Source organism: Plutella xylostella, chromosome 26 (assembly GCF_932276165.1).
Source record: "Plutella xylostella chromosome 26, ilPluXylo3.1, whole genome shotgun sequence".
NCBI lineage: Eukaryota > Metazoa > Arthropoda > Insecta > Lepidoptera > Plutellidae > Plutella > Plutella xylostella.
The window spans coordinates 6,841,981-7,072,157 of NC_064006.1; the positions used below are offsets into that span (position 1 = coordinate 6,841,981).

Consider the following 230,177-nt stretch of genomic DNA (forward strand, 5'->3'; position numbering starts at 1 on the left):
GTGGTTAAGAGTAGTCCTTGGGCTGCCAGCAGAACAAGTACCTGTTTCGTACTTGTTAAGTATCTGTTAAAAAATATTTTTTTGCCCCGGTCCAGATGCAGGAATCGAACCTGACACTGCTGCACCGTTTCAATAATACCTACAGAAATAATGTATCTGTACTTACAATAAGAAGGTACATACATACGTAGTAAAACAACAAAACACGATACTTAAACAATTTATTCACTCCATCATTATGCAATTAAATTAACAACAATAACATTCTCATTCAAAATTAAATATCACGTCATAAGTAAAAAATATCTAGTCTTATAATTTAACCCTATGCCCTATAGTAAGTCTGGTATTATTTTATAAACACATGGCTTTCGTGAATGTGGCCCAAGTGCAGGTCTTCCCCGGGCAACACTGGCCCCGCTTCAGCAGGTAACACTGAAAAAAATAAAACATTTCATTAGGTAATTATCTGAATAATAACGGCTTCACTTCTTTAAAATCTACTTCAATGTACACTCATGTCAGGCAAGCACCGTAGAATTAAGGTAATCGTCCACTTTTCGGCATCGTAGGTACACTGAATACATTGGATGCAGAATACTAGCTGAAGAACCTAGTTAAATATTATTGTAGGCGAGTTCTCCAGTGGAGACCATGAGTAGACAAATATAGCATCGCGAGTTTGGGAGAAACCTATTATTATATGTAGAAGTAGTGGAAGCTTGTTGGCTGATGCTGTATTTGCGAAATTATTCCAAAATGAGGAAGGTCGAGGATAGAGTATTTTGACTGTTGAAGTGAAGATTCTATCGTCACGTCGACAGTTGAATGTATAAGTATAAGTACTGTTTCCTACCCTCATTGTTAGATAATGAAATTTAGGGTGATGGGACTTGCATGAGTCCAAAATATGCCAGGGTCGATTTTAAGGAACACAAGTTTGTATAATACGATAAATATTGGGTATTGAGTAGTGAGCGAAAGTCACCCCCAGGGTCTATGACCGTAGATGTAAGTTAGAATAGAATTCCATGTGTGAGTCATTATAAAATGCATTATAATCCCAAACGGGATCACAAAACTCGTAATTCTGATCAACTTTTGATAAATGACCGGAAAATTAGGGAAATTCGAGAAAAGATACCTATATATTATATACTCCCCTTACCCTTATGTAAAAAAATCACGTTAACATTGATTCTTTATGTTGTTACGGAGAAGCATAATAAAATTACGAGTTCTGTGAACTTCTTTCGTATGGACACTTTATTTTTAATTATTTATTTATTTAACTCTTTATTGTACAAATATCACGACTTTATGACGACTCACACTGTACTTAGAATAAAACAGAAGGTCACTAACCTCCTGTCCATGTCCCAGGCAGGCATCGACGTGGCTCTGTGTGAGGAACACCAGGGCCAGAAGCACGAACACCAGAAATACTTTGGAAGACATTTTGTTTTGTTCAGGGATTTGGAGTGTCTGGAACAAAAAGTGGGTTTAAGGTAATGTAATGTATTTGGAAACATGATAACATAGGATAGGATACACATAGTTACAATAACTTCTCATAATTATATTGGACAAGGATAGGTTCGCAGGAAGAAATGAGCGAGATTATTTTCTAAAAAGTACCTATAATGATTATATTTTCAAACAACGGACTTTCAGCTTCAGATTTGTACATCTATGATTATTTTAAGTTTATTTAGCCTAACGATAAATTAACGCTAACCTGCAAAACGTGGCTAGAATTTTGTAGACCTAGTTATGTCTAAAAACCGATTCCCAGGTCACTCGGGTCACACATTAAAGCAGTACTTTTATATTAATCAAGCATGAAAAAACTACTAAAATTTAAACAAAACTTACCAATTAAAATGTCTTGTGCGAGGGACAGTCGTCAGTGGTTCGGTCAGTTGAAGTGGTCACAGAGACGACGCATGCGCAGCCTATATTTATAGACGAACCAACATATTCACAACTACCCTCATGATCTACACTAAATTATTAACGGTATTAATTGTAAGGGCTGGCTTACATGGGGACAATTTAAGTTACTGGCACATACCTAATTATTTAATTCATCAAGTCTATAGTCTAGAAAAAAACAGTCTCGTAAAGTGAACTGTACTTTTTACTTTTTCTGTTTGTATTTGGTGTGTGTGTGCAGTGCACTGAATAAACGTTTTCTTTCTTTCAAATAACAAAGTTACATGACCATTCGTCTTTTTCAATAAAACACTAAGAAAAAATATTTTTCAGATGTTTAATTTTAACGAATAATAAGCAAAATCATTCACAATTAATTTGGTCCGTGAAATAACACAATTACACACAAGAATTTAACAATGAAACGTAAATGATCACCACCACACACCGCCATCTCCTCTAACCACCATCATCATCAGCCCGTAGCTCCAAACAAGGCGGAAGTCACCGACGGACGCTCCTTACTCAGCACCTTACTCTCCAAGCCATCAATCCTGGTCTGTAGCATCAATAACTGCCGTTCCATAGCTTTTATATCACTCCGGAAACTGGACACAGTCTTATCCAGGTCACTCAAAACCTCAATTTTCTCACATAGCTCTATATACTTCTGCCCTATGAACTCTCTGGCGTTTGTGGAGTCGCTGATCTCCTGGTCGATACGGGTAGTGATCTCCTCTTTGAGCTGGTCGAATTTCGCCTCCACGGCTGGGGACAGCTGAGCGTATTTGCCGGGAAAGGAATCGTATGACTTCATCGGTTTGGTTCCAGTTGATGACATTGTGAGGGAGTTTTAAATTTAAATTTGCAAAATTGTTGTTTAGTTTGTTGTAAAAGTTTATTGATTTAAAGGTATTTAGTTACATTATTATTGTAAAATTTATTGAGTTTTTTGACTGGTGACGGAAACTTTTATAAATTTAACCATAGAGTATAAAAATGAAAATATATGTATATTTTTGTGCTTTTTTTGTGTCATTCAACTCATTCAAAACAAGTTCAAAACTCATTGTCCTTTTTTAGCCCATTTGAGTTTATTTATGCAACCGCTAAATTCGGCTCATCAACAGATGCAAAAAGTATTGTTTACTATTTTTTTAAAGTAAAATACCTAAATAATATATCCCAAATAACAAAGACTTCAGGGAATAACCTTACGTTTATTTATAACCTGATTGTAGGTACAGTGGGGGATCACGGCATTTTAACCAAGAAGAGCAATACGGTATGTGTAAACCGACCTTAATTTGTTAGCAATAGAAGTCGAAGTGAAATACTTTTGCGTCCACGGCACATTGTCATTATAGGATTATCTTTCAAGTACCTATCTATATACCTACCGAGTACCTACTCACTCTGATTTCATTCTATAAGTATCACTACTATTTGCTACCGCTGAGCCATTCTGTTAAAAACGTGTACAATATATTATATTAAGTAATATTTATTTTACGTAATTCTACTGAAAACATTAAATAAACAAGTCTATTTTAAGGAACCAATATAAAAATCTTAAAATTAATTTTATAATTAACTAAACAAAGGCATACCTACATTTGTATACTTTACAATATACCTACATCCTACTGATTTATAATAAGCTAAAAACTACCAAATCTTATCTAAGAACACGTTCTCTGCTCCACTCAAAACTCACGCCTTATGGTGATGATCAATTAAATTACAACTTACAAACACATTTATTTAAGTATACTTACATATTTCTTTAAGTATTTTATACTTACAACCTATGTACAGTCCGCAAAATGCATATATGTATACAGGGTGTCCATAAAGGCATATCTATGCTCTGGAGAACTAACTAATATGCCAGCTCAGTGACCATAATATCGCAATATTATTAAATTAATAAAAGTCGATAAGTAGTTTTCGAGATAATTATGTCGATTCGGAAGACAGAAATTCTTATTTTAACGTTGTCAAACTATAAATATTTAAGTATAGAAGAGTCGAATTTTAATTAAATAAATTAAGGTTTAGACAGCTCTAAAATCAGAATTTCTGCCTTCAGAATTTTAGAATCGACATGATGTAATATATGTACAGGTATATTTTGCTGACGGTACATTATTCGTGAATGAATTTTGTACGCTGAAAGTTTATATTTCTTTTATCAGGTTTTAGATTCTTTTAAGCTTTGTTGCCATTACTAAATCTATTCTACTTTGATAAAAATAACTAAAATGACGTTAAGTAAATACAAATCAAGATAAAAATAACATTATTCAAATGAATGCTGTCTGTATTTAATTTGTGCCTGGGCGGGGATATATTGATGATGTAAATTTAGTGCAAGATTCGTCTTAACTTAAATAAATACGTGAAATTCACGTGTAGTTAAAATATTTTTATCTTCTCTATAACCGTGTATCTGCTTACAAAACCGTATTGCGACACATTGTATGTTATAAAAAATTTAAGTAGGTACTAAGTAATACTTACTTAATACTTACTTACCTACTTAGTTTGGAATTGCACCAAGTGACTATATAAGTATAGGATACGTTTAACATTCGGTGAATTATCAAAAATATTAGAGAAGTACTAAAATTAAATATGAATTAAGACCAAACTCACTCAGTAAATAAAACCAGATGAAAGTAATTTCTCCCATTTTAATAATACGTGTTTACGTGTATTACTGCCTAACTGTCATGAGAGAGAGTGCAGTGCTATAGAAAAATACTTCCTTCCGACGAATATATTTCAAAATGGACAACTTATACGGATTTGTCGTCATAATATTTTTTTGCTCACTTGAAAAGAGCTATCCAACGATGACTCATCTTTACTGGACATAGGTCCCAAAACGCCCATTGTCATTTACACATAATTTGAGTCTTATAAGTATTAAGTACAATAACACGGTTATACTATTTGCATAATGTCCAAGCATGGCAGAGATATCGCACAACCCGAAAATGATGCAGATATTAATTAAGTATTCTTAAGCGGAGGATTGAACCTAGGAGTCCGGGACCCTCAGAACAGTAGTTAAAGTCACTATACATATCACCACTGTAAGATCCAGTGATAGACAAATATTACTTCGGGTAAAAATCAGGCGCCATTCGATTAACACATATTATTCACCTAGACCTTTTTAAAGATACTTATAAATAATAATTATCACCACTTAGGTATTTCAGAAAATGTATCATACATACATTTTATAATGTTATTTATTAGGGTTACCAATTTCATTGCTCCTGTATTTAATTTTTATAGAAACATTTATTTTGTTTTGCTAAACTATCGTTCATGTTACATATAAGATTTAAGGTCGTCAAATTATTGAACTAGCCAATATTTTTGTCTATTCTAAAAAAAAACCTCCGTTATGTCAATTTACATTATGATTACTATCAGTGTCAGCCCTACCCTAATCAAATTCTAACCAGGTACCTACGTACCTATACTAGTTAAATCAATCTATGAATCTACAGGGTGTTCAGTCACGTACTACATTAACTGTTATAGGTATTAAGTAAGGTATAATTATTTGTTTATTTTATTTCGCATGTGAAAGTAAATATCCATAAAAGTAGCTTGGATTGAATGAGGAAGGCCGAGGAAAGAGTCACAAATTTAATATTAGTTAAGAGAGTGATGTGTTGTGTTGTGTTGTGGCATTGGTTGTGGCTCATAAATAAATTATATCAGCAATGTACGTTTGTTGGCTGATGAAGATCAATGGTTGCCTAATGCTTAATAAGGCATAAATAGTGAAAAAAAACCATTGGTTTTCGTTCTTAAATCAATGAGATAAAGTTCAAAACGATGTGGGATCACATAGCAATAATTTTACCCAATTAAAGGATAAAGATATACGTACTATACGAATTAAAAGTCTATTAAAGACACCCTATATCTAAGCCAAATCTATTCGTAAGTATTCCGCATTGCAATATGCAATCCAAATCTCAGCGTAATTTCCTCATACTCACCATTTTTCAATAGAAAACTAGCTAAAGTGTAGATAAGCTCGAGAGGGTCCCTCAAGACATGTTTGTGACACTTGAAGATAGCACGATAATGCCCAACAGCCACTGTATTACGATATTCGTCAGTCCATTCCATTCGACAGTTGTTGAGTGAACTACTGACGCCGCGATTTTCAGGTAAGACTCAATTTATTTTTCTTCCTGAAACATACTTGCGCTTGCTTTTGTTATATTTGTGTCTATGGTTATAAATTAAACTGAAATTAATAAGTAAATGAAATTAGTACAGCTAACTTATAACAGTAAAATTAAGTTTCATGAAAGACCTTTAAAAAACATCGAAAAGCTTCGAATATCTTCGAAAATAGCAAAGTTTTAAAAGTTGTAAAGATGTGTTGTGTTGGACTGTATTCTTGTTCATGTATATAAGGTTCTGTATGAATGTCTTCTAGGTTCATACACTAATCTATCTAGCATAATATACAGTTTGTTTAAATTGTATAGGGTAATAGATCAGCCCCCCTACTCGAGAGAAGTTATGATTTTTTAAATGTTGGAAACGCAAGACAGACGCAATACATTGCCTTTCAAGAGTAGGGGAGCTGAATAACCGTAAACGCTAACTAGATATCTGCCTAACGAATCCGTTATTACGTAGACTTACGGAAGCCTTTTTATAATAAATACTTTATACTTATCAGTAATTTCTATATATCTAACTACTTATGTACGTATCTCGGAGCGTGATTATTTTTTATCTGGTGTGGTCCAGGCATATACGTGTATATAAACTATATAAAACACATGTACCTACCACAGTGTCCTGGCAGATGCGAAAGTATTCATTACAAATACCCATAGTAGTGGAAAATACATAAATAAAAAAGTACATAAATACCTAATAACATAAAGGATTATTTTCTAATACAATCTTATATATTCACATTTATTCGGTGAATCTTAATAAATCTTACTTATTAAAGTGTTTAAAGAAATATTTCGTTCTAATTTGGTGAAAAATTCACGCAGGTAAGTGATTAAGATTAATGTAATTTTAATCAGTGATTTTGCTTTCACTTATCAATAATTAAGTAATTGGTTTGATTGTTTGCAAAATGCTCGTTTTTAGATTAAATATCTCTGTCTACCTTAATATTATTATTATTCGAAATAGTAACATAATGTGTCCACTGTATCTGCTGGCATATGGTGATTATCGTCATTCCTGTGTGTGTGTGGTGGTGAACAGTTGTGTCCAGAATTTACCCGACTGCGGCAAAAAAGCGGTGTAGTTGGTGAGCATCGGTTACACCTAAATACCTACATAATACCTTTATATAAGTTACAATAGAATAGACTATCTTTATTGGTTGGAAACCATTATTATCATTTTAATAGAAAAAATATCTTATGCACTGTGTTGCAAAAGTGTAATAGTAAAGCGAACGATTTTTCAAGTTGTTTAGACCCTGAGACACCCCCTGTATCTCAGGGTCTAAACAACTTGAAAAATCGTGAAATCTCCGGTGGCAAAGATTTTTTTCGTGAAAGCTATAAGTAGGTTTTTTTTGGAAATTGACCCCATTCGACGTAGTTACTATAACTTTTACATGTAAACAGTACTCTTTTTTTAACATCCTGTGCAGTAAATTTTTGCCACTGTCAAAATATAACCTCTGCTGTTTAGTACTTTTTTTCAAGTCCTATTTATGTAAATAAAGCATAAATTAAAAATCGATACATTATTGCAAACCTGCGCATTAAGTTCGATAAATATTGATAGACCTGTATCAAGTGTCGACAATACAAATGCATTACTAAAGTAAATTTAACTTGCATTAGATAGGGCGACTTTACTGCGACCGAAGCTTAATTATTCATTATCTACCTTATACGCATAATACTTAATTAGATTAATTTGGTACTTAACGTAGTCAAAGTCAAATATTTTTATTCATCGTAAAAATATAAAATTTTCTGATGAATGTCAATTTTTACAAACTACTCTCCGTTCGGATAAGGGGGGCTCTTTCTGTCTAAGGAGAAGAACGGAGGCAAGAAACTCCTGAGCCATCTTTTCAAAAAAAGACTTAGAACTTGGTTGGTATACAATACTTATAAGCTTAATAATTATATTATTGTAATAATATGAGCAGAGCTAACTACTTATCACAGCTTAGTAATAATAATTATGAGCTGTTTGTACATAATGAATAGAGCTTCTGTGTAAGTACCTAAACTGGGCACAACTCGTCATTCTGAACAAATGGGTCACCTCCTTTTGCAACATCCTGTATAAGCAGACTGAATTGGTAGGTAAAATAGATTTTTTTATCGACTTCGAAAAAAGGAGGATACTTTTAATTCGTCTGATCATCCCAACCTTACATCTTACATACCATCCGATACGATCTATAGATACCTAAATACTTAAGTAGGTACTGCATTTTTTTAACTTTTCATAATAACTTCTCTTCTTAGTTTCTTTTTAAATGAATTTATACATATAAAAGGAGATTTTAAAATAAAAATATATAAGAATCACTGAAATACTTACTAAAGCAATGAAACCATTTATTTTAGTTTTCCTTTTGATCAAAATATTGTTATCGGTTTAACAATATTTTGATCAAAAGGACACACTACGATTGTTACCTCTTAGGTACGAGAAGTCTTAAAAAATGCAGTTAGTACTTAAATGTGTTACAAACGAAGCTAATTATTATACTAACGACATTATATTCAGATTCTGATCAAAACAACAGGATGGAATGTCGCAATACGTAAGTACATATTATGTAGATTAGAAGATGTTGGTCTTAGAAGTACGGTACCTATAGTAATGGCGTATAAATTGGTATTTATTATTAAGTAGTAACGTAACGGCACCAGTAATGGACATGGAACCAGTAATGGACACTTACAAACTTATTTTGTTTAAAATAAGAGTATGCATAGTTTAACGAAAATTGCAACACCTTAGTTTCAAAGCCTAGACATCCCTCCTTGTTATATAGACAAGTTACTTATGTCATCCATTTAGATTCAAAATTGTGAGGCAAAAAAAGTTCATTTGATGGGGGTTCACAAATGAAACCGAGATTTGTTAAGGAATTCGTTAAGGACTTAAGTGTAGATTTTGGTCGGTGATTTCGTTTTATTTTAGGTAAATCAAATTGCTGTGATTTTATGGAAACTATACTGAATTACGCACATATTTATAAAAGAATAGGAGAGCTTACGTTTATAGAAATGATTTCAGAGGGGGGTGTTCATTACTGGTTTGCAAATTTTCAGTAAATCCAGTTATGGACAGGTGTCGAAAATAATGTTTTAAGGTAATGTTGAATTTTCTTATTTCATTGTCTTTAGAATTTCATAATTATATTGGTAGTTTTTGTAAAACATGAATAAAATGAAGGATACCAGTATTGTACAGGTGTCCATAATTGGGTGTCCATCACTGGATTTTTCATATTGCCTTAGAAAAACGTATATACGCCCAAGCAAATGGGAGATGCTATTATGGATGTACATGATGGCCACTGCAGCCATGCGTTATGGAGACACAAACATAGTGTAGGGGGAACCCCTACATCTATTTCTAGTGTTCCAGAACAAGTATTGATCCAAGATGCATATGAAAATCCAAGTCTTCACGCGACTGTTGCTGTTGTAGAAAAACACGCTCACAGAAGCAGAATGTACCTAATTGAAATAAAACTAGTAATATGATAGTAGTAGTTAGCACATCTAAATATGTGAACCCACCAATCCGCAGTGGACCACCATAGTGGGAATGGACTATTTCCCTTAGCTTAGGAAGGCAGTTTAGACCTAGGGGTACAAGCACAAAGGTTTCATTCGAGAGAGCCAGGTGCAGGTACTTACAGCCCCACAGAGAATAGAAATAGACAGTGATCGTGTGACGAATAGAACAGTTAAGCTTGGTAAGAATATCATGAGAATTTGAAAAGAAGGGATTTTAAAAGGGGAAGGAATTAAGAGCAAAATTTTAGTAGAAAAAAGGGAAGTGAGATAAAAGTTTGTGAAAAGAAAATACTTAAATTAAAAGCATTTTCTGGCTGGTGTAAATACAAAACCTGGATAACCCAGATGATATGATATGACAAGAGGATTTTAGGAACGCAAGAAGTTGAGACGAGAGTGTTGTTGAGAGAGTGAAAAATATGTATCACCAACGATACTAATGTCGGTACTGTTATACGCTTGCGACACCTGGTAGATCACAAAGATACATAGGTACACAGAAGCTGCAGGTCTTCATTAAACGCTGTCTCCTGTGGAAGATTTTCTGGCCCGAGATGATCTCCAACATAGATCTGAGGAAAAGCTGCCATGAAGATCCTTTTGGTTCACAGACAAAACGCCGCAAATGAAGTTGGAATAGCCATACCCTGCGTAGAGACTAAAACAAAATCCTGAGACTGGCTCTCGAATGGAATCAGCAGGGTAAGCGTAAGCAAGGCCGCTAAATAGACCTGGCGGCGCTCGATCGGACGGAGATGTGGGAAGTTTGAATCACGTGGTCCGATGCAAAGCTGGCTGATGTCAACAGTATGCGATAGAAAACTGTTGTGTTTGCCCTCTGCCCCACTGGGGGAACATAATGATACAAAGAAAATGAATAAAATGCAGGAGGACAGGATTTATAATGTTATGAATTGGAAATTTTAGTGTTTCCGTAAAAACTTTTTTTTTAGAAAGTTAAATTAGCCGTCTTTGATAGCTCCCACAGTGTAACTGGCGACCAAGCCTGTTTGTGTAAACGGTTATGATTACTAATCATAGTTATAATTATAATAATATAAGCATAAAATCATATTTTATACTTTTATCCAATAAAAAATCACTGTCCAACATTGGGTGTCCATAACTGGAGTTTGGGTGTCCATTACTGTGGTTTTAGGACATATTTTACAAATATACAATTTCCTGAAGTACTAATCGTTCAAATCGAGCTAGTGTACATTCATCTTAATCAGCAAGATATTCCTACGATTCATACCAACTTTCAATATTCTAACTCAAAAACTGAGCGATTAACTTCCAAATCATTTGTAAAAAATCCTTAAGGTGTCCATTACTGGTGCCGTTACGTTAGTTGGACTAGGTACGTAGTAAAACAGTCTCATTATTATAGTTGTTGCTCAGATATTATTATTGTGCTTGTGATGCAAGTACAAACTACAGTTTATAGCTGAAGTAGCTGTATGTCCCATTAGTCAACACCATCCCAGTATGAGGTGAAATAAATCGTCATTCTAAACAACCTTTATTAACCTACTTACTTTTAAAAAATGAGTAATTCGGAAAAACATAAGCTTCAGATCTTCAGATAGGTATTGATATTAATGACGTAAAAAGTTATACAGTAACGAACATCAATTTGTGAAGAGAACAGGGTTTTTAAAAAAAATAGAACAAATCTTGTTTGCAATGATGAATTAGTTACCTGCCGGCAAAACGTTGACTAAAGGGACACCCTGTATACTTAATTAACACTTAATCAACATCATAAATAAAATTGCATCTTTGCATTTACTTTCGAGGGGGCCGGGGGGGGCTTTTAGGTAAGTCTCAACAATTTACCTAACTGATACCTAGTTACGACTGAAGTAGCAACATTATCTCTATTATAATTTGAAGCCTTGAATTTATAACAAACATTCAGATATTATCGTAGTTTATTAATAATGAAGTAGGTAAAATCAAAAGTGCTGAAAACGATTCACTTCATAATTTTCCACTAGAAATGCAACCAGAAAACACTCGACAGAAAATTGTAACCACTCAAAATTGAGATTTTATGATAAATTTACTATCAAGGAGAGATAAAATAAATGTTAAATTATCGAATAATCATATTTTTCAATAGGGTTTTTCATACCTAAAGTACATTTCAGTGCTGATTGTGGTATACGGTAAACCTAGGTATATGAAAGTTACGGACTAGGTACCTACACTGACCTACACCTAAGGATTGTGAACATAAGGGCTAGGCCACATTGCTAAGGGCCGTTGCCGCAACAAAAAGTCAATTGGGGGAAAATTTGTTAGACGGTTTGTTACTCTTTCATGCAAAAACAACTGAAAATATTTTTCATGAAATTGGGTACATGTAGTAAGTTTCACATTGGCTTAGTTTTTATCATGGAATTCGCGAGCACGATTTATATTGAAAAATTATACGTGTTTCAAGCGCCTGAATTATGGTTTTTCCGCCACCACGAATGCATGGATAAGATTATAAATAATCACAAAATTCTTAGGCGCTTCATATATTATTATATTATGTACTTCGCCCGAGTGTATTAGTGTTTCCAAACAACATAATTTTTAATAATTTAGTATATCTACTATACTAATCATAGGTACGTTTTAAGCTAACAGATACTTCTGTCGAATTTTATTTTAGTCTCTAATCCTGAGTACTCATATTCAATAAAGGATACCCACGAAAATTTGACGATCAGACAACTGAGACATTAAAATTCGTAAACACGATTTCTTTGTGTTTCTACAATAACGGCAGTATGATTCCTGTCTAGATAATAACCAGGAAACCCCACGTACAAACGTGATACACATGAAAACTGCAGAAAAAGAGGAAAAAGCGTGCAGATTCGAAAACGGAACGCATCCGAATACCGGAAGCGATTGTGATTCATCATTAGGCTGAATGGTTCCGCATCCCTAGCCTGTCGAGCATAAAGAATAAAACTGTCATCTGTCAGATTGACCTTGAGCGCGGGCACATGTGACGAATGTAAAGTAGCCGCTTACAACTTCATTAGTTACTCACTCAAACGTATAATTATAAATAGGGGAGACCGGGGACAAAAGTAACAGTTTGTAGATTCTGTCTGATTTCTCGTTATTAATAACATTTACGATAAAATAAATATAGTCACATAAAACTTTCGTATATAGTCTACAAATATCCATTATTACTTTACTTAATACATCTCGAATTTTAGCATTTCTAAAGCCTCAAAAAAAAAAGGGAAATCGTTACTTTCGACCCCATGGTCAGGACGAAAGTAACAAGGCATGGGTCGAAAGTAACAACCCGTAAATTCTGCCCAATGTTATAAATACGATTCAAAAGAAAGAACAAAAAAAAATCAAATTATTTAGTTAAGAAAACTTCTTAAAAAACAATCGATACTAAAAAAAACTTATGACTTATTGACAAAACTAAAAAAAACTTCTTAATATAAACTGTAAATGAGATCCATCATTTAAACTGACTAACTGATAAGAAGTTGTTTTATTTGTGCCATAATATACAATATTATGACACAAATATGTAATCAAAACAACAAAAAATAAAAATTTATAATGTGACATGGCAAACTTACGTAAGTAATTCGTTACTTTTGTCCTGCCGCGAGCTGTTACTTTTGTACCCATCCCCATTTTTGAAATATCAGGTGACATAACTTTAAAACAGCACGTGTTATTCGAAAACAATTTATGACATGCTACAGACAATCTTATAATTAATCAATGAACAAATAGTCATATGGTTCTTGGCATCTTAATTCTACGTAAACACTAAATGAATAAACACCAAAAAACGTACTTTTGGTGTGTAAAATCACGAAATGCTAACTGAAAAAACCTTGCACCGCGGCACGGGCGCGGAAAATTATATCATGCGCGGGGGGCATCGCATGCTGACTACCAGCTGTCGCTTGGGACGTTAAGGCTATTGGGGAAGTCCACAGAGTCTTTGTTACTTTCTACCCGCTGTTACTTTTGTCCCCGGTCTCCCCTACTTAAATACTTAATATAACGTAAGAGGACATGAAAATACTCTCGCCCGTCATTTCTAATAGGGTAGATATAAGTAAATTGTTGTACCTTTCCCCACCGACCCGGTCCATGGTATATACAGGGTGTTAAAAGTGGCCACTTTCGAAAAGCTATGATGAGATCAGTCTAAACAACTTTAGTACATCACACCCCGTTTGGCTTAAAAAAAATTTGGAAATGACCTGAGTAGTAAAGGTACTTAGTTACTTAGGTACTGTTTTTTTTGGTTTTGGTAGGTACAAATTTATGTACTTAAGTTACTCACATTTCGGTGTTAAAATCTATTTCATCGTCATTATTTTCAAAAAATTAAAATGAAAATAATATGAGTTTTTTTGTCAGGTGTAAGTACAGTGTCGTATTTTCTATGAAGTTTTATAAGTCTGTAAGGTGCTTACTGTAAATTAGGTACACTTTAACATAATCTTTATGTGAGGTCAAGAATCACAGATATAACAAGGAAAACACTAAAATTACTTAATTGGGTGGGTTATCGAACTTACATAACTATATACTTTTTAATATACTTAAGAACTTCCCTATTTGAATCTATAGGTTCTGGGTTTAGCTTAGGTTTAGATTTAATTTAACATAATTAGTTCTGATTTAACATTCTTCTGAATCGCTCAGGTTGTATTTTTTTAGATTGTGAATGTGAAATTAAATAAATATCAGATGGCAGTTAAATCCCTCGGGCTGAAAAGACTACTTTCCCATCAATGATTCAAAAGGCGTAGCACGGGTAACAAGACGCGCACGTCAAGACGTAACATCTTTTTCGCATCAATGGGCCTCGAGAGCGAGCGTGACGGCAAACTTTTGTCACGTATGACGTGCGCTTGCATCTTGCGCCCCGTGCTAGGCTAGCAGGAATACTTAATGCTACTAAAGCAACCAACATAGACGCATTTAATCGTAATCATAACATAACAAATCATTATTGTCAACATATTGACGTAAACTGACACAAAATGGCAATTTTAAAGATAATAAAAAAGATAACGATAACTAATTTAGTGTCAAAGTCACGACCCGATGAATAAAATTGGCACTTAGACCTTATAGAGGGTGTTAAAAAGGTTATTGTGACGGTGGACTTTCGAAACTGAGGGTGACATGCACCAAAGTGTTAAATCTAGATTAAGTGTCTAATCTGGATTTTCTATTATATTCTATTCTATAATTTATGGCATAAATCGAGATTTAACTAGTGTTAATAATCAGTTCATAATGTAGATTTAATATATTATGTTGGTGCAAGTGGCACTAAGTACTTTAGCGCGACTGCTTCACGAAAATTCACGAAAAAAGTACCTTCTCCATAGTTATTACTTACAAGGTGACCTTTATGACTGCACTCTAGTTAAAATATAATTAAAAAATAAAGAGTACATATTCTAATTTCTAAAAGTTTTTCAGAATGACAAGCTGAGTTACCCATTCTGTAAAATTTACCACGTTTAAACCACCGCTGCACGAATCCGTTATCGACGTAGATATGACGCACATAAAAGAGGTTTGAGTTATGAATAGTGCGAAAAGTCTCAAGACACTTGGATGATGACAGCAAATGAATGCATTTAAAAAAACATGATTTTATCGCTGAAAATTGTTCAGGTGCACTTCAGTAAACACAAATACCCTTTATTTATTCTTAAGTATTACAAATTGAAGTGCGGTATATAGGTACATAGTTATATACCTACCCTATTGAATGTACTGAAAAATGATACGACACGGCACGCCATCGCCAAATCGCCATGACGGTATTAAATTTGGCAGCCAAAACTGTACTTAGGGATAGATTATGCATAGTTAGGGATAGTAAGCACAGTTCCTCAGAACAATGACTCCCTTGTTGCAGACTCCGCGACGCCTCCTCGCTCGGAACAGCACGAGAGCCGCACGTGACGTCACGAGCTGACGTATGGCCGATAGGACGTACTCTTACGACCCGGTCGGCGCCGCCACCGCACTCAACCAACAGACGCACAGGATGGAGCAGGGACAGTTGTGGCGGCAGTATGTCATCGCGGGCATCGGTACGTTGATTTTTTTTCTAAACGTCACGACGAAAAACGCGCGTAAATCTGTGAAATTGTTTGTGGTTTTGTTGTGTGTTTTTTCCGTGTAACTGGCCAGCGGCAAATGCAAGTCATTTGAAATAAATATAAACAAATGAGTGGTACAGATGCAGATGGCTAAATAATTGTTTGTTTGTGCGCGTTTCTGTATTTCCGCGTTCAGGAAAATCGGTGGCTGGACGCGGGAAAATCTGGCCGATAAAATTTAAAAAAATTAAAATAAATTTCGTTCGATTTTTAAACTTTTAAAAAGAATACAACTGCGCAGCGGAACGTCGGAAATGCATTTGTCCCGCGTTTAGGTAAATTACTGGACGTGAAATTAATTCAGTGAGTACAATGATGAATATATTCTTCAAAAGGTTAAATTTTACATTATTCAGTGGTGTCATTGATTGATATTGTGAGGTTATTTGCCCGAAGTAGTTGAATGGTTCACCTGGTGCTCTGAATTTTTATATTTGTCTAAGATTACCACTAGTGAAACATCAAAATAACTTAATAACTTAATGAGTTTTTTGTGTCGTTATGATAGTATTGCAGGAAATGTAATGCTTAGCTAAGTACGTTATATAGGTACTTATAAGTACTTAATAGATAAGGGCAGCCGGAACTCCTAATTATTTATAAAACTCATCATGTGTCCACTCCACAGTGATGTCAATATTATTATTATCTAAAAAAAACTAAATATTAAGGGCCACTTTTACCAAACGCTAAATGTATTTAAATGAAATTTTAAATACATTTTGTACCAACTGACAGACGTATGACAGGCTACTAAATACGTTTAGCGTTTGTTGAAATTCCACCTACTACTCACTTCTCAATTTAACCAGAACATTAGTTAAATACTGACATAATGATAATGGCTATTCTAAATAAACTAATAAAACTTTTATACTATAAACAATAAATTGACCATGTTTGCCAAATTATAGTCTGTTCCCACAATACTAGCCCTTACTGCCCGCTGCATAAGAGACAAGTAAAGTGTTGTTTATACTTATCAAAAATACAGAAGTTATCACAAGCTTTATCGATAATTTGCTGTATATTTTTAATAAGTAATTTGAGTTATCTGTGTAGCCTTGAAAACTGCACAAATGATTTTAGCACATGTAAAAATAATGTCCAAGCAAAATCGTAACGCCTCCATGACTTATTTTCATGAGGGAGATGATTCTAATACTTATTATCCAAATAATAATATGTAATGCTATGCATAATGCTAAGATTTCCCCACTCTGGTAAAAGTAAAAAGTTTCAGTCAGTCAAGTCATCTGTCACCTGAATACATTTTAAGAGCGAGGCCCCATTGGTCGTCGCTGTCATATATTTTTTATGACTGTTCCTTTGCGTCGTCGCAGCGACGCGATGCAGCCCAACGCACCAATGGGGCCACACCTTAAGCTATCCCTATAGGTAATTCAAGTGTAAACTTCACCATATTTAATGTAATACTATTTCTGATGCCTTCTCTTTACTATCACGTATCATGCGTCTCTAGCCGTGATAACAGATTTTAATACCTAAATAAATAAAGTTATTTATGCAGATAAAACAAACTCTAAATAACCTTAAGCTGATCTTGTGTCGGGCCACAGAGAGCCAGTGCCAGTACTTGCGTTTTTTAAATGGTTCTGTAGATTCCATGGTATTTTTTGATACCTTTCTATTCTATTATATTATATTATCTGTGGGGTTGTAAGTACCTGAACCTGGCTGCATATCCCCAAGGTCTGCCTTCCTAAGCTTGGACCATTTCCCACCACGCTGGCCCAATGCGGGTTGGTGGGTTCACATATCTAGATGTGCTAAATCTAGATATGCAGGTTTCCTCACGATGTTTTCTTTCACCGTAAGAGCGATGGTATACATTGTACTTAAATTCAAAGAACTCATTGGTACATGTCAGCGTATTCGTATTCAACATCAAGTGTATTAAATTCACCCTTTATGTTTTTTTTTGTTTTGCTTTAGGAACTAGTGGTACATAATATGTTATTTATGTAGTAACGTGACTTTACTAATGGGGAGAAGTTTTTTTTCGCCAATTTCCAAAAGTCGTAGATCAATAGCGGTTCAGAATAATGACCCCTGAATTACCCACTTATAGTTACCCTTTGCAACATTACTTATAGATTATAAACCCGAGAATTAACTATTCGATGCGCTTTTTCTAAATTATTATTATTATTATTTAACTCTTTATTGTACAAATATTACAAATAAAAGTACAAAGGGTGGACTTAATGCTAAAAGCATTTTCTGCCAGTCAAATTAAACATTTTATGAAATTTACACAAAACGGATTTATGACATAGTTGCTGTTCACTTAAAGACAAACAGACTTACTGGCTTGGAAATTTATTAAAGTACTTACTTTAACCCTTTGCGTAACGGAACTCTAAAATATACTAATAATAACTTGCTTTCTATAAATATGTTTGTGTAAATATAAAGATAAAAGCATTTTGATATTACTTATTGCTTAGGAATTACCTACCACTACCACCCAAGTTGTTATAATATAAGATAAGGGGTAAAAACTCGTATATCTATGTAACTAACTACCTATTCGCATGTATGTATAATAATACCTACATAATTATATTTCTCTGTGATGTCGAGATTTAGGGTCACTTTTACCAAATGCTGAACCTATGTATTTAAAATTACTTAAATCATTTTTAAATACATTTTGTACTAACTGACAGATGTTTTACAGGCGACTAATGGTCACTTTTACCAAAAGCTAAACGTATTTAAAATTGTATTTAAATCAAATTTTAAATACATTTTGTTCTAACTGACAGAAGTTTGACAGGCTACTACATTTATACGTTTAGCATTTGGTGAAATTCCACCTAAATTCGTTTATCGTTTGGTGAAATTCCACCGTAGGTAAGTAAGTAGTTAAAAGAGTTATAATTAGTTATACAGGGTGTCCCAAAAGTCAACGTCATCCCTTAAAGGGCTGATAGGTCAGCTCATGAGAGGCCAGAATATCACAATATGACCTTAGTAAAAACTCGATAATTTTCGAGATATTGACACTTTTATAAATTTGCTGAAAATCGACACCTTGGATCAGTTTTTTGCGTGCCGCCGGTACAAAAATCCATATTGTTAGAATTTGTTTGGTGTTGCATCACCCTGTATAGCCCTGCTATTGATCGCAGTCAAAAAAAATATCGAGTAATGCTGTATGTTTAAAAAAAACACGGTTTTCAAAGTCATAAAAGGTAATCGTATTTTTTTATAAACAACTTTGACTCTACATTCTGTAAAAAAAATATACCACGCAAACCTGGCACCTTATTTGAAAAGATTGCTCATTTAATGCAGTTTCCAAAATGGTATGAAACGTTGCTATTGTTTCAATTAACAAAAAAGTTATTGCTATTTTAGTACAAAACGACCTCGATGTAAAATTGTTTGAAGGAAATTTATCTCACTGAATTTATTAAGGGTAAGTCATGTTAGAATGAGTAAAAGTAAAATAAGTGGTGGGGTCAGCCGTGGCAACATAGATGACGCAAAAATAGCTAAGAAAAAACTTACCAAACTCTTATAAAACATATTTTTCGTTTTTTACACCTTATTTAAAAAAAACAAACATTTATTGACTTTTATTTTTATTTCTCAAAATTATAACACCACATTATTATATTAAGTACACAATCAGCAAAGAATAATACTCATTAATGGTCATAATCATAATTTTGAGAGTTTGGTTTTGTTTAACAATAACTTTAAAATAAATATCAAGTAATTAGAGGTAATGTTAATGACAAACTGATCTGTCCCTTTTTTGGATACTGTGGGTGTACAGTGTACATGTGTAAGCGTTTTACTTGTACAATATCACACATTAGCACTACTCAGGAATGTACGTTACCATGTGCTACATTTATGGGGAATGTGGAGTTGCTATAGTCCACTTTTTTCGAGAAAGATACTCAAAATGCGTTTTTTTTACTAACTGTGACAACGTTGTCTCTTTTCCCACTCCCAGCCATACCACCTATTTTACTTTTATTCATTCCAACATGACTTACCCTTAATAAATTCAGTCAGATAAATTTCCTTCAAACAATTTTACATCGAGGTCGTTTTGTACTAAAATAGCAATAACTTTTTTGTTAATTGAAACAATAGCAACGTTTCATACCATTTTGGAAACTGCATTAAATGAGCAATCTTTTCAAATAAGGTGCCAGGTTTGCGTCGTATATTTTTTTTTACAGAATGTAGAGTCAAAGTTGTTTATAAAAAAATACGATTACCTTTTATGACTTTGAAAACCGTGTTTTTTTTAAACATACAGCATTACTCGATATTTTTTTTGACTGCGATCAATAGCAGGGCTATACAGGGTGATGCAACACCAAACAAATTCTAATAATATGGATTTTTGTACCGGCGGCACGCAAAAAACTGATCCAAGGTGTCGATTTTCAGCAAATTTATAAAAGTGTCAATATCTCGAAAATTATCGAGTTTTTACTAAGGTCATATTGTGATATTCTGGCCTCTCATGAGCTGACCTATCAGCCCTTTAAGGGATGACGTTGACTTTTGGGACACCCTGTATAGGTATGAGTAGTACCGAAACATCATAAACAATACTGAAGTGTTTATTGTGTGCAGTTTATATTATAATATTCCTTCTTGATAAACACACATCATAGCATTGTATTAGATTAGAAATAACAAACCATTGTAAGTAGTCGGTATCGAGTTATTATTTTCCATTTCGTAGCAATGAAATTTAATTAGCTGCATACCTCCTAGCATGAGGTAGTAAACTACACACACATACCTTTTATAATGGAAAATTAAGATATCGTTTCCACCAATGCTATGCTATGTGAACCTCTGAACATGATTGGTGGATATATTATAAATAATTAATATATTACTTAGCTAGCTTGGGGTCGGATGGCCGTGTGTGAGATGTCCCCACATATTTATTTATTTATTTATTTATTTTATTTATATCATATGCATTCATAGCAACGTAGCAGCATAGCACATCTCTGGTGGAAAAGCACCTTTATTGTACTGTACACACGACGATACTTAATGGTGTAGCGGTTAACTGACTGCTTACTGAAGGTTGCCGGTTCAAATCCCGGCCGGCCGGGGCAAATATTTGGTTAAAGACAGATATTTGCACTCAGGTTTTGGGTGTTAATATGTATCTATCTATGTGTACGTATGTGTATATCAGATGTCCGATATCACAGGCTCTGCCTAGTTTGGAATCGGACGGCCGTGTGTGAGACACTGTGAGATGTCCCCAGATACCTATTATAATTACACTTACAGCCATGATTCAGTGAAAACATAACCCTACGTGCGTCGTGCAGTTACATTATAGTTAATAATGTAATGTGCACGTGACTACACTGACTACCAACTACCATCGCCATTATTTACACATTAACAGTACCGACAAGAATAAAAACAAGTTTCTATTTAAAAATGTTAAAAAAAACATGGTAGTTATTTATATGACCGACAAGTACTTACTTACTTTATTTTATTCACGCTGACTACCCTCACAGGCATAGAATAACGCGGAATTTGGTGTATCTTCATACTAAATGCTCACAGGTACCCATTCTGAAGGAGCTACCTAAGTAATTTTGTATTTTTAAAACGTATGTAGGTAGTTATGTAGCTCTAAATATTAACGTCATACATTGTTACATCGGAAGTAGAAACAATACATAATTAAGAAATAAATAGGTAGGTAAGTAGTTAGTACCTACGTTATGTCATACAATAATCACGACAAATGCATAATCTTAGTGGACAATACAGTATATAACATGACTCATCATCATAACATCACAAACGGTATCTCTATGTACCGACTCTTAATATTGTTCATTTTAAAGATCAAACTAGATTTAAGGCCTATGGGCCATCCACCACCATTCATTACACGCACTTTTAAACGGTTAAAAAAATTCTTGGTTAAAAATCTTCCAGATTGAATGTGTACATTACCTACATATTCGGTAGGAACATTGAATTGGTACCTTCAGAATGGATTTGATATAAATTTTTGTTTTAAATTCAAAAATTCATAATTTACATTACCTAACTATGTAGTTACAAATATATTTTTAATGTAACTAATACCTATCTACTAATCTATGTATATTATGCTTGTGCACATTTAAAAGTATTGACTAGACTTTCTTGGACTTGACTTTGGCAAATTAAACTTCGAATTGCATTCAGCTTCAGTCAATGATTGTTGTGGTCCGTCGTACAACTCGCACACAGTGGGCTGAATTGAGATGTCCGCAGCCGTATCTTGATTGACATGTAACAGCTTCCTGCCACAGGATAGTCACAATACAGTCACGATATTGTACGTAGCGCAGTGTGCGGTCTTCTAAAAGAAATTGGGTACCTAGTGTAGGATTTGCCTCCAAAACGATTTACCTAATAAAAATTAGTAGTATAGGGTGGGTTGCATCAACATCCCGGTTATCGTAATAGTTAAGGTTAAACTTAGCAATGACAGAGTCGTTACAGTTAACATTTTACTGCAACGTGTTGCACCATCAAATCGTCGGTCATTGTTAATGTTATTAGGGTTGCTAATCGTTTGAGACATAATTATCCCCAAAGTTATTGTGGGAAACGTTTTTATGTAGGGCAATACCAAATCTAGCTGTCGGACTGAAGCCGTCACAGAGTACATTGTAGCCGTCATTCTCTGTCAAAGCACCCAAAGTCAACATGTCATAGGACCTAAGTCTGTTATTCCTCCAAATATTGACCAAAAGATTATCATCAATAAAACCCGCGACAAAGTAGACTCAGGTTTATTATTAATTAATTCTTAACAAGTTGAAACGAGCAGGTAAACGCAGCGTGGGACGCCCTCCTGCCCGCTGGACTGATGACCTTAGGCGGGTGGCGGGTAGTGGTTGGATGAGGAAGGCCGAGGACCGGACCGAGTGTTGTGGCGCTCCTTGGGAGAGGCCTATGTCCAGCAGTGGATGATTATTGGCTGATGATGATGATGATGATGAAGTTGAAATTAAACAAAATTAAAACTAACGATGTAATCTATTGAAATATTTTATTTTTATTAACATTCCTGTTAACTGCATAGACAGGTTCCTCTTCATCAGATGATGAATCATCACAAAAAAAACCTAGCTGGTGGTACAGGGTCTCTCATTTTGTTACATAATATATGTATTATGCAGCTATGGCGTAGCCACTATATAATGGGCTGCACTCTTCTTAGTTCTGTCGTGGTTCTGTCCTTATTTTCATTGATAAATTGCTGTATTTGAGTGATTGCAAAATTTCTGAAAACAAGGTTATTCAATTAAAGAGTTACGTAGGTTACTTTGATATTAAATTGCTGCGCTGGACCGGCAGCCGGCCGGTAGCTGGTAGTGGCTGGATAAGGAAGGCCGAGGGCTCCTTGGGAGAGCCCATGGCTAGAAATGGACGCTTATTTGGTGGTGAAGATGATCATTACACCTACAACATAATAATAGGTGCATTGGTACTTACTTCGTCGTTGGAGGCAGTAAGAAAGGTTCTAGTTTTAAAGCCAACACACGAGCCACATTTTTGAGACCTGGAACCTATCCAAGAACGAGTTCTCATCCCAAGTTGCGAATCTATCAGTTCTCTGAAAGTACACCTTTCTCTTCATATTTCGTAAGTTCCGTACTTACTCCACCTCAATCTCAATTTCTGAGGAACTTGTTTCAAGCTCTATTTCACGTAGAAGCGACATGATAAGAATTATTTAATAATAATATTTGTACGTAATACTGTTACTTTGAGGTTATACAATGCGTTTGACAGCTACCTGACTTTAACAAAAGCAGTAACCGGCCAACATTGGGTGGTTATGGTTATCGTTAAAGTTATGACGTCATTTTAACCATAGTTGAATGGTGCAACCAATTTTTCACTTAACCGATGCTTTGACAGACGATGTGACGTTTGTAATAGTTAAAGTTAAATGGTGCAACCCACACTTAGGGTGGGTTGCATCAACATCCCGGTTATCGTAATAGTTAAGGTTAAACTTAGCAATGACAGAGTCGTTACAGTTAACATTTTACTGCAACGTGTTGCACCATCAAATCGTCGGTCATTGTTAATGTTATTAGGGTTGCTAATCGTTTGAGACATAATTATCCCCAAAGTTATTGTGGGAAACGTTTTTATGTAGGGCAATACCAAATCTAGCTGTCGGACTGAAGCCGTCACAGAGTACATTGTAGCCGTCATTCTCTGTCAAAGCACCCAAAGTCAACATGTCATAGGACCTAAGTCTGTTATTCCTCCAAATATTGACCAAAAGATTATCATCAATAAAACCCGCGACAAAGTAGACTCAGGTTTATTATTAATTAATTCTTAACAAGTTGAAACGAGCAGGTAAACGCAGCGTGGGACGCCCTCCTGCCCGCTGGACTGATGACCTTAGGCGGGTGGCGGGTAGTGGTTGGATGAGGAAGGCCGAGGACCGGACCGAGTGTTGTGGCGCTCCTTGGGAGAGGCCTATGTCCAGCAGTGGATGATTATTGGCTGATGATGATGATGATGATGAAGTTGAAATTAAACAAAATTAAAACTAACGATGTAATCTATTGAAATATTTTATTTTTATTAACATTCCTGTTAACTGCATAGACAGGTTCCTCTTCATCAGATGATGAATCATCACAAAAAAAACCTAGCTGGTGGTACAGGGTCTCTCATTTTGTTACATAATATATGTATTATGCAGCTATGGCGTAGCCACTATATAATGGGCTGCACTCTTCTTAGTTCTGTCGTGGTTCTGTCCTTATTTTCATTGATAAATTGCTGTATTTGAGTGATTGCAAAATTTCTGAAAACAAGGTTATTCAATTAAAGAGTTACGTAGGTTACTTTGATATTAAATTGCTGCGCTGGACCGGCAGCCGGCCGGTAGCTGGTAGTGGCTGGATAAGGAAGGCCGAGGGCTCCTTGGGAGAGCCCATGGCTAGAAATGGACGCTTATTTGGTGGTGAAGATGATCATTACACCTACAACATAATAATAGGTGCATTGGTACTTACTTCGTCGTTGGAGGCAGTAAGAAAGGTTCTAGTTTTAAAGCCAACACACGAGCCACATTTTTGAGACCTGGAACCTATCCAAGAACGAGTTCTCATCCCAAGTTGCGAATCTATCAGTTCTCTGAAAGTACACCTTTCTCTTCATATTTCGTAAGTTCCGTACTTACTCCACCTCAATCTCAATTTCTGAGGAACTTGTTTCAAGCTCTATTTCACGTAGAAGCGACATGATAAGAATTATTTAATAATAATATTTGTACGTAATACTGTTACTTTGAGGTTATACAATGCGTTTGACAGCTACCTGACTTTAACAAAAGCAGTAACCGGCCAACATTGGGTGGTTATGGTTATCGTTAAAGTTATGACGTCATTTTAACCATAGTTGAATGGTGCAACCAATTTTTCACTTAACCGATGCTTTGACAGACGATGTGACGTTTGTAATAGTTAAAGTTAAATGGTGCAACCCACACTTAATGTACTAATTTAAGGCTCCATACAAAATGCCATCGGCTTACCTTTTAGATTGACTGGTTTGATATCACCTCACGATAATATATTTTTTTACTAGCTGATACCGCGCGCTTCGCTTCGCCTTAAAAAAGTTTTCCCGTGGGAATTCCGGGATAAAAAGAAGCCTATGTTCTTTCCCAAGGTCTAGACTATATGTATACCAAATTTCATTCAAATCCGTTCAGTAGTTTTGCCGTGAAAGAGTAACAGACAGACAGACAGACAGACAGACAGACAGACAGACAGACACAGTTACTTTCGCATTTATAATATTAGTTAGGATTAGGATACAAACTTATTGTTCATACGGTAGTAATTGAGATTTCCTCTATAACTACATGATTGTATTTTTATTCTGAGAAATGAGGTTACTTTCCGTTTTTTTTCCTTTCGAGGTACCGGCAGAGACCTAAAAGAATCTTACAAAAGTTCTGAGGTAATAAAAGCATTATTTATAACTAGCTGTTCCCGCGCGCTTCGCTTCGCCTTTAAAAGTTTTCCCGTGGGAATTCCGGGATAAAAAGTAGCCTATGTTCTTTCCCAGGGTCTAAACCGTATGTATACCAAATTTCATTCAAATCCGTTCAGTAGTTTTGGCGTGAAAGAGTAACAGACAGACAGACAGACAGACACACTTACTTTCGCATTTATAATATAAGTTAGGAAGTTAGGATTAGGATAATACCAACTAAAACACGGTTGACAAAAAGACACATTTAATAAAAAAACATCCAATTTTTTTTAATCTGTAAAAAATTGACATCTATTTTGTTATTTCCATTATATTTGATAAAAGTTATCAATAAACTGCTTTATGTTTATTATGTGTTATACTCGTAAAGAGTGTTATCTAAAAACGTTATCGATTTGATGCGTATACAATACAGTATTCTCCATATTTTAAATAGTATCTATGTATAGTGGTATGCGTACTTTTTTATGATAAAAAAATCTTATTTAATATTGTTGTTAATTAAGACGATAAAGCCATAACGTCTATTCTAGCTTAGGAATGTCTATTCTGAGATTTGGCGACCACGTCTATTTGAAGGTGTAATAGGCGTCAGGATTTTGATCCTAATTTGTGTCGGAAATACCCAGGGAGGGCTACACTTGTTTTACGAAATATTTAGTTTTGGAGGGCTGCTACGTAAGTACGATTGTATAGCAGTTGTCCGAAAAATCATACTTATTTCGTTCGTTAGGGACTGCGCCCTATTACGATTATTTGTAGCTCTTAGAAAGTCGCACATTTTTAAATTGAGCTATAATTCGTATAAGTAATCCTTGCGTTTTTTTACCGCAGTGCGTGCACCGACATACAAAAACTCATAAGTGAAGTATCGAGCTATAAAAAAAACGTAGTACGCTACCGGTCAATGTACCTACTGTATTAGGGCACGTGTACTCTATCAATAGATAGTATACTCTGATCACGTCATAAAACTGATAGATGAAGGGCATCGTAAACTGATAGTAGCTGACAAACTTGTTCATTTCCAAGAAATCCGTCGTTAAGTTTCAACAACATAAGAGCTATCTCCTTAATTCATAGGTATTACTATTTACCACCACCACAGCGCTGTAGGAAATTATACTAGCTTAGGAAAGGAGCATAATATGCATAATATAATATACCCCCACAGAGAGTAGAATAGAATACAAGAAATATGCCTGTAGCTGCGTTTTGTAAACTGTGGCCCTTAATTGTGTCATCCATAAATTTATATTAATAGTACCTAATAATTTTTGGGGACATCTCACACACGGCCCAAGCTAGGCAGAGCCTGTAGGTAATATGGGTATCGGACAGCAGATATACATATATCTACACAGATACTTTTACATACATAAATGCTACCTTCACTTAATGGCTAGGTATAGCAGCTGAATAATGCAAAATATAGGTGCACCAATAGTCAATACCAACAGCATTACGGTAATAGTATTGACATACACGGCGATATCGCGCCACTTCTGTTTGACAATGTCACATCGAGGTTGTCATAACTTGCAGTAAAAGTATAGGGTGAAGTTTTATCAGTGACGGTCCTGATTGTAAGAGCAATGTAGCCATACTGAGCAACTTCCTTTATACTATAAATTGACTGTTCATAAATTTAAAAAAAACTGCTTAATTTTTCGAAATGCCAATTCAACCAAAATGAAATAATAGTTGGTATGTTTTGAACTTCACGATTTTTTATGATTGGCATATAACATAATAATAAACATGATTTATATCATACATTGGTACTTTTCTTTCTTTTCCGCACCATAATAGGTATGGATCGAGCTAAGGTTACTTGACGATAGCAAATTATGATAACTACGAAAACTAAGATTAATTATTTCAACGCATCATCAAGATCATTAGGTACGTAACCTCTTCATCTTATCATTTAATTAAAATAGACAGATATTCACTAGGTGATACAAAATTTAAAACTGTTCTTAAATATTTTATTTACTTTCAGACTATTATCATTGTTTAAGTGTGCATTATAGGCTCAGACTTCGTTTATTCACATGCCAAAACGTTTTACTATGATGCCTAAATAAATACTTATTTTATTTTACATGTTAGCGTAGGTAAACACTTTTAGCAGCAAATTATTTTAATGCCTTTTTTATCACATTTATTGCACGCTATAAATAAGCGCTAAAACGTGGTATTTTTTTAACGTTACACATACTTTGGTCTTATAAAATATAAGAACGTCAATATTGAAAAATGCACATACTAACCATCATCAGCTTCTTTTCTGATATTATTATGACAGGTTACTTGCTTCTTCGAAAGGAGACAGAGGGGTCCACGAAAGGACGTTTGCGTAATTTATAACTGACGTACCCTGGGCAGTCAAGTGACCCACAGTTATTCTAACCAAGGACTTTGTTTCACCACGTTGACAACTTAACAACCCTTATGTAGTACAGCTCCAGTTGCATTACATCTTTATCGACGTCGACCAACGTCACCATAATAAGATATAATAACATAACGTGATTCACGATAAACACGGCAATGTGATTGGTGGGTCCATCGTCATCATCATCATCACGACCCATCACATCCATTGAAGGAAGGGTTTTAGGCCTAGTCCACCACGCTGGCCTAGTGCGGGTTGGTGGACCCCAACACAAGCAAGCTTGTTCTGGGAGAGTTGTAGGGTAAGTGGGCAACCCGACTGTCAGACGTTTTCAAGCTGCCCGAAGGCCTCTGACTAGGCTTTAACGATTGCTGCCGAAGCAGCAACCGTGTATTATATGAGTTTGTGGATGTTATGGGACCAAGCTCTAGTGTTTATCACCGACTCCAATCTAAGTCATCACCACAACAGCAGCAAATTAAACCCCTCAATTGTCCCCACAGCGAACATCGCGATAGCCTCGACGGGCTACTGCATGGGATGGACCTCCCCAGTCAACATCAAGCTGAAGGACCTGAGCCAGTCGCCGTTGCCGGAGAAGGTGACTGACGACCAGGAGGCGTGGATCGGCTCGCTGCTCACTGTCGGAGCCATCTTCGGTAAGTTTATGGTGTCCTGGTACTTTTGGTATTTGGTCTTCCTTTTGTTGACGGCGAAACAAAGGTTTTTTTACGATAGGATTTGCTTGATTGATTTAATCATCGACGAAATATAAATGTTTACGGCTGCATTCCCAGTAGACAATCTGTTAGCCGCCGACTGAGTTAGCGGTGGCGTATCTTATAGTATGGTCGTTTCCCGATTAATATTCTCTTTTTCACGAGACTGTGATAGTATTTGGCGGGATAGGTTTACATATTCCATTGATAGTTTTGAAGAAATTTCAATTGGCTCCAAGGGCTCCAAAAACAACCAAAATTTATTTACACACACATATTTCATCCTGTATTTAGGCTTCCACTGAAAACCAGCGCAGTGTCCTTTAAACCAACCAAAGGCGCTGCAGTAGCTGAGTGGACACCGTTTTGACGACGACAGCATATTATTTATTCCCTATCACCAATACTTATATATATATATATATATATATATATATATATATATATATTTTCTCATTATTAGATTTATATACTTATATATATTTAGATTGATTAGATTAAGTACCTATATTTATATTTCATTGCATCTTTCTTTGTAAATTTATATTGCTGTCTAAGCCAAATAAAGTTTTTCTTTCTTTCTTTCTTTCTTTCTTTTCTTTATTTATGTAGTAGATTTAAAATTTAAACTTACTTTCCCTTCACTCACAAAATTTCCTAAACGACAAAGCCTAACAATCCCCCTCCATCCAGGTCCATTCATCGGAGGCATAGCAGCTTCCAAAATCGGTCGCAAATGGGGCCTCATCAGCTCGGCCATCCCTCTCTTCATTGGCTGGATCCTCATGGCCGCGGCCACCAGTGTCGGCATGATCTACGCCGGACGCATCTTCTGGGGTCTCGCTGTGGGGATGCTGTTCACGATATCCCCTATGTATTGTGCTGAGATTGCTACGGTAAGTTGTTAAAGTTTCACAGACACGGCTCAGAAGGGCTAGCACTGGGCGCATAGGTATAAGACGTGACAAAAGTTTTTGCGTCGCGCTCACTCACATCGCGCAGCCTCAAGAACGAGCGCGACGGAGAACTTTTGTCACGTCCTTAATGCGCCCCCTAGCCCTTCAAGAAAGAGTCCACTTATTGGTATTGTACGTACGTATCGTGTGAATCGGATTATCGTAAAGGTATGGAGAGACGGCGACGGCATTGCCGATGAAGTGGGCGCACTAGTGTGAATTTATATACAAAACAATACTCCGTCCGTTGCGTATGATGCCGAAAGGTTAAGACCTTAAGAGTCCACTGCAGGGATAAATGAGCGTCCTCCATGACTGAAGGGTTAGGTTCCAGTGAGGTACTTATCAAACCCGGGACTCACCCCACAACAGTCATACTTGACAAAACTTTTGTCACGTCTTGATGTGTGCGTCTTGCACCCTGTGCTAGCCCTTCTGGTTCAGTCACACTCAGGCCCTGACCGTCAGCACTGATTAGGCCCGGGTCTCCTTTTTTTCGCCGTAGGTCGCGTCCAGCGTCACACCGTAGGCCGCGTCCCGATGCTCACTATAGAAATGTACTGATGCGGTCTCCCTCACACGCCGACGTAGGCGCGTAGACGTAGTGAGCATCGTGACGTGGCCTACGGCGTGACGCTGGACGCGACCTACGGCAAAAAATAGGAGACCCGGGCCTTGTATGAAGCGTCAGCGTCAGCGTCAGCGTCAGCGTCAACGATCGATTTTTAACCATACATTCTGATCTTACGATCAGCGCTGCATCAGCGTGACTGTATAACCAGCCTCAGTATAAGGGTGAGGCCCCATTGGTACGTTGCGTCGCGTCAGTCATCGCAAAGTACCGATCGTAAAAATATATTTCAGTGCCGACGCATTACACCAATGGGATCTCGTCCTTACCAACCAATGCGCTATCCGAGCATGCTAGATATTTTATTAGAAAAAGTTTTTGCAAAAGGAAAATATAATAAGTACCAACGTCATTATCTGCTATATTCTGAATAGTTTGACAAAAAAAATCTTGTTTGAAGTTGGAGAGAAGCTACTTACTTAATATTTTCCTACTAACGAAAATTTTCATAAGTCGTACGAGTAGTACCCACATAATATACACTCCCGGGCAATGAAAAGTTTCCACTGAGAAAAGCACCAAATAAATCCTAAACGGAAAAGGGTAGCTTAATGACGCCTTCTGCAACATTGACGTATATTTAATAGATCATCAGAATATAACCAACTAAAGACGTTAACATTGTGTACTTTTTTTAAATTAAATGTTTGAAAAAATCGGGTTTGTTTTGAGTCGGGATTTTGTGAGTGGAACTTTTTCATTGCCCGATAGTGTATTACCTATTAGGCGCCTTTACTGTCTTATGCACTAAGCTGGTTTATTCGGTAGAAAACTCAATTTCTGACGACTGGACATATTTTTTTATACGACGCAAGAGTTACACGTACCTTGGAACATTCCAATAGCAAAAGCCTAATAAGTAAGTTTGATGTGTTGAAGTGGCAATTGTTTAATAACTTTATCGAAGCGACAATATAGGGATCTATTTCTACTCGGGTACAGCGAATTCATGTAGTAACAAAATACGAGATTCATATCGGACTATCACATGTCGGCAATCTATTATTGAAGGTCAAAAATTAGATAGATAAATAATCAGATCTAGGTAACATCACCCTCTGTAGATCCAGACTGATGAAATACCAAGTAAAGCAATATTGATAAGATATTACATTGAATTGTTATGATAAAATAACAAGGTGAAAGTTATACAATGTTTGTTGCCTATAGAGTATAGGGTAACGTAACGTACCTAGGGACATTTTCGACTACCCCAACTTTGAATGAAGCTATCGCAGCATACAACTAAGATATTAATGTGAAATTTTCTTTATTCGGTAGGATATATAATCTATTATCACTAGTATTTGTGCTTAAGCTTTAGTGTGGTCAGATTTTATTAAATTAAGATAAAAGTAAAAATGCTTGTTTTGACCCAAGGTACGTTACACGTTTGTACCTTGGGACACTGTTTCCTATAGCTTTGTACTATGGAAAATGCAAACTTCTAAATAACGCCTTATATCTCTGTTCTTATTTATTTACTGCATCTCTCTTCTGTCTAGTTTCACTGTGGCACTAATAAGAACAGAGATATAAGGCGTTATTTAGATGTTTGCATTTTCCATAGTACAAAGCCATAGGAAACAGTGTCCCAAGGTACAAATTTAATCGTGTCCCAAGGTACAAAAAAGCAATATTTAACCAAAATTTAAATATCTTTATTTTTAATTAATAGGAATCTTTCAGATAATTGCCATGTCATAGAATTAAATAACTGAAAAGTTATACGTGACATCCATGTCTTTATTTTGAGCATGCCTCAATGAGATAAAGCAACACAAAAAAGTATACAAAAGCTACTTTTGACTCCAAAAAACTTCATACTGTCTTCACCACACACTAGATGCTAGTATGATCACGAGACTCACTAGTTTTGCCAAGCGAGTAAAATACTATGCCTAGGGTAGAATTTTAATGTGTTTATTTAGCCGGTTTTTAAAATACAATCAATGTCCCGAGGTACAAGCGTCCCAAGGTACGTTACGTTACCCTAGATGCAAATCATATGTTGTAAAATTTATAGAATAAGTATTTATTACCTTATGCGAACGGAGAGTAGTTTGTAAACATTGACGTTCATCAGAAAATTGTATATTTATACGATGAATAAAAACATTTGACTTTGACTTGACTTTACCTAGTCAAATACTTAAGAGGAGAGTTATAGCACTTGCTCGTCCATACAAAAAGAGAAAACGTTTTACTACCTCTAAATACTATCCAATTTCCATGATTTTTTAGTATGTTATTGACACAAGGAATAACTAGGTTTATAGCTTTTTCTTTTTTCGAAATTTTTTATAGGTTCAAAGTTATAGGCACCTCAAATAACGTAATTTTTGTGTGTTGAATCAAGCCGTTGGTTGAACAATAACAATGTATTTTTTTTTAAAGCAAAACCTATAAACCTAGAATATATTATGCTGAAACGATTGACACCAAAATCTAAAAGATTGGTTGATATTTAGTTAGTGTAAAACGTTTTCTCCCGAAACTAGAATTTCATTATGAAAAGTACCTATTGTCAGTCGCGTGATGCAGTGCATCTCTATCGCACCCGTTCCCGGGGCATGAGAGCGCAAGTGATAACAAATCTTTTCCTAAATACCTATTTCGCTAGAATCGCGAAGGTATACTCTCCTCTTAACTTGTTAGCTTTCGCTTATCATAGTTAAAACTAAAACTAGCTAATTCCACCTTTTGTTTTCGTTACTACGATAATACAAGCTACAGCTTTCGTAGCAGTTGCTACGCCGCTCGCTACGAGTGACTCGTAGCCTATCGACGGAGGAGCCGCTAACAGAAAGCTTAAAGCACACCGGTAGAATATACTTATAATAATCATTTAGTACACTTTTGTAATATCAGACTTAAATAAAATAAAAAAAAACAGTAATTAAATCTCCATTTCCTTTAACAATTAAGTGAGTACTTATAACAACACTAAAAGGTTTATCCACCCAAAGGTGGCCTGGAGGAGATTTGAGAGACAAAGCTGCCTATTTAACTAGTTACCCCTATTTAACCATGTCTTAGCTTGTAATTTGTTATACTTATATGTTTTATGGTTTATCATTGAAGTTAAAATTTAATATATAGACGAAAACATGGCACATGACGAAAATTTGGTCGGAACATCTGTGCTCATTGCTTTTGTTATATGTTTGTATAAATACCTACCTAGTTAATAACTAACTTACTTTACACGACAAATTTCTCAACACAAATAAACTGGAGTTGGTGCCATATTTCTTCAGATTCCTTTGTCACCGCACCAACATAAAAAAGAACAGTTCCTGCTATTATTATTATTTCTTACTTTTTAGTAATTTTTGAAGTCGGTTTTTTATTTTTTTTTAATTATTATTTTATTTATGTTAGTTCTTTTCTTACAACGGTTGTCTGGAAGAGATCGCTTTTAGCGATAAGGCCGCCATTTGCGCATCACTGTTATTTAAATTAGATTTAAGCTTTTTTTAATTTTGTGCAAATAAATATTATAACAACCCCTCCCCCCCTCTAGGATGAGGTCCGCGGCGCGCTGGGCTCCTTCCTGCAGCTCTTCATCACGGTGGGCTTCCTGCTGGTCTACTCGGCCGGGCCGTACGTGTCGTATTCCGCCATCGCCTACATAGGCGTCGCCTTCACCGCCGTCTTCGTCGTCGCCTTCTTCTTTATGCCGGAGTCGCCTATCTACTATCTTACTAAGAGTGAGTGATATTTATCCTCTAGTGTTAGTAGACTCAGTAGATACGTCATACATAGGTACACATTTATACAGGGTGTCCCAAAAGTCAACGTCATCCCTTAAAGGGCTGATAGGTCAGCTCATAAGAGGCCAGAATATCACAATATGACCTTAGTAAAAACTCGATAATTTTCGAGAAATTGACACTTTTATAAATTTGCTGAAAATCGACACCTTGGATCAGTTTTTTGCGTGCCGCCGGTACAAAAATCCATATTGTTAGAATTTGTTTGGTGTTGCATCACCCTGTATAGCCCTGCTATTGATCGCAGTCAAAAAAAATATCGAGTAATGCTGTATGTTTAAAAAAAACACGGTTTTCAAAGTCATAAAAGATAATTGTATTTTTTTATAAACAACTTTGACTCTACATACTGTAAAAAAAATATACCACGCAAACCTGGCACCTTATTTGAAAAGATTACTCATTTAATGCAGTTTCCAAAATAGTATGAAACGTTGCTATTGTTTCAATTAACTAAAAAGTTATTGCTCTTTTAGTACAAAACGACCTCGATGTAAAATTGTTTGAAGGAAATTTATCTGACTGAATTTATTAAGGGTAAGTCATGTTGGAATGAGTAAAAGTAAGGTCATATTGTGATATTCTGGACTCTCATGAGCTGACCTATCAGCCCTTTAAGGGGTGACGTTGACTTTTGGGACACCCTGTATACAATTAAGCACATCTAGATAGGTGAACCCTTGCTATAAACCAATGAGATGGTACCATATGGTCACAAAGGATCCATACCAGTTAGCCAGGTGCCGCAGGAGGCACTAATAGAATACCTTTGTACCTAATTACCTCTAACTACTTAGTTTCAAATATGTATGATGATTGACGAGATGATTCATCCCCAGCTCCCTACCAACCCTTGTTGCCTACAACCCCGCACTAGCCTAGTGTGGTGAACTAATGCTAAATTCCTTCCCTGATTGGAAGGAAACCCGTGCCCCAGCAGTAAGGACGTGGTGGGTTGTGATGGTGATATTCTACCACACTCACTCATACATACTATGACGCAACATATTCGCAGATGACCGTGAGGCGGCTGCGTCCTGCCTCATGAAGATCCGCGGCCGCTCGCGCGCCGGCGTGGAGGCCGAGCTGGAGAAGATGGCTGTTGAAGTCACTGCTTCCATGCAGAAGACTGCTACGGTTAGTTGCTTCTGTTGTTTTATGGTAGCCTGGTACTTTGTCTATAGTATGAGAGGTTTTGTTATCAATACAGAATACTGCTACGGTTAGTTGCTTTTGTTGTCGTATGCTAGCCTAGTACTTTATGTTATACCGTGTGTGCTAAGCTTAGGAATATATTCGATTATTATAAGCATAAGAGACAGGTGCAGAAGACTGCTACGGTCAGTTGCTTCCACTGCGTTATGATATCCTTGTACTGTTATTGTACGTATGTGGCCCACGATATATCACGATATATTAAATATCATAACTATTTAAAACCTTACATAAGTTTCCACCAACACCTTTCCCTCCCCTTTACCATCTTAAAGCCAGACTGCTGTAACGTAGCATGTAACATCAAAATAAAGAATTCCCACAGTCGAAATGCTTTGTTCATGCGCGTAGTGTGCACGCTTCTTCGTCGGCACTTTGGGAATTCTTTCGTTGCGTATTACATTCCATCATACGTTACAGCAGTGTCTACCTGCCTTTACAGCAGTAAAACCCTATTAACCAACTTCATTCCCCAGATCCGCGACCTCGGCGAGAAGGGCAACTTCAAGGCGATGTACATATCCTGCGCGCTGGTGTTCTTCCAGCAGTTCTGTGGCATCAACGCCGTGCTGTTCTACATGACCAACATCTTCACCGCTGCAGGGTCGACTCTGGACGCGTCTGTCGCGACCATTATTATTGGTGCTGTGCAGGTTTGTGGATTTATAGTATGTTACAATTACAAGCCTTGTGAAAAAGCGAGGTGATCTGTGCTACTTCCGGACAAGCAGGTTGGCAGGCCTAGGCGCTTAGAAAACGTACTGCCAGCCTAAGCTTGCTACCGTTGCGGCCACATTCCAATTCCAACCAATCCTATTTTTAATATTATAAAGGCGGAAGTTAGTGAGAGTACGTGTGTGTGTAGGTGTAGTGTGTTTGTTTGTTACCTCTTCACATCAAAGCGGCTGGACCGATTTTAACGAAATTTGGTATGGAGTTAAATAGTTGACACCCTGGATTACTACATAGGATACTTTTTATCGCGGAATACCCACGGGAAATCTTTTTAAAGCGAAGCGATGCTCGCGAGAAAAGCTATTCATCATCAATAAATAATTGTTCTTCTGTTTCAGTTGGGTGCGTCCTGCATCACTCCCTTCGTGGTGGACCGGCTCGGCAGGCGGCTGCTGCTGCTGTTCTCCGCATGCGGAACTGCCATCGGACTGGTGAGCACCCTCGCTACCTACTTCAGACCACTAGACGACATCTGAGGGGCTAGCACGGGGCGCAAACGTGGGGGACGTGAAAAAAGTTCTCCGTCGCGCTCGCTCTTGAGGCTGCGGGTTGTGAGTGAGCACGATGCAAAACTTATGACACGTCTTAATACGGGACGCACGTGCTAGCCCTTCTGGTGTTCCCGAACGAACCAAACACATTTACCAGTACCCGTATCATGAAAATTCGAACTAACGAATAGAATCGAATGCGAGTGCGACTATTGTCAACTTGACAGCACTTTCGAACACTTTTTACCTTTCGAATGAGTTTCGAAAAGAATGACCACAGAGTACATGATATTATTCTGACAATGACCTATGGAATGATAGCTGTCAAACTTTCGCAAATCTGTACACCGCAATACACCGCCATTTTGTTGTTGACAGGTTGACAGCACTTTCGAATAGACTATCGAATAGAATATGCTGCGGTTTTTCATGATACGGGTACTGGAATGCCAATTAAATTTGATCTGATTGGAAGATACTTTCATCTATAATTGATCTGTTTATCAACATCGTCATCATCAGCCCTCTATCGCCCACTGTTAAATATGTAGGTAAGGAGGCCTTTCTTTTGTGTATGCCAAATTTTTCGGTCCCTTGCCGCTCTAGCCCAGTGTCCCATGACATCAGCAGCACCATCTAACACGACCGTGTTAGATGGTGCTGGTCTACCAACAGCTTTCCGACTATCTCTAGGCCTTTTCAGTGATTTATTGTATATAGGCTGCCGGGCCTTAAAGCATCATTAGGTACCTACCTAGCATACTTTGTTGATTTTAATGAGCAGACAAAACCACCTAATTTAACCTCCAAAACTCCTTCCCCAGGGTCTCCTAGGCATGTTCTTCCTTCTCCAAGCTAACGGCAACCCAATAGCCGCCAAAATTGGGTTCGTCCCGCTACTATCTCTGGTCCTGTTCATGGTGACTTACTGCGTAGGCCTCGGGCCACTGCCTTGGGCCGTAATGGGAGAACTCTTCCCCATTGAGGTCAAGGCCATCGCTGCGCCTATTGCGACCGCTTTCTGCTGGATCCTGTCGTTCTTGGTTACCAGGTAAGTTGACTTTGGTAAACAATAATACTTAGGTACGTACCGATTTCATGAAAGTATTTACTTAATTTATTACCTAATAATGATAATGAGTTTTTAAGAGCTATTTGCAAAAGCTGGCTCTGACTTTTCTGGACCCCTTTTCCTCCACAGCAAAGAGTCATTTCCATCGTCATAGGTCCATTCGATAGAAATGTACAGTGGATACTTTTGTGATATACTTATCATGATGTACACGTATAGGTTTCTATATAGTACCTATGTACCCTTTTTGCAACACCTGTATAGGGCTAGGATGACCGCTCAAGAAAATGGCATCCGCGTGTTGGCCTTTAAATAGTTAAATACAACATAACAGTGGGGCAAGCGCGCATCTTTACTTTTGAAATCAATTCTGTTTATACTTATTACCTATACAAATGTCCTCTCCCCAGATTCTTCAACCCGGTAGCGACCGCCATCGGCATGCACATGGCGTTCTGGATCTTCGGCGTGTGCTGCGTGGGCGCGTTCTTCTTCACCATGTTGCTCGTGCCCGAGACCAAGGGCAAGTCCTTCCAGGAGATACAGGACATGCTGAGAGGGAAGTGAGTATTGGGTTGATGGTCTATTTCATTTGGTAGGGTTACGTTTGGAGTACTGGGTTGATGGATATTTAATTTGGCTGAACTGTCTCTGTGGTCTAGTGGTTAAAGCTTCGCTTCATGGCCCAGAGGTCCCGGGTTCGATTCCCGGGTGGGACCATCAATTAGTGTTTCTAAATTGTGGTTCTAAGTTTGGTTAGGACATAGAAGGCTGATCACCTGTTGTCCGAAACAGTGAAACGATCCATGCTGTCGGATGGGCATGTAAAGCAGTCGGTCCTGCGCCTAGCTCTCTCCAGTCGTGTCGGTCAATCCGTCCCATTGGGCTATGAGAGTGATGGAACAGAGAGTGCTCCTGTGTACTGCGCACACACTTGGGCACTATAATCTACTCCTGCGTAGATGGCTGATCTCAAATGAGATTGGCCGCCGTAGTCGAAATTCGGCTAGGAGGACATTATTATTATTTAATTTGGCAGGGTTTTAGATTGATGGGCTATTGAATTTGGCTGGGTATTAGATTGATGGCCGTCTTAATTGCTTTCCGTGCTAGCCCTTTTGAACAATATAGGTGTACTTACTTGTAGATGTTGACATTAACATTTGGTTTCTTTCTTTTTCAGGACCTCTTCAAAGTCAGAAAAAGCCTAAAGTACCAAAGTCCAGTTTACCTAAGAAATTTAGACAACTTTAGACTAGCTACTAGACGAATAGCTTCAGATTAATATATTTTCGTACATTTTATCTTTAATTTTAAGAAGATACAGGAATTATTATTAATCATACATTGTACAAGCATCAATTAATTTAAATAAAAATGAATTCTTCATACAGGGTACCTACGTAAAAGAGATCTATTAATTTAGAAGCCACAACAATTAAAATAGATTTTTAATATTATATAACAAGGACCAATAACTTATATACATACTTACATAGATTTAGGAAATGCGTTTTTACTAACATCACATTGTTGACAAGACTATACTAACAAAATATATTAAACCAAAAACGAAAATTAGGTAATTTAAATGTAAAATTGTGATACTGTTATTTTAGTCATACTTGTGTAGGTAGATTAAATATTCATTATATGAATTTTAATTGATTAAAACTACGTAAAGAATATGTGCCTTTCTATCAGGTATAATTAAGTTAAAATAAGGCACAGGCCAGACTACTAGCTAGCGAAGCGAGCGAGTTAGCTGGCAGTGGTGGCATAAGAATTTAGATTAAAGCTTTTGACAAATTGTGTGAAATTTATTAACTACTTTTTTATAGCTGTAGGTATTTTTCACAGCTAAATCTTAGAAAATGCGATTGTACTGGCAGTGAGTTGATGTGATAACTTAATGTTTTATAAGTTTAATTTTGTTGTGAATAATTTTGTTATTACAAATCAACATATCATGTTATTGCAATATTGTTATGAATAAATGTGTTTTTATTAGTTAGTTGTATTTTTATGGCTCTACAATACTCTACATTACATCTAAGTTACATAATTTAACAGAAAAACACAGCGTATAAAATTTTCAACAGTCATTTATTTACTTAAACATTATGTTAAAACTATAACACTTATTTTATGGCTACACCAACTAGTTAAAATCATCAGTCTTGCACAGTATAGACTTTTTCCGTATGCTCAGTTAAAATCTACTATAAAAATGGTCATCTCATGCCATAAAAAATATACTTATATTTTATTTCAGTACTTAAGTAATTGTAAAAAAATGTCGTAGGCAATGAATGCATTTTAACAAAAACAAAGCCTTTGTTTGTGTTTGCGTTTCTTCACGTATGAGATGATCTTAATAATGGTAATTTTCCACCGACGAGGCGAGACGAGAATTGAATCGGTGGAAAACCACCTCCGGCCTAATCGAGATATGTTTTTATACTTATTAAAATACCGACTATATTTTTGCACCATTCTCTCACATTTAAATTAAATAACTACTATCTGCCTCCTACCTACTGAGAAGAATAATGAAACTTAAAGAAATTACAAAGATCGTTTCGATAAATGACCTCAAATCTTCTATGATCTAAAACTCTACTGCTCACACTGCTTAGAAATCTCATCCATAGCCGTCAGAACATCACATATACTATCCGCAAACTTCCTCACATCATCATCCTTCTTAATCTTTAAACTAGCACAGTACAGCCTCTTATACATATCCGTCAATTTCTCATAATCCTTATTAGACTTCGATCGACAATACTGTATTATACTCTTTAGTATACAGTGCAGTCGATTTTCGTACAAAGTTAAGAGGGCAATTTCGCTTCTGCAGCCAGTTTCTTCCTCGGGTTTTGGGGTTTCTTGTTCGGGGTTTGGGGTGGGTTTCTCGTCGGGGTCGCGTTGCTTGATGACCTTCATTATGGAATGACACTGGCGGAGGAGCTGAAGGGCCGTTTGGAGCGACTTCAACTTCAAGTTTGGTGATACTGTGGAAGAGAAAGTTGCAAATTTAAATAGGTAAATTAGTTCGAAATCCCTATAATATAGGCTAAATGCCTATAAACTTCTACAATTCCAACATTTATCTCCCTCCGAGTGGACTATAGGAGTGCACGAAACATATTAGGAGGTCTAAAAATATTATTATATGGAATAAGAAAGAAAGGAAGAAAGAAAATACACTTATTTCACACAGATAGCATAGAATAGCACCGCTGAGTGCTTACCACTTTTGCAATATCCTGTATAAATAAAGAAATAGAGAGAAAAAAGAGGAAGAGAGAGAGAGCTAACCTGCGGCGTTGGTCTCCAACAAAGCGACGTGCTCCAGCTGCACAGTGAGGAACATGGCGGCTTCCTCCAAGGCCGCTAACAGGTTCGAGGCCTGTTCGTAGTTGGAGCGAGTCGCGTTGAGTAGGGTGCGCCGGCGCGGGCCCTCTTCTGTTGTGCATCTGGGATGGAAATAGAAAGTTTAATTAATAAAATGTCACATGGAATAAAAGTACATTTTGTAATTTGTACTAGGGGGGAAATAAATTGTTTAATAAAGAAATGTTACACTGAAAATAAGTAAGCTTTGTTATTTTTTGTACTAGTGCATAAAAGGCTGGGTTTCGGAAACTGGAAAATGGAGATCACAGCACAATTCACAGCAGACGGTGTATAAATGTGTACCTCACCTATTCGGTAACACAGTTCTTTGCTACTCCCCGCTAACTTCCTTATGAGTTATAAGCGCCTGGTTCTTTTGGTAAGCGAGTAATGGGCCTATATTGGTTATTTAGGTGGTTTTTGCCAGACTTTCTTTTTTTTGATGATGATGATGATGATTGGTCCGACCGATTTCGGCCATGGCGACCACTTCGACCCCTTGTTCTGTTGGCGTGCGTGCGCCCTAAGATGGCTTATATAGCCGATCTTTGCGGCGAACCCCCTTGCACACTGTGGGCATGTGAGTACGCCGCCGACATAATTATAGTTGATGGCGGCAGGTGGACGAGCTTTTAGCTGGTCGCGTTTCGCGTCTAATTCAGCTTTACGCTGCAGCTCGAATTCGCGTACTCGCCTTGCCACCACCCTGCGCCATTCAGGCCGTTGTGCCGTCAAATCTTCCCAACGAGAGGGCTCAATGTTGCATCTTTTCATGTGCCGCTTCTGAACATCTTTATATCTTTCTTTTTTTATGCTATATTGGTACAAGAGTGCTGGCATTAAAGGGATTTTCACCTGTAATTTTGTAATTTTAACCGCTATTTCAGTTTAAGAAGCCATTAGAAGGTTATAGAAATAGTTCGATCACATGTGATTGTGACCTGGTTACCCATCCATTTTTCAACCTTGGTATGCGTCGCTGCCTACTAGTGCCTACGTCCTTAGTAAATGTTTTTCTTCATGGCGGCGCGGAACTGGTACAGGTACTGTCTGGGGCCCGGCGTCAGGCGACACTTTACTAACGCTAACCTCCTTGCGAGTTATATGCGCCTGGTACTTTTGGTAAGCGAGTGATGGGCTTTTGTTGGTTATTTAGTTGGGTTGTGCTGTAGTTCCTTGGGTTTTATGCTATCCTGGTACAACACTGATGGCACTGAAGATATTTTACGGTTTATTTTGGTTGGTTTTAGCCATACTTTCTTTGTTTTTATGCTATCCTGGTACAATAATGGAGTCAGAAACGGGATTTTATGTTGTTATTTCGATATTATTCCCGACTTTTCAGTTTAAAACACCTAAAATAAGCGTAGAAGTTTCTAGAAACCTATGATTCTGACCGGATTACCCATCCAACTCCTGTCCTCGACTAGTGTCGCTGCCTGCGTCTATCTCACCTGTACTGCGCGTGGTACAGCGAGGCGAGGCGGTGCAGCGTCATGGCGGCGCGGAACTGGTACAGGTACTGTCTGGGGCCCGGCGTCAGGCGGCAGTATTTGAGGGATAGCTTCAGGGCGTCAGCTACTTCGTTCACCTCCTGTAAGAAGATATTTGGACATTTTAGAGAAGTAGATTGATTATGTCGTATTTCGTGTCGCTTTCTATTCTGATATACATAGAAGAAGTAGATAAAATTATTCATTCGTGTTTTGACTTAGATATAGGGGTTGGACAATGGAATCGTAGTCTTCCTACGGCCAAATAACGCGTGTTCTGTATTTAGAATAATTTGCAGATCGTTTGTAGATACGGTTCAATACAAAAGTTTCGGCACAAATATGGGGCAAACGAAGCGAAGTTTTTAACTGCATTAACAACCATTGTATAGTTAGACATTTAGTGTCGGCAAATAATGATTTTTTGAATGGAATAACGGATACCTAAATACCTTTAAATATTTAGCAAAAGATTCTCCGATTTATGTTATTGTTTTTACTCACATGGCGCGGCGGCTGGTCCTGCATGTGCGCGGCCTTGGTGTACAGATGCGAGGAGAGCTCCCAGCGCACCAGCTCGCGCACCGACGCGCCGCCGCCCGACTCCTGGCTCCCTAGTACTTTTAAAGCCGCCTGGTATAAGTCTTCCGCTTTTGAGTAGTAGGAGCGCTTGTCTGAACTGAAATAAGAAAGATTTCGGTTTTAGACATTTATTTCTTATTAGAATATAAAATACATATTCACTTAATTTTTTAAAATATAAATTTACGTAGAATGTATCTAATATGTTAGAATGTATTGTGAGGGGAAGGGTGAATGAATGTTTGGGATTGAATGAATGAGTGGATGTTGTTCCCGTGAGACAAAATATTGAAGATTAGGAGATGAAAGTTTAATGAAACAATCACTATTTCATTGATTAATTGACGAATATAAGCTACATTCAATAAAAGTCCTGTTCATTCAGTTTCATTCGTTCTAGCTTTTACTTCTTTTACTTCACCATACCATTCAATCATACCACCACTACCAAAACAAAAAAAAAACACAAGAAAAACCCACCTAAACCCTTCCATTTCGCAGTTAGCCCGGAACCTCAGAAACCTAGCTTTGTTACAGTACAACAGCGCTAGGTTAGGCATGTCTCCAACTCTCTCGAAGATATCGGAGGCCTCCTGGAGAGTGTCCCACGACTTCGTGCAGTACTGAGTGAACTGCTTGAGAGTCTGTTTTGGTTTTTCTGCGTCTTCTTCGTCGGTCTCTTCAAGGGCTTTTGTGTATATTGCTGGAAGATTAGTTGGAATGATTATGTATTATTAATACTGATATAGGTACCTAACCACTTTCGAAATCTTTATTACTATGAGAATGAATAAAAAGGAAGGAATATTGTATAAAGTTAAACCACGTTTAATGGACGTTCAGAACATAGTTTAACATATTTATAAGGCGTTTGATTGCCTTATGAAAGCATTTAGCATGTGTCTAAATTTTGATGGAAAGGCGCATATTATTTTATTAGTTCGTTTTCCTTTTTTCTGAGCTATTAAGTGCACCGCCAAAATAGAGCTGGACAAGCACAATATTCCTAACCGCAATTTAATCAAAAAAGTCATTCTAAGGCCTAATTTCACACCATTCGGTTAGGTTAAAAATACCTCGGTTTGGTTACATCATGGACCGTTAAGGTTAGTGAGTGTCCCACCATGCCAATTCAAGGGGTTAACTCCCTTGATCGGGTGATAAATTTAATAGGCTATGTCTGAAAAAAATGAACAACGCTCATAATTTTTCTGATGATACGAATAACCCTCCGTATCATCCTAAAAAAATCTCAGATTTTTCCTATGCGTCAGTAATTTTATAAAAATAAAAACATTTCAAGTTTCACAAAACGGGGATATGATGGCACTTCAGGACTTTTTCCATCGTCTCTATAGGCATAAAAAAAATATATGACAGGTTTTGATGTGACGTTGTTTGGACGTTGTAGGTCTATGGTTAGACGTGTGACCAAAGAGTATGTAAAAGCTGACGCCTGTCAATTTTTTCTTTTTTATTGCCCATATATTTTTATAGAGACGATGGAAAAAGTCCTGAAGTGCCATCATATCCCCGTTTTGTGAAACTTGAAATGTTTTTATTTTTATAAAATTACTGACGCATAGGAAAAATCTGAGATTTTTTTAGGATGATACGGAGGGTTATTCCTATCATTAGAAAAATTATGAGCGTTGTTCAATTTTTTCAGACATAGCCTATTGCTGCTGTGGGGTTCCGCTAAGACTTGGTTAAGACCGGTAACCAGGCAACGGGTTATTTACTTTTGACACATCTGTCAAGAATTCAAGATGGAAAAATGAACAGAGCCTTTGATAAACAATATCCGAACTAAATGTTGTGTGACATAAAAAATGAAGCGAAATACTGTCTTGGTTTTATATACTGTCAAACCGAGATAAAAGTTTTAATTTAATGTCCTAACCTAACTTGGAACCGCAATATAGAAACACAAATTGATGGCCCTACCTGGAAATCGAACCCGGGATCCCTGGGTGATGAAGCTGAGCTTCTACCACTAGACCACAGAGGTAGATATAAGAAGTTAAACCTAATCACTTAATGAGAACTATTGAATTAAGTGAAAAATCTTCAAACAAAATGTTTTAAAATAAGACCTTACTTAGAAATTGAGGTGTTATTTGTTGAGTCCTTTCTTTTGCACTGACACTCCATCTAGTTCGTTGTATCGTTTTTCAAAGGGCATGGTGTAATGATATTATTTTCAATGACGGATGTCAAAAAACAACCTCGATAGAAATAGTAACCATGGCAACCACAAAACCAAAAAGTTTGGTTGTTTGAGGTTGTTTGACATTATAGAGACATAGACACCAATTTCAATGAATATGACAGAATATTGAATGAAGTGTGAGTGAATGATTCACATAATGCTTGATTTATGAATGGTCTATTAGGTTTTCGTCATGGGACTCATCCAATTAACAAGGGTAATAATCCTTAAACGCGACGTCAGCAAATCCGTTATTGAGACTGTAACTAACAGAATCATGAGAAACCAGGTCTTAAGCCGTCACAGACTTAGCTATAATATATATTAATATACCATACAATTCATATATCTGTGGTGACTTCACAGAAATATATATTATAGCTGAGTGTGCGGTCACTGCGAAAATGTATAGAAAATATACAGTAATATGCCTAGCTATAAAAATATTAATATATATTATGTGTTCCGTAGCGACATCTGAAATCCATGTTATGAGATAGCATCTCCCTTATCATCGTAGCAGCTTGCAGTTTTCAAATTTTCGCGCCAAAATCCCACGCTTTCTACGATTGGTCAAGCCTCGGGCGCGGGCGGCGTCGCTTTCTAGCTGTCAGATTAGTGACTTTTCCACCATTATTGCGTCAAACTTAAAGTCGTACGCATTGCAGTTTTTTTCGAAATCTTGTTTTATCTGAAATATTAGCAAATTTCCAACAAGATTTTGTTCGCGTCTCGCGTGTTGTGTGAAAATACCAATATTAAGATGGATGCAGTGTCAGATGGGTGCAATTCGACCGGGGAAGTGTTTTTCCGCATGTCAAAATGGCGGGCCCGACGCGTGCCTTTCCGAAGAAAATGAGTGTTTGGTGCACATGCTGCGGTCCCCCGTAGCAGGCGCGCCGGAGGAACACAACACGCAAGTGCAGGAGGCGGGCGGCCCGGCGCCGCGCCCGGTCGGCGCGGCCGCCGCCCCCGCCACGCCCACGCCGCTACTGCCGCCGCCCTCCCGCTCTCGTAAGAGACGTCGGGAGACGTCGAGTTTGGCTCTCGGAGTAGCATTAGCAGGGCCAGCTGCTCATTAGAGTGCGCGCGCCGAAGCCGCAAGGATCGCCGCGGCACGCGCCGCGCGTCCCGCCGCCGTCACGCGCGCTCGCGCCCGCGCCACCGCCGCCGCCGCCGCCCGGGTCCGCTCATCGAGTTTTTCGGAGCTTGATACACAAGGTTTGAAGTTCTGTCGCAGCAGCCGGTAAGTCAATTACCTATCTGACTTAGTGAGTGCTAATAAGGAAAACCAACTAAGGCCACAAGACTTTTTACTTACACCACAATCAAATGACGAGGTGTGTAATTTATCAATTTCCATAAAAGAAAAGGACAGTCCTTTCCTGGTTTTCAAGCAGGGGGAGGAGACAAAAAGATCAATAACAAATACAAGCCCCTTACAATAAATACAAAGAATCTTATAAAAAATTACTAATTGCCATTCGTAGGCTGCCTTCAATACTACCTTTACTACTTTGGGAATCACTCATAGCACCACCTGTAGTACCTACCTACTTAAAAGTAATAAAATCAGCTTCCCATTTTACAAAACCACCACTGATTTTACCTTCAGCAGAAAACATAATAAGATTCCATACTGGTGTCGCAAAGAATGCTCGCTCAGATAAACCAAATGTTCACAACAATCACCAATTGGATAGCGGAAACCCTCAGGACTCGAGGAATTCGCATGATTGAGTATCTCAACGATTATTGCCTTGTCAGTCAGTCCAAAGAGAACCTCTTAAACACACAAGAGCAACGATAGACCATTGATCTTCTACAAAGCTTATGATGGATTATCAAAAGTCCATAACGACTCCATCAAAAAGAGCCTGGAATTCTTGGGTGTGGGTTGGGACACACATGCAAACCGCAAGTTCCTCCCACCGTCAAAGACAGACAGTATTCAACAGTCAATTATTGGTATGCTGACATGTGGCAGTTGGAACCTAAAGCAGGCACAACGCCTCTTAGGGAAATTCAACTTTGTAGCCTTCATCACCCACCGGGGAAGGCTGCATTGCCGTTTTATGCAAAGACACTGTCAAAAAATCGACTATGCCCCCAGACAGAGTTATTGATTCCAGAAGAGATTACATCAGAGCTAAAGTGGTGGTATTCAACAGTCAATTACTGGTATGCTGACATGTGGCAGTTGGAACCTGAAGCAGGCACAACGCCTCTTAGGGAAATTCAACTTTGTAGCCTTCATCACCCATCGGGGAAGGCTGCATTGCCGTTTTATACAAAGACACTGTCAAGAATCTTGTCTATGCCGCCAGACAGAGTTATTGATTCCAGAAGAGGTTTCAACAGAGCTAAAGTGGTGGCTACAGAATCTGCACATCCCGTACTTGATCCACGAACCACAACGAGTGATGAATTACCTGACCAGGCATGGGTTGCCCAAATAAACGATTCAAAGGTTTCGGCCAGTGGGATATTGTAATTTGAAGGAAATGTTCACTGTTATAGGTGCCATAAGCATGAAATACAAGACACTCAGACAGACAACAGTATTACTACTACAGAGGGACAACAGGACAGTTATGGCCTACATCAAACAAGAAGGAGGGACCAGGTCGTTGACCCTACATTGCCTAGCCAAGACACTACTGGACCTCATCGACGAGCTCAACAGTATGCTGACACCACAGTACCTTCCAGGCGTTACAATGCAAACTGCTTGTCACGCGGACCAACTCCAGAGTGACACTTACTCATACATACCTCAAATGTCAACAAGGAAATACCTACACACCTATTTGGAATAAATGGTCGGTTTGGTGCTCTAAGCTCATTGACATATATATTACTGCGTAAGGACAGGCCAAACCACTCAAGAAAATGGCACCCGCACGTTGGCCCTAAAGTAGACATTTTAGGGCCAACGGTCCTCAGTCGACAGTTGTCTGTGACGGAGAGATGAGTCTTTGTTTCTTGTGATAAATATGCCTATTTTTGTTGTGAAAGGCTAAAAAACTATCATACGAAGGTCAAAAAGGAATATGGAATATCGTATCATCTTTAATTAATAAATAAACACATTTTAAAGCGATAATTATTTTACTACCAAAGTCTACAATGGCCGCACGATGTAACCTTGTACGGACGTCCGCATGCAACTCACTCATAAATTATTATGTACACCTACTGTCCGGTGACGGTAAAATATGAACGCACGTACAAGGTTGCGTCGTCAGGATAAGTAGCTCGGCTCTGACATAGTTCCAACAAATTATGACAGATGGCAGTTATTTTGCTTGTATGAAGAAGGTTTGAGTAAAATGTTCTGAAGTTCCTTCCTTTTGAAATCATTGTCTAAGCTACATATAAACAAGTTTATTCCTTCGTCAGTAATGGTCGCAAAATATTTAGCTTCTATATTTCTTAATGATGGTGTAGCGAGTCCGCGTTGTTCTATGGTGTAGCTTATCGATCTGTTCTTGTTCATAAATCTGTAATTTCTATTAAAAAATATCACAGAATCTGGTCTTAAAACACGTTTTAAAGGCTATTTCAGTAGCAAAACCTGTGCCCATGAAGCCACCCATGTGGAATGCACGTGTGCTCATAGAATATCTACAGCATTCTTCTCCGCTGGTAGATAAAATTTTTGGAGTAACTAAGAGAACAGCTACTTTACTCCTATTATACTCGGGGCGCAGGGTACATGATTTAACTTTGCTGCATTGTGACAATGATCATTTAATTGACGATGGTAAGAGTATAGTCATAGTTCCTGTGTTTGGTTCAAAACCAGATACAAACTCATATCCACAGTCAGGTTAGAAGCTGCTATCGAGGGCAGATCATAATATAGATGTATATAAAAAATAAAAATAAAAAAATCTGCTAAATGAATTATTGTGTGATATACATGCCTAAATAGGTATATAATTATTCTAAGTTTGTTGTGATTAGGTCTATTAGGTTCATGGCCAATTTATTTTTTAATAAATTAGTATAAGGTATTTTAATATGGTCACCTCCATTTCATTGGTATTTCCATAGTTAGTACCTATATTTCTCATCACGGATTTATATCTGATGATCAAAGTATAGTGGTTTGCAATGGAAACCAGCAATCATGTAAACAAACCAAATTGTCACGATTACTCCGTAATCACATACATTTTCGATCAATTTATGAACATAGTCTGATTTCAACGAACACACCATTGTTTTCACATTATCTTCAACACGATTTAACTTGTATTTATAAGTTAAATTTGTTAAAACATTTGCAACGTAAAAATTTCGAAGTATTTGACAAGCTGTCATCTTAGTTTTTTACTCATCGAACTCTATAAGTCATTGAAAAGTTAGTGTTGTTCGTAATCTGAAGTTATCTTTTATTTTTAATTTAATAAATTATTTTAATTTAATATTATTTGAATACAATTTTAAAAAAAATCAAGAGCTTAATATAATTAACCAAAACGAAAAAAGGAAGAGGAAGAAATGAAAAAGCTCGACGGCATTTTAGACATGGCAAGCGATGACATAGTGGTTCCATTTATAATTACGGTCACCGGCGACACTTCTGATAGTGATGATGACGAAGACGAAGATTTAAATTTGTTTTAATAAACACTTTTTTTATATATAATCAGTTTTATTTTATAGTCTATGGCTTATATATTTAATCTAATTAGAACACTATGACATCACTATGGGCATAAACAATACGCTGTCAATGTCAGTCCGCCATATTTGTTTACATGATTGTTGGTTTCTATTGCAAACGACTGTAAGTTACCTACTTCACATTATTGCGTCATCTCTAGCTGCCAGGTGATAACAGACATTTCTCATAACATGGATTTCAGATGTCGCTGGAAACATAATAAGAGTTTTAATGGTAGGTAAAACTCCAATATTATAGCTAAGTCTGTGACAGGCTTTATAAAAAACAATAACTCACTCTGTGCCTCATTCATATACCGCACTCCCAGTTCATTCTTCACGGACGCCAGTCGCCTCAATAACTCGCACTTCTTCCCTTCGGCGGTCACGTTGAGCGCGCGCTCGTAGTACTCACAGGAGCGGACCATCGAGTCTAGCTCGTCGGATGGTAGGGATAGATCTGGGGAGATATAGGGTTATTATACACTCAAGAGCAACAAAAAAGTGAGGACATAATATAGAGTTATAATGTATAATACAATCAAGAGAAATGAAAAAGTTGCAGTGAGATATGGAACGTCAATTGCAGGTGGTTTTTCATTGCTTGTGAGTGTACAGCATACAGCGCAATTTATTTACATATTTTATTTGCACAAGCCAATAAAACTGTTATTGCTACTGCGGCTGTACGGCAAAATAAGAAGGAAATTACAAAATTCCATAAAATAAAATCAATCAATGGATTCCTAACTAAAACGTGCCATAAGAGGTAGCTCTTTCACAGAATAAAATACATAACATTATATTATTTATAAGTACAGTACGGCACGACATGCCCGCTTATCACGAATTTCGTATATCTGAATTATAATTAGCTCAGTAATCATCTACTGCTGGACTGCCTTTCTAAAGGAGCGCCACAACAGTCGGTCCTGGACGGCCTTCCTCATCCAGCTACCTGTCTAATGAATGGCCAGTTTTATGGCAGCTTTATATGCAGCTGTCATGCTTGACACGTGACTTTATTAATGTGTAAAGTTGACTACGGATCAAAAAACTGTCTAAGGTCCAGCAAACCGGTGGGCGACTCACGCTACGCTTGAATATTCATGTCTGAATAAGAGTATTTAATTTAATAGTCTAAACGGCACTTACCTAGATTGAACTCGTCTTCAAGCACGCCCTCGGTCTCCTCCAACACGTCATTCTCTATCTCCGCCCGCAGTTTACTGTCCACCTGATGCAATAAAAAATATTATAATAATAGTACAAACTCCATAAAAATATTGTTAGTCACGTGACCTTAAACTAGTTATAGAGAGTAAAAAATATGTTTTTATGCTATACTTTTTGTGACCCCGTATACATATACACAATGAGAAACAAGAACTATAAGGGTGGGTGTGTGAATGAATGAATACAAGAATGAATGAATGCATCTGAGGAGCCTACCCGAGTGACTTACAACTGTAACTTACATAAGTCCGCCACACCCTGACACAGACTGACAACTAATCTTAATGGCTAATCCTTTCACCAAGGTGACAAATTGTGTATTGAAGAATGATTGAATGAAAGAAAAGCATAAAGCACTCACCTCATGATCTTTCTCAAACTGCAACTTAAATTGATCCAATCTCGCCCAATTCTTCGATAACTGGAAGAAATTATCCCCAACCCTCCCTAGCAGACAGCTGGCATCCACAATCCGACTCTTTATAATCATATTACTCAACAAATTCTGGCATTTGGACGCCAAATCTATATACTTCAAGGAAAACCCAAAAGCCTCATGAGAATAGCTGTGTTCGGCCAACGTTGCAAACGCTAGACAAATCTTCTCATACAAAAGCGTTTTTAAATGCAACTTCCAAGCGAAATTATCGTCTCTATTCGGCTCATGCCAAGATGGGTATACGTTGTTTTCTTTGCGCACTTGTATCGCGTTTTTGTCCACATTACTCTGTGTGTCTATTTGATAGTTTGTCTTATCTGTGTTCTTTCTTTCCCGCCGTCGTCTCCTGCTTCGTGATTGGTGCTCTTTAGGTTCGGAACTGTCAAGTTTTCTGCGTAACGGTTCGTAGTTCATTTTGATTGGCTCGTAAGGGTTCGCCATTTTGGGCGATTGCTCTTCGATTATTATTTGCTGGCGGAGTCGCTCTCTTTCTTCCTCCTGTGAATATAATATTATGGTTGAAGCATTAATTAATAAACGAACAAATGGCGATAACTAGGATTGGGCCTTCTTTGCATTTGTTACTGAAATGAAATAACCGACAAGACGATCACTTGTGATATTATCTGAAAATTGATTGTTATTGTTACAAACAACACACTGATCTGACACTTGTAATACGATGTGTAAAACCTTGGTTCGAACAGAACACCGACCTGACACTCGATAGGCACGCTCTGCAGTTCGACTATTCTCTATTTTTTTGGAGACAGTAATATTATTGTAACAAATAGCACACTGACCTTGCACTTGTCGATAGGCATGCTCTACAGCACTATTTACCCCTTGAGCTTGTGTTGTAAATTTACTTTTACAAACAACACAGCAATCATACTCTTGTGATACGTCGCAATTCATTATTACAAACAGCACACTCACCTTGCACTTGCCGATGGAAACGCTCTGCAGAGTCTGCAGTGCTTTTGACCCGTTGAGCGCGTCTTGTAAAACCATTGTTACAAAAGTAAAGCGAGCTTGTCAATAGGCACGCGTGTTACAAACTCATAGTAACAAACAGCGCACTCACCTTGCACTTGTCAATAGGCACGCTCTGAAGCGCTATCAGCCCCTTTCCGCAGCGGTCCGGCGGAGACGTGCCGATATTTGGATACCTAGATAGCGACCTCTATACTATAGGAACTACTAAATTTGACAAACAACGGCAACGACATTGATGCGAGCTATCCGCTATTTGTCTACTCTGACAATGAGCCAAGTCAAATTTCCTTCTAATCAAGCCTTAAAAATGAGATTCATATAAATGTATTTTAGAGTACCACCTGTATATGTAGAGTTAATATAATAGACGGACTTTTGATAGTCGGACGCTATTTACATAGTTTCTTAGGTCGTAAAGATGTGAAAGCGCTATTATTATGTAAAATCATTGCAACAAACAGCGCACTCACCTTGCACTTGTTGATAGTACAAACAACACACTCACCTTGCACTTGTCAATGGGCACGCTTTGCAGTGCTATTAATCCCTTGAGCGCGTGTTGGAGCGCCTTGCCGCAGCGGTCCGGCGGAGATGTGCCGAGAGGCTCGCTCTCCTTCTCTCTGGACTTAGGACCCTGGGGGCAGAGGGGGGAAATATTAGGTTATTGAAGAAAGTTGAAAATCTTCGACCAATAATGTAACCGTTACATTATATACAAATTTACCTACAAAGTTGTCGGACGGAAGTGTGTCGTTTTCTGTTAGATTATAACAAGGAATTAGTTGTAGACTTTTGACACATCTGACAAGAATTTAATATGGAGATGGCGTATTATTGATGACATTACAAACAGGGGTGTTAATGATCTAACAGACTATGGTGAAACTAGGTATAAATATGCCATTGGAATATTTAACACAGGATGTTAGAAGAAGGATGGCTAAAAGTTGATAATTTATGTGATTCTTCTGTGGGTAAAATCTATGTACAACGGTGTGGATTATTACGGGCAGAAAATAAAACCTACAGAAAAAGAAAAACTAGTTGAAAATGGGGTAACTGTTATTGACATGGTATGAAACTTGTGACAGCCGGAGCGATGGCGGGGCGGGGCGGTGCGGCGCTCGATCGCCCATTTCGTACACAACGCTATGTTTTTAATGCATTTGGTTACATCTCGCGGCCTGATTGTCGGACCTATGAATAAGCCCACATAGATAGTCCAGTCTTTATCTTCATATTATTTCTGTATTTGTGTGGCTTATTTGTATAATTACCGTGTGCGTGTGGTGCGCGCGGTCGGCTATATGACTCAGCGCGAGATCGCGTGCGTTAGACTCGTCCTCTTCAGACTCGTAGCACGGCTCTTCTGCGTCAGACTCGCTTTGGCTTTCCTCTGTAACGTAATAGATGATAATTATTATGAATATTATCTATATTTATACAACGTTTTGTCGTAAATCACTGATTTCGGCGCAGCTAAAACCGTTAAGTAATCTATAAAAAGTGGGTGTGTAGTCAGTGTCAGTCGGCTCTTTGCGTTTTAGGAAATACCGGTTAAATTTGTATTGCCTCGCCTCGCTCGGTTCTCAAAGCTTGAGAGTATGCAGGGTTGAGATGTATGGCCTTGCTTCGCTCGGCACTCTAGGTTTTAGGAAATACGGGGTCGGTTTGAATGGCCTCGCTTCGCTCGGCTCTTTAGGGTTAAAAAAAATGCCGATAAGGTTAGGCTTTAGAGAATGCCGGGTTGAATTGTATGGGCTCGATAGTAACCGGATATCCCTCACAACCCAGCCCCCGTATTTTGTAACTTTTTGAGAGTTAGAAACCGGTGATAATTGGTATCAACTTGAGAGACTTATTAACCGAAAACACCGAAAATCTTAGTGAAAGAAATATGCAAGAAGCCTACCAATATATCCTTACATTCAACACAAACGTTTGTGAAATCAGATAAGTCAGTAAAAAGTTATTAATTAATAATGCTCTAAGTTGTCAGCCATTTTATATCAACCAACCCCACTCGGAGTTACATAATACGGGGGCTGGTAGGGTACTATTCTATTCTATTCTGGTAGGGGGTGAAGTTCCTGTACGTGGCTCTCTCGAGTGGAACCTTTGTACATATCCCCTTGATTTCAGCTCAGCCAGCCTAGCTCCCGAGTAAACTGGAGTAGGAAGCTTGGGTGTTCCAATAGCTGAGATAGGCGCTCTGTTGGTCCAAGAATAGATAATCTTGTTTCTGTAGTAGGTAGGGTACTGACCGGTGAACTCGGGGCGCGCGGGGTCGGTGGCGGCGGGCAGCAACAAGTCCGCCAGCATGTAGTGCGCGGACGCCACGATCTGCGCGTGCGCATCGGCGCGGAGCAGCGAGATGGCCTGCTCTAGCAGCTGCTTCACGTGCTTGGACCTGGGGAGTGGATTGGTAAAATTATTATTATGTTTTCTTTCGAAACACAACAGCAGATTGGTTTGTAAAAATCATATTTTTCCTATATTTATACTAAAGCTGCGTACAGACCGGCCAAACGAACGGGTTTCGTTGACCTTCGTTTCTGCAATCTGCCCTGTATTATGTATGATAAATATCCATCGTTGAGCGTTCGTTGGGCCGGTCTGTGCGTAGCTTAAGAAATCAAATAAGAGCTGTTGCACGCTTCGTCTATGGAAAATGGTATTTATATTTTACTAGCTGTTCCCGCTAGCTTCGCTTCGCCTTGAACAGTTTTCCGTGGGAATTCCGCGATAAAAAGTAGCCTATTCGTTAATCCAGGGTGTCAGCTAACTCCATTCTAATTTTTTTTTTTATTTTAGCCGGCATCTAAAAAAATGCAGTGCTGTTGAGTATGAAGTCATCTATAATCTATGGTTGTTTGTCTATGGTTGAAAACCTCCCATTGACCAATAGCGTGGCGTTTTGGCACAATCCACCTTTAACATGTCCTAAAAAGTGTCTTCTGGGCATTGGTCAAAATATCCGCCCTATAAGAAACCGAAAAAGTGCGTGCGTAGTTCTATACTCTGCCGTGGCGTTAGTGTCGCTTAAAAATATTTTGCTTTCGTCTAGAGAGGATTTTTTCTGTGTCACCTTAGTAGGGTGACAGTATGTGCCTTGGGTGATAGTAATAGTTCATCATTTTTCGCTCTAGTCTAGTTGAAAGCGAAAGATGGCGCTAGTAGTTCTATACTCTGTCGTGGCGCTAGTGTCAAAAAAAACTTTCGCTTTTGTTTTGTTCTAGGGCCGAATTTATAATGAATCACACTTGAAGCCTTGTAGTACGCCTTGTAGCCTTTTGGCCACCCTACAGTACATATTTATACACAATAAGTTACTCATTTTGCATTCTTCTGGAGCAGAATTAATACAGTATAAGTTAGTGACCTGTTAGTGAGCCTCATGTTCCTGTGGGCGCGGTACAGCGGCATGGCCGCGGCGTGGTGAAGGGGTTGTCCAGCGCGTCCGGACACAGCCACGTCAGCGCGTATAGCCACCAGCAGCAGCATCATCATCAGCCTAGCATCGTTCATAGAGTACTGAGTAACTTGAGCGAAGTGCTTGACGCAATAAACGAATAGCGCATCAATGGCTTCTCGCGGTTTAGACTAGGTCCTCATAAGTGTCTTTGGCGCATTAAGTAAATTAAACAACGTCTTATGTACATTACGGTTTATTCCAGAATGAATCATATATGGCCCCTACCCACACAAGCTCCTTTATTACTAATCTATATCTACCTACATTACATACACTACAATCCTCTCCACTTAAATAACAGTATACTCTTAACAAACTAACTTAATTAAATTTAATCATATACTTAAGTGATCACTAAACTTAACTATTATACTTACTTACTACTTGTTATACATATATAATACTAAACCATTATTTATATACAGGATTCTGATTACGAGTACTTCGTATAGGTTTCGCGGTAGGCGGAGACTGTGGTAGATTCACTGTTGTACTAGGCGTAGGCGATTTTGTAACCGTGTGATCCGTGTTATCAATGCTATCACTTAGCGAAGGACTATAGTCGCAGGCACCGCTCACCCTCGGCCCTGAATCACGACGCCGAACCGGATCGCAAGGCGGAGGTGCAACACTTAAGGACGACCTCTGCCTTAGTTGGTCAATATGTCTATGTGTCTCAGAACCATCTTCCCTACGGACAGTATAGTCAGTAGTGCCTAACCTCTCTGACACTTCCCCCGCAACCCACTTTTTACCCGGTTGGTATTGCCTACACCATACTGTATCGCCTGCCTTTAGCTCCCTGACACTACCCCCTGCACCCTCGACCTGACTACGCTGAGCTCTCAACACCTTTTTTTCCCTATCTGGCTTTATTACATCAAGTCTAGTTCTCAACGAACGCCCCATTAAAATTTGCGCTGGGCTATCCCCCGTTGTGCAATGCTCGGTGTTACGATAATGTAGTAAAAACTTCTGTAATGCCATTGATACATTCGAATTTTCCAATTTCGCCTTTTTTATAACTTTCTTAAGCGTTTTAACCGCATTCTCGGCAGCCCCGTTTGAAGCGGGATGATAAGGTGCGGAAAATATGTGGTCTATCCCGTTTGACCTTGTGAATAATTCGAACTCAGTGCTCGAGAATGGCGGGCCGTTATCGGAAATGATTTGTTTACACAACCCAAATTGCGCAAAAAGTTGACTTAACTTCTCAATGGCGTGCGTCGCGCCAGTGCTAGGCACCGCAAAGATTTCCATCCATTTAGAGGTAGCATCGACTACCACTAAGTACAACTGATTGAATATTGGACCCATGTAATCAACATGGAGCCTGGTCCACGGCCGGCCGTGCCAAGGCCACGGGCTCGGCTGGTGCGCGCGCGGCGCGTCGCTCTCGGCCGCGCACACCGCGCAGGCGCGACACGTCGCCTCGACACCTTCATCCACCCCCGGCCACCATACATAACTACGCGCTATACTTTTGGTTTTAACGATTCCCATATGTGGCTCGTGTAACTCTGCTAACACTTTTTTTTTACAGCTTTCAGGGACGACCACTCTGTGGCCCCACATAATGCAACCCATTTCTACATAAAGTTCGTTCCTGCGATTGAAATAAGGTTTCACGCTTTGAATTTCAATCTCCTGCGGCCAGCCGTCGTTTATAAAACTAACGACTCTGCTCAAAATTGGGTCCCTGGCCGTCTCCCTTTTAATCAATGAAGCATCTAATAATAACGCGTCTTGTACTTGATGTAAGTAGGTTTGCTCGGGTATCTGATTGTTAGGATATTCTTTAACCTTTAATGGTAATCGCGAAAAACCGTCTGCTATATTTTCTTTCGTTGTGACATACTCAATGTCATAGCTATAAGCCGAAAGTATGACCGCCCACCTTTGTAATCTACTCGCGGCCATAGGTGGTACGCCGGATTTTGATCCAAAAATACTAACTAATGGTTTGTGATCCGTTCTAAGTAAAAACTTTCTACCGTACAGATATTGGTGAAACTTTTTAAGGCTAACTATAATCGCTAAAGCTTCCCGCTGTATCTGAGCGTAATTTTTTTCCGCGTCGCTAAGCGTCCTAGACATGTACGCGACGGGGCGCTCCCCGCGCGCGCCCGGCTGCGTGAGCACTCCGCCTACCCCCTGCCCGCTTGCGTCGCACGTTAAGATTAACGGTTTATCCTCATCGTAGTGTGCTAATACCTCCGAGCTAGCTAGGACCCTTTTAATTGTATCAAAAGCCTCCTTGCACCTAGTACTCCATACCCAACTAACATCTTTTTTAATAATTCATACAATGGTGCTAATATCTGACTCATATTTTTGATAAATTTGCCATAAAAATTAACCAGACCCAAGAATGACCTTAATTCGGCTACGTTTTCTGGTGGCGCCATCTCCACCATTGCTTTAACCTTCTCCGGATCGGTTTTGATACCGTCTTTTGATATTATATATCCGAGGTATTTCACCTCGTCCACCATAAACTCGCATTTATTTTTCTTCAATTTTAACCCATTTTCTGACAATCTACGCAGGACCTCCTCTAACGATTTTAGATGTTCCTCAATATTCCTACCTCCTACGATGACGTCATCGATGAAAACCCCCGTGAAAGGAATGCCTTTTAGCAAATTTGAAAGGGTCCGCTGAAATATCCCCGAACTGGATGATAGGCCATACACGAGCCGTTTGTACCTATAGAGACCTCTATGTGTGTTTACTACCGTATATTTTGCTGACTCATCGAGTTCCAGCTGATTGTACGCTTGGGATAAATCGCATTTACTGAATATAACCGACTTATTCAAGGTCATTAATAAGTCATCGAACCTAGGCAACGGATATCTATCGACCAACAAGGCAGGGTTAAGCGTGATTTTATAATCCGCGCATATTCTAAGTCCACCGTCCGCCTTACTCACCGGCACCAGCGGCGTGGCCCAGTCCGAGCAGTCCACCGGCTCGATGACGCCGTCCCGCAGCATGGCGTCGAGCTCGGCGTCCACGCGCTCCTTGAGCGCGAAAGGCAGCGGGCGCGCGCGGCAGAACACCGGCACCGCGTCCTCCCGCACCCGCAGCCTCACCTTCCCGCCAGTGAATCTACCCAGTCCGCCGCTGAATAGCTCCTTATGTCTGGAAAGTAACATGTTCAATTCTTTACCATCTGCCAATTGATTACATTGTTCAACCATATCTGTGCTTGTTAACAAAGGCACCTTCAACTCAGTTAACCAATGCCTGCCCAATAGCGATGTAGTACCACCTTCAATTACAAAGAGCTCTAATTGTTTTGTTATGTTGCCCCATTTAACATTAGGCTTAATTAAACCTAAGGGACGTACTCTGCTACCATCATAGAATTTTAAAACTAAATTATAGCTTTCCAACTGCCTATTACTAAACAAGGAATCATATGTTTCCTTACTGATACAACTTATGGCCGATCCTGTATCTAATTCCATACGTAATCTATGGCCATCTACATTTATGGGTAAACTCACCGGCTTGTAGCCACTCAAGCAGAGTTGGTTTAACTCCTCTTCACATTCTGCTGAGTCATCCTCTTCCTGGGCGGGTACTCCTTCATCTAGATGATGCAGAGATTTGCTCTGTTTGTATCCTCTGTTTCCCGCCCATCTGTGTCCGGCGCGCTCCGCCCACGCGGGGCATACACGCCGTAGGTGGCCTTCTTTACCGCATTTACTGCAGATTGCCCTTCTGAATCGACAGTCTTTTATCCCGTGGCTGCGTGCGCCGCACGCCTCACACTGAGCTGATTGATCAGCACTTCGAGCCGTGTCCGGCGAAGCCCATCTCCGCGCCCCACTAGGCCCGCGGCCGTAGGAGCCCTGCGCCGCCGAGCCGGATGGCCCGCGCGCCCGCGATGACGTCAGCGCATGTACCGCGCTGTTGCTATGGGCTGAGGCGCCGCCGCCCCCTGCACCCATGACCTCCACCGACGCCGCATCGCGCTCCGCCGCCTCCAGTGAACACGCAATCTTAACAGCTTGGCTGAAACTCAGACTGTCCTCCGCAAAAAGTCGTTGTCTAATTACGTCACTTTTTAAACCACATACTAACTGGTCCCGTAAATTGTCCTCTAAGTTAGCACCGAAATCACACTCACTTGATAACTTTTTAAGCTCCGTGTAATAATCTTTAACACTTTCGCCGCACGATTGCCTCCTTTGTCTGAACCGGTAACGCTCCGCCATTATGGAAACCTTTGGTTGCAGGTGATCTTTCAACGTGGAAATAATTACATTGTATTTTGTTGATGATGGCTTCCCTGGGCTTAATAAATCGCTCAATAGCGCGTACGCCGTATCACCAATGACCGTGATAAGCATAGGCACTCGATCCTTTTCTTCAATTTTGTTGATTTGGAAATACATTTCCAATCGCTCCACGTACCTCGCCCAGTTGCCACTCGCGACATCAAATTCGCCGATTCTCCCCACCGACATTGTTGTGATTCGATGCCCAGCTGATTCGTAAATAATTCTAATTACTTGTACTGAAATGCTTCCGCGATATCGTTGAAAATCCTCGTTAGCCAATGAAGTAAATTAAACAACGTCTTATGTACACACGGCGACGTTAAATGGTTGGCAGGGCACACAAACGTAGGTAGTGTATGTGTGTGTCGGCGACGTCGACGTAATTATTTAGTTCTGGGCAACCCACACACGTATATTGTAACCATGTAGTTGTGCCAGTGACAATGATTCATTGTTTTTATGATATGAAGCAAAATTTTGCAAGGCATTGTAAAAGATTGAATGGCTCAGTTGGTATGATACTAGAATACAATAATAGGTATGGTGGTTCAAATCCCACTGAACTTACAATATTCCTTTTTTGTTTTTTTTTATAGATTTAATTTATTATTTAAGATGGTTAATAATAGTATTGTAGTATAAACGAATAAAAGCAACACAGAAAGTAAATGAAACAAGTTATTAATTGTTAAAATTACCAAATTTATTCTTGCCGTAACATAAACATTAAGGATATTACGTTTTTGTTGTTTTTCGTTTTAAAACATAGTTGTAGTTTATATTAATAAGGAAAATTTTCAAATAGCAGTTTTAAATCATAATAAACATCAGAAAAGGATGGACTGGCTGTTTTACTAAAGTAAATAGGCAAGTCATTAGTTATATGAATCAACATGTTAATTAGCTAGAAATAAGATAACTTATTCCAACCTCAGTAACAATAACATCATTAACACATTGGCTTACCCATAATTGTAAATAATAATAAGTCTTTAACAAAATAACTAAAATCTTATACAAATGGAAAAATAAAAATTACTGAGCTAACCCCAATAATTATAATTTTCACCACTTTTTCGCCATAATGTCTTACGTCCATCCTTGTCTGACTTAAAGGACTTTTCATCACTAAATATCACCACATTGTTGCACCAATCAAAGTTTAAAATAGTCAGTCGCAAAACGCACTCTGTTTCGACATCGTCGGATCTGATCGGTAAGAGCAATTTTCTTCGTCGGCTTCCGACACCGCAACCCAGCAGCACGCAAGTGAACCCGTATGGTTTGTAGGGATAGATTATGTGTTGTGGCCGTAGAACGGCTGCTGCAGAACGGATCAGCGCTATGTGCAGCTACGATATCTCGATGGCGTGGTGATGCATCCGTATAGACGACTACTGTCTACATGTCCCGAATCTGCGTATCGGTGAACCAATAATTGAACAGTTCTCCTCTGCAAACAAAAAAAAACAAATACTTAGCTTATACAAATACAAATATTCTAACAGTCAAATAAAATATTTACAATTCTATGTTACTTACCGTTAAATGTCTTGCGATTTCACTAATTGTAATGTTTTGTTCATATAAATACGATTATCTCCGCCTTTTTGAACATGGTTAAGTGACTTTCCATACTGACTGCGAAGAGTAATTAATTAAATTGACAAATCACAAAGTGAATCACTTTGCAGACGCAGAGGTGAATTGTCACTAAAACTAAAAACAAATTTCGTTTATTCATATTGTATGAGGGTAGAATGGTTTTAATTCTCAAATGAAGAACGAATCATATATTTTTGGCGAAGAGAAATAGTCGACAGCTATGCAGCTTGTAGTTATTTGTCAGTTTCAAATATATTAATTTTATACTCAACAGCGTTTAAATTAACGCAAAATTTGAATTAAGTTAAATAAAAATAACCATCCGTGGACTCGAACTCACGACCTATGTTTCATTAGTCTAACATTCTACCAATGAGCTACGAAGTGTATAGACACAGGTAGTGAAATTTTGCTTCACATCAATTTTATAACTATTTCACTAACACTACCGGTTGATATTTTTATGTCACAGCTGGTATACGGGCGTTTGCCTACGCGCAAACTCGTTTGTGCTGTTGTGTGTGTGTGTGTGTGGTTTGGTACTGGTGACACACACACATAGACAACGTTAGTGTGCACACATACACTACGTTAGTGTGCCCTGCCGACCATTTGACGTTGCCGTGTGTACATTACGGTTTATTCCAGAATGAATCATATATGGCCCCTACCCACACAAGCTCCTTTATTACTAATCTATATCTACCTACATTACATACACTACAGGTCCAGATACTAGCATTTTCCGCGCTAAACGAAAACGAACTGTGGCGCTAGTATTTCTATACTCTGTCGTGGCGCTAGTGTCGCAAACAATCTTTTGCTTTTGCTTTCTTTTAGAGCAGAATTTCTACTGAATCACCCTTGTAGCCTAGTAGTACGCCTTATAGGCACCCTACAGTACCTATTTATACAGATAAGTTAGTGACCTGTTAGTGAGCCTCATGTTCCTGTGGGCGCGGTACAGCGGCATGGCCGCGGCGTGGTGAAGGGGTTGTCCAGCGCGTCCGGACACAGCCACGTCAGCGCGTATAGCCACCAGCAGCATCATCATCATCAGCCTAGCATCGTTCATAGAGTAACGTGAACAAAATGGCGACTGTTTAAGCAGGTTGTGTTGATAACAGTGTTATAGGGATCCTTACCGCAATTGACCAATAGCGATGGCGTTTTGGCACATTCCACCTTTGACATGTCCTAAAAAGTGTCTTCTGGGCATTGGTCAAGACACTAGCATTTTAAATTGAAAGATGGCGCTAGTAGTTCTATACTCTGTCGTGGCGCTAGTGTCGCAACAAAATCGTTCGTTTTTGCTTTCTTCTAGGGCGGTTTGCATTCTTCTGGAGCAGAATTAATACAGAATAAGTTACTCACCTGTTAGTGAGCCTCATGTTCCTTGGATGCAGTACAGATGTACGGTTCTGCTATGCTACTATTCAGTTAGTAGTTCCATCTACTACCATAGCGCTAGTGTCGTAAAAAATAGTTCGCTTTTGCTTTTATCTATGTATGCAGTACGTATTAGACAATAAGGTACTTCCTAGCTAGGTTAGTGTCACTTAAAAATATTTGGCTTTCGTCTAGAGGGGATTCGTTTTGTGTCACCATAGTAGGGTGACAGTAGGTTCCTTAGGTGACAATAATATTCCTGACCTGTTAGTGAGCCTCATGTTGCTGTGGGCGCGGTACAGCGGCATGGCCGCGGCGTGGTGAAGGGGTTGTCCAGCGCGTCCGGACACAGCCACGTCAGCGCGTATAGCCACCAGCAGCAGCATCATCATCAGCCTATCATCGTTCATAGAGTAACGTGAACAAAATGGTGACTGTCTAAGCATGTTGTGTTGATGACAGTGTTATAGGGATCCTTACCGGAATTGACCAATAGCGATGGCGTTTTGACATAATCCACTTCCAAGAGGTCCTAAAAAGTGTCTTCTGGGCATTGGTCAAGATATCCGCCCTAAAAGAAACCGAAAAAGTGCGTGCGTAGTTCTACACTCTGTCGTAGCGTTAGTTTCGCTTAAAAATGTTTGGCTTTCGTCTAGAGGGGATTTTTTCTGTGTCACCTTAGTAGGGTGACAGTATGTTCGTTGGGTGACAGTGACGTTTCTCACCTGTTAGTGAGCCTCATGTTCCGTGCAACACGGTACAGCAGCATGGCCACGGGCGTGGTGAAGGGGTTGTCAAGGGCATCGGGACACAGCGATGTGAGGTCGTAGAGCTTCACTACGTCGTCGTGCGGACCTGGGGAGTGTGAGCTTTATGTTAATATAAATAGAGGAAGCGTCCGTAGTCAAGCTAGCTTCAGTGATCATTGAAGTTAAGCAACACCCATGTGTCAAACACCCATTGGATGGGTGTTTGATTTCAAATGTTTGTTTTCTAGACCCTTCTGTGCTTCCAACGGCACGTTAAGCCGTGTGAGCCATTCATAGAATGTACTGTCAGTTAGCTAGATGTGAAACAATGAGTGTAAAATGTGCAACTGTAAATTAAGCTGGGGTCTTCACGATAAGTTTTCGGAGATAGCTGATTGGCTGTCGTTGTTGAGAGTTTTTACCAAAAAGCGTATGCCCCTATTCTACGGTCAGTTTGCGGTACCAAATGTATCTAGTACCTACAACAGCTTCAATGTATAATCACTACTAAATGCTATACAAACAGCTGCTAAATTAAAAATGTACAGTGTCAACTAACCTTTAAACAGCCAATACGTGTGTCCAGCCTTCGTAGCATTCGCTTTCAGGAACGACAAGATATTCTGCGCAACATTCCTTATAACCTTCGGCGAGAACTTAGAATTCTCCATATTAGGCAGATCCTCAGTCTTCATCGGTTCATACTTCTGCACGATCCCGTCCAGATGGTAGCACATCAACACTTCTGGGACATTACACATGAGGTTATCTAACCAGTAGTCGATCCCCGTAAGTACGTTTATGGGTTCCCTCGCGTCTCTGAGTCTTAGACTGACGCAGGGGCGGTCGTTGCCTCCAAAGATCGGCAGGTCTGATCCGATGAGCATCTGAATGTCTTCGAAGGTCCATAGCACGTTGCGGTTGTAGAGATGGTCTGTTTGGTCGATGGGGGTCTCTGATTCGGCTTGGGGTGCTTCTGGCTCAGGGAGGTAAGGACCTGTGGAGTTAAGAAAAGGTTTATTGGGATATACAGCATCAGTAAAACTGGCAATAGAAATAGCAAAAGTCGGCTTTTTGAGTTAAATATTGTATGTAATTATTGTGGACTCTTACAAAAGCCAATTTTAACTTTACTGGTGATCTTTTTCTGTACCCTTTGAACGGTGACAACGCAGCGTTATGAGGAAATTTAAGTCGGAAACCCTCACTCCACCAAGTGTGTCAGTACGGGAGACTAGTAGTTAAAATTCTCTTCAATAACAGGAAACAAAAATAAATAATTCTGGCCTTTCTTTTGTAGAAAAACTAGCCGAACTGGATGAATTCCTCATCAAAAATAGTTATGAGATGTCTGTACCTTGCAGCGGCGGCGGCGCGGGCGGGGCGGGCGGCGCGGCGGGCGCGCACGTCACTGAGTGTTGCAGGAACTTGCGCGTGAGCTGCATCGCCGAGTGGGCCTGGTCCGATATCATTAGGGTTGTGCGCTCCTGGAGAGGGTAAGAAGGGTTTAAGGATGTGGAGTGTAGATGAGTGATGTGTAAACTGCTCTGATGATTCGTTATTAGGCGCGTAACGCGGGAAATAAAGGAAAAGTTTACGCACTAAACCAAACTAAATACTATACCGATATGCCGCTAACTCAGTCAGCAGCAAACAGTTTGCCTACTGGGAAATGATACGTAGCCTCGTATCATTTACAATGCATTGAATGAGCTGCAAATGTTAACAATTAACAAACAAAATATCCTAAGTGTAGGACATTTAGTTATGTTTTTTAGGTTGATTGCTCCACAGAGTCCACAGTCTAGGTCTTAATATAATTCTGCAGATTTAATACACAAGTTGGACAACGACATACCTGCTCCGTCATGGTCTTCATGATGTTCTCGTAGAAGAAGTCCCGCAGCCAGCCCCACTCGCTCTTCACCAGGTAGCGGTACACGTCCAGCTCGTCCAGCAGCAGCGTGTTGTGGATACGGTGCACCACCATGCTCACCTGCGGATGGACAGCAGTGTAAGGCATTTTGAAATTTAATAGCAGTTATTTGAACAGTAGAAGTTCTGGGATATAAAGCGTATGAGTTATTTCAGAGTATCACCGTCAGCTTTCTAAAGTTGCATCAAAATCGTATGGTAGTTTTTGTGTGAAAGAGTAACAAGCATTCTCACCTAGTATACCTCAAAGAAATTAATCTCAATTAATATCAGTAGGTACATGAGCAGGAGATCATTGTAGAAGAGTTATGAGAAGATTAAGATATGCATTGACTTCTGTAAGTATGTTAAAACATTATATATTAACCTAAACAGGTGTGGCTTTCCACACACACATTACACCACAGCACAAGTCAAATTATTTAATTTTAATTATTGTACAATGTGCAACTGTATTTGGTCTTTGGATGCAACTGTTTACATAGTATCTTTGATCAAGTGTAATTTTCTTTTGTAGGCATTATTATTGGTCTGCTGACAATAAACTTAAAATAAAAAATGTGTAAACATATCTATGTATAGGCCTAGAGTACTTAAGTATGGATAAGTATGACAACTACCTATACATAATATGGCCAAGAAGTCAATAGATATATAAAACTTACAGTCCCTTTAGGCTGGTGTGGTAGCTTGAGGAGTTTCTTGATGCACTCTGCCCCGGATATGACATCCACCTCGCCCACCGAGTCAGGAAACATGTGAGCCATACGGAAACTGAAAAAAATTATATTTCATATTTCATTTCATTTCATTTCATAACTATGGATATTAATAGTACGTTTGACTGAGTGACTTAAAACAGTATATGTTTTCAAATTCTGTTAAAATATTAATATTGTAGTTGTGTATTTATAATTAACAATAAAACATTACAAGTCACACCTGCTTCTTTGATAGTTAGGCAGAAACTAGGTAGGTATGTTAATTCATATTTTTAATATAAAACAAACACAAGTATTTATTTTAAATAGGACAAACATACACCTGATGTAAATTTCACAGAATTTGCTGATACTACAAGTCATTGTGGTAATGAAACTGGGTTAAATTTGTAGAATGCATCAACAGCTATTTTAAGATTTTATACATTTTTGATTCTTGTCCCAATTTTTGCACACCTCTCTTCTCACATAGGTACAGCTAAAATGGTGATTTAATCATATTTTAAATACTATCCAAGTTAAATGATCCAACTATAAAAATAAAAAAAAACTTTTTTGGCTATGCTTGCACTATGCACAATGTTTTAAAAATCACAGTCAAATCAAAAACATAATAAACTTATCATCATCATCATAATCTTACATTGTTAGTCATAGGCCTAATTAAATCCCTGAGTAAATAGTCCTATTAAGTTCTAAGTATATTGTCATAAATCTATATTTTACACATAATTTTACAATACACATACTTTTCAAGAATCTGTGCTAACTCAGTCCTAAATAAAATCTAAGAAAAGTAAGCTCTTAACAAGTTTTTTTACAATCCAACATCCTCTATTCCAAGTCCACACATACCTGGACAGCCCAGTCCCTCTGGTCAAGATCTGCTTAAGCCCATACGAGTCTATAGCGGCGCCCCAGTTCAGCGGAGGCAGGTTGAGGTCCGTGTTGCACTGCAGCCGGGCATACTCCACCGGGCTCTGTACCGACGTGTACTTCACCACCGCCGTCGACTTGATGGCCGGGGACGGGCTGCGGTCCTGGTGGTTGACGTGAGGGTAGTTGTACATAAGAAATATTTATTATGTGTACGAATTATTGTTTATTGTTGTTTTTGTAGGGATGTGAAGTTTCTAGCGACTAGTTAATTACAAATTAAAAGTGGTTCTATAGTTGTATAAACTTTATATTGCATATTAGACGGTTAATTTCCAGAATGAAATATGTAAACAAAGTATTGATAAAAGTTTCAAAGGTTTTTACCTTCGCACCCGCCTTCCCTTGCTCTTTTTCTCCGTCTTCCATCTTGCTAGGTTATTTGCAGATACAACCGCTACAACAAATCGAGAAATTCAATAGATTTGCAGCAATAAACCCACTCAAATTTCATAAAACGTGTTGTTTTTCTCGTCTTTTCTATTTTGAGATTTTTTGTCCTACAAACTACAAAAAAACGTTTCTACTGTCAATGTCAACTGTCATCCAATTCCAATCACAGAACAGCTGGCCACCTGTTACTCGGAATAATAAACAGATCCGCTCAATTTAGCCTCAGAATAATAACGGCCTCGCTTCGCTCGGATAGAGGGATAGTAACGAGTGAGGTGGTAGATTGTGAAAAACAGAATTAATTCCGAGAGAGAGAGAACGGTTTTCTTTCCTTTATTCGGTCTAACTTTTTTTGACAACTAACTATCGATACTATTTATCGGACAATAAAGTAACAACACTACTTTCATTCATTCTCTACCATGAACCATAGAGAAAATAAACTAGAATGAATGAATGAACAAAACAATTGAATGTGTCAATAAATTTTTCGCCGGCCATTTTGAGAAAGGATAGATTGTTTGGTTGGCTTGGAAATTTCAATTTATTATTGTCCGTTTGTGATTCGGTGCCTTTATTCGCTTTCTTTCTATCAAATTATCGTCAGCTTTATCAAGGTACGTAGTAAAATAATGTCATAAACTGTTTAGTCCGTACTTTTGCCTGTCATGACGCCATCCATAGTCACAGAACTTGGAAATCAATAAATACTGCATACATTTGTGGACTAAATAACATACTATTAGGTAATAAAATAAACCACCAACCAATCAACCCACTAGCATCTCACGCAACATCTTCCTCCCAACCCCTTCTCACACTAACCTAAATAAAACCGTTCCGTGGTGATTTCTTCAGCAAAATGGCGAACCGCCGTCCGCATCAGAACTCTGGGCGTCGCATCGACTACCGCAATGACCGCGGCCCCAAGAACTTCGGCCGTGCGGGCGTGTCGCCGTGGCAGGGCGGCGGGCCGGGCGCGGGACTCAACACCCTGCTGCCTCTAGCCGGGGGCTCCACGGAGGCCACCCTGGCCCTGGCGAATAACCTCATCAGCAACCTGCTGCAGTCGCGCCAGCAGGCGGTGCCCTCGCTGCTGGACATGCCGATAAGGCGGGATTTCGGACCGGATATGGGCCGGTTCGATCGCGGAGGTTATGGTGGACCGCAACGGGTAAGTTTGGGCTAGGTTGGTGTTTAGTTTATTGTAATTTTGATTCTTCTACAAAATAATGTTAGATCATCCTGATTACTGGAAAAATTTACTTGTTACATGGTTATCAGTAATCAACATCTTAAATTAAAGTAAAATACACTTTGCATTATTCACTGGAATCCTAAAAAAAACCTGGAAAGTTTAAAGCTGAATTGAAATTAGATGACTTTTTATCATCATTCAAAATCTGTTTAATTCATGTTCCTCCTTTCAATTACTTTGATAATAACATGGTTTTGTTTCAGTTGTGATTGGTACTTCTGTTGGTCAACTACACTTCCCTGTAGTGTCCTCTCTACAATATTCATTTTGGCCTGTGTAAGCTCAGCCTTACACCAGCCAAAATCTTTACAACATGTTCCAATGTATCACTAGCATCCTACATTGGAAACCCTCCTGAATAATTACCATCTGTGTACAGTTTCATTTTCAGCAATCTTCAGGCTCATCTGCCTAACCACTTTCACACTAACCCTGATTTTGTGATCAAATCCCTTTAGATGGGCAATCAGGGTAATTTCCGGCGCTCCGGCAATTACAATCGGGCTGGTGACCGAATGAACAATCGTAAATTCAAGCCCGGTGATGGGCAGCGCCACCAAAACAAGACTACCCCGAAAAAGGATGCTGATTCTAAATCTAAACCTGTCAAGGAGAGGTAAGGATCTCGCTGCAACTTCCGGTGGTCACACCGTTTCCTTTTCACCTTCTGGTGGACAGAACTTTATTATTTTGCTGGGTCCACGCTGAGCTCTCAGTGTGGACCTGGCTTCGTTCACCGGCCATCTTACAGCTACTGCCATTGCCGCACTAGCGCCACATTTCTTTTCTTTGTAGCTGAGAGCTAAAAAAAATGTTCTGCTATTTTTATTTTGATGAGGAAAGAGTTCTTCTGGTCTCTACATGTCTTCACCGTAGGCAGTACATCTGTCTATGCTTAGATTGTGCTGTTATGTGCAAAATTCAACTAGAAACAAGGAAAATTTGCCGAAACTACCATATCTTGAGCATTTAAATATATTTTTATCCTCCCTTTTTATAATATATGAATTCAGTACCTCAACCTAGCTAGTTTATCACTTTTCCAACTATATTTTATTGCATGCACAAATCCCACCACAAAATGCTCAAGATCCCGACTCTCACAACCCAAAACTAAACAACAAAGTCTACCACAGCGCTACAGAAGTGAAAGCCGAAGGCGACGAAGCTACTGTCAAGACCGAAGAGGGAACCGAGGATGGGCAGACTGATGCTCAGAAGAAGGAATCCCCGAAGACGCGTTACGATGAGCTGAATCCGTCTCTGCTAAAGTGCCACATTTGCAACAAGAGCATGTGGGATGGGCGATCGTTCGAGAACCATCTCAGTGGCCGAGCCCATGCCATCATGATGCAGAAGACAGCTGAGAGCTACGCGCTGACTGCTGATACCATGAGGCAGGAGTTTAAGGTATGTATTATGAGAATTTTAATGTCTTTGATTTCAAAAATGCTTCAGTTCAGTTTTCAATGTTCTTTCGAGTTTAAAGGGCAATTTACATATTACCTAAAAGTGTCTTGAAAGCTGCTCTAGTACGCTCCTACCATCAAATTTGTGTACCTAGTTCTAGTGCCTATCCTACTCCACCATTAACCCCCAACCCCACCACCAGATCCGCGAGATGAAACGCACACGCAAGACGGGCCAGCAAACCCCACGCGACTTCTACTGCGCGATGTGCGACATGTACGCAGCCGACGGCGCCGCGCACCGCACCACCATCGGGCACCGCAAGCTGAAGAAGTACCTTCACCCCGCCTGCACCAGCTGCCATAAGGAGATGCCCACCAGGTACAAACAAAAACTACCCTTATTCGAATGTAATAAGGGTCTTGTTAAATGTCTTTCCCCGTGAAGCAAGGTATAGAAGGCGCTTGTACTGTGTGATGTGTGACATGCACCGCACCACCATCGGGCACCGCAAGCTGAAGAAGTACCTTCACCCGGCCTGCACCAGCTGCCATAGGGAGATGCCCACCAGGTACAAACAAAAACTACCCTTATTCAAATGTAATAAGGGTCCTGTCAGATGTCGTTTCCCCTGAAACAAGGTATAGACGCCGCTTGTGCTGTGTGATGTGTGACATGCACCGCACCACCATCGGGCACCGCAAGCTGAAGAAGTATCTGCACCCTGCATGCACCAGCTGCCATAAGGAGATGCCCACCAGGTATGACACTACATTCCATTTCCCAGGGAAAGTCGTCTGATACAAACAAAAAGTACTCTTTTTCGAATGTAATAAGGGTCCTGTCAGATGTCTTTCCCCGTCCAACAAGGCATAGGCGTCGCTTGTACTGTGTGATGTGTGACATACACCGCACCACCATCGGGCACCGCAAGCTGAAGAAGTATCTGCACCCTGCATGCACCAGCTGCCATAAGGAGATGCCCACCAGGTATGACACTATCTATCATGGTGAGCTGATTTTCCGCATTTAGCCTCTAAGGTGGGCCATCATGCGTGAAATACCTATGTGGTGACTAGCTGTTAAGCCAAGCCAGAAAGCTAGTAGAACACCTAGGTTGCTTATGACTTCCTGGAAAGAGCCCGGAGATCCGAGGGTGTTTGACCATAGTGTCTCCACGCCTTTGCAATGTAACATTCTCGTATCCATTGGAGGTATGACACTAGACGTTGCTTGTACTGTGTGATGTGTGACATGCACCTCACCACCATCGGGCACCGCAAGCTGAAGAAGTATCTGCATCTGGCTTGCACCAGCTGCCATAAGGAGATGCCCACCAGGTATGACACTATCTATCATGGCGAGCGGATTTTCCGCATTTAGCCTCTAAGGTGGGCCATTATGCGTCAAATACCCATGGGGGGACTAGCTATTAAGCCACCCAAGCTCACGCTAGAAAGCCAGTAGACAACCTAGGTTGCTTATAATTTCCTGGAGGGACCCCGGAGATCCGAGGGTTTTTGATCGTAGTGTCTCCACGCCTTTGCAATGTAACAATCCTTGTATCCATTGGAGGTATGACACTAGACGCCGCTTGTACTGTGTGATGTGTAACATGCACTGCACTACCATCGGACACCGCAAGCTGAAGAAGTACCTGCACCCGGCCTGCACCAGCTGCCACAAGGAGATGCCCACCAGGTATACCAACAGCTGCCGCTACACAGTGTAGATAAACGTCACTATATCGCAATTCGCCATAAATACGGCATTGTGATAGGTGGAACTTTATTGACGTCGATAACGAACGAAAAGGGGCGGCAAATACTTAAACTAAGCGCTGTGTACCATCTTATCATAGATAAACTTGTTTAATGGGGCGCAAGGCCTCCTAGAGTGGCATATCATCTGTTCCTTATACCGGACTGAACCTAATCTGACTGGCCATTACTTCCACCACCGTGACAGACCCTAGTCTAGCTCTTAGTTACCGACACGCATGGAAGAACTTATTTAATGCAAATCCCACCAATCACTTCGCCGTTTGTATAAAATGCCATGCCGCGGACAGATATAGATAAGATAGTCTGCTGGATATCTGGTCCCACAGAAGTGAATAGAATAGAATATAAATATTTATTTGCTGAATATGGGTTTACAATATTAGTTGTTTTACATTAATTTGGTTCCTACATATTCTGCCTGGTAAGGCTTGCAAATTAGAATAAGTGGTATTACCACTCTCAAAGCGTGCAATAAATTACATTTTATTATAAATGATTAAGATAAAATTACATTAAATTAAGTGCAGAGGTATAATTTTAGGAGTTTAATAATTAAATATAAAATTCATTTTTCCAGGATTGAGTTGGACGAGCACCGTCTCACGATCGAGCATCTCAAGAATGTCCACGAGAAGCAGGAGGTCACCTCCAAGCCGAAACCAGAAGGTAAGTCTATGGCCATGGATAGCAAGAAATAATTGCTTAGAAAACACTACAAATATTACGCTGCCATCATATCAATAGCTGCCAAAGTGCCTGACGCCTCTAAATGAGTAAAAAGACTAACTAATATTGCAATATTGGAAATTAGGCTGTTTTTAACAGCATGCGGATTTCATCCCGCACGCGCGATGGCACGCCATTTTCTCGCGTCTCGCGTGCATATTCCACGCGTTACAATGAATGGTGAACGCGTGCGGTGCGATCCGGCGTGCGTGATCAAATCCGCATGCTGTTGAAAACAGCCTTACGCAATTAATTCACAACTGTATGGTCACCACCCCCATATTTCCCTTGCAGTTATGGTGATATCGACCCTGGCGATGGAGCAGTCCTACGTGCGCGACGACCGCCAGCGACGCAAGCGGCACACGGAGACCGATGATGATGATGCCAAGAAGGAGGAGGAGAAAGAAGGGGAAGACGGGGAGGTGAGTGCGGTTGAAGAGGATGTATGATTCTTGCAAACAACTTCATGTTTATGTCTACACAAACATACTACTAATATTCCAAACAAAAATTATACTAGCTATTTTTGGATTTTGTCAGAATTTTTGTAATTAATAAACTCAAAACTTCGCGCTAATGTTGTGGGAAGAAAGGAGACAGGGAAAGGATTTATTATATTTTTCTGATAACTGATGATTATTTTTTGCTGAAGACCTCAAGTAGTGACGCATAGAACGGTTAGATACCTAAATAAAATTAAAAAAATTGTTTACTCACATACAGACTCTTAGGTTATAAACTAAACATTGGTACCGATTCTGAAGGGCACACTTCCTAATTTTAAAATGAGCTAAAATCTCTAAATTTAACTGACAGCGCTAATTTTTGCTATTCTGAAGGCAACGATTTTAACGGCCAACTAAATTTAATAGGCTGATTTGACGTCTTTAAAATGAGTGTTCCCATGCTTAGGACAAATACCAAATGATGGCAGCGAAATATAGATATCATGGAAATATAGTCGTTATTTTATTTTTTTAATCTTAATTTACTTTAAATACATAAAAACATGTTAAAAATATATTTAAAAATATACTAAATGCATTTACAGCCTATTATTGTCGTGAAAAGCATAACTATTAGTGTTTCCAATGTGACTCATTATAGGTAATTTAGAAATAAATTACTGGCAACCCCAAAAAAATACATTGACTTTTTCATTGTTTTCTTTCTCCGATTGCCGGGAAAAAATTCGATGGTGATAAATACGATACGAAAGATCTTAAATTATCCGTGATAGCTACTTGCTTACAAAGGTTTTCATTACACAAGTTTTCCTATAAGGTAAGCCATAAACATAGTGAAATGTATAAGTACATGTAACTTGACGGATTCGTCTTTGGAATTCGTGTTGATTGTTACGAAGATTTTGTGCAAATCCATTATATAAAATGAGAAATTCGCACCTTATTCATATTCTGCTTATTCGTGTATATTTGCTTACGAAATATTTTATAATTTCAGATGCAAACATAACCTTAAAACATCAGCCAGCAAGTTATATGAAACACAACACCTGCATCAACAAGTATGAAAGGATCCAGTCGCATTCCCGTTCAGACTATCTAAGTTACCTAAACAGAAGGTTAGTATTTATACTTACTATGTAATAGAGTGAAAAAAAAGAAAAACCTATGTAAGTACTTACTTACAAAATTTACAAAATTAAATGATTGAGTGTTAAAGATACTTAAGTACTTCAATCTCTCTTAGCGGTGAAACGATTCATCATCAGCCCATAATCATCCACTGCTGGACATAGGCCTCTCCCAAGGAGTGCCACAACACTCTGTCCTCGGCCTTCCTCATCCAGCCACTACCGGCTACCCGCCTAAGGTCGTCGGTCCAGTGGGCAGGAGACAATTAGCCAGTCTCATTAATTGTCTACCGCTGATTGCATCAAAGTCTATCTTGGTACCAACCTACCTATACATACAGTTTGTTTTATGCAGTGCACTATGTGATGTAGTGAAAAATATTATAAATTATTCAATTTAGTTAATGTTATTCATATACTTATCATATTATTATTGTTACAGAACTAAATTGAAACCCAGGAAGGATTATAAAATCTTGTCTTCTCGAAGCGAACTCTTCCAAGACTCGTCAGTGCATATGATAAACAAGATTATTATATTTCATACAAAGGAACTTTGATAGATACATGTGACTATGTTATAAAATGAAATAAAGCTTCTCTAAATTGTGTTACTTTCATTTTCTAGTTGTAATAAAACTTAGTTGGCAGTGAATAAACTTAGTTAGTAAAGATAACAAACCCCCTCTATTAATTATTTCAAAGATTGACTTTTGGTTACTTTAACAATGCAAAAAGTTTTATTGCTGCAACATCATAACCATTAATTTGTTTGGATAGAGGGGAGATGACCTGATCAGTATAGGTTCCTATTACTTTACTCTTTAGTTCCTGTTATGATAATCATTATACTTAGGTAAGAATACTCAAATTGAGCCAAGTACATCTACCTGCTTTATTATTAGCTAGTTAGAAAGATATGTACTGATCATAATCATTACAATTATTAAGAATTAGCCCTACTGTTCATCTTATCATAGGCAACAGGATTTTGATAGTTAAGAAGTTTTGTAGTAGGTAGGTAAGTAAGTAGGTACTTTTCTTTGAGAAGATATGTAGAGTCCTATGATACTTACATAAGTAATAATAAAAAAACCTACTTACCTAGGTACTCACCTCTATTTCAGTAATCAAGATAGGTAACCTAAACTTAATGATTCCTCCTACTTACATACCTTTTTAAAGTACCTACGTAGCCTGTTGATTGTAAGCAACTTCTTACCTATACTTAGATACATAGTTTAATCCATTTTCAGGTTTATTTTTGGTTTATAACAATATTTTAGGTTAGTAAATAGATTAAATATATTCTACCTGTACACAAGGAATAATTAAGTTTTATTGTACCTACCTAATAAGGTACTTACATAAGGAAGCATCCTATCAACAAGAGCCCTACTTTGGTTGATTTTCGTCACAATTTGTACTCTTAGGGTTGGTAAAAATAACACAAATAAGGGGTAATTTCACATATTTATTTCTCCATAAAACAGTACACTTATATCACTGAAATTTGCTTAACTTACTTAAGGAAGACCTAAACTCCAGATTAAATCCATATTTATGCACCTACAACAACGATTTCCCATATATTTCACGGTTTTACTTTTAGAAATTTTAGTATAATTTTAAGAGGCACCTTTCCAGACCCCTTTTAAATTTAGGAAGAAAGTTGCTAATTTTACGTTGACATCGCTAAAAATGCGACCTTCAGAATACCAATTCGACCATCTAACCTAAGTTGAATAGTTTTAACGCTGTCAGATTCAAAATTTAAAGTGACGTCTCTAATTTTGGAGATAAACAGTGCCTTCAGAATGCCAAATAAATTTAGAGGGAATGTAAGCGTTTTTTGACAGCGTTAAAATTAGAATGTGCCCTTCAGAATCGATACCATTACCCGATTATAATTCCCAGCAAACCGAAGGCGTCGTCAAGAAAGAGCCGGTAGAGGGCGCACCGGAAGCGCAAGATGGCGGCCCGGAAGCTCAAGATGGCGGACCGGAAGAGGGCAAGCTGTTGCTTGACTTCAAGGAGGATGATGACATTGTTGTCACGCCGGATATGATCCCGAGCTACAGGTATGTAATAGTTGTTACAATGGCAGTTTAGTTTCTGAAAGTGTTGTAACAATGTTAATTCAGCCATAAACTAATCGGATATTTCAGAAGAGCAAACACATGATAGCTGTTTCCATGTCATTTCTCTTTTGAATGGAAACCTGTCAGATAGAAGTGTAAATCCGCACCAATAAATAAAACTAATTTATCCCCGATTACTCACACATCTTATAACTATTCTTTACCCTGTTCGGTGGGTCCCTATAGCCCGGACGGACTTTTCACAATACGCTCGTTTCTTTTACCCACGGCTAATATTCCACAAAATCTTCACTTCTCAGCACGACCCGTCCCGTGGGCCGCTCGTTCCTCTCCCCGCTGACGTGCTACCAGTGCTCGCTGTGCCGCAAGTTACTGGACTCGCAGGAGACGGCCGCCGTGCACCTGCTGACCTGGCGCCACCACCAGCTCTACGCGAGGAAGCTCATGCATAAGGCCAATGTAGGAATTTTGAAATTAGTAAAAAACCCCTAAGAAACACTAAAAGTCGCAGTAGTTCAGCATACAGCAAGTATTGAAAACAAATCGAAATTCGGTTCTGCCGTTGGGGTGCTACTCTACCACAGACAGATACACAGACAGGCTAAACTTATAATACCCTCTTTTTCGTCGGGGGTTATAAATAATACCAGATGGACACTGGTTACTCAAATTAATGAATAGCAATAACAGTTATGATAGGTTTGTATCCTTTTAAATTTTAGCCCACTTTGTACAAAAATAGCAAATTACTCCACATTCTCCAAAAATAAAATAGGAGACTCATTCAGCCCAATCATTGGTAAATTTACCCAGTTCGTCGGGCCATCTCTCTCTCTGTATCTATTATTTACCTATATAATTTCTACCACCAGGGCGGCGACAACAAGCGCACGTCGTCCACGTCGCAGGCGGGCGGCGGCAAGCGGCGCAAGACGTCCGACGAGGGCGCCGAGAACGGACTGATGGAGGACGGTGATGTCGAGATGAAGGGTGAGGATTATGTTGATAACCGACTAGGCTATTCGGATTTGTTATTCGATGTTTGCTGTATTTGCCAAATGTTGCCAAAAATGTTTGCAAATACAATCACTGACCACACACGGTAGTTTTGGCAAATACGCAAACACGCATTGCCGATGGACATATGGTAGCATTACATTTTCATTATAACCTTAATAAGGCTATATCACAAACGCTAGCTTAATTTCTGTTTAAAAGTGTTTTACCAAAACTGCAATCTGTTTTGTGAATTTTTAAATCTACCTCCTAAAACATAAAGTCTACAAGTTAATTTATAAAACGCTAAGAACGAACTGTTCGGAATAACGCTTTTAAAAAGAAGTTAGAAACTTATTCATTTGTGTAAAACAAAAAACATACACTCTACTTAACTCCCCATCCCCGCACAGAAGAAGACCCGCGCCCCGACGCTGACATGTCAGCCGCTGACGGCGACGCAGAGCCCGAGTGGGAGCGCGCCGTGGACGAGATCCTGCACGACGAGGCTGAAGCACAGGGGGAGACTCAGGAAGCTGGTATGTTGTTGACCATTTTTACAGGCAATTTTGAGCTGTAAGTGTGAGGCCACGGTTCTACCTTTTTTGGCATAAGATTTTTTTGCCTAATCTCGTATTGCATAGTAACGTTTGGTCAAAGTCTCGTTACGCCGAAAATCGTATGGCATAAATCTCGTTTAGTAAAAAGTTATTTCGCATAACATTGTTTAGCCTAATAATGGTATGGCCAAATCTTGAATAGCCTAATAATGCTATGGCATAGGTTTATACTAAGTAATAATATTCGTTTGGCTTTAACTTTGACGGAGCGTCTCCCTACATAGGGCAAACTGGTGCCTTGTATTGTTTCCGCTGTTTGGAAAACGCTCCGCTCCGCTTCGCTGCGCTCCGCTTTGGTTTTGATGAACATGTGCACCTAACACGCTCCTCCTCGCTTTGCTCGTCGTCGCACCTATTTTTAGGTTTCGATCACATGGGGTTCGTAATAATTATATTGGTCGTTAACTTTCGATTTTTTGATCATACAATATCTTAATTTTCGGGATGTAGGAGAAAAATACCACAATTTGTACATTTACTACATACTTAATATATTATTATTTATTAAGATAACATTAGGAGAAACAAGATTATACATAGGTATAAACGAACATAAATTTGAGCAAACGAAACTTAGGTGTTTAAAGATTGTGCCTAAAGAGTTTTAGACGAAACGAGCCTTATGCCACATAAGTCTTGGCAAAGTGATGGTTCGGCCAAAAAAGTTTAGACCATACGAGTTATGCGAAATGAGTTTTGGTCAATAAAGATTATGCCAGATGAGCGGAACCCGTGAGGCCACACGAGCGTAATTTTGTGAGTTGTGAGTCGCGTATTCCGGCAGAAATGTGTGCGCTAAAGGCCGGTCGGCATGCACAGAGAAAATCGAACATTGACCTTTGCATCTACAACCAATATAATCTCTGTCGCCGGCCATCAAGGTTATTGTGCGAGCGTGAGGGCACTATTGCTGTGCGCGTTCGACACATTATTGTGGTCCCTTTTACAGGCTTTACTGAAATGCCTTACTAAACTTGCATCGCTTTACCAGTATATTAAATTTGATATCATGATTGAGTTCTATAACACTAATGCCGAGTTGCAGAAAGGGACTTTAAGCTAATGTCTACATTAAATCTATGTCTGTCTCTTTCTGTCCGTATACTGTCAAAGCAAGGCAACAATACATTTAATGCCGACATTAACTTAAAGATCCTTTCTGCAACTCAGTGCTATTCATATAGAATTTAGGAGTGTAGTACATCCAAATTAGTCATTTTAACTTCTATTGTATAACTAACATCATGTTATTAAAATTTAATGCTCATCAACTGCTTAAACCTTTAAATAGTTGAACCCCACTGTTTCTGTTCAGAGCCCTTATACCAGAATGGAATTGGATACTAGAATGGCTCCCAGAAATAATACTTCTGAGGTCAGTTTCTATTTTACTTCCAAGTGTATTTTGTAAACGTTATTTATTATTGTAATAATGGTAAATTAATGTTGTCCATTCAAAGTCTTTATGTCGTCAATTTTGTTTTGTCAGATTCTGGTTATTAGGTAGTAAATGTGGAGCATGTTACAAAAAGTTTGATCCAAATTTAATTAAAATAGCATCAAACTTTACCTGTAACCGTATAATAAAATTATGTTAGCTTAACTTTGCATGTAGGTACCTATTGCTTGAGTAGTAGATTAGTGCATGTAGTAGTATTGGTGAAATGGTAACTTAAAATCCTGGCATTGTATGACAAGTTATTATCTGTATCCCAACCTTTAACCTAATTAGCTATATCTATATATTCTCTAAATCTTATTAGATTCCGACAATACTAAAACTTTGAAAAATAAACAAGTGCACACACCCAAAAAAAGTTACGTGCAACAATAATTATTATTGTATTTCTGACACTGATGTGGTACCCCATCTTTTATCTGTTTCAAAGTTAGCGTTATTTTATTTATTAGCGAAACAAACAGCATTATTTTAAAAATAAATTATCACTAAAGAACTTACAACTAAAATGCCAATTACATGTTTCGACTATACACCAAAATATAAGAGCTTAAATATTTTAAATAACTAAGGTATCTACATTGAAGGCCAAAAAATATAATAATAATAATATATATACAATTATGAAATTAATATATGTATACAATTATAAAATTAATTAATTTAGAATAAGATTACAATTTACAAAAACAAGAAATTTAAAAATATTACAAAATTTACATACGCAAGCGGGGGTGAGTGTGTGTGTGTATGTGTGTTTTTGTATGTATGTGTGCATGTGGGTGTATGTGAGCATGTGTGTGATGAAGTGTTTGTTGGAGACTAAATGCAGTTTGTCTGTAAAATAATAATACTGTTAGATAGGTATTCCTTCCGAATTCTCAGCGATAATTTCCCTGACGTTATTAATGAAAATATTTCTGGATGTTGCAAATATGTCAAGACTGCTAAAGTTTTTATTATAGGTTGTCATTATTCTTTTTAGAGCGTTATTAGCACAGTAGTTAGTCTAGTAAGGCAGAGGTTTAAAAAGTGGAGTTACTCTGGTACGCTTGATTGGAACACACCATTGCAATGAAGACAACAGTTCAGAACAATCAATATTGGCATGAATAATGTCATACAGTAATTTCATATCCGATGTTACACGACGGTTTTCCAAACTATCCAGACCATAATATTTTTCTAGGTATTGGTAATTATCTTTGTAGAAAATTCGTTCCCTATATGCCAGCTGTCTAATAAATTTGTGTTGAACTGCCTCAATTCTTTTCTTATAAACCTCATACTGGGGTGACCAAACTGGTGAGGCGAATTCCAGAATGCTACGGACATGAGTTATATACAGAAGTTTAAGAGTTTCTGTACATGAAAATCCACGACCTATCCTCATTATGAAACCATGATTTTGTTATCCATGATGACACCCAAGTCTCTAATTTTGTCTTTCTCCGTCAAAATTGAATCAGCTATAGTGTAGCTATGTAAAATTTTATTAGTTTTTCTACTATAAGATATTTTAAAGCATTTTTTAGCATTAAGTTCTAATTGGTTTACCGTACAATAATCCTGTAGACGTATTAAGTCATTCTGCAATCTGTTGCAATCATTCAATGAATCGATAACAAGGAATAGTTTTAAGTCATCAGCAAATAGATTGAAGTGGGCATTTTTAAAGCATTTGTAGATGTCAAAAATGTATGCATTGAAAAATAGTGGTCCCAAAAGTGAACCCTGCGGAACACCAGAGCTCATTTTGACTAATTCAGAACGTGCCCCTCCTACAACCACTGACTGGCTTCGATTGGTGACATAAGATGTTACCCATCTTAACAGACTGCCATGTACGCCCATGACGCTAAGTTTCGACAAAAGCACGTTATGGCTCACTTTATCAAAGGCTTTTGAAAAGTCGGTATATATAGCATCCACCTGATTACCGCCATCAATATTATTCAGTACGTAGTACGATGACTGTAACAAATTCGAAACAACCGACCGTTTGCGCATAAAACCATGCTGGTTTTCTGGTATGTTCTTAGTTATTAATGGATAAATTGAATCATAAACTATTTTCTCCAATAATTTGCTTATACACGGCAGTACAGATACTGGACGATAATCAGTAGCCTTTGATTTAGATCCGCCCTTAAAAATGGGTGCAACCTTCGCTGTTTTCCATTTAATAGGCATGATGCCTTCTGTTATTGATCTATTGAACAGAATACACAGTGGGACAGCTAAGGATTCCTTGCACCTAACAATAAAAATCGGTGGGATGTTATCAAGACCACTTCCCTTATTTATGTCGAGTTTATCAATGTATCTTTTTACTATATCCGGTGTAATCTTGATAGTTCCTAAGCAATCAGTATTCCAACATTTTTCATCACATGCGGTGAAATGATTATTGTTGTCTACACTATCATTATCATTGCCATTAAAAACACTACCAAAATAGTCTGAAAAACAGTCAACTATCTCTGCTGGTGAGTTTGCCACATTGCTCCCACATGTAATTCTATTAGGAATCGACGAAGTGCCCTTTTTGACTTTAACAAAGGACCAGAAATTTTTCGGATTATCTAAAATGTTACATTCAGATTTAATAGTAAATTTCCGATAATCCTCCTTAATAAGTCTCTTTTGTCTAGTGCGTAATAGAGCAAACGTATCATAGTCACGGGGATTTTTGTAGAGCTTATACAGTTTATGGTACTTGGCTTTTTCCCGAGTTACTTTTCTTAGGTTATGAGAGAACCAATGTGGATAACCCTTAGCGGTTTTTATTTTAGTGGGAACATGATTACCTATAATTTCGTCAATTATATCATAAAATTTATCTACTGCTGCGTCTAAATTACAATTATCGAATTCAGTTTTCCAGTCAATATTAATTATTTCTTCATTTATAACATTATAGTTTGCTTTAAAAAATTGTTTTATATAAGATTTAGTTTTTATATTGGAACTAGGCAAGATGTCAATATGCAAAGAAAGAGTTGGATGATGGTCATCTTCTTTCACCAGTGGCTCCGGATTCTTATTAACAGTGATATGCATGTTGCTAAACACTAAGTCAAGGATTTTATTTGACTTATTTGGAATTGCATTAAATTGGTCAAGATCAGCATAAGCCATAGTATCTAATAATGCCATACTGGTTTTACCACTTAAACAGTCAGTACTGCACACACCTAAGCGATCACAGTTCCAAAATATATTTGAGCAATTGAAGTCACCTAGCACAATAAAATCATCATTGATATATTTATCTCTGTAAATCATAAGAGCTTCAGTAAACTCTAGCATCTGCTCATGGTGATTTGGACCTGGTTGAACATAAACACAGCAAATATGTAGCACTCGTGAACCTGCCAATGACATTTGCAACCATATACTGTCAACAAAACAAGACACATCAACAACGGAAGCATTCAAGGACTTTTTTATCCCAACCATCACTCCTCCACCAGTAAGCGCGACCGAAGCGAGTCTATCCTTTCTAAAAACATCATATTTACTGATGTCGAAAAGTTCACCATCATGAAATCCATCATTTAACCAACTTTCTGTAATGAAAAAGGCATCACATTCTAAATTTAATGTACTGAGGTAGAAGTCATTAATTTTAATTTTAAGCGTTATCGGACTCTACCTGTACATTGTAAAGTAGGAGTCGTCTCCATTGATGTATGTATTTGGCAGCGGTCAAACATGGTCTTTTATATTGACTACACTACAACAATTATATTTCTCATTGCAGCCGTGGAAGAAGTGCCGGAGCAGAAAGAAGAAGAAACAGTAGAAGAGGAACTAGTGAAGGAGACTCCTCCATCGCCAGTAGCGACGCCGGCTAAACCAGAGACGAAGCCGAAAACACCACGCGGACGCGGCCGGGGTCGGCGTGGCCGCTATTAAAAAAACAAACTAAGGATGCGTTCAGGAAAAATAAACCATGGCCACGTTCCGAATAATTAATTGTACTGTAGGTTTTTAAGAGTTGCCTTGGTATGTGTAGGCATTGGAATGATGTAAGATTTCTCTTATGATCTTATTGTAACTGCTAGTTTTTATTACGGTATTCGATATTAGACGCGTCTTTACAGCTTTTGTAAAATTTCTAGTTTGCTTTTAGGAGGCTAGGTTAGATGCATTATAAAGTTCATAGATTTTGGTTTCATTAGAAGAGGTAGCAGCTATGATAATATCTTTGTATCTAAGTGCATCTTATTTCGTAATTTTCTAATATCGACTGTAGGAAATTAAGCCCTTTGTAGTTATTTACATTCTTTCATTGTGTGCTTGAGTAGGTACTATAAAATTAGCTTATGTTTAAGCTTTCACTATTTCTAATTACTTAATCTTATCTTAATAGATATTATGGTTTTTGCTATTTAAATCCTAGGTGTAGCGCTAATGGGGATGGGATAACTTTAAAACACCTAAGGGTGAATTCGTCCAAACTTCACTTTACACTAGAATAACTATACCGGAATAAAATTTATACGCGAGTAAATATCTGGGATAAGTACATTTGCATTCTACCAAGTTATACCATGATTAATTGAATGAACGAGGAACGAAACTGCACTACAACTAAAATAAAAATAGCTGCGTTTTCAAAGCATGCAATAGAAATGACATGCCAACTTAGTTTGGATGGATTATAATAGTATGAAATTGTTTATGTTTTAATCGCTGTTGTTATTCTGAGAATTTGCCTTTTAACGTACTTTTGTTTATGTTTTGACGGATGTGTTTAATTGTCATTATGACGGTTTTCTAATCAGCTGATGTGCCGCCGCCATTACAAAATTACTCTCGGCTAAGCTCGTTACACGGTCAATTTTGGCGGTATAACTTTTTATTCTTGGGATAAGCTACTTATCTTGTTTTCAGGTTTGGTAGAATGCAAAATCTGCTTACTCCCGAGTAACTGGTAGTTTACTCGTGAGTAAATAGTTACTCGACGTTGGCCGAATCCGCCCTAAATTAGAGAGTTGCACATAAATTTAACTATGGGAGAAACAATTATTTTGCTAATTTACTATTGTGTAGTATTTAATTAGTTGATAAATTTTCGTCGAATATGAATAAACTTAACCATTTCGTTCTGATAATTGATTTTACATCGAAATACTATGTAATTGATTATGATAGTAATACACCTATGTCTTATGCTAAGTGTACTTTTCTGAACTACAATAAATGAATAACTATTATCTCATGACTTTGTTTCATAATCCCTACACTTACTAATTTACTAACATTATAGCACATTGTGTAGTAGGTATATGTAGAACATCTACAATGAAGGGTGTTAATTATGTCACTATAGTCGTCGAAATATAATAGGCCCGTTTGCACAGCTACACAAATTTGCTATTTACTCTTGATTTACTTGATGAAATACATAAAAAGACACATAATCTGGCTTATTATTTAACGGCCAAAAGAAAAAAGAACTTTTAAAGCACCAAAAGTTGCTTATTGTTTAGATTTTTCATGATTTAGGTTTGACACCAGCTGTCAACCCATACATTTTGGAGCTGTCCAAACGGGCCTATGATATTTCGACGACTATATTGATAGAATTTCTTGTGGGGTAAGATGCTAAGATGGTATCTAAAAAATATAGCTAGCAAGAGCTGTTCTAAAGGCAAATAGTATAATTTACTGGAAATAAAATTAAAGAGGTCAATTCAATTTTTGTTTTTGTGGCTCTCTGACTGTGTGTGACTAACACTGTCAATTCCGCCAATAACATGTGTTGGAGATTGCACGGTATTTTATTTAGCCTTGTTTACTGATTTATGTATTTCAGTCAGAGAATGAATATTCTGAAACAAGACAACACAAACAAAAGTTAGTAGATTAATGTTAGTATAACGATCACATGTATTTACATTATTAATTTCGGAGGGGAGGACTGTTAGAGTGTAATGTTGTTAGTTTTAAGAAAAGTTGATAAAATATTTACAAATGAGGAATGGACATAGGTTAGTAGACACTTCACATTAACAGGACGAGGGATTGAAGGAGGTAGGGAGTCGTATATAGAGGATTGGAGTTTTGGACAACTGAACAGTAGGTGTTCTACTGTGCCTTCGTCCGTCCCGCAGTCGCAAATTGAGCTATCACGGACCCGGATCTTAGCCAAATGGACTGGGCTACACACGTGGCCCAATCGCAGTCGACAGATTGTAGATGTGGTGCGTTTGTCAATATACTTAGACTTAAAAAACCATGGTCTATTGGGTATTGTTGGTTGTATATCAGCATAATGCTTTCCCTTTATTGTTTTTGAAAGGTCCCAGGATTTTTGCCAAGATTTTTCAAGTCTTGGCTTGGCAAGTGAGGCAAGATCATGGGCAAAATTTTTATAATGAGTCGGCAAACCAGTTTGGACAGCATTCTTAGCATATGAGTCTACGCGCTCATTACCGACAATACCGCTATGGCCTGGGATCCAAGCCACAGCTACATTGATGCCACGGGTAACGCAGCGGTGTAAACACTCTCGAATTTGAAATATAATAGGGAATTTGGATTTACTCCGAAAAGGGAATGAAATTATGGCGTGTAAGCAGCTCAATGAATCAGAAAAGATAATGGAATTTTGAAGATTATGAGACTCTACATAAAGCAGGGCCTCATAGATTGCTGTAGCTTCACCTGTGAAGACAGAAGACTCGGGAGGGCGTTTAAAACTAAGAATAATCTTGAATTTGGGGATCCATACTGCCAGGCCAGTGTCGCTAGTGTCTGACGGTTTGGATGCATCTGTGTATATGCATAACCAATCTGAAAACATTTTACTTACCAAACAGTTGAAGGTTTGGTCAGCGTCAGGAGAATCTTTTTCCACACCAAAATCGGTGATGATATTTGGTTGAAAGGTAAGGGCGTCATAAGAGGTGCTAAACATAGGGTTAGAGAGAAACGTCACTGTCGTGTTGGGAAGTCTAGAGAATCTGATGAAGCTTCTCAGCAGAAGTGGGACTGTTAATGGAGATTGATTGATCTGAACAGTAGATAGATGTTGAAGGGTACCTAATTTGTAAAGGAGAGGGTGAGAGGTAAATTGACAGATCTTGTAAAAGAATCTGTCACATAGAAATTGTCTACGGAGAGAGAGGGGAGGTTCCACACATTCCACTTGTAGAGCGTTGGTCGGGGAAGACTTCATGGCACCAGTTATAATGCGCAGACATTTGTATTGGAGTTTATTTAATTTTTCTGAAGCAGCCTTATGGCAAGGGTCTAAGATAAAACTCGCATAGTCGAAATGGCTGCGCACCACAGCGTTATATACTAGTTTTTGTGTATAGGGGTGAGCACCCCACCAAACTCCAGACAGGGATCTTAGGACGTTAACGCCTTTTTCACATTTCTGAGCGACGTAATTTAAATGCGGAACACCTGTTAGGCGTGTGTCGAGAATAACACCTAGAAATTTTACCTTGTTGTCAACAGGGATTACATCGTCACCTACAACGATTTCAATATCTGGTACATACCGTTTCTTGGTGAACACCACGCTGGAGCACTTGGCAACAGATAATGAAAGGCCATGCTCGTGCAACCAGTCAGTTAGATATCTCATGGCTAGGTTCAGAGAAACATTAGCTTCGCTTATTGATGGGCTAGCAAAGTATAACGCTATGTCATCAGCATACTGCAAAATTTCGCAAAAACAGTTTACAGACTGTTCCAGGTCATGAGTGTATATGTTATACAGGAGTGGACTTAATACTGAACCTTGGGGAAGTCCTTTCCATACAAGTTTAGGATTGTCAATGGATGAATTTGGGCACTTAATATAAATAAGTCTCTCCGCGAGGAGGTTGCATATTAAACGGGTCAGCCTCTCAGGGATACTCAGATGTTGCAGTTTCTGCCTGAGTATTGGAAGGAGAACGTTATCATACGCAGAAGCCACGTCGAGGAAAACACCTACCAGATATTCTTTCCTTTTGAATGCTGTCTGGATATCTGTGACCAGAATACCCAGACTGTCTAGTGTACCCATACCCTTTCTGAATCCGTATTGAGACTTAGCTATGAGGTTTCTATTTTCGACCAACCATTCCAGTCTAGTTTTGATCATATGTTCCGTTATCTTAGATAAAACAGACGATAAGGCTATTGGTCGTCTAGAATTGGGATCATTTGGATCTTTGCCGGGTTTTAAAATAGGCAATACTATCTGTTTCTTCCATGAATCAGGGAGAACCCCATATTCAAAGAAATAATTTGATAACTCTAAATAGAAATGCTTGACTCTGGAGCTCGACTTAGAGATAAAGGAATATGGAATGCCATCAATGCCCGGAGACGAGTCTCTCAAACCATGGAAAGCAGATTCCAATTCCTCAATTGAGAATGGGGAGTCTAAACTATGTGAGGATGGGAGAACAGAAGGAGGTAGAGGAAGATAATCAAAGTTTGGAACAAATGGTGGAGCCAGTCTGTCAGAGAAATCATCCAGCCAAACCGCAGGATCGTTGGACAACACATTCTGTGCATTTAAGGACCCACGAAATATTCTTATTTGTCTCCAAATGATGGAAGCAGGAGTCATAGGAGAGAGGTTTTCGCAGAATCTGATCCAACCTTGCTTTTTTTTCTTTAATAATAGCCTTCTAGTACGGGCTGCACAACGCTTATATTCAACAAAATTTTCTGGGCTCATTGCAACCGAATAAGCATCTTCTGCATCATTTCGCTGTTTAATTGCTTCAGTGCATTCAGAATCCCACCAAGGAGGGGAGACCCTTGAGCGTCTTTTTGATTTTGTTGGCTTAGAAGAAGATGTTAGTGCGTTTTCAAACTCAGAATAGTTGTTCATAAAGTTATCTGGAGAACAAGGGGGGATCAGATTGACTTTATTTTCGACAGACTCAACAAAACTCTGCCACGCTTTTTGGCTCACCTTGTATCTTGGAAATGGGTTAAAATTTTGAATAAAAGATGGTCTATTGGATATAGTGATGTCGATTGGGAAATGGTCGCTACCATAGGTATTCGGGAGGGCCCGCCAAGACATTAATGTAGCCAGGGAAGGAGAACAGATGGAAAGATCGACAGCACTCTTAGGATTCTGAGAGGGGAGAACGCGACGAGTAGGAGATCCGTCATTTAGTATACAGAGGTCAAGGGAATCAAGCATTTCAATTATTTCAATTCCAAAACTGTCACTGTGATAGGAGCCCCATGATACATGGTGTGCATTAAAGTCACCCATGATCAAGAATGGCCCTGGTAGAGAGGAAATAATATTAAAAAAGGGAGGGAGAAGGGAAGGATGGGGATCTGGGAAATACACGGATACAAATGTAATGTTTAGAGCTCTAAGAGCCACCACATTAAATCCATACCCGTGTGCAGGGATGGGGAGAGAGGAGTAGACAATGGAGCGCTTCACAAACAAAGCGCAGCCTGCATACCCGTCGTCTCTGTCGTCCCGCAAACAGGAGTACCCTGGCACCCGGAATCGGGAACCCGGCAAGAACCATGTCTCCGAGACGGCAGCGACGACAGGTTGAAGTTTATCTATCAAGAGTAAAAGTTCAGATTTTTTACGATTCAGACTCTGGGCATTCCACTGAAGGATTGGTGTCAGAGCCATTTGTGAATTGGTAGAGAAGTTTGAGTTTATTGGCAACGTTGGGCGGTAGGGTTGTATCATTGAATTTTGACACGATGCATATAATTGAGGAAATCAATACCTCTAGAAGGTTATCATTAGGAGTTATTGGGAGTGTAGATGTTGAAATAGAGGAAGAGGGAGAGTTATTATTGAGGGCGCATCCATTGGGAAGAGAAGATGAAACATCAGCAATTAGGCTGTTGTGAGCTTGCTTATCATAGCTCTTACCAAGGGGGGCATGGGGACGCCTTTGGGTGAATACCGTTTTCCTGTATGAGGTGGTTTGTGATGGGGGAGAGGCTGATGGTGAATTTTGTGTAGAAGATGGAGATTTGGCAACTTCTGCGTATGGTTTCCTACTGCTAGGGACCTTGGCATTTGCTTCAGAGAAGGAAATATTGTCTTGAGACATAATCAATTTAACAAATTTTTGCCTAGAATGCTCAGGGCAGTTTAGGTTTGTTGAGAAATGTCTGCCGGAGCAGTGTAGGCATGAAGCATTTTCCTGGGATATGGTGCAATTTTCACCATCATGTGGTTGAGCACAACGGTAACATCTGGGCTTGGAACGGCATTGTGCCTTCACGTGACCAAAACGGCAGCAAGCTCTGCATTGGATCGTGGGGAATTTATAAGGCTCTACAATGACTGTCGCTTTGTACGAGTAAATCTTTTCTGGTAAGACTTGACCTCTGAAAGTGATGACTACTGTTTGAGTTGGAATCCAGGAAACCTTTCCATCACTGTCTTTATTCTTCCTACTGAATCTCCTTGCTCTTAGCACATGACCGCAACCTTGGGGAAGATCAAGTGAGTTCACAAATTCATCCATTGACAAGTCCCGTGGAACATCTTTACATACACCCATCCTGGTGATGCTGTATGTTGGGATGCCTACCTTGTATCCATTTTCATTGAGCAGTGGATCTTGCATAAATTTGTTTGCGTCAGCTGCAGTGCAGAATTCGACAGCTACTCTGTTTCGACCGACTACTTTAACTCCGTCACGGGTAATATTTGCAATTTTGTTTTTATGTAGAAACTGGCCGAATTTGATAGCTTTTAGGGAAGTACCTTGAGAGGCGGATGACTCTAGTCTCGAAACGTGGACAATAAATGGTCCTACATCTTGCAATTCGTACCTTTTGTTGTTTTCGTTGAGGCTAGGGTGCGTATACATCGACTGGATGGATGCAGACGCAATTTCTGGGTCCGTGATAACTCTTTTTCCTGAGTCAGTAATTGGCTCCTCATGGGGGCGCTTACGGCTTGATTCCTGAGGGGTTTCAGGGAAAAGTGGTGGAGAAGGAGGAATAGGAGTAGGGCCGGGGTCCGGCGGCGGGTCCGGGGGGCGGTCTACGTCGTGCTCCATCTGGAATTATCCAGATGGAGCAGAAACAGGTAATAACTACTACTTACCCAGACACAGGACACACAAACCAACACCAGAACAACACAATCTCGGTCGGAAAACACTAATAATAACTGTAATTTGAAAAATTCCAAAACCACGTGCAGTCAACAACAACACGAAAGCGAGAATCCATTAAAGAGGTCAATATTTTAGACTCACATGACACTTGCAGGGAAGGCATAGATGAACAACTGTACCCAATTAATTGTGTTCAATATCTCATTTAATATTGACCAAAAAATTGACTGTTCAAAAGTATTAGGTGAGTAGATATAAATTTCCCCACCAAGGAACAAGTGGAATAATTCATCTGAAAACTGAAGTGTCCTTTCTACTAGTTTACTCTATGAATATCTGATAAAAAGATACGAGATAACAAAATGCAAAGAAGAAAATACAGATTTAGAATAAAAAAAACTTTAATAATGTTGTACTGCTTAGTTGCTGTTGCTGTTAGTAGCAATAAGAGATTTCAACACATAACCTCTTGCTGCTTCTGCCTGCTAATGCCTCAAATATTCAGTCCAGAAATTCACTTTAGAGCAGCTAATACCTATTTCTTATTCATTAGCTTAAGGAGTAACTTGGTGTCATTTATCTGAGTTTTCTGTCGTTTTTTATGCTTCTCCACTGGTTTTATTTTAGGTTTGGTAATATTATCTTGTTTCACCTTTTCTTTTTTTCCCTTTGGAGCTTTCTTTGATAGATCGTTGAGCAATTTGATCTCCTTAGATGTAACACTTTTCACAAGGGGACTGCCTTCTGCGATAGTTTCTTTCAACAGAACTTCCTTTTGAAAAGTAACTTTTTTATCAACGTTAACCTTTCTCTTTATAATTTTATTTGAAACTGGACTGGAGGTGGCCGCATTTTGTTTCTTTGCCAGCTTATTCAGTGCTTTCAGCTTGTTCTTCCCGAATTTAACCATTGTTTTAGTTTATTCACTGTTTTCGGAAAATAATTAAATTAAAATCACATGTGGAAAAGTCAACAAAATCAAATAACAATACACCACAGACTCCACAGAGTAGTTGTCACCATGTTGTCACGAGAAATGTCAAACAACAACTAAAGACATTAAGACATGGACACACTATCGGACGCGGCTTACTTAAGGCGTCCGAGAGTGATCTGGCACGAACTGTCCCAAAAAAGACCGTGCAGTCGCTAGTGTGTCGGCGCCTTGAAGCGCCCATCCCTCAGAACAAATTTTCCACATTTAATCTGTATCCGTCTGATCTAATCTGTGGTTATAAAAAAAACAAAATTAATCGACGAGTTTTCAGGTTATATTTTGAAATTATAGAATATAAATAAAATTTAATTGCAATTTATCACAATGAGTGGAATGTTCAAACTTAAACTCACAGCTCTAGGGCATCCCAACCCGGATAACTTCAACTGTGACCGTAAGTAACTAAAATATAAAAGGTCAATCCCAACAATCGACTTATTTCAAAACAATATTGATTGTGTTTACAGATGAAAAAGAGTTCCGAAGCGTAGTTCTTTGGCTGGAGGACCAGAAAATACGGCATTACAAGATCGAGGAGCGGGAGGGACTTAGGAATATAGATAACGATAATTGGAATGAGAGTTTTGATCAGTATCAGAAGGATTTGCTGAGCCCTGCTGTAAATGGCTCGCCGTCCGAACAATTGAACTGGCTGCTCTGTTACGCAGTGCGGTTAGAATACGCTGATAACGGTAAGGAGTACACTACTAGCCAAGCCAGCTTAATATTATCAAAATGGTTTAGAATTAAACTTGATTTCAATGTCATGAAATTCACTTGAAGTCGTGTCCTGTAAACTTCATACTTTATGACATGAATTAGTAGCGTCTCCCACTGTCCTGTTTATAAAAGTGATTCATTATTTTCAGTTGAGAAATACAAAAAGGCCAAAGTAGAAACACCTAAACAAGCAGCTCCCAGTGTAGTATCATCCAACCCACTGGACAACTTAGATTGTAAGTAAAATGCTATATTTATCTTTATTATCATCAGTATAAGAGTATGGATCTCTCTCTTTCTTGATCACAAAATGATACATCCGACTCGTCCAAAATTAAATTCCATGTATTTTCATTTTCAGTTTCCAGTCCAGCTTTCAAAAGTGGTGTGGACCGAATATGCATGTTAGCCGGCATTGGTCCTCACCCTGACCCCAAGATGAGGCTAGCAGCTCTCGCCCATGTTCTGAAAACCGGACCGCACCCCCCGCCAACCTCCAAAGAGCTGCCTACAATAAATGAACCAACCGATGTCCTCAAGCTACTCTTCATCCACGACCTCAGAGAGCTGCAATGCAACATAAACAATACTCTTGTAGCAGTTCAAAAGATCACAGCTGACCCTAGAACAGATACTAGCCTTGGCAAGGTAGGTAGATAATTGACTTGATAGTCAAACAGTAAATATCTGGAACTATAGATCTAATAAAATCTGATTGTGACTGTTTATTGTTTGAGGGTCAACCAGATTTTCGTAAAAATATTATTTAACTGTTTTGGTTGACCTGTAACTGTAACTATTTACCTCAAGCAGCAATATACTTACATGTATAGTTGTAATTAGATAAAGCTAGACGTTTTTTTAAATATATTTGTTCCAGATATTGATTTTTACTAATATTTTAGTATCATTTTGGTGTAATTGGTACTGATTTTGCCCTTCACTAGTGTAACACATTTATTTAATGCAGATACAAAAGGAAGAACTGATTAAACATAATTTATATATCATAGGTATTTTGATTTTGAAACTCTCAATATCCACTTATCTATAGATCTAGCAAATAAAATAAATGATAGCTAAAGTATAACATAGACAGATAAACCATATAAATTGTGTAGGTTCATTAGATCATAATATATTATATCTATATAGATGAAGCATTCAAAGTATAGGAAAGGATTCGCGGATTTACAATTCAGGAGCGCATTAATATATCAGGAAACTTCTCAGTACCTAAGTAAAAATCCAGTAATATATTCATTAATAAGTATTTATTGTCACATTGCGCCCACAAAGACACCGCGTTCACGCAATACATATAAACAGCGACAGTAACATTACACATAGGCATAACATCTAGATAATTATGGCTTTGCATAAATAAATGATGATGATAAATAAAGATAACACAGGACTCGATCCTGCATACCTAGCACCGGATGAAAGAATCGCACAACAATACATTACTTGCCATGTGAGCGCGACATAAAACTTTTGTCTTGTCGTGCACGTCTTACAACCCGTGCTAGGTATACTGAATTCCTGATAAACAATTACTATGAGTGTAACTGAGCAAAGGCGAGATTCACTGATTACATTAACTTAAATATTTTTATTAAATTACTTTGTAATTTTTTAATGAATACCTATATTTGCATGTTCATAAGTTTTTAGTAAAATTTATATTTTAGCATAATGAGCAAAATTAGGTAGTTTTCCTCTAGTTCGCTTGATACATGATTGCCAAAGATAAATATAATAATCACTAATTATAATTTCGATGACTAATTAACAAAAAATTTAAGCGTTAAACTAGATGTAATAATAATTATAATCTTATTAGTTAAAAGCCGAAAAAATCTAATATTATCTTCAACTGGCATTGCAGTCATCATTGGAATGTTTCTGTATGATTTCATTTTCATTATTTACAAAAAAATACTTACTAAATCTAAAATAAAAATAGGTACTCACTACAATAGAACATGCCTAAATAAATCAAATTCATTTGAATTAAAATTACCTATATATTTAGACATCCTTTTAGAATGTATGGCTTTGGGAAAAGTTTGGTAGGTAAGTATTAATCGGTCTTGCACAGCCAACAGTTAAAGTAATATATGGATACTGTCCCTGACTTAAATAAAATATCTTGTGGTAACCTTTCATCAGATCATTACAATCTCCTTTGGTTTATTACATTTTTTTAATAATATTTTGATATACCTAAGTATCTAACAAAATTCAGTATTGGCATCTAGGTTCAAATTAATTCAAGTAATATTTATAATCTTAACTCTAATCTAACGTAAGACTATCATGCCATCTTGTACTTATTCATGAAGAAAGTAGGAAATGAATTATTGTCCATTGAGTAGGTAGGTACAAATATAACCTAACATGGATTAAAAAGTCAAAAGCGTAAAAAAGTATAAAAATAATAAAAAAAACTTATAAAAAAATATTCTACTACCAAAGGCAATACAAATTCAAAATTCCCCTCTTTGCCCGTGGTACGGTTCTGTTGTCCGGTCAACCGGACCACGGGAAAAAAATATTTTCCGTAGTTTTGCAACGAAAAAATTATAAACCCAGTGTGACCATTCTGAAAAATAATATTTTACATGGTCCGGTTGCCTTTTAATATAACTATAGGTATACAATCAAAGGATATTTCAAATAACAATGGAAAGTATAATCAAATAAGAAAAAAAACATAAGGTAAAAAAAACAGCATTATCAAACTGAATATTTAAATTCCCTCTTTGCCCGTGGTACGGAAATTGTGTTTATAAGTATTAGAACCTACTAATTATCTTATATTTGCTAGCTTCTCCAAAGCAAAGCCTAAATCAATTTCTTCGTTTAAAAGTTGCAATTGAATATGCCTTATTGTATCGTCTTTTATATCTTCTCTTTTGCGTTTAATATAAACATTTTGTTTATTATATTTTGTAACTCTGATTTGTGTTTGCCTATCATCCTTTGCATTTCAGTTTTTTATAAGGGCTACATCTCCCCAGTACCGAGCCATCGTTGTAACTACATTTTTTGTAATACTGATTCCCATCAAATAGCAGCACTGTCCCACCTTTGCTTGAAATGTAGTGTGTGTAAATGTTGAGACATAATCCTTACTTCCTAACTAATATTATAAATGCGAAAGTAACTGTGTCTGTCTGTCTGTTACTCTTTCACGCCAAAACTACTGAACGGATTTGAATGAAATTTGGTATACATATAGTATAGACCCTGGGAAAGAACATAGGCTACTTTTTATCCCGGAATTCCCACGGGAAAACTTTTTAAGGCGAAGCGAAGCTCGCGGGAACTGCTAGTTCAGTAATATTTTCAAAGCCGTATAGATAGATATAGCAACCAACATAAGAAACAGTAAACATTTCTATCGTTTTTCAGGAAAACAACTGTCAGAATAAAAAAAATAATTAAGTACAATATTTTAAACAAAAAGGTCAACTCGATAAAAATTTTAACTAGATCTTCTGTAGTCCGGTCAACCGGACTATGGAAAAAATTTATTCTTCCGTAGTCCGGTCAACTGTACTACAGAAAATATTTTTTTCCCGTGGTCCGGTTGACCGGACCACAGAACCGGACAACGGGCAAAAAGGGCAAAATTCCATTAAATATTATCTAAGATTATTATTACAATGATGTCGCTAAGCGATATTTTTAAAATTAATTGCTTACAAAATCTATAACTTGTAAACTCTATATTTCATATACTTACCAACTTATCTCCATAAAAATCGGTGATTTTTCTTGTAAATTGCTATATTTTCAAAGTAAAATCAAGTGGCTACGCCTTACCAAAACTATTACTGTTAACTAATAGGTTATGTGCCTATGTTTTTTTAAATAGGTATCAACAACACTCAATTTTCAACAACAAGCTTATCATAAAATGTATAATACCAATTTTGTAATAGTTATGAAAGTAAATATGTTACTAGTTTTATATATTTTTAGTTTCATATCGCCGAACATATTTTTAAATTTATTATTTGTTTATAAACATATACCTACATAGGGTGATCAAACTACAAAATCGTAGAATGAAACTCACCCTAAACATACATTAATATAGTCATGTAGAGCCAGTTCACACATACACAGTAACAGTTATAACCTTAGCACATTCTAGACAGGTTTCTATACCGATAAAAAGTTTTGTCACAGGACTCTCTCTTTCCATTTTGCATTTGCTCTATGGTTGTGACAAAACCCCATGCTAGGTGTACAGGTGAATCTTGTTCGCTATCGCTCTAAATCTGACTAGAACTCGCTAACTATTTAAGTTTATCTTGGAAAAATGTGTTGTACCTACTAATATAGGTTTCCAATCCTACCCCCTTATTCATAGAGAAGTTACAAAACGTTTTAACTAATAAACTGTTTTGTCCCTTTCTGGCAAAGAACAAATTGTTCTTTGTCGGAGAGGGACAAAACAGTTTATTAGTTAAAACGTTTTGTAACTTCTCTATGAATAAGGGGGCAAGACTTCTATACTAGTGATCGTCAAAAGTTTTATAAATACGCACATACGTCCTATGTCTGTGTAAACCGGCATTCAAATACACTAAATTACGTACATTTTGTTGCTATGTCGTATAAATGCACTCGCTAAAGTCTAACATTAAATGCAATCTCTCAAGATATCGATGGAATGGTCGGATATGTGGTCGTCAGATGATGTTTCACGAAGTTTACTGAAAATAAGGAAAATACTATATTAATTTAGTGAAACTAGGTCCCTAAGCAGGTATTAAAATCTCAGTAACGTGTGTATACGATAATATGTTTCAGGCAGCCAAATCATAATGAATGAGAAGGTCTATTTAAACTCACGCAAAACAACAATTTTGCAAAATTCCAAAAAACAAAAACCTATCTGTAGATAGCGGTACTTCACCACCAGTAAGTATAACTTTCAGTACCTATTTTTCTCTGGAATTATAAATACCACTGACTTATAGAATCTCAGTATACCTAGTAATTAAATTACTTACCTTGGTCTTCGGCCTCACAGATAAAGTCATCTTTTGTACTAAATGTGTAGCGGCATCTGAAATAAAAACATTATTTTTTTAATTAACTATTAAATATTTTAAGGTTATACAGAATAAACCCCTGAATCAGCCCCTTGCCACCACTTTAGCAACACCAACACTGTAAAGTCATGCATGCAGTTTCATAATCATAAGTAGCTATATTGAGGTAGCTAAGTATACACATTTGTGCCTTGTCAAACTCACAAACATCCTATTCATTCATTCAAACTCTGAGACGTCGACATGCAGGTAGTTTAACAAGTCACAAAACTTTATAATTATGTTATGTATAGGCTAATTATGAAGCAAAAGGCCTAGCACGGGGCGCAAGACGTGACGTTTTAAAACGCGCGCCCAATCATGACTGATCCTCATTAGCCTTCTGACAATACTATAAAGTTTTTAAACCCAAACAAAATAATGAAGACAATAACACTCACTAGTAAGGTACCCCAGCCCCCGTATCCGGGTCTTGGGGTGTATCAGCAGCAGGTACACGGGGATGGCGGACAGGATCATGAGGCAGCCGATGCCAGTCTCCTTGGGCGACGCGTAGGCAGGTACTGCCACCACCAGGATCGTGCAGATTATGTAGATTACTGGAGAAGAAGGATAAAATATAATTAATTGGAGTGTATTACTGGAAGATAATGATGAAATGTTATTGATTGGAGTTGATAATGATGTAGTGGAAGATCTTGTAAGGATCAGAAATAAAACAGGTTAGGAGACCATTACCATCAGATAAAAATTAACTATTTCTGGACATAGGCCTTCCTTTTAATCCATCCAGTATTCCAATATTTTCCAGATACATATGGCGATTGTAAGGGTAATAGGGTTCCCAAAAACACAGCTTTTAGCTTTGGTATACGTAATTGGTGAAAAACTTACTTGGGAAGAACAAATGCACTTTAATCGGCCTCTCGAGGTTCGGTTGTGTGTATCTCAGCACCGGCAGACAAAGCACCGCCGCACCAATACTTAGCTGTGAATTAATATAGTGAGCTTAGGCATTTGATACAGTTTCCCATCGATAATACTATCTTAAATTGGAAATTCTACACTGCAAATAAGGTTTTGTGGAAGCTATCCACTTAAAATAGACCTATACCTCGCAATATTTAAAAGATCGTCATCGAAGTAAATATTATTGAATGATAACGCTTGTTTTTCTAAGGCGTCCCGCAGGGAAATCGCTTAGGTGCATCTTTTTTCCTTTATCCTATTTAGTTATCTACCTGCAACTTTTGTTTCTCTTTATTACTCTTATGTACAGTTAACTGGTAAATACTTTAACTTACGAGGGCGGGTCAATAAGTCCGTGACTTTTTGAAGAAAATACTGGTTTTTGGATAATTTTATTTTTTATTATTCAACGTAGTCTCCTTTGAGCTCTATACACTTTGTCCAAAGTTTCAGCAATTTTTTTATCCCTTCCAAAAAATAAGATTTCACGAGGTCATCAAAATACCCACCTTGGCCTTCTTTGGCGCCGATTCACCCCGAGAAACCCACTGTTTAGACTGCTGTTTGGTCTCTGGTGTGTTGTGGTGGATCCACGTTTCGTTCACGGTTATAAAACGGCGCAAAAACTCGTCCGAATTTCGGTTTAACAACGCCAAACACTCCTGCGAAGTTTTGTCATTCGATTGCGTTTGTGAGCAAATGCGGCACCCATCTTGCGAAAAGCTTTTTCATGGGTACACTACAGAAATCCGAATTACTTTTTTACGAATATGAAAATAACGATTTTTAAAATTACGAATTTCATAGTTCCGAATAATTCACAATCCCGAATTTCAAGTTTCCGAATAACGAAAATCACGAATAGTAAATAAACGAAATTTCAAACAACATATTTATTAAAATGACGAAAGTCAATTTTCCGAATATTATTATTTCGATGTTTTAAAAGTACGACGTTTTATTATAACGAATTGTTAAAATTACGAATCCCGAAGTTTTAATATTCCAAAAATACAAATTCCCGAATGTATCTTAGTTAACAAGAAATAGTTATTAAGAACAGTGTGTTTATTAATAGCATAATCCATGTAGGTACAATTGAACAATATTTTTTAAGCTATATTATGTGAAACGCTCCGCTCCGCTTCGCTGCGCTCCGCTTTGTTTTTCGATATCTATGTGCACCTAACACGCTCCTCCTCGCTTTGCTCGTCGTCGCACCTATCTTTAGATTTAGGTCCTAAGGTTTTTAAGGTTAATCACCGTAAAAATCCAAAATATTATTTGAAACGCTCCGCTCCGCTTCGCTGCGCTCCGCTTTGTTTTTCGATATCTATGTGCACCTAACACGCTCCTCCTCGCTTTGCTCGTCGTCGCACCTATCTTTAGGTTTTGGGTCTAAGGTTTTTAAGACGTTTACGGTTTTTTTGTCAAAATCACGAATTATCACATTTTCGATCGGGATTTGAATTTTTCGTGATTTTAATAAATCGGTATTTTATTTTTCGTATGCTTAAGTAATCGTATTTTTTAACGTTCGTGTATTTGACAATCGTAATAACAAATCTTCGTGATTATAATATTCGAAATTATAATTTACGTGATTTTTAGAATTCGGCATTTAAAAAAATCGTTATTGCAATATTTCGTAAATTACATATTCGGTGTTTTCAAATTCGGAAAAAAGTTTTTCGGAATATTTGGGTGTTCCCCTTTTTCATACCCAAGTGATCATTCAAAATTGAAACCACTGAGCCACGTGCACGTGTTATCCCTGTGGCTTCCACTATCCCTCTCACTTTCAAACTCCGATCGGCCAACACCATGTCGTGAATTTTTTCAATCATTTCAGGTGTAGAAACCTCAACTGGGTGCCATGAACGTCCGGCATCTTCCGTACTTGTACGGTCACAACGGAATTCAGTAAACCACTTTTTACCATAGATATTGATGGTGCAGAGTCCCCATAATCTTTATCAAGCTTAGCGTTGGTTTCAGTGATGGTTTTTTTCCGCAAAAAATCATGCTTAGAGCACACGAAATTCAGTTTTTTCCATTATGTTTTTAAATCACGCGGTAGTTGCTAAGAACGGGTGTAAAACACAAACCAAGTGACGTAACTTGTCCAAATTTTGACAGATGTCAACTGACAGTTGCCTGTTGACAGGAGCAATGTTGTTCTTTCAGTTAAGTGGCGGGAAATTATAAAAGTCACGGACTTATTGACCCGCCCTCGTACTTACTGTGTCAGTACTGTATGTACCTATTTGGTTATACCTACTAACTTTTCGCTTTACGATATTTCAACTCAAATACACCATTTGTCTACAAGTCTTTCTTATCCACTTACCCAAGTAGCGAACCCGACATAGTTGATCAGCATGTAGATATCAGACACGGTGAGGTAGCCGAGCGACAGCAGCGCCACGGCGATGACGGCGGGCGCGGGCGTGGCCTTGGTGGTCACCATGGTGAGCATCTCGGGCATCTGGCCGCGCTCGGCGCCCGCGTAGAACAGTCTGGAAAAGGGGGTGAATGGTAAGTATTTGTACCTACATTAATTGAATTGAAGAAATGCCGTGCCGCTATTGGCCTAAACATACAACGCGTCCGCGTAGAATAGTCTAGAATATCATTGTTCATTGGAAATTAAAGCAACTTATGTAGCAATGGGACCGTTGGCACTTGTCGATGTGTCATATCGAAAAGATCCCCCGTAGTAACGTTTGGAATTATCACAAATCCGTGAACCGCCTATCGAATATACCTATGTAAACGAAACCTTGTACCTATATGGGGGACTGGGGGTTCATGGGTCATCATAAGGTCATCAAAGATATAGACATAGATTTTTCACACCCGTAGGTAATGGAAATCTATTACAATAGGATCCTACTCTGGAGGAGTATATTAACATAAGCATACCTAGATGAAGTGAGTAGCACTCCATTGACAGCCCCGAAGGTGGAGGCAGCAACAAACAGCGGGATGGAGAGAGCGAACCAGCCGAACAGACGCTCGGCGAATGTGACCGCCACTGCCGCCGAACCAAGGACCTGGAGACAATGAGACAAGGATTAATGCCTAGATAACCTAATCATGTTTAGAAGGCGCTCCGGGTTTATTTAGAGTCATAAAAAAGTCATAATTCCTGAAGCACCACCCTGAAGCATTACTGACTAGGTACCTGTACCTACACTGTACAAGTTGGTTACACTACACCTGTCTCTCTCTCTACACCTACACGTAAAAATAATGCTACCAGGGCCGATTTGGCAAAGGTTAGGTTAGCATATATTTTATAAACGTATTACGTTCAGGCAGACTCGATGGAACTTGGAAGGGACGCGTCGTCTATTGGCGTTGGGGCGGCAAACAAACTCTCAGTCTTTCTACATCTCTTATTGATGATATTCGTCCATTGCGGCATCGGTGAAGATAACTATACAGGGTGTTGCAAACAGGGTATACTAAGCCGAAAGGGAGTGATTCGGAACAACTTTTGTTAAACAAGTTTTGGTAATTCTCGAAAAAAAAAGTGCTCCATAGTAAAAAGTCGTGTGACCAACAAAGTTTCTATGAAAAAGGATATTTTATTCTGTGAATTTTCAAAACTTGTATACACGGTGTATACCTAACAAAAGTTGTTCAGAAGGACCCCCTGAGTCACCCCCTTTCGGCTCTTATACCCTTTTCGCAACACCCTGTATGCATGATAGTAGCTCACCTCAGTGGGGCTGAGCGTGGTGTAGAAGGCCACGTTGGTGAAGGTGTACACGACGGTGACGAGCGCGCACGAGATGGCGATGGCGCGCGGCAGGTTCTTCACGGGGTCCTTGAGCTCCTCGATTATGAAGTTCAGGTAGTTCCTGGAAGGATGGGATTAAAGTTAACGTAAGTAGATGAAAATGGTCAGCTTTATGAGTAAGTAGCTATACAATTTTATTTGTACCTTGTCAAAATAAGAAACAGTCAATGTTTGAACTATATAATGAATAGGCCTCACAATAATAAGGCGGTTTGTGAGCAAGGTACAAAAGTGCTGGTACATGGATGGTAAACAATTTCTTGGGATGAAGGAGTTGTAGGTAAAATACGAGTTAGGTAGTGACGATGTTTATTTCATAATGGTTTATAGATAAATAACTTGACTTGATTACAGATATACAGGCACACACACACACATATTCAATACATACACACTTATTTTTATGTCGAACACACAGTATTAGGCCTAATCTGATAGATCTAAATACTACTAATGTTGTAAATAAATCAAATAAAATAAAAAACTTACCATCCATTATACGCGAACAATCCCGAGTAGAAAGAAAGGGCTATGCTGGTGACGTCACTAGTGGTCCCTTCAAACGTAAAGTGCTCCACTTTTCCTGTAACAAAAGGCAGTCATTAGTGACCCTGACCCCTCGGAGAAGTAGGCCATAGGACCTTGTCGAAGTGGACTTCGAAGTGAAGGGATTTGGAAAAAGTTATTACGTTATGGGAGGGACAACTATTCAGAGGTTTGGCTGTAGGAAGCTACAGGTAGATATTTGTGTAGGTATCTCATTATGACCACATATAGCTCCATGTCAATGATCCGATTTGTATAAGTGCTGTACCATTTTTTACTAAAATGGCTCACGTGGTCCAATCAAAATATTCTAACATTAATTATAGCTATAGTCATTTACTATAAATAGGTAAAATTCCGCATTTTAAATTGAACAACTCAAAAGATTTTGGCCAAAAAAAAACTCCATCAAATCTCATCAAAGAATCGAATCGTATTGTATTATTAGTGTATGGTATTAGAAGTTACGTAGGTACAATAGATTCATTCATCTTGACTCCACGTGTAAACTGACACACAGGACATACAACACCGTCATTTTGGGTCCGCCATTAAAAATCAAATCAATATGAACTTGTCAAAGCCACATCTATTGCCGTAACTACTTTCCCACTGCCAATTTGTGGCCATTGTGGCGACCGGATTGCAGCTATCATCTAATAAGATATCTCTTTGAGACCTAAAGTAGTTTAGTTAGGCACGCCAACGCTTTCCTACTTCGCTTAATGTAGGGTATTATTTACTTATGTAGCTTATTTACACATATTATATGAACATTCGTACCTTACGGATGCCATAATATGTCTAATTTACCAAGTTTTACAAGTACCTACCTAGACACAAACCACATAGGTACCTATAGATCTGCTATCACTACGTAATTTAAATGAAAATATACCCAGTCGGGAATCGAAACCAGGATCCATCAGCTTTGCGCCATCCGAACTTCTTTCGCTCAAATAAATAAAAAAGTTGTCTACAACAGCAACGAGTAAATTAACTGGATGTGAAGAGCTCTTTGGGAAGAGTTGAAGAATATTATTAGGAAATACTGAGCAGAACCAATTTCTGTGAGAAAATTGATTCTTTTCAGGGCAAGTGCTTTCCTTCTTATTGAAAATGATGTTAATAGGGGATTCGCTAAGAATACCTATACCTAACACTTGAGGTACAACATAATACTTAACTACCCTAAACCTAGACTATTTTTTAACTAGCCAGATAAGTACCTATATTATAAGATTATTAATTAGTAAGTAGGTAACTAACTACTCCTAGATACATCTGCCTTCCTTAGTCTTTGCACCTAGCAACCTTGTAACACATTACTAGATGTATTTGAACAGGTGGAACAAACATAAAAGACGATCACACCTGTTTTTGGTAAGGATCGGCAAAAGTTAAACGATTTATTTCTCTTTTAAGTTTATCGGCTTGAATTTATTTTATCTTAGGCTACTGATGGTGATTGCCAGTGAAAATTAAGACAAATCCACATTAAATAATTAAGATAAATCCATTAATTATAACTTAAGAATACGATTTTTATGAAACATGGCTATGAACTTGACCTCTACATAACACGCTACAAATTGGAGCTAGGTACTTAGTTATATGGCGACATGTTGACATAGTATAGGTAGTTACGTAACTCATATCCTACCTAAGGGTCTCAATAATTCAAAAAACCATTTCCACAGAAGCAACAAGTTTTTCCCATTTGCTAAGAATGCTTTTATTTCTAAAACACCAGAGTGTCATCGCGTCGTGAGTACGTTTCCTTTGTAGTGGGAAAAATAGGTCAAACAATTCCGAGTGTTGGCTGTTCTTGTTGATGTTGGTTAGTATTTTGTAAGTACTTAGCTCACAAATAAAACAAGGTAGGTAGATACCTAGGTTTACTAGTTTTCATATAATGATCAACGATTTTTTTCCTATAAAGGTAGAATTGATAGATGACTAAACTCGTTTGGCGCCCAACGTGGACTAATTTGGCGCCCAATGTGGTTTCGTTGCAGGGAAATTACATAAGTTTCTTACATCAGTGTTTTTCAACCTTTTTCATGATGCGACCCCCCTGGGAGGAAAAAAATTTTCGCGACCCCCTTGACCCTTCGGTTTTATTATCATGTAAGTAAGTATACAGGGTTATTGGTAAGTATACCTGATCTTTTCAGGAGGCGATAGAGGAAGGCATTTCCAGTCGATTGAACACTATATTGCATTATCCGTAACTTAACAATTTCTAAGATATTTAAGGTAAATGTCCCTGTAGTTGATAGGGTCCCAGTAATTGATAGTTTCAACTTTATGTTTGCATAATAAGAAAAGTAATTCAGTTATTAAACGCACTCCTGTCAATATTTGCACTTTGAAGTCTGTCAAATTGACAACCAAAGTTTCAGTATTCTGCATCAATTAAATTTTACGTTAAATTTTTTTTCGCGCGTAGCCGTTTGATTCAACGCGATTTCTTATGTTTCGTAAATTGAATAACTAAGCTCGGAGTGTTTGCCGGTACGATATTTCAGTTGATTTATGGCGTTTCACGGGTAAGTATTGTTTTTATTACCTTTGAATGTAAAGTTACTTCGCTGTTTCATGATTCTTTTACCAATTTTTATTATATTTACTTGTTTGTGACGAGTATCATCTACTAGGACAAGAAAAAAGCAAATGCGTAGTAATTGATAACCCCCTATCAAGTAACGTTAATGCGTAAAATATATTGCAAAGACGTGTAAAATGTTTAATGGTTTTATGTATGAAAATTACTTTACTTTTGCTATGACAGATTTTTAATACTTTGTATTTTTTTTGTTGATGACATCATATCAATTACTGGAACACAGAATGTAAAATTACTTTATCAATTACTGGGCAAAGTGAAAAATTTCCTATCAATTATTGGTACATTTTGAGAATGTTTGAATTTTCTCGGAAAAAGGTAAAAAACGTTTAATTAGATACCTGATTATAAGGAAATAATTTAGATAGAAGACTGATTTACCAAAATTTGTAACTTACTTACCGCCTGATTTCGTACTAAAAGTTTTTCCCTAACAACGTTTTTGTTATTGTCACTATTGTGTCAACTACTGGGACATTTACCTTAATATTTTTATATAAGTTTTTTTTTTAATTTTCGCTTAAAAAAACTAGCTATATTTCAATTACTTTTTTGTTTTACATATAAGTAAAACCTTAATTAACTAATTAAAAGTGCATTATTCGACTTAAATTAGACACAATACTTATCTCAAAATAGTTACACATTTTTTTTAAATATTCAAATCGTAAATACAAATAAGTTAAATTAAAAAAAAATGTCATTCTGCACAAAAACATTGTCAACTTACTTATAAGCTTTCAAATAAGATATTTCAATATCAAATCAATTTAGGTATCACCAAGATATGGCCAAAACAACCAGAGAAAGCGGAAAAAACTAATTTGAGGTATTGTGTCTAATAAAATTTAAGTCGAATAATGCACATGTATTTCATTATTTTAATTAGTTTATTAAGGTGTTACCTATGCAAAACAACCAAAAAGTAATAGAAAGATGGGTAGTTTTTAAATTTTTCGGTATTTAGCTTAAAGTTTTGAAGAAAACTTAAAAAAAATTATCATATAAATGGTTTAGTTTCAGATAATTAATTAATGGGATCAATCGACTGGAAATGCCTTCCTCTATCACCTCCTGAAAGTATCAGGTCTATTTATAAATAACCCTACATGGTGTATATGTGAATGTTACAGTATTATTATTTATGGTGTCCATGATTAATTAATAAATACGAGTATTCATTGTCTTTATTAATATTTTTTTACTTAAGTACCCAGTTTTTTCGATTTCTGGCGACCCCCCAACAGAGGCTTCGCGACCCCCCAGGGGGTCGCGACCCACAGGTTGAAAAACACTGTCTTACATGAACGCGAACGGCGCCAACCGATTAAACCGTAGCTGCATTTTGTCTACGAGTCAAATATCCTAACTAATATTATAAATGCGAAAGTAACTGTGTCTGTCTGTCTGTCTGTTGCTCTTTCACGCCAAAACTACTGAACGGATTTGAATGAAATTTGGTATACATATGGTCTAGACCCTGGTAAAGAACATAGGCTACGTTTTATCCCGGAATTCCCACGGGAAAACCTTTTAAGGCGAAGCGAAGCTCGCGGGAACAGCTAGTTTTCTAATAAGTCTGCTTTTGTATAAGTAATAAGTACCTAAGTGAATTTTGTGTGCTTACTTCCCATAGGTATTGGCGCCCAATGTGGTGTCTTGTCTTATTTATTTTTTTACCGATTGTACAGTAAACTACTAACCTAAACACAGCTGTTAAGCGCCAGCGGCGATGATGATGAAAAGTGCTAGCAGCTTTACGTGAACAAGTTGAGGTGGCGAAACAAGGTACATATAGGTACCTAGATTTACTGGTTTCCATACGATGATTGAGTACCTTTTCCTAGATTAAACCCGTTTGGCGCCCAACGTGGTCTAACTTGGCGCCCAACGTGGGCTCGAAGCAAGATTTTTTTAATAAAATAACCGCGACCACTAACCTAAACACAGCTGGTAAGCGCCAGCGGCGATGATGATGAAGAGGGCCAGCAGCTTGGCGTACGTGAACCAGTCCTGCACGCGCGTGGCGGCGCGCACCGACCAGCAGTTCACGAAGGTCAGCAGCACTGGAACAGAACTGGCTTTTTAGCTTTTGTATTTTTTTTGGGAAAGATGTTTTGGTTGGAAGCAAGGAGGCTGGTTAGCTTGTTTTTGTTTTGGTAGAGGTTGGTGTTAGTAAGGAGTTTGAGGGTAGGGTCAAGTGTTGTACCTATGGACGGACCTATTTTTTGCTGTATGATGTATGATAACTAGATAGGTAACTAGGTTTACGGAGGAAAATGTAAAGTAAGAAATGGCGCCTGTAAAAGAAACAAAATCTCTCTTTTACTCTGTTATTGTAGCTGGGTCTTTATTTGTGTATTTTTTATTTCACCGGGTTGTCGTAGAACATTACATTACTATTTAGTAGCTAAGTAAAATATTGAATGTTAAATATAACTTACATATACAGCACGCTGCCAGCAGTCTCGTGGCGTCCTCTGGAGGGTCACATTCGGGGAATATCGGCTTTAGCACGTACACACTGAAGGTCAGAGCCACGATCGCCTGAAATAATAATTATCATCATATTTGGGGACATCGCACAGACAGCCATCCGTATCCATAATTTATAAGTAATCTTGATAAAACAACATCATAATAACCAACTAGCTTTTCTCGTGAGCTTTACTTCACCTTAAAAGGTTTACATACTCGTGGTATTCTTAGGATAAAAGTAAGTTTTATGATAATTGCCAATTTAATAAAAATCGGTTTAGTAATTTTCCTGTGAAAGATTAACATCCATCGATCCATAATAGTAGGATTTGAATTATAGTGCGGTACGTCTGCACTCTGCACGCAGGAGAGTATTTTGAGCATTATTTTTTAATAAGTTTAGCTGATCAAAATTTTATGTGAACTCTCATCAATAACATGATGTTATTAACATCGGTTTTCATTGCAGTTTGATTTGGCGCCCAACGTGAATATCTTTTCGGAAACAACCCCCCGAAGAGAAACAAAAAGAAAGATCCCAAGATAAACAAACAGAAAAGTCACTTGATGGCTACAAATCCAGGAATAGATGCGACTCAATAAACCCCGATCGCCATTGCTTACAAATGGAGGTTTGCCCGCCGTGATTGAAGTTACTCGCGGGCCACTGAACAAATTTACATAGTGTAGGCGGCTGGCGGGTAGGGGAATAAAACGTTATAAACGGACACTAATAGTGTTAGTGTAAGGAACTGAAAGATATAAAAATTATTTCTAAATTACGTAAAATTCTTTATTGATAAAGTTATAGGTTACTATATTCTTTTCTGTGAGGGAGTGTTAGAAGATGCAATCGCGCGGGTTCGATCCCGTACAGGCCAAACATCTGTGTCATGAGCATTAGTGTTTGCCTTGTCGTATGTATCCATGTATTTGTGTATAAATATCAGCTGTCCAACACCGATATCACAGGTTCTGCCTAGTTTGTGGTCGGATGGCCGTGTATGAGATGTCCCCACACTCCCCACATATTTGTTTATATTCATTCATCACGACCCATCACGTCCCCACTTCTGGGACACGGGTCTCCTTTCAATGAAGGAAGGGCTTTAGGCCTAGTCCACCACGCTGGCCTAGTGCGGGTTTGTTTATTTCTTATTTGAGTAAAATCTCCCACGTACCTGCGAGCAAGGGCGCACGATCATGCACTCGATCCACAATCTCACGAAGGCGGCGAAGGGGCCGAACGTCTCCATGATGTAGGCGTAGTCCGCGCCGCTCTGCCGGATCATGCAGCCCAGCTCCGCGTAGCAGTACGCTCCCACCTGGAACCAGGGTGTGTGTTATACAGGGTGTTGCAAAAGATGTACCTAGTTAAGTTCGTAAACTGAAAGGGGGCGACGAATTCTTGAAAACATCGTCACCATAAGCCATGACTTAATAGCATGTAAATTTGTGACCGCGTTAGTAAGTCAGATTGGTGTTTGTCGCTCATTGGCTAGGACGGCCGCCGCCGGATGCATATTCCGGGTTAAAATTATAAAAGGAAAAAACATTTTTCAAAACTTGATGGCAGGCTTGATAGTCGATTGAGACTAGATAGCTAATTATTGTTGTTATAAGTACGAGAACTATTTGCCTGTAGGGCACATACTAGTTCTTATTCTGTGCCTGTAGCTAGGTAGTTATATAAGGTACCATTGTCATTATATTCTCAACCAAGAATCGTAATCTTTCACCAATAAACATCGGCCGGGTGACCGACTCCCAAGGGGCATCATAACACTGTGTCCTCGGCATTTCTAATCCTGCTATACTTAACTATAAGTACAAATGAGCATGTTTTTCATAAATGGAAAATAAAATATGAAAAAGAACCCCATTTACAAGCAGATTATGAATCAAGAATGTTTTACAAGAGTCTTTAATTAAAATGTCGCAAAGATAAAGAATGATTTCCCCTGGGTGAAATTCTTCTCATAAAATTTCCAGTATCTAAGTATTCAAATTCATTTCTTTGCGAATAAATTCTTGTTTTTATGTAGCGTCTAAAGATTGTTTACTGTACCAGTAACCTTCCATAAAATTTATATCTTGTCGACAGTATTATATATCTAGATAAGTAACTTACTTTGTTGACCTCTTGTTGTCACACAGATACAGCTTGTTAAAACTGATATGACTTAATAATCACATATGTGGGGTAACGGTAATACTAAACGATTCCACTCACACATGGCTTGCTGAGATAATAATTGTATAGATAAGAAGAAAAAAACTAGTTAATGGAGAGGAATATAATAAGCTTATTGTTTATTTATAGTTTGCCAGTAGGTAACGTGGAGCACTGATTAACTGGGTTTCCGAGACCTATAGGTAGGTATAGGTATAATCGGATAGGGTTACAATAGCGCCCCGAAACTTTGTAATCAGGCCGTTATCGTCGACGGCCATAGGACAAGAACACGCTTTCCTCCCAGAACTTCCTCATCCAACCACTACCAGCTATTAACTGTCTAAAGTCCTCGGTCCAGCAGATTGAAAGGCGTTTGGATACCACTGGACTCTATCCTGACAGCAGTCATCGGTCCTTAGGCAGGAATTAACCTACTGTCATTTCAGCTTACACATTTTAAGACCTACGCAAGCGGGTATTTTTGGTAGTCACTTGTTTTCTTACAAATAACCCGCCATAAAAAATCAAATCTAAACCAACTCACCATACTGAATACTCCAGAGCTCAACCACACAAGAAGACTAGCGTTAACCGATCCAGTGTACTTCAGCACTCCAGTAGGAGACACGAAGATGCCACTGCCAATGATGGATCCCACGATAACTGTGATGCCGTTGAGCAGAGACATCTTCGCTTCCAAGGCCCCCTCATCTTTCTCTGACGTGGGGCTCTGTTCAGGGTCAGCGGTCAGAGCGTCTGTGTCGAACTCTTCTTCGCTCGCTTTTCTTTTTGGTGACCTGAGGAAAGAGGTTGGGTTTGGGTTAATTACATAGCATACCTAGGTGAGAAAGGGCGTTGAGCACGCATATGCCTGGAGGGTCACTCTCTAACTCGAACTAACGAACAAGAATTGTCAATTCTCGTTCGTTCGTTCGTCGATTTAGAAAGTGACTAGGTACACTGTTGCGTAGCTGTTCCTATATTGTACCCAATTGTACTGCGCGGTTGAGGTTGAAGGAGTCAAATGTTAAGTCTGCACCAGATTAGTCGCGAATTTAAACAAGGTTAGGCAATACGAGAGCGTAGAGAGACATTTTGTCATATACCTATACGTCGTGCAACTTTACCGAACTTTACTTCGCCGAAACATCGAAGCAAATAGTATGGTCATCGCAGCGCTATAAAAATATTTTTTTAGGAATGAGATTCTTATAAATGAGAAAATTGATCGAAGAAATAAGAGGTTCTAATAACTTTGCTTCCAGCTGTTTCGCTTATTAGATTAAGTAACACTTGCCAATTTGTGTAAACAGCCTTGACACACATTATATTACTGTGTATGGATACATAACGAAATGTTTATTTCATTAGACTTAATTGTTACCCAATAACAAGGCCGAAATTAAGATATTAGACACTTAGTAACAAACGTTTGGGTAATATGTAACAGGTATTTAATTAAATGCTTAGATCATATGACTGTGTGTCTGTGTCAATCATTATAAAAGTGCTACGAAATCTGATGAATAGCCTTCTTTTGAACACGATTTTGTATATGTAAATGATATCAAATATGTGAAAAATTTACTTTTACTTGTAGACAACAATCTTATAAATATATTTGTCAAATAATATTAATTAAAATATACTGTTATCTTTGTCTAATATAACGCCTACGCAGCTACGTAGCAAGTTGCTACGAAACTGCTACGACGTGGAAAACACCGCCGTGAAAATCCGAACTATATGTTATGTATTGCAGTAAGCTCAATAAGGTATGAAACATGTAGGGTATACTGTACCACAAACTAGTGATCATACCTAACCCATACCTAAGCTTTTTTCCCACAACTGCCAAGGCAACCCCCCTCGTCATACTTGTAAGTTATTTTTTTAGAACCTAGTAGGTACTAACTACATTAGCTTGTTACTTTATTGGAATCTTCCCAGAGGATACTATCAGGACATAAATAACTACACTCAATACAGAATGAGAATACTGTTCAAGCAATACAGTCTCGCAAAATTATATTTATGAGCACAGTATATTATACATCACTATGTATAATATACTGTGCTCAAAAATATAATTTTTAATAATTTTGCACACTTGCAAAAATCAGAGAAACGTTGACTCCTAATACATTAAACAGATTATGGTTACTTTATTTATTTATTTATACATTGTCTTCCTTTCCATTGCGAAGTTGATATTTTTTTAAGAATTCACAACACTTTTTTTCTACTAATGAAGTGGTTGGTGCAATGCTTTTAGTTATACGTTCTATTTTTAGTGGAATCTCAACTCTGCAGTCCCTCCCTACTGTTCAATATTTACACTGTGCTGTAACTTGCTCAAAACGAGTCAATCACACAAAGAGCTGGATTTCTAAAGCAGTCTGTCTGGATGTATTGAAGCGATTTAGGGGACTTCAAGGCTGTTCGCAATTGTTCCCACGTATGGGGCGGGCGTCTGGCTGGTTCAATCAGAAAGTAAATTTTAAACCTTACTTACTTATGAAATAACTACATAAGTGTAAGTACCTACTTAATCATTAATTATTGGTACATATAAAATATTTAAATTCTACTTGATAAATTGTAATGAAACTGGGGCTATGATTATAATAGGTCTGCGATATTTGAATGACCTATGTTAAAGATTAATAAGTACATATGAGTTAACTTTCTAGTACGTCGGTTACCTTTCGAATAAAGCAATTTTATTAATGGTCGTAAAATCTACAGACGTAGTTATATTTTTAGCTAAGTATAAGGTAATATATCTCGGTAAAATTAGGCTAAGCATCAGAGGCATATATAGCTTACTTCAGAGGGCAACAACCTTTCACACAGGTAGGTAGTAGAATTTAAATTACAGCCTAGGTAACCTAATCATAACTTAGGTCATTTTTTCCGCTGAAAATACTGCACATCGCTTTTATTTTTAAAATGTACGCTACGCCTTGCTACGTATTTTGGCTCGTATCTAGGTAAGACTGCACAATACACATAATGTACCATTTATTAGGTTTATGAGGTTTACGAGCCCACTCGTAGATTTTTTATTTAAGAAACTGATAAAAAATTAAAATATAAATATGAGTAAATATTTAAACTCCGATAATAGTGTACTAACGTGGTGGTATTGGTCCTACCAATTGGAAAATATTAGTATAATCTCTTAATACTTATACATAATACTAATACCTAAAACAGGTACTTAGGTACTACTTTCACCCTTATCTTACTCAAAATGTTGACAACAAGCCACCTGTTCTCAAATGTTACAGTCTGCTTACTGGTTACTCACGACACAGGCTTAGCCTAGTGTGAGAACCCCAGCTACCATAGTTTTTTTAATCTGGTCCAAATAATTTATAACTGTTTTGTATTCATAATATTTATTAAGATAACCTGTGTAAATTTTTTGGTTAAATAAACATTTTTTCATAAATTTTTTTCAGGTTTTGCTTCAGCAGCTGCAATCATCACCTACCTACCTACCTACTCTATTAAATCGCATCATACCAAGTCAAACCAAACCAATAAAATCCACAAAATCCTTCAAAACCAAGACCTCGCTCCATATTCCGGTCGTGTAACTTTGGGGTCAAAGGTGACGGAACTCGGGGGGTCGCGGGGGGTTGGACCCCGGGGCGGGGGGTGTGTTGGACCCCCGGGGAGGGGGGAGGGGGCGATCGATGCGCCCACGTGGGCTGACGCAAGCCACGCGGCGTGCAGGGATGACCTTGAGGTGTTTGGGAATGAGACATGCATCTATTGGGAGATTAGGTGTGGTCTGTGGTAGATTTCTTAGAGGGGTAGGTATGTATATTACTTTTAGAAACTTTTAAGCTTTCGTTTTGCCGTTTTTGATTGACGTTAGTCCTTAAGTATCTTTAGTATGCCGAGTGTTGCAGTTTGCTAGTTTTACGCTCACTCTACGCGAAGGAATGGGCGAACGCAATTTTGAAAACTTTCATATACCTATTCTGAAAAATAAACTTAAGCTACGGGGTTATATTTCTATATAACCCCGTAGCTTGAGTTTGATAGTAGCTAATAATATAATAGGTATATAGGATGCCTAAAACTTATTTAACCTATAAGTATACTGTAAAGATCTGTTAGTATAAGTATGCATAGGTAGGTACGTTGGTCGTAAGCTACGTTGAGAGGAATTCCAATAGATTATTATTAGGTATTCCTATGTATAGGACGCGTGATAGAATCATGGATTCCACAATTTGAGGTAGGTACTTACAAGATGTTTGAGACGACGAATAGGTGGTGGTAGATGGGTTAATGAGTGTTGCTGGTTATGGTGAGAAATAGGAGATTCCTTTTTTTGTCCCTTCATAGGTAGGTAGGTATACATACTTTATGTTGCAATAAATATGCTTATTATTTTGAACCCAAGTCATTAGATACAAATAAGTTCTCAGTATAACTAGTTGTATTTTATAGTCAATGTGAAAAGGTTATCTACAAATTGAGATAAATTGAAATACCGACAAAAGTACGTAGAACTTCTAACAATAATGCTGATGCAAGTAACTAGGTAGTTATTTTCCCTCTATTTATTCTAACTAACCTATATGTAGTTATAACTTGTTTAGTATGGTATATTTAAGTATAAACTACACCTATAAAGTTATGAAAATAAAAAAGTGCGATTTTGCCAAGACTTCTTATGATGCTCAGTTACCTATATATATTTCAGTTAAATAAGTAGGTACTTACCATTTTAAAATAAAATACTTACCCATTTATAATTACTATTATACTTAACTATATTTAAGAGATTTTTGCTTAATAAATTCACGACATAAAATACGGTCTTAGGATCTGAATTAATCTGAAATGAATGAAATCTCGTAACTACCTATAAGTATTCGACGTAAAATTTTAATTCATAATATTACTTGACTTTATATAGTTAGACTGTACCTGTCTGATTTTGAGGCGGCTTACCTATGTAAGTAGGTACCTATACTTAGTAGGTACTTATCTACCTAGTTAACTACGTTTCAATAACCCATTTCATCTTCCTTTTCCTATCGGTTACATATTTTATGTAGAGAACTATAACTATTTGATGGGCTCAATCAAAATTTCCCATTCAAATATACCTATATTACAAATAGGTATTTAATTCATCATCAATGTGAAATACTTAATGGATAATTTTTCTCACATTTTTATGTTTCTTATATTATATCAACATCAACACGTGATTAAATAATATATTTTTTACCTATTGATAAAACCAAAAAAATATTAAACTGATCCCTTTCCAAGAGTAACTTACATTTTTATTTATTCCAGTAATATTGTAATTTACAAAAAAACTATTTTTCACGGAGCTTTTCACTTCACAGATGATTTTCCCGCGTTTTTTATGAGCGGCTTGGCCCGCGAACGTTACCCGCCAGACTGAAGCGCGCCAAATAAGAGAGAGACAGAATGCGCCAGCCACCCAATGTGCGACAGAGACAGAACATTCGATAGTATTGAACGAAAGATGTTGAAATAGGGGTTGGATATTTCTCTGATCCGTTTCTCCACCCCTCCTTCCGCCCGCTTCACTTCTTATTCAAAGTCAAGTTAGTTTTACAGTTTTCTGTAGTTGCGAAACTTTTTGACTAGCTTTGAAACGTGTTTTTGTTAACAGTCGATTCTTCTGTTTTATTTTTCTTACCATTTTGCAGCAAATACTCATTTAAAATAGTTTATTAGTTATAGGGGTAGTTAACAGTTGGAATGATGACGTTTTCGTTATTTTGTCTTACTTATCAGTTAATCACATCTATTGTAAGATTGTAAGGATTTTTGATCCATATGAGAACCATATTATTCTACATGATATGAGTTGACACCCATGCATATTGTCGGCCTGTGGTAACTGGTAACCATCCCCCAACCCCCACCCAGCCACTTAGTATTATGATCAGAATAAGGACATTACATAGAGATCACTATAACGAACGGACCGTAGCATTTGAATGACGTTTGAATAACAGAGTAAGATTGAGTTTGATTGAGGTTATGTTTGTTGCACAGAGTTTGTTTGTTGTTTTGTTTTCGGCTTACGTACTTTTGTCTACAATCGAAAATAAATGAAAACTATTGTGGTTTAGTATTTAAATATAGATAAAATGAAGGATTCGAAGTCGGCACAGGCTCCGATTGAAGATTTATCAGAGCTAAAGAGTTATTTCGCTTCACACAACGTAACAAGAGAATACATCGCTCATAGTTCTAAAGTACATTCTGTTGGATGGTCCTGCGATGGAAGAAAGCTGGCTTCAGGCTCTTTCGATAAAACAGTGGCCATATTTAACTTGGACAGATACAGATTGGTGAGTAAAACCAAAAAACGATGAACACAAAAAACAATGTTTTTGAGGTTAGGTAGGTACTTATACTATGTGGTATATTTCAGGATCAAAGCTTCATATTCCGGGGACACACGGGGTCGGTGGACCAGCTCTGTTGGCACGCGTCGCACCCCGACCTGCTCAGCACGGCCAGCGGAGACAAGTCTGTGAGAATATGGGACACTAGGTGAGAATGTACCTAAATAAGATGCCATAATGATTATTTGGTATCTCAGTCCTGAAAGGCTAGCAGGGGGCGTAGACGTGCACGTCAGGACGTGACAAAAGTTTAATATTGGGTGGCCTCAAGAGCCAGCATGCCGGAGATCTTTAGTCAAGCCTTGCCCTCCGTGCTAGCTTGACTAGTTTTACTTTATTTTCTGTTGTTGCATGGAAATTGACATGCCTAAAAAGATTAAGCTTCAGAGCCTATTTGTTACAAATATAAGTAGTGGGAGCATTTTATAGAAAATAATATTATAGTACTTTTATTACCCTACCAGATCTCTGAAGTGTGTCGCAGTGATCCCAACTAAGGGTGAGAACATAAACATTGCATGGTCCCCCAACGGCAGCACCATTGCGGTCGGCAACAAGGAAGACCTTGTCTCCTTCATTGACACTAGGACTTATAAAGTGGTGAGTTTTAAGAGATGTTTTTTGTGATTGATTATGTGCGATAAATAGACAATTTTAATAGAAGCTTACTAATCATTAGAAAAATTATCTTAAATGGTTCGGTCCTTCAAAAGTTGGTGTCCACATTTTTTTTACAAAAGAATAATAAGCACAAAGACAAGTATTTACTCCCTACTGTATTGTTAAAGTACCACCATAGTGGTTGGATGAAAGAGGCCTATGTCCAGCAGTGGATAGCTATAGACTGATGAAGATGGAGAATCACATCATATTTATTTGAACTACCAATATAATTTTACAATATATTTTTGTATGTGCATTTTTTATCTTCTGTATCTTTTAGTTGTGCATTTATTTGAACTGCCAATAACAATTTTTTCACAGGTAACAGAAGAACAGTTCAATTTTGAAGTGAACGAGATATCCTGGAACAACGAGTCGGATCTGTTCTTTCTCACAAATGGCCTCGGCTGTATTCACATTATGGCGTGAGTGTACTTTATTACAGAATTTGATAGAAATCACTAAAAATATTCTCTTGTATAAGAGAAATCTCAAAGAAAAAAACTGCAATAAAATTGGTATTCAGCACATAATGTTTAAAAGCTTGTCAGACTAACTTACCAGGTATACCGCCGTATAATAGGTATACCAAGGTATATATATAAATATTCTTGGAAATTCCGGGAAAAAGTAGCCTAAGCAAAAAGTTTAGGTATTCGTCTATCATCTGCATACATTTTCTGTCAAAAGTTTAATTATAGTGTCCAATTAATACAGGCGCTAATGTGCAGGTACACACATGTGAGAAAAATCTTATTTCCCTTTAAATATTCAACTAAGAAACCTCATCCAAACCCTCTCCATCCACAGCACATGCTGAGCTGGTGCCTTTTTGACGCTCTGGACAGCAACCTTTGTTTGTTTTGTATCATTTTCTGTTCTTGTTCTTGTCAGTGTGTCAAATAAATCTTTTTTATTTCACCCCCCATCCAGCTACCCGGGCCTCGAGCTGCAAACCATAGTCAAAGCTCACCCGGGCACGTGCATCTGCATCGAGCACGACATACGGGCCTAAAACTGTCTATCTTGACCCCCTGTAGACTAACATTCATTGCTTTATTGTCCACAACACATGCTGATTTTGTTCTTTTGAATAATTTTCTATTTTTGTTAGTGTGTCAAATACATGTTTTCACATAGATACCTATATACACATTTTATTATACACATTATCACCCTACAAATAAACAAACAAATATCTGCCCCGACCGGGGATCGAACCTGGGACCTTCGGGTCACTAACCAATATACCATTTGTTTCCAGTTACCCAGGCCTGGAGCTACAAACCGTAGTCAAAGCGCACCCGGGCACGTGCATCTGCATCGAGCACGACCGCGGCGGGCGCTACTTCGCGACCGGCTCGGCGGACGCGCTGGTCTCACTGTGGGACGCCCGCGAGCTCGCCTGTCTGAGGGTCTTCTCCAGGTATTATTGTAAAACAACTAAAATAGGGCTGTTTGTACTGAGGAACCAATGATTGGACCATCTATTGAGTTTGAAATTCTGTTGAACGTTTAACTTTTGAAGTAGATACTTACCTACCGCAAACCTATTATTGGTAAGGTCATTTGTTGTAGTATTTTTATAATTTTATGTTATCTTAGAATTTTACAAGTTTTTTCTGAGCTGCACCATCCTCATGATAAAGCAAGGGTTTTCAACAAGAGGGTTTACAAAATATCTTCAAAGTCACATTAGTGAATTTGAAGATATTTTGAATAAGGTACCATATATATGTGTCGCAGGCAACTGGTTTAATCTCCTGTTTGATTGAACCACTAGCCCGTTCATTGGATGGCGCTATTCAGTTGTATGACTAAACGACAACTCGTCATGTCGTTGATTGTAACGTTCGACGTCTTGACTGAACGTCATTCAGCGAAGTCGTTGAATAGGATATAGTATAGCAACTTTGTAATGTCTGGTTAGGGTGAACATCACCAGACAAGAGTCAACAAAAAGACTATATTACAAAGCTCTTATCTCACAAATTAACTAAACAATAACAATAAACGTACCTTCATATTGTTGTTCATAATTATCCAGTTTCGCCACTTTTTTTCTTTGAAACTATCCGCCCGCGGCGTAATAATAGGTAAATCCATGTTGTCACACTATTTTAACACAAATAACGCACTATAAAGCTTTTTATTTGCAAAAAACTAACAATATAGGTGCTTTTTGTGTCAGCTGTTAGCTGTTAGACGCCATATTTGTTTTATTCACCACCTGACTGATTTTAAGTCAGCTAACTAGTTGGACGTTTTGTGACGCTTGTACAATCAACGTTCGGCCTAGTCATACAACTGAACAGCGCCATCCAATGAACGGGCTAGTGGTTCAATCAAACAGGAGATTAAACCAGTTGCCTGCGACATATGCATCACTTTAGGTGAACTTCGCAAACGAATTTTTACATTGTAATACAAATTGCTATCGAACTACGCCAGCGACTTGAGTTGACAGCACTTGTGATAGGCCCATGTCTAACGCCCATAATGTATTGATATATATCGTCTTCCTCCGTAGACTGGAGTGGCCGGTGCGCACGCTGTCGTTCAGCTTCGACGGGCGGCTGCTCGCGTCCGCCAGCGAGGACCACGTCATCGACATCGGGGACACCGAGACCGGTCAGTATACTTACCTAATAAGTACTCACCACTAATGTGCCACCTCATATGGCATCACAGTCGATTGCATCTGACAATTTAGTATCTGATATTAAAAAACACACAGACTTTAGTCCGACGTATCCCGAGTGACGCTTATCTGGCTATTTAGCAATCCTTTCGTGGTGTGGTGGTCTAGTGTTTTTTACTGTCACGATAAGAAAATTATCCGGTTCGAATGCTATTAGAATACCTACCTCTTTTAGGACTCAGACTTGTAGGCTCACATTAGTAGTTACATCATTTCTGATTATATTCTTTACCTTTTCCCGCTATCTCCCCTTCCCCATAAAGTTTTTCTGTGACAATTCTGGCACAAAAACTGCTATCAACATTTTATCTGCCATCCTCATGAATATACCATATCTCTCTCCCCAGGTGAGAAAGTCTGCGACATCCCCGTCTCCGCCGCCACGTTCACTGTCGCGTGGCACCCGACGCGCTACCTGCTGGCGTACGCCTGCGAGGACAAGGAGCCGCCGGAGAGGAAGCGAGATGTCGGCAACCTGAAGCTGTGGGGGCTGCCGGCTGATCGGGGGTAGCGGGGGTAAGGGAGGGAGAGGGGGGGAACCTGAAGCTGTGGGGGCTGCCGACTGACCGGGGGTAGCGGGGTAAGGAAGGGAGACGGGGGTGGAGACTTATTATTTAACTCTAGCTCACTGTTGTCGAATAGGTAATGTAATAAAATAAGTATTTCATTAAAATAAAATCTTGACAATTTTATTTACCTTGTATTTTTCAATATACCTATAGGTACTTACCTAAATATGCATACAAATATACAAATTAATATTTAAAATTCCCAATATCAAATACCTATTTAGAATTTTAGTTTACCAAGTTTCTGTCTGTAAACGGTTATTCTTTTCCATCTCTTTCAATAATTTCTTGCCATCGTCTAAACTCAGTCCCCCAGTTTTACAGAAAACGTCTTCAATGAAAGCGTCTTTCACATTATTTGGCATATTCTTGGCGTTGCCCGAAATGTAAATGTGTGCGTTTTTGTTATGAATCAGCGGCCACAACAACTCTCTGGCTTCTGCTATTTTGTGCTGCACGTATCTGTAAATAAAATAAGTTTATTATGTAAAAAAATACTACATCATAAATAACGCGGTAAACACTTGATGGCAGCACACGTCAAGACAAACCTACATCGCGGAAGCAATATTCAGTCAAACTGTATCTTTCCGTCATCACATTGCATTCTGCTCTCCATAAAGAGCGCATAGGCCTTCATCAGACGTATTGATCATCCAGCCTTTACCATTCTAGCTGGAGGGCTTACCACGAAAAACAAGTATTTGAATCTAGGTAAATAGTGCTCCTAAAATATTTGTTAGCATACTATTATGCTAATGATATCGATTCTGAAGAAGAAATTAAAATTTCAAAATCTTAATTTCTATAATGAAAAGTCGACTCTAGTGGTCCCGTAAATGTTATTTTAGCTAGCAAAATTGATATGTAATTAGAATATGAATCCGTTAGAATTAGAATACAAAACTTAATTACATTTTATCCTCCTGATCTCTGGAAAAAGCGCAGAACATCGTCAATTTCTCCTCTCTGACCAGCCGCTCCAAGTCTCCTCTGCAGTGGAAGTCTTGGGTCATGTTGCGACATCCGAAGAACAGATAGAAGCTGTCTTTGGAAGCTTTCCCTTGTGCGTCGCGCTCTAGCAGCAAACTCCTGAACGGGGCTAGGCCGGTGCCCGGGCCTATTAGGATTAGGGGGGTTGGCTGAAAAAGGATGGATAACGGAATGTTTAATATTTTATTTATTAATTAATAAGACTTGCTAAACTTAGAGGTGTATTGTAACATTCTTGCTTCTGCTATGGCTTTGAGATGTGTAGAATGCCTTATTTATTATTTCCGTTTTCTCGCATAGAAAGTGGCGCCTCTAGCTGAAACCATCATGAAACTTTTGATAGAACAAAATTATGGTCAAATTATACCGTGTGGGTATTTACTAAAAGCATAGAAATTTGGTTGAGCCTCCGCTAAAACCACCTACCTACTCCTATGTAATGTGTGAGACTCACCGCATCAGCAAACACAAATGTTCCCGGCTTGATCCATCCATACACCCGCTCGCCACAGTGCAAACTCTTCATCCAATTGGAACACAGGCCCAGTCGCTCCTTCTTCAACTTGCTGTAGTATTTGACCACCGCCACTAGCAACTCTATGCGCTGTGCCGAGTGCGAGCTACTGCTGGCTATTGAGAATGATCTGGGGAGGAAAATGCTATAGAATATAGTGTTTGTTGTTAAAATCTCAATATAAAATATATAAATAAATATAAAACAATATACCTTACGCTCCTAGGTGAATAAATGATATGAAAATGGACTCATGCTATCTTGCAGTATGCACCAATAGGTAGGTAGATACTTCTCCTTCCTACTCCCACGTCCTATGTAAAGACCGTCATTCTCATTATTGTTTCTTTATCTGCACGCATTATAGTTGTTATAACAGTATACAGTTTATGTTTTAAGCTACAATTCCACAAAAAGATTGACAAACGACCTAGTGGGTTCTACCTTTTTTGGCATAAGATTTATTTGCCTAATCTCGTATTGCATAGTAACGTTTGGTCAAAGTCTCGTTACGCCGAAAATCGTATGGCATAAATCTCGTTAAGTAAAAAGTTATTTCGCATAACATTGTTTAGCCTAATAATGGTATGGCCAAATCTTGAATAGCCTAATAATGCTATGGCATAGGTTTATTAGGTTTTTACAAAGTAATAATATTCGTTTGGCTTTAACTTTGACGGAGCGTCTCCCTACATAGCGCAAACTGGTGCCTTGTATTGTTTCCGCTGTTTGGAAAACGCTCCGCTCCGCTTCGCTGCGCTCCGCTTTGGTTTTGATGAACATGTGCACCTAACACGCTCCTCCTCGCTTTGCTCGTCGTCGCACCTATTTTTAGGTTTCGATCTCATGGCGTTTGTAATAATTATATTGGTCGTTAACTTTCGATTTTTTGATCATACAATATCGTGATTTTCGGGATGTAGGAAAAAATACCACAATTTGTACATTTACTACGTACTTAATATATTATTTATTAAGATAACATTACGAGAAACAAGATTATACATAGGAATAGACGAACATAAATTTGAGCAAACGAAACTTAGGTGTTTAAAGATTGTGCCTAAAGAGTTTTAGACGAAACGAGCCTTATGCCACATAAGTCTTGGCAAAGTGATAGTTCAGCCAAAAAAGTTTAGACCATACGAGTTATGCGAAATGAGTTTTGGTCAATAAAGATTATGCGAGATGAGCGGAACCCGACCTAGTGAACCCATGAATGTCTTTCAAATGCAATTAGTAGTAGTAGTAGTTTTTTCCGCCAGGTGGCGCCTTTTCGTAAACAAATAGTTCTGAACGCTCCGTATTATAAATTCAATAGCTACAAAATAAATTAACTTTCAGTATCAAACTTAAGTGCACTATTGTTCTTGGTACAAAAGCCATCAGTGAAAGTGTTATTACGGTGAATTAATAAGTAATTCGAAAACACAGCTAAGTTGTTTGTTCCCAATATTTGATTCCGAAAAGTGGTTTTAAATTCTGTGATTTCACTACTGAACTGAAATAGTACATTCAGTAATCAAAGTTTGAGCTGAACAAGTGTCTTGAAACTATACTGTGCGTGATTTAAGTGTAGATAAATTAAAATTGTTTTGCAAAGGTTAATTACCTAAGTACTTTTTCTCTCACTACCGCACGAATACAAGCGGCTCCTGAGTGCCTGAAGAGACGCGAATAGCTAAGTACCACAACTTCAAACACTGCGTGCTCCTTGATTACTACTCAGCTAGGACAATAATATTTCCACCCTTCGTTCATCCCCCGCCCTCTCCACTGCCACAGGCGATAACGATAAATTTATTATTCGAAAAGCTCTGTTAAAAATAAGCACAATCAAACTGATTTACAATGAATTGCATAGCCTGTCGCCTAGAAGTAAACAATACAGAACTACTTAAATGCAAAGCCTGTAGGCGTATATATCACCATGCATGTGTAAATATGACAACAGCTCATTATATGCAAAATAAAACCAGCCTACTGAATACTTGGAAATGTCCGGCCTGCATTAACGTAACTCGTCGCAATAATAAAGACAACACGCCCGTCCGACAAGTTCATGCTCCGTCTCTTGACATGTCATGCTATGAGGAGCCCTCCCAAGAAGTCGCGAACACAACACAGCATTCACAGTCCGCACCCATCACTTATGACCAAATAAACGGCCTCTTCGAGTCATTCAGAGTCTCCTTGGCCAACGATATAAGAGTAACTATTAAGAGCGAAATAAATACCGCTATCGAGAATTTAAAGTCAGAATTCACAGCTACAACTGATTTCCTATCTTCCGAGCAGTGTGATTTAAGAAAGGAGCTGAACGTGGCAAAGACTACTATAAAAGATTTGGAATCTGAAAACCTTAAAATGAGTTCAGAAATGCGTAACTTAGAGCGACGTCTTGTCTCACTGGAAAAGTCTTCACGAAGTCAAAATTTAGAAATACAGTGCGTGCCGGAGAACAAAGCTGAGAATCTATTTGAGATAGTCAACAAATTGGGCAAAGAAATTAATGTTTCTATTACTGATGCTGAAGTGAAATCTACTCGTAGAGTCTCTAAGCTAGAAAAGTCAGCGGAGAGGCCTCGCAACATTCTCGTGACCCTGTCCTCGGAGCGGCAGCGTGACACTATTCTGACTGCATTCAAAGCCTACAACCGAGAGCACCGCGCCACGCCGCTCACCTCCACGCACCTCGGGGTGCCTGGCGCGCCTACACGAGTGTATGTGGCCGAGCACCTTGCGCCCGAATGCAAGCACCTGTTCGCGTTGGCTAGGAAAGCAGCTAGAGAACTTAACTACAAACACGTTTGGGCAAAATATGGAAGGGTTTTTGTCAAAAAGGACGATAAGGAAACTTCCGGTACTATATATATAAAGGATGCTACGGTCCTAAAAGAACTTTAAGCTTAGTTTAGTGTTTTTAGATAATTTTTATGCTGTACATTTCCCCTCTTATAAATATGTTGATGTTACTGCTTATTTTAAAACCTAAATTCTTATTATTTTTTATAATATATACAGGACTTGTTTGTGTGTTTAACTGTATCTGTGATGTGTTTCGCACTGCATTGATAATGGCTACAGAGATAATAATGGTTGCGTACGTACATACCTATAATGCAGAAGTATTGTGTAACGAGATGTATTGTTTTTATTTTGTTTTAATCGTGTTACTTCTTATTTTTCTATATTCACTAAATCTGTTTTACTGTAATTTTAATTTAAATGTGTGTAAATTATTCACAAAAGTGGTTAAAAAACATTATTTGAACGTTGTACCAATAAATTTCGACCTTTTTTACTTTTGTTCATCCAACTCAGTAATAATTAATTATAGTCTGTTATTTATTTTTTACTCAATTGATCTATTTTTATACCGATTTTATCTTTTATCCATTTTAATAAATTATTACATATATTATATGCATTGTATTTATGTCTTATGGTTTTGTCTTTTGTGCGTTGCTATAGTTTATGGCTATTCCAAGTTCATATACGATGACTAAAAAGAAGGACCGACACTTGAAACTAGCACTTTTAAATGTTAGGTCACTAAATACTGGACAACACGAGCTGATAGTAACGGTTGAAAAACATAAACCTGATATACTCGCGCTTAATGAAACCTGGTTGAAAGAAGGACAGGATTTTTGTGCTCCAAAAATTTCAGGTTATACTCTTAAGCTTGCCCCGCGACCTAAGGGAAAGGGTGGAGGTGGAGTGGGGTTCTATATCCGTCAAGGAATTCAGGCGCGAAAAAAACAGCATCCGCTATCAGATCTGGAGCAGATGTGGCTTGAGGTGACGGTGCCCGGCGCGGGTCGCGTGGCAGTAGGTACTGCGTACCGGCCCGAATCGGGACTGAAGACAGGTTGTGCAATCGATGCCCTCAGTGAGGCGGTGAGTACCTTTAATCAATACAACCATATTTTCATTTTGACTGATTTCAATGTTGATTTGCTATTGCCGGAAAAAAATCCAGCCCCAGAATTGTTGTCATTTCTAGACCAGCAAAATTTATACCAACTTGTGCAAGAACCAACCAGAGTTACTGACTCAACCGCCACACTCCTCGACTTAATTATCACAGACAGTCCTGAGATATGTCGTAACGTCACTGTTTGTCATAATAAAGATTTAAGTGACCACGCTACGGTGACCGTTGAGCTCTTAATTAAAAAACCTAAAGATACTCCGCACTTTATTGTTACTAGGTCATTAAATAAAATTCTGCCTGATAACTTTTTTTCTGATCTACACTCATTGCCCTGGTGGGATATTACTAGAATAGAAGAAGTTGACGATATGATTAACCGCTTCAATGAATTAATGCTTTACCTGTTCGACAAACATGCTCCTCTTAAAAAGATTCGCATAAGAAATAAACCACTACCGTGGATCACAGACGTTATAAAGATCATGATGCATCACAGAGATGAGGCACTGGTTAAGGCAATTTCAACAAAATTGGATCATCACCGACAATACTACAAAGATTTAAGAAATTTAGTACACAGTTCAATTAAAAGGGAAAAAAAGGCTTATTACGATTTTTACATAAATAATAATATACATAATCCGAAAAAGATGTGGAGTCACTTAAAGAACTCAACAAATCTAAGTAAACCCAGTCTACCATCTATTCCAAAACATTTAAATAACCCGAACCAAATTAATAACTTTTTTCTCAACGTTCCTTGTAACCTAACTATTGACCAAAATACGTTTGACTATTTTAAAAATAATAAATATTCTACAAATAGTTCAGAATTTAAAATTGAAATATGCACTGACGAGCAAGTGGCGGCCATACTAAAATCCATAGAGACAAATGCAACTGGAACAGATACTCTTTCGGCAGAGATGATTCGGTTAACGCTCTCGATAACACTGCCCATAATTACCTTTATTGTCAATAAATCCATAGCGCTTAAAACCTTTCCCACCGCATGGAAGGCAGCTAAAGTAAGACCTCTACCGAAGAATATCACCGTTGAAGAGTACAAAGACCTACGGCCAATCAGTGTTCTACCAGTTCTGTCAAAGGTAATTGAAAAAGTAGTTTGCAAACAGTTAACCCTATACTTAGAGACTCAACATATCCTACCCAGCATGCAATCTGGTTTCCGAAGCAATCATGGTACAGAGACGGCTCTAGCTCATGTAACTGATGATATAATAACTGAGTCAGATACAGGGAAGGGTAGTATTTTGGTTCTTTTGGACTTTTCTAGAGCTTTCGACTGTATTGATACTGGTCTGCTCCTTTCAAAAATGAGCTATTACGGCATTTCCTCGACAACCTGTGAGTGGTTTCGATCATACTTGTCCGAAAGAACGCAGTACGTAGAAACAGTTGATGAGGACGGCAACATACAGGGATCAAAAATGCAGACAGTACCTAGAGGCTGCCCTCAGGGTTCTATTTTGAGTCCTCTGCTGTTTGTACTGTATACTGCCGATTTGATCAAATGTATTAAGCACTGCAAAGTACATCTTTATGCAGACGACACTCAGCTGTATTATTCTTTCAACTCTAAAAACATTAATGAAGCTATTATTAAAATTAACGAAGATCTGCACGCGATTTTCACTTGGTCTTGTAAAAATTCTTTAGCACTCAATCCGCAAAAATCAAAATTTATGATATTAGGAACTAAACATCAAGTGAACGCTATACATCAGAATAACCCCCAAATATTGATTAATGACATCATCATAGATAAAGTTATGTCAGCCAGAAACTTGGGGCTCCTTATGGATAGTGAACTACGGTATATAGAACATGTAAATTTAAAGATCAGAAACGCGTTTTACAGACTGAAGGTACTATACGGAATCCGTGAATTTATCTCTGAGACGGTACGGGTTTTGCTAGTTGAGTCGTTGGTTTTATCCCTCTTTAACTTTTGTGACGTGGTATATGGACCTAGAATATTTGCGAAAACCGAACGAGCAATACAAAGGGTACAAAACGCATGTGCACGGTTTTGCTATAAGATACCGAAAAGGGCCCATATAACGCCTTTTTTGAATGAAAAGGGCGTTCTTAAAATGGCTGCCCGTAGGAAACTGCATCTAGCCAACCTGGTGCATAAAATCGTTCACACAGAAAGGCCAGCATACCTGTATGACAAATTGAGATGGAAAAAGGAAGCTCACCAATATAATACTCGTAGTAGGGCGCGAAATAATGCATGCATACCACAACATAGGACAGTTGGGTTCAAAGGCGGTTTCAAATACGCTGCTTAAAAAATTTGGAACGACTTACCCCCGCCTCTTCAGAAGAATATGTCACGCATCTCTTTTAAATATAAATTAAAAAATATTTTAAAACAAAAACAAAACTCAGATGCGGCAAGGACATATACTTTTAAAAAATAAAAATGAACCTAACTGATAAAACAGACTGGCTTCAATGACACTGCAAGTTGACTTATAACAATCTACTCTACTTCTAGTTGCGTTTATACATATATGACAATATTTAATTTAATTCATATTTATAAAACTACAATATTTAATTATTATTATTTATTTGTATATAAAACTATAATATTTATTATAAAGTATTTATTTATATAAAAAACTATACCATTTATTATCAAATTAAGCTTGTGTCACTAGTTTAATTAATTTATTAGTATATAATTTAGCACCTAAGTTCAGGGCATACTGAAAACCAGCGCTGCATAGATTATACGAGGTATAACTCGCAGCATTGCTGAGTTTGTCCTTTTGCCACCTTTTAATCTTAAGTCAATTTTTGTATTTGTGTTTTATTGTGTTTTCCCGATTATGTGGCAATAAATGTTTTTTCTTTCTTTTCTTTCTTTCTTTCTTTCTTTCAATTAAATTGAAGAATCAAATTCAACTTATAACACCCCTCGTTATTGTATGAGATGGAGAACTTTACCTTGGCTTGATGCTAGAGAACAGCTCGAATAGAACCTCGATTGTCAGCTGCGACGCTGAATGGTGGAAGTCGTGCAGAACCTGAAATAAAATATTTAAGTAGGTATTATTTATCTCTATTGGAATAAATAAAAATAAAAATGTAGAGTTTAATTTAACTACGCTTCTGAAAATTAGCTGTTTGCATTTCAAGTCGTATGAAATAATCGTATGAAAAGATTCATCACGCATGCGGAATGGCCGCCATTTTCCGGTGTGGGGAAATCCCGCATGCGTGATGAATCCCGAACGTTGTTAAAAGCGGGAAAATGGCGTGTAATCCCGCGTGAGTGATCAAATCCGCATGGTAAAAACAGCCTTAGGCACTATCTACTCCACCAGACTAAAACCAAACTCGCCTCCAAAATAGTCCTCCTCGGCCGTCTACAATAGTTCAGCCAGTCCTCCTGACCCTGCGGCGAGCTGAGTTCAATACATTTGTCTCTTTCTAACTTGTCTTTAGACACTAGCGCTAGAAGAGAGAACACGTATGGCGTCGGTATGAACTTGAGGTCCCAGTATTGCTCGGCTATTTCGTACACTGCCAGTGGCTGTTTCAGGAACTCTGGTACTGGCATGTCTGGAATAGGTTTTGTAAACTATTGTAACGTTTAAGAATAACAATTGAATAACGAAAATAGGCTCTAGTTGCTCTTGTTATATTAGACACCTTATGATAGGGGGCCGTCTATACTCCTTCCCACTTCCACTTATAAACGGCCGCCATTTTGATTTGACATTGTTTCTTTATTCACGACACAATGGTGCATGGTTTAATGTGGCATAGCATTTTACTCTTGTCATGGCCGTTTATGCGTTTACTCTTACTACTACTGCAAAAGACGCTTTTACTTTTTGAGGTTAGGTACCATAAAAATGAAACGACAAAATTCAAAAATAGAACTTTATTTATTGTTCCTCCTGCCAGCCATCATCTTGGCTCAGGAAGCGTCGCTTGGCCGCTGTGTTCATGTAGGGTCGAAGTGCCCACTCCGTGTCAGCTGCGTCGATTGAGTCGAGGGTTCCTAGCTTTATCTCGTATAGCTTCATCTGGAAACGGGGGCCGATTTCTGACAGCTCTATCTCTTTGCCGGCCTGTGGAGGGAAGGAATGTGTTATTTGATGATTATAGCGTTTTTGTTCCATTATACATTATAGGTATTAAGGGACTACTATTGAAAATAATGTAAGTCTTTATATTCAACCACCAATCGTCTACTGCTGGATATAGTAATCGCGTATAAAAAACACAGTGCGCGCAGGCTCTTACACTTATTAGCCAACTAACTAACTAAGACTGAACGACGCCCTTCTACCGGCTGGACCGCTTAGGCAGGTAGCCGGTAGTGGCTGGATGAGGAAGGCCGAGGACCGAGTGTTGTTGCTCCTTGGGGAGAGGCCTATGTCCAGCAGTGTATGATTATTGCCTGATCATGACTAAACGACTACGCATTACCTTCTTGTAAGTGTGTTGTCGGAAGCAGATGTAGTCGTCGTGGTTCGCGAACGTCACCACTCGCTTGGAGCTCTCCTTCGGCACCGGGAATAGGTACTTCAGTATGTTCATTGTTCTGGTGCCTGGGGGCAAATATTACCATTAGGTACTTTATTTATAATTTATTTTTTTACATGATTGGTTTCTCGTGGGATTTCTGAGACACAAAAGTAGCCTATATGTATAGAAAAGAAAACTGGAAATCGTTCCAGTACTTTTGGCACAAGTTCATTCATTCCACTTTATAATATATATAAATGAATACATGTGATGTAGACTCCAGAATTGAGTTTGAGAACATGCCATTAAAAATAAGAATCGAAATGGCAATATACTGATTGATAGTATGATTACATAGAAAAAACTTACCCAAGTCAGTCTTGAAGTTGTGGAAGATGAGGTGGGGGTATTGCTCCGTCATGGGTCCTATATCGGGGATGTCGTGCCGCATAACCACGCCGGAGAGAGTGAATGATGCTGTTGGTCCGTATGGCAGGTGGCATATTACCTGAGGAATAAGGGATAATATATGATAACTAAGATTTGATGAAGAAAACTAAATGTTACCCTGTACAGTACTGCTGAATAGGCTTGTATAACAACTATGATAGTAAATTTTAAAAAATACTGCATACTGTACTGTACATTACAATAATTATTCACATGATTAAGTTTAAAAAAGTAAAGATAGTTCGGTTATACAGAAGTGTAGTAGCAGAACCAATTCCAGTTTTGAATAAAGCAGCAATACTGTTTTACATGAAATAATGAAAAGATAATGGTATATTTTAGTTAAACTCACCAAACTATCAGGCACTCCTCGGTGCTCATGCACTACGATGAAGTCTGTCACTTCGTTAGCGCGACACGCGTGTATCAGCTGAGACATCTCGTAACCACCTCTGTTCATGCGCTGACTGTTTGGAAATATCAACCTGGATACCAAATCTTGCATGAGTGGATAAAGAAATAATTGAAGACATCTGATCTAAAACTTTTGTTCTCTCTATCAAATGTAAATTTTATTTCTTTATTTTACCTTTTTCTACATGGCCTGAGATTTATTTATAACGGTCCATTCAGAACATTGTCAGAGGTTGTTAGCAAATAAAGAGTATCTATCTAAACACTCACCGAAGTTCCTTGACAAACATTTTGAGTCTCGCACTAGGTTCCCTGGACGTAGTGATCATGATCTTGGGGTCCTCCACGCCGGCGTATCTGTACTCGTCATCCTGAGAACTGATTGTGTTGGCGCCGCCGCTGAATCCACCAATCACACCTGCTCGCTCCGGCCCTGAAATTATTTGGTACAAAATGTGTGAGTTTTTAGAATAGGTTTGCAATTAATCGTGTTAATGTAATTATGGTAAGCTGCTTTTGCATACATTAGATATTATTATAGTATCAATGTGATTTTGAGTTTACACAGCTTAAAGTAAGAGACTGTACTGTATAGGTTATAAACTCATTTCATGTTTATGTTGATCATAAAGTGGTAATTATAAGAATGTGAGACATACCTTTGTCTTCAAATTCGATCCTTTTTTGTAAAGCTAGTGCTTCTTTCCTCAAATCACCATGGATGGGAATGTTTTCTTCCAAACTCCGTTTTATTTGGTCCTTCTTGGACTGAATACTTTTTTGCCGATCTTCTGCACTTTTTCTATACAAATACTCGCGGCGCAAACGCGCCTGTCGTCTTAGCATTTTGACGGTTGTGTATTTACCCTATTCTACACAAATAAAGGCTTTATTCGAAATAAAACAGCATGCCACCGAGCAAAACAACGATAGCGAACGCGTGTGTTTATAAGATTTGACGTTTGTTTGACAGTTGACATGACACAGTGAAGTGACAGTTTTGCGTTCCGTTTTCACTTATAAACAGATGATAATCCTCAGAATAATAAATACAAGAACCATATTATCAAAACACCATTGGAGATTCTCAATTTTATACCCTCCAAAGTTTTCAAGGATACGCCGCCATCGCTGGTGTTTTAATTTATTAAGAAACTAAATAGGTTACTATTACTATTGGTTTGGTTTATTTACAACATAATCATTCATGATTATTTAAATTATTCAGCATAAATCTAAATCATTTCCACAATGTGCGGAATTACCTATTGTTAATTCCTACCTTCATGACATTCTTCCACTACCAGCTGGTAATGCGGCTTAATATCTATTCCGTGAGTTTGGAATAATCCAAACAAATCATCAATATCTTCTCTTGAGTTCCTGGGTCTGATGTTGAATATATCTCCAGGTTTATAGCTAAACTTTTCACCATCTACTGTTTCTAAAGTTAGAAGTCTCACATCCTGAAATGAAGAAGGAATAAGAAATCAAATGTACGTTTCTGATAATGTATTCAAGGATTTCCACATTATGTAGGTAATTTTCAATAAACAAAGAAATCTATTGCATTGATGATATAAACAGATAAACTATCTTAACACTAGAACAATAAGGTAAACTATATTTTACTTTTAATGTTTAACAACTTAAATAAATACCTGAAAATGTGTTTCAGAAGTTGTTCTACTATTATCCTTGATTTCCAACAGTTTAGCTTCACAAAACCTATCTTTCTGTCCCCCAGAGAAGTAAATATCCCTTTCACTGCTTATTTTCGAAGTATCATCACATGGTTTCTTTAATGTTACATTCCATCTTGGAATAAACTTAGCGTCTGATGTTTCGGTCTGTAGGTTCGGAAGATAGGTTTTCAGTGTTAAGAAGAACTTATCTAGCCAAGGGATCATCACTGCGTCGTGGCCCAAATCATGCTGGTAATCACAAAGACCTGCAATTTTCAAGTACATAATATTTACAATATTATTTTAGCACTTAGATAACATAACTACATGAATATTTACAAACTTAGTTTAACAAACAATACTTACCAACATCTAAAAGAGGGGTTGCACCAAGTTGTAACAGCCTTTTGTGAAGTTTTTTACTCACGAAATTGAATTTAGCATAGGACGAGTCACCCAAGCCCAGGACACCAAACTTTAGTTTGAGCAAAGAGGTGCTTGGCAGACTCCTTCGCAGCAGAAACTTCCAGAAACTCTTCATATTGTCCGGCTCATCTCCTTGCCCGGTCGTTGCGCACACAAACAGCACGAAATCCTCATGAATCAGTTTAGATATATCATAATCATCTAAAGCTTGCACTGGACCTCGCAAACCTAACGCTTTTGCTGTTCGCCAGATCTTTTCAGCTGTTTCTTGAGCTGTAAAAGTCTGACTACCGTAAAGCACTACTAATCTTCCTATTTCTATCATGTTATCTTATTTTTTTGGTATAAAAGGCAAAATTATATTAAACCAAATTTAATTCAATTTTTGTTTTTGTGGCTCTCTGACTGTGTGTGACTAACACTGTCAATTCCGCCAATAACATGTGTTGGAGATTGCACGGTATTTTATTTAGCCTTGTTTACTGATTGATGTATTTCAGTCAGAAAATTAATGTTCTGAAACAAGACAACACAAACAAAAGTTAGTAGATTAATGTTAGTATAACGATCACATGTATTTACATTATTAATTTCGGAGGGGAGGACTGTTAGAGTGTAATGTTGTTAGTTTTAAGAAAAGTTGTAAACCAAATTTAGTGTAACCACATAACCTGTAATGTAAATGTCAAAACAAAATAGATGTCATTGTCAATCAGCTGTTCCAAGATTGCGTTCAGTAATTAACAAAAAATAGGAAAAAAATACACATATGTTCAGAAACTCAAAATCCTTATTCTGGGGCATATAACAGTTTATAAGTATTCCAATCAAGGTACAGTACTACTACTTCTCCGTAGGTATTCACCTTATCATTTGAATATCTTCCACGAATCTTCAGCAGATATGACCAGAGTGCAGTACCTACAGGCATATTAGCATACCTACCAGGTATGAACTCTTCGAACTAAAAACAGTACCTACCAGTCATGTATATTTTACTGAAATAAAACACGAACAGCAGACAGGCTTACCTACATTGAACCATGATTAAAATCATGAACTTACCTACCTAGTACCTATCTAGGCAATGCACTAGGTAACCCACCGTCTAGTTGCTCTAATGGGACTTTTACATAGAAAACGAAACGCTCATTTATTCCATCACCGACAGTTTATTTATTTTCTAAATTCTGATTCAGTCTTCCACGTACGTTCGTCTCCAAACTTTAAGCTGGCTCAGGAAGAAACATATTGGAGATAACCAAATGAACATCATAATAAAGCCGTGCACCATCTTTTCCTGCAATAAAATAGTTAATAACAAATTATGAGTAGTTACCTATTATATAGATACAGACATATATTATGTACTTAGTCAAGATGACGTGTAGATGCTACAAAAAGTACCTCTGGCTTATCGAACTGTCGACCTACCAGGTAACTGGTAGCGAATGGATAAGGAAGGCCGAGGACAGAGTGTTGTAAGCCTCTTGGAGGCTTTAGGTACGAGTAGTTAGCTATGTTCAGCAGTGGACGATTAGGTACCTAACTTACCTACGGGATTCCAGGATTCTGCACTGATGACCTAGTAGCGGCACACGTAATGCTACCCGGCTGTGAGGGCATGAAGCTCATTGTTAGCTCGGCCTACCTGCCCGGGGAGCACACAGATCCGTCGACGGCTCTCGCTCCACTGGTGGAGTATTGTGAGGACCAGAATGCCCAGCTTGTGATAGGGGCCGATTGCAATTCCCATCACACAGCCTGGGGAAGTACGGATACCAACAAGAGAGGTGAGATCTTGTTCGACTTCCTCCTGACTAACAACTTACTAACACTAAATGATGGAAACACACCAACTTTCGTTACACGTGCGCGTCAGGAGGTTCTAGATGTAACAATCTGCACAGATCTACTTGAAAGACGTGCTTGCAACTGGCATGTCTCGAAAGAGGCATCCATGTCTGATCACAGACACATACGATTCGACATTGCTCTCATAGGGAAGAGCCAAGTGGAGACCTTCAGAAATCCTAAGGCTACAAACTGGGACGTTTATCGACACCAAGTTTCGGAAAACCTAGGGATTATAAAAGGCTCCGTCAAATCCATACAGCAACTCGAATCTACAGTAGAGGAGCTCGGAAGGTGCATGTTAGATGCCTACGAGAACAGTTGCCCTCTAAAAACTAGATGCTCTAACACTAAGGTCCCCTGGTGGAACTCTAACCTGGAGCATCTAAGAAAAACAGCTCGGAAAGAATTCAACAGGGCTAAAATCACAAAGGAATGGGATTTGTATAGGAAAGCCCTCACTGAATTTAATCGCGAGCTCCGGAAGGCGAAAAGGCAATCTTGGAGGCGCTTCTGTGAGGAGGTAAAAAGCGCCCCTCATGTTGCGAAAATCAAAAAGATTTTGTCTAAATCGCCTTCCGCAAATCTGGGACTGCTTAAAAGACCAGATGGGACCTTTACTGAATCCCCAGAGGAGACTCTTAGGCTGCTTGCACAGACCCACTTTCCTGGATCGCTGGATGGGCACATTGATGCATATACAGGGCAGCAGCCTACCAAAATCAGGCCAAGTAATGAGGACTGGAGAAAAGCCTCACAGGTCTTCACTCCTAACCGCGTTAGATGGGCAATCAAAAGCTTCATGCCCTTTAAAACCGGGGGAGAGGATAATATATTTCCAGCACTACTACAAGAAGCATGTGATATTATCCTTCCAGTTGTGGTTAAAATCTTCAGAGCTTCTTATGCCTGGGGGTATATGCCACACCTTTGGACTAGGGTGAGGGTGACCTTTATCCCCAAAACGGGAAATAGAGACAAGTCCCTACCTAAGTCCTATAGACCCATAAGTCTCACCTCCTTCATGCTCAAAGCTATGGAAAAGGTGATCAATCTTCATATTAGAATGGGCTACCTCACACAAAACCCACTACATGTGAAGCAGCACGCCTATCAGAAGGGCAAATCTACGGAAACTGCCCTAATTGAACTTACTGATAGGATTGAGAAAGCACTAGAGGACAAAGAAATTGCCCTCTGTGCTTTTCTAGATGTAGAGGGTGCTTTTGATAACACCTCGACGAATGTCATTCTCAAATGTATGAGGGACAAAAACATCGACAACACCACACTTACGTGGATAGAATCGATGCTAACCAACAGGACTGTTAAAACAACACTCCTGGACAAGAGCATTGAGGTTAAAATAACAAGAGGATGTCCCCAAGGTGGCGTACTATCGCCCCTGGAGTGGTCCATTGTTGTCGACACCCTGCTCTGTGAGCTCAATGAAGCTCGCTTCGACACTCAGGGCTACGCTGATGATCTCGTCATAACCATCGTAGGCAAAAGCGCCAGCACGATTTCAGATCTGATGCAAACAGCCCTTAAGATGGTAGAGCGCTGGTGCAGGGAGTATCAACTCTCTGTAAATGCCAGCAAAACCATAATTGTACCGTTCACCCGAAGAAGGATCCTAGATGGTCTGAGACCACCGGTTCTCTTTGGGGAAACGGTAAACTTCTCCAAAGAAGCCAAATATCTTGGTGTAATCCTAGATCACAAGCTGACTTGGAATCAACATCTGCAGTACATAGCCCAGAAAGCTAAGTGCGCTATGGGATCGTGCTGTAGACTAGTTGGGAAAAAATGGGGCCTTAAGCCGAAGTTAACCCTTTGGCTATACGAAGCCGTAGTGAGACCTATGGTTACATACGGCTGCGTAGTATGGCACAGGAAAACCCAACAAAAAACCTGTCAAGATCTATTAAGTAGTCTTCAAAGGTTAGCGTGTCTGATGGCCACTGGAGCTATAAGGTCCACTCCGACAGCAGCGATGGAAGCCATGCTGAATCTTAGCCCTTTACACATTCATGTGCAGAAAGAGGCTCGATCAGCTATGCTACGGGCTGCTGAAGGAGGCAGGAACCGATGGCACTCGGCTGTGTTCAGCTCGCTTCACCGAGAGCTTCTCAGTACCCATGCCATGGCGATGCCTTCCGACGCTATGGAAACGGAGTACTGTTTCTCAAGGCTCTTCTCAGTTGAGATACCAGAAAGGGAGAAGTGGAATGATGATAAGGCCCTTCAAACTTTCCGGTCGGGAGACATCGTGTGGTACACCGATGGATCCAAAAAGGAAGGCCTGGCAGGTTCAGGCATTTACGGAGAAAGGCCAAGAGCGCGCAAATATGCGAGCCTGGGAAGGTTTGCCTCCGTATTCCAAGCCGAGATATATGCCATCATTGGATGTGCATACGAAAACCTGGATAGAGCCTTCACTCGGAGGAATATATTTATTCTGTCAGACAGCCAAGCTGCTCTTAAAGCATTGACTTCTGCAGAAGTTAACTCCAAACTTATAATGGAGTGCATCCTCATCCTGAACAAAATTGGAGCTAACAATAGAGTGACCCTGCGATGGGTGCCCGGACATTGTGGCATCAATGGCAATGAGGAAGCAGATGAGCTCGCACGTTTGGGAGCAGAAAGCCTACCGTTGGGCCCCGAGCCCATCATCGGGCTACCAAAATGCACCAGTCGTCGCGAGATCAAGGACTGGGCACAGAACCAAAGCTTAGAGGCTTGGAATAATGTACCAGGGCAACATCATGCAAGAGCCCTAATCGTGGGCTATTCGCAGAAATTTACGCGTCGAGCTTTAGAGCTCACACGCAACCAGTTAAGGGTCTTGACAAGAACCTTATCAGGTCACTGTAGGTTGAACAGTCACTTACATAAAATGGGTCTGTCCGATACTCCAACTTGTAGATTCTGCAATGAAGAGGACGAAACGCCCATGCATATTCTCTGTGAATGTGAGGCCATCATTCACAAGAGAAACAGAATCTTGGGCGGCTACAAATTAGCCCCCATAGATGTCAGGTCTCTCCCTCCAGGTAAGATCATCAGGTTTATAAAAGACCTGGGCCTGGATAGTGAGATTTGACTCGGCAAGGGGAGTCACAATAGATCTTTTAGGTCGCAGTGGCGAATGGGCACTGGTTGCCCTCCCCTTTTCTATAACTATAACTATACCTACGGGCTGATGATAATGAGTCTTTCGTAGGTGCTTATTCGTAAGAAGGCCACAACGCTCTTCATTCTGAACAACTTTTGTTACAATGACCTTGGGATACTTTCGTATGTTGTGCATCTACTAAAGACTCACCCTGTATATGCAGCAGGTACTTACGGCAAAGCTGCATTGAACCCTGGGTGGAGTGCTGACGACGTTACCCACTTGGGTCCAGCTGCGAGCCGGCACCACCACTCGCCCCACCATCGGGGGCCGCCGCAGCAATGGAGCCAACACGCTCTTCAGAAACATTCCTTTTGCTATGTCTTCTTGTGTAGGTATTTCTTTATTTATTTGAAGACTCGATCACAATATTAGTCTATGGACTCGATGATTACTGAATGACAGTAAACATTCTAAACGTGTGGATGGAAGGAGGAAAAGGTTTGTATATTATGCAAGTTATTATTCTGAGGTACGTAGTATAAAGCACGAAGTCGTTATTATTCTAAGAATATGTTTACGATTAAAAAGCGGTGGTGGAGTAATGGATAAGGCCTCGTCCTCTCAATCGAGAGGCCGTGGGTTCAAATCCTGGCCTGTACCAATGAATTCTTTCAATTGTGTCTTCAATTAAGGAGTTTAAGTACAATAATACCACGTGCTCTTACGGTGATGGAAAACATCGTGAGGAAACCTGCACATCTAGATTCTAGATGTGTATCCTAAGTGCATTGTACTTATCCCAAAACGGCGATATGGTTCGCAACCTATCACGTGAGTACAAATGTGCTGCGAAAAGTGGGTGGCTCTCTTGTGAGCCACCTCTGACTACCCCTTCGGGGATTACAGTCGTGAGTGCATATGTATATATGTGTAATATATTTACGATTCCGGCAGATAGAAGAAAAGCTGAAGAGATAATGTACCTGGACCTTATTGGTGGCTATCAGGCCATGGCCAATGATCTGGAAGATAAAATGATAAAAGCTATACTTCATAAAGTAACTCACGATCATTAACGATCCACAAATGTGCTCCTCCTTATTAACTACTAACCTAACCCTGTGTAGACAGAGTTGAATTACACGTGATGTGTAATGCAACTCTCTTTTCACCAATATAACCTGCCCATTGTTATTTTTGGTAACATTTAAGACTATTAGACCGAATTTATAAAAATGTCTGTATTTAATAAATATTTGAGACTAAAGACAGAATGTATGCCTATAGAACAACACGATCCACTGTTGATACTCAAGTATATTCTAGTGTATGACTCAAGTGCCCAATAAGTTATCGCTAAAACCGATCTTAACTAATCTGACTGTCTAGTCCTTTCACCACAGTACCTACCAATACAGTTCTAGTTTTTGTGTTTTGCCACTGACAAGCTAAGAAGAAAATTGATATATTACCCACTAACTCTATTCATAACCGTAGTATTAGAAGCTGAGATAAACGAGATCAATTAAAACGAAATGGATTTATAAAAAGATTTTATTAACGAGAAAATTGATTTACAACTCTTCTTTCTAATAACGTGAAATAACAGTAGAGATGGTAAGCGGACGTTTCCAGAATATCCGCACAAGTTGTGAGAACATACTTGAAACTTTTAGGGAAATGTGTTTTCAATTTTTGTTCAAACATGTACATAATCTTTATCGAATGGTTCACAATGTAATTGTGCTTACTGAAATAATATTGAAACCTTTTAATTCGCTTTGAAGTTTCCAATAAATGTTTCATCTGTTTCCGGTTTTCTATGGCTTTTTTTACCGTCGCTTTTTTGTCTTTCATCATCATTTCAGTTTTTTTACTATCGAATTTATTTAACAGTTTGTCCTTTAGTAATTGTAATTTTCCCTTTTTATTGTAGTGAAATTCGTTTATTTCTCTTGAAACTATATCTTCAATGACAGCATCATCGTCAAAGAAATCAAAATTGAAGTCTTCTAATGGTGGAACTACATTGCAAATAGTCTCATCATTAACTACATTCGTGGTTTCTGCTGCTTCATTATTGCTCTCATTTAGATTTTCTAAGGGTGCAATATCTAAATTCTCATTTGCATCATTATCAATACTATTATTTGGTTCTATTGTATCAATTTCTATGTTATCAGCATTCATGTCATTTAAGGTTACATTAGAATTCGTTTGAAGATTATTTACATCATCTTCTGTGGGATATATTGAATAGTATGCTGATACTATGTCATTAACTTTTCCATATTTTGCAGGATCTTTTCTTCGTTTAACGAATACTCTGTCAGTTGGAGCATCTAATTTTCTTTTTACTGGCCTTTTATCATTATATTTGTATGGGACAGGAATTTTATATTTTTTGCATGCTCTCAAAATTAAATCCTTTATAACTTGATCTCTGTCAAAAGTTGAAGGGTCAAATTGTTCAATAATGGTAGCTTCATGGATGGATGGTTGCTGAGGCGAGAACATACTATTTCTTTGGTTATCAATATCATCTTTAGAGTCGTTAAAAATGCTATTTGATAATTGAGATCTGCTAAAGTCAAATACTAGAGGCGGCATAACTTCATCTACATCAGGTTTCTCTTCTTTGATATCATCAAAGTAATCATTAAAAATACATTTTCCTTCTTCTAATTCATCGATTCTTTCAATTTTAAGTTCATTTAATTGATTTTGGTTTGCATTTTCATCAACATGTTTGTTGACAAGTGAAGCTAATGGGACATCGTCTTCACTATCTGAATCATCAGAATCTTGAGATCTCCGTTTATCTAGTTTTTTATATAAGTGACATTCATTTTTGTATTCTTTTATCCAATCTTTGGTTTCGTCATCTTTGACAAAAACTAGCCTTTTATTAACTTCATCATTATTTACTTTAAACATGTCAAGATCGTTAAACTTCTTATTATTATCAGTAACGCCTTTGATAACATTTTCATTATTACAATCATTTAGAGTTAAATCTAAACAGGCATATTTTAAAGAGTATCTAGAGAAGTCTTCACTCAGTAATAATCTCATGTGCTGGTCTTTTATTCGTGGTAATATAAATTCTGTATAGCCAGTCAAAGGTGTTAATGAAACAGGAAAGTCTTCTTTAGAAACAATTGTGAAGTTGTTTTGTAAAGGTATAGTGTTTAATAACTCAAAAGAAAGTTGGTCTACTACTCTTTTAGCTTCCTTTTCAACCACTTTGTCTTTCAGTAATTCTGTGACTAGAAAATCTTCTTCATTAAACTGATGCTTTGATGCCATTGGCTGGTAAAATTTACAGAGCACAATTTTCCTAAATTCCAAGTAAGTCAACCATTCTCTAAAGGAAAACAACCTTTCCGTATGTTCACTTAACCCTACTCTGTAGCATTTTAAATGTTCTTCCTTTTCATTTACTTCATCAACAACATCAGACAGTAATTTGTCATAATCATCATCAAGGCCAAAGCACAATTTTAGTGCTAATAAAATATAAGCCATAACTCTGGTCTCAAAATCAGGGAAAACACTATCTGACAGTCTAATATTGTATGGCAATAGCTCCATCAGTGAAAACACTAGATTCCTGAAATCTTTTGGAAGGCAAAGCTCTTTAATGAATTCATTGGCAATCTCTTTCAGATCCGGTATCCAGGGAGAACCCAAGTCCAGGGTCTTGAATAATGCAAAACATGTTCGTAAGAATGAGTATCTGGTCATGATTTTCAGTGAGTTTAAGAACTCAGGCCACTGCGGGATATGTTTCACATTAATATCACTCGGGAGATACTTTGCAGCACTGAAGAAGCTTAACCGTCCCTCCTTGATGTACCTCATGAAGTGAGATAGTAGAATGGGACTCTTATCAAGGTTTAGTGAAACATACAGTATACCATACAATATGGAGAATGACATAGTTCTTATGCTTTTAGTATCTGTTTCAACTTCTGACTTACTTTTCTGTGTTTTTTCTGAATCTAGGTCTTCATCATCATCATCTTGAGCAACCAACAAAGTATTGCGCTTTGATGCACTGGAAACAAATAATATATATTTTTTAATGATTACAAAAAAAGCACCATAGAGTAAAATATTCATAGTAGATTAACTGTGACCTAAACTACTTATTAATATTTAATTTATACTAACGTATGTGTTTCATATTCCTCCCGATTGTGAAATTTCTTAATGTATCGAGTCCAGACCCATAGCACTTTGGATTTCAAGCTTGGACTGGCTCCGAGTGCTATCAGCTCATCACAGAGGCCACTGAGGATGAAGTTGTATGCGTGCCACTTATTCCATTCTTTGCTCACTGGAAGAAAAAAGTATATAAAGTCACTTTACATTCACAAAATACATGAAGCTAATTTGTTGTAAAATACCTGCTCATGTTATTCCAAGTAATATGGAGATGCTAACATAGCAGTAGGACAGCATAAAGACATCCATATGTTAGGCCTTAACAAATAAAGGAATTCAAAGAATGTGAATTACTATCAGTCAGTAATTGTCCACTGCTGGATATAATAGTAACTATGCCTCGTCCAAGGATAATTTTACACTACTAACAACAAAGATAATTGATACTTACTCAACAATTTTGGTTTCTTTCTATTGATCTTCTTCTTTGTTGAAGCTTGAAATTTCCCGTCTCCTAACTCGATGCCTTCGATAATGGTTTCCCTGATGGTCATGTCCTGCGTGCCACACTCGGAGCAGTAGTAGAACCCATCTACAAGATTCAGATCTTTGTTCCCACATACTGTGCATGGCTCGACGTCCATTTTTGTTGGTTTAAGCTGTATAAATGAGTCAAAGCTTCATTAGTATCAGATTCATGCTGTGTAACTGCAGGGGAACTTGGTTTTATTTTACTTTTTCAAAACTTTTTAACGTAAACACAAAACACATGGGTAGGTTCAAGAGCTGTCAACACTGTCAACTGGTGGATTGGATTTTTCTACCATAGACAACCAACTGTCAAACGTCCAATCCTCATACCATAGACTAGAATTTGAGCCCCTACTTTGACTTCTCGACTGTTTGTTCTATACATGGAACGTAAGTACTCCTCGTTCTTTACGAGATTAGGGCTATGGCAAACGACTAAAAATGTTAACTTGATAACGATACTAATGATCATTGAAAATATAAGCTATTCTTGAAATAAAAAAAACATTTTACCATGTAGCGTTTCTGTAAAAACTAAATATGAATGCATCTTTAGTTTTCTTTCGTTGGCAACAATGAACATTGACATGTAAATCATTGCCAGCTTTTTATAATATACGTTCTACTAATTTAGGATAATAAATATTCACAAAAAAAAATTTGTAATTTTTAAATCTTTGCTATAATATCAAGCAGCTGCAACGAAAGTGAAACAATCGGAAAAGTACTTGGGTGCCGTACTTTTCTCTTTTGCATATTATTATTATCGTGTAGACGATATCGTTTACAAAATATTACAAATTTTATTTTTATGTAGTTAACTGTGCCATACTTTTATGCATTAAACTGGTAATTAAATCAGATTTTTTAAAATTAATGTATTTGAATGCTTATGCCATGTAGTTTTGTGCAAAATGGTAACTTATCAAATAAAATAATGGCAACATTTCCTCATAGTATTTTTTGTGAGTGTCGCGTATCGCTCGTTGTCGATGTCGAACCTGCTTAAATATTCGGGCGTGTACTCAATAAACAGGGAATCAGTTGAAAGAAACTCACTATTTACGTTTCTCAGCTAAACCTTTGCGCCAAGCCGTCGTGCATTCTTATTTACAGTTCGCATCCTCCGTTCCACCACACCCCTACAGTACGATCGTTCGGCGCTCGACTCGCGTGTTTATTGCCGTGCTAAATGCGATTCCGTTAGGGGTGTGCTTTCAGTGTTTCGAGTGTTATGTGTAGAAGCTAGCGGGCCATGGTCGCTGCTCGGCAGTAGGGCTAGTGCGTCGGGTGGTGCTGTAGTGCATTGATGGGCGACGGTTGCTGCAGCAGCGAGGCGGCGCCCAGGCCGCTCCTACCTTCCTGGACAGTCGACGCCACAATCCGTCACACTGGAACTGATGGAATTAGAGAATATCGTCGCAAACACCGTCTACTTGAAGGCCAGAGAAGGTAACTGACGCCGACCCAATCCGAAACATTATCTCGGGATTTATTCATGATTGTTGTCTCGGCTTGTGTCGGAGGTGTCGGGCGGAAGGATATTTCGGCAGTGATTCGCTAGTTGGTCGGTGTCAATTGCCTCAATTGATCAACAGCTGATTTGGTACAGTCACGCACACAAGCGCTTATTTAGTGCTTGACTTGATCAATGATTACGCTGTACTCAAGAATTTGATTCAATTGACACTAGTTTTATTTGATTTGTGGCATTCACCTCTGATACAGTCGTAAACATGATGGTGTATTGACACCCGTTGTGCCATTTGATAGGTTTATTTGCGACTGAGAGCTACATTTGATAGGCCCATTCATAAAAGTATTTATTTCCTTATAATGTTTACTTTGTTGCTGATAAAAGTATATTTATTTGTAACCGAATAATACTGGTTATTGTATACGTCTTTTCCTTCATATTTCATGTTGTTTTAAAATTGTAATGATTAGTATGAATATGACAATATTGCAGTTTTCCACATTATAAATAATATACTGTATGTAGCTACATACATAAATTCATAGTATTTTCATACAGTCTTAAAAAGCTCTGTGTCACTGACCTTAAAAGAACCCAATTTCCTTAAATATGTAGCATATTGAGACATGAAACATAGTTTATTATGCATAAACAATTTTTTGCACCCGCAAACATGGATTTGTGCCAAATCTGGAAGTACCGTCTTCAACTCTAGTTTGAACTAATCTCAACTGGTTATGCTCAATTCTAACCCTTACATAAATCTTCATAAGAACTACTATTGTTTTTTATTTTTATATTGGCTGTGGCTGAGTGTATTTTCAATTCATTTGTTTCATTATGTGAAATCATTCTAATTTTATGGGAAAAAGCAACATGTAGCATTCTGGTTTCAAGTGTGTGTTAGGTTCTTGGTAAAAAAGCAGGACTAGAATAATAGAAAAGATAAAAAAAATCAGACGAGTTGTCCCATAAAATGTTACATTCCATGGGAAGTAGAGTTTAGTTGACTTTTGTCACGAAATTATTCATATTATTACAGCAAAAATAAAAATGATTTCTATTTTTCTTTAAAACAAACACTCAGCTCCCAAATAACAAAACATAACATGAGTACATTTTTCAAAACACATATTGACAGTATGTGTTTGCATAGCATATTTTATAATACACTCACGGCAAGGAAAAAGTTCGATCTGCCGTTGCTGTTCCATATGTCACTGGAACTTTTTCATTGATTGTGAGTGTATTGTATATTTTTTATGATTTAGACCTCCCCTTATTCAACAGATGGTTACTAATCAAGCATCAACTATGACCAATTGCGACTGGTGTGTCACCAATATTTGGAATGTTATCTTAAGTGCCTTATAAAAGGGAATTTGGGCTAGTGATAAGTAGAAAACCAAGCAGATAAAGACAACTATTTTAAACTACGTCACTTCTGATAGCTTCTCTGATAAATGGCCATAGGAAATTTAATCAGATAGAAAGTACTACTGTGATTTTTCTATATCTTCATAGTTATAATAGGTATTAAAGCTTAATATTAGCTGATTATTTCCTGATTAGATATTTATTGTGATTTATTAACAATAATAAGTTAGTAACCACTATGATGCTATTATTGCTATCTGAAGCAAAATTAAGTTTGTCTTTACAAAAAATATGGTAAATACTTATAATGTTTCTTAATTTTCGAAATATGCGATATGTTATGTATATTATAATATATTTTTATGCTGCATATTACATATCGTTATTATTGTAAAATCGAACAAAGAAACATTTCTCCACCAACAAGTAGATACACCCAAACTTTTTAGCTAATTGGACCAACTTTAGTTGCATTTTACGCCTATATGTGTTAAAAAAACTACTCTACAATCGGACAGAAACATCGCATGATAACCACTCACATAAACGTTAATCGTAGATCTATTTACTAGGCAATAAAGCCTAATCTTATCTGATCCAATTCAAATATTAATCCGTAATGACGCGTTTCCTCTCTTGGGTTTAGGGTACTTGCTATGAATGAATGAATGAAACGTGAATAACTATAAATTATATCTCTTCAAATGCGTAGAATGATGCAAAACTAGCAAATTGTGAACACTCGGCATACTAATCGAAAGAGCTTGCCTACTGGAAACGGAGCCTAAAGGTGCACCTTTCGGCATCGTTCGCAACGGACGCATCGCATTCAGTATTCTTTGTATAGAAATTCACACAAGTGCGTCCACTTCATTGGCATTGCCGACGCCGCATCTCTGTACATTTATGACAGTTGGTACAATACCCATAGGACCTATAGTATAGGTGGACGCTTACCTTCACACGCTATTCCCTCCCATTCCCTGTGTTTGCGAACATTTTTATTAATTCTATTATGTTTATTTTCCAGGTGGCTCTGATAGCAACAAGGGGAAGAGCAAAAAATGGCGGAAGATACTGCAGTTCCCTCACATATCACAATGCTTAGATATAAAAACCAAAATAGGTGAGTGCTTTTAATATTTTTGCCTATTTTAGGTGGTAGAAACGACTGTAAGTTTTTTTTCTAAACTGCTCACGCTTCAAGCGGAAAGCTAATTAAACTAAACTAAACTTAGGTAGACCTTAAATCTATTTCTATTACTTTCTTTTGCATACTGCGAAAACATAAAAATTTCTTATACAATACAAGTAACTAGGCGTTAGTATTGTTGGCTTGTAAGTACCGTTTAATATAATAAAAAAAATGTGTAGGAACATTTTATAACTAGAGTCTAGAACCTAATTTACAGTTGCGATCATCGTAAATTTCAGCTCGGGAAAAATTAGAAAACTACAGAGTTTTTTTAGCCCTTTTGTGCTAGATGGGTACATAATTAGTTTACAAGGGTCCTCTGAACCATCTCTCATTTTCAACAATTTAATTAAACGCGAAAAAATCGTGAAAAAGAATATAGAGTTTGTTTATATTTACTACTACTTTTATTTATTGTTTGCCGAGCTAGGCTGGCTGAGCTGAAAATAAGAGAATTACATGTACAAAGGTTTCACGAGGTTTTTCGAGAGAGCCACGTACAGGAATTTCGCTCACTCTCATAGAATACCAGCCGCCTGTCTATATACTATACCTATTATGTATAGTATATGAAAAAATAGACTAGTATTCTTTGTATGAGAGGCCTGCCTGCCTGCATCGCTTAGCCAGGGTTTTCCGCTGTACTGTTCTTACGGTTTTTACGTGGTTTTCCACGGATACACTAGAGTCGATCGCAACCTTTGAATGTTTTACCAAGTTTTTTTTCGCAATACATTTTTTATAACTTCCATAAGTGTACATAAACTTCTGTAGCCGACAGTACAAGTTGTTTCGACAGACGGTTCCCAGTCGAAGTTTGTTCAAGTTATTTCACCGAAGACGAGCCAAGACTTGCGAGTTGGGAATGTTGCGATATTGAGCGTTTCGGTGTGTTGAATATCTTATGACTTTGTTATAAATTATAATTTATTACGTCAATCGAGGGGGCTCCTTTCTATTACTGTCAAAAAAGCCTCCTCGAATGATAATTTTTTTTATAAGTACTGTAGTTTCATGGTATAATAATATTATGTGTAGTTTCTCATTATGATCCTGGGCAGTCAGCGACTTAAGCTGACTGGCTAGCCCCTCAACCATAGTGACAAACCATAGAGCTCTAGGGTTTGTCACGAGTTTGTCACCGACACGCTAAAGAACAGAATCGAACAAAAGACGAAACAAATATTTTTTTTCGGTACGCGCACGCTTTGATCATAATTATCTTTGATCTTTAATGAATAAAATGTTTTATGTAAAACATCTAAGAGCAAAATTTTAAGTTACAAACGCAAAAGTATGCTTACAGTATGGCTAGCAGCCTCAATTACATAATATACTACGTAACGTGGTATTTATTGATTCTCAAACGAATTATTTCAGAAGGAGCTTTTCTGGAAGCACTTTGTATACTGTAAAAACAGGCATACTATTATTTATTTTACTGTCACAACACTCACTAGGTACAGTGGGGCATCTGTAAACGTTCAATTCGGCCTTATCTCTTAATTCCGGCGATTTAAGAGTGAAATTTGTCTGCAGCCGTCACATGGGTCGTATATCGTTTATGTTATACGTGTTGAAAAAATGTCCCTTTAGATTTGATCGTAACCCTCATGCGTCTATTTATATCGTGTTGTTAACTGTTGTATTTTTGGAGCAGAGAACATGCGAAGAAGGTTGCATTTAAGCTATGAAATATCTGAAACTGAATCCTAACTAATATTATAAATGCGAAAGTAACTGTGTCTGTCTGTCTGTCTGTTACTTTTTCACGCCAAAACTACTGAACGGATTTGAATGAAATTTGGTATACAGATGGTCTAGACCCTGAGAAAGAACATATACTCTTTTTATCCCGGAATTCCCGCGGGAAAACTTTTTAAGGCGAAGCGAAGCAAGCGGGTACAGCTAGTATCTTATATAACAAATCATGGGTCGGCCCTTAATGGCGTTATTATTGTTATATCAAATCTCGTTTCATGTAAGGATTCGTTTTTTTCCGCCTTTCAGTAATAATTTTATTTCGTGAGTCACGAAAGCGAGGCTTTAATTTCTTAGGTCACCAATAAGATGAATAATGAATATATATCTACATTATTGAGATATTATAATTACGATTCTTACTACAATTTGATGACCTTTTTAAGATTAATCTATTTTAAGAGAACCTACTAACGTATAGCCAAACACAGCGTACCATTAGCTTTTATTTCAGTATCCAAATATTTTATTTATTCATGTTAACTCTTCGTTATCCATCTAGTGAATACCTAAAAGCGAGGTCTATTCTATCACTCTATCCTAAAAGCTAAGTTTTGTACGTAAAGATAATCTGGATTTCCGTCCATTCGCTTTGAGTTCTACTTTTAAACTCGAATGGAGACGAAGTGATTCGTTATTGATTTTCTGTCCCATTAAGTTTATTGAAATCTTGGAGGCGATTCGCGAATTGGATTTCCGAGGGCAACGACCCCGCCGAGCGGCCGGTGCTATGTACTTGACAAGTCATTGGTGACAAATGACAATCGCACGATACCTGTGCAGCGATTACAAGATTTCAACCTCCATTTACGTTGCGTATCGTCAGCTTTCACTGTCAAAATGTGAGGCAAATTTGTTAGTTCCAAAAAGGACGTTGGCGCTGTTCTTTTTCCATATGTTTGTGAAGTATCGAAAATAGTATAGAATTGCCACGTTAGCCCTTGATAGACCCTCTGGTACCTACCTAGAGTCGATAGTCCTACGATAAACTCGTTTACGTTTACGCTATGAGGGCATAGCGCCGTATTTATGGCGAATCGCGATATAGGGACGTTTATCTACGTCGACAACGAACCCGTGTAGCGGCAGCAGGTACATGAAATGATACACATAGATATTTCTTAAATGTTTTATGGATTGTCTATTCTATAGACTGCCAGGGCCACGCTCCTACCCTGACTTTTTTTTTAAATATTAGGTTTAACGACCCTGGAAACATATCCTTTTGAGCCAACATTTAACGCCGAAATAGGATAAACGGTTCCAAAGTCACACGTTAAGAGTAGAGTATAGCACTTGCTCGTCCATACAAAAAGAGAAAACGTTTTACTACCCCTAAATATTATCCAATCTCCATGATTTTTTAATATGTTATTGACACAAGGAATAACTAGGTTTATAGGTTTTCCTTTTTTCAAAATTTTCTATAGATTCAAACTTATAGGCACCTCAAATAATGTTTTTTTTGTGATTGCGACTTTGTTGAATTAAGCCGTTTGTGGATCAATAACAACTTATTTTTTAAAAAAAAGCGAAACCTATAAACCTAGAATATATTAAGCTGAAGCGATTGACACTAAAATCAAAGAGATTGGTTGATATTTAGTTAGTGTAAAACGTTTTCTCCCAAAACCAGAATTTCATCAAGAAAAGTACCTATTGTCAGTCCCGAGCTGCAGTGCTCTCTATCGCACGATTGAGGGTCGGGGGGGGAAGCAAAGCACACGTACGATAGGGATGTCCATAGTGAAGTCGATAGTAGAGATGGGATCCCACCTGCGTTATCGATATCTATAGATATACACAGGATTTCCCATGTTAAATTGCACATCCGAATCATAGTGACACAACTCGTCATTCTAAACATCTTTTGTTTTAAGACTTTTGATTGTTTGCGAATTTTATTTTTGCTAATTCATAGAAACTTTGTTGGCTATGAGATTTTTTACTATAGACAGTAGATTTTTTTTCACGAATTTACAAAAGTCGAAGAGTCGAGTTGTTTAGAATAACAAATTAAGTCACTATAATTTGGATGTGCACTTTAATTTGGGACACCCTGTATATAAAAAGATGTGAATAGGAAAAGTTTAAAGTACTAGTAGGTTTTCAAGCAAAAAAAATACTAGTGACTATATTATATTTAATCCTCACTCAACATGGATTAGGTTACTTAGGGCCTGTTCCACAATGTCTGGTTAGTGGCTACCTGTCGGGTAAAATACATACTGTCACTGTCTAAAAAATAATGACAGAGAGTGACAGCATGTATTTTATCCGACAGGTAGCCACTAACCAGACATTGTGGAACAGGCCCTTAGGAAATTTTATTTACTTACATCTAAACTAACATAGTTACTTACATAAAAATATAATACTTACTTACTTACTATAAATTGACTTGAGGCCACGAAAGCAAATAATAAAATGTATTCTATGATATAATTACTTAGGTAAGTATACTAAGACATCATCAGCCAATAATCATCCACTGCTGGACATAGGCCTCTCCCAAGGAGTGCCACAACACTCGGTCCTCGGCCTTCCTCATCCAACCACTACTCGCTACCCGCCTAAGGTCGTCAGTCCACCGAGCAGGAGGGCGTCCCACGCTGCGTTTGCCTGTTCGTGGTCTCCACTCGAGAACTCGTCTACCCCAACGGTTATCGGTTTTTCGGCAGATATGACCAGCCCACTGCCACTTCAGCTTGCATATTTTGACAGCTATGTCGGTAACCTTAGTCCTCTGACGGCAAACCTCATTTCTGATACGATCCATCAGAGAAACCCCAAGCATAGCTCTCTCCATAGCACGCTGAGCGACTTTAAATCGGTAGACCAGTCCTACCGTCAGTGTCCACGTCTCTGCACCATACGTCATCACTGGCAAGACGCACTGGTTGAAGACTTTTGTCTTCAGGCTCTGAGGAATGGCCGAGGAGAATATGTGACGAAGTTTCTCGAATGCAGCCCAACCCAGTTGGATGCGCCTTGCAGCCTCCTTGTCGAAGTTGCTTCTGCCTAGCCGAATAGTCTGCCCGAGGTAGACATATTCTTGCACAACTTCGATTGTTGCCTCACCAACGGCGACCAGCTCCGGTTTGATGTGAGCATTGTACATGACTTTCGTCTTGTCCGAGTTCATACCGAGGCCTACACGTCGGGAAGCAGCATTTAGGCCACTTAGCATCCAGCTGAGTTCCTGCAGAGATTCTGCCATAATAACGATGTCGTCCGCGAAGCGGAGGTGTGACATGTACTCGCCATTTATACATTTGCCATGTCCTTTCCAGTCCAACGTCTTAAAGACATCTTCCAATGCATTGGTGAACAGTTTCGGATATATCACATCCCCCTGTCTCACTCCACGTTGCAGTTGGATAGGTCTTGTCTTGTGGTCCTGTACTTGGACAGTCATAGTAGCGGCGTTGTACAGACATCTCAACACCTCGATATAGCGCCAATCGATTTGGCATCTCTGCATATTCCAAAACTGCCCAGGTCTCGATGGAGTCGAAGGCTTTTTCATAGTCCACAAAGGCTGATTATACGCTTCGGTCTTCTGTATAATCTGCCTTACTGTGTGGATGTGGTCTATTGTACTAAAGCCTTTTCGAATCTGAAACTCGTCTAACTTTTGGGCAAGACGGTTCGTGATAACCCTTGAGAACAGCTTGTATACATGGCTTAAAAGCGAGATCGGTCTACAGTTCTTCAGAAGGGTTTTGTCACCCTTCTTAAAGAACAATACCACGACGCTCTCAAACCATGCCTCCGGTGTAATGCCATTGTGAAGAACCGAATTGAAGAGCCTCTGGAGCTGTTCGAGGATTGCAATACCTCCAGCTTTCAGAAGCTCTGTAGTAATTCCGTCTTCACCCGGAGCCTTGTTGTTTTTAAGCTGCTCAAGGGCTATCCTAATCTCGCCTATGTCGACGTCAGGGATGTCGTCAGTGTAGTGGCGTATTAGTGGCGCTCTGGAATCGGTGAGCTGAGCCACAGACTTCTGCGCGCGTGAAGCATAAAGTTGTCCGTAAAAACCTTCGATTTCGGCAAGAACCTCCGGCTTAGAGGCAACGATATTACCATCTGCAGACCTCAACTTCGTCAAGTGGCCTCTCCCAAGTTGCTGAACGAAGCTCGAAGCTCGAGTGTCTCGCTTGAAAGTTTAGTCTCCTTGCTTTTGCTTCTCATGCTAAAAGAAATAAATACTAAGACAACTCAAGATTTATAAACAGCCCCGAAACTTTGTTAGTAGGTACTTATAAACTTATATTTTTACAAAACTATCATAATGTTTTTTAGATTCACTGCATGTATATATATATGTAAATAACCTTACATACAAAATGATAGTCCAAGTACCGGCAAAAGGTCTATTTTCCAATAATCAAAAATCCATTTATGTACTTTACCTACTAACTCGTTACTAGGTAGGTAATTACCTACATAATAAAATACTTAAACTCACATGAAATTATCACTAATTACTTATACTTCTTTCTATTTATCTTCAATAATTTCAAGTTTCGCTCACAAGTCACAACTCACAAGCACAACACAGAAATAATAATATGAAGGTAAGACGAAGACACTCCGTGTCGCAATTTCTCGCCAACCGGCGCGGCGGCGCGGCAGCGTCCATCGATGTGTGCGTGACGCTACTTGCATGTGTGTGTGCGGTGCCCGGCGCGGGCGAGTGCACGAGCGACAGCAATACTTTTCCTAAATACCTATTTCGCTAGGATCGCGAAGCTATACTCTCCTCTTAATCTGTCACCTACTCATCAGTGGGGTGTTAAACTTCGTTTAGGTTATGAAAAAATATGGCCGTATTTTTTATGAAAGAATTTACCTTATACCTACATTCGGATTTGGAGGTTTTGCCGCAGTCGTAACCACGAGAACTCGTGTGTAGGCGTTGGTACAGTCAGCTCTGAAAAAAAAAAATCAATTTTAGGCAGTACTCTGATTTTCCAGAATTATTTCCTTTGTATTAAATTTGGAAAAGTGGCAGTAAACGATTGATTTCACACTGTATTAGGCTTAACCCTATTTGGTCCCTTCTATTGTGTAGCACTTAATACATAATACGTATTTCACTGTAAAAAAGGGATAGGACCCTTTTTATAAGGAGGTATAGGCGACGGAAGCATAGATTCTTGTTCAGGTGTTTTCTATTACAAAACCCTCTTAATAGGATCCAACTGGGTTTCGAGAGTCTTACCCTGGAGGGTTACTTCTATACTGACGAAAAACGAACGAACGAGAGCTGTCGTGCAATCGGCACGTTTAATACAACGAAATAGAGTCGTGGCTCGCGCAGCATCGGTACGAAACTTTGTTTTTTGTCATATAGAGTGACCCCACAGATAGGTAAAGTTCTGATTGGCTTGGAGTGTGGATTTGTACGACAGTGAAGGGTTTGAGCACCTTTGTGATATTACAGCCGTGAATTATACGTAACTTTAATGGATAGGTCACGAAAATACAGAAACGTTTATTTATACCTACATTCCAAAAATACAGTGTTGTTGAGTTTTTACAGACCTCAGTTAAATAGAACATAATAGGGTACCACTACCAATATTAGACAAATTCATAATTTGCCGAACCGCTAATAAGCGCGGGAAAATATCCATAATAAAGTAAGCGCTTATAAGGGTATTTCTTAAAAATAACAAAAAAATTTTTTTTTTTAAAACTTTTTTTTTATTTTTTTTTTATTAATGTTATTGGAAAGTGTATTGAAAATAATGAATTTTAATATCTTCAATCAAGCTTAACAGGCTTTGCAAGGGGTAGAAAATGAGGTGTGAAAGTATGGTTGTGACAATTTAAATTCCTTGTTTAAAATTCGACTTTATGACTGATGGCGTAAATCTCATTTTCAATATTCCAAATCAAAGTTTTCACAGAAATAAAATTAATGTTTGTGCCTTCAGAATAACTTTATTTTTTTTTATTAGGTAGTTACGTCACATCCATGTTCGACATGGATGTGACATGTTAAAACATGTCACGACCATGGCCTCAGAAAGCTATGGCTGTGACTGCCATGGTTGTGACTAGAGATGCCACGAATATTCGGCAACTATTCGGTATTCGGCCTATTCGGCCAGTTTTTTCAGTATTCGGTATTCGGCCGAATAGTGCGTACTATTCGGGCCGAATACCGAATAGTAAATCATGTAAAAAATGACTTGTTATTTTAATAAAAATTGTGTATTAATTTCCAAATCACAACATTTTAGTACTTAAAATTAATCAGTAGTAAGTTGTGCTGGACAAAAACGAGCATTTCAGCATTTTTTGGTAGCCCACGATTGCGCTTTTCATTGTAACCATCCTCAGAAAATAACCTCTCACTATAAACGCTACTTCCAGGTGAAGAAAGATAAGTTTTTGCAAATTTCAAAAGGTTCGGCTATTGTTTTTTTGTTTGCTGACCACCACTTGTAAGGATCGGCCATCCGATCTAGGCGAACTTTTATCAAATAAAAATTCAACTCGTTTGCCACAGCATTCTGCCTCCTAATAATTAGCATTTCTCATATAATCGATAATCGACAGTCTCAGCATCGAGCACCTCCTGCACGGCGGTCCGCATCTGCATAGAGTATTGAGTATGTTCTACACACTATGCCTCACCCATTGCCATCTCCCACAGGCCATGTTGAAAACAATAGTAGTACCTATCATAAAAAATAGAACCGGAGACATTGGCGACAAAAACAACTATCGCCCAATATCGCTCGCAACAGTGTTGGCTAAGTTATTAGATAGCTTACTAAATTCTTATCTAGGAAAAAGCCTTGTATTGAATGATGCACAATTCGGTTTCAGATCAGGGTTATCCACAGAGAGTGCAATACTAGCTGTCAAACATGCGGTGCACTACTACACAGAGAGAAAAACACCTGTATATGCATGTTTTTTAGATCTCTCTAAGGCTTTCGACCTAGTGTCTTATGATGTTCTTTGGAGCAAGATGGATAGCCTTGATAAGTTGCCGAAGGAAATTAAGAATTTGTTTAGGTTTTGGTATGCTAACCAAACAAACTATGTTAGTTATGGTGGCGCTGGGTCAGACTTATACGGATTGGAATGTGGAGTGAGACAAGGGGGGCTCACCTCCCCCCACCTTTTTAATCTGTATATGAATGACTTGATCGAGGAGCTCAGCAGCATGCATGCAGGCTGCTATATCCACGGAGTAAGTGTAAATAATATTAGTTACGCCGACGACATGGTGCTGCTGAGCCCCTCGGTCAGTGGCCTAAGCAAAATGTTACAGAAATGTGAACAATATATGCTCAGTCATGGTATGGTATACAACACTAAGAAAAGTGAATTTATGGTGTTTGTGTCAGGTAACAAAAAGCCGAAAACGGTTCCACCGGTTCTTTTAAACGGAGTGGCGCTAAAACGTGTTTCTCACTATAAGTACTTAGGACACATACTGACAGAAAGCCTAAGAGATGACATGGACATTGAGAGGGAGCGTAGGGCGCTGTCGGTGAGGTGCAATATGCTTGCCCGCAGGTTTGCTCGTTCTTCAGAACAGGTGAAGATCACGCTTTTTAAAGCATTTTGCCAATCTTTTTACACGAGTAGCCTGTGGGTAGACTATACGCAGAGATCCTACAGCGCACTGCGCGTCCAGTATAATAATGCCTTCAGGGTGCTGTTGAGACGACCCCGCTTCTGTAGTGCATCGGCCATGTTTACAGAAGCGCGTACCGATGGCTTCCATGCCATCATACGTAAGCGAGCCGCGTCCATGCTACGCAGACTGCGGGACAGTCACAACAGCATCCTGGAGGTCATAGCCGATAGGATAGACTGTAAGTTGCTCAAACATTGGATAAAATTACTTATAAACTAACACTAGTATAAGAACATTGTTTTACTAACACATCTATGAACTATGTTGTTTGATTCAATAAAGATATAATAATAATAATAATATAATCTGTAGCGACTTCCTCAAAGCAGTTCCAGGAACAAAAAACAGGTTGTAGCGCCGAATATTCGGCGGCCGAATATTCGGCGCTTCGGCCGGCAGCGTCACCGAATATTCGGTATTCGGTATTCGGCCAATTCACTATTCGTGGCAACACTAGTTGTGACATTTTCGCACCGTGCCTGACATTATTTTAAAATTCGTCATTATTTTTGCAATTTGTTACTTTTATCTGTAAGTACATTGTTTAAGTTATAAATTACGAAAAACAAACTGACAATACAGTTGAGCTTACCTTATATAACTTGAACACGGTCTGGACAGGTTCAGAGTGTTAATTTATAAAATAAAACATAAAAAAATTTATTCATTTACACTCCACCATTCATGCCGGCCAAGAAAGGGTAGGTCATACAGTATTGATATAGCAGAAAAATATATAGTTATAGCAGGTACGTGTCGCAAACTTCTACCCTTTTTTCAAGTGTAAATATTTCGGGCCACGGCTGTGACAAAAAAACATCAGACAAACTTTACGAAAGGTTTTGGTTTAAACTTACTTAGCTAAACAACATGAAATATATGTATTGTGATAAGTTAATTCCATATAAAATGATTATATAATGATTTTTTGTCTAAAAAAGCACCAATTAATTCCAGAAAAATATTTTGTTGAGTAATTCGGTGAGCGGACATCGCACGGCTGTGACATTTTGGGGGGGATATTGATATCTATAAATACATGGCTTATGTATTTTAATGCATAATTAACTTGCCTGTATGATAAAAAAAATGATTTACTGTTTTAATTCATACCTAACAACTATGAGTGCTTCCAGCTAGCCGATTCTTACGTAAGACAGTATTTTTTATAAGAATAAGAAATACCCATAAGTTTCCAGCTTTCTTTCTGTATACGGCCGGAGTCATGAGTCAATCAATCAACAAATCAATACAATAATGTCGTCGTCATTTATTTTTATGCTGTGCCTTCATTTTTGGTGTACCCGAGAAATAAGAATTTAAGAGTAAATCTCGGCAGCAATATAATAAATACACGTTTTAGCTGAATCAAGGTATAAATAAAGTAAATGTGAGCACGTAGCATAGCAACGTTTTTAACCTAACCTAACCTAAGTAAAAAATCTCGCATAACTTTTGAACTGCTGAACCGATTTTCATTAGCCATGGCTATTACATTACGTACGACCTTAAAAAAACAAAAAGAAAATCAGTTAAGCCGTTTGGGACCTACGTTACCCCAGACAGATACACACATACAAGATATACAGACACGTTAAACTTATAACACCCCTTTTTCTCTCAGGGGTGATTAAATAAACATGAGCGTGTAGCATAGCAACGCGGTGTTCGTACTGCTTCGTACGCAATATCACGCGCCAATGAATTATTCTCGAGAATCGCTATTAATGTTAAGTTATGTACAGGGTTATTAGCATATAATATACATGAGGTATATAACTGTGTACGCGTCTCGGTGCGCGTGTATGTCGTGTCGGCCGCAGCGTTGGATATTTGATACATTTATCGGCATATACCTATGTGTCCTATTGTGTGCCTAGTTGTAGTTATTACACATAGCTGTTCCCGCGCGCTTCGCTTCGCCTTAAAAAGTTTTCCCGTGGGAATTCCGGGATAAAAAGTAGCCTATGTTCTTTCCCAGGGTCTAGACCGTAAGTATACCAAATTTCATTCAAATCCATTCAGTAGTTTTGGCGTGAAAGAGTAACAGACAGACAGACAGACAGACAGACATATAGACAGACAGACACAGTTACTTTCGCATTTATAAAATTAGTTAGGATTAGGATTAGTTATTATTAAGGTCCCACTAAAAAAACTACCTAATTACTCCTAAACGGAAAAGGCTAACTTAATGACGCCTTCTGCGACATTGAAGTACATTGAATAAAGCATTAGGATATTACCAACTAAAAACAGTAATTATTTGATCAAATTTTAAATGAAATATTTGGAAAAAGTTACACCCACAAAATGCCGACATCAAAATGGCCCCGATTTTTTAAATAATTTGATTTTAAATTTGAACACATTTATTAATATGCTAACTTATATTTTATATTTTATAATATTTGGAGAACTTACAGCTACAACACAATATGAACATATCAGGTAAACAGCTACTAGCCAATTACAAGTTCCCACATATGGTTCCAATGGTAAGGATTGAATTCTAGAACCCATCTCTTCGCTATTCAGCGCTGAGACCGGTTCCAGAACTCAATCCTTAGTTATTATACCAGGCGCGGATCCAGACCTCAAAATAGGGTATGGGCAAGTCTAAAAAGGTGGTTTTGCCTCGCCTTGAAGTACTACCCAATAGCTGTTTTTTTTATTAAGTGTTTTGCTTTTTTTGTATGATAATAATTTTTTGTATGACATCAGTTTTTGAAAATTTTGACAGACAAAAGTCTATGACAACGTAAAAAACTAGACTAGATTCGCATTTAAATGAGGCTGATTTTATCTCGATAGGCAAAATAGTTTTTTTAGATAGTTAGGTACCTGCCGCTGTTTAAAAGAAAGGCTTTTTTTGACAAAACAGTGTTTCAAATTTCCTCAATTTGGTCCCTAATACAGAAGGCAAAAGTTAATAAGTTTGGATGGATGTATGGTAATCTTTTACGAGAAAACGGATGTCACTTTTCTGCACCCTGAACTTAAATTCAAGCTACTTTTATTGCGGAATTCCCAAGCCAAAGAGGAATCTTTTTCCGCAAACCGAGTGGGTATATGGCTCAAAATTAGGGAAGATTAAAAAAATCCGGCCAAGAGCGTGTCGGACACGCACATAAAAGGGTTCCGTAGCCATAAGATGGGCCGACCGGTTAACACAAAAAAAAATCCATACTTTACCATTTAGTTTGGGCAACTGCACGTCATAAGTTGGTAGAGTTGTATAAAAATAACTATGTATGATACAGAGTCCGCTATAGTTTTCGTTGAAAGTACTTACTTGGAGGTATACAGAACATTTTTTTCAGAATTATATTAATATTTCAAGTAATTTTCGAGTATTTCAAAACGGGGGGGGGGGGGTCTCTATTTATATCTTTGTATTAATATATCTGGAGACTGGGGGGGTTAGATCCACATGGTATCACGGCAATTTTTGTTGTATTTAAAGATACCTTTTTAACGATACCCCACACGATGGGATAAGTCGATTTTCTTTTCGAATTAACTTTTCGCTGTAGTAGGGGGGGGGGGGTAAAAATATAATTTTTCGATAATTTAAAAACAATTTTGGGATTATTATTACCTATATATCTCTCCACAAATTGTCGTGGCAATTGGTGCAGAAAAGGCGGAAAAGGAGCCAGAACGGGCAGACGGACAGACATGACGAAACAAGGGTTCCTAGTAGACTACGGAACCCTAACAACCGGCCAATTGCGATGGACTCGCGCACTGAGGGGTTCCGCACTAGTCTACTTACCTGAGATAGTTTTCCTTTTAATTTCGTCATAACTATGTACCGTGAATTTTAACATAATTTTGGTAAAACCATTTAGCCAGCATGGGGGACACATGAGTGTAACAAAAAGAGCACTTTGTAGCTTAATATTTCATATACCAATCACTGAATCAAAAAATGGTTTGATCATGCCTAAATATTTTTGAAAGACCTATTCAACGATATCCCACATTATCGAAACACCGGGAAAAAAATGACATCCCCACTTTACGTGCAAGTACGCCTAAATTTTTTTTTTATTAAATTTCTATATGCAAAATCACCTGTATACCTTTACCCGTTTCTGTGAAAGGGGGTGGTGACAGACAGACGGACGTCTTATGACAAAAAGGGATCATAATAGGTATAAGGGTTCCTTTTTTACTTTTGAGTATACGGAACCCTAAAACTAAGAAATGTGTCTGTTTTGCCAAAAAAACTTAAAAATAACTGAACTATTGATTTATCGAGATCAAAATAGTATCGTTGTACCTATACGTAAATAGTGACTGACCGTTAGCCGTAACACAGACTCTTGGCATGATAGAAAATTGTATGGTTTTTGAATTCTTTAACAACTATCGGGAGGGCTTTCCAGGTGGGAAAAAATTTACATAACATAATAACCCGAAATCATCTCATCATTACTATAAAAAGCCATACCTACCTACACAGTGATAAAATAACTAAATTATATTTTTAAAATCCCGTGGCTTGATATGGCAAGTCATTTAGGTGATGGGCATGCCCATCTTGCCCATATGGGTGGATCCGCGCCTGTATTATACTTAGTATGAGTAGATTTTGCATAAATATGTTTTTCATGAAACATGTCTTAGTATGGATTCTTATTGAGCTATAACATTCGTCAACATGAGTTCTGCCGTTATAAGCATAGAATAACAAGTACAGTAGTAGTAGTATAGTACTAGTACTCGTTATTCTATGGTTATAAGCAATTTTTATTTCTGCTATGGGTTTTTGCTTTCTTCTCTTATGTTAATAGTTATTGTTATAATACGTATAACAATAATAATTCAGAAGGTATAATAAAGTAGTACTATTAAGCGTAAGTGGTCCCAGAAACAGGAAAAGCCTTTTCAGTAAGCTTGGTCCTAAAACAATATACTAACCAATTTAGATAAGGCAGTGAAACTGTGGTCGTATCGACTATTGCTTTTACCGGATCATATGAACTCGGGGGTCGGTCGCCTTAATATAATGTAGTAGTAATACCAGTGTTGCCAGTGTTCCCACCTTAGCTTTAGTAATACTGGCAAGATCGGGCCAAAAAGAGAATAATCTGACTAGATTACACAGTTACAATACTTACAATTTAGAATTAGGATTTACAATGTCTAAATGTTGACTCCACTACCAATGCTTAAAAACTGAACTATAATTATTTACATGTAGCCATATTTTAAAGCATTAAAAAGTTCGAAGACGACAGGGTTTTTTTGATTTTTTTTCTTTTGTAAATGACAGATGCTATTGCTCTCTTATTATTGTGCATCTCGTGATGAAAGGAATTCATTTCCGCTCCATTATTCAGCGATAAAATGCTCTCTCTCGCTCTTTTTCAATTTATGTTATTTACGTCTTCCAGCGCACCTAGCACAGTATACTTTGATAAGACATAAATGACAGCTAGTTATAACAAATTGTACGATTTAAGTTTTTGACACAAACAATGTCAGTACAATGTATACCATCATCGCCCTTACGGTGAAGGAAAAGATCGTGAGGGAACCTGCATAATTGCATATCTAAATCTATCACATCTAGATATGTAAACCCGCCAATCCGCAGTGGACCAGCGTGGTGGGAAATGGTCCGAGCTTAGGAAAGCAGTTTAGACCTTAGGGATATGCACAAAGATTCGAGAGAGCCAGGTGCAGGTACCTACACCCCCACAGAGATAGAATAGAATTGTTACAAACGCTAGTATGGCCAATACGACATAATCAGGTGGCCAGAAGCTTACATATATGTTTTTTCTAACCTTCTGTTATTTTTTCATTTACAGTCTCTATATTTAACACAGCTTTACTTTACTATGCCTAGGTTGCTAATGAAGTGGGTTATTAAGGAATTCCGAGGAAATTGTGTTCTTATAGTCCTTAAAGAGAGGCCTAGGTCCATCAGTGGACGTTTGCTATAAACTCATAAATATGTATATTTAATAGCATAATTTTAATTGAAACCTTGATTGACCGATATTGCCGTTCGACCAATAAATATGTCATTCGGTAATAATTAACGGACCAACAGTAGATCAGATTTTACCAACCCGCATTTCACATAAAGTCCCATGTGACGAGCGATTGTGGATCCTAAATTCAATACAGTAAGGGTCCTGTCAGGGGACCTCTTATGTGAAACAAGGTATAACGATGTGTCAGTGATTTGATGACCCATTTCCAGCCTGTTTGCCGATCACTTCGACAGGACAATTCCAACTTTAATTGCAGACGGTTACGGCCGGTTTTACGTCGAGTGTTTTCGTGTTACAACACGTTTAGGAGGTTTAGGATGTGACGTGTGTTGGTTGTGAACTGTTTTTTGTGCTTTATAGAAAAGTTTAAAGATTAATTTGTAGTCATTAAAGATAAGCCTACCTAGGTAACCAGGGAGTAGTGGTTAACTTTTGACACATCTTTCATGAATTTTATATGGAGATGACGTTTAATTTATAAATCAATCCCTGTCGGTTAGATAACCGACTATGGAGAAATTGGCACTAAACCTATCGGCATCGTACGCAACGGACGCAATCCAGACAAGTGCGTCCACTTCATCGGCATTCGAACCCGCATATCTGGCGTGAGAAGCGGCTGCTCACCCGACTGATCTACCACCGCTCTCTAGTTAACAGGGGATTACCAGCGCTGCATAAATTTTTGTACAGCACATGCTGAGTCAGAGCCATTTTACTGACATAATACACACCACAATTATTGTTATTCTTCATGTCACTGTACCTATTGATGTTGTTTTGTACTTGTGATGTGTATTTTTTTTAGTAAATAAACGATGTGTCTATGTCTTAACATTTTAGATGTAATCAAATGAAATGCATAGCCTGCTCTTATAGTACATCAGTTGTTGAAACTGTTTCTTGCACAATTTACCGGAAACGGAACCATAATATTATTACGGTTTCTCAACCAGTTTGTTTACGCTTGTGTACAGTTTGCGAGAAGTTTACTGTACAGTAGGCTTCATAAGTACATTTTATGTAGGTTAGCCTTACCCTTGTCACACTGACAAAACCGTCGGTGTAGCAAGCTATAAATTTTTGTACAAATCAAATCCAATCAAATGTTGTAAAATTTTACAATTACTTATTATTTTTCTTTTGTCATGATAAATATTTTATTACTTCACAAACATTTTGCAAAGGCTCTGTCACTAAGGAGAAGACATGGCAAAATAAACTCCTTGAGCATCTTTATAAAAAACTACTTTAGTAGATATTATAAGTCCCAGAGCTAAGATAAAACAAAAATTATAATTGGAATTCGAAAATCCTAATTACATTTTACCTAACTTCAAATTAAGATTCCCCCGCCTTTGTTTATTCTTCTTTGTGTCTTAATTCGCATACAGATTAGAAATTAAATTAGTCTGCGTCTTATTAAATACGGACGGGCTCGCTTACTAATAATAACTATAATGAAACACTCATAAAAAAACCTTACAAACTGTGAAACTTATACAGGGTGTTGCAAAAAGGGTATACTAAGCCGAAACCTACATGTGCAGCTTGGTATACATGTATATCTAAGCCCGAAACTGAAATCAGAATTTCAAAATTCGCGAAAAAGAAAATATTTTCCATAGTAAAAAGCTAAAAAGTCACGTGACCAAAGAAGTTTAGTTCTATGGAAAATGATTATTTTTTTTCGCGAATTTTGAAATTCTGATTTCAGTTTCGGGCTTAGATATACCATGCTGCACATGTAGGTTTCGGCTTATTGCAAAACCGTGTATAAATTCTTTACTAATTTTATTATGTAATAAGTAAGGAAAATGTCCAGTAACAAATAAAACTAAGGACCGTTAGTTCTATAATGGCCACAGCTGGAATAATTGATAAGGGAGTATAACCTCCCCAACCACTTTAACTGATTAAAGAGTAATTAATGGCGTCGCCATTAAATAAATAAAACTACCATAGATAGATAACATAGATTATTCATGTATTAGAGCAAGGGTAGATACCACGTGTGGTTTATTTTAAACTTTACTTAATGAACTGCTCCTTCTATTTACAGAGTTGAGGAATTATTATTTCTGTAACAAACTAGGCCCTTTTTATGCCCGAATTAATTAAAAAAAATTCTTGAATTAATTAATAAATGAAATTTATTTTCGGAATAACCCGCGACAGAAGTTTATTTTATATCGATTATAGCGGCATGGCTCTGTTTCCTTCCAGTCACTGTGCCTTAACTATCGCAAATCGCGATATAGTTACGTTTATCTAAGTCCATACGATAATGGACCCGTGCAGTGGACAAGTCAACTGTTTGATTGGTTTTTGTTTTTGTTTTTTGAGTAGATTTTCTTAACACTTGCTCAATGGCAATCACACATGCTTGTCACATTTAAGTCGAACGTTGAATTATGAAACATACAGTAATTAAAGTTTTAATTAGTTAGGGCCTGTTACACAATACTTAGGTATTGTGTTCCTGTGGAATAAAATACATGCCGTCACTGTCTAAAACATAATTAATTAAAAAGGACATCACAGCATGTCTTTTATCCCACAGCATTATCCGTAAATTGTGAAACAGGCCTCTAAAGTCGTGAATCCCAAATACTCCATCCCAGTAAGCCCTTTGGCTCAATTAAATTCGTAGATGGATTGGTATTTTGACCCGTCTCCGGTGACCTTTGGCCGAATGGTCGCTTCTGAATCGCGTAGGTGGAAGCTTCCCCGAATACGGGACAGCGGGGGCGTTATACTCGTATTGTAAGTTGTAACTTATTGTAGAGCACGTTTTTCAGCGAATTTCGCTTCGCGTTAAAAGGTTGATTTGTGTAAAAGGATGATGTACAGTCAACTGCATAAGTAGCTATACACTTTTGTACCTTGTCAATTTAAGACCGCCTATCAATTCATTGAAATATTGAAGGTTCGTCAGTTACACAAGGTACAGAAGTGTATAGCTACTTAATGCAGCTGACCTTACATAATTAGAATTTAATTCGTGCGGCGATAGAATCTATCCATGGTAATAATTATTATACCGCACCCTGGGCAGTAAGGTAGGTACTTATGGTTCACATACCGACTTATGGTTCACATACCGCATCTGACGGATTAGGAGTTTGTGAACTCTTTTCCGCTTATTTCAGCTCCGTATTTGAGAATCAAACAAATTTCCCTCATGGCACATTACCTTCACCTGTTCAAAGTCAAAATATTTTATCCGGCATAGAAATTTCTCCAGGGGAAATAGAGTTCAAAATAAAGCAGTTAGACTCTAATAAAGGCGCTGGCCCTGATGAAATTCCACCATTATTTGTTAAAGCTTGTGGCAAGGAATTATGTTATCCACTTAGTATAATTTTCAATAAATCTTTGAAGTCTGGTATTTTTCCCCACAGTTGGAAACTGGCACATATCATTCCAATTCACAAGTCCGGTGACAAAAGCAACTGTGAAAACTATCGACCCATTAGTATATTGTCCTGCATGGCTAAACTCTTTGAGTCTCTGGTTTACAAATATTTATTTAATCATCTGCAACCTCTTATTTCTGACAAACAGCATGGTTTTGTAAAGGGTAAGTCTACCATAAGTAACCTACTAGAATATAAAAACTACCTGTGTCAATCTTTTGCCGTAAGAGGCCAGGTGGATAGTATATACACTGACTTTAGCAAGGCCTTTGACAAAGTGAGCCATTCTCTGTTAGTACATAAAGTAATGGAATACGGAATACACGGGAGCCTGCATAGGTGGATAACCTCTTACCTTGGCCAAAGAAGTCAATTAGTTGCTGTGAAGGGCTATACATCAAAGCCATTATTTGTAAGTTCTGGTGTACCCCAGGGATCACACTTGGGGCCATTACTTTTTATTCTGTTTATTAACGACCTTGCGGAATGTCTTGAAAATCCTTGTCTTTTATACGCCGATGACTTAAAAGTCTTTCGCAAGGTAAATGATGTAAATGATTGCCTTTCCATACAAAACGACATCAATAAAATAGCTAACTGGTGTTCAAACAATATGATGTCTCTTAACGTTAAAAAATGTTTTGTGGTGTCTTTCACAAATAAAAAAACCAAATTAATGTATAGTTACCAGTTATCGGGCCATTTGCTACAAAGACAGTCGGTTGTACGGGACTTGGGAATATATTTTGATGAGCAATTGACCTTCCGCTATCATTATGAAAATATTACTGGTAAGGCGAATAAATTACTAGGTTTCATTATAAGAGCCTCCAAACACTTTAAAAGGTACAGAAGTTCCATATATTTATTTCAAAGCCTGGTTCGTCCTATATTGGAATATGGATCTGTGATATGGTCGCCATACTATGTGGTACATATAGATAATATTGAGCGAATACAGCGCAAATTTACAAGATTCTTAAGTTATAAGTGTAAAGCTGGTCGGTCAAGAAGTAGTTATGAGGAAAGGTTAGAAAAGTTTAACATGGTGTCTTTAAAATATCGTCGTAATCAAAGTGACTTACTATATCTTTATAAAATCATACACAATGGTATTGACTCCAGCTATCTTTTGTCACTACTGTCTTTCAACACAAATAATAGAACTCGAGCTTTTAAACCGTTTGCCCTTAGGTCCTATATTAACAACACCTCGTTTTACAACCCTATTGTGCGAATGTGCAGACTCTACAACAGCATTGTGTCAATAGACTCTAATATAGATATTTATGTTGCGAACTATATTAAATTTAAGGGATCCTTGGCAGATGCGCTCAGACGCATAGACTAAATAGATACAAATACCTTTAATTTTATTATTATTTTCTTTTTTTTTTCTCCATTTCTGGTTTCATTTAACCATTTTTGTTGTTTAGTGTTAGTCTTTTAGTTGCTTAGTTATACTATAGGTTAAGCATAAGCACGATTTGTTTAAATTAATTATGCTGTAAACACATATTTTGGATTTCAATTCAGATCTAAATTTATAGTACGTAATCATATTATTGTGATGTATTAATTGTAATCCGTTTTGTGTTTTAATAAATAAAATAAAATAAAAATAAATAAAGTAAGCGACTTACGCTATTCTGATTAGGTGATCCTTTCACCAATGTGACAAACTTTAGACTATCTCTCTAGTTTTATTTAACTCTTTATTGTACAAATATTACAAATAAAAGTACAAAGGGTGGACTTAATGCTAAAAGCATTTTCTGCCAGTCAACCCGCAGGAGGTACAGGAAAAATAGGTAATAAGGTGTACAAAAAACAAAAAAAGGTAGTCTAGTGAAATCTTTCGTTATCTAGTGTCCATAAAGAATACTGCAATGACAAATTCGAAAGCAATTAGGTAGTTTATGCAACCGCTAAGATGCGTTATCTAATCGACGGAGCCCATCTTGGCCATTTGTTTTGATGGAGCCAGTTAGTCAAGAGACCTATGACTGTGGCCAAATCTAGCTAACAGTGGGCGGCATCGAGGGTCACTTTACCTTACGAGAAACGAGTCTGTGTTGTTGCATTATATTCTGTTCACTGTGGAAATGTTATTACCTGCACCAGCCTCTCTCGATTGGAACCTTTGTCCATATTCCCCCGGGTCTGAATTATCTTCTAAGCTTGAACCATTTACCACCACACTAGTCCACTGCGGGTTGGTGGGTTCACATATCTAGATGTGCTAAATGTAGATTCGCAGGTTTCCTCATGAGGTTTTCCTTCAACGTAAGAGCACTCGGTGTAATTGTGATTAAATCACTTATGCTTAAAGATTTTTTAAGGAAACGTCTTGTTGTATTGATCGTACCAATTACATGACAGTGGGTTCGTTTTTTGTTATTATTAAATTCATTTATTTATGTGACATGACATGACTCACAGAGATTTTTAGATACGCGGTTCAAGTTAGTAACATCGCATTGTATGATAGAGTGACCCTCCTAGTTTCTAGGTTTTGCTTTTGCGCAAGACACGTATACGTTTACAAATATTGTATTACAAATTACAAGGTAAGCCTTTGATGTTGCCACATCGACTGTGCAGTTATTAAAAAAAAATGTCTGTAAGTATAATTTAAACAATAATCAGTTGTAAATAAGTACTCTATTGTACTCAACTTCTGTGTTTTGATACCGACCAAATAAATAAAAAACAAGTCAACGTTATAATAAATCAAATTATCCTAACTTTAAACAAACACACATCCCCTCCGAAACTTGTTAGCCGACTGAAAGACCGAATTAGCTACTCAAAAACTGGAATTACACGACAAAATGCGACCAAGTTTCATAAGATTAAGTTAAAATAAGTTTAGCTATGTTTCGGTGGAAAGACTGTGCCGCGGGGTAATTTACAACAATGGCTTTACCCCTGACTGAAAATAAAGGATGTTGTAAGTTCGTGTTCGATATTTCCGCGTATTGTATGTGGGATTTGGTGTCGAACATTACTCTAATATGTTGAGACAGTTAGGTTGCTATAAGCTACCCGGAACTCTCACAGGAAACCCATCCAATAGGTATAGCATAGGGGGCAAGACGGGCACGCCAAGACGTGACAAAAGTTTTGCATCGCGCTCACTCACATCGCGCGGCTTCAAGAGCGAGAATGACGAAAAACGTTTTGTCACGTCTTGCGCCCCGTGCTAGCTGTGGCGAAGGCCCCGCGGCAAAGCAATATGTTATAAATAAGTATTAGCCTCTTAGAGAACCGTTTTTATTCTTTGTATAACCTGATCGGTACTGGAAAAGTGGTTGTGGAATCAAAGGCAAAGGGATATCGGATTATAAACTATTGACTTACTCTGAAAGGGACACCCAAAGACTATTAAATCTTTGGTATGTACCGTTCTTCAGGAGGGTCACTCTATCTCTAGCTTTACGACAGTAATAACTTCGATTCTATCTATTGACGACCGAATGGGGTAGTATTTAGTGACCCTGATTGACATGCCGAAGGTCCCGGTTCGATCCCCGGCCGGGGACAGCTATTTGTTTAAATACAGATATTTGCACTCGGGACTTAGGTGTTAATATGTAGGTATCTATCTATGTATCTGTGTAGATATGTCAGCTGTCCGATACCCATATACAGTCTCGGCCTAGTTTGTGGTCGGATGGCTCTGAATGTGATGTACCCACATGATATTATGATTGCATTTCGTCAAGCTAGAGTCGCCAGCCTGGAGAATTATTATAGAAAAAAAAAAAACGCACTCACGCCTTGTACTAATGTACTCCCTTGCGGGGTAGGCAGAGGTGCATTATGCACCCACTTTTCGCCAGTGTTATGTTAGTCCCAATGTAATAGGGGGCGGGCCTATTGCCATTTTACGGGCACATCCAAGACCTGAGAACAAATATCTGTGTTTAAACAAATGTCTGCCCCAGCCGGGAATCGAACCCGGGACCATCGGCTCAGTAGTCAGGGTCACTAACCACTACGCCATTCGGTCGTCAGAATTATTCTAGCTTTACAAAAAACTAAAGAACAAGAGCTTTCATGCAGGCAGTATTGGCTCGTTTTATATATACGACGAGATAGAGTCGTGGACAGCGTAGCAGTTTGTTTTTCCGAAGCTTCGGAGCGCTGCATTGCATTAACCACGGCGTTATCTCGTTGTATTTAACGTGCCGATTGTACGACAGCCGTCGTTTTTTGTCAGTATAGAGTAACCCTCCAGGCCCTGTAGCACGGGGCGCTATTAAGACGTGACAAAAGTTCTTCGTCGCGCTCGCTCTTGAGGCAGTGCGATGTGTGTGAGCGCGATGCAAAACTTTTGTCACGTCTTAAATGCGCTCCGTGCTAGTCCTTCTGATCCTCTTTCGCTTCCCTCGCATTCACACGTCTCTTACTGAAGTGCACACTTTTATCATTCAACCCAGCCATCTATTTAAAGAAGTTTAACTAACGAACTGTCTGTGGTGTAAATTGTACCATCTGTGCGTCGGCGCGTCGATAAATCAAGACCTTTGAACAGTTTAACCAATTTCGCTTCTATCATTGCCGTAACACCTACGTTTTACGTGTGCGTCGGTAAACAATAAACGGACAAGATGGAGGGCCCGTGCGAAAGAAACGTCTCGACAAATAACACCTCGCTGTTTGCACCCCAAGTGTGGTTTTCTTTTAAATTAGTCCGGTTAGAAGAGTGATTTTACTCATAGGTTGCTTGTTATTAGGTTGAACTTAAAACGTGTACCTTGGTTTTATAGGAAGCAACTGTAGCTGTATAAGGACATATTCACATGGACAGTATTTTTAGGTGATACCTTCGGCTCGCGACCTATCACGTGAGAGTACAATGTATAGCGAAAAGTCACCTCTGACTACCCCTTCGGGGATTACAGTCGTGAGCATATGTAGGTATGTATTTTAGCTTTGTTTTTGTGCGTGATAGGTACTCTATCTAGTTCGTTTATTATCTGTCAAAGTAGCCGGGTGTTGAACGTGCGTGCGCGCATGAGAATTGAGACTGCCTACGTCGTTTGCAAGAATATCAGTGTAAATGAAATATTGGTACTTATGTATTAGGTTTAGTTAGTAATTACTCCATAATAATATTATGACGAGGTAGAAGAGGTTTTTTTTATTATTAAATCCGAATTTTTGAATGTTAATGATTTGCTTTATGGTATGTAACTGAGTCATTCGTCAAGTCGCGCGCCTTAGACTCGCGCGCCACGCGAGTTGGCATCTTCTGTTTTTTTATATCGTCAACTCGCGTGCCCATGTAAAGTACGGTCAGATGCAAACGAATTGAAACTAAAAAATATAGTTAAATGTTGTCTCCCTGGCTGATTAGCATAAGCAGGTACCGACTAGACAGTTGCCATTAAAGTAGATGCTTTGATTTCGGGATAAAGATACAATAAAGATGATGTATTGTGGGGGTGTAAGCCTATAATAATATAATATAATAAATTCATCATCATCATCATCATCATCATCAGCCTATGTCAACCCACTGCAGGGTATAGGCCTCCTCCATGTTATGCCAAGTCCCACGGTCCTGTGCTACACTCATCCAGTTTGGTCCAGTCACTCTCCTAATGTCATCGGACCAACGGGTCGGCGGTCTACCGACTGATCGCCGTCCCTCCCTTGGCCACCACTCCGACACTGCCTTGGTCCATCTGCCGTCTTGCCGCCTTGCCAGATGCCCTGCCCATCTCCACTTCAGCTTCGTGATCCGTCTCCCAACGTCTTCAACCTTTGTCCTGCGTCGAATTTCTACGTTCGGGATACGGTCCACTAGCGAGATGCCTAGCATGGTGCGCTCCATGGCTCGTTGTGCTACTTTAATTTTGTGCATGCATGTCTTTGTGAGCGTCCATGTTTCGGCACCATAAGTGAGGGTAGGCAGCACACACTGGTTGAAAACCTTGGTCTTCAGGCACTGTGGCAGGCTAGATTTAAAAACATCTGCTAGGTTACCAAAGGCAGCCCACCCTAGCTGAATTCGTCTAGCGATCTCCTTTGTCTGCGAGTCTTTGTCAAAAGATAAACATTGTCCAAGATATATGTACTTGTCCACAACTTCTACTGAGCTGTTGCCTACTGTTATGTTAGGTACGGCTGTAGGACAACTGGTCATGATCTTGGTCTTGGACATGTTCATCTTCAGACCGACGCGCAGAGACGCTACATGCAATTCTTCAAGCATCTCTTGGAGATCAGCAACGTTCTCAGCTAGGACAATAAGGTCGTCGGCAAAACGCAGGTGTGACATGTTAGTGCCGTTGATATTAACACCTCTCTCGTCCCAGTTTAAAGTCTTTAGTGCGTCTTCTAAAACATTTGTAAAGAGCTTGGGAGAGAGAGTGTCTCCTTGACGCACGCCTCGGTTAATTGACACAAGGTCCGTTAGACTATGCATGCGCACCTGCATTGTTGCCTCTTTGTACAGCTCCCGGAGTACATCCACATATCGCTTGTCAATGTTGCAGCGATGGAGAGCATGGAAGACGGCCCAGTGCTCGACTGTGTCGAATGCCTTTTCATAATCTACAAAGGCAAGACACTGGGGCCGGTTGTACTCTTTGCATTTCTCCATCAGCTGTCTGACTGCATGAATGTGGTCAATAGTCGAGTATCGACTCCGGAAGCCGGCTTGTTCGACGGGCTGGTAGTCGTCGAAGCAGTGGTTCAGTCGGTTGCACAGGACCTTGGCAAACAATTTATAGACCTGAGAGAGCAGGCTTATTGGGCGGTAATTGGGTAATTTGGTCTTGTCCCCTTTTTTGTGAAGGATCGTGACTATAGCATTTTTCCACGCTTTTGGTGCTATTGCGTTTTTAAGCACTTCGTTGAAGAGTTTAGCTAGCATTCTCAGTAAGGGAAGTCCGCCAGCTAGAAGCATTTCCATATAGACTCCATCTTCACCACACGCTTTTCCTCGTTTCATTGATCCCATGGCATAGTCTATTTCGGCTTCTGTAATCGGAGGTATGCCATCCTCGTCGAAGCGCTCACTTGGATCAGCTCTCGGGTCTGTAGCGTCTGGTGTTTTAGGTTCTGCTGCTTTAGATGTATATAGTTCCGCATAAAACTCTTCAACGATACGAAGAATTTGGTCACGATCGGTTACTTGGTTACCGCGACTGTCAGAGAGCTTATTTATTTCGGACCTGTTTCCACAGAGCTTTCTCTTAAAAACTTTGGGTCCTTTGTTGTCCAGGATGGTGTTTTTAATAACATTCACGTTATAAGCTCGTAGATCTGTTCTAACAGCTTTTCTGACAGTTTTATTCAGCTTTTGTAACTCTCTCAGGTCCACTGCTGTGTCACATTTCATTTCTCTTCTTCGAGACAGTAGAGCGAGCGTATCGGGTGTTAATTTTTCCTCCCTCGCTTTTCTCCCACCTAGATGTTTCTTGGTGGTTTCTGTTACGACACGGCAGATTGATTCGTTTAGTGAGTCCACGTCCTGGTTCTCTTCCTTTAATCCATCGAATCGGTTTTGGAGTTCTAGTTGGAATTCTTTTTGGAGGAACTTGTAGTCCGCCGCCTCATACTTAAGCGGTTTCCTCAGGAACATCTTCTCTCTTTCTTTGGACAGGTTATACCTGAACGTGGCTCTCACTAAACGATGGTCACTACCGGTCTTAAAGCGGCTGAGAACTGAAACATCGGTAATATTCGACTTGTTGGAGCAGACAATGTAGTCGATCTCGTTTTTTGTCCTGCCATCAGGACTAATCCAAGTCCATTTCCTCGAAGGTCGCTTTTTGAAGAAAGTATTCATAGCGTATAGCTGGTGTTGTTCGAGGAAATTTACAAGGGTTTGTCCTCTTGCATTCCGAGTTCCTAGTCCAAACTGCCCAACCGATGTCTCGTTTGCCAGAGGAGGTCCGACTTTGGCGTTAAAGTCACCCATGATAATTGTAAAGTGACATGGGTTTTCTAAATACGCTTTCTCTACTTCCTCGTAGAAGGTTTCGACTTCTTCATCGGGATGTTTCGAGGTGGGGGCGTACACTTGAATTACCTTCACCGCATATCTTGAATTCAAAGTCAGATTGACATAGCAAACCCGTGTTGAAACACTTGTTATGTTTTTGACTGCTGGAGATAGCTTTTTGTGTATAAGGAAACCCACACCCCCATACTTCGTGTCGTCATGTCCTCTATAGTAGAATAGGTGGCCATTCTGGAGTCTCACGAGATCTTCTCCTTTGCGCCGCACCTCGGACAATCCCAACACTTCCCAATTAATGTGGTCTAGCTCTTCACAGAGTTCATCCATCCTGTCATCAGTGCTCAAGGTCCTTGGGTTATATGTAGCCATATTCAATGTATGTTGGTAGCCGGATCTCTGCCGGAGATTATTAGTACCCTCTGCCCCGCCGGAACCGTGACCGCTACCGGAGTCCGGGATAGCGGGGCTGCCGGGGACTGAGGGCCGTGGTTTTTTGGGACTTTTCATGGGGGGAATTTTAGCCATAAAACGCCACGCTGGCCAGACGGCTTGGCGAGTTTTCCTGTCACGTTAGCCTATCATACCTGAAGCGCTAGGGAGTCGTGTATGATAGTTACCAGGAGGGACCACGTGGAGGTGTGAGCTCGGAATAGGATTTGATAGCAATATGGCTTGCACCTTATCACTATCAACTCCCTTTCCCCTCCCTTACGAATGACTCATATAACGAGTCTATGTGATACGTTGAAATAAATCACTACCCTCATCCCATTTATCTTTACGTTGCAAATACCCGTACATTTATGCGTTACGAGCCAATTAACCTGAAGGTTTTACTGCCGCTAGTTTAAGCCAGGGGGCGCCACGGTAATGGGTCCCCGCGTCCCCGGACCTGCTATAATGCTATATCATAGGTCAGTTACGTACATGTGATCCGAGGCTCTGGGTGAGTGGGGGTTTACTGCCACTTTACGAATATACGAGTACCTACTGTTGGTCTGCCGATTTATGCACTCACGAGCAATGAAAAGTTCCACCAGTAGATATTTCACTGGTACTTTTTCATTGCTCGTGACACTAGTAAGTGTAACATTTCAAAAATAAATTAAAATAATATAGGCACAGGTAATTGTTTATTAGTGGCTATCCCGTTGCTAGGTGAATGTACTCGTCACCCTGTATAACTTTAATTATGGGACCAACTCTGAAACCGAAAAAAAACAGCTATTTCATATTAGAGTGAAATACTTTGACAGGGGTCAGGTGTCTCCCCAGATTTCTCGTGGAAATCATGAAAGTTAGTGGTTATCAAATTGTGATAAAAACTCGTGTTCGTAAATCGCGATTAAGCACGACCGCCGCTGGCGTATAATATCTCCGCTACCAGCGTGAATACGCTCGTTCCAGCATGTGTTTTGCAGTTAACCAGAGCTAATCTGAAAAAAAAACCTCTTCGCATTATGTAAAGAGCTAGACTCCAGCTGTGAACTGTAGAGCGGGGTAGCGATTCTGGCGATATCGACATTTTCAGTCGACTTAATAAAAAAGAAGTATGGATGGAAAGGCGGTCACCCAGCTCATTTTGAACAACCATTGTTATAAGAGTTTTGGGAATTAGAAAAAAAAAACTTCACCTACTAAAAACTATATCTTAACTATGACGATTTTGAAAAGATATGACCATCTGAGTCGTCGCTTCTAAGCTTTTTGATTCGACTTTCTCGTACTACTTCAAAGGCGTGTAAGCGAGAATGAACCACAGACCTTTAGGCTTTTTCATTCGACTTTTTCATACTCCATTGATTCGACTTTCTCGTACTACTTCATAGGCGTGTAAGCGAGAATGAACCACAGACCTTTAGGCTTTTTCATTCGACTTTTTCATACTCCAAAGGCGTGCGTCCGCGGCACGTATCACCACAGCGGTACGTAAACACACAGGTCGGAGATATTTATCTTCGCTTCATTTCTATTCAGAGGCCATCGCGAATAAGGCGGACGGCGACTAATGTCTCTGCTGAAATGTTTCACGCTTCTGGGGTCACTCTACCTGACCTCGGTTCTAGCTGGTTGTGTTAAACGTGCCGATTGAGTTGGTCGGTTTTAGAGAGTGACCCCCAGGAGATTGACTGTGGAGGTACAGATATAGTCTCGAAGCGTCCGTAGTCGAGCTAGCTTCACTGATCGTTTCAGTTAAGCAACACATGGCACGGTCATTGCATGGGTGACCGATTTCAAGCGGTTGTTTTTTGAGCGCTTCCGTGCTTCTGATGGCACGTTAAGCCGTGGGTCCCAGTTGCTGTTTCGGCAGCAGTCGTTAAGCCTAGTCAGAGGCCTTCGGCAAGCTTAAAAACATCTGACGGTCGGGTTGTCCACTTACCCGACAACTCTCTCAACACAAGATTGCTTGTGTTGGGCTCTAGCAACCACCAGGCCAGCGTGCTTGACTAGGTCTAAAATATTTTTCAGTAGGTAGGCCTTAGTTCGAACATATTTGTTACTTTAATTTCCCAAATTTACTAAACCAATTTTTGGAGAACATTCCTTTTTATTTTATTTACCATTTTGCGTTTCCTCCACTATTAAAATGGATGTCGATCCTTCTCAGTTGTCTGTATCTGGCCATCTACTGGAGTAGTTAACATTAACGTCATGTCATTGCTTATTCTATCTCGCAACTTGCATAATGTATAAGGGGCGCGCGTTGTCGTTATTGCGAGCTTGTTTAGTTTTTATGCTGTGCTGTGTCGCGCGTTTTGAATAAATACGGAATGGCAGTGATACGGTCAACTATATGGCCGTGTTCAAACCTATACATACGTACAGATTATGAAGACAAGACTTTACAATATATTTTAGCTGCGAGTGTGAGAGATACTCTAAAAAATATAAAAAAATAACCATGTAAAAACCCGTTATTCACCAAGTTAGGATTAAAAAAATATGAAAATATTTTAAAATCGTAGAACAGAAGTTGTCAGAATAACCACCCGGGTCACCCTTTAGACTTACATACACCCTGTATATAACGGGTTTCGATTAGATATTTCTCTATCAATAGGTCCGATAAAAGATTCATATTCATGAGTATCCGTCTGCGTCATGTATTGTTATATACATTGCGTGAATAAATTTTAAGGTATCGACAAATAATGGACAACATTTCATTTTCTTTACCCTATATTTTTATTAGTTATTCGGAAAGTTTATAGAAAATTAGTGGACCCGTATTTTTTTATTTTGTATATACCTAAATTTTTGCATGTTATTTTTAACTTTAAAGTTAATTATTTTAAAACCGGAAGTGACGTCACATATTAGGCACAATTTTTATTTTTGTCTATTGCCTGAGTCTCGAAAAAAAACATAAATGACACTGACAAGTGACATTTAAACTTTGTTTACATGCCAACCAACAAATGGGTCATTTTCAAATGACCTTGATATTTCTAATGATGGAAAGTAGGTACTTATCATGTAAAAAAATAAGCAGAAGGATTTTTTCAGCTGTGTAGGCGGTGGCATGCTCTGGGACATATTATATAGAGGTCATCTCTTAATAATAAATATAAAAAATAGTCAGAAAGTATCAGAACAGAATTAATGAAAATGACCCAAATAAACAAAAACGTCACAATAAAACGTCAACGTCAATCAAAAATGAAAGTGACAGTTACTTTGTTTTTAAATCTATAGGCTTTGATCATCAAAATGCATCGCACCTGATGCATGACGTCGGTTCTACCTTTTTTGGCATAAGATTTATTTGTCTAATCTCGTATTGCATAGTAACGTTTGGTCAAAGTCTCGTTACGCCGAAAATCGTATGGCATAAATCTCGTTTAGTAAAAAGTTATTTCGCATAACATTGTTTAGCCTATACTCTATTCGGGGAGAAGACGTAGCAAAGCGCCCTCTTTGTCGCACATTTCCCTACAAAAGACAAGGACGACAAATGAGTTAGCCACGCCCATTTGGCCACGTAATTAGCTAAAATTGTAAAGCCGTGTCTACACTACTGAATTAAAGTAAGTAAGTAGGAGTAGGAAATAGGTATGAAATAAAATAGTGTATGTTCATAATAATATTTTTTATTCATCACTTTCAGACGACTTATCACTACTATCATTTACATTAATAATAAAAGATTCGGACAAATTTTCAAAGTTATGGTCCATTTGATTCATTTGTGGTTCCACAACAAGTCGTTTGCCCTTTCCTGTAACAATAGATATAATTAGTTAATTATAGTCAGGTAGTGCAGGTGTGTTGGCGGCAACTCTTTGTCAAACAAATTAAACAATTGATTGATAACAAAATATTACCTGAGGGATTTTTTAAGCCGGTTGACAATCCAGACATAAATGCTGCACGTGCGCTGGTTATTGTTGTATCAGACCAAACTTTGGGCATTGTATGGCCTTCATTTATCCAGGTTTCATCCAAATAATAAATATTTTTTCCAACTTCTCTTGCCTTTACAATATCTCTCAAATAATTTATTCGCCAAAAAATGATATCATCCCTGTCAGTCAACATACTGTTTCGACATCTTTTACTAAATTTGAATCCAATTTCTTGAATAATTAGGTGCAAAGAAGTTCTTTTAAAACTCCCCAATGATCCATCTTCTTCAATTTTTGATAGTACTTTGTCGAGGGTTGGAATTTCGTTTCTTAAAAAGAAACTGTGGATTATTCGTCGAATCGCACATTTGGTGAAATCATCAATTTTGTCTCAAACAGTGAGGCGTGTTTTTTTCTTCTTTGGGGACCTTAGATTCGCATTGGTTTTTTTCCGAGATTACTCTATAAATCGAAGTCCAACTTACTCCTATTGAACTTGCGACAGTTTTGCATATTTCATTGTGTGATGCAGACGGCGAAGCAGTCTTGAAAGAATTGAATAAGTTCAACATCATTAACTTCTCAGTTGACGAAAAGGCCCGTCTAGGCCTTTTGTTAACAGATTCTTCTTCTGCCATATTCGGTAATTCACTCAAAACAAAGTCCAATTCACAAAACACACACACACAGTCCAATAAACAAGCCGGGTCAATTAATTTAAAAAAACAGAGCGAGGGTGATAGCGAGAGGGTACACAGGAGACGTCCGAACGGTACAGAGTGCAACGACAGACTAATTATGACCTACAGTGTAAACGCGGCCTTAGCGTCTTATCTATGACCAATCATATGCTTTCGTGCATACTCAGTACTACGTCGTTTCCCCGAATAGGGTATAATAATGGTATGGCCAAATCTTGAATAGCCTAATAATGCTATGGCATAGGTTTATTAGGTTTATACAAAGTAATAATATTCGTTTGGCTTTAACTTTGACGGAGCGTCTCCATACATAGCGCAAACTGGTGCCTTGTATTGTTTCCGCTGTTTGGAAAACGCTCCGCTCCGCTTCGCTGCGCTCCGCTTTGGCTTTGATGAGCATGTGCACCTAACACGCTCCTCCTCGCTTTGCTCGTCGTCGCACCTATTTTTAGGTTTCGATCTCATGGTGTTTGTAATAATTATATTGGTCGTTAACTTTCGATTTTTTGATCATACAATATCGTGATTTTCGGGATGTAGGAGAAAAATACCACAATTTGTAGATTTACTACATACTTAATATATTATTTATTAAGATAACATTACGAGAAACAAGATTATACATAGGTATAGACGAACATAAATTTGAGCAAACGAAACTTAGGTGTTTAAAGATTGTGCCTAAAGAGTTTTAGACGAAACGAGCCTTATGCCACATAAGTCTTGGCAAAGTGATGGTTCGGCCAAAAAAGTTTAGACCATACGAGTTATGCGAAATGAGTTTTGTTCAATAAAGATTATGCGAGATGAGCGGAACCCATGACGTCATCAGCACTTTTTTACTTTTTTATGATTTTCTCGAAAATGATACATCCAAAAAATACAAAAACATTTTTTTTGTGGCCTTTAGAGCTAAATCTCGAAATGGTTTTCGATTTATAGCAGCTTTAGTTTTTTGAAATGTTGTCCATTGTAAAATTTTACGTCGATTAAACCATTTGAATTTGAAAAAAAAAAAACCATTTGAATTTGAATTTGGTAGATAATATATTATGTACTTACTATACTAGCTTTTGTCTTTGAGCTCCGCTTCCCGTTCAAAGTATTTTTGCCATATTTCCATAAAAAGTAGCCTATATGTTAGTACAGAGTACAGGTTGCCCAGCTTCCTGCAAACAAAATTTCATCGAAATCCGTTCAGTATTTTTTTGCGGCAAAGGATAACAAACATACACAAACACACACACACACACAAACATTGACTTTATAATAAAAGTACGATTATGATTTCTTCTATTGATTTTGTTTAATTAGCATGTATGCTGTTTATTCACTTTAATAGGATTTGGAAACCAGTTTTGTATGAAATTAAAAACATTAAGGGCTTTACCACAAAAACTTAGACAGTATTTAACAGATGTTTAGCGCTGTCAAACGCCTACGAAACCTGTCAATTTTAGCTTTAGACACTAGTAAAATGGTGTTTAAAGTTTTTTGTGGTAGCACAGTAATGTTTTAAATTGAAAAGACAAAAGGAGGCTTCAAATGTACTTATGGAATAAATATCGACTAAACGATTTTAGGGTCCGAATTTCACGCTAAGACTTTAGTAATTTTATACTTAATTAAATTTGTGAACATCGAAAACACAAGTTTAAACATAAATTCAATGTTTGGACATGCCATCAAAGCCAGGCCTAAAAACTAATTAAGTTTTAACTATTCGTACCAACAAAAATGTGCAAGTAAAATTTGTTGGTTAGTTTGATACAGTCATTTACAATGACGTTTTCGCCTCGCCTGCACCTCGCCCGCGCAGCGACTCCGCCTCGACTTCTTCAGTAATCGTCGGCCTAGGCTCGCATATAAAAAACATAGGGAAGCTCGCCTCTGGGTCGACGCCACCGCGTCGCCGCCTCGACTCTCGTACAGTGAGTGGAACGCCTTAAATAGCGCATGTGTAGGAAACTCTGAATAAAACTTGAACTACCCACGACTACGGCTAAACTTATTTTCCCTCTATAGGATCCCTTTTCCAACATAACTTTGTGCTAAGCCACATCTAAGCACCATTTCGTAAAGCCTAAGATTAGACTGGCTACCGTCAGACTTACTTTACTGAGCTTAATTATGTAAGTAATAGAATAAATCTTGGTTAACGTCTTAAGAACTAAACTAATTGGTAATTAACTTGGATCACTGTTTTCTGGAGTTAAAGGATTTTAGAAGATCTATTTTTACTTTTTTTTGGGTAAAAGTGTAATGAGGCGTTTTAAAATCTTTGCTCACCTTACCTGATGTTTTGGTCTAGCGATACTGTCTGGACTTTTTAATTATAAATATTCGCTAACAAGACAATCCGATGCCTCAGTGGTTAGACTTGTTGAGTGTTATTTACAAATACAAATTAACACCCAATAAACAAACCAATCAAATGTCATTAGCCGTGTGACGTCATTCGCCGGTGCGTGTCAATTGTCCCTAAGATAAAGATATCAATTATTCAACGAGGAACCGGTAGAACGGGAAACGTCGGGTGACGTCATAGTTATCGCACGTTCGTACGTAGAATGGAGACAATAAAGCATAGTATGGTAGTACATGAGGGTTACTCTATACTGACGAAAAGTGAATGGACGAGAGCTGTCGTGCAATCGACACGTTTATTACCTAAATCGAGTTACAGTCGTGGCTCGCGTAGCAGCGCCCTGTTTTTCGTCATATAGAGTGGCCCCCCTGTGCCTATAAGTATACGTTCCGGTCCATTAGGATCTCTATACCTATACCTGATATCGTAACGGCACCATCTTACAATGTCTGACAACAATAAGTACTACGCACCTCTTATACGTACTACAACTCCCGTTTTGTGGTAGGGAGAGAAGAATTTATATAACAGTCTATTGAGAGATAAAACGAAATTCCCATCTTTCTGGAACATCCAAGAGTGGAGAACAAATATATGCCCTTAAAACTTCGATACGGTACAGACATTATCTATCACCTGCTTATAATTTTATTATAATGCTACTGTGAAACTGAGCACATTTAGTACGCACGTTTATTGAAGAAGCCTATGAGACGTTTACGCAGGCTCAAAGATTGATTTACGCAAATAGGGTTATCAATCCACGTGCACACACAGGCTCAAGATAATCTCATTTGAATAACCGCGTTATTTATTTTTGCCTAACTTAAGAAGACACAATAACTGCAGAGGAGCTGGTTCTACTTCTTAACGTATCGGTGACAAACACTCTTGTGTTGGGACCTAGGGTTTGTCAATGTGGTAAAGGGATTGTCCAGTCAGATTAGTTGACTGCCCAGCGGCCGCTGCACGGGTTCGTTATCGACGTTGATAAACGTATTTATGGTGAATCGCGATATAGTGACGTTTCTCTACGTCGATATCGAACACGTGCATCCGCAGCTTGGTGTAGTCGTATATCAGCAGATGATACGTGTTTGTGGTGTCATCAGCCTCGAAAACCGGCACATGTAGATTCTAGACGAGTGCCCTATCGTGTATGCCCTATAGTGTATCATTGTACTCATCCGAACGGCGATACGGCTCACGACCACGTGAGTACAAAATGTACAGTGAAATGCGGGTGGCTCACTTGCGAATTACCTCTGACTACCCCTTCGAGGATTACTTTCGTGAGCATAATATGTCTATCTATGTATGTATACATAGGACCTCGGAAGCCTTGCAAACATGAAACTTAATTAAGTTGAGCTTACTAATAACAAGAAGTAGGTATTAGGTTTATTAAATCATTTACCCGGAGAGCATTTTGACTGTGATTTTGGTTATAGTGATAAAGGGAAACTCCAATAATGCGTAGTATCGGTACTATTAAAGTATTTAAGAGTAATTCGTATCTTTAATACACTCACGAGTCTCGAGAAATGAAAAATTCCAGTCACATATATGGAACGTCAAGGGCAGGTGGAACTTTTTCGTTGCTCGTGAGTGTGTATTAATTATGTTATTTTATCTGGTCAGATAATGTGTTAAGTAAATGCTTATCTAGATGATGACTAATTAAAACATTCTTGGAAATGGTATCCGAAATCTTTTTTCAAGATAATAAATGAACGATTCCTTCAAGTATTTTCCACATAATATACAAGATTCGTGGAATTCTTATACCGTTCAGGGAGAGAGGAGCTCATAATAATATTTATTAATAGTGTCACGTGCCTGAAGGTATTTCATATCCAATAATTGTACACAACTTATTATGACAGTTATTAGACAATAATACACCAATATATGCTTAGAATTACAGTAATAATATATCATAGGATGTCGCTATAGTGGTGTAGGTAGCCGAAACGGGATGTCTAAGCCGGCCAATTTTGTTAATTCAAACAAAAATGATGTGATCCTTCATGGCACATAAAGAAAAAACAAACTTTCAAAGTCCCTACTTAGGAACAAAAACTCCTATTCAAAAGGCAACAGAAAGCTCAGACTAAAAGTTCAATTTAAGCTTGTAAAATGTAAATTCCTCGATACATATTCAATTGAACGCCGATAAAGGAAACAGGGTGATTAAAAGCTGCTGTCCTAGATTCTAGACGTTACGTCGAATTCGAAATAGCTTTCGACCAAATAACCGCATAGGAATAGGTCCATCGATTGTGAACGACCGTGCTGCAGACCGAAAGCAATTCTATTCCATTTATTTGATGGAAATCGCTCCAATTTAGTTTTTGAATTTCCTTTTACATATGATGCATGACAGCGGAGGTATAGTATGATAGTACTAGTAGTAGTGTCTGACTGTTGTTACTGCGTACCTACGTGCGTATTATCGTAAAACCTTTTTTTATCGTAACGTTGTTCTGCGTTAGGCTCTTAGTGGTCGTCTCCACAGGCGAGAGAATCGTGACGAATTCGACGAATCTTCTATCTTCGGGTAGTCTCCACGGGCCATTAATGATTGAGCCAACGTATCGTCGCGTCTCGCAACGGAATCGCAACGTATCCGTAAACAAATCACAATGCCAACACCAGTCAGGACTCCCTGCGAGAGCGCGGTGATCCACCGTCAGTGCGCGACGAGCTCGCAACGATGCCATGACGTAACGCGCACACTCAACCACTCCTCGATCCGCTGCGTTAATATCGCCTTGTGAAATACCTTCAATGACAGTAGTATAGTCATTATTTCATAGCTTGTAGAGACGGGTCCTCTCTTCTAGATTTTCTCTTACGTCTCTAGCGTTTCGTTGATTCCTGTGCTAACCTGTCCATCTCCGTTGTTGCAGATGTAGGCTACGACTACGTGGTGGACCAGCAGCCCATCGGCAAGCTGCTGTTCCGCCAGTTCTGCGAGAAGAACCGCCCCGAGTACCACAAGTACAACAACTTTCTGGACGCGGTATGTGTGTTTTACTTCTTCATATTCGACGTCGTCATAAATAACGTTCGTAATTATTAACACCACCGTATTTATTATCACCATGATTATCATTATGCACGTGGGGATGCTTGAAAGGAGCTTCTTCGAGTGACATAATAATATAAACTGTAGTTTATTAACGGCGGGCGAATTCTGGCTAGTCAGCAAGTGACGCTATTCTGACGGACTAATCTTATTCATTTTATCGTGTTGATAACAACCTGACTGCGGTTTGTGTCTGTGATGTCAGGATTGGCCAGTCAGACTAGTCTCAGCCAATGCTGCACCGAACGTATAGATAAAAGATGATACGTCCCATGAGGAGAATCCATTGCATTGCACCCCAAAAAATTGTAAGTCTATTGGCAACTTTGATGCCGATCGTCCAATGAGAATAAACGTATGGCGCTATACAGCGTTTTTACTTTTCACTGCTCGATTAGTCAAGAAACTGCCACTAAGCCCTCTGAATAGGCTCATGACATGACAGCAGCTTTCGCCCCCGCAGGCTGACAAGTACGAGGTGGAGTTGGACGAGGTGCGCGGCGCCCACGCCGTGGAACTATTCGGCCGCTTCCTCAAGACCGACGACGAGGATGCCGTCACTGACGTCATCAGCCAGCCGGTCGTCGACCGAGCTAACGCTGCGCTTGATGGTAAGTGCTGTTGGAGATGTTTTAGAGGTATGAGTTTTTAGGTATATGAGGAAGAGAGTGGGTCCAAGTATGTTGCCTTGGGGAACTCCATATTGTATTGCATTGCATATGCTAGATGGCGACCTATTATAATGCTGGTGAATCCACCTTCATTGATAACCTATATCCTTCCTATCATTTCAGCCATAGCAACATCCTTTTCAAACCACCCATTATCTTTCCATCCGTCGCAGCATAGGTTTGCCTATGGCGATAAACTCATTTACCCCACGTCGTGCCAATCACATAGCCGTATCGCAAATCGTATCAAAGGCACGTATATGATCCTTAAGCTTGTTGGTGATATCCACTCGCCAACTCGGTTACTCCACACCTCATCGGCTCTTCCCACTACCACTTGAGCTCGCAGCTTTTAAGACCTACATCGGCTACTTCAGTTCTTTTACGTTAACGTTACGTAATTTCCTCATTTCTTATGTGTTCCTTCAGGGAAATATCCCTACATAATATGCTTTAACCTTCCAGGGGCGGCCAAAGACCTGTTCACCGAGTGCATGCGCTGCGTCAAGTCCTTCCTCGCCGGCCCGCCGTTCGCGGAGTTCGAGCGATCCATGTACTTCCACCGCTACCTGCAGTGGAAGTGGCTGGAGGCGCAGCCGGTCACGCAACATACGTTCAGGATGTACCGCGTGCTGGGCAAGGGCGGCTTCGGCGAGGTCTGCGCGTGCCAGGTGAGGGTTTCTTTGTAATAAGGGCGTATTCTTTAGTGTATTGAATTTGCCAAGATGAAGGCAAAATGGTGACCCCGACGTGATCAAGTTTTCGCACCGCTTTTAAAAGCTGTTTTGTGGGAGTTCCGGGATTGGAAAGGTTTCTATAGAAACCTAGGTATGAAAAATTACGTGCTGAGGCCACGTAATGGAGTAAAGATACACGGAAAGGTTACAAAATGTGTAGCCAGCTTAGTAGTTATGCTTCCGGTGCAATATAGGCTATACTTGAGGCAAGGCCAAGGCATCATCATAATAATGCCGACTTGGCCGTTGAGTCTTTTTATAGCATTGTATATGATATTTTCAATAAGTCAGTTCCCAGAAAGAACAGGCCTAAAACATTATCTCGGTCTTATCCTGTATGGTTTTCTGGTGATTTAATTAAGGATATGAACCTCAAAGCAAACCTCCACAGGAAATGGAAAGCCAGCAAAAATCCAACCATATATACGGCGTACAGTGAACTGCGTAAGAATGTTAAGCATAAACTGTCCAAAGCGTATACAGCTCATACCTATTCGATCGAGAACCATTTAAGGTCGAATCCCCGCGCTTTTTGGAAACACATGTCAGAGCTAAGGTCCAAAGGAGGTTTTGAGACTACTGTGTCCTATAAGGGTATTGAATGCACTGGCAAAGGCTCTGCAGACGCATTTGCAGACTTTTTTGCTAGTGTATTTTTAGAAAGCACCCCCTCACTTGACGCTGATATTGTAAATCGCTCATGCACAGATAAGACTGCCAGCTTAATACATGTAGGTCAAATATCGAAAGAGGATATTGCAAGAGCATTACACCAGTTAAAGCCTCGTAGTGCAATAGGGCCAGACAATCTTCCTCCGTACATTTTAAAAGCTTGCAGTAGTTCATTCATTGAGCCACTTTATTATATTTTCAATCTGTCTCTACATACTGGCAGTTACCCCAAACGATGGAAACTCTCCAGAGTCTCTCCAATCCCCAAAACCAATGACACGTCAAGTGTGGATCAGTACAGACCGATCGCTATCCTTTGTGCGACCGCAAAAATATTTGAGTCTATACTGCACAAGCGTATCTATCGGCAGGTTGCACCATTTCTGTCTGACGCCCAGCATGGTTTCCGTCAAAAGAGATCCGTAGAGACTAACTTGCTTACGTTGGTGGATATCGTGTCGCGGGACATGGAGGGAGGTGGACAAGTGGATGTCGCCTACCTTGATTTTAAAAAAGCATTCGACCGAGTCGATAACGATATACTTCTTGGGAAGTTATGTGCGATAGGTTTCTCTCCTAAACTTCTCAGACTCTGCTCGGACTATCTTCGCGACCGGCAACAGTTTGTGCGCCATGGATGCTATGTCTCTGAGCCCTATCATACTCGCTCCGGCGTCAGCCAAGGTTCAATTCTGGGACCACTTTTCTTCATTCTAATGATAAATGACTTAGAATCACAACTGCACAACTCAACGTGCCTACTCTACGCCGATGATCTGAAGCTCTCCATGCGTGTGCGTGGGGAGGCTGATTGTGCTCTGTTGCAACAGGACCTTGATGCAGTTCACCAGTGGTCGCTGGACAACAAACTACTCTTTAACACCAGCAAGTGCGCAGTTATGTCCTACACCCGAGCGAAGAACCCGTTCGAGGCGGATTATAGGCTTGGTATGGATGTTATTCTTCGCGTGTACACCATTACAGATCTTGGAGTTACATTTGACACAAAGCTGACATTTCATGACCACTTTAAAGCTCTTACAGCCAACTGTTTTAGAAGACTGGGTTTTGTTATAAGGAATGCGAAAGATTTTAGTCAAACATGCGTCATCCAGCTTCTATACAGTGCTCTGGTGCGAAGCAAAGTTGAGTCCAGCTCTGTTGTTTGGTCTCCTCACGAGTCCACATATACCCTCATGCTAGAAAAGGTCCAAAAAGCATTCCTTCGCTTTCTATATAAGAAAAAATATGGATACTATCCTTACCTCTATCCAACTAGCTTCTTGCTGGGAATGCTGGGGTTCAACTCGTTGGAAGTTCGACGGGATCTAAACCTAGCGATAATGGCATGTAGGACCCTGCGAGGAGAGACGGAATGTCCTCATATGGTTGGTGAGGTTTGCTGCCTGTTTGCCCCTAACAAGTATCTGCGAGCCAGATCTCACAGGCTGCTGGCGGTGGGTGCAGCGCGCTCGGTGGCGCGGCAACAATCGCCTCTAATTCGGGCCACTACGATGGTGAATGCCATAATAGATTCGGCACCACAAGTTGATGTGTTTGCGGATGGTTGGCCAAAGTTAAAAAAGGCATGTCTGAAATTTTGTGAGTCTGAATAGTCTGATGGATAAATTATTATTATATAACTAAATAAGTATTATTATTATTGTGCCTCTATGTAGCGCTAAGGTTTTTCTTTATAACTGTAATGCTATGTAGTGTGATGATGAATAAATAAATAAAATAAATAAAATAAAAGGCCCTATTGGTACGTACTCGTACGTAGCGTCATCGCAGCCATATAATTATATTTTTGATGACCGTTCCATTGGGACGACGCGACACAACGCAGCGCCAAGCACCAATCCGATCACCGATCTTACTTCTACTCTTTCAGTTATAAATTTAAGTATTGATGACGACATTTTGCCAGAAATAGTCAAATATCTCGTATAATTCGGCAGCTGGCTTATTTATAATCAACATATTTGTGGCCGCCCACTTTAAATACTAAATGATCATTTAATGGTCTTGGTAATCAACGCTTCTTAGGAACTCGGTTAACCAAATATTATTTATATTATGGTATAGTGTTTGAGGAAACAAATTTAAAAGTGTATTTTATTGGAGTTTTTTTTGTGTAGTGTTTTTATCCTACATGGCTTTTCTACATAAAATACCCGTAGAAAAATCGTCATGTAAAAACTAGTGTGCAATATACCATCTACATTAGCCGACAATCGGTCAAACAGCGCCACAACACTCTGTCCTATATCTAAATCCCTTTATTACCACCTACACGATCTAATATTCTCACAGTAGTCACTATAATTGCATAATAAAATCTCTAGTACGTTGTGCATTGTTTTACGCACTGTATATAAATACTTTTATCACCCTAGTGTAGTGTTGAGGTGTGACTAAGGGCGGCTATACACGGCCGGTGAATCCGTGTGTGTGCTATTTATACAATTTTCTCTGCTGTGTTGAATTTTTTTATCAATAGAAGAACTCCAGAAACATCTTACAGTGTGAAATTATTATCTTAATAACTAAATTACTTCACTGACGCTTTATGACGTTTGGCTATGAAAAGGTACCCATAAAAATGAGTGTAGGGTACTTATACATATTTATAGAGTCAACTACACATTATTTATGCAAGGAAAAGTCGTACACAACATGCAATCTTCATAAAACTCTATTCCTACTCATTCAGAGCAACCAATAGCAATATAAGGGTCTGATTACAACCAAATGTGACCTGATATAAGCAAATATTAATATAAATGTAATCCGTAGCCGTAACCGCTATTAAACGACAACGATTTACTCATATTCAGACCTATATATTATCAGTTACAACTCTATTTACTATCTTCCCATACGCTAAATAAAATCTCACACGATTCTGACTCGTCAATAAATACCTTATGCCATATAACGGAAGGGCGATTATAGCTTGCGCGATTCGAGTTTTATAGGGGTCTGGATATTTTAATGTGCTATTAATTCTGCCCATATGTCTCTTTTATCTTGATCTTTATTTGATATTAAATTCGTTATGTAATTAATATGCGTTTGAGATGTGTTTACATTTTTTTCGGTCTTTCGTCTTTTCTTTTGATAGGTGTATTCTGGGCGTAGTACCGCCTACATTTTCTGTGTTAGGTTTTAGATTGTAGGCTTATTTTAGCGTATAGACCATCTAGCCTATTCATAATCGTAAACATAATAACCGTTCACTTCTGGACTTAACCTCTACCAACTTTCTGTTTTTACCTATAGTCCTAAACCTATTAGTAATCTGGGCAGTTTTTTCTCTAGTCTGATAAATGTTATCCGAGGAATAAAATAGTTGCCGTTACACAAACATTCGAACCCAACAGATTCAGAATTATTCTTTACATAATATAACTTTTATCTGACAAATTAAAACACCCCCATAACGCAAAAAAAACTTATAGTTTGTGTGCATTCAATAAACCCACCATCATTCAATAAACCATCTCCTCCATTCCCAGGTGCGGGCGACGGGAAAAATGTACGCTTGCAAGAAGCTCGAGAAGAAACGCATCAAAAAGCGCAAAGGAGAAGCCATGGTGTTGATAGAGAAGCAGATACTGCAGCGCATCAACTCACGCTTCGTGGTGAACCTGGCCTACGCGTACGAGACCAAGGACGCGCTCTGTCTTGTTCTCACCATCATGAACGGTGAGTGTCGGAGCGAGATAGAGATATGTAGCAGGGAGTTTCTGGTCATGTATTAGAAAGCCAAAGGGCGGTTGGAGCTTCTAGACATAGGTAGAGTTAAAACTGAAGTAAAGGCGTATCAACTATCCAACTAAAATTATAAACGTGAAAGTTTTAAATCAAGTCAAAAAATCAAATTAAAACAATTTATTGCAACTGGTTTACAATAATCCGTTATTAATACCGAATAATACTTTCATCCCGAAATTCGAATGGGAAAGCCTTTTGAGGTGAACTAAAGCTCGCGAAAAAAGCTAGTATAGAACCTATCTTCTTCTAAACATTTTCGACCAATACAGCCATTCTAATCCAACCCTACAGGTGGAGATCTAAAGTTCCACATCCACAACCCCCTCTTTTCCTTAAAACTTTTGATTAAAACAATTTCTACAAATAGTGCAACCTTTATCTCCTACAAGAGTCACATTGAAATTTCACATCCACAACCGTCGTAATCTATCTACATAAAAAAACGACATAATATTACCATTCTAATCTTGAGATTGCAAAAGATCTTTTGCAACACCTGTATAACCTATCTACATCTAAAAATTTTCTACAAATACCGCCATTCTAACCCCAACCTTATCCCCCACAGGAGGAGATCTAAAGTTCCACATCTACAACATGTGCGGCGGCGACGCGGGGCTGGGCACGGAGCGGGCGCGCTTCTACGCCGGCCAGGTGGCGTGCGGGCTCGACCATCTGCACAAAATGGGGATTGTATACAGGTATGTGTTGTTTGTCTGTCGGTGGAAGTGATCTGAGCTTATAGATCGTTTTTCTGGCTGTCTGGTTGTGTAAAAATGGTCGAAATCGGTGCAGGGGTTTGGGAGTTATGACACTTTAAACACATGATTCAGAAGGTGTCGCTCTTTTAGTTTGACGTTATGCGGGGTCGACCATCTGCACAAAATGGGCATTGTTTACAGGTGTGTTTGTCTGTTGGAAAAAGTAATAAAGGGCGTGTTTCTGGGGGTTTGGTGGTACAAAAATGGTCGAAATCGGTAAAGGGGTTTGGGAGTTATGATGCTTTAAACACATGATTCACAAGGTATCGCTCTTATAGAATTACGTTATGCGGGTATGACCATCTGCACAATATGGGCATCGTTTGTCTGTGAAAGTAACTGTACGTTATAGGGAGTTTTATGGCTGGTCTGGTGGTGTAATTTTTTCTGAAATCGGTGCAGTGGTTTAGGAGTTATGATGCTTAAAACAAATAGATACCACTCTTTTGCGTTAAAGTTTAGAAGCTATATTAGGGTCAGGTGGCCTGCGGGCTCGACCATCTGCACAAAATGGGCATCATATGTATACAGGTGTGTTTGTGGGTTTGTGTGTGGGAGGAAAAAAAATTGAAATCGGTGTAGGGGTTTAGAAGTTATGATGCTGCAAATGCATAGGTAATAAATTTAAAGTATCGCTCTTTTTACGTCATTGCCATTCTAGACCAAATTGCGGCCCACGTCTACTGTTACAGAATATGTCTTGATTGACATACTTTTAGTGTGTTTAAATGCCTTCAAGTACTCTAAATTACCTGATAGCTCTACGTCAGCCAAAAAGCCGAAATTCGTATATCACAACGTCATTTTAAACCTATTTGAAAGTATCAAAAAGATCTACGAATCCGTTGGTTAAACTCTACCTCTATTTCCACGTCCACAGAGACTGCAAGCCGGAGAACATCCTTCTCGACGACCAGGGCCACGTGCGCATCTCGGACCTGGGCCTGGCCGTGGACGTGCCCGAGAACGGCTCCGTGCGCGGCCGCGTCGGCACCGTCGGCTACATGGCCCCCGAGGTGAGTGCGACACCACCTCCACACCACCTCCACACCACCTCCACACCACGTCCACACCACCTCCTCACCACCTCCACACCACCTCCACACTACCCCCACACCACCTCCACAGAGCCACCTCCACACCACCTCCACACCATCTCCACAGAGACTGCAAGCCGGAGAACATCCTTCTCGACGACCAGGGCCACGTGCGCATCTCGGACCTGGGCCTGGCCGTGGACGTGCCCGAGAACGGCTCCGTGCGCGGCCGCGTCGGCACCGTCGGCTACATGGCTCCCGAGGTGAGTGCAGTAGCTCCACACCACTTCCACACCACCTCCACAGAGCCACCTTCACACCACCTCCACAGCGTGAGGGGCCGCGTCGGCACCGTCGGCTACATGGCTCCCGAGGTGAGTGCAGTACCTTCACACCACCTCTACACCACTTCAACACCACCTCCACACCACCTCCACACCACCTCCACACCACCTCCACACACTTCTCCACACACTTCTCCACACACATCTCCACAAGCACCTCCACAGAGACTGCAAGATTGCACTGCACAAGCGTGGTGGGAGATAGTCCAAGTTTAGACAGGGAGTTTAGCTTAGGGGATATGCATAAAAGTTCACTTGAGAGAGCCAGATGCAGGTTACACAGTACAGTTACCTTCATAATCATAACTTTATTATCATCTAACAATAGGAACGTCACAACAGTCTATTCACGTTACTCTTCATCAAATAAGTCGTCCCACGTTGCGTTTGCCTTCCTGATTTCCACTCGTGAATTCTTCTACCTCCTAAAGTTACCATGAAGGGCCCACTGCCACTTCAGCTTGAAGATTGTAAGAGCCATGTTGGCCATGTACGGTCAGCTGCATAAGTAGCTATACACTTCTGTACCTTGCAAAACTGACGAACCGTCAATGTTTCATTGAATGGATAGGCGGTTTGTTAGATTGACAAGGTACAAAAGTGTAAAGCTACTTATGCAGCTGTGAGCTGACTGTACTTTTGTTGTATCTGTTGTATTTTTAAAAACCTATTATTTCTTAAATTTTCAGGTGATAGACAACGAACGCTACACATTCTCCCCGGACTGGTTCTCGTTCGGCTGTCTCGTGTACGAGATGATCGAGGGCCGCGCGCCCTTCCGCGCGCGCAAGGAGAAGGTCAAGAGGGAGGAGGTCGACAGGAGAGTCAAGGTGAGATGATTATAACCCAGTTATACCTCCCAAAACTTCGCTCTTCTGGTCAAAAAATTTCAGAAATCGTCCGACATTCCAAACTAATGGTGTCATAACTCTTAAACGGATAAACCGAAATTGATAGAATATAGCTCAAAACCTGCGCAATTTAATCGTCTTTTATTCAATAAAACTTTGACCGAAATCGGTTATCCGGTTTCGGAGATACGATCGATAATACGGAATCCGGTGACAATCCTTGGTCGACATATCTCTACTGGTTTTCGTTCGGCTGTCTCGTGTACGAGATGATCGAGGGCCGCGCTCCCTTCCGCCCGCGCAAGGAGAAGGTCAAGAGAGAGGAGGTTGACAGGAGAGTCAAGGTGAGATAGTAAGACACTGATAATGTAGTGGAACCCCACGAAATTCCATTAATACTCTTCTAAGATTTTCGGAAGTGCTCCAAAATCGGTAACTAAAACTTCAGTAATTTTTGAACGGCTTGACCGAAATCGATCGAATGTAGCTTGAAACATGAGCAATTGAACTGTCTTTCGATCAATAAAACATTCAACGAAATCGGTTATCCGGTTGCGGAATTAGAATTGAAAATTCAATTCTTGCGACGTGAAATCTGTACTTGTAGTCTGGCTGGACTCGACTAATCGACTTAGCCAAAGCTTATTTCTAAAATTAGCCCACCCGTTTCGGAGAGATTTGCTATACACCAGACACCCTTCTTCTATTTTATTATGCCAAAAAAACTAACACCCTTCTTCTCCCTTTTCCCCCAGCACGAACCAGAAAAGTACTCCTCAAAGTTCACCGAGTGCGCTCGTTCACTCTGCTCGGCTCTCCTCGCCAAGTCCTGGTCCTCAAGACTGGGGTGTGGCGCGGGGCGGCGCGGCGCGGACACGGTGCGGGCGCACAGGTTCTTCAGGACCCTGAACTGGACGCGGCTCGAGGCTGGGATCATACCCGCGCCGTTTGTGCCCGATGTGAGTGCGCCTTTATTACAGTTTACGCGAGAATATGCTGGGAAGCATACGCTTACAGACTTATCTGCTCAGGCCTGCTAGCTAAAGCCATATACAGGAAGAAAGAAAGCTGGAAACTTATAAGCGCTACACGAGTTCGTTATCGATGTAGATAATAGTCACTTTATCGCGATTCGCCATAAATACGGCACTGTAATTAGACACACGGGTGTGTTATCGACGTAGATAAAAGACACCATATCGCGATTCGCCATAAATACGGCATTGTAAATAGCTACACGGGTTCGTTATCGACGTAGATAAAAAGTCACTTTATCGTGATTCGCCATAAATACAGTGTTTTGATCCGAAAGCGCATTAGACAAGGATAACGAACCCGTGTAGCGACCCCAGCTGTCTCCCTGTATAACCCAAGTCCTGGTCCTCAAGACTGGGGTGTGGCGCGGGGGGCGCGGGGGGACACGGTGCGCGCGCACAGGTTCTTCAGGACCCTGAACTGGACGCGGCTGGAGGCTGGGATCATACCCGCGCCGTTTGTGCCCGATGTGAGTACGGGTTTATCACAGATATATATGAGACTATATGCCCCAAATGTACGTTCTGCGCGTGCGAAAAGGTTAAAAAAGGCTGTAATTATCAGTGCCCATAATAATAATTCTTATACGAATTTTTGCATGCGCGGTTTTCATAGAAATTAATTTGTGGCGAATAATTTCTGTTGGTTTTATTCACATGAAAACTAGATAACATATTATACAGAAGTTAATTCGAAAGAGCCCAGCACAGAAATGTTATCACTTCCAGAATACTTTACTTGTGCAAGAATAAGAGGCCGTCAATTGAAAATAATACTTGATAATTTTAAGTGCATTTTTTACGTTTTAGGTACTACTGTGCATTTATCCGCGAAAGCTTATCATTAACGCTGATAAAGATACCTGTTTATGCACTAATTATTTATGTAACATGCCGGTAGTTTTCCTTATAAATCATAAATAATAATTACCTATATCTCTCCTTTCTATCCACAGCCGCACGCAGTATACGCCAAAGACGTGCTCGACATCGAACAGTTCTCGACAGTGAAAGGCGTAAATCTAGACGCGGGAGACGACACATTCTACGGCAAGTTCAACACCGGGTCCGTCAGCATTCCGTGGCAGACAGAGATGATAGAGACGGGATGCTTCGATGAATTGAACCTGTTTGTGCCAGGTGAGAGAGAGATGGATATAGTTTTGTAGGGTGCGTATTGCGACGTATAAAAACGAAATGTATAATTTCACATTAATAACGTTCACAACATATAATGGTATTGTTGTTATACGTAACGTTCGTTACGTATAACAACAAAATCTATATTTTCATAAGGTATAAGATTCAATTGGTATATCGTACATTTCATATAATATCAAAATAACTAACACTCACGAGGACTAATATCGATTCGTATAACATACATTACGTATATCAATTAAAATATATACTATAATTTTGTATAAAGTTCTTCTCATATCGCATAATCTGTGTTTAATTACCCAACGCCGTCAAACCCCCTAGCACCAAAACCTAAAGATAGGTGCGACGACGAGCAAAGCGAGGAGGAGCGTGTTAGGTGCACATGTTCGTCGAAACCAAAGCGGAGCGTCTCCCAACATAGCTTCAATAATAATAATGCTGTGAAAATCCCTAGTACCAAAACCTAAAGATAGGTGCGACGACGAGCATAGCGAGGAGGAGCGTGTTAGGTGCACATGTTCGTCGAAACCAAAGCGGAGCGCAGCGAAGCGGAGCGGAGCGTCTCCCAACATAGCTTCAATAATAATAATGCTGTGAAAACCCCTAGTACCAAAACCTAAAGATAGGTGCGACGACGAGCAAAGCGAGGAGGAGCGTGTTAGGTGCACATGTTCGTTAAAAGCAAAGCGGAGCGCAGCGAAGCGGAGCGGAGCGTCTCCCAACATAGCTCCAATAATAATATATTTTTTTGTTCATTATACATAATGTTATTATATACGGTGAACAATATATGTTATAAACGTTATATATATTAATCGATATATCAATTGAAATTATACTTTTTGAACGTTATTCTTTACAAAATTATGTATTTAGTAATTATGCCTTTCGTTTGTTATGCACAGTGATCGTTATACTTAATAAATTTATATCATATGGGCGTATACCTTGTGAATGTTATACCATGCGTTTTTATACCTCGTATTACTTACCCAGTTTTGTACATACTGCTTGAAAGAAATAGTTTTAATGATGCTTTAGTAACAAACTTTAGTGAATACGGGGGTCTGTGAGCATTCCGTGGCAGACCGAGATGATAGAGATGGGCTGCTTCGATGAACTGAACCTGTTTGTGCCATATGAGAGAAGGATAGATATAGTTTTGTACATACTGCTTCTAAAGTAAAGGCTTTATTGCCGATTTAGTAACAAACTTTAGTTAACGCGGGGTCTGTGAGCATTTCGTGGCAGACAGAGATGATACAGACGGGATGCTTCGACGAGCTGAACCTGTTTGTGCCAGGTAAGAGAAAGATAGATATATCTATCGTGGCTTGCTAATTTTCTGCATTTAGCCTCTAAGGTGGGCCAGTAAATGGTGAAATACTTATTAAGCTACCCAAGCTCACACCAGAAAGCCAGTAGACGACCTATGTTACTTATGACTTCCCGGAGAGACCCCAGAGATCCGAGGGTTTTTGATGATAGTGTCTAAAGGGATAGCTGTAGTTTTATTTAAACTGCTTCATCATGGTAGTGGTGTGGTGGTAGTAGATTAATATTATGACTATCCACAAATAACTCAACATTTTATTTAAAAAAAAAACTATTTCAATTCCGCAGGTGAAGACAACAAAGAAGGCCCTACTCTAGACCTGCAGCTGTCGCCGCCGCCGCCGCCCGCTGAGCGGACGGGCTGCTTCATGTTCGCGAGACGAGTGAGTAAAATTATAGTATACTCATTGGTAAAAATAACGCAAACGCAAAGCCCGCAATAATACACTGCAGGACATGGGGCCATAATCTCCATGCTTGTCAGGCGGGTTAGATATCAGAGAACATAAATATTTAACACCCACAAATAAATATCTTTGAAACCGGTCGAAATACAGAAGTCGAAGCTGTTCTCTGGCGTAGATCTGACAGGTTCAACCGATCCTTGATAAGCCTAACTTTTCACCACCACCAATCTATTTTCAAGCATATAACTAATCTTGTACACTCCTGCTCTCCACAACGTATCTTCAAGACCATAAATCAACACCTCTATCCGTCCACAGATGCTCTACCCTCAGAAGAAGGACCCATAACCTAATCTTCTCTTATTCCACAGATGCTCTGCCCCCAGAAGAAGGTCCCGCCCCGCCTGCGCCCCGTGCCCGTGCCGGAGCACCTGCTGCCCGCGACCAGCTGACCGCCTCGCGACCAATCACAGAACGACGAGGATTAACGAACAGCCAATGAGGATTAAGGAAGATCAGAAGATGAAAAACAAGTGAAAACAGTGTCGCTGTCAAAAGTTTCCTCGTAGTGGCCGCTAGATGGCGCCTGAAAGTTAAATTTTAGGGATACTATGTAAAATATACCTACTAGGGCCGTCACACGTCGACACTAACTATATTACAGCCAATGAGGATTAACGAACAGCTATAAAGATCAGAAGAAGGAGAAATAAGTGTGGTGGTATGATTCGCGACCACTCACATAACGACAATCATTATGTTAATGCTAATACAGATCAATAGAAGAAGAAAACCAGGGAAAAACGTGTCGCTTACAAAAGTTTCCTGGTAGTGACCGCTAGTTGGCACCATTTTGTAGGTATGTGGGAAGTTAACATACATATATACATATACTAGGACTAAAGCTGGTCTAGTAAGTATACTATAACAGTTTTGTTAAAGTAAATAAGTTTGCGTGAGCATACAGTCATAGCGACATAACGATAATAATACACACATATAATGCTCAACAGCTCTATATCCCGTTCCACGGGGAAAGAAATCTCTGACAGAACCTTTATTACATTCGAATAAGGGTAGTTTTTTGTATCAGATGTCTTTCCCCGTGGAATGGCATATAGTGGTCGATATGATGAAACAACTGACAGGAGGTATAGGCGAAGAATACAAAAATGCTAACTAAATACGGAGATCAGAACATCCCGTAAATAACAGGGTCTCCCGTTATAAAGTCATAAAAAGAAAACATTATTCACACCATGTAATATTTATATGAATGATTAAAATAATATAAAGATAATGTGAACTCCAATCATGTTACAAATCCCTGAGGCATTTGAATTGAATGCAGAATTAAGTCTTAAGTACTTTAAAAGCCGCTGGCGGAATAAAAACATTAACCAATCACAGTTGTTTAGTCTACTGCGCGCTGATTGGCTAATCACACTTGCGGCACAGTACAGTTTGAATAGATCTTTATTTGTGCGTCGTAAGATTTAAATTCGATGCGCGAGTTTTGCCTATGTAGTCTTCCTCTGGTGACGTATCTAATTGGACTTTTTCATCAAAATGCCGTATATAAAACTACTAGGATTAAAAATAAAACTTTAACGTACACTAACTTAACGAATAGTACAATGTTAGTTACGCAATCTTTCTAAATAAATCTCACTTTCGGTGTCAAATAATTTTGTAAAAAGCGTAGTGTAAGCCTTTGTGAAATAGCTATTCTACCGTGTCTAGTTATTTAGCGAAACGACTAGGCGGAACGGATATCGTTAAAAAATTTGCCGTACATATTTGACTTTATAAACTTTTGACCTGTAACTCGGAATTTTCGCTTACTAAAGTAACTTTTTAATGTTTCTATTTAAATATAAGCATTACTGACTATTAATTGTTATGTTACCGGGACTTTTTAATGGATGACTGATCTTAATCATTGTTAAGAAATAAATAAAGTGCATTTAGATAAACGTAACATTTAGACGAAGTATTAAATGAACAAAAATCTTTTTTTATATATTACTTACATTTTAAGGGTATTTTTCGTAAACACTTTGAATGATATTATGATAATCGTTTGTATATTATGTTCATAGCTGATGGAGAGTGGAATCCGTCGATTTTGTAATCTGGCGGATGTCAAAGTCTTTATAAGTCAAAATAGCCATAGGTTAAATAAATATAGTTATATAAACACACCCATACCTAATGTAAAAATCATTAAAGTATATAAAACATCCCTTTGAATACCTTGCAATGAAGTACACTAGAATATCTGGATATTTTAAAACAAATTATACCTGCACGTAAGGTTTATTCTGTTTTTTTTATAAGTTATGTTTTTTTAATGTCTTGTTAAATGTTTGGATCTTGCGGTCAAAAATTTAAGCAGTAAACCATGGTTGAAAGAAAAGCTAGTGTGACAAAGTTCTCAAAAATCATAAAAAAGGCTAAGCAAACGAAAAGCTCAAATGTCCGAATTTTCCACTTTATTTTAGAAGTTTGTCACGTAGAGTTATTATGGTCCTTATTGTCGACTCTATCGCTTTCATTTTGAATACAAAGTTACAGTGTGCAAATCACGAATATTGTCGATAGTTATGAATAAATCGATAAGCAGTTCACTGGAATTAGTATTAGTTTCTAACGTTACCGACAGGGGCGCTGATCAAGATGTCATACAAATTGCTATCGACTAGAGTCGAAATTCATTGCAATCGTAATAGATAAAAATGACTCCTGTAAGATTCAGATGGACGGTGGCAAATGTTCAAAAGAGACATAAGGCCCAAGGCTGTTGGTAAATGATATAACGGTACCTTAGACTCAAGCAATAATAAATGGAACGAATAATGCAAAATGAAGTCAACTATATAATTATAATGAATGTTTGTGTAATGTACATAGCTTTTCCTACTAATTAAAGTATGTTTCATTATTTAATGTGTATGTACATAATTTGTTAAGGTTATACATGACAGATGTTAGACTATTTTAGTTCTCATCATACTAATTTCGCCGTTCACAATATTATTATATTTCAATAAATATTCATGTGAATTGTATCAATTTAACTAATTATGTGTAATAATGCAGTTGCTTAAACATCATCCGTCTATTGGAGCTTCGAAAGAAGAAAAACGTACACTAGTAAAATGTTAATTCCTTTTTTATTAAAGCCAATCCCACGTCTATTCAAGTTGGTTTTTATAACATTATAAGGGCTCCAAATGTAACTGTAATTAGTTGCAAAAAGTAACAATAGCACAGGAATACCATTTCGCACAAAAATGTACAAATGCGATAGCAATTCGACTGTAGATTTTTCATGTTTAATACGTTCATTTAAGGTTACTTCGGAATTTTTAAGGGTATTTACTAACTACGACTTTGGTTTATAAATATACTTGCCTAGATTTTTTATCTCATCAATTAATAATCGTTTATGCATAAAAATGGAATGTGAGACATATTGTGTTCTTATATGTTTCATAGTTAAAATGGTATAGGTAATATTGTAAGAATTAGCTAACAGACGCCCGCTGCAGGAAATTGCTATATTTAACGTATGATTAGTTTATTTCGTCTAAAACTTCAATTGCAGGGATTGATATAGTTCATTGATTGAGTTTGTAGCCATTCCCGCAAGATATCATTCTATGTATGTACCTGTAGGTATTTGATGTGAGCACAAAATTATAAATAAAACCACACTTTCAGTGTACGATTCCGTGGAATTTAAGGTGGCAATTGGACGCAAACGGCATGAGATGGCAGCCATGGTTACTGCTGCTTTCTATGTACGTATAATATTATGTCGCTAGCTGCCAAATGAATCCCTTAGAAATATATGTGAGGGTCTCAGCACATACAGGGTGTTGCAAAATTGGTATACTAAGCCGAATCCTACATGTGCAGCATGTTATATCTAAGCCCGAAACTGATATCAGAATTTGGAAATTCGCAAAAAAAAATATTTTTTTCCTTAGTAATAGAACGCGAGCTCGCGAACGCCTGGTTAACAGAAGAAAAAGAGGCGACCCCTTTACGTTACGCTCATATGTGCGGTGACCTTAAACCAGTAGTGACGTTGCGACAGGTCAATTGGCACCCTAAAGCACGTAGCGAATCACGTTCATGCATTTATTTTTAAATGTTAATAATGTCACCGAATTTTGTAAGAATTTACACAAAACGTTTTTTAGATAGTTGTTACCTGAATCATACTCATTGCAATTCGTACATGAGAGAATCAAATTTATTATTTTATTATCTGCAGAGCGAAAAAACACGTCGATAACTCGCCTAAAAATTGTAGCTTTCTGTTGGCAATAAATCATAAAATATTCGTAAAAGCATCGGTCGTGTGTCGCTCTTAAAATTTGTTCATTTATGGAATTGACAAGCATTTCTTGGTGTATTTAAAATGCTTAATATATTTCGAGCTAATATTCAGAGAGAAGTAATTAGTATTTAATGTAATTATTCATTATTTTCCAATCTTGCGTGTAACATTGTTATTAAAATAGTCTTTCAGAAATCGGGTTTTATGTGTCTCAATATTTATTAAGGATATGAAGCGTATTTTTTTAAATACTTATGTAAATGTAAAAACGGCTGCTTGAAATATTTTTTTATAATGGACTTGTGTTAGCCGAAGCAATTATTGTATGTATAGGTGTTTCCTGGTTTGGATGTTGTAACTCGGTATCATTATCTCTACTGGAATGTGAACTCCCGCCCCTTTCCCCTTTACCCCGTCGCGCTCGCCCTTGTGGTTTATATTTTATTAACAATAATATTTTATATTAAAATTGGGGTTTACGTTATTTGCATCGAGAAACATAGAGCCGGCGTGACGTCAACGACGGTTTAGAGATAATGTGACCGAGTAGTAGAAAGTTAGTGGAGTGCCGGCCGCCTTTAATAAATAACCATTTTTACAATGCTTATGTGTATTGTGAAACATAATCATGTTCGATAAAGCAATACAATTTAGAGAGAAAATAACGAGAATTGTTCCAGATGTTTGCAAGTAATAGAAAGTGTATGGTCGGAATTGTATGAAAGGAATTCCATACACGAGTTTCAAATGTAACTCAGGCATGTTTGCAGCATTTTTCTACTGTAGCGTCTTTTGAGGTTAGATCCAGGGTGTCCCACACAACTCGTCATGCTAAACGTCAGACCAACTACAAATGCTAAACTAATTTTGTTCCAAGACTGTAAAATACTTTTTTACTACTTCATATAAACTGGTTGTTCAGAATGACGAATTGTGTTGTTACTATTATCTATCGAATGTGCATTTGAACCTGGGACACCTGTATAACTTAATCTCCGGTTAAGATATGCTGCAAATGGGCCTGAAAAAGCTGTATGTAGCCTATAGTTGAGTAACCGTAGCTTTCCGAAATACTGTTTGTGGTTTAATACAGTATTCTGATGCAAATATTATTATTAAATAAGTATATTCATAAATAAATTGACTCTGATATAGGAATGTGCGTTTTTATTCTGAATATTATAAGTTTATAACCCGCTTTTTGTTATACTATTTAGATGCGGAAACTGAAATTCTGTTAAACTAGATAATTCATCCCTCTATGGGTACAGATAGGAGTAACCGCTAACATGAAATGTATGTCCTACACCTAGGTCTCCTAGATATTAGATAGGTAAGTATTACCTATGTAGGTAGGTATATCGCACGCATAATTATGATAACTACGCTAGTACAGTTATTTACATAGCTAGGCTATTGTCAAGAGTTTAAGTACATAGCAGAATAGTAATCAGATGATGCACACAAAAGTATTAGAGGGGCCAGAGTTATCTAGGATGGTTGTATTTTTGAACCGTTTTCCGCCATTTATTAGACAGTACATTGTGGTTGTTACTGGTAAGTGTATCATCAATATTATACGAGTTCTCTGTTTAAAAGTAAAAATGTTTATTTCCTTTAAAAATATACAAGAGATGGTGATGTACTGACCCCCACACTAGATTTTATTAAGAAATTTTGGCATTAGTTTAGTACCTAGGAACCTAAGAGCCCAAATGTTTTAAGAAAATGAAAATGTTAGTAAAGTTTATTACTTCTCTGGCTACAACACTCTGTCCTCGGCCTTCCCCATCCAGCCAAACATGAAGTCATCCAGTCAAATGTTGCAATACGCCACTGATATCTAGGTACTAAAGCGCAGACAGAGTGGCTCATATATTGTAAGTCACATGAACGCGCGTAGACACGTTTTCTGCGTGTTTTCTATACAAATGGAGATACAAGCAACGTGCAACGTTTGTACTTAGCAGTGTAAGAAGCACCGAATCCTCCGAGCGAATGGTGTAGTAGTTAGTGACCCTGACTGCTATGCTGAAGGTCCCGGGTTCCTAATGTGTATCTAATATCTATGTATGTATCTGTGTCGATATATCAGCAGTCCGATACCCATATTACAGGCTCTGCCTAGCTTGGGGTCGGATGGCCCTGTGTCCCCACCCAATATAAGATTATTATTTACTATTATGGGTGACCATTCCTCCAGTGAACCTGTCAGTGTTCTCGCTGGGCATCAGCAACTCGTGGGCGTCGCCGGTGCTGCCACTTCTACGGGGGGCGGGGGCCGCGGGGGCTGAGGGGGGCGAAGGGGTCGCAGGGGACGCGGGGGATGCGGGGGGCGAGGGGGTCGAGGTGCTGGCCCACCCTGCAACCGACGCGCAGGTCTCCTGGATGCTGTCTGTGGTGTTTGTTAGCATCTTCTTTGGTAAGTGAATTGTGATTGTGATTGGACTGGATTATAAAGTCACGTGAGCTCACGTGAAATGAACTTTTTCTTCATTGACTTTCCATATGTCACTGGAACTTTTTCATTGCTTTTGAGTGTATCTACTTTGGGTACGTTAAGTTTAGATAAATTGAGTTTTTGAGGTTATACCGCATCGTGTTGTGCACCCATAATTGGAGATTACTTTCAGACTTCATTTGTTGTCTATAGCATTCGAACCCACGACCTCTCGATTGACACGACGACGGATATCAGTGTGAGTGCTACGCCTCCATGTCTCAAATCCAAAACACACGGCCTCAGTAGGTCCTTTTTAATCCCCAACGGAAAAAGAGGGGTGTTATAAGTTAACGTGTCTATGTAACTAGGTATATCTGTTTGTGATAGCGTTAGGGAGCTCCCTAACGGCTGAACCGATTTTCTGTCGTGAGGGTCGTAGGTAATGTTACCCGACTGTTTCATGAAATTCGGTTTGGCAGTTCAAAAGTTATGGTGGGCTGTCGTTAATTTTTAACGTAGGTTAGGTTAGGTTATTCTGAGGTATTTAATAAAAACAACCGTTCCGGATCAAAGCTGGTTTATTACTGCCCACACAAGTGTATGAAGGTAGGTGCGTATACAATGACGAATGCACATACATATCATCTCCTACGGCCTTATTTCGAAAACCTGGAGGACAAGGAAAATAAGTTTGTTTACGTACATCTAAAGAACTTTCTACAACTATCAATTAAACAATTAAATCTTATAATTAACAATCTTATTTCTAGGTCTTAATCTACTTGAATAGGATTCAGGCTCAGTGGGCGCGAGCTCATTGTCAGCAGCCGCCGGTGCCCCAGCCGGCGGTGACGTCACCGCGGCGCTGGTCCCGCTATCGGGCACGCTCGGCTCTGCGCTCGACGTCACAATGTGCTCGGGCTGTCCTTCCTCCTCCCTACTATTATTTTCTACCTCTAAAATAGTCTCCGCTCTATTTCCACTAGGGAAGAATGATGTTCCAGTTGGGTAAGATAGTTGCTGGTGAGAGTGCGGGGACTCAGTAACAGGTGCAAGTTCACCGTTGGAACGTTTAATCAGCTGATCAATATGCCGTCTTTCACACTCGTTGAAATCAATGAAATATACAGAAAACATTCTGTTACCAAGCCTGTCTTTGATTACTCCCTTACACCACATTGGCTTTCTGTTGATGAACCATCTAGCCCAAACTAAATCACCAATATTAAAACTACGCTTACAAATATGTTTATTCGGTTCCTGACTTACAGAAGATTCCACCTTATTCGGTGGTAAAATAAGGTCGAGTTTAGTTCGCAAATTTCGCCCAAACATTAAATAGGCCGGCGTGTAACCGGTTGTACAGTGCATTGTGTTTCGAAATTCAAACAAATAATCGTTCAGTTTTTCATTCAAGGTCTTAGAATTTACAATATTGTTTATTATAATTGATTTGATCATTTTCTTGCATGTTTTTACTGAATTTTCAGCTAAACCGTTACTGCACGGGTGGTATATCGGTGATGTTACGTGCTCCACCCCATTGTTTTTGCAAAATGCCTTAAATTCATCAGAATTTATTTTAACATCGTTATCTGATACGATTATTTTTGGCAGGCCAAAAGTTGTAAATAGATATTTTAATTTAACTATTAAGGCATTACTACTAGTGCTATTTTCCATTAATATACATTCTACCCATTTACTGTAGGCGTCCACCACGATCAGATAGTTCTTTTGCGTAACTGTCATATAGTCTATATGAATTCGCTCCCAGGGAGCGGCGGGTCTCGGCCAGGGCGCCGGCGGGGCGCGCGGGGGGGCGGGGCGCAGCGCACAGCACGAGGCGCACGCGCTGATCAGCTGTTCGATGTCGGTGTCAATGCCCGGCCACCACATTTTTGCCCTAGCTAAGGCTTTTTTCTTAACCATGCCCATGTGACCTTTGTGCAATTCGTTCAATAATTGATTCCTATGTTCTGAAGGTACAACAACCCGGTGCCCGCGCAATAAACATCCCTGCACTATCTCCAATTCAGATTTACAATGAAAATAGGGTCTAATTAAATTACAGTTTATTTTCCTCGGCCAACCTAATTTCATATACCTACACACTGTTTTTAAGACCGAGTCGGACTCCGTTGCTTTCTGAATTGCCGAGAACGTAACTGGCGCAACGTTTACGTTAAATAATTGAATAAATCGTAAGTCGCTAACTTCGTCTTTATTTTTCATTTCCGAACCGGAAATTGGAGCTCGTGAAAAGTAATCAGCTACACTATTATTTTCGCTTGAGATGTATTGTATCGTATAATTGTATGCAGACAGGAATACTGCGTACCGTTGCAGTCGAGATGCTGCCATCACCGAAATGCCGTTTTTCTTGCCGAATATCGATAACAACGGCTTGTGATCGGTTTTTAAAATAAAAGGTTCCTGTCTACCGTACAAGTACTGATGAAAACGTTTAATGCCGAATATTATTGCCGTAGCCTCTTTTTGTATTTGGCTGTAATTTCTTTCATTAGATGACAAGGACCTAGAACCAAAGGCCAAAGGTCGTTCTACTCCGTCCTTACAGAGCTGTGACAACACGGCCCCGAGCCCTTCCGGCCCTGCGTCTACCGACAGTAGCACCTGCGCCTCCGGATCGAAATGAGCTAACACCCTATCTGATGCTAACTCTCGTTTAGCTAACTCGAACGCTTGTTGTTGTCGCGCGCCCCACTCCCAGGCCGCGCCGGCCCGCAGCAACTCATGCAGCGGGCTCAACACCATTGATGCATTAGGTATAAAGGTACGGTAATAATTTACCATTCCTAGAAACCTCTTAACTTCGGTGACATCTTTAGGTTTTGGAGCATTAATAACGGCCTGTACTTTTGTTGGACACTTATGTAAGCCGTATTTATCTATTACATAGCCCAAGTACGTTATACTGTCCTGGAAAAATTCGCACTTATTCTTTTTCAACTTAAGACCGGCCTCCTGTAACCTTTTTAATACCAATTCGAGCCGTTCTAAATGAATTTGCCTTGTTGGCCCCGTGACTGCGATATCGTCGATGAAAACGCAAACCCCGTCGATGCCCGCGAGGACAGATTCTATGGTACGTTGGAATATCGCCGGCGCGTTGGCCAACCCGTACACTAGGCGCGAATATTTATACAACCCTTTCGTTGTACTGATCGTGGTGAGCTCCTGAGAGTCCTCGGACAGCTCCAGTTGGCTATAGGCTTGTTTTAAATCAAGTTTTGTGTATTGTTGCCCACCTCCCAGTATAGCGAATATTTCCTCGATTCGAGGCAGTGGGTATTTATCTATATACAAATCGTTATTGATAGTTAATGCGAAATCGCCGCATATTCTTATCTCCCCGTTGGATTTTACCACTGGCACTATAGGAGTACCGTATTTAGAGTACCTTAACGGTATCAGTATACCATTATCTACTAGTCTTTTCAATTCCGATTCCACTTTATCTTTCAACGCGAAAGGCAACGGTCGAGGCTTGAAAAATTTTGGAATTGAACCTTCTTTCATGTGTAGGTCTACCTTAAATTGATTAAATTTACCCAGCTCGTCTTCCCATAAGGCGCTGAATGAATTTAATAAACCGTCGACATCTGTAGATAATGGTATCACACTATTATGGTTCAAGGAGGTGAGCACAACACCAAATTCAGACATGAAATCTCGGCCTAACAATGGAGGGCCCCCATTCTTGATTACAAAAAATTTAATCAACTTATCTTGTCCATTGTATGTAACCCTCACTTCTAGAAAACCTAGTGGTGTTATTTTATGCCCATCATACAAACACATTCTAATATTACACTTTTTTATAGGTAGCCTTGAAAATCGCTCGAGATATAACTTCTCAGACATAACTGACATTCCCGACCCCGAATCTAGCTCCATATCTAATGTAACAGAATTAATACAAACAGATACTAACAATGGTTTATGATGTACATACCGTAAATTAAATAATTTACATTCCTCGCATTCCGAGTCACTGTTACTCAGATCACTTGCCGTCGGCACAGATTCATCTGCAATATTATTTAACCGCACTTTATTTTTGCACATTTTTTTTAAATGGCCTTTTAGCCCACATCCTTGGCACTTGTACGATTTGAAACGACACTTTTCGGTTGCATGATTTTTCATGCCACATACCGCACAACGAGATACACCGCTGACGTCCCCGTGCGCGTGCGCGTGGTCGCCGCGCCCGGGGGCCCGCGCCGCGTGGCGCCGGTGCTCACCAGACCCGCCGGCCTGGCCTCCTCTGCTGCCGTAGTACAGTGCCTCCTCCTTCAGAGGCATGTCGCTCAACCCTGCGCCCACACTCCTCGCGAGCCGCGCGCCGCCCGCCTGCTCCGCCAAGTCTATCGCCTTTGACAAGGTCAACGTGGCTGGGTCCTGCTCGAAAAGCTTGTCCCGCTCAGGCCCTATGCCCAAGCCCAGAACAAATCGATCCAGCAATATTGTGTCCAAGGCAGTCAAAAAGTTGCAATTTGCGGCCAACCCTCTAAGCCGCGCCGCCCATTCGTTCAACTTTTCGCCTGGACTTCTTGTAGCCGAGTAGAATTTCGCCTTGTCAGCATACGATGGTTTACTTGGGGCGAAGTGTTTGTCGAGTAATAAAACCACATCTTTGTAAGCCAACGTTTCAAGCTCACTCGGGTACGCGAGGTTACGCGCCAAGCGAAATGACTCCTCCGAAAGATAGGTTAGAAGAACTGCACTTTGTTCACTTTCCGTTATCTTATTAACTTTAAATAACTGCTTCAAACGTCCGTTGAAAATAGTCCAATCATCACATTTATGATCAAAAGGGCTAATGTTCACTTGAAAAGCCATGATAATTTGAAAGTAGGGTACTTTGAACTGCTCCTCGGCGCCACTGAGGTATTTAATAAAAACAACCGTTCCGGATCAAAGCTGGTTTATTACTGCCCACACAAGTGTATGAAGGTAGGTGCGTATACAATGACGAATGCACATACATATCATATTCACCATTTATTTATCTACCAGGCAGCTTCATCATAGCCTACCTCCAGCACCAGCTCGGGCGGAAGACCTGCCTGCTGCTGGGCAGCGCGCCGCGGCTGATCGGCTACTCCGTGCTGCTGGCGGGGTCGGAGCCCTGGCACCTCATCGTGGCCAGGCTCTTTGTGGGCTTCGGAGACGCCTTCTCGTTCTCTGTTGTGCCGGTTTACTCGTCTGAGGTTGCTAGTGTGAGTTTTAGCAGTGACTATGTGATAACTTATCATCTTCGTTAGTATTCTTTGTTTTCTCTCCATGGATGAAGAGTAGGTAGCTGGACGTGGATCAGACCTATTATGCAGAGAGCAGGTAAATAATATACTTAAATCTATATAATATACTCGAGGGTATATTATACAGTGTGATGCAAAAAGGGGGTGACTCAGCATTTCTGAACAAGTTTTGTTCAACAAGTTTTGGAAATTCGCAAAAAATAATTAATTATCCATAGTAAAAAGTCACGTGATCAACAAAGTTACTAACTATGAAAAAGAAAATTCGTTTTTGTTAATTTCCAAAACTCGTAGAACTAAACTTGTTCAGAATGACCCCCACTCGGCAAAGGTTACCCTTCAGTATGGATAACTCCTAACATACCTTCCAGAAAGAGATACGAGGGCGTCTGGGCACTATAATGCAGTTGATGACGAACCTGGGAGCAGTGTTCTGCCTGGCAGCAGGGCCCTACTTGAGTTACCGCATGTTTAACCTTTCGATCCTGATTATGGTATTGGTGACCACAGTACCCATGCTGTTTCTGTTGGATAGCCCTTACTACCTGTTCTCTAAAGGTAACTAATGAAAGAGTCTAAACATAGGTAGGCTTTTATAACGCTTTTAATTCTGTCTTGACTTATGCAATGAATTTTACTTTTTGGTTCGTGGGTAAACTTTGCAAAAATTACTCTGTTATCTATAATTTTCAGGACGTACGAATGAAGCTCACAAAATCCTGACATTCCTCCGAGGTGAAGAAACATTAGCCGACAAGGAAATACTAGAATATGAGCAGTTAAAGAATAAGGAGAACAAAATAGTCCTGTCGGAAGTGCTGCGATCTAAGAACGTAATCAAATCTCTTCTCATAGGAAGCGCTTTAGGATTCCTGCTACATTTCCAAGGGACTTTGGTGATAGGAAGCTATTTGCAATCGATCCTCGAGTCGGCGCAAACCGGGATTGCTCCAGAATTGTCATCGGTATTCTTTGGTCTACTGCAGCTAGTTGCCAGCATATCAGGAACTGTGATTTCAGAGAAGTTTCGACGGAAACTGATTATGACATGCTCCTTGCTGACTTTAGCTTTGGGAATGGTAAGTGTTCCTATCTATCCTTTATATGACAGTTGCCTCGTCAGTCGTTTGTTCTGCGTTCTGACTCTCGGTAGATCTAATTTATTATTTTGTCTTCCAAAAACATATCAACAAAGTTTCATGTTGTTTGCAGATTTTCCTCGGAATCTTCTTCCGATTTCTGGACTTGGGTTACGAAGTGGCTGGCGTTCTGAGCGTTCTACCACATCTTGCTCTTTTCATGATCCTGTTTGGATACAATGCAGGTATGCTTTCAGAATCCAATAAGTACCATATTTTAGAAGGAATATATGAGGACATCTAACACATGGCCATCCAACCTCAAGCTATGCAGAACCTGGGTATCAGACAGCTGATATATTTACACTGATACATATGTATTAACACCCAAGACCCGAGTACAAATAATTTGCCCCAGTCGGGAATCTAACCCGAGACCTTCGGCAGTATAGCTATCAGGCTACTAACCACTGCACCATTCGGTCGTCGAATTATGCAAAATACCGTTATTTCCCACAGGTCTTGGGGCCCTGATCATCCCAGTGATAGGGGAACTGTTCGAGGGTCCAGCTCGAGCCATCGGCAACGCTTGCTTCCTCTTCTCCTGTACCATCAGTTGCAATCTCGTCATTTGGTTGTACCCACTCATGACCAGCTTAGTGGGCCGCGACGGACCTTACTGGGTGTTCGCGACGGGAGCTCTAGTGTTCATGGTTTATATTCTCTGTTTCATTCCCGAGACGAGAGGGAAGACGTTTGCGGAGATACAAGTGGAGTTTGGGAAGGATACGCCGGGTGGTGGGAAGGATTGATCTGAAGGGAGTGATATCTATGAGGCTGCTGGCAAGGCCTGTGAGGAAGTGTGCTGTCCTGACGATTATGGTTTAAAAATGTTATGGTTTAAATATGATTATGGTTTGAAAACCAATTTTACTTACCTGATCTGATTAAATCATCAGAGATTTAATCCAACATCAAAAACGCATTCTGTCGCCGTGGTGAGGTGATTTAATTTTGTCGGCGCAGCCGCAGTGTTGAACAAAAATGAAAAGTAAAAAGGTATCACGTATGAACATTTTCATATTTACTTAATTACCTATTTCAGGATTATTTTACCTACAAATGTATACCTACCAATATTGTTCAGGTACGAGTAATTGCATAGTTGATTGTTATCTTTAATTTGTTTAGTGTAAATGATCTTAATCTATGTTTATTAAATACATGTGCTATTCATAAATAGGTACCTAGGTTTAATTACAATTTCATTGCTAGAGACTAATAAATTATAAAGATTGTACAAGGAAGTTTGCATAAAAGCTTATATTGTTTGCAATAACTCATTTCACTTTAATTTCATATTAAGATTTACTCTGATACCAAGATTATCCTGATAAGATATAAATTTATAAATCAATAAAGTATATAACTTTATAATCTTGATCTTCTCTAACTAATTGGATTTTGGTTGTAAGAACGGTCTCACCACAATACATGCTTACACAGTGTGATAAACTGGGCGTCCCACAAAAATGTAACATTTGAATGTATAGGTACATACAGTTCAATCGGTTCATGTGTATTCTAAGTATTCTAAATTCTATACGTTCCTCTGGAGGGTATTATCGTGCAGAGAGTCTAGAATAGGTTTTGCGATTTACGAAAACGAAAAGAGTAGGTAGGTACTTATACTTATTGTTTTTTTCTGTCATTTGCTTACATTAAGTATCTGTCAAAAGTTTCATGATAGTTTCAACCACTTTGCATGCGAGAAAACGTAAACTAAAAGTTTTCAACCTGTACTAGACATGCAAGAATCGTTAAACGAGCTAGAATAGGGCGCCTTGTAAATTATAATCTTCACACTTTCTACATTAAACTATGCAAATGCACCTCCTGGCTCCACCTAGATTGCTTTTCTATGAAAAAAGCGTAATAAGAAGACTGAAAATTACACAAAGTATTAAATATGTTTTACAGTAAAAAATTAACGAGTTTGTATTAAGAACAGACGACCGAATGGCGTAGTGGTTAGTGACCCTGACTACTGAGCCGATGGTCCCGGGTTCGATTCCCGGCTGGGGCAGATATTTGTTTAAACACAGATATTTGTTTTCGGGTCTTGGATGTGCCCGTAAAATGGCAATAGGCCCGCCTCCTATTACATTGGGACTAACATAACACTCTGGCGAAAAGTGGGTGCAGCAATGCACCTCTGCCTACCCCGCAAGGGAGTACATTAGTACAAGGCGTGAGTGCGTGTTTTTTTTTTTTTTTTTATTAAGAACAGCGAACTACGATATTTTAATATGAACAAGATGGAGTGTCAGTGCAAAAAAAAAGTCTGGACTTGTCTCACTTCTACCATTGAGGTCTTAGGTACACTTACGGGCAATGAAAAAGTTCCACTCACAAAATACCGACACCAAAGGATCCCCAATTTTTTCAAACATTTGAACAAAATATTTACTATGTTCGTTGTTAATATCCTGATGCTCTGTTAAATGTACTTCAATGTTGCACAAGTCGTCTTTAAGCTAACATTAAGCTTTACAGTTTAGGAGTAATTTGGTGCTTTTCTCAGTGGAACCTTTTCATTGCCCGTGAGTGTATTTTAAATTAGTTCGGTTAGAAGATTTGTGGTACATACAATGGCTGCCATTAGACTGAACTTAAAACGGTTTGACAGTAAACAAAAAACCTATAAAAATCGCAAAAAAAATGCCCAAAGGATACAATACAATCCCTTTCCAACGATCGGTCGACATTATCCATCGGCTGTCAGATGAAAACTAAAGCCCTTCAGTAAACCCCAATGTTAATTCGGACCTTAAGATGGATTAATAGGGGTCCGTAGGTCAATCCGACCGCTGATTTATATGGCTTACCCACCAATTGGGAGGTATCGGTTTACAAATTTACAGTATAGGTGCCTAATACCAAAAAATAGGTCAAATTTTGTACTTATAATAGCAAAATTTCGACACCAAATGCAGTCAAGGAGACCTGATGAAGGCCAATGATCTCGCAATAAGAGTAGCAAAACACTGGAGGAAGTTAGCTTAGTGCATTCACACGATCGAAGAAGAAGACACCAAATGACTCCAATATTTTAAAACATTTGATTTAAAGTTTACGTTTTTATTGGTAAAATTCTATTGCGCTGTTGAATGTACTTCGATATTGCAGACGGCGTCATTAAGCGAGCCTTTTCCGTCTAGGAGTAATTTGGTGCTATTGTCACTGGAACTTTTTAAAAGTAGTTATGGTTTAAATAAATAAATAAATAAATAATTGCTTGTGCTCGTCAGTGTATCATAATCAAAGTAGGCAGGTGTAAACTACCTGGCATTTCAGTGTAAACTCTTTCAGGCATAGTGATAGTCCGATACCGGTCAACACTTTTAATATAATATAATAGAAAGGGTAGATTGGAATTAATGTACTTACTCCATTTTTGTACGGTAGTACAGGTACTAGTGTGCAATAGATCTATGGCAAGGACTTTGTATTATCCTAACTAATATTATAAATGCGAAAGTAACTGTGTCTGTCTGTCTGCCTGTTACTCTTTCATGCCAAAACTACTGAACGGATTTGAATGAAATTTGGTAGGTATAGTTACATATGGTCTAGACCCTGAGAAAGAACAAAGGCTACTTTTTATCCTGGAATTCCCACGGATAATATATTACAAAGAGACAAAGTGAATTTTGTGAGTGAACATCAAGATTCCTTCGGATTTCATGTTCAAGAGGCCCCACGCCGAGTCCTGGGCCTTCGACTTGCCTACGTGAGCAAAACCTATCATATTTATCTATTCTTATTACCTACTAGCTGTTCCCGCGAGCTTAGCTTCGCCTTAAAAAGTTTTCCCGTGGGAATACCGCGATAAAAAGTAGCCTATGTTCTTTCTCAGGGTCTAGACTATCTGCATACCAAATTTCATTCAAATCCGTTTAGAACTTTGGCGTGAAAGAGTAACAGTCAGACAGACACAGTTACTTTCGCATTTATAATATTAGTTAGGATGTTAATCTAACAGTGATCTTCCACCCCATCAAAATTAATTATTGTTTAAAGTTAACCTAATTGTTTCAGGTGGCAAGTGCCTAATTAAATTAAATACCACTTATAAAATTATAAGTAACCCAACTTATAAGTTATACTTAATGCAAGCGTGCAGGCTCTCTCCGCATAGATGACGTGAGGTAATAGAAGCGACACAGTTCATGAAATACCTAAGTACGAGGCATTAAATAAAAAACCAAACGTATTTTTTTTTTTATTGAGACTTAAGTTGTTACCTAAAAAGGTATGTACGGTAAAACTATTTTTTATTTTTATTTTATTTTATTAATGTTAAGGAAACATACAGAGCAGATGGATGCATTAAAGTTAAAATACGAGTACATAAATAATAATTTTTCCAATAAAGTTTCCATTAATATTTGAAGACATTTAGGTTTAAAAATCCACGATACTTATAACTTGGTGCCGACAGAAGGAGCCCCCGAGGATAGGGCTTGTCGTCTTCTGGCCACGAGAAACTGACGTTTCGCCGCACTCAACCACTCGGCAATAATATAGCCGTGTGGAGACACCTTCTATAAGAGTATATAGAAATGCGTGACACAACGACAATATTGTCGCGATTTCCTCGCCCGTGGACACGGCCCCATAGAGTATGAAAAGTACCAAGAAAATGACATAGAGACGACACGAGTCTTGGTTCTGGATGGTCAGACGAAATTGACAATGTTGCAAAGAGCAGTGTCTCTTCGGTGAAGTTTACACTCTTTGTCTCAGATCCTCTTTAGTTTTTCTCTAGCAAGCGCCTAGTTATTAGCTAATGGACAAGTAATGTTCCTTCCTTCTCTCTCTTCTAGCTTTACTTATTGCTGTTCTTGTCTAGCGTTAGAATATGGCGGCTGCATAAATCCTTTGAGTTTATTAGCGAATTGGTTTGAAGCCAAAGTTGGGAAGCTTAAGTTGTATGTTTTTTGGATAGATGAGCGCTTAGAAATATTTAGAGTCAGTTTTAATGTATAAACCTGGTAATAATATAAGGCATCTAGTTTTAATACCTCTCTAGGTATTACATTGTTCATTACATTGTTTTACTACCTATAAACTTACTTACATGGAATGGAAGATGACAAAACGAAAGTCGTTTATTTCAGCTACTTAGTTTGCTCATATAGATTTATCTTATAATTAAAATTATACAAATAAATTACTTTTATTATTATATAAGGGAATTTTATTACTTTAAAAGACAATAATTGTCGTATTATGCGGATTATGGGAACACCCAAATATTCCGAAAAACTTTTTTCCGAATTTGATAACCCCGAATATGTAATTTACGAAATATTGCAATACCGATTTTTTAAAATACCGAATTATAATAATCACGAAAATTATAATTTCGAATATTATAATCACGAATATTGTTATTACGATTGTTAAATATACGAATATTAAAAAATACGATTACTTTAATATACGAAAAATAAAATACCGATTTATTATAATCACGAAAAAGTCAAATCCCGATCGGAAATATGATAATTCGTGATTTTGACAAAAAAACATAAACGTCTTTAAAACTTTAGAACCAAAACCAAAAGATAGGTGCGACGACGAGCAAAGCGAGCAGGAGCGTGTTAGGTGCACATAGATATCGAAAAACAAAGCGGAGCGCAGCGAAGCGGAGCGGAGCGTTTCAAATATAGAGCAAAACAATTGCTAGGATTTTTATGGTGTTTAAACTTAAAAACCTTAGGACTTAAACCTAAAGATAGGTGCGACGACGAGCAAAGCGAGGAGGAGCGTGTTAGGTGCACATTGATATCGAAAAACAAAGCGGAGCGCAGCGAAGCGGAGCGGAGCGTTTCACATAATATAGCTTAAAAAATATTGTTTTTATACGCATTATGCTGCATTCTTCATAATAGATAACCATTTCTTGTTAACTAAGAAACATTCGGGAATTTGTATTTTCGGAATATTTAATATTCGGGATTCGTAATTTAAATAATTCGATATAATAAAAATCGTACTTTTGAAACATCGAAATAATAATATTCGGTAAATTGACTTTCGTCATTTTAATAAATGTGTTGTTTGAAATTTCGTTTATAGACTATTCGTGATTTTCGTTATTCGGAAACTTAAAATTCGGGATTGTGAATTATTCGGAACTATGAAATTCGAAATTTAAAAAATCGATATTTTCATATTCGTAAAAAAGTAATTCGGAATTATGTAGTGTACCCTGCGGATTATGCCTCAAAGCTGTGAAGATGCAATACATTTTTCATGGCTGATAAAGTATGCATGAAAAAAATATGAAAGCAATCTTTATACTCATATCCCTTGAGGGTTGGAAAATGTGCAGTTTTAACAGCAGAGCATTAGTCTAGAACTAGCAAACTGCAGGATAAGCGACGTAAGGGAAACTCAGACAAAATCTTACAAAATATCTTTATACAGAGTTATTTTACGAAGACATTCCCTTTGAAAAAATATGTAACCTGTGAAAGATATTCGGGTAGGGTTTTAGTATTTTTTAATTTATAGATAATTTAATGCTCTTTTTTTGTTGAAAAGATGGTTCAGGAGGTTGTTGCCTCCGTTTTTCTCCTAAAACAGAAAGAGCCCCCCCTTATCCGAACGGAGAGTAGTTTGTAATAATTGACGTTCATCAGAAAATTTTATATTTAAGTATACGATGATTAAAAATATTTGACTTTCACTTTTGACTTTGATAAAAAAAACATAGAAGGAATCATGAAAAACGCGACGTATTATTTTATTTATCAGATGATTTCCCTGACTATATTGTCAGACTTGTCAAAATTTCTCCAGTGACCTTCCCTGTTTCGCCTATCAGTGTTTGGCCCACGTCGGGACTCGAACGCGCGCCCTCTGGCGGAAGTATCTGACACCACTTCCGTTGGAGACCGCGAACCAAGAACTAAATTTGTACCTTCTTATGTAAAGTATAAATTGGGTACAGTTTTCTATGTTATTTTAATTGATATTATTGTATTTTAGTACTTGTATTTAAATTACATATTAAGTCATCATAACAAAAAATAGAGTCGAGTAAAATAGGATGTTTAGCGCTATCAAAAATCTTCTTCATCTATGATACCTGACAAAGTCTTCTTAAACATGGTTTCAACTTTTTGTAGTGATGCTTTTTAAATCTTTTAAACTTTTTATACCTGTTGGTTTTACGGGAACAAGATTGAGCGAAGGAGGGAAGTATGACTTTATTAGTTGGATTGTTGAATACATATTCGTATATATCAATACAGTACCTACCTACCTACTCACAAATCCGTCATCCCATAACCCCTTCGGGGATTACAGTCGTGAGTTTATACATACAATACATAAACCACTTACTTAAGATAAAGTCAAGGGCACAGTGTCGTAGTTTTTCCCCTATGAGATAAAATTGCCTTATTCGAAGGTTGCAATTAAGTGAGGTTCCTAGATGTATTGCGGACCTTGCATGCGACCTTAAACTTTAAACAGATTTAAGTAAGATATATTTTATCTTGCCACCACTTTGGTTCTTGAACAACGCAAGGTTTTTAATCGGTATACACGTAAAATAAAATTCTAATTGAGATACATCTAACCTTATAATAAAATATTACTTCACTGAACTAACATAATTCTACAGGGTGCGAAAAAAATATAGCTTTTTGATAGATACTTTGTTGGTCACGTGACTTTTTACTAAGGAGAAAGTTTCTTATTTTTTTGCGAATTTCCATAACTCGTAGAACAAAAGTTGTTCAGAATGACCCCCTGAGTCAACACCCTTTCGGCTTGGCATACCCTTTTTGCAACATCCTGTATAGTGCTACGAAATATGCTACATACAAAATAACTCTCACACTAATTGAAATTTATATTTTGTCCTTGAAATTTATTTTGCGGGGTAGTCGGCATATCGGTGTATTCATGCATAAAATGTACCTTTCTTTTAAGTTTTCTTTAATTTCAAAATTTACGTCTATTAAACTGAATTTAACATCATGAAAACAGTTCCTATTAATTTAGTACATCTTTAATTTGTCTACAGGGAGAAAAGTTGCCTCTTTCACTGTACATTTAACTTAATTTACTTTAAATGGCTTTAGTTGAGAAAGAACGTGGCAGTTAATCTACTTTGATAGCATTTTTAACCGAGACTCTAAAAAAGGGGTGATTTGATGATGACCAGTTTATGATTCTCTTAATTAATGTGTCAAACAATTTGTAAGTTATATGGATACGGTATATGTATCGCATGTATCGCAGTTATCTGGTTGAATCTATTTTTTTATTGAATCACTAGCTCGTTCATTGAATGACACTATTGAATTGAAAAAAGTAAATCGGATTAACTTTGCATTCTAGGTAAAATGAAGAGGTAATATTTAAAACAAACATCGAAATTAAATACTTATGATCGTAATTTTTATCATGTTTATTGGAATAAGAACCTACAAATCTACAAAATGCCATTAACCAATCACAGAAGTGCACTTCCTTGATTGGATCCCCGTGACATTCCGAATTCAAAATATACGAGTCTCGGATGTAAACACTTTAACTGATAGCTACGAATGTGAGTCTTTCCTTGTTCTGTTTTAATGGTTTTAACCCACGAAGATACAGTCATTGCTAGGTTTAAACACGTGTAAACTTATGTTTAAACCTTGTCAAAGTATCATCACCATCAGCCCGTAATCATCCACTGTTGACCCTTAAGGCTGTCAGGGTCATCTGCTTATAGACTATTAACTATTTGGTGCAAATAAAGAGGATTGCTATTGTACCTAACTAAAGGATAGATCTAATGCGATTAGTATAAGAAGTATAATTTTTAGGCGTCCATGGCTTTGCTGGGTCTTGCAAAATTTGTATAATTGTATATTGAAAGGTATTAGGTTTGTTGTTCTAAACTATGAATATTGCGACCCTTTGTGTAAGACCTAAATGTACATAATAGTTAGTCCAAGGGTATTAATTTGTTGTGAAGTATTATAACATACCACAAGTTTTTCTGGAATTTAGCAAGCACTTACAAAGTTTGAAATTTAAAGGACATATTTACCTACCTGTGTCTGTACAAAGTTGCGTGTATATCATTAAATATGCAAGAATATTTAAGCCAAAGCTTCAAAGTTACACCACAAGGCATCGTAAGAACGTAATATTGTAGAAAACATAATTTGCCATTTGTGTGGAAGGGCGCCATCTTGGATTTTACAACAACTGTGATTATATGAGTATAGAGCTATACATATTTATTAAGTATATGTAGAAATACAGGCTGTTGCAAAAATAATATAGGTACTAACTACTAAGCCGAAACCTATAGAAACTTTGTTGGTTACGTGACTTTTTACCGTTTTAGCATTTAATGATATATTGTAGCACTAGTTTAAAAAAAAACTTGATTCATAGCAGCGAATAGTGATTGTTACAGAATCATTAATTACAAATAATTTAGTCAGCAGTTTGTTGGAAAACCAATTAATTGTACCATAATCATTAATATAGCAGTCGTTATTTCGTTTAATTATGTAGTAATAAATTTTGTAGATAATAATGTGTTCACAAATAAACGGATGTTACCATAAACAAAAATCTTAATACCTACTTTACCTATTGCCGAAAATACAATGACATACTCTGCAGTGATTTTCTTAGAGACCGTCTGCAGGGTCGAGGAAATCACGACCATACTATCGTCGTGCCACGACATATATTTATACAATGATAAAATAGAACGATAAAATAAAATCAGGTATTGCAGGGAAAAATGACAGATAAGCCCACCTTGTATTTTGTATATATACTCGTACTCTCAAGGTGTCTCCACACGGCGATATTATTGCTGCGATGCGACCAGTCGCGATTCTCTCACCTATGTAGACGGCCACTTAAATATACTTACTTGAAAATTTAAATAACACATCGTGATTTTTTAAAAACATTGTAGGTATCATTATTTAATTCAGAATGTAAAAATATAACTTACTTACTTAGGTACACAGCTAGTATAGGTAGATATATCCAGTTACTCGACTAGAGCTAATTTTCAATAAAAGTCGTGGTAGAGTACGAAAAACCAAAATCATAGTGGAGAGTGCATTGCAACAAAAACCTATGAATATATTATTTAGCAGCATTAGGCTTCATTTCAGTAAATTCATGCAAATAGATCCTTTGACTCTAATATGAATGAGTCAGGGGTAATGTTGTCACTAAAATGTGAAATGAAACGGGCTCTAGAAAATAAAAAAATTGAAATAATTTGAAAAAAATTCGTGTTTTTGTAGATGGATGTTTGTTACTCTGTCACGGAAAAGCGGCTGGACCATTTTTCATTATATGTATATGGCATGTAGGAAGCTGACGCCGAGTCTTTTACTCACCGGAATTTCTCCGAGCTTTCAGTGCGAAGCGAAGCTCGCGAAAGAAAAAAGCTACAATAATACAATACAATTGATTGCTTTATTGAAAAAAAAACACACACACAAAATATCACATTATAAAGCAACAGTCAGCTCAATAGGCGGCCTTATCGCTAAAAGCGATCTCTTCCGGGCGGCAAAATTAAAGAATTTATGGAATAAATGAGAAAGGCGCACACAAAAGTTAGGTTAGGATCTTGCCGCCATTTTACACATATCGTCTCCCAAGCACGGCCCGGGACCTTGGCTGTTTGCAGTCAGCCAGTGCGTGCACCCGGTCTGTCCTCAAGTACGCGGCCTCCTGCTGCAGTGAGTGCAGCGCTGCCAGCGCTTGCTGCCTGTTGAACGGCGTCTCTAGCGCTTCAGTCACGCGCGAGATCCAGCGCTCTTCGATGCAGCTGGAAAAGATGCAGTGCTGTAAATAGCTGGTTTGACTTTGACTGGTTAGAGAGAGGGTGGAAGCGTTATCTTCCATTGGTTAATAGCGCAAATTTCTAAATATGGTGGCTATATTTCGATTACGCCTAGTAAACGGGTTATCTCTGAGGCGTAGGGGTTTGTTTTATTTGATGTCTTATTGGGGTCTGTTTTAATGATGTCAAAACCGGTAATGATAAAAGGGATATACGTTATCAACATAATTCTATCTAAAAGTTGCAGTGGCAATCATTGCCCACATGGACAAATAGACATGGGCCTCTCCCTGTAGCGCTACACCACTCTATCCTAGTCCTTCCGAATCTTTTCGTCAACTGACATAGCAATCCTACTGTTACTTCAGCTTGCAGCTTTGAGAGCTTGCAGTATTTCTTTCTGCCCCAATTTTGCCATACTCGGTTAAATTATAACGATTTTAATTCATCAATTATAAAGGGTGACTTGCATAACAAAGTTAATGAAAATTAAATAGTTTGTCTCTTGCTCTGACAGTATAATGTCAGAGCAAGAGGTCATAGATTTAATTTTGATTAACTTTGTTGTGCAAGACGCCCTAAGTCATCTCCATATATTGAATTCTTGACAGATGTGTCAACAACTAATCCCTTGTTATGATCTCACAGAGTATGGTGAAACTGGGGCTTAGTATGTTTAGCGTTTGGTGAAATTCCACCTAGATTAACGTCAGTCGCTAACAGTCGATTATCAAGGCCTCAACGCGACCCAACTAGTTATTATTCCGTGGCTCTACTAACACAGGGCAGGGGTCAGCGGGCGCATACAGCCGCAGCGGCATCGCGGTCCACGGCCGCGGCGGGTGCACGTGCACGGCGCACTTCCTCAGCTGGAGTAGGGGCTCCCTGAGCTGGAGTAGGGGCTCCGCGGGCAGCCTGTGCTGGCGCTCCTTTGCGGATGTCGAGCGCTCCTGGGAAAGGAAGGTGAGGTGCAAGAGGGTGGTGTGCAAGAAACATTGTGTTCAGAACTGAACCATAGACAAGTAATTATGTAATTAGTACTCGCAACACCGTATAAAAAATTGCCATGGTTTATACGGTCATATTTCGCACTTATTTTGACTTTCGCCTAGTTCGGAATATTTTCCTGAATTTTGTACGGCCCTGAAGTCTGTCAGAGGTCTTTGGGCAGCTTGAAAACCACTGACAGTCGAGTTGACCACTAGTAACTCTCTCAGCACAAGCTTGGGGTCCACCAATCCCCACTGGGCCAGCTTGGTGGGCTAGGCTTAAAAACCCTTCCATGGAAGGTACTGGGGTCTAGACGCGTATACCAGATCTCAAATGATAATGCTAACATAAAAGTGCACATCTTCCACCATCTCCTGGATCCTGGCGGTGATGAGTTCCACCGCGTGCGCCCAGCGCCAGCGCGGGAGGGCCCCGAGCGGCTGCTGCGGGGCGGGCGGGCATTTCAGCTGGCTGGGGGCGGGGAGAGAGGTTATACACGGTGCTGCAAAACTGGTATACTAGGCCGAAAGGGGGTGACTCAGCTGAATGACGCCGGCCAATATATTAACAAGAAACGTAAATATTCTGATAATATTAAATATTTGAGGAAATAGAGCGGTGGTATAGCTCAGTCGGATACGCGCCCGCCTCTGTTGACATGTACCAATGAATTCTTTGAATAATTTAAGTACAATGTACACCATCGTTCTTACATACATACATACATACATACATCCATCCTGACGTCCCTCAGCAGGGACAAAGGGCTTTGAGAAGATTTCTCCATCTGACTCGATCTTGGGCAGCGGCTGCGAGATCCTCCCACTCCATCCTCATAACCTTTGCCTCACTCTCCACAGAACGTCGCCAGGTTGTTTTTGGGCGGCCTCTTTTACGGCTTCCAGGTGGCTGCCAGGTGAGTATGCGCTTCGAAGGAGTTTCTCCAGGTCTTCTAAGGGTATGCCCCAGCCACCTCCATTTTCTAATGAGGATTTCTTGGTCGATAGGTTTCTGCTTGGTCAGTCTCCACAGTTCCGCGTTCGAAATGGTTCGTGGCCAGTAAATCCGCAGGATTCGCCTTAAGCATTTGTTGACAAATACTTGTAGCTTGCTGGATAGGTCTTTCCGAACGAACCATGTCTCGCAACCGTATAACAGGACTGACTTCACGTTAGACTCGAAAATCCTCACTTTTGTTCGCCGGGTGATGACGCTGGAGCTCCACACTGGTTTCAACTGGGCAAACGCGCCTCTTGCCTTGTTCAGACGACTCTCTATGTCCAAGTCTGTCCCACCTGTTGGATCTCTTACGGTGAAGGAAAACATCGTGAGGAAACCTGCATATCTAGATTTAGCACATCTAGGTATATGTGAACCCACCAACCCGCAGTGGACCAGCGTTGTGGGAAATGGGCGATTTTTTGTCGGCATTTTGTAAGTGGAACTTATTACTTATTCAATGAGTGTATAAGTGAAGAGTGTTACGGTACTCCTAGAAATACGCAATAACGTTAGCGACTTGAATTTAATCTCTTTCTTACAGTGTTAATGAAAATGAATTGCTCTAATAGATTTTAATACGCCTTGTTCTATTGCAAAGTTAGCGTATAGTTCGCATTCTGTCTACATAAAAATTATCAAATGGTCATTATCGACTTATCGAGGCTATGAAAAGCTTATGCATATTTGATATTAAATGAGCCATAAAAATGGAAACGTAGTATAATATATTATGTATAAATGACGTAACATATTTTGTACAAGATGTTTCAAGTACAGTCAGCCGAAAGACATGCTAAATCCCAGTTTCTACGATGTAAGTATACTAAGTACCCAATGAAAATTCAGCCAAGTTTTTAAGTACAGTACTTATTATTTTTTTTTAATTTTTATGTTTTTTAGATAGAGTAGATTCATACCTACATAATGCTCACGAATGTGATCCCGAAGGTGTAGTCAGAGGTGACTCCTAAGCAAGCCACCCGCAATTCGCTGTACAAATAAAGAGTAATTGTAACTGTAATAACAGTTTCCGAAACGCACCGTAAATCAGAAAAGCAGTAACTGTAAATTGCACATAGCGGTGGAACCCTACAGTCCCGGAGATCCATCACGACCAGTCAGTATGTTTCGGCTGTAGGTCATTAGTATACATTAAACTCGCGTTAACCCTCCTTGACCAGTTGGTCGATAGTGTAGTGATGGGAACGGTGGGCTGAGGAGTGGTGGGTCAGCGAATGACCTGGACGAAAGATATAGATGGATAGAATACTCATTATTTGTACACCAAAAAGAAAAATAAAATTAACAAGTTCCAACTTAATTAGGGTACAAAAGGCGGTCTTATCACTTAAAAAGATCTTTGCCCGAAATTTTTAAGACGTATTATAAAGATATACGGCTACCCTATACAATGAATCAGTACGTATTTGTCAGATGGCTTTATAACAAAAAAAGTTAATACTTAACATTATTAAAGGTGGAAGCTACAAACTAATTTCAACTGTATTTACCTATAAGCTCTATATTCTATTCTATGTATTACTTCAATGACCTAACCGACTCAGCTTTGGATGAACCGGCTCTTTTCAACTCAGAAATCTGCTCTACACCTAGTGATGTGTAAATTATGGTAGCTGTCCAACTATATTTAAAAGCTAATTTGTATCCTCTATATCACAGATTTGAGATTAATTTATTAATGGGTTGTTTCCTTAGGGGTAAGTGAGTGATGATGTTTTGTTGAGTTTACAATTAATGGTACGATTGTGCAAGTGTTTAATTAAGGGTTTTTTTCCACTATAAGGCACTATATCTATATTCGACTACCTATATTCTACTCTATTCTATTCTCTGTGGGGGTGTAAGTACTCGTACCTGTGCCTGTATATCTGTCGCAGGCATCTGGTTGAATCACTAGCCCGCCATTGGATGGCGCTACTCAATTGTATCACTAGGCCGAACGTTGATTGTACAAGCGTCACAAAACGTCCAACTAGTTAGCTGACTTAAAAACAGTCAGGTGGTGAATAAAACAAATATGACGTCTAATAGCTAACAGCTGACACAAAAAGCACCTATATTGTTAGTTTTTTGCAAATAAATTAGCTTTAAAGTGCGTTATTTGTGTTAAAATTGTGTGACAACATGGATTTACCTATTATTACGCCGCGGGCGGATAGTTTCAAAGAAAAAATTGTGGCGAAACTGGATAATTATGAACATCAATATGAAGGTACGTTTATTGTTATTGTTTAGTTAATTTGTGAGATAAGAGCTTTGTAACACAGTATTTTTGTTGACTCTTGTCTGGTCATGTTCACCCTAACAAGACATTCAAAAGTTGCCATATCCCATTCAACGACTTGGCTGAATGACGTTCAGTCAAGACGTCGAACGTTACAATCAACGATTTGACGAGTTGTCCTTTAGTCATACAACTGAATAGCGCCATCCAATGAACGGGCTAGTGGTTCAATAAAAAAGGAGATTAAACCAGATGCCTGCGACATTATCTATACTATACAATACACATAGGTATATTTAGTTTAGTTTTCAGGAAACTAGGAAAAGCCTATAGCTACTTATTTGTTAAGTATGCAATCCCATGACTTAAAATGTTTTAGATGTCAAAATCATAAAGAAAACATACTTGAAAATGGTGTAAATTTTCTCAACAGTGTCTGCAATGACTGTGCCCTGCATTTCGTTCTTGGCTCTCAAATCCTGAGTGACTTGCATTTGTTTCTCTAATTCATTCTTCAACTCCGCAATTTTGGATTTTCTTTTTGCCTCCATCATTTTGTTTTGGTCGCGCCTGTCTCCTGTAATTCATACAAAAATATAGAATTTCATGATATTGTATGTAACTGTAACGTCGTATTTTGTATCGAGCCGTGCAGTCTCAATGTCAGTCAGATCAATATAAGCTATCATTGCTATAAACGAGCGGAGGTAGTACGGTTATATTAGTCTCTTCAGATTAACTTTCAAATCTTTGACTCTAAAATGGAAAAAAAAACCACCTACTGAAAATAACCTTTACTATTATGGGTACCATAGGGGTACCTATACATTCTGATGCTTTACGAACCAACATCTGTTTTCAAAGCCTTCAGGTTTCGCGCCAGAACCACACACTCGGCGCAGACGTCTGTAAGCAGTTTGTAGACCGAAAAGTTTTTCTGCTCCTGTTTCTTGAATGATTGCACTATGGTCTCTACATCATACTCTCCAGTGTAGCTCTGTAACATACAGGGTGGATTTTTTTCAGTCGTATACCTATTGGCAGGTGATTATACCCGAAATGCTGAGATACTTTCAGTATGCCATTTAAAGTCGTGGTAAAATACAGCTGTGTTAAATAATTATGTCAGATTAGAAACATATTTCCTAAACCAATTTATTTTAGGAAGCGTATTTTGCGGAACGTTATTATTCATGTCCTTTTCTTTTCTTGTATTACAATCAAAAGTAACCCCATTTCTTACGTAAACATCTTCAAGAATCTTCTCCAGGTGATCAATTTCCTTCTTAACGGCTTCTTCTTCTTTCTCCTTCTGTAATATTTCTCTCTGCTCCACTTTCTTGTTGACTCTCATAACTCCTTTCTTGGCTAAGAAATGGTATATCTTTGTCTCACCGTCTAAAAGCTTCTGTAGGTCTCGCATTTCCTGAAAGTGAGAAATAGTCATTAGTCTCTTTACTGAAATGGCGGCTATCTCTAAATCCTCTGACAAAGAATGTTATCATCAGTCCGCACCTCGGGGACTTAAAAATGTCTTCTGTGCATTGGTAATACGTGATTTCTATATACATATTTGTTTCACATAAAAAGTCCCATAACCATACTGCATTTAAAATAGCTTAATTGGACTACATAAATGAAACAAAGTGTACTGTCCTCAGCACTGAGCTGGTGCCTTTTTGACGCTCAGGACCCCAATTCTAGTCCACTAGTCTTTAATGTCTACTGTCAGTGACGCGACGTAACACCTTGTAAATAGTAACTATTTTGCAATGAATTCTAACACTAGACATTAAAGACTATGGGCCGACAATTGGGGTCCTGGATAGCAACCTGTTGTGTTATTGTTTGTTTTGTATTATTATCTGTTAGTGGTTTGTTTTTTTTTGTTTTGTACCTTTTTTTCTTATGTACCTGTATTATCATGTATCCCCTGTCACTGTGCCAACTAAATGTTCCTTCCTTTCTCCTGTACCTGTATATGTATCCCCTGTCACTGTGCCAACTAAATGTTCCCTCCTTTCTTCTGTACCTGAATATGTATCCCCTGGTCCATCCTCCCCTTCTCCTGTACAGACCGCAGCTTGGTAACCCACTCGTCGCGCTGATCGTACGCTACGCTGGACGACTCCAGCAGGTCGGTGAGGAACTTCTTGCCCTGGCCCAGGGCTGAGAGCATCTTCGACCAGGATGCGGTGAAGAGGGCTCTGAGGGTGGTATTGGGGGTGTATGGGTGTGTTGCAAAAAGGGTATACTAAGTCCAAAGGTGGTGGTGGTGGTGGTGGTGGAAAGGTACCCTTTTTGCAACACCATGTATATTTATATTCTATTACTTATAAACTTAATACTTATCAATGATTGAAGGCTAATTTTCCGTAGATGGAAAAGTTTATAGTTAAAATAGTTATAAATCGTCATGGGTCAAACATTATGTAGCTGGGAAGACCTGTTGAAAGTGGCATAGATGAAAGGTTCGGTAGAAAAAGTCCATTAAAGTTTCTGTTGAGAAAACGGATAGAAATGAAACGAAATGTCGACGAGCCGTCTGATAGCGAATTAGCCGTAGCAGAACGGTTTTGAGGGATAGTTAAGGGTAGTTTGTGTTTTTCGTATGTATGGCTAGTGATCAAACAACAGCGATTACAACACTGATTAACAATACACAACTACTGATAAAAAAATACGAGCTCTGCAATATTGAATTACATTTAACCGTGCAGCATCAGAAGAACGTAAATATTTTGATTAAAGTCAAGAAACGCTCAAAATTGCAACTTAAACTTCTACATTCTACTGAAGTATTGGGAGGTACGTTCTAAAAATTACTTAAATTAGAATGAGGATGGAGAGGTCGTTTTGTTTAACTGACCTGTCTTTCAGCATGTGCTCGATCTGGTCCCTGATCTTCTGGTTCTGCAGCTGTATGCTGTTGTACCTTCTCGTGGCAGATTCGAGAACGTTCTCGGTGGCCGCCAGCCGCTTCTCGCTCAGTCTGCGACGGTCTTCCAACTGTTGGATACAACATAAGAGATCAGACCCCTTAGCATGATTATTCGATGAATTTTGTAGGGAAATTTTAGTTCTGCTTCCGACCGCTAGGGGCGCTGTTCACGTTCACGATGAAAATTCATGCTAGAGGGTCAGTATCATTCTCAGGATTACTTACATAATTCTCATCTCCAACCGCATCTTTGTCATCCTTAGCGTCCATGTAGGTAATCATCAGCTTCAGATTCGTGCTAACAAAGGTAAGCGTAAACCTATCGGTACGTACGTAGGTATGGGTGCTTACATAGAGAATCGGGTTCCCTTTCTCTACCTGTACCGGTAACCTGACTATGCGAAAGCGCTCACTCACGGAGGATTCCCCGGATTTTTAAATGTCACGAGCGATTTCGCATAATCAGGTTACCGGTTCAGGTAGATACAGGGAACCCGATTCTTTATGTAAGCACCCTAACAGACCAAACCGACTTTCATAAATGAATGGAGCAACGGCGTCGGCAATGCCGATGAAGTGGACGCACTAGTGTGAATTTCTGTACAAAAAATACTAAATGCGATGCATCGGTTGCGTACAATGCCAAAAGGTGGACGCTTACCTTAAGACACCATTTATACAACAGCGTGTATTATAATTTAAAAACTATACAGGGTGTTGCAAAAAGGGTATACTAAGCCGAAACCAGCATGTGCAGCATGTTATATCTAAGCCCGAAGCTGAAATCAGAAATTATACCCTTAGACTTAGTAT

The 230,177-nt window shown here is 38.7% G+C and overlaps 16 protein-coding genes and 2 long non-coding RNA genes across 20 annotated transcripts in view; 9 read left to right on the forward strand and 9 right to left on the reverse strand.

The window, feature by feature from the left end:
- Positions 1–2,258: 2,258 nt before the first annotated feature.
- LOC125490674 lies at positions 2,259–2,913 on the reverse strand. The gene has a single exon (XM_048630619.1). It carries the CDS (start codon positions 2,774–2,776, stop codon positions 2,411–2,413), a length of 366 nt encoding a protein of 121 aa, XP_048486576.1. The 5' UTR covers positions 2,777–2,913; the 3' UTR covers positions 2,259–2,410.
- Positions 2,914–6,118: 3,205 nt separating this feature from the next.
- On the forward strand, positions 6,119–39,990 carry LOC105387744 (facilitated trehalose transporter Tret1). Of its 3 annotated transcripts, XM_048630694.1 has the most exons (12): positions 6,119–6,137; positions 7,245–7,246; positions 15,667–15,844; positions 28,889–29,044; positions 29,798–30,000; positions 34,218–34,404; positions 35,483–35,604; positions 36,159–36,335; positions 36,756–36,848; positions 37,733–37,959; positions 38,391–38,543; positions 39,164–39,990. In XM_048630694.1, exons 3-12 carry the CDS (start codon positions 15,730–15,732, stop codon positions 39,189–39,191), a joined length of 1,461 nt encoding a protein of 486 aa, XP_048486651.1. In that variant the 5' UTR covers positions 6,119–6,137; positions 7,245–7,246; positions 15,667–15,729; the 3' UTR covers positions 39,192–39,990. The 3 variants fall into 3 exon arrangements, with proteins under 3 accessions (XP_048486651.1, XP_011556828.2, XP_011556827.2); XM_011558526.3 differs by lacking the exons at positions 6,119–6,137; positions 7,245–7,246 and adding an exon at positions 6,805–6,989; XM_011558525.3 differs by lacking the exon at positions 6,119–6,137 and having other exon boundaries at positions 7,117–7,255.
- Positions 39,991–40,067: 77 nt separating this feature from the next.
- Positions 40,068–68,635, reverse strand: LOC105387762 (erythroid differentiation-related factor 1). The gene is made up of 18 exons (XM_038111694.2): positions 68,451–68,635; positions 68,043–68,227; positions 67,131–67,239; positions 66,389–66,526; positions 65,888–66,017; positions 65,090–65,527; positions 64,507–64,636; positions 55,282–55,427; positions 54,295–54,413; positions 53,523–53,651; positions 51,941–52,516; positions 51,499–51,580; positions 50,642–50,803; positions 43,938–44,160; positions 43,380–43,554; positions 42,837–42,976; positions 41,305–41,462; positions 40,068–40,997 (listed from the first exon to the last, which is right to left on the reverse strand). Exons 1-18 carry the CDS (start codon positions 68,490–68,492, stop codon positions 40,600–40,602), a joined length of 3,480 nt encoding a protein of 1,159 aa, XP_037967622.2. The 5' UTR covers positions 68,493–68,635; the 3' UTR covers positions 40,068–40,599.
- Positions 48,436–49,665, forward strand: LOC125490687. Its single transcript, XR_007267839.1, has 2 exons — positions 48,436–48,533; positions 49,013–49,665. It is a non-coding gene; the product is annotated as an uncharacterized LOC125490687 (long non-coding RNA).
- On the reverse strand, positions 58,788–60,994 carry LOC105391569. Its single transcript, XM_038114623.2, has 2 exons — positions 60,008–60,994; positions 58,788–59,639 (listed from the first exon to the last, which is right to left on the reverse strand). The coding sequence occupies exons 1-2, from the start codon at positions 60,971–60,973 to the stop codon at positions 59,634–59,636; spliced, it is 972 nt and encodes a 323-aa protein (XP_037970551.2). The 5' UTR covers positions 60,974–60,994; the 3' UTR covers positions 58,788–59,633.
- Positions 68,636–68,981: 346 nt separating the features above from the next.
- Positions 68,982–84,417, forward strand: LOC105396088 (zinc finger protein on ecdysone puffs). The gene is made up of 12 exons (XM_048630695.1): positions 68,982–69,133; positions 69,375–69,690; positions 70,233–70,390; positions 70,911–71,184; positions 71,387–71,565; positions 73,546–73,634; positions 73,989–74,119; positions 77,212–77,375; positions 77,696–77,855; positions 78,269–78,386; positions 78,806–78,931; positions 84,238–84,417. Exons 2-12 carry the CDS (start codon positions 69,379–69,381, stop codon positions 84,390–84,392), a joined length of 1,866 nt encoding a protein of 621 aa, XP_048486652.1. The 5' UTR covers positions 68,982–69,133; positions 69,375–69,378; the 3' UTR covers positions 84,393–84,417.
- LOC125490686 lies at positions 74,440–75,901 on the forward strand. The gene is made up of 3 exons (XR_007267838.1): positions 74,440–74,981; positions 75,162–75,282; positions 75,737–75,901. It is a non-coding gene; the product is annotated as an uncharacterized LOC125490686 (long non-coding RNA).
- Positions 84,418–92,785: 8,368 nt separating the features above from the next.
- LOC105387742 (RNA transcription, translation and transport factor protein) lies at positions 92,786–94,285 on the forward strand. The gene is made up of 4 exons (XM_011558521.3): positions 92,786–92,949; positions 93,023–93,247; positions 93,425–93,511; positions 93,637–94,285. Exons 1-4 carry the CDS (start codon positions 92,880–92,882, stop codon positions 93,933–93,935), a joined length of 681 nt encoding a protein of 226 aa, XP_011556823.3. The 5' UTR covers positions 92,786–92,879; the 3' UTR covers positions 93,936–94,285.
- A 3,515-nt stretch (positions 94,286–97,800) lies between these two features.
- Positions 97,801–116,414, reverse strand: LOC105387741 (Y+L amino acid transporter 2). The gene is made up of 13 exons (XM_048630692.1): positions 116,271–116,414; positions 111,501–111,753; positions 109,962–110,105; positions 108,747–108,849; positions 108,243–108,368; positions 103,617–103,710; positions 103,047–103,188; positions 102,245–102,375; positions 101,670–101,838; positions 99,245–99,338; positions 98,791–98,949; positions 98,309–98,364; positions 97,801–98,008 (listed from the first exon to the last, which is right to left on the reverse strand). Coding segments are annotated over exons 1-13 (1,476 nt in total). The 5' UTR covers positions 116,273–116,414; the 3' UTR covers positions 97,801–98,005.
- Positions 116,415–117,046: 632 nt separating this feature from the next.
- Positions 117,047–121,253, forward strand: LOC105387761 (THO complex subunit 3). The gene is made up of 7 exons (XM_038111379.2): positions 117,047–117,321; positions 117,405–117,526; positions 117,843–117,978; positions 118,363–118,466; positions 119,306–119,467; positions 120,572–120,672; positions 121,090–121,253. Exons 1-7 carry the CDS (start codon positions 117,118–117,120, stop codon positions 121,251–121,253), a joined length of 993 nt encoding a protein of 330 aa, XP_037967307.1. The 5' UTR covers positions 117,047–117,117.
- Positions 121,254–121,534: 281 nt separating this feature from the next.
- Positions 121,535–134,618, reverse strand: LOC105387740 (NADPH-dependent diflavin oxidoreductase 1). Its single transcript, XM_048630614.1, has 8 exons — positions 134,189–134,618; positions 133,799–134,088; positions 133,420–133,603; positions 130,138–130,358; positions 129,741–129,820; positions 122,759–122,948; positions 122,227–122,453; positions 121,535–121,773 (listed from the first exon to the last, which is right to left on the reverse strand). The coding sequence occupies exons 1-8, from the start codon at positions 134,571–134,573 to the stop codon at positions 121,545–121,547; spliced, it is 1,806 nt and encodes a 601-aa protein (XP_048486571.1). The 5' UTR covers positions 134,574–134,618; the 3' UTR covers positions 121,535–121,544.
- LOC105387739 (U3 small nucleolar ribonucleoprotein protein IMP4) lies at positions 130,669–133,105 on the reverse strand. Its single transcript, XM_011558516.3, has 6 exons — positions 132,797–133,105; positions 132,408–132,570; positions 132,076–132,208; positions 131,643–131,781; positions 131,235–131,356; positions 130,669–130,873 (listed from the first exon to the last, which is right to left on the reverse strand). Exons 1-6 carry the CDS (start codon positions 132,981–132,983, stop codon positions 130,688–130,690), a joined length of 930 nt encoding a protein of 309 aa, XP_011556818.3. The 5' UTR covers positions 132,984–133,105; the 3' UTR covers positions 130,669–130,687.
- Positions 134,619–135,400: 782 nt separating the features above from the next.
- Positions 135,401–144,179, reverse strand: LOC105387760 (protein PFC0760c). Its single transcript, XM_048630601.1, has 5 exons — positions 143,848–144,179; positions 143,403–143,568; positions 140,294–143,286; positions 139,458–139,696; positions 135,401–135,548 (listed from the first exon to the last, which is right to left on the reverse strand). Exons 1-3 carry the CDS (start codon positions 144,038–144,040, stop codon positions 140,784–140,786), a joined length of 2,862 nt encoding a protein of 953 aa, XP_048486558.1. The 5' UTR covers positions 144,041–144,179; the 3' UTR covers positions 135,401–135,548; positions 139,458–139,696; positions 140,294–140,783.
- On the forward strand, positions 135,852–140,302 carry LOC125490643. The gene is made up of 4 exons (XM_048630493.1): positions 135,852–136,041; positions 137,137–137,603; positions 138,144–139,161; positions 140,181–140,302. The coding sequence occupies exons 1-4, from the start codon at positions 135,852–135,854 to the stop codon at positions 140,300–140,302; spliced, it is 1,797 nt and encodes a 598-aa protein (XP_048486450.1).
- A 690-nt stretch (positions 144,180–144,869) lies between the features above and the next one.
- LOC105394381 (G protein-coupled receptor kinase 2) lies at positions 144,870–200,319 on the forward strand. The gene is made up of 13 exons (XM_048630454.1): positions 144,870–145,379; positions 147,812–147,907; positions 185,148–185,260; positions 185,790–185,937; positions 186,463–186,668; positions 190,928–191,117; positions 191,755–191,887; positions 192,828–192,963; positions 194,018–194,158; positions 194,935–195,138; positions 196,170–196,353; positions 198,001–198,095; positions 198,491–200,319. Exons 1-13 carry the CDS (start codon positions 145,328–145,330, stop codon positions 198,569–198,571), a joined length of 1,779 nt encoding a protein of 592 aa, XP_048486411.1. The 5' UTR covers positions 144,870–145,327; the 3' UTR covers positions 198,572–200,319.
- A 538-nt stretch (positions 200,320–200,857) lies between these two features.
- LOC105387759 (solute carrier family 2, facilitated glucose transporter member 6) lies at positions 200,858–212,103 on the forward strand. Its single transcript, XM_048630494.1, has 7 exons — positions 200,858–200,921; positions 204,674–204,892; positions 209,960–210,162; positions 210,576–210,762; positions 210,898–211,283; positions 211,417–211,528; positions 211,803–212,103. The coding sequence occupies exons 1-7, from the start codon at positions 200,858–200,860 to the stop codon at positions 212,093–212,095; spliced, it is 1,464 nt and encodes a 487-aa protein (XP_048486451.1). The 3' UTR covers positions 212,096–212,103.
- Positions 205,474–209,929, reverse strand: LOC119692722. Its single transcript, XM_048630687.1, has 2 exons — positions 208,893–209,929; positions 205,474–205,582 (listed from the first exon to the last, which is right to left on the reverse strand). The coding sequence occupies exons 1-2, from the start codon at positions 209,780–209,782 to the stop codon at positions 205,570–205,572; spliced, it is 903 nt and encodes a 300-aa protein (XP_048486644.1). The 5' UTR covers positions 209,783–209,929; the 3' UTR covers positions 205,474–205,569.
- Positions 212,104–221,794: 9,691 nt separating the features above from the next.
- Positions 221,795–230,177, reverse strand: part of LOC105396593 — a 9,968-nt gene continuing 1,585 nt past the window's right edge. Inside the window, exons 5-12 of the mRNA XM_048630707.1 lie at positions 229,293–229,432; positions 228,456–228,630; positions 227,667–227,849; positions 227,270–227,420; positions 226,829–227,000; positions 223,524–223,647; positions 222,967–223,136; positions 221,795–222,171 (exon numbers count right to left, since the gene is read on the reverse strand). Coding sequence (XP_048486664.1) covers positions 221,982–222,171; positions 222,967–223,136; positions 223,524–223,647; positions 226,829–227,000; positions 227,270–227,420; positions 227,667–227,849; positions 228,456–228,630; positions 229,293–229,432 — 1,305 coding nt within the window. The 3' untranslated portion in view covers positions 221,795–221,981. The remainder of the gene's footprint in view (positions 222,172–222,966; positions 223,137–223,523; positions 223,648–226,828; positions 227,001–227,269; positions 227,421–227,666; positions 227,850–228,455; positions 228,631–229,292; positions 229,433–230,177) is intronic.

What these genes read in the sequence shown, in the direction of transcription:
- LOC125490674 (XM_048630619.1), bottom strand. Translation starts at nt 2,776, where the DNA reads ATGTCATCAACTGGAACCAAACCGATGAAGTCATACGATTCCTTTCCC.
- LOC105387744 (XM_048630694.1), top strand. Translation starts at nt 15,730, where the DNA reads ATGGCCGATAGGACGTACTCTTACGACCCGGTCGGCGCCGCCACCGCA. An exon ending in CACTGTCGGAGCCATCTTCG is followed by an intron (nt 29,045 to 29,797) that starts GTAAGTTTATGG and finishes CCCTCCATCCAG; the next exon opens with GTCCATTCATCGGAGGCATA. An exon ending in CCATGCAGAAGACTGCTACG is followed by an intron (nt 35,605 to 36,158) that starts GTTAGTTGCTTC and finishes TTCATTCCCCAG; the next exon opens with ATCCGCGACCTCGGCGAGAA.
- LOC105391569 (XM_038114623.2), bottom strand. Translation starts at nt 60,973, where the DNA reads ATGTCGGTGGGGAGAATCGGCGAATTTGATGTCGCGAGTGGCAACTGG.
- LOC105387762 (XM_038111694.2), bottom strand. Translation starts at nt 68,492, where the DNA reads ATGGAAGACGGAGAAAAAGAGCAAGGGAAGGCGGGTGCGAAG. An exon ending in GTATATGAATGAGGCACAGA is followed by an intron (nt 44,161 to 50,641) that starts GTGAGTTATTGT and finishes CTAATCTTCCAG; the next exon opens with CAATATACACAAAAGCCCTT. An exon ending in GTTGGAGACCAACGCCGCAG is followed by an intron (nt 40,998 to 41,304) that starts GTTAGCTCTCTC and finishes TCTCTTCCACAG; the next exon opens with TATCACCAAACTTGAAGTTG.
- LOC105396088 (XM_048630695.1), top strand. Translation starts at nt 69,379, where the DNA reads ATGGCGAACCGCCGTCCGCATCAGAACTCTGGGCGTCGCATCGACTAC. An exon ending in GTTATGGTGGACCGCAACGG is followed by an intron (nt 69,691 to 70,232) that starts GTAAGTTTGGGC and finishes AAATCCCTTTAG; the next exon opens with ATGGGCAATCAGGGTAATTT. An exon ending in CGGTGATGTCGAGATGAAGG is followed by an intron (nt 78,387 to 78,805) that starts GTGAGGATTATG and finishes ATCCCCGCACAG; the next exon opens with AAGAAGACCCGCGCCCCGAC.
- LOC105387742 (XM_011558521.3), top strand. Translation starts at nt 92,880, where the DNA reads ATGAGTGGAATGTTCAAACTTAAACTCACAGCTCTAGGGCATCCCAAC. An exon ending in GGATAACTTCAACTGTGACC is followed by an intron (nt 92,950 to 93,022) that starts GTAAGTAACTAA and finishes TTGTGTTTACAG; the next exon opens with ATGAAAAAGAGTTCCGAAGC. An exon ending in CCCACTGGACAACTTAGATT is followed by an intron (nt 93,512 to 93,636) that starts GTAAGTAAAATG and finishes TTTCATTTTCAG; the next exon opens with TTTCCAGTCCAGCTTTCAAA.
- LOC105387741 (XM_048630692.1), bottom strand. An exon ending in CGCTTACCAGCTGTGTTTAG is followed by an intron (nt 103,711 to 108,242) that starts GTTAGTGGTCGC and finishes CTTTTGTTACAG; the next exon opens with GAAAAGTGGAGCACTTTACG. An exon ending in TTGTTCGCGTATAATGGATG is followed by an intron (nt 103,189 to 103,616) that starts GTAAGTTTTTTA and finishes CCATCCTTCCAG; the next exon opens with GAACTACCTGAACTTCATAA.
- LOC105387761 (XM_038111379.2), top strand. Translation starts at nt 117,118, where the DNA reads ATGAAGGATTCGAAGTCGGCACAGGCTCCGATTGAAGATTTATCAGAG. An exon ending in GTGAGAATATGGGACACTAG is followed by an intron (nt 117,527 to 117,842) that starts GTGAGAATGTAC and finishes TTACCCTACCAG; the next exon opens with ATCTCTGAAGTGTGTCGCAG. An exon ending in TGTCTGAGGGTCTTCTCCAG is followed by an intron (nt 119,468 to 120,571) that starts GTATTATTGTAA and finishes CTTCCTCCGTAG; the next exon opens with ACTGGAGTGGCCGGTGCGCA.
- LOC105387739 (XM_011558516.3), bottom strand. Translation starts at nt 132,983, where the DNA reads ATGCTAAGACGACAGGCGCGTTTGCGCCGCGAGTATTTGTATAGAAAA. An exon ending in ATGTTTGTCAAGGAACTTCG is followed by an intron (nt 132,209 to 132,407) that starts GTGAGTGTTTAG and finishes TTTGGTATCCAG; the next exon opens with GTTGATATTTCCAAACAGTC. An exon ending in GACAACACACTTACAAGAAG is followed by an intron (nt 130,874 to 131,234) that starts GTAATGCGTAGT and finishes TTCCCTCCACAG; the next exon opens with GCCGGCAAAGAGATAGAGCT.
- LOC105387740 (XM_048630614.1), bottom strand. Translation starts at nt 134,573, where the DNA reads ATGATAGAAATAGGAAGATTAGTAGTGCTTTACGGTAGTCAGACTTTT. An exon ending in CGAGGAGGACTATTTTGGAG is followed by an intron (nt 129,821 to 130,137) that starts GCGAGTTTGGTT and finishes ATTTTATTTCAG; the next exon opens with GTTCTGCACGACTTCCACCA. An exon ending in TTCTCTAGCATCAAGCCAAG is followed by an intron (nt 122,949 to 129,740) that starts GTAAAGTTCTCC and finishes TTTCCTCCCCAG; the next exon opens with ATCATTCTCAATAGCCAGCA.
- LOC125490643 (XM_048630493.1), top strand. Translation starts at nt 135,852, where the DNA reads ATGCTACCCGGCTGTGAGGGCATGAAGCTCATTGTTAGCTCGGCCTAC. An exon ending in ATGATCTCGTCATAACCATC is followed by an intron (nt 137,604 to 138,143) that starts GTAGGCAAAAGC and finishes ATTCATGTGCAG; the next exon opens with AAAGAGGCTCGATCAGCTAT. An exon ending in TGTCAGGTCTCTCCCTCCAG is followed by an intron (nt 139,162 to 140,180) that starts GTAAGATCATCA and finishes CGATTCCGGCAG; the next exon opens with ATAGAAGAAAAGCTGAAGAG.
- LOC105387760 (XM_048630601.1), bottom strand. Translation starts at nt 144,040, where the DNA reads ATGGACGTCGAGCCATGCACAGTATGTGGGAACAAAGATCTGAATCTT. An exon ending in AAAGAAACCAAAATTGTTGA is followed by an intron (nt 143,569 to 143,847) that starts GTAAGTATCAAT and finishes TTTTTCTTCCAG; the next exon opens with TGAGCAAAGAATGGAATAAG. An exon ending in GAGGAATATGAAACACATAC is followed by an intron (nt 143,287 to 143,402) that starts GTTAGTATAAAT and finishes ATTTGTTTCCAG; the next exon opens with TGCATCAAAGCGCAATACTT.
- LOC105394381 (XM_048630454.1), top strand. Translation starts at nt 145,328, where the DNA reads ATGGAATTAGAGAATATCGTCGCAAACACCGTCTACTTGAAGGCCAGA. An exon ending in AGATATAAAAACCAAAATAG is followed by an intron (nt 147,908 to 185,147) that starts GTGAGTGCTTTT and finishes CCGTTGTTGCAG; the next exon opens with ATGTAGGCTACGACTACGTG. An exon ending in AAAATGGGGATTGTATACAG is followed by an intron (nt 191,888 to 192,827) that starts GTATGTGTTGTT and finishes CCACGTCCACAG; the next exon opens with AGACTGCAAGCCGGAGAACA.
- LOC105387759 (XM_048630494.1), top strand. Translation starts at nt 200,858, where the DNA reads ATGACTCCTGTAAGATTCAGATGGACGGTGGCAAATGTTCAAAAGAGA. An exon ending in GTTTGTTAGCATCTTCTTTG is followed by an intron (nt 204,893 to 209,959) that starts GTAAGTGAATTG and finishes TTTATCTACCAG; the next exon opens with GCAGCTTCATCATAGCCTAC. An exon ending in ACTCGTCTGAGGTTGCTAGT is followed by an intron (nt 210,163 to 210,575) that starts GTGAGTTTTAGC and finishes CATACCTTCCAG; the next exon opens with AAAGAGATACGAGGGCGTCT.
- LOC119692722 (XM_048630687.1), bottom strand. Translation starts at nt 209,782, where the DNA reads ATGGCTTTTCAAGTGAACATTAGCCCTTTTGATCATAAATGTGATGAT.